General features: G+C 38.5%; 2 protein-coding genes and 2 long non-coding RNA genes across 8 annotated transcripts; 3 read left to right on the top strand and 1 right to left on the bottom strand.

Annotated features, from left to right (window-relative positions):
• Window positions 1–43,617: 43,617 nt before the first annotated feature.
• On the top strand, window positions 43,618–91,174 carry Cd53 (Cd53 molecule). 3 transcript variants are annotated; one of them, NM_012523.2, is made up of 8 exons: window positions 43,647–43,777; window positions 72,499–72,577; window positions 74,234–74,422; window positions 78,106–78,180; window positions 78,682–78,777; window positions 88,161–88,241; window positions 89,230–89,313; window positions 90,200–91,174. In NM_012523.2, the coding sequence occupies exons 2-8, from the start codon at window positions 72,515–72,517 to the stop codon at window positions 90,269–90,271; spliced, it is 660 nt and encodes a 219-aa protein (NP_036655.1). In that variant the 5' UTR covers window positions 43,647–43,777; window positions 72,499–72,514; the 3' UTR covers window positions 90,272–91,174. The 3 variants fall into 3 exon arrangements, 2 of the variants coding, with proteins under 2 accessions (NP_036655.1, XP_038957637.1); XR_010063581.1 differs by lacking the exons at window positions 89,230–89,313; window positions 90,200–91,174 and having other exon boundaries at window positions 43,618–43,777; window positions 78,106–78,179; window positions 78,680–78,777; window positions 88,161–88,188; XM_039101709.2 differs by lacking the exons at window positions 43,647–43,777; window positions 72,499–72,577 and having other exon boundaries at window positions 74,357–74,422; window positions 78,106–78,179; window positions 78,680–78,777.
• Window positions 91,175–120,829: 29,655 nt separating this feature from the next.
• Window positions 120,830–211,937, bottom strand: Lrif1 (ligand dependent nuclear receptor interacting factor 1). 3 transcript variants are annotated; one of them, NM_001127485.1, is made up of 4 exons: window positions 135,631–135,850; window positions 124,246–125,716; window positions 122,805–123,074; window positions 120,830–122,044 (listed from the first exon to the last, which is right to left on the bottom strand). In NM_001127485.1, exons 1-4 carry the CDS (start codon window positions 135,690–135,692, stop codon window positions 121,598–121,600), a joined length of 2,250 nt encoding a protein of 749 aa, NP_001120957.1. In that variant the 5' UTR covers window positions 135,693–135,850; the 3' UTR covers window positions 120,830–121,597. The 3 variants fall into 3 exon arrangements, with proteins under 3 accessions (NP_001120957.1, XP_006233209.1, XP_038958350.1); XM_006233147.5 differs by lacking the exons at window positions 124,246–125,716; window positions 135,631–135,850 and adding an exon at window positions 211,731–211,937 and having other exon boundaries at window positions 120,836–122,044; XM_039102422.2 differs by lacking the exons at window positions 120,830–122,044; window positions 122,805–123,074 and adding an exon at window positions 123,963–124,056 and having other exon boundaries at window positions 135,631–137,134.
• On the top strand, window positions 211,853–262,610 carry LOC120100909 (uncharacterized). Its single transcript, XR_005501197.2, has 3 exons — window positions 211,853–212,106; window positions 249,172–249,273; window positions 261,420–262,610. It is a non-coding gene; the product is annotated as an uncharacterized LOC120100909 (long non-coding RNA).
• Window positions 262,611–272,947: 10,337 nt separating this feature from the next.
• LOC134485947 (uncharacterized) lies at window positions 272,948–275,971 on the top strand. The gene is made up of 2 exons (XR_010064382.1): window positions 272,948–273,312; window positions 275,687–275,971. It is a non-coding gene; the product is annotated as an uncharacterized LOC134485947 (long non-coding RNA).
• Window positions 275,972–287,309: the final 11,338 nt, after the last annotated feature.

Below are 287,309 nucleotides of genomic sequence, written 5' to 3'. Positions count from 1 at the left end.
ATCAACAGAATGGTCAATGCATATCTATTAGAAGGGCCAAATACTGGTGAGAATGTGGAGAAACTTCTAATTTCTGGTAGACATGCAACATTATCAGCCACTTTAAAAGACAGTCTTGCAATTTCTTCCAAAACTGAACATACTTTTTCAATATTATTGAGTGAGTACAACCTTTGTTCTTTTCTCAAATTCAGCAAGAGCTTATTTCCATGAATGAAAACTACACAGATTCCTTTAGCTGTATTATTTATAGTTCTGCAGAATTGGAAGCATCCAAGATGTCCTAGCTCTAGAAAATGGAAAGCTATTTAGTCCTATAAAAAGGAAATAAATCAGCAACGGATGAAAAGATACAGAGAAATATCAACTAATGCTGCTGAAAAAGCCACATTCTCTATGTTCCCAAGTATACAACATTCTTGAAAAGACAAAACAATGGAGACTGTAACTGGAGAAGAAGTTGCCAAGCATTAGGGGGAAGAAGCATGGATAAGTAGACTATAAAACAATTACAGGAGAGCGAACCTGCTATATGCTTATATAATAGTGAATATGTGTCATTACACATTTGTTGAATGTCAAAAAATGTACAATATCTACAGTGAATCACAATTGGTTATTGGGTGATTGTGATGTCTCACTGGTTTAACTATTTGAATCCTTGGGTGTGGGAGTTGGGCATTGAGAAGACTGAGTGTATAGGAACAGAGGATATATGGGAATTTGTATTTTCTGTTTTGTGGTGAACCTAAAATCTCCATAAAATAAATCTATTTAAGAAGCTATTTGCATATAAGGAGTGCAGAGATTTTGTGTCTTTTTCTGGAATATATTTGGTCTATGAAAAATATCTTATAATCAGCATAAAGAAAATATGGTACATTTACACAATGGAGTATTACTCAGATGTTAAAAAACATGAAATGTCCCCAGACACGGTGAGAGAGAGACCCAACCGCCTGGTCAGGTGGGCACTCCTGAGGCTGCAGAGCGGAAGAGACCACCAACTCTGCTCACCCCTGCCCACATCCCTGGCCCAAGACGAAACTGTATAAGGCTCTGGGCTCCCGTGGGGGAGAGCCCAGGAGCGGCAGGACCCCTGCCTGAGACACCCCCGGAACCTGAAAGAAACAGACCGGATAAACAGTTCTCTGCACCCAAATCCCGTGGGAGGGAGAGCTAAACCTTCAGAGAGGCAGACAAGCCTGGGAAACCAGAAGAGACTGCTCCCTGCACACACATCTCGGACGCCAGAGGAAAAAGCCAAAGACCATCTGGAACCCTGGTGCACTGAAGCTCCCGGAAGGGGCGGCACAGGTCTTCCTGGTTGCTGCCGCTGCAGAGAGCCCGTGGGCAGCACCCCACGAGCGAACTTGAGCCTCAGGACCACAGGTAAGACCAAATTTTCTGCTGCAAGAAAGCTGCCTGGTGAACTCAAGACACAGGCCCACAGGAACAGCTGAAGACCTGTAGAGAGGAAAAACTACACGCCCGAAAGCAGAACACTCTGTCCCCATAACTGACTAAAAGAGAGGAAAACAGGTCTACAGCACTCCTGACACACAGGCTTATAGGACAGTCTAGCCACTGTCAGAAATAGCAGAACAAAGTAACACTAGAGATAATCTGATGGCGAGAGGCAAGTGCAGGAACCCAAGCAACAGAAACCAAGACTACATGGCACCATCGGAGCCCATTCTCCCATCAAAACAAACATGGAATATCCAAACACACCAGAAAAGCAAGATCTATTTTCAAAATCATATTTGATCATGATGCTGGAGGACTTCAAGAAAGACATGCAGAACTCCCTTAGAGAACAAGTAGAAGCCTACAAAGAGGAATCGCAAAAATGCCTGAAAGAATCGCAAAAATCCCTGAAAGAATTCCAGGAAAACATAAATAAACAAGTAGAAGCCCATAGAGAGGAAACACAAAAATCCCTGAAAGAATTCCAGGAAAACATAAATAAACAAGTAGAAGCCCATAGAGAGGAGACACAAAAATCCCTGAAAGAATTCCAGGAAAACACAATCAAACAGTTGAAGGAATTAAAAATGGAAATAGAAGCAATCAAGAAAGAACACATGGAAACAACCCTGGATATAGAAAACCAAAAGAAGAGACAAGGAGCTGTAGATACAAGCTTCACCAACAGAATACAAGAGATGGAAGAGAGAATCTCAGGAGCAGAAGATTCCATAGAAATCATTGACTCAACTGTCAAAGATAATGTAAAGCGGAAAAAGCTACTGGTCCAAAACATACAGGAAATCCAGGACTCAATGAGAAGATCAAACCTAAGGATAATAGGTATAGAAGAGAGTGAAGACTCCCAGCTCAAAGGACCAGTAAATATCTTCAACAAAATCATAGAAGAAAACTTCCCTAACCTAAAAAAAGAGATACCCATAGACATACAAGAAGCCTACAGAACTCCAAATAGATTGGACCAGAAAAGAAACACCTCCCGTCACATAATTGTCAAAACACCAAACGCACAAAATAAAGAAAGAATATTAAAAGCAGTAAGGGAAAAAGGTCAAGTAACATTTATATGTTAGGGAGACCTATCAGAATCACACCAGACTTCTCGCCAGAAACTATGAAGGCCAGAAGATCCTGGACTGATGTCGTACAGACCCTAAGAGAACACAAATGCCAGCCCAGGTTACTGTATCCAGCAAAACTCTCAATTAACATTGATGGAGAAACCAAGATATTCCATGACAAAACCAAATTTACACAATATCTTTCTACAAATCCAGCACTACAAAGGATAATAAATGGTAAAGCCCAACATAAGGAGGCAAGCTATACCCTAGAAGAAGCAAGAAACTAATCATCTTGGCAACAAAACAAAGAGAATGAAAGCACACAAACATAACCTCACATCCAAATATGAATATAAAGGGAAGCAATAATCACTATTCCTTAATATCTGTCAATATCAATGGCCTCAACTCCCCAATAAAAAGACATAGATTAACAAACTGGATACGCAACGAGGACCCTGCATTCTGCTGCCTACAGGAAACACACCTCAGAGACAAAGACAGACACTACCTCAGAGTGAAAGGCTGGAAAACAACTTTCCAAGCAAATGGTCAGAGGAAGCAAGCTGGAGTAACCATTCTAATATCAAATAAAATCAATTTCCAACTAAAAGTCATCAAAAAAGATAAGGAAGGACACTTCATATTCATCAAAGGAAAAATCCACCAAGATGAACTCTCAATCCTAAATATCTATGCCCCCAATACAAGGGCACCTACATACGTAAAAGAAACCTTACTAAAGCTCAAAACACAGATTGCACATCTCACACAATAATAGTGGGAGATTTCAACACACCACTCTCATCAATGGACAGATCATGGAAACAGAAATTAAACAGTGATGTAGACAGACTAAGAGAAGTCATCAGCCAAATGGACTTAACGGATATTTATAGAACATTCTATCCTAAAGCAAAAGGATATACCTTCTTCTCAGCTCCTCATGGTACTTTCTCCAAAATTGACCATATAATTGGTCAAAAAACGGGCCTCAACAGGTACAGAACGATAGAAATAATCCCATGCGTGCTATCGGACCACCACGGCCTAAAACTGGTCTTCAATAACAATAAGGGAAGAATGCCCACATATACGTGGAAATTGAACAATGCTCTACTCAATGATAACCTGGTCAAGGAAGAAATAAAGAAAGAAATTAAAGACTTTTTAGAATTTAATGAAAATGAAGATACAACATACCCAAACTTATGGGACACAATGAAAGCTGTGCTAAGAGGAAAACTCATAGCGCTGAGTGCCTGCAGAAAGAAACAGGAAAGAGCATATGTCACCAGCTTGACAGCACACCTAAAAGCTCTAGAACAAAAAGAAGCAAATACACCCAGGAGGAGTAGAAGGCAGGAAATAATCAAACTCAGAGCTGAAATCAACCAAGTAGAAACAAAAAGGACCATAGAAAGAATCAACAGAACCAAAAGTTGGTTCTTTGAGAAAATCAACAAGATAGATAAACCCTTAGCCAGACTAACGAGACGACACAGAGAGTGCGTCCAAATTAACAAAATCAGAAATGAAAAGGGAGACATAACTACAGATTCAGAGGAAATTCAAAAAATCATCAGATCTTACTATAAAAACCTATATTCAACAAAATTTGAAAATCTTCAGGAAATGGACAATTTCCTAGACAGATACCAGGTATCGAAGTTAAATCAGGAACAGATAAACCAGTTAAACAACCCCATAACTCCTAAGGAAATAGTAGCAGTCATTAAAGGTCTCCCAACCAAAAAGAGCCCAGGTCCAGACGGGTTTAGTGCAGAATTCTATCAAACCTTCATAGAAGACCTCATACCAATATTATCCAAACTATTCCACAAAATTGAAACAGATGGATCACTACCGAATTCCTTCTACGAAGCCACAATTACTCTTATACCTAAACCACACAAAGACACAACAAAGAGAGAGAACTTCAGACCAATTTCCCTTATGAATATCGACGCAAAAATACTCAATAAAATTCTGGCAAACCGAATTCAAGAGCACATCAAAACAATCATCCATCGTGATCAAGTAGGCTTCATCCCAGGCATGCAGGGATGGTTTAATATATGGAAAACCATCAACGTGATCCATTATATAAACAAACTGAAAGAACAAAACCACATGATCATTTCATTAGATGCTGAGAAAGCATTTGACAAAATTCAACACCCCTTCATGATAAAAGTCCTGGAAAGAATAGGAATTCAAGGCCCTTACCTAAACATAGTAAAAGCCATATACAGCAAACCAGTTGCTAACATTAAACTAAATGGAGAGAAACTTGAAGCAATCCCACTAAAATCAGGGACTAGACAAGGCTGCCCACTCTCTCCCTACTTATTCAATATAGTTCTTGAAGTTCTAGCCAGAGCAATCAGACAACAAAAGGAGATCAAGGGGATACAGATCGGAAAAGAAGAAGTCAAAATATCACTATTTGCAGATGACATGATAGTATATTTAAGTGATCCCAAAAGTTCCACCAGAGAACTTCTAAAGCTGATAAACAACTTCAGCAAAGTGGCTGGGTATAAAATTAACTCAAATAAATCAGTTGCCTTCCTCTATACAAAAGAAAAACAAGCCGAGAAAGAAATTAGGGAAACGACACCCTTCATAATAGACCCAAATAATATAAAGTACCTCGGTGTGACTTTAACCAAGCAAGTAAAAGATCTGTACAATAAGAACTTCAAGACACTGAGGAAAGAAATTGAAGAAGACCTCAGAAGATGGAAAGATCTCCCATGCTCATGGATTGGCAGGATTAATATAGTAAAAATGGCCATTTTACCAAAAGCAATCTACAGATTCAATGCAATCCCCATCAAAATACCAATCCAATTCTTCAAAGAGTTAGACAGAACAATTTGCAAATTCATCTGGAATAACAAAAAACCCAGGATAGCTAAAGCTATCCTCAACAATAAAAGGACTTCAGGGGGAATCACTATCCCTGAACTCAAGCAGTATTACAGAGCAATAGTGATAAAAACTGCATGGTATTGGTACAGAGACAGACAGATAGACCAATGGAATAGAATTGAAGACCCAGAAATGAACCCACACACCTATGGTCACTTGATTTTTGACAAAGGAGCCAAAACCATCCAATGGAAAAAAGATAGCATTTTCAGCAAATGGTGCTGGTTCAACTGGAGGTCAACATGTAGAAGAATGCAGATCGATCCATGCTTATCACCCTGTACAAAGCTTAAGTCCAAGTGGATCAAGGACCTCCACATCAAACCAGACACACTCAAACTAATAGAAGAAAAACTAGGGAAGCATCTGGAACACATAGGCACTGGAAAAAATTTCCTGAACAAAACACCAATGGCTTATGCTCTAAGATCAAGAATCGACAAATGGGATCTCATAAAACTGCAAAGCTTCTGTAAGGCAAAGGACACTGTGGTTAGGACAAAACGGCAACCAACAGATTGGGAAAAGATCTTTACCAATCCTACAACAGATAGAGGCCTTATATCCAAAATATACAAAGAACTCAAGAAGTTAGACCGCAGGGAAACAAATAACCCTATTAAAAAATGGGGTTCAGAGCTAAACAAACAATTCACAGCTGATGAATGCCGAATGGCTGAGAAACACCTAAAGAAATGTTCAACATCTTTAGTCATAAGGGAAATGCAAATCAAAACAACCCTGAGATTTCACCTCACACCAGTGAGAATGGCTAAGATCAAAAACTCAGGTGACAGCAGATGCTGGCGAGGATGTGGAGAAAGAGGAACACTCCTCCATTGTTGGTGGGATTGCAGACTGGTAAAACCATTCTGGAAATCAGTCTGGGGGTTCCTCAGAAAATTGGACATTGAACTGCCTGAGGATCCAGCTATACCTCTCTTGGGCATATACCCAAAAGATGCCTCAACATATAAAAGAGACACGTGCTCCACTATGTTCATCGCAGCTTTATTTATAATAGCCAGAAGCTGGAAAGAACCCAGATGCCCTTCAACAGAGGAATGGATACAGAAAATGTGGTACATCTACACAATGGAATATTACTCAGCTATCAAAAACAACGAGTTTATGAAATTCGTAGGCAAATGGTTGGAACTGGAAAATATCATCCTGAGTGAGCTAACCGAATCACAGAAAGACATACATGGTATGCACTCATTGATAAGTGGCTATTAGCCCAAATGCTTGAATTACCCTAGATCCCTAGAACAAACGAAACTCAAGACGGATGATCAAAATGTGAATGCTTCACTCCTTCTTTAAATGAGGAAAAAGAATACCCTTGGCAGGGAAGGTAGAGGCAAAGATTAAAACAGAGACTGAAGGAACACCCATTCAGAGCCTGCCCCACATGTGGCCCATACATATACAGCCACCCAATTAGACAAGATGGATGAAGCAAAGAAGTGCAGACCGACAGGAGCCGGATGTAGATCGCTCCTGAGAGACACAGCCAGAATACAGCAAATACAGAGGCGAATGCCAGCAGCAAACCACTGAACTGAGCATAGGTCCCCTGTTGAAGGAATCAGAGAAAGAACTGGAAGAGTTTGAAGGGGCTCCAGACCCCAAAAGTACAACAATGCCAAGCAACCAGAGTTTCCAGGGACTAAGCCACTACCTAAAGACTATACATGGACTGACCCTGGACTCTGACCTCATAGGTAGCAATGAATATCCTAGTATGAGCACCAGTGGAAGGGGAAGCCCTTGGTCCTGCTAAGACTGAACCCCCAGTGAACTAGTCTATGGGGGGAGGGCAGCAATGGGGGGAGGGTTGGGAGGGGAACACCCATAAGGAAGGGGAGGGGGGAGGGGGATGTTTGCCCGGAAACCGGGAAAGGGAATAACACTCGAAATGTATATAAGAAATACTCAGGTTAATAAAAAAAAACATGAAATGTGCAGGCAAATAGGAACTATAAAAGAAATCATCCTGAGTCAGGTAAACTAGACCCAGAAAAATAAATGTGGTATGTATTTACTTATATGTGGACATTAGCTGTTAAGTAAATGATAGACAAGCTATAATTTGTAAATCCAGAGAAGTTAGCTAAAGAGGTAGGTTCTTGGGGGCACACATGGATCTCCCTGGGTGGAGAAAATAGAACAGATTTTACTTGTAGACTGGGAGTGGGTGGGAACAGGAGAGTGGGGATCAGGTAGAAGGGAAGATGAGGTGAGGGAGAAAGTGTGTGACGAGAAGGCAGGAATTCGGGGCATTTGGGTGATGGTGTAGAAATCTAGTACAGTGGAACCTTTATGGAATGTATGAAAGTGATACTAATGAGGACTCCTAGTAAAGAGGGATATAAAGTCTCAACTGGCCATCTCTTGTCTCCAGGTAATGTTTTCAGTGGCAGGACTTGATTGAGTTGTTTGCTAAAGGGGATCCCATGGAAATCCCCAAACAACCCAGGCTATGGCTAAAACAAAGGATTGCTCTCCACAAACTGACAGTGGGGCCCTGTTGCCAAGGACAACACCCACACAACTCATTAATATGGTGAAGTTGAGCTAGTGCCTACATGGAATTCTCATCTCTATGCTCTAGTCGCTTCAGTGTGGGAAAGTACTCTGCAGGCTACCAAAAGAGAAATGTAGACACCAAACCCGCCACCAAACTTGACTTACAATCTGTCCTGCTTGCAAAATATGCTAGAGCAATGGTGGCATAGAACTTGTGAAAGTAGTCAACCAATGTCTGATTTGACTTAAGGCTACTCCGCATGATGAAACCCTTATCTGTTGTTGCTTGGGTAGCCAATAACCAGAGACTAGATTGCCCAGAGACCTAGGGTAAAACCAAATACTACTAGTCTAAAAATATTATCAATAAAATGACTCCTATTATATTATATTCATATATATTTGTGCCTTACTCATTCATCATTAAAGTGGCTTTTGTCCCTGCAGAAGATGGGAAGAAATGGAGAGACCCACAGACAGACATTATGCAGAAAGTCTAATCATGAGGTTTCTATCAAATCCCTTTCCTCAGAGCTTGGAAAATTCCATGGAAGAGGAGGTGAAAAGACTGAGAGGGTCAGAGGAGATGGAGAACACCAGAAGAATAAGACTTTTAAAATCAACTAAGCAAGACACATATGAGTTCACAAGGAGACTGAAGCAGCAAGCACAGGGCATACTTGGATATATCTCAGGTGCTTTCTTTATACATTACAGGGATTAGCTTAGTTTTCTTATGGAAATACTGATTGTGAAAACTTGTGGGTCTCTGACTCTTGTGCCTTTCCTTAGGACACTTTTCCTTCCTTTGGTTGCCCAAACTTCAATATGGTAGTTTTTCTTTCACCTTATATTTTATCATATTTAATTATTATCTCCTAGAATCATGTTCCTTTCTAATAAAAAGCAAGTGGATCCAAAGGGGAGGAGAGGTTAAGATGAACTCAGAGGGCTAGAAAATAATAGCCACAATATATTATATGAGAGAAGAAGCTATTTTCTTTTTTCTGCTATTCCCTTATTCTTTATTCAGAATAAATGTGCTATTATTGATAATTTATTGTTGCATAGCAAATTGTTCCAAAATGTGGTAGCTTGTAATGACAGATATTTATTATCTTAGCTGCTGTATTAGATAGCTGAATCTAGCTCAGTTGGGTGCTTCTAACTCAAAGTCTTTAGGAAGAATGGCAATGGATAGGAGAATATTCTCTTCTGAAGACTGAGGTGTAGGGATGGGGTCCAGAAACTATTTTCTTTTTTTTTCACCATCTTTATTAAATTGGGTATTTCTTATTTATGTTTCAAATGTTATTCCCTTTCCTGGTTTCCAGGACAACATCCCCTAACCCTTCCCCCTCCCCTTCTTTCGGGTGTTCCCCTCCCCATCCTCCCCCAATTACCACCCTCCCCACAACAATCCCGTTCACTGGGGGTTCAGCCTTGGCAGGGTCAAGGGCTTCCCTTTCCACTGGCGCCCCTACTAGGCTATTCATTGCTACCTATGCAGTTGGAGCCCAGGGTCAGTTCATGTATAGTCTTTGGGTAGTGGCTTAGTCCCTGGAAGCTCTGGTTGTTTGGCATGGTTGTTCATATGGGGTCTCACACCCCTTCAGCTCTTTTAGTCCTTTCTCTGATTCCTTCAATGGGGGTCCTGTTCTCAGTTCAGTGGTTTGTTACTGGCATTCGCCTATGTATTTGCCATATTCTGGCTGTGTCTCTCAGGAGAGATCTACATCTGGTTCCTATCAGCCTGCACTTCTTTGCTTCATCCATCTTATCTAGTTTGGTGGCTGTATATGTATAGGCCACATGGGGGTGGGCTCTGAATGGGCGTTCCTTCAGCCTCTGTTCTAAACTTTGTCTCCCTATTTCTTCCCAAGGGTATTCTTGTTCCCCTTTTAAAGAAGGAGTGAAGCATCTGCATTTTCACCATCCTTCTTGAGTTTCATGTGTTCTGTGCATCTTGAGTAATTTGAGCACTTGGGCTAATATCACTTATCAATGAGTACATACCATGTGTGTTTTTCTGCGATTGGGTTACCTCACTCAGGATGATATTTCCCAATTCCATCCATTCGCCTATGAATTTCATAAAGTCATTATTTTTGATAGCTGAGTAATATTCCATTGTGTAGATGTACCACATTTTCTGTATCCATTCCTCTCTTGAAGGGCATCTGGGTTCTTTCCAGCTTCTGGCTATTATAAATAAGGCTGCTATGAACACAGTGGAGCATGTGTCTTTGTTGTATGTTGGTGCATCTTTTGGGTATATGCCCAAGAGAGGTATAGCTGGGTCCTCAGGTAGTGCAATGTCCAATTTTCTGAGGACCTCTAGACTGATTTCCAGAATGGTTGTACCAGTCTGCAATCCCACCAACAATGGAGGAGTGTTCCTCTTTCTTCACATCCTTGCCCGTATCTGCTGTCACCTGCGTTTTTGATCTTAGCCATTCTGTCTGGTGTGAGGTGGAATCTCAGAATTGTTTTGATTTGCATTTACTTTGTGACTAAAGATGTTGAACATTTCTTTAGGTGCTTCTCAGCCATTTGATATTCCTCAGCTGTGAATTCTTTGTTTAGCTCTGAACCCCATTTTTAATAGGGTTATTTGTCTCCCTGCAGTCTAACTTCTTGAGTTCTTTGCATATTTTGGATATGAGCCCTCTATCAGTTGTAGGATTGATAAAGATCTTTTTCCAATCTGTTGGTTGTTGTTTTGTCCTAATGACAGTGTCCTTTGCCTTACACAAGGTTTGTAGCTTTATGAGGTCTCATTTGTTGATTCTTCATCTTAGAGCATAAGCCATTGGTCTTTTGTTCAGGAAATTTTATCCAGAGCCCATGTGTTCAAGATTCTCCCCCACTTTTCCTTCTATTAGTTTGAATGGATCTGGTTTGATGTGGAGGTCCTCAATCCAACTGGACTTAAGCTTTTTACAGGGTGATAAGCATGGATCGATCTGCAATCTTCTACATGCTTACCTTGATGTGGCTTTAACCAAGCAAGTGAAAGATCTGTATGATAAGAACTTCAAGTCTCTCAAGAAAGAAATTAAAGATCTCAGAAGATGAACGATCTCCCTTGCTCATGGATTTGCAGGATTAATATAGTAAAAACGGCCATTTTACCAAAAGTGATCTATAGATTCAATGCAATCCCTACCAAAATTCCCATCCAATTCTTCATAGAATTAGACAGAACAATTTGCAGATTCATCTGGAATAACAAAAACCCAGGAAAACTAAAACTATCCTCAACAGTAAAAGGATTTCGGGGGAATCACTATCCCTGAACTCAAGCAGTATCACAGAGAATAGTGACAAAAACTGTATGGTATTGGTATAGAGACAGGCAGTGAAATAGAATTGAAGACCCAGAAATGAACCCACACACCTATGGTCACTTGATTTTTGACAAAGGAGCCAACCATCAAGTGGTAAAAATATAGCCTTTTCAGCAAATGGTGCTGGTTCAACTGGAAACTATTTTCAATAAACTGGAAAAATAAAAAAAGTGAATGTGGGACAAATTTTGTGACATGAGGGATAAAGACTTTTGGATGAAAAGGCAGGCAAAAACCACATTTACATCTGAAAAATCCTTCTAGGCAGGTCTCAAGATTAGGACTGAAAACCCAGAATTTTTAGGGCAACATTTCATTAAAGTATACGGTATGAAATATAAATACATCAATTTTAGAAACCAAAATCATTTGGAACATACATAACTTTTACTCTCCAATATTTTTTCTGTAGTTGATCAATAATGTCTGATCTGAATATCCCATTGTAGGGTTTCTTGAAAACATTTACAGGTACCATTGTAAGAAAATGAAAAATTTACAATTAATTATACAGTTATAATTTTATACTATTTACTCTTGAATAATTTCACATAAAACCAATATGAGAGATTTTAAAAGATCTTATAATCACTTGTATTTTAGGATTTAGAAGTAGGAAGATGAAGATTTACAGAAATGAAGGCAATTAAAGAATTATAGCAATATCTCCAGTGGTGTTTTCTCTGTCACTACAGCAGTAAGCTCAATTAATCATGAAGACATTGTATTTACTTAATGCCACTCCCTGTTGCCAGGTCTTCTGTGAGACCCTTCCTGCTGGACATGCTTTCAGGAGTTACAATAGAGAGCATGCTGGATATGTGTTTGTTCTTAATTAAAAATCAACTTAGTTCAAAGTTCTTTTTTTATCTTTATTAACGAGTATTTCTTATTTACATTTCGATTGTTATTCCCTTTCCTGGTTTCTGGGCCAACATCCCCCTAACCTCTCCCCCTCCCCTTCTCTATGGGTGTTCCCCTCCCCATCCTCCCCCCATTACCGCCCTCCCCACAACAATCCCATTCACTGGGGGTTCAGTCTTGGCAGGATCAAGGGCTTCCCCTTCCACTGGTGCTCTTACTAGGCTATTCATTTCTACCTATGAGGTTGGAGCCCAGGGTCAGTCCATGTACAGTCTTTGGGTAGTGTCTTAGTCCCTAGTTCAAAGTTCTTATTTCTGAGCCTGCTTTAGAATAGGAAAGCTGATGGCAGCACTGCATACTCAGATATTGTCTATTTCTTGAAAAGTATACACTCCTAGTTCTGAGAATAGGATTATGTGGTCATGTGGTCTTTTCTTAACCAGTTGAGCTAAGAGATTTTTTTTTTTGTCATTCGTGGAGGTTAGTCAAGAACTGAGCTGTGTGTGTAATAACACATTTATACTTCATGAAAACACATGGACATTTTGCTTTTCTTCAGACAAAATTACCTTTTACTTGAGTCTCACCCAAATTTAGAAGAATATTATTGATATTATAATGTGTTCCAAGTAGAAGTAAAATTTGTCAGCTTTCAGTTCCCTGCAGTTTGCTCAACTATAACAAATTATCAATAGTCTATTTGGGGGAATGGAGTGATAGATGGAATCAATTTTCTGCATCATAGGCAAGCTTTAAATTTGAGCTTTACCCCCTCCCCCTTTTAACACTGTGGTCTTGGATAAATTACCAAACTCATGAATCTTAGCATTTCTTCTTTGTGAAGAAAGAAGACACTGTATTTATCCTTCACTTGTCCAAGTGAAATTATGTGCTAAATATAGGTTGGCTCACAAGTTATGGCTGTTTGAATGCGAATGGCCCCATAAGTTCATATATTTGAACGTTTGGGCCCTGAGTTAGTGGAATGGTTTAGGAAGGATTAGGAGATATATACTTGTTGAAGGCAGTGTGGCACTAGGGCTGGGCTTTGAGGTCCACAGCATTCCGAGTTAGCGCTCTCTGTCTCACGTTCACATATCAAGTATAAACCTCAACTAATGCTCCAGCACCATGCCTGCCTGACTGCTGTCATTCTTCCTGTCATGGTTTTCATGAACTCTAACCCTCTGAAACCATTAAGTCTTCAAGTGAAACACTTTCTTTCATAAGTTGCCTTGGTCATGGTATTTTTATTACAGCAATAGAAAAGAAACTAGGATACAAATAGGGTCTAGAGGATCAAGAGCTCAGTAATTCTTCCAAGTTCCACCTTCCACACAAACCCTAGAAAGAAACTATTATTCTGTAGGTATTGACTTTGGATATTGTGATGGCTATTCCTGGTTGTCAACTTGACTACATCTGGAATGAACTACAGTCCAGAAATGGAGGGCACACATGTGCTTCAGATCTTGAAGCTGGGAGACACAGGTTTCTGACACAGGATCTTTAATCCTTAAAGATCTTTGAGTTCAAGATCAGCCTGGGACAAAGCAAATTCCAGACCCAGGTATGGTGCTACACTTTGATCTGGGCCACACCTTCTGCTATATAAAGACGTTAGAAGAAGGAAGATTCACTCTTCTTTGACTGCTTGCCCTTATTTGACAGCATATCTGTTGGAACTTGCTTCTGCAGAAGACCAGCTTAAACAACTATCCTCATGAGACTGAGCAAATACTAGGTTCTTGGACTTCCCATTCACAGCTGCCCATTGTTGGGTTAGTTGGACTATAGACTAAAATCATTACAATAAATTCCCTTAACATATAGAGACATTCCATAAGTTCTTTGACTCTAGAGAACCCCAAATAAAATGTATGATTAATCTATTCTGTATTTTTCATAGATAAGAAGAAACCTCTTGGAAGATCTGATAGACTTTATCACATAATTATAGAGCCACAGCTGGAATCCAGCACTTTTGAGTACAAGCATTTATTCCATAAATCATCCTTCTGATTCAGTGGCTTCTTTTTTTTTTTTTTTTTTTTTTTTTGCCCAAGAGCACATAAAGAACTTCTATTTGTACTGCAACTGCCTATGGAACCAAATTTTGTGTAGTTAGTGGGGAGGTAGTATAGTCAGACATTCCTCAGCAGCCCCCAGTGCTCCTCCAAGGGCGCATCCTGGGATCAGTTCACAGATCCTCAAGGTTTTTGTGGTCAGTAAACCACTGTCAGCAGGGGAAATACTTCCTTAGGATTCCTTCTGTAGAAAACCACAACTCTTGACTTCTCATATATGGAAGGGAAGATATTTGTTTCTAATTGGCTTCCTAGTTCTATAAGACAGTAAAATAAAACATGAATTGTGGAACTCCTTCTTTTTGTGGGGTCTATCAAATCTGAAATGCCATGTTCCTTGCACCACAACTGGAAGTACATCTTGTTGCAAAGAGCTAAAAAGTATGACTACTTAGATCATTGGTTTTCAACCTATCTCAAAAAATTATATTATCATTTATACTAGTAGAAAATTGTAGTTATGAAGTAGCAACAAAAATAATTTTATGGTTGGGGTCACTACAACATGAGGAACCGTACTAAAGGGTTGCAGCATTAAAAAGGCTGAGAACTGCTGACACCTAGACCACTGAATTTCTAGCCTTAGAGTTGGGGAAACATTTCAAAGCCAAAAAAATGCAGGAAGGAGGATGCATAGTCTGTTGAGTCCTACTTCCTTTGTGCTCTGAGATGTTCTGCTTTTCCTTTATCTTATTTATTATCATTCCATTCAAAATTTCATTTGAATAAACACTAGGTCCCACAAAGGCATACCCATATATGTTTACTTTTGCTAGAACTATCCTTTCTTTTTAGCCTCTCTTCTTTCTTACTTTATTTTTTGGAAGGGCCTTTTTTCTAAGATTCATTCATTCATTCATTCATTTTATATGGGTACACTGCAGCTGTCTTCCGACATGCCAGAAGAGGTCATTGGATTCTATTACAGCTGGTTGTGAGCCACCAGGTGGCTGGGTCGTCTCATTTCTCCTGCCCATATCATACACACACACACACACACACACACATCTCTATCTATCTATCTATCTATCTATCTATCTATCTATCTATCTATCTATCTATCTATCTATCCCAGGGAATATATTTGGCTTAATTTAAACCCAGTAAGTTTGAGGACAAAAAGTTCGATCTGGATAAGAAGAGAAAAACAACTATTTAGAGAGAGAGTTACTATTTGGATTGCAAGCTTTTATAGATCAAGTAATTCACAGCCACTTCTACTGTAATTTAAAAGTAATTGCTCTCAATTAATGCATAGTAATTGCACATATTTATAGGCACAATGTCATAATTTGAGTAGTATAAAATAGATATGATCAAATCAGGAAATTAGTATGCCCATCTCCTATCTCTTTAAATATTATCATGCCTTTTTATTGGAAGCCAATAATCTGTTTTTTATATAGTAAATATGGTGTTGCAAATTAACATCATCCCATCTTGGTAGAGAATTCTATAACTTTTTCCTTGCTTAAAGGTGTATTTTAGTACTCTTTATATAATCTTATAATCTCTCTGTGGTGCTTTGAATAAGAACTGTCCCCTATAATCTTGGGCACTTGAACACTTGGTTCTTGTTGATAGCCATGTTCAGGGAGGTTTAAGCACTGCAGCCTTGTTGGGAGAAGTATGTCAGTAGGGGCAGGATTTGATAGTAAAAGTCTCCAATTACTTCTAGTTTGCTTTCACTCCTCTCTGCTTTGTGCTCGTGTTTAAAAATATAAGCTCTCAGTTTCCTACTTCTGCTGCCATGCCTGCTACTTGTCGCCTCCGTCTCCGTCCCGCAGAAAGGAGCGACACCACGATGTTCTTCTCAAAGCAGTTTATTCAGGGACCTTTTAGCATGTAAGCAGCAACAAATCTCTTTTCTTCCCTTCCCGAGCACACTCCCTTATCCCCTCCCTCAACTCCACCTCCTCAGTCCAGACTTAGTAGTCTCAGTTCATAGGTCCACGTCACATGGCTTGATCTTGTGTCATGGTGCGCCTGTGCAGCTCTCACAATGGACGTGGCTAGTTTCAGGTGTGTGAGGAAGTCAGGTGCTAGTCATGAGACTTAGCTGCAGTCCCGGGCGCCATCTTGGGACTGCCGCCACACCCGCTCCCCACAGCCTTTGTGACTGTATAGCTCAGAATGGCTCCCTCCAGCTACATGCGCCCGTGCTTCCCAGACATGATGGACATTATCCCTCTAGAACAATAAGTCAAGATAAGCTTTCTTCCATAAGTCTCTTATGCTCATGGTACTTAATCACAGTAACAGAAAAGGAACTATTATATCCTTTCATTCTTTGTAAACTGTAATTATCACTACCCTACATCTACGATATCACAATTTTAGCTTTGTCATGTGAGGAATAATATGCAGTACTTAACTTTCTGTGTCTGTTTTATTTTTTTAGTATATAGGCCTCTAATTCCATCCACGTTGCTTTAAATAACAGGATTGCATTACTCTTATGACTGACTGCTATTTTATTTGAAAAACACCATGTTTGTTTGCTTTTTAAATAAACTCATCTGATCATAAGCATTTCACTGGATTGGAGAAAAGACAACTTATTCAATAAATAATATTGGGAAAATTGGATATTCAGAAACAAAGAAGAAAAACCAGACATTTCTCACTCTAGTAAGAGACAGCTCAGTTAGACCAAAGACACAGATGCAAGAAAACTGTGAAACTACTAGAAGAAAATACTGGAGAAAGACCTCAAGACATTAGTATAGGCAGTGATTATTTTGGATAAGAGCCTAGAAACACAGTCTGCAAAAGCAAAAACAGAAAAGAAGAATTATATCAAACTAAAACTTCTGAAGAGCAAATTAAGAGAATAGCTTTGTATACATCCCAGTATTATTATCTCAAATACAAAATAAAAATAAAAGAAAACAGTAAAAAGAAAGGTAGGTATAGTGGCACATCAGTGTATCTCCAGAGTTCTGAAGGTACAGGTAATGTGATTGCCACAAGTCTGAAGCCAATCCAGGGTAAATAGAAAACTCCATACTAACCAGGACCACGCAGCCAGAGCTTGTCTCAAAACCAAACCAAACCAAACCAAACCAAACCAAACCAACCAACCAACCAACCAAAAAAAACAAAAAACAACACAAAAGTTAAAAATTAAGCAAAACTAAGCAAAAACTTAAGATATCTGAAAAGTGGACAATCTGAAAAGCTATTTGGAAATGGAAGACATATAAATGGAGAAGTATATGAAACGATGTTCAGCATCACAAGTCAAGGAAACAGAAGTCAATACAATGGTTTGGTATCATTTTTTTATAGTCAGAATGATTAAATTTAGAAAAAGTCATTTTTTTAAAAAGAGGATGCAGACAAAGGGGAACTCATGAGCTGTTGTTGAAGAATGTAAATGAGCACAGCTACCATGTAAAATACATAGTGTGGAAGTTCCATAAAGACCTGAAAACAGAAGTAACATGTATTTGAGTAAGTCTTCCCATTTCTGGGTATACATCTAAAGGGGATAAAATCTTTATATCAAAAAGACACTTGTGGGGGTTGGGGATTTAGCTCAGTGGTAGGGTGCTTGCCTAGCAAGCACAAGGCCCTTGGTTCGGTGCCCAGCTCCGAAAAAAAAAAAGAAAAGAAAAAAGAAAGACACTTGTTCAAAAGTGTTTATTGTAGCAATATTCACAATAGTCAAGGCATGTGCAGTTAAGATTGTAGTCTTTTAAGCTTCTAGAAGTCTATATAAAGTTCATTCTCAAAATGAGAGTAAAAATTAGCTAAAGTCAGTCATAAAGTGACAACAAATGATGCCTATGCTATTTATAGACACATTCTTCTCATGGCAAAAGACAGGATGCTGCCTGATGCTCTGTATGTTCTTGACTGTATTTCCAGAGCTGTTTAGTCTGTTGGTGATGCATGAACTGAGGTTTCAATGTGGTCGAGGTTGCAGTAGGGTCAGGGCAGGAAGGAGGTATCATAGCTATGGCTACCATCACGGCAATTAGTTGTCTGTTTGACAGTCCTATCACTCTTCTTTTTCTGAGTTTAGGCAACACAGCATGGAAGTCTGGGTTATAATGCTATCAGGTTTGGTAGCTCTTAAGTATTCTCATGTTCAAAGAAGACAGAAGCTTACCAAGAGAGTGTCACATTATCCTGTTGAAATAAAAAGAGTCTATAGGACAAAGAGACCATTCTTGTACATTCTGGGCTCTGCCTGTCTTCCTAAGGAATAAGAATGCAAGATTATGATAGCTGCTGGTTTTCCAAATAGCAGAGATCAAGGACCAGTCTCTTACCTGTTTTATATCTTACGTTCTGAATGTGAAATAAATCAGGAAGATTGAGTAGTTGTTATCTAAGAACTATATTGAGAATGATAATTAATATTTTATCATACTTATAATTTTATAAAACTTTTCTATACTCCTAAGAAACAGAAGTTATTCCTATGATACATAAAAATTCACCAAGACTCAAAGATGTTAAGTGACAGGCTGGATAGTTCTATGTCATCCTGGCATAGCTAAATTCATCTGAGTGGAGGGAACCTAAACTAAGAAAATGACTCCATAAGATTTGTCTATATGCAAGCCTAGAGGGCATTTTCTTTTCTTTTCTTTTTTTTAATCTTTACTAACTTGAGTATTTCTTATTTACATTTCGATTGTTATTCCCTTTCCCGGTTTCCAGGCCAACATCCCCCTAGCCCCTCCCCCTCCCCTTCTATATTGGTGTTCCCCTCCCTATCCTCCCCCCATTACCGCCCTCCCCCCAACAATCACGTTCACTGGGGGTTCAGTCTTAGCAGGACCAAGGGCTTCCCGTGGTTCCTCACTGCTACCTATGAGGTTGGAACCCAGGGTCAGTCCATGTATAGTCTTTGGGTAGTGGCTTAGTCCCTGGAAGCTCTGGTTGGTTAGCATTGCTATTCATATGGGGTCTTGAGCCCCTTCAAGCTCTTCCAGTCCTTTCTCTGATTCCTTCAACGGGGTCCAGTTCTCAGTTCAGTGGTTTGCTGCTGGCATTTGCCTATGTATTTCCTGTATTCTGGCTGTGTCTCTCAGGAGAGATCTACATCCGGTTCCTGTCGGCCTACACTTCTTTGCTTCATCCATCTTATCTAATTTGGTGGCTGTATATGTATGGGCCACATGTGGGGCAGGCTCTGAATGGGTGTTCCTTCTGCCTCTGTTTTAATCTTTGCCTCTCCCTTCCCTGCCAAGGGTATTCATGTTCCCCTTTTAAAGAAGGAATGAATCATTCGTATTTTGGTCATCCTTCTTGAGTTTCATGTGTTCTGTGCATCTAGGGCAATTCAAGCATTTGGGCTAATAGCCACTTATCACTGAGTGCATATCATGTGTGTTTTTCTGTGATTGGGCTACCTCACTCAGGATGATATTTTCCAGTTCCATCCATTTGCCTATGAATTTCATAAAGTCATTGTTTTTGATAGCGGAGTAATATTCCATTGTGTAAATGTACCACATTTTCTGTATCCATTCTAGAGGGAATTTTCTTAATTAGTGAGGGCCCAACTCATTTTAGGTGGTGCCATCCTTGGAACTGTGGTCCTGGGTTCTATAAAAGAGCAGACTGAGCAAGTCGTGCAGAGCAAACTGGGAAGCAGGAGTGGCCTCTGCACCAGCTTCTGCCTCCAACATCCTGCCCTGTGTGAATTCCTACCCTCGCTGATTTTGATGATGAACTGTTATATGGAACTGTAAATAAAATAAGTTCTTTCCTCTGCATCAGCTTCTGCCTCCAGCATTCTGCCCTGTGTGAATTCCTACCCTCACTGATTTTGATGATAAACTGTAAATAAATAAATTCTTTCCTACCCAAGTTTCTTTTAGTCATGGTGTTTTATCACCACAAAAGTATCCTTAATAAGACAGTGACTTTCTAAACTATTTTTGTGGATATTTTGTTTTCCAGCACTATGCTATTTCTACTGCAGCATATTCCTAGGTCTAAGATTTCATAACTCATTTTTTCTTTTCCTAAATTTGATTAGGATGATTTATATGTTACAGAATGTAAGTGTTTAGAATTCTAAAATTTGGTTCATACAATATGAATATCAGGATAAACACCATTTATCCTGAGAAGTGAATTACCATAAATTTGATATATGTTGCTGAGAACTCATATCATTTATAGGGTCTAAAGTGAATGCCTGTAATGTATCACAGGCATTATATATGCCTCCCAAATGTACTTTGGCACATAATTTGGTAGTTTTTTTTACCCATGAGTTGATTAATATATCATGTATCATCAACACAATTCACTCATGAGCTTGAATATCTGTAAGACCTCTTTTCTATTTTAAGGTTGTTTTCTGTTTTAGTATTATTTTGGATTGTTCAGCAATATAGAGTAGGTTGACATTGTGTTGTTCCTTTTATGGTTTTGTTCTTTTTCCCTAAATGGGTGGTAGACGATGAATGAACAGAATTAAAATAAAACCTAGTAAGTTTGTATATAATGTGCCACACTGTCATTCAAAAACATTTGAAGTTAATATACAAAGTTTTCTTATGGCAGTTTTATAATACTTAGTTTATGTTGACCCTTTATCTTAGGTTGAGACCCCATTGGGGATCAAGTTTACAGGTTTGCCTAAGACTATCAGAAAGCATAGATATTTACATTGCAATTCACAACAGTAGAACATTACAGTTATGAAGTAGCAGTGAAAATCAATTTATGGTTGGGATCACTACAACATAAAGAACTATATTAAAGGGTTGCAGCATTAGGAAGCTTGAGAATTATTGCTCTTTTAACTTGTTCCTCTATTCCGACTTCCTACCACCTTTCCTCCTGTACCATTCCACCCTTAATATTCCTCTTTCTGTTTTCAGGTCACATAGGTTCTGTTGTCTTATCTATCTCACTTCCTTAAAGTTTTTCCCCTCCTCTCATGGACCCCTTTCTAGTTTAAGACCTTTGCCCATATTACCATTAGAATATTCTCATTTTAATGTATTTTCCAATTCCATCTGTCTTACTTAATTTTCAAGTTTTCTTCATGACTGACAAAATTCTATTATCTCCGTGTACTATATTTTCACTATCCATTCTTCAACTGATGAGAATTTAGGCAAATTTAGGCTAATCCACTTATTTACTATTGTGAGGAGGAAATAATTACGGATATACAAGCATTTCTGGGGTAGGCTTTCTCTATCTCTCCATCTCTATCTATCTATCCATCTATCTATCTATCTATCTATCTATCTATCTATCTATCTATCTATCTATCTATCATCTACCTATGATTAGAAACCTGAAGGTGCTATAGTTGGGATATGTACCCAACTATAGGAAACGACTAGAAAACAGGCTGAGCAATCAATGAGGAGAAAGCCAGTAAGCAATACTCTGCCATGGCCTCTATCAGTTTTTGTTGAGAAATATTCACATTGATTTCATAATTGCTGCACTATTTTGTACTTCTACCAACAGTGAAAGACCATCAGAGATTCTTTTTTTACCATATACTCTTCTGCATTTGTTATCATTATTAAATTTTGTTTTGCATTTTGCAATATTTAAAATTTAAAATATAATCACATCGTTACATTGTTTTCCTTTTCCTCTCCTTCCTCTAACTTTTCTCATGCCTCTCTTCTTTACCCTCTCTCAAATTCATGGCTTCTTTTAAAAGATTACTACTGATATATATATATATATATATACATACATATATATATATGCATATATATATGAATATATAAGACACAACCTATTGAATCCACTTAGTGACACACACACACACACACACACACACACACACACACACACACACACACACGATTTCATGGCTGACCACTTGGCACTGATAAACATTTGGAGAACTATTTTGGGAGAGACTAATTTTACTTAAATAGCCATTAGTTTGCCTGTACTAATTCTTTGTCTAGGGGTGGGACCCCATGAGATTTTCTCCTTCCATGTTAGCATGTCTGTTGGTGTTGTCATTTTTATACCTTGTTTACACAGCTATATTGTTGAGGAATCATGCATAGAGTTTCCCTGACACTTTCAAGAACACTAGAGGAATAGCAGAATACAAGTGATATCAGGGATGAAATGAGAAAAATGGGGGAAGCGTAGGTGGAGAGTGGAAAGGGAGATCAACCTAGAAAGAAAAGAGGGATAAATATAATATTGGAAAAACCATAGGAATCATATTAGTTTTTATTTACCTGAAATTACATATAGTATATAAATGTATGTATATAGTTTAAATGAAATTTTATCACTTGGAGTGATAATATTCCCAAGATCCATACTCTAGCTAACAAAACTCCCAATAACAAGTGTGGCAAACTTCCTTTTGAGTTATTAGTCAGGGGAGACCAAGAGATGCCCTAAACAACATAGACTATTTGATTTCTGTTTCAAGGTTTCTACTCCTGTGCTAAATAAAAAATCAACTTTGGAGAAACAAGTTTATTTCAAGTTACAACTCTCAGGTTATTCTTGATTGCTAAGGGAAGTCAGGGCAGGGACGCAAGTGGGACTGTAACCTGGAACCAGAAACTGATACAGAGGCCATGGCAGAGTACTGCTTACTGGCTTTCTCCTCATTGATTGCTCAGCCTGTTTTCTAGTAGCACCTGGGAACATCAACCCAGGAGGTGAACCTCCACAGTGTGCTGGACCCATGTCAATCATCAGTCCATTAAATGGACCACAGGCCAATCTGTTGGATGTATTTTCCCCCGTTGAGGTTCATTTTTCTCAAATTAGCCTAGCTTGTGTCAAGTTAACATAAAATTAGCTAACACAATTGACTACTTGTTAACTTGATATGCAAACACATCACAACTGAACCATACCTTTCCTTTCCTGTTAAAGGAATTCATGTTAAAGTTACTATGACATCATTAAACATTCCATTTTTTTTTATTAACTTGAGTATTTCTTATATACATTTCAAGTGTTATTCCCTTTCCCGGTTTCCGGGCAAACATCCCCCTCCCCCCTCCCCTTCCTTATGGGTGTTCCCCTCCCAACCCTCCCCCCATTGCCGCCCTCCCCCCACCAGTCTAGTTCACTGGGGGTTCAGTCTTAGCAGGACCCAGGGCTTCCCCTTCCACTGGTGCTCTTACTAGGATATTCATTGCTACCTATGAGGTCAGAGTCCAGGGTCAGTCCATGTATAGTCTTTAGGTAGTGGCTTAGTCCCTGGAAGCTCTGGTTGCTTGGCATTGTTGTACATATGGGGTCTCGAGCCTCTTCAAGCTCTTCCAGTTCTTTCTCTGATTCCTTCAACGGGGGTCCTATTCTCAGTTCAGTGGTTTGCTGCTGGCATTCGCCTCTGTATTTGCTGTATTCTGGCTGTGTCTCTCAGGAGCGATCTACATCCGGCTCCTGTTGGTCTGCACTTCTTTGCTTCATCCATCTTGTCTAATTGGGTGGCTGTATATGTATGGGCCACATGTGGGGCAGGCTCTGAATGGGTGTTCCTTCAGTCTCTGTTTTAATCTTTGCCTCTCTCTTCCCTGCCAAGGGTATTCTTGTTCCCCTTTTAAAGAAGGAGTGAAGCATTCACATTTTGATCATCCGTCTTGAGTTTCATTTGTTCTAGGCATCTAGGGTAATTCAAGCATTTGGGCTAATAGCCACTTATCAATGAGTGCATACCATGTATGTCTTTCTGTGATTGGGTTAGCTCACTCAGGATGATATTTTCCAGTTCCAACCATTTGCCTACGAATTTCATAAAGTCGTTGTTTTTGATAGCTGAGTAATATTCCATAGTGTAGATGTACCACATTTTCTGTATCCATTCCTCTGTTGAAGGGCATCTGGGTTCTTTCCAGCTTCTGACTATTATAAATAAGGCTTCAATGAACATAGTGGAGCACGTATCTTTTTTATATGTTGGGGCATCTTTTGGGTATATGCCCAAGAGAGGTATAGCTGGATCCTCAGGTAGTTCAATGTCCAATTTTCTGAGGAACCTCCAGACTGATTTCCAGAATGGTTGTACCAGTCTGCAATCCCACCAACAATGGAGGAGTGTTCCTCTTTCTCCACATCCTCGACAGCATCTGCTGTCACCTGAGTTTTTGATCTTAGCCATTCTCACTGGTGTGAGGTGAAATCTCAGGGTTGTTTTGATTTGCATTTCCCTTATGACTAAAGATGTTGAACATTTCTTCAGGTGTTTCTCAGCCATTCGGCATTCCTCAGCTGTGAATTCTTTGTTTAGCTCTGAACCCCATTTTTTAATAGGGTTATTTGTTTCCCTGCGGTCTAACTACTTGAGTTCTTTGTATATTTTGGATATAAGGCCTCTATCTGTTGTAGGATTGGTAAAGATCTTTTCCCAATCTGTTGGTTGCCGTTTTGTCCTAACCACAGTGTCCTTTGCCTAACAGAAGCTTTGCAGTTTTATGAGATCCCATTTGTCGATTCTTGATTTTAGAGCGTAAGCCATTGGTGTTTTGTTTAGGAAATTTTTTCCAGTGCTCATGTGTTCCAGATGCTTCCCTAGTTTTTCTTCTATTAGTTTGAGTGTATCTGGTTTGATGTGGAGGTCCTTGATCCACTTGGACGTAAGCTTTGTACAGGGTGATAAGCATGGATCGATCTGCATTCTTCTACATGATGACCTCCAGTTGAACCAGCACCATTTGCTGAAAATGCTATCTTTTTTCCATTTGATGGTTTTGGCTCCTTTGTCAAAAATCAAGTGCCCATAGGTGTGTGGGTTCATTTCTGGGTCTTCAATTTTATTCCATTGGTCTATCTGTCTGTCTCTGTACCAATACCATGCAGTTTTTATCACTATTGCTCTGTAATACTGCTTGAGTTCAGGGATAGTGATTCCCCCTGAAGTCCTTTTATTGTTGAGGATAGCTTTAGCTATCCTGGGTTTTTTGTTATTCCAGATGAATTTGCAAATTGTTCTGTCTAACTCTTTGAAGAATTGGATTGGTATTTTGATGGGGATTGCATTGAATCTGTAGATTGCTTTTGGTAAAATGGCCATTTTTACTATATTAATCCTGCCAATCCATGAGCATGGGAGATCTCTCCATCTTCTGAGGTCTTCTTCAATTTCCTTCTTCAGTGTCTTGAAGTTCTTATTGTACAGATCTTTTACTTGCTTTGTTAAAGTCACACCGAGGTACCTTATATTATTTGGGTCTATTATGAAGGGTGTCGTTTCCTTAATTTCTTTCTCGGCTTGTTTCTCTTTTGTATAGAGGAAGGCAACTGATTTATTTGAGTTAATTTTATACCCAGCCACTTTGCTGAAGTTGTTTATCAGCTTTAGTAGTTCTCTGGTGGAACTTAAATCACTTAAATATACTATCATATCATCTGCAAATAGTGATATTTTGACTTCTTCTTTTCCGATCTGTATCCCCTTGACCTCCTTTTGTTGTCTGATTGCTCTGGCTAGAACTTCAAGAACTATATTGAATAAGTAGGGAGAGAGTGAGCAGCCTTGTCTAGTCCCTGATTTTAGTGGGATTGCTTCAAGTTTCTCTCCATTTAGTTTAATGTTAGCAACTGGTTTGCTGTATATGGCTTTTACTATGTTCAGGTATGGGCCTTGAATTCCTATTCTTTCCAGGACTTTTATCATGAAGGGGTGTTGAATTTTGTCAAATGCTTTCTCAGCATCTAATGAAATGATCATGTGGTTTTGTTCTTTCAGTTTGTTTATATAATGGATCATGTTGATGGTTTTCCGCATATTAAACCATCCCTGCATGCCTGGGATGAAGCCTACTTGATCATGGTGGATGATTGTTTTGATGTGCTCTTGGATTCGGTTTGCCAGAATTTTGTTGAGTATTTTTGCGTCGATATTCATAAGGGAAATTGGTCTGAAGTTCTCTTTCTTTGTTGTGTCTTTGTGTGGTTTAGGTATAAGAGTAATTGTGGCTTCGTAGAAGGTATTCGGTAGTGATCCATCTGTTTCAATTTTGTGGAATCCTTTGGATAATATTGGTATGAGGTCTTCTCTGAAGGTTTGATAGAATTCTGCACTAAACCCGTCTGGACCTGGGCTCCTTTTGGTTGGGAGACCTTTAATGACTGCTTCTATTTCCTTAGGAGTTATGGGGTTGTTTAACTGGTTTATCTGTTCCTGATTTAACTTTGATACCTGGTATCTGTCTAGGAAATTGTCCATTTCCTGAAGATTTTCAAGTTTTGTTGAATATAGGTTTTTATAGTAAGATCTGATGATTTTTTGAATTTCCTCTGAATCTGTTGTTATGTCTCCCTTTTCATTTCTGATTTTGTTAATTTGGACGCACTCTGTGTCCACTTGTTAGTCTGGCTAAGGGTTTATCTATCTTGTTGATTTTCTCAAAGAACCAACTTTTGGTTCTGTCGATTCTTTCTATGGTCCTTTTTGTTTCTACTTGGTTGATTTCAGCTCTGAGTTTGATTATTTCCTGCCTTCTACTCCTCCTGGGTGTATTTGCTTCTTTTTGTTCTAGAGCTTTTAGGTGTGCTGTCAAGCTGCTGACATATGCTCTTTCCTGTTTCTTTCTGCAGGCACTCAGCGCTATGAGTTTTCCTCTTAGCACAGCTTTCTTTGTGTCCCATAAGTTTGGGTATGTTGTACCTTCATTTTCATTAAATTCTAAAAAGTTTTTAATTTCTTTTTTTATTTCTTCCTTGACCAGGTTATCATTTAGTAGAGCATTGTTCAATTTCCAAGTATATGTGGGCATTCTTCCTTGATTGTTATTGAAGACCAGTTTTAGGCCGTGGTGGTCCGATAGCACGCATGGGATTATTTCTATCTTTCTGTACCTGTTGAGGCCCGTTTTTTGACCAATTATATGGTCAATTTTGGAGAAAGTACCATGAGGAGCTGAGAAGAAGGTATATATCCTTTTGCTTTAGGATAGAATGTTCTATAAATATCCGTTAAGTCCATTTGGCTCATGACTTCTCTTAGTCTGTCTACGTCTCTGTTTAATTTCTGTTTCCACGATCTGTCCATTGATGAGAGTGGGGTGTTGAAATCTCCCACTATTATTGTGTGAGGTGCAATGTGTGTTTTGAGCTTTAGTAAGGTTTCTTTTACATATGTAGGTGCCCTTGTATTTGGGGCATAGATATTTAGGATTGAGAGTTCATCTTGGTGGATTTTTCCTTTGATGAATATGAAGTGTCCTTCCTTATGTTTTTTGATGACTTTTAGTTGGAAATTGATTTTATTTGATATTAGAATGGCTACTCCAGCTTGCTTCTTCTGACCATTTGCTTGGAAAATTGTTTTCCAGCCTTTCACTCTGAGGTAATGTCTGTCTTTGTCTCTGAGGTGTGTTTCCTGTAGGCAGCAGAATGTAGGGTCCTCGTTGCGTATCCAGTTTGTTAATCTATGTCTTTTTATTGGGGAGTTGAGGCCATTGATGTTGAGAGGTATTAAGTAATAGTGATTATTGCTTCCCGTTATATTCATATTTGGATGTGAGGTTATGTTTGTGTGCTTTCATTCTCTTTGTTTTGTTGCCAAGACGATTAGTTTCTTGCTTCTTCTAGGGTATAGCTTGCCTCCTTATGTTGGGCTTTACCATTTATTATCCTTTGTAGTGCTGGATTTGTAGAAAGATATTGTGTAAATTTGGTTTTGTCATGGAATATCTTGGTTTCTCCATCTATGTTAATTGAGAGTTTTGCAGGATACAGTAACCTGGGCTGGCATTCGTGTTCTCTTAGGGTCTGTATAACATCTGTCCAGGATCTTCTGGCCTTCATAGTTTCTCGCGAAAAGTCTGGTGTGATTCTGATAGGCCTGCCTTTATATGTTACTTGACCTTTTTCCCTTACTGCTTTTAATATTCTTTCTTTATTTTGTGCGTTTGGTGTTTTGACTATTATGTGACAGGAGGTGTTTCATTTCTGGTCCAATATCTTTGGAGTTCTGTAGGCCTCTTGTATGCCTATGGGTATCTCTTTTTTTAGGTTAGGTAAGTTTTCTTCTATGATTTTGTTGAAGATATTTACTGGTCCTTTGAGCTGGGAGTCTTCACTTTCTTCTATACCTATTATCCTTAGGTTTGATCTTCTCATTGAGTCCTGGATTTCCTGTATGTTTTGGACCAGTAGCTTTTTCTGCTTTACATTATCTTTGACAGTTGAGTCAATGATTTCTATGGAATCTTCTGCTCCTGAGATTCTCTCTTCCATCTCTTGTATTCTGTTGGTGAAGCTTGTATCTACAGCTCCTTGTCTCTTCTTTTGGTTTTCTATATCCAGGGTTGTTTCCATGTGTTCTTTCTTGATTGCTTCTATTTCCATTTTTAATTCCTTCAACTGTTTGATTGTGTTGTCCTGGAATTCTTTCAGGGATTTTTGTGACTCCTCTCTATGGGCTTCTACTTGTTTATTTATGATTTCCTGATATTCTTTCAGGAATTTTTGTGTCTCCTCTCTATGGGCTTCTACTTGTTTATTTATATTTTCCTGGAATTCTTTCAGGCATTTTTGCGATTCCTCTCTGTAGGTTTCTACTTGTTTATTAATGTTTTCCTGTGTTTCTCTAAGGGAGTTCTTCACGTCTTTCTTGAAGTCCTCCAGCATCATGATCAAATCTGATTTTGAAACTAGATCTTGCTTTTCTGGTGTGTTTGGACATTCCATGTTTGTTTTGGTGGGAGAATTGGGCTCCGATGATGCCATGTAGTCTTGGTTTCTGTTGCTTGGGTTCCTGTGCTTGCCTTTCGCCATCAGATTATCTCTAGTGTTACTTTGTTCTGCTATTTCTGACAGTGGCTAGACTGTCCTATAAGCCTGTGTGTCAGGAGTGCTGTAGACCTGTTTTACTGTTTTCTTTCAGCCAGTTATGGGGACAGAGTGTTCTGCTTTCATGCGTGTAGTTTTTCCTCTATACAGATCTTCAGCTGTTCCTGTGGGCCTGTGTCTTGTGTTCACCAGGCAGGTCACTTGCAGCAGACAAGTTGGTCTTACCTGTGGTCCCAAGGCTCAAGTTTGCTCGCAGGGTGCTGCCCACGGGCTCTCTGCAGCGGCAGCAACCAGGAAGATCTGCGCCACCCCCTCCGGAAGCCTCAGTGCATCAGGGTTCCAGATGGCCTTTGGTGTTTTCCTCTGGCGTCTGAGATGTGTGTTCAGGGAGCAGTCTCTTCTGGTTTCCCAGGCTTGTCTGCCTCTCTGAAGGTTAAGCTCTCTCTCCCACGGGATTTGGGTGCAGAGAACTGTTTATCTGGTCTGTTTCCTTCAGGTTCTGGCGGTGTCTCAGCAGGGGTCCTGCCGCTCCTGGGCCCTCCCCCACGGGAACCCAGAGGCCTTATACAGTTTCCTCTTGGGCCATGGATGTGGGCAGGGGTGGGCAGTGTTGGTGGTCTCTTCCGCTCTGTAGCCTCAGGAGTGCCCACCTGACCAGGCGGTGAGGTCTCTTTTCCACGGGGTCTGGGAGCAGAGAGCTGCTGCGGGCCGGGATCTGCGGGTGTCCATTCCAATTTTTTAAAACTACCACAGTCATTAAAACTTCATGCACTTTAAAATAGCAAAGTTTCTTTAAAATATCCAAAGTTCTAATATATACAGTCTCCTAAAATTCTAGTGTCTCTACTGGGTTCCTGTAAAATTAAAAACAAACAAATAAACAAAAAAACCCCCAAAAGTTAACTGTCTCAATTTGAGACCCATTCTATGGGCAAGCACCAATCCATGGCACTATTAATGATACTCTGTTATGCTAGAAGACATAAACCTAGCATAACTGTCAGATGCTCCATCTAGCAGTTGACTGAAACATATGCAGATACCCATAGCCAAACATTGGATGGAGGTTAGGAACTCTTATGGATGAGTTGGGGAAGAATTGTAGGCCTTGAAGGAGTTAGGAACCCTACAGGAAGACCAACAGAGTCAAGTAATCTGAAGACTTGGGAGCTCTTAGAGACTGAGTCACCAACCAAAGAGCATACACAGGCTGGACTGAGGCCATCAGTCCATATGTAACAGATATGCAGCTAATTCTTCATGTGGCCCCCCAACAATTGGAATGGAGGCTGTCCCTAAAGTTGTTGCCTGTCTGTGGAATCCATTTCCTAATAGGGCTGCCTTGTCTGGCCTCAGTGGGAGAGGATGATCCTAACCTTTCGGAGACTTGATGTGCCAGGGTGGGGAAATACACAGAGGGGACACAGTGTCTTAGAGGAGAAGAGGAGAGTGGATGGGAGGAAAGACTCTGTGAGGGGAAGACTTGGAAGGGGGTCAGTAATTGGGCTGTAAAACAACAACAACAACAACAACAACAACAACAACAACAACAACAACCCAAAAAAACCTGACTTACTTCAAGAAGGAAGATGCAGGACACTGTCACAAATCAAAGCAAAAACTAAATTAAATACAGTAAAGAGTTCAGTACTTGATATTGGTGTCCCATTCATGATCCTCTGGATTCCCAAGGGCCTGGTACACCTTTATCCTCTATAGCATAGGCAGCTTGTCTCCTAGGCTTAGGGTGGTTCCACTCCATGTTTGGTCAGTGGGAGACGATGTTCCTAACCCTTCAGAGACTTGATGTGCCAGGGTGGGGGATTACACAGAGGGGACCCAGCCTCTTAGAGGCTGTCCTTAATGAGTAGCCTATTGTGCTGGGCTCTTCTGGTTTAACTGAGTTATGCTTTCACCAGCAGCCTTTCAAGGTTTCTCTTCAGGTACATGGCGTCAACTTTCACTTTCATCCATGACTCCTTCAATTCTGGGTCTTCTATTGTAACAAGGCTGAACCTTCACTAATGACCTTTCTTGTCACTTCAGGACTCTCCTGCTACACTGTGTCAAGCTTCAGATGTTCTCCATGACCTCATGCCTTAAAAAACAGTAAGCCAGAAGCTAGAAAGAAGCCAGATACCCTTCAACAGAGGAATGGATACTGAAAATGTGGTACATCTACACAATGAATAATACTCTGCTGTGAAAAACAATAACTTTATGAAATTCATAGGCAAATGGATGGAAGTGGAAAATATCATCCTGAGTGAGGCAACCCAATCACAGAAAAACACACATGACATGCACTCATTGAAAAGTGGATATTAGCCCAAATGCTCAAATTACCCTAGATGCACAGAACACATGAAACTCAAGAACGATGACCAAAATGCCAATGCTTCCTTCACTCCTTTAAAAGAGGAACAAGAATACCCTTGGGAGGGAGTAAGGAGGCAAAGTTTAGAACAGAGGCTGAAGGAATGCCCATTCAGAGCCTGCCCCACATGTGGCCCATACATATATAGCCACCAAATTAGATAAGATGGATGAAGCAAAGAAGTGCAGGCTGACAGGAACCGGATGTAGATCTCTCCTGAGAGACACAGCCAGAATATGGCAAATACATAGGCAGCAAACCACTGAACTGAGAACGGGACTCCCATTGAAGGATTCAGAGAAAGGACTGAAAGAGCTTGAAGCGGCTTGAGGCCCTATATGAACAACAATCACAATCAACCTGAGCTTCCAGGGACTAAGCCACTACCCAAAGACTATACATGGTCTAACCCTGGGCTCCAACTGCATAGGTAGCAATGAATAGCCTAGTAAGGGCACCAGTGGAAGGGGAAGCCCTTAGTCCTGCCAAGACTGAACCCCCAGTGAACGGGATTGTTGTGGGGAGGGCGGTAATGGAGGAAGGATGGGGAGGGGAACACCCATATGGAAGGGGAGGGTGAGGGGTTAGGGGAATGTTGGTCTGGAAACCGGGAAAGGTAATAACAATTGAAATGTAAATAAAAAATACCCAATTTAATAAAGATGGAGAAAAAAAAACAGTAAGGCCTGAGCGCCTCCTACCTACATCATGAAGTTCAGAATGCCAGAATAAGATTCAGTTGACACCCTGTCTTGACCACAGTTTTTGTATGCTGGCCCTGAGGATGTAGTTCTATATTTACAATTCTCAATGATGCTTCTCTCTCTCTCTCTCTCTCTCTCTCTCTCTCTCTCTCTCTCTCTCTCTTAAACTATTTTATTTATTTACATTTCAGTCATTGCCCCCTCTTATTCCCCTTCCCCCACAGTTCCTCATCCCATTCCTCCTTCCTCTTGCCTCCATGAGAGTGCTCCCCCACCAGGCATCCTTCTTCCATGGGGCCTCAAGTCTCTCCAGGATTAGGAGCATCTGAGCCACTGAGGCCAAGCCAGTCTGTCCTCTGCTATATATGCTCCAGGGGCCTCAGACCAGCGTATGTATACTACCTTCTTGCTGGCTCAGTCTCTGGTAGCTCCTAGATGTCTGGGTTAGTTGAGACTGCTAGTCTTCCTATGGGATCGCTCTCACCTTAGGCTTCTTCAGTCCTTCTTCTAATTCAACCATAGGGGTTTCCAACTTAAGTTCAGTGGTTGAGTATAAGCATCTGTGTCTGTCTCAGTCAGTCTCTGGTAAGGCCTCTCAGAGGACAGACTTGCTAGGCTCCTGCCTGTAAACACATCATAATATCAGTAATAGCATCAGGCCTTGGTACTCCCCCATGAGATAGATCACAAGTTGGGCCGGTCCTTGGACCAACTTCCTTCGGTCTCTTCTCTATTTGTGTTCCCAAAGTTCTTTTAGACAGGAACAATTCTGGGTCCCGAATTTTGACTGAGGTTTGGCAACCCTGTTCCTCCACTTAATGCCCTGTCTACCTGCTGGAGGTGGATTCTTCGAGCTGCCTTTCTCCACTGTTGAGCATTTTGGCTAAGGTCACCCTCATTGAGACCTGGGAGTCTCTTACCTCCCAAGTCTCTGGTACTTTCTAGAGGGTCCCCCACCAGATGCTGCATATTTCCATTTATTATCCTGGTCCTCTGGGTTTCTTTCCTGTCCCACCCCATCACACCTGATTTTGTTCCCCATTTTTCCCTACCTCTCCCCTCTCCCACTCAGGTTGCTATCTCCCTCTACCTCTCATGAATATTTTGTTCCCCTTTCTAAGTGAGATTGAAGCATCCTCCTTGAGCCTTCTGGCTTGTTAAACCTCTTAAGGTCTGTGGGTTGTATCCTAGTTATTCTGTACTTTTTGGCTAATATCCACTTACCAATGAGTACACAGCATTTATGTCCTTTTGGGTCTCAGAATGATACTCTCTAGTTGCATCTGTTTGCCTGCAAAATTCATGATGTTCTTATTTTTAATAGATGAATAATATTCTTTAAGTACTTTGCAGCCATTTGAGATTCTTTTGTTGTGAATTCTCTGATTTGCTCTGTACCCTGTTTTAAAATTGTGCTATTTTTTTTTTGCTACTTGGTTTTTTGGAGGTTAACTTGTCTCTCTCTCTTTTTTTTCTTTTTTCTTTTTTTCAGAACTGGGGACCAAACCCAGGGCCTTGCACTCGCTAAACAAGCGCTCTACCGCTGAGCTAAATCCCCAACCCTCTCTTTTTTTATTGGAATTTTTAAATTTAAATTTCAAGTGTTATTCCCATGTCTGGTTTCCTGGACATAAGCCCCCCAATCCAATCCCTCTCTCCTTCTTCTATAAGGGTGTTCCCCTCCCCATACACCCCATCTTCTAGCCCCCCAACATTCTCCTCACTGAGTATCCAACCTTGGCAGGACCAAGGGCTTCTCCTTCCATTGGTGCCCAACAAGGCCTTCCTTTATTACATATTCAGTTGGAGCCATGGTTCAGTCCATGTATAGTCTTTGGGTAGTGGTTTAGTCACTGGAAGCTCTCTTTGGCATTGTTGTTCTTATGGGGTTGAAAGCCCTTTCAGCTCTTTCAATCCTTTCTCTAATACCTTCAACAGGGGTCTCTTTCTCAGTTCAATGGTTTGCTGCTAGCATTTACCTCTGTATTTGACGTGCTCTGGCTGGGTCTCTCGGGAGACATCTATATCCAGTTCCTGTTAACATGTTCTTCCTAGCTTCATCAATCTTATGTAGTCTTAATGGCAGTGTAAATATTGGGCACATGTGGGGCAGGCTCTTAATGGCCATTCCTTCAGTCTATACTCCAAACACTGCCTCCACATCCCCTCCTATGAAAATTTTTGTTCCAACTTTTAAGAAGGAGTAAAGCATCCACACTTTGGTAGTCCTTCTTCTTAAGCTTCATGTGGTCTGTGGATTGTATCATGGGTAATACAAGCTTTTGGGCTAATATTCACTTATTAGTGAGTGCATATCATGCATGTTTTTCTGTGGTTGGATTACCTAATTCAGGATGATATTTTCTAGTTCAACCCATTTGCCTATGAATTTCCTGATGTCATTGTTTTTGATAGCTGAGTGTTACTCCATTGTGTAGATATACCACATTTTCTGTATCCATTCCTCTGTTGAAGGGCATCTGGGTTCTTTCCAGCTTCTGGCTATTATAAATAAGGATGCTATGAACATAGTGAAGTATGTGTCTTAGTTGTATGTTAGAGAATCTTTTGGGTATATGCCAAAGAGAGGAAAAGCTGGATCCTCAGGTAGTGGAATGTCCAATTTTCTGAGGAACCTCCAGACTGATTTCCAGAGTGGTTGTACCAGTTTGCAATCCCACCAACAATGGAGGAGTGTTCCTCTTTCTCCACATCCTCACCACATTTGTTGTCATCTGAGCTTTTTTTTATCTTAGCCATTCTGACTGGTTTGAGGTGGAATCTCAGGGTTGTTTGATTTGCAGTTCCATGATGACTAAGGACGTTGGGAATTTCTTTATGTATTTCTCAGTCATTTGATATTCCTCAGCTGAGAATTCTTTCTTTAGTTCTGTACCCCATTTTAATAGGGTAATTTGGCATTCTGGAGTTTAACTTCTTGAGTTTTTTGTATATTTTGATATTAACAATCTATCAGACATAGGATTGGTAAAGATATTTTCCTAATGTTGGTTGCCATTTTGTCCTAATGACAGTGTCCTTTGTTTTAGAGGAGTAGCCGTTTTAATATCAAATAAAATCAGCTTTCAACCAAAAGTTATCAAAAAATATAAAGAAGGACACTTCATATTCATCAAAGGAAAAATCCACCTAGATGAACTCTCAATCCTAAATATCTATGATCCAAATGGAAGGGCACCTACATTCATAAAAGCTCAAATAACACAGTGCACCTCACACAGTAAGAGTAGGAGATTTCAACAGTCCACTCTCATCAATGTACAGATCATGGAAACAGAAATTGAACAGAGACATAGAGAAACTAACAGAAGTTATGAACCAAATTGAATTAAGAGATATTTATAGAACATTTCATCCTAAAACAAAAGGATATACCTTCTTCTGGGCACCTCATGGTACCTTCTCCAAAATTGAACATAAAATCAGTCACCAAACAGGCCTCAACAGATACAGGAAGATAGAAATAATCCCATGCATCCTATCAGATCACCACAGAGTAAGGCTGGTCTTCAATAACAACAAAAATGACAGAAAGCCCACATACACATGGAAGTTGAACAATGCGCTACTCAATGATAATTTGGTTGAGGAAGAAATAAAGAAAGAAATTAAATACTTCTTAGAATTTAATGAAAATGAAGGCACAACATACCCAAACTTATGGGACACAATGAAAGCAATGCTAAGAGAAAAGCTCATAGCTCTGAGTGCCTCCGAAAAGAAACAGGAGAGAGCATACTTAAGTAGTTTCATAGCACACATAAAAGCTCTAGAAGAAGAAGAAGCAAGTATACCCAACAGGAGTAGAAGGCAGGAAATAATCAAACTCAGGGCTGAAATCAACCAAGTAGAAACAAATGGGACTGTACAAAGAATCAACAAAACCAGGAGCTGGTTTTTTGAAAAAAATCAACAAGATGATAAACCCTCAGCCAAACTAATCAGAGGACACAGAGAGTGTATCCAAATTAAAAAAATCAGAAATGAAAAGGGAGACATAAAAACAGAATCTAAGGAAATTAAAAGAATCATCAGATCCTACTCCAAAAGTCTATATTCAACAAAACTGGAAAATCTGGAGAAAATGGACAATTTTCTAGACAAATAATAGGTACCAAAGTTAAATCAGGTTCAGATAAACCATCTAAATGATCCCATAACTACTACTGAATTAGAAGCAGTTATTAAAAGTCTCCCAACCAAAAAGAGCCAAGGACCAGATGGATTTAGTCCAGAATTCTATCAGACCCTCATAAAAGACCTCATACCAATACTGTGCAAACAATTCCACAAAATAGAAACAGATGGAGCACTACCAAATTCCTTCTATGAAGCCATAATTATGCTTACACCTGAACCACACAAAGACCCAACAAAGAAAGAGAACTTCAAACCAATTACTCTTACGAATATTGACACAAAAATACTAAATAAAATTTTTGCCAACAGAATTCAAGAACACATTAAAATGATCACTAGCATGATCAAGTAGGCTTCATCCCAGAGATGCAGGGTTGATTCAGTATATGGAAATCCATCAACGTAATCTACTATATAAACAAACTCAAAGAAAAAAAACCCACATGATCATTTCACTTGATGCTGAGAAAGCATTTGATAAAATTCAATACCCCTTCATGATAAAAGTCCTGGAAAAATCAGGAATTCAAGGCCCATATGTAAGCATAATAAAAGCAATATACAGCAAACCAGTAGCTAACAACAAACTAAATGGAGAGAAATGAAGCAATTCCACTAAAATCAGGGACTAGACAAGGCTGCCCACTCTCGCCCTACTTATTCAATATAGTTCTTGAAATTCTAGCCAGAGAAATCATACAATAAAAGGAAATCAAAGGGATGCAAATTGGAAAGTAAGAAGTCAAAATATCACTATTTGCAGAGGATATGATAGTATGCTTAAGTGGCTCCAAAACTTCTACCAGAAAACTACTAAGCCTGATAAACAATTTTAGCAAAGTGGTTAGGTATAAAATTAACTCAAACAAATTAGTAGCCTTCCTCTACTCAAAGCATAAATAGGCTGAGAAAGAAATTGGGGAAATGGCACCCTCCACAATAGTCCTAAATAATATAAAATACCTTGGTATGACTTTAACCAAGTGAGTGAAAGATCTGTATGACAAGAACTTCAAGTCTCTGAGGAAAGAAATTGAAGAAGATATCAGAAGATGAAAAGAACCTCCATGCTCATGAATTAGCAGGATTAATATAGCAAAAATGGCCTTTTGCTAAAAGCAGTCTACAGATTCAGTACAACCCCAATCAAAATTCTTCATAGAGTTAGAAAGAGCAATTTGAAATCCGTTTGGAATAACAAAAAACCCAGGAGAGCAAAAACTATACTCAACAATAAAAGAACTTCTGGGGGAATCACTATTCCTGAACTCAAGCAGTATTACAGAGCAATAGTGATAAAAACTGTATGGTATTGGCACAGAGACAGGCAGGTAGCCCAGTGGAATAGAATTGAAGACCCAGAAATGAACCCACACACCTATAGTCACTTGATATTTGACAAAGAAACTAAAACCATCCAATGGAAAAAAGAGAGAATTTTCAACAAATGGTGCTGGTTCAACTGGAAGTCAGCATGTAGAAGAATGCAAATAGAGCTATTCTTTTTTTTTCTTTATTAACTTGAGTATTTCTTATTTACATTTCGATTGTTATTCCCTTTCCCAGTTTTCAGGCCAACATCCCCCTAACCCTTCCCTCTCTTCTTCTATATGGGTGTTCCCCTCCCCATCCTCTCCCCATTACCACCCTCCCCCCACAATCATGTTCACTGGGGGTTCAGTCTTAGCAAGACCAAGGGCTTCCCCTTCCACTGGTGCTCTTACTAGGCTATTCATTGCTACCTATGAGGTTGGAGCCCAGGGTCAGTCCATGTATAGTCTTTGGGTAGTGGCTTAGTCCCTGGAAGCTCTGGTTGGTTGGCATTGTTGTTCATATAAGATCAAGAGTCCCTTCAAGCTCTTCCAGGCCTTTCTTTGATTCCTTCAATGGGGGTCCCGTTCTCAGTTCAGTGGATTGCTGATGGAATTAGCCTATGTATTTGCTGTATTCTGGGTGTGTCTCTCAGGAGAGATCTACATCCGGTTCCTCTCGGCTTACACTTCTTTGCTTCATCCATCTTGTCTAATTGGGTGGCTGTATATGTATGGGCCACATGTGGGGCAGGCTCTGAATGGGTGTTCCTTCTGCCTCTGTTTTAATCTTTGCCTCCCTATTCCCTGCCAAGGGTATTCTTGTTCCCCTTTTAAAGAAGGAGTGAAGCATTCGCATTTTGATCTTGAGTTTCATGTGTTCTGTGCATTTAGGGTAATTCAAGCATTTGGGCTAATATCCACTTATCAATGAGTGCATACCATGTGTGTTTTTCTGTGATTGGGTTACCTCACTCAGGATGATATTTTCCAGTTCCCTCTATTTGCCTATGAATTTCATAAAGTCATTGTTTTTGATAGCTGAGTAATATTCTATTGTGTAGATGTACCACATTTTCTGTATCCATTCCTCTGTTGAAGGGCATCTGGGTTCTTTCCAGCTTCTGGCTATTATAAATAAGTCTGCTATGAACATAGTGGAGCACGTGTCTTTGTTATATGTTGGGGCATCTTTTGGGTATATGCCCAAGAGAGGTATAGCTGGATCCTCAGGTAGTTCAATGTCCAATTTTCTGAGGAACCGCCAGACTGATTTCCAGAATGGTTGTACCAGTCTGCAATCCCACCAACAACGGAGGAGTGTTCCTCTTTCTCCACATCCTCGCCAGCATTTGTTGTCACCTGAGTTTTTGATCTTAGCCATTCTCACTGGTGTGAGGTGAAATCTCAGGGTTGTTTTGATTTGCATTTCCTTGTGACTAAAGATGTTGAACATTTCTTTAGGTGTTTCTCAGCCATTTGGCATTCCTCAGCTGTGAATTCTTTGTTTAGCTCTGAACCCCAATTTTTAATAGGGTTATTTGTCTCCCTGCAGTCTAATTTAATGAGTTCTTTTTATATTTTGGATATAAACCCTCTATCTGTTGTAGGATTGATAGCATAGATTTTTAAGTCAAGATATTAAACTGCTCTAATAAACTCTTAAGGGACTTTCAGCATTCCCTCTAAGTCTCCAAAATCTAGGACTCCTCTTTTGTGTCATTTTCAACAGTTTCATCTTCTAAGCTCTTACAGAATAATCTACTAAGCACTCACCACTCAATGGCTTTTCCACCTGCAAGTTCAAATGCTATACAATCTCCCCTGAAATAATCAGTTCTGTTACAGGAATACCCCATGTCCTGGTACCAATTTCTGTCTCAGTTAGGGTTTACTGCTGTGAAAAACACCATTACCAAAACAAGATCAGGGAGGAAATTAATTATTTACATCTCTCAGGTCACACTGTACTGCTGAGGGAAATCAGGGCTGGAACTCAAGCAGGGCAAGAACTTGGTGGCAGTAACTGATACAGAGTCCATGGTGGAGTACTGCTTATGGTTTGTTCATATAGCTTGCTTTCTTAGACACCAGGCACACCTTCCCAGGAGTGAAGATCAGTCGCAGTGATCTAGGCCTGTATCAATCACCAATGAAGAAAATGTTGCATATACTTGCCCACAGACCAATTTTGTATGATTTTTTTTCAGTTAGGATTTTTTCCCCAAATCACTCTACCTTGTGGTGAGTTGACATAGAATTCGCCAGCACAATGGTCTCCCAGAAGTTTAAGTTAAGATCCTATTGTTGAAACCATGATGCCCTTCAGACACAGGAGTTCTTGGATTTGAGCTAGGTTTGCCTTGAGTGCCTCCCTTTTGAAGACTAGCTTTCATAATATCAGAAGATGCTATGCAGTCTGCCAAGGGAGGAATGCGACCAATAGTTCTACACAGCTATGCTGCATATGAGGCAAAACAATGACTATCATGACATGATATCCCTAAAGATTCAATAGTGGTGCTTATATCTTAGCAGCTATTTAATTGGACTTAAGGCCTGTTCAATTGGAGGGAAACCATACTTCGTCCTGGAAAGCTAGTCTATTACCAGGGCCTAGTGAAATCATGAATGTTAGAAGAGAATCTACTACTTCCACTTAACAAAACCAATGTGACTCCTATAATACTCTAAATACTTATCCTTATATTTATAGGTGAGTGTAGGTCTCAATCCTCATCAAAAAAACTTCTCTGCATAACAAACAGAGACTATTTCAGAAAGCTACAACTGGTCAAATGGAAGAATATCTAACCACAGGGTGACTCATCTTCAATGGATAAATCAAACACAACTAATGTCTTAGTGTTTTATACTGCTGTGAACAGATACCATGACCAAGGACACTCTTAGAAGGACAACATTTAATTGGGGCTTGCTTATAGGTTCAGAGGTTCAGTCCTTTATCATCAAGGTGGGAGCATAGTAGCACCAAAGCAGGCATGATGCAGGAGGAGCTTAAAGTTCTATATCTTCATTTGGAGGCTGTTAAGAAAATATTGACTTCTAGGCAGGTAGGATAAGGGTCTTGAGCCCACCCTTACAGTGGCAGACCTACTACAACAAGGCCACACCTCTGAATAGTGCCACTTCCTGGACCAAGTATATACAAACCATCACACCTAAGTTTTAGAAAACATCAGCAAAGTGGGGGGATATGGACCTTTTAACCAGGTAGTACTCCCAGTGGAGGGATAATAACAGTAACCCAACCTCAAAAACTTTGACCTAAAATGTGCCCTGCCTACAAGATATGCAGGCATAAAGATAGAGAAGAGGTAGAGGGAATGGCCAACGAATGACTGGGCCATCACATGGGCAAGAACCAATCCCTTACATTATTAATGATATTCTGTTATGCTTGCAGACAGGATCCTAGCATAACTGTCCTCTGAGAGGCACCACCCAGACTGGAACAGATGTAGAGACCCATACCCAAACATTTGATGGAGCACTGTATGTCTTATGGAAGAGTTGAAGGAAGTATTGAGGGACCCAAAGAGGATAGGGACTCCACAGGAGGATCAACGGCGTCAGCTAACCTGAACACTTGGGGCCTCCCAGAGACTCAATTGCCAACCAAAGGGTGAGCATAAACCACACTTATGCCCCTGGCACATGTATAGCAGATGTGCAACTTGGTCTTCATACAGGTCCTCCAACACCTGGAGCAGGGGCTGCCCATGAATATTGCCTGCCTATGGATACAGTTCCTCTAGCTGGGCTGCCTTTTTTGCCTCAGTGAAAGAGGATGTGCCTAGTCCTGCACACTGATGTTGTGTGTGTGTGTGTGTGTGTGTGTGTGTGAGAGAGAGAGAGAGAGAGAGAGAGAGAGAGAAAGAGAGAGAAATACAGAGACAGAGAGAGACAGAGACAGAGAAATACAGAGACAGAGAGAGGGACAGAGACAGAGACAGAGAGAGATAGAGACAGAGACAGAAAGAGACAGAGAGAGATAGAAAGAGAAAGATGATCAGTATGGATGATTCCTCATTCTCAGGTGAAAAAGAGAGGGGAGAATGAGGTAGGAGTTGTGAGGGGAGACTGGGAGAAGAGGGAGGGGTGATCTTGGGATGTAAAGTGAATAAATAAATTGAGAAGCCAGGAGAACAAATGGAAATATGCAGCTGCTGGGGGTGGGAGGTGGGGTGAATCTCTAGAAATTCCCAGACACGTGGGATGTGAGAGGTTCCCAGGACGCAATGGGGATGATCTTAGTCAAAAATGCCCAACAGTGAAGAGATCACCTTAAGTAGATAGATAGTGCTCTCAGTTGAGGGATAGAGTCACCAAACTACGTTAAAATTTTTTTGACCCAGGATTGTTCCTGTCTGAAGGAAAGGCAGGGACAAAAATATAGCAGAGATTGAAGGAAAGGCCATCCAGTGACTAGCCCAACTTGGGATTCATCCCATGGGTGATTACCAAACCTTGACACTATTACTGATGACATTGTTGTGCTTGCACAGGAGCCTAGCATAGCTGTCCTCTGAGAGGTTGTAGTAGCAGCTGACTGAGACAGATGAAAATACTTACAGCCAACCATTGGACTGAGGTCAGGGAGCCCCTATGGAAGAGTTAGGGGAAAGACTGAAGGAGCTGAAAGGGATGGCAACCCCATATGAAGACCAATAGTATCAACTAACCAGGACTCTTGGGAGCTCCCAGAGACTAATCCACCAACCAAAGAGTACATGGGCTGGTCCACGTCTCCCTGTCCCATATGTGGCAGAGGACTGCCTTATTTGGCCTCAGTGGGAGAGGATGTGCCTAATCCTGTAGAGACTGTAGCCCCAGGTAAGAGAGATATGGGGGATGAGATGGTGGTGAGGAGGTGAGGGGGGAGTGGGTGGATGTTTGGGTGAGCTGGGGAGCACCCTTTCAGAGGCAAAGGGGAGGGAGTATGGGATGAAGAACTCTTGGAGAGGGGGTCAGGAAGTGTGGCAACATTTGGAATGCAAGTAAATAAAATAATAAAAAGTATGCACAAGGGGATTGAAAAATTGTAAAAGCCAGAGAACCAGGATTCAAAGTAGTTTTAATTTGTGTTTTTCTGCTGGCTGGGATGCACAACATTTAAAAAAATATTTGTTGTTCATCTGTTTTTCTTCTTTGGAAAACAGTTAAGTTCATTGACCTGTTCATCGATAAGCAGTTTTGAATGGTTTTTTCCTTTTTGGTGCTTAATTTGTGCAACACTTTATATTTCTAAATATCAAACCCCTGTTTGACACACGGCTGTCAAAGGTATTTTCTTTGTATTCACTTTCTGAGAGTCTATGTTGATCACTTTTCTTTAATCCCATTTTAAAGTGCGTTTTCTGTTGGAATTCTATTCCAAGAGGTTTGGTTATAGCAATATTTTGAAGTGTTTTTCATAGTAGTTTTAGTATTTTGGGTTTTAAATTAAGGTCTTTGGTCCATTTTGAATTTAATTTTTGCAAAGGGTAAAAAATATAGATTTAATTTAATCTTTTGCTAGTAGCTATCTAATTTTGACAGCTTTTATTCAATACAATTTAGTTTTTCTAGCCCATGATTTGATACACCTTTGTCCAAAAGTAGGTAGGAATAAACCTATGCAAGTTTATTTCTGTGTCCTCTACCATGCTCTATTGTTCTGCAAGTATGTTTTGGTTCCCGTACCATGCTGTCTTTCTCAACATGGCTTAGTAGTATAGTTTGTGGTCAGGTGTTGGGAACATGTACACAGGAACAGATCCACATGTGATTTGTAGTTGCTGCTTCAATTGAGTACTGTTCTAAGGTCAGGAACTATCACCCAAAGTTACTGTAGAGTTCACTAGGACTCTAAGATTGGTATGTCAGACCTCCTTTAGCTTCCAGAAACCAGCTTAGAATAGGCTTGGGGTGGAAGACTCTAAAACCCTACTGAGAAACAGTTGAATATATTAACTGAAGAGAGAATACTCAGTCTCACTTCCTCACTCTTCTCACTTGGGTTTCCGTCGTCACAGCATGATCGTATTTTTTCTCTCTTCACTTCTCCTTTTACACAAATAGACATAGACTTCTGGGTTACCAGACTGTGCTCGCCACTTTAAAGATAATAAGCAAATTCTACCTGAAGTACTGAGGGACACTGCCTTCTAAAGGTAAGCCTTGATGACTTTTAACAGCCCTGAACCAGCTAATGCAGCACACAGCATTTTAAGATCTTCACATATCCCTTTAGTAACTTTAAAATATGTGGTGTTTACAAATATTTAGATCAGCTCTTTCCTCAGGCAATTGGTCCAGAAATACTTTGATTTAATTGGTGTTTTATTTTCTGATATCTCTTTGGGCCTGAGTATCCTTGAGCATACATTATTATGACACTTGAATTCTACTTACACTAGAATTGGTTTCTAGTGCTTGAAGTTTTCTAGGTGAGATGAGATGAAATTGGGAAAATCTTCTGTGTTGTTTATTCTTTAGAAAACTTGGAGTTTCATTTTAAAGAAGGGGAGAAAATCATAGCCTGAGTGATTTAGAGCAGTTGCCAGGAGATGTATTGCCTTCATTTGAAAAAAAATTTAAAAGGAAAGTTAGTGCTGTGACTGTCATGTTTTGGTATAAGACCGGTACAAAAAACTGCTACATAGTTAGGTGTTCTGCAATGCACTTCATGATTTTATTTCTATGTACCCTCTAGGGGTGTTTAGTTTTGGGGGCTTTCAAAGAGGAAGAGAAACATTATGATCTGAAAGGCTTCTTTCCTCACGTTAAATGATCTGTGACATACGAAGCTTGTACATTGACAAATCTCATATAAAATATGTAGTCCAGAGGAAACCCGCATAACTTGATACAGTAGTAGTTTCCAACTTACAAATTATTCTAGGGTGTAAGTATTCAGCAAAAGGATAGTCAAGCTTTGGTCAAAACAAAATGTCTGTATCGGGTCTTTTTTGGTCCAAGAACTGTGAGAAGATCGTTTGATTATAATCTAAAGGGGAGAAAGTAAAGTACCCATGTCCACATTTACTTACCTGAAACTCAAGGGAGATCATGTGGAGATACTTCAGAGGCTCCTAAACCTTATGTTTAGAAATAGTGACCTAAGTGAGCCAAGTTAAAACCATGGGTTGGGCACCCATTGCTGTCTGTCAGTATACTGTTGATAAGGAGGAGATATGAAGGAATAGAATTTGCCCAGTAAAAGGTTTGCACGTGAGGAACTCTTCTGGGCAATTATATATATTAGAAGATTGAGCCAGAGACGAATTTTATCTGTGGTGTGAGCAACATTTTGCTTTCTCAATCTCGATCCAAATCTTCACTGCTTTGAAACTGGTTGATTAGGAGCAGATGCTGAACTGAAATGTGGTTTCCTGTGTGGGCCAGTTAAGGTTATTTTGCCTTTAGATATTATGTTTGCTTATCTCTATGTTCACAGGAAGTGATTCACAGCCCAGGCCAACATAGCTACCTCACTACCACTCAAAGGATTTCAGTTGTGTTTGTTAGCAAGAGGAAAAGATATAAAGAAAAACCTCCGTTGTTTTGATACCTTCTATGGCATCTGACTTCCTAGAAGCCTCAGACTAGTGCGTTGCTTCCTCATTCCTTTCTACCCTGCAATGTCCCAAAGGCCAGGCACTGTGCTCAGGTGCTGGGACCTCAAAGTTAACAGATGTGGTTGTCAGTCCCAAAGAGATTAACATGGAGGGCAGATATAAGGACACACAGAACACAATAGACTGCTCTTTTCTATAAAGTAGGGAGGATGTCCACAAAATACAGGAGTTCAGGAGTTTTCCAAAGACTCCCAAAGAGAGGAGACTGCTTTGAATTTATCATAGAGATTGGAAATATTAAAGTTTCCAGTGAACAGACACTATATATGTACTCAAAGAGGTATTACTCCCCCACTTCCTGCCACAGGCATGGCAGAAATGAAATTAAGCAAGACAGACCAGTCACATGATAACAGGAAGCACCAGGCCCTTTCTTCTACTAGGCAACTGAAAATATATGGCAAGTTTACTCAACAGACAAGTATGGGGTGTATCAAAAGGGCAGAGCCTGAGACTTAGATACAACAATTTTGATTGAATGCGGCTGAGTTAAGGCACAGATCCCCTCTAACCTAGGTGTTTCACGTGATCAGAAGGCAAGATAGAGCTTTTCGTGAAGTTATAGCCAATCTGCTACCTTAAGGTTTCATCTGATGACTAGTATGTTGATTTAGTAATAGTGGTTTGGCTTGTGTTCACAATCAGCCTACAGCACTTTATACACCAACAAGCAGTCACTGTGTGTAGGTTGCTCTGTAGACTAGACATCTGTCTTTAGAGTGTTGGGGTTTGTACTAGGAACTTGCCCTCGGCATAGTTTCATGACTAGCTACCACTTCAGGTGTATGTGTTGAGTCAAAACAATTCATGGAAACCAGATACCTGTCTAGATCTGGCCTCCAGAGTTGCTGCTCCTGGACAAGAGGGAGGTTGGACACTTGGTTTGGGAAGAAAGGTTTTTGATAAAGAGGAAAATATGTACTTCCAAAGCCAATAGGTAAGAACTCACAACATAAGCCATTCATCTCTATGTTGGGGTACAGATGTAAAACTCTACTGACTGTCTATTCTCACCAAGTAGAATAGTACCATTTACTGCAAAGTTCTTTATCATTTTAGGGTAATAAAAAAGGTATGATGTCTACTGGATGGATTGTGTGAGAGCTACAGATAACTGCTCCTCTCTAACCTGGGTGTTTCACACGATCAGAAGGATGAATAGAGCTTTTTGTGAAATTACCAACAATTCCCTCCCTTCAGGTTCTATCCAATGATTAGTATGTTGATTTAGTTATAGTGGTTTGGTTTAAGTAATGGCTTTATTATAAAGATCTTTACCACATGTAAGCTACTAGTAATACCTAGCTGAGCTCCCAGATGAGAAGAAATAAGCCCCTACTATCATTTGGGTTTATCTTTTTCACTTTAAAAGTTTTAAAGAAGTATTTCCAAGAAACATAATGAGGGAAAAGGTGATTAAAGTCTTTCCAGCATGGTACATTTCACTCTTGAGGAACTCTCAGGAACTCAGGGCCACTATCAGAAATGTTTGGGTCTTTGAGCTGGCTCTCACTGAACCTCTGGCACTGAGGCATTCAGGAATTTCTACCACATTTACTCCTTAGAGCAATTCGAGGGCAATACTATTAGCCCAGTTTAAAGATGAGGAAACAGGAAGTTTGACAGCTTGAGGAAGTTGTCCAAGGCTGTATTTTTTTTAATGGTTTTGTTATTTGTTTTTGTTTCTCTTTTTTTGCATTTTTGTTGGATATTTTCTTTATTTACATTTCAAATGTTATCCACTTTCCTTGTTTGCTCTCCTGAAACCCCTATCCCATCTTTCCTCCTCCTGCTCCTATGAGGGTACTAACTCACCCACCCACCCACTCCTAACTCCCCACCCTGGCATTCCTCTACACTGGGGCATTGAGCCTTCACAGGACCAAGGGCCTATCCCCCCACTGACTTTTAAGGAGCAGAGCTGGAACTTAAATTAAACCTGATTCTAAAGCTTTTATTTATCAAAACATGATCTGTACTCATTGAGCTCAATGAGTCATCTTCATTAAGTTACATTGCTCACATATAATTTTTCCACACCTGGAAACAACTGCAAGTCAGTGATTACTTACAATCCGACTTTACTTGATCCATCTTGCAAAGCAGCAAGTCCACCAAAGTTCTATGCTTTGCTGAAGCTGGAATTAGGCTGATGTTAGTCTTAATGTATCTATGTAGCATATCAAGAGATGTGGTCTCCTACAAAGGTCCATTGGTCAAGTTGATATGTGCTGGGCTGCCAATAATCCCAGAATAAATAGACTTCAATGTAATGACACAGTATTATGAATAAGAAAATTTTAGTATAAAATTACATAGTTTTGCAAGAATACTTTTCTCTTATTTAGACCCACAATGAACATTAGTTTATAACACATTATTTAAAGGTGCACAGAAAATACCTTTTCTCTAGTCCACATTTAGAGTGTCTATTGTTCTTGTTCAGCTCATGGTTAAGTAGTTGTGTTGGTGAGACTTGGTGTACATAGTTCCCAACATTCCTGGAATACACAATTGAACTCCTTAATCTTCTGGCTCTTACAAACTTTCTCCCCCCTTTAACACACTGATTCTTAAATCTTAAGTATGGAAGTTGTTTCATAGATGTATCCATTGGGGTTGGATTCCAGAACTCTCACTTTTGATGCAGTGTGATTTTCTGTAATGGTTCTGTCTATTGAAAACCAGTTTCCTTGATGTGGGGTAAGGGCTACACTGATATGTAGGCATAAGGATAAATAGTTAGAATGTAGTTAGGATTATTTTTGTTTAGTAAAGTGGCACTTGTTTGTTCTCCTCTATGATCTACACATTCACTAGTCTTGGGTCACTGGCTAGGTTTCTTGTCTCTTCCTCTTATTGAGTGGGTCATAAGTACAATGAAAGACCTGATGGCTACCCATAAGTTATGCATGCTGTTACTGCATGCTTAGGGTTATCATGCCATCCTGGTCGTTGTTGGGGTTTTTAGGCATCATATCTGTGTAGGGTGGTTGGTTACTTCCCTCCTTTGAATATTTTCAAAATGTTCTGACCATGGATTTCTTGCATTTTTTGTCTTGTTTTTTTGTGTGTTTTTTGTTTTTTTCAAGAAGAGTTTGTTAATATCTCATAAGTCATCTATGTGAAAGCAAAGCTCCTTGTTGTTACACATTGACCTCTGAGATTGTATTAGATAAAGACAAAGCTTGAGAACTGGTAGGGTGTTTTGAAGTTTCTGTCTAACCAGAGTCATCTCGAACTCGTGATCCTCCTGTCTCTGCCTCCTTCAGCAAATCCTACCAGCATGTGCCACCACAACCGGCACCAGAGTCATTTTAAACTTGATCTCACTGGTGCTGTAATTGCAGATCAAAAGAGAGATCAAATTAGAAACCTATAATACAGTTCATTAGCCCAAGCTCTTTACTTGGAATAATTAAATAGTGTTTGGCTCTGGCTCCCACAGTGGGTCCTGGGATGTGGACCCAGTTCACTGTGGTTTAGTTGTGGAGGTTTTCTGGAAATTGACGTCAGGAGATTTCTTCATAAAAAAATAACCCCATGAGAATGCTGTGAGTCATGGGGGAGGAAGTGGCGGATTTTAACTGTTAGGTAGATATCAGTTTCTCTGAATGTTAGACAGAAGAGTGGGAGGTTCTGAAACTGTCTGGTAAAGGTGAAGAAATGGTAGTTGAAATTTTGTGTCAGCTTTTATGAAAATAGGGTCATTGTAGCATTTTGCAAAACTAGTGGCAATATTCACTACTGAGTAGATTGTATATGTCAATTTGACATGAGTCTGAGCAAATAGAAAATCAGAGAGGAGAGAAGCAAAAAGTGATTTTTTTTGTGAAGGACAGAGTAAATGGTGACTCACCCAGGTCACCTTGGTCATTGAGGCTCTGTGGAGAACTGGTTTCTATGAGTCTGAAAAGACTGTGACAAGACTCAAGGATGCTGGGACTTGTGTAACTCTAAAAGGCAGCTCACTTGTTTACCTTCTGTTAGTTAATGAGAAGCTTATTCTTCTATGCTTAAACCATAATTTATTAGCAACAACAAAATTCCCAAGGTTCCTGACTCTGCAGTATCTTGTTCATTCCACAATATTAGAATATTTGGAGCTAACAAATAAACTCAACCTAATTTTTTAACAATCTCATTAATTTTTAGTGTAATTAGGTACTGTGTTAGGCATTAGTAATTCAAAGATGAATGAGGTTTACCTACTCTCAAGAACTTACATCCTAGTGAAGGAAGAGATGCTTGTAATAGGGAGAGACTTATACAACGGAAGAGATTCACATAGTGCAAGCACTCCTTATAGGAGTGAGAGCTAGATTTGAAAAATTGAGAAGTCATTAGAGAAAGCTTTGAGGAAAAATGATATAAGCGGAGTGCAAAACGGTTATCAACTAATAAGAAGAAATGTTAAGGACAGAAAGGGATAGATTTCAGCAAAGAACCACATGAGCAAAGAAAGGAAGGAGTTTTATGAAGAAGCATTAAAGCCTGATTGCTAAACTTTTATGCAATTAGGTAGATATATTATGAGTCTTGAGTAATGGATAGTAGCAGATCAAGAAGGGCCCTTTTCACATATAGTTACCTGCATAAATACATTACTTCAGTCAAGACAATATCATATCCCACACTCTTAAAAATTCCTCACTGTCTTTTGTAATCTCTTTCACACATCTTTCACTGTACTCATTTCTTTTTTGTTTTTTTCAAAAAGGTTTTTTGTTATTTTTTTAATCCTTTTAGTCCAGAGTTTTAAAAACCTTAAAAATCTAAACTTATTTTCCATAGCCACTAAATGACTCATTTATAAAGACACATTTTAATTTTAAGCATTACATAGTTTATAAAATAAAACTAAGAAACAAGTATGTGCTGGAGACTTTGTAAGCACATTCAATTTAAGGTGCCTTTCTCCCATGTAAGAAGTAACCCTACTGCCTTTATTGTGCTGAAAAATATCATAATAGAAAGGAAACCATTGGTTATTCTAGTTGATAGATTTGAACCATTAGAAGCAAAATCCTGGGGCATTAATGGATAGGATATGGTACAGAAGGTTATGAAACTAGGGATACATACATATACAGCCACCAAAACTAGGTAAGATGGATGAAGCTAAGTAGTGCATGCTGACAGGAACCGGATATAGAATAGCCAGGACATATCAAATACAGAGGCAAATGCCAGCAGCAAAGCACTAAACTGAGAAGGGGACCCCTGTTGGAGGAATCAGAGAAAGGACTGAAAAAGCTGAAGGGGCTTGAGACCCCGTATGAACAACAATGCCAACCAACCAGAGCTTCCAGGGACTAAACCACTACCCAAACACTATACATGGACTGACCCAGGGCTCCAACCTCATAGGTAGCAGTGAATAGCCTTGTTGGGGCCCCAGTGGAAGGGGAAGCCCTTGACCCTGCCAAGGCTGGACCCCCAGTGTAGGGTATTGTTCAGATGGGGCTTTAATGGGAGTGGAAGGGGAGGGGAACACTCACTTAGAAGAGGAGGAGTAGGGGTCAGGGGGCTGATGGACAGGAATCTGGGAAAAGGAATAACATTTGAAATGTAAATAAGAAATGCCCAATTTAATAAAAATGGAAGGAAAAATTAAAGAAAAGAAAAGAAAAGAAAGAAAGGAAGGAAGGAAGGAAGGAAGGAAGAGAGGAAGGAAGGAAGGAAGGAAGGAAGGAAGGAAGGAAGAGAGAGAGAAAAAAAGAAACCAGGGGTAGCTTCGTGCAGTTTCCCAACTCCCTAGCTTGGCTTGGTCCTCTTCTTGACCTCTTCTGCCTATTTGTCTGAGAGCATCCTTGGAGCTAAAGAAACAATTAGAGCAACATGTAAGCCTTGAAACCTAGTCCTGTATATGCTCTGCTATAAGTGGGCACAAGCTGAAAAGCACAGAAAGAGTAAAGAGTTATACAGTTCAATTCTGGAGACTTGGAGAAAAGGAGAAAGTGTTACGAAAGGTTGCAAGCCACACATGGGTGCTGGGAACTAAGTTCTGGTCCAATGTAAGGGCAGTACCACTGAGCAATCCTTCCAATTCCTTATTTTATTCATTTTGTGTGTTTGTGTTTGTGTGTGAGTGTGTGTGTGTGTGTGTGTGTGTGTGTGTGTGTGTGTGTGTGTGTGTAGGTTAGGGGATAACTTTTTGCCGTTGATCCTCATCTTCCTCCTTGTAGAGGCATAGTAGGTATTTCTTGATCTAGCTGCATACTCCCTGTTGGCTTGCTTAAGGTCTCTAGCTGATTCTGTGTCTCTGCCTACCATCTGCAGATGTGTGCCACTGCATCTGGTTTTTTACATACCTTTCCTGGGAATTGAACTTAGGTCATCAGATTTGCACAGTGTGCACTTTTACTCAATGAGCCTTAATTGAGTGATCCTACACATAGTCCTTACCTTTGAGGAAGACTTTTTCTTTCCCTAACCTAAGTGAACTGTGGAGCTCTTGGTTGCTTCCTGGTGAGTCTTCCTCCAAACATGCTTGTTTGATTTGGAGTCTGCTATTCCTATTTTCATAAAGGTGTGGTGAATTTGGTTCTTTAGCTCACATATTTTTTAAATATATATTTTATTGGATATTTTTAATTTACATTTAAAATGTTATCCCCTTTCCTGGTTTCTAGTCCATAAACCCCCTATACCATCACCCTCCCTCTTCTTCTATGGGGGTGTTTCCCTAGCCAATCACCCAACCCTTTCCATCTCCCCGCCCTGACACTCCCTTACACTGGGGGGTCCAGTCTTAGCAGGGCCAAGGGTTTCTCCTCCCATTGGTGCCCAACAAGGCCATCCTCTGCTATATATTCAGCTGAAGCCATGGGTCTGTCAATGTGTAGTCTTTGGGTAGTGGTTTAGTCTCTGGGAGCTCTGGTTGGTTGATAATGCTGTTCTTATGGGGTTGTAAGTCCCTTCAGCTCCTTCAATCCTTTCTCTAACTCCTCAAATGGGAACCTCATTCTTAGTTCAATGGTTGGCTGCTAATGTTCACCTCTGTATTTGTCATGCTCGGGCTGAGCCCATCAAGAGACAGCTATATCAGGCTCCTGTCAGCAAGCCCTTCTTGGCATCAGCCATATCCTCTGGGTTTTGTAGCTGTATGTGTATGGGCTGGCTGCCCAGGTGGGGAAGTCTCTGGATGGCCTTTCTTTCAGTCTCAGCTCCAAACTTTGCCTCTGTATTTCCTCCTATGAATATTTTTGTTTCTCCTTCTAAGAAGAAATAAAGAATCCACACTTTGGTTGTCTTTCTTCTCGTGTTTTATGTGGTCCGTGAATTGTATCTTGGGTAATCTGAGCTTTGGGCTAATACCAATTTATCAGTGAATACATACCATGGTGTTTTTTTTGTGTGTGTGTGTGTGTGTTGGGTTACCTCACTCAGGATATTTTCTAGTTCTATCAATTTTCCTACAAATTTCATAGTCATTGTTTTTGATAGCTGAGTAATATTCCATTGTGTCGATGTACCACATTTTCTGTATCCATTCCTCTGTTGAAGGGCATCTGCGTTCTTTTCAGCTTCCAGCTATTATAAATAAGGCTGCTATGAACATAGTGGAGCATATGTCCTTGTTTTATGTGGGAGCATCTTTCAGGCAACACTATGTCCAATTTCCTGAGGAACCTCCAGACTGATTTCCAGAGTAGTTGTTGCAGCTTGCAGTCCCAACAACAGTGGAGGAGTGTTCCTCTTTTTCCACATCCTTACCAGCATCTATTGTCACCTAAGTTTTTGATCTTAGCCATTCTGATTGGTGTAAGCTGGAATCTCAGGGTTGTTTTGATTTGCATTTCCTGAATGACTAAGAATGTTGAACATTTCTTTAGTACTTCTCATCCATTTGATACTCCTCAGCTGAGAATTCTTTGTTTAGCTCTGTATCCCATTTTTTAATAGGGTTATTTGGCTCACTGGAGTCTAACTTCATGAGTTCTTTGTATATATTGGATGTTAGCCCTCAATCGATGTTGGATTGGTAAAGATCTTTTCTCAATCTGTTGGTTGCCGTTTTGTCCTGATGACAGTGTCTTTTGCCTTACAGAAGCTTTGCAATTTTATGAAATCCCATTTGTTGATTCTTGATCTTAGAACATAAGCCATTGGTGTTCGGTTCAGGAAATTTTCCCCTGTGCCCATGTGTTTAAGGATCTTCCCCACTTTTTCTCCTATTAGTTTGAGTGTATCTGGTTTTATGTGGAGATTCTTGATCCACTTGGACTTGTGCTTTGTACAGGGCAATAAGAATGGGTTGATTTGCATTTTTCTACATGCTTACCTCCAGTTAAACCAGCACCATTTGTCAAAAGTGCTATCTGTTTTCCATTGGATAGTTTTAGCTCCTTTGTCAAAGATCAAGTGAACATAGGTGTGTGGGTTCATTTCTGGGTCTTCAATTCTATTCCATTGAGCTACCTGCATGAGCTAACAATATCATACATTTTAATCACAATTGCTCTGTAAAGAGCTTGAGGTGAGGGATGATGATTACCCAGAAGTTCTTTTATTGTTGAGGATAGTTTTAATTTTCTGACTTTTTTTTATTCCAAATGAATTTGCAAATTGCTCTTTCTAACTCTATGAAGAATTGAGTTGGAATTTTGATGGGGATTGCATTGAATCTGTAGATTGCTTTTGGCAAGGCAGCCATTTTTATAATGTTAATCCTGCCAATTCATGAGCATGGAAGAACTTTCCATTTTCTGAAATCTTTTTCTTCAGACAATTGAAGTTTTTGTCATACAGATCTTTCATTTGCTTGCTTAGAGTCATACCGAGGTATTTTATACTATTTTTGACTATTCTGAATGGTATGCTTTCCCCAATCTGTTTCCCCAGTCTGTTTATCCTTTGAGTAGAGGAAGGCTACTGATTTGTTTAAGCTAATTTTATATCCAGCCATTTTGTTGAAGTTGTTTATCAGCTATAGGAGTTCTCTGTTGGTATTTTTGGGGTCACTTAAGTATACTATTATATCATCTGCAAATAGTGATGTTTTAATGTCTTCCTTTTCAATTTGTATCCCTTTGACCTTTTTTTGTTGTCTGATTGCTGTGGCTAGGACTTCAAGTACTATATTGAGTAAGTAGGGAGAGAGTGGGCAGCCTTGTCTCATTCCTGATTTTACTGGGATTGATTCAAATTTCTCTCCATTTATTTTGATGTTGGCTACTGATTTGCTATATATTGCTTTTACTATGTTTAGGTATGGGCCTTGAATTCCTGAATTTTCCAAGACTTTTAACACGAAGTGGTGTTGAATTTTGTCAAATTCTTTTTCAGCATCTAATGAGATGATCATATGGTTCTTATCTTTGAGTTTGTTTATATAGTGGATTATGTTGATGGATTTCCATATATTGAATAATCCCTGTAACACTGGGATGAAGCCTACTTGATCATGATGGATAGCCATTTTGATGTGTTCTGAGATTCTGCTTGAGAGAATTTTATTGAATAATTTTGGGTCGATATTCAGAAGGGATATTCAGAAATTGGTCTGAAAGTCTCTTTCTTTGTTAGGTATTTGTGTGATTTAGTATAAGCATAATTGGAGCTTCATAGAAGGAATTAGGTAGTGATCCTTCTGCTTCTATTATGTGAAATAGTTTGGACATTCTTGGCACTATTGGTATTAGGTCTTATGAAGGCTTGATAGAATTCTGTACTAAATCCATTTGGTCCAGGGATTTTGTTGGCTTTTTATGACTGATTCTATTTCCTTAGGAGTTATGAAACTGTTTAATTGTTTTTATCTGATCCTGACTTACCTTTGGTACTTGGTATCTGTCTAGAAAATTATCCCTTTCATTCAGATTTTCCTGTATTGTTGAGTATAGGCTTTTGTAGTAGGATCTGATGGTTTTTGTTTGAATTTTCTTAAATTCTGTTGTTATGTCTCCCTTTTTATTTCTGTGTTTGTTAATTTGGATTCTGTCTCTGTGCCCTCTAGTTTGGCTAAGGGTTTATCTAACTTGTTGATTTTCTCAAAGAACCATCTCCTAGTTTGGTTGATTCTTTGTATAGTTCTTTTTTGTTTCTACTTGGTTGATTTCATCCCTCACTTTGATTATTTCCTTATATTCACTCCTCTTGGTTGTACTTGCTTCTTTTTGTTCTAGAGTCTTTATGTGTGCTGTCAAGCTGTTAGTATATGCCCTCTCCAATTTCTTTTTAGAGTCACTCAGAGCTATGAGTTTTCCTCTTAGCACTGCTATCATTGTGTCCCATAAGTTTAGGTATGTTGTGCCTTCATTTTCATTAAATTCTAAGAAGTATTTAATTTCTTTCTTTATTTCTTCCTTGACCAAGTTATCATTGAGTAGAACATTGTTCAACTTCCAAGTATATGTAGGCTTTCTGTCACTTTTTGTTGTTGTTGTTGTTGTTGTTGTTGTTGTTGTTGTTGTTGTTGTTGTTAACGACCAGCTTTACTCTGTGGTGATCTGATAGGATGTATGGGATTATTTCAATCTTCTTGTATCTGTTGAAACCTGTTCTGTGACCAATTATATCATTTTGGAGAAGGTTCCATGAGGTGCTGAGAAAGTGTATTCTTTTGTTTGAGGTTGAAATGTTCTATAAATATCTGTTAAATCCGTTTGGTTCATAACTTTTGTTAATTTCTCTGTTTAGTTTTTGCTTTCATGATCTGTCCATTGATGTTGAAGTGTTCAACACCCATTGAGTGGGGTGTTGGATTTTCCCACTATTATTGTGTGAGATGCAATGTGTGCTTTGAATTTTAGTAAGTTTTTCTTATGAATGTAGGTGCCCTTACATTTGGAGTATAGATATTAAGGATGGAGAGTTCATCTTGGTTGATTTTTCCTTTGGTGTTTATTAAGTGTCCTTTCTTATCTTTTTTGATAACTTTGGTGTTAAAGTTGATTTTATTCGATATTAGAATGGCTACTCCAGCTTGTTCCTTGGGACGATTTGTTTGGAAAATTGTTTTCCAAGATTTTACTCTTAGGTAGTGTTTTCATTTGTTACTGAGGTATGTTTCCTGCATGCAGTACAAAGCTGGGTCCTTTTTATGTATCCAGTCTGTAAGTCTATGTATTTTTATTGGGGAATTTATTGTATTGATATTGAGAGATATTAGGAACCAATGATTGTTGTTTCCTGTTATTTTTGTTTTTAGAGGTAGAATTATGTTTGTGGGGCTATCTTCTTTTGTGTTAGTTCAAATTAGATTACTTTCTTGCTTTCTAGGATTTAGATTCACTCCTTTTGTTGAAGTTTTCTATTTATTATCTTTTGTAGGGCTGGATTTGTAGAAAGAAATTGTATAAATTTGGTTTTGTTATGAAATACCTTGCTTTCTCCACCTATGTTAATTCAGAGTTTTTCTGAATATAGTAGCCTGTACTGGCATTTGTTTTCTCCTAGGATCTGCATGACATCTGCCCAGGATCTTCTGGCTTTTGTAGTCTCTGGTGAGAAGTCTGGTGTAGTTCTGATAGGTCTGCCTTAAATATTACTTGACATTTTCCCATTACTTCTTTTAATATTCTTTTTTTTTGTTTTGTGCATTTGGTGTTTTGACTATTATGTGACAGGAGGAATTTCTTCTCTGATCCAATCTATTTGGAGTTTTGTAGGCTTTTTGTATGTTTATGGGCATCTCTTTCTTTATGTTAGGGAAGGTTTTTTCCCTATAGTTTTGTCAAAGATATTTACTGACCCTTTATGTTGGGAATCTTTGCTCTCTTTTATACCTATTATCCTTAGTTTTGATCTTCTCATTGTTTCCTGGATTTCCTGGATGTTTTGGGTTAGGAGATTTTTGTGTTTTACATTTTCTTTCACAGTTGTGCCAATGTTTTCTATGGTATATTCTGCCTCTGAGATTCTCTCTTTTATCTTTTGTATTCTGTTGGTGATGCTTTGTCTATGACTCCTCATCTCTTTCCTAGGTTTTCTATCTCTGGGGTTCTCTCAATTGTGATTTCTTTATTATTTCTATTTCCATTTTTGGATTGTGGATGGTTTTATTCAATTCCTTTACCTGTTTGGCTGTTTTTTTCCTGTAATTATTTAAGGGAGTTTTGTGTTTTCTTTAAGGGCTTCTACCTGTTTACCTGTGTTGTCCTGTATTTTTTAAAGGAGTTATTCATGTGCTTCTTAAAGACCTCTAACATCATCATGAGTTGTGATTTTAAATCAAAATCTTGGTTTTCTAGTGTATTGGGGTATCCAGGGCTTGCTCTGGTCTGGAAACTGGGTTCTGATGATGCCATGTGGCCTTGATTCTATTGCTTAGGTTCTTGTCATTGCCTCTTGCCATATGCTTATATCTGATGATAGCTGGTCTTGCTGTCTTTGACAGTGCCTTGACCCTCCTGTAAGCCTGTGTGTCAGCACTCCTGGAAACTAGCTTCCTCCCAGTGGGATCTGGGTACAGAGAGTTGTGTCACAGGGTCAGATCTGTGCACAGGTGGAAACTGGAATGATCTTGTCAGATTGCTCCTCAGTTCCTGTGTCCTTAAGGCTCCAGGAGGGTCTGGGACCAAGGTCCTCTCCTCTGTTTGATATCTGATAAGGCCATCCTCTGCTACATATGCAGTTGCAGCCATGGGTTCCTCCATAGATACTCTTTGGTTGGTGGTTTAGTACCTGGGAGCCCTGGGAGGTCTGGTTAGTTGATATCATTGTTCTTTCTATGGGGTTGTAAACCCCTTCAGTTTCTTCAGTCCTTTTTCTTAACTCCTCCATAGGGGACCCAGTGCTCAGTATGATGGTTAACTGCAAGCATCTTAATCTGTATCAGTAAAGCTCAAGAGGCATTCATATCAGGCTCTTGTCAGCAAGCACTTCTTAGCATTAGCAAACGTGACTCCATTTGGCAACTACATATGGAACGAATACCCAGGTGGGGCAGTTTCTAGATGACCTTTTCTTCAGTCTCTACTCTACTCTTTGCCCCTGTATTTCTTCCTGTGACTATTTTGTTCTCCCTTCTAAGAAGGAATGAAGCATCCACATTTTGATCTTTCTTCTTTTTGAGCTTCATATGGTCTATAAATTGCATCTTCGAGGCCTTGGCTAACCTCTGAATATAGTCTTTACAGTTTCTTCCTCCCCTTTCCTGGGTATTTTGGCTAATCTCATCTATGTTAGGTCTTGGGAGTCTCACGCTTTCCTGGGACCTGGGACTTGCTGGTGGCTAACCCCCATTTTCTACCCCCCATCGATACAAACCTCTGTTCAATTTCCTGACTCTTTGTATATCATCCCTGTCTCCTCCCAAAGCTGATACTGTCTTCCCTTTTCCCCCACCCCGTCCTCCTTTCCTCCCAAGTTCTTCTCATCCTTTATTTCCTGTGAGAATTTTGTTACCCCTTCTAAGAAGAACTGAAGCATCTGCACTTTGGTTGTCCTCCTTCTTGAACTTCATGTGGTCTGTGGATTGTATCTTGGGTAATCTGAGCTTTTGAAATAGTATCCACTTAGTGAGTACATATCATGTGTCTTCTTTTGTGACTGGGTTATGTCACTCAGGATGATATGTTCTAGTTCCATATATTTAACCTAAGAATTTCATGAAGTCATTGTTTTTAATAGCTGAGTAGTACTCCATTCTGTAAATGTACCACATTTCCTATATCCATTCCAATGTTGAGGGACATCTGGGTTCTTTCCAGCTTCTGGCTATTATAAATAAAGCTGCTATGACCATAGTGGAACATGTTCCTTGTTATATATTGGAGCATCTTTTGGGTAAATGCCCAGGAGTGGTGCAGCTGGGTCTCAGGTAGTATTTTATCCAATTTTCTGAGGAACCTGAAGAATGCTTTTGGGAATGATTGTACCAGTTTGAAATCCCATCAACAATGGAGGAGGGTTCCTCTTTCTCCACATCTTTGTCAGCATCTGCCATCACCTGAGTTTTTGATCTTAGCCATTTTGACTGGTGTGAGGTATAATCATAGAATTGTTTGATTTGCATTTCCTTGATGACTAAGGTTGTTGAAAATTTCTTTAGGGGCATCATGGCTATTCAACATTCCTCTCTTGAGAATTCTTTGTTTAGTTTTTATGTATGTATGTATGTATGTATGTATGTATGTATGTATGTATGTATGTGTGTAATTTTATACTCCAGATTTTATTCCCCTCCTGGTCCAGCCCCCAACAGGTTCCACATCTCATTCCTCCCCCATCTCCACAAGGATGTCCCTACTCTACCAACCCCACCCACCCTACCAGATCTCTAAATTTCCTTGGACCTCCAGTCTCTTTAGGATAAGGTACATCCTCTCTGACTGAACCCAGGCCACAGAGTCCTCTGCTATATATGTGTTGGAGGGCTCATTTCAGCTGGTGTGTGCTGCCTGGTTGGTGATCCAGTGTCTAAGAAATCTCAGGGGTCCAGGTTAATTGAGACTGCTGGTCATCCTACTGGGTTGCCCTCCTCCTTACCTTCTTCCATCTTTCCCCTAATTCAACCATAGGGCTCAGCAGCTTTTGTTCATTGGTTTGGTGCACATATCTACATCTGACTCTTTCAAGTGCTTGTTGGGTCTTTTGGAGAGCCGTCATGATAGGTCCCTTTTTGTGAATGACCCATAGCTTCAGTAATGGTGTCACATCTTGGGGCTTCCCCTTGAGCTCGAACCCACTTTGGGCCTGTCACTGGACCTTCTTTTCCTCAGGCACTTCTCCATTTCCACTCCTGCATTTCTTTCAGACAGGAAGAATTATGGGTCAGAGCATTGGCTATAGGATAGCAACCTCATCCCTCATTTGATGCTCTGTCTTTCTGCTGGAGGTGGATTAAATAAGTTTCCTTTTCCCACTGTAGGAACTTTCATCTAGGGTCCCCACTTTGAGTCCTGAGAGTCTCTCATTTCCCAGGTCTCTGGCACATTCTAGAGTGTCCTCCCAACCTCCTTTCTCTTGATGTTTCTTTTTCCATTCTTTCTGCTGGCCTTCAGGGCTTCAGTCCTTTCCCCCGACCCAATACCAGATCATGTTCCCCTCTCCCCTACTCCCATGCCTGTTCTCTTCCTTGTCCCTCTCTCCCTCCCTCCCTTGTGGTTGCTTTCTTTTCCCTCCCAAGTGGAACTGAGGCATCCTGACTTGGGCCCTTCTGCTTGTTGAACTTTTTGGGTTCTGTGGTATCTTGGGTATTCTGTACCTTTTTTATTTTTTTTTCTGATATTCACTTATTCATGAGAACATACCATCCATGTTCTTTGTGTCTGAGTTACCTCACTAAGGATGACATTTTCTAGTTCCATCTATTTGCCTTCAAAACTCAGAATGTCCTCAGTCTTAATAGCTGAGTAGTATTCCATTGTGTAAATGAACCACATTTTCTGTATCCACTCTTCTGTTATGGGACATGTGGGTTGTTTACAGCTTCTGGCTAACACAAATAAGGCCAATATGAACATAGTCGACCATGTGCTCCTGTGGCATGGAAGGGCATCTTTCTGGTATATTCCTAAGAATGGTATTTCTGGGTCTTTAGGTAGGTCTATTTCTAATTTTCTGAGGAACCTCCAAATTGATTTCCAGAGTGGTCGTACCAGTTTGCAATCCATCAACAATGGAGTAGTATATCTCTTTCTAAACATCCTTGACAACAAGTGTTGTCACCTGAGTTTTAGATCTTAGCCATTCTGACTGATATAAGATGGAATCTCAGGGTCATTTTGATTTGCATTTCTCTGATCACTAAAGATTTTGAGCATTCCTTTGGTGGCTCTTAGCCACTTGAGATTCCTCTATTGTGAATTCTTGGTTTAGTTCTATACCTTCATTTTTTGATTGGGTTGTGTGGTTTTTTGATTCTTTATATATTTTTAATATAGTCTCTCTATCAGATGTATGGTTAGTGAAGATTTTTTCTCAATCTGTAGAATGCTGGTTTGTCTTATTGACTATGTCCTTGGCCTTACAGAAGCTTCCCAGTTTCATGAGGTCCTTTTTCTTGATCTTAGATCATGAGCCATTGGAGTTTTATTTAGAAAATTTCTGCCTGTGCCAATGAGTTCAAGGCTCTTTCCCACTTTCTCTTCTATTAGATTCAGTGTATCTGGTTTTATATTGAGGTCTTTGATTCACTTGGACTTGAGCTTTGTGCATGGTGATAAATACAGGTCTATTTTCTTCTTTCTGTATACTGATATCCAGTTAGACCAGCACCATTTATTGAAGATGGTTTCTTTTTTATATTTTATACTTTTGGATTTTTTTGTCAAAGATCAACTGTGTGTAACTTTGTGGTTTTATTTCTGGGTCTTCAATTTTACCCCCTTGATCAACCTGTCTGTCTCTGTACCAATACAATGCAGTATTTATCACTATTGCTCTGTAGTAGAGCTTGAGGTCAGGGTTGGGATTCCCCCAGCCATTCGTGTATTGTTAAGAAATTTTTTAACTATTCTGGGTTTTATGCCTTTCCAGATGAATTTCAGAATTGCTCGTTCCATGTCTTTGAAGAATTGTGTTTTGATTTTGATGGAGATTGCATTCAATCTGTAGATTGTCTTTGGCAGGATGGCCATTTTACTATGTTAATTTTGTCAATCTATGAGCATGGAGGATCTCTCCATTTTCTGAGAACTTCTTTGTCTTCTTTCTTGAGAGACTTTAAGTTGTTATCATACAGATCTTTCACTTGATTGGTTGTAGTTACCCCAAGATATTTTATATTATCTGTGGCTATTGTGAAGGCAATTGTTTCCCGAATTTCTTTCTCAGCCTGTTTATCATTTGTATCAAGGAAGGCTACTGATTTATTTGAGTTAATTTTATATCTGGCCACTTTGCTGAAATTGTTTAGAGACTGGAGAAGTTCTCTGGTAAATTTTTTTTGGGTCACTTTTGTATACTATCATATTATTGGCAAATAGTGATACCTTTAATTCTTCTTTGCCAATTTTTGTCCCCTTGATCTCTTTTTTGTTGTCTTATTGTTCTAGATAGCACTTCAAGGACTATATTGAAGAGATAGGGGGGAGTGGGCATCTTTATCTTGTCTCAGATTTTAGTGGGGTAGCTTCAAAAATCTCTCCATTTAAATTGATATTGGCTGTTGGTTTGTAGTAAATTTCATTTATTATGTTCAGGTATGGGCATTCAGTTCCTGATCTCTCCCATACTTTTAACATGAGAGGGTATTGTATTTTGTCAAATGCTTTTCTCCATCTAAGGATATGATCATTTGATTTTTTTCTGTGAGTTTGTTTATATGGTGGATTACGTTAATGGACTTTCATATATTGAACCAACCTTACATCCCTGGGTTGAAGCCTACTTAATCATGGCAAATGATGTTTATGATGTGTTCTTGCATTTGGTTCACAAGAAGTTTATTGAGTATTTTTGCATTGGTATTCATAAGCAAGATTGGTCTGAAGTTCTCTTTTTTGGTAGGGTCTTTGTGTGATTTAGGTATCAAAGTAATTGTGGCTTCATCGAATGAATTAGGTAGTATTCCTTCTGTTTCTATTTTATGGTATAGTTTGAGGAATATTGGTATCAGGTCCTCTTTGAAGGTCTGGTAGAAATCTAAACTAAATCCATCTGGCCCTGGGCTTTTTTTCTGTTGGAAGGTTTATAATGACTTTTTCTATTTCCTTATGAGATATTGACCTGTTTAGAAAGTTTACCTCCTCTTAATTTAACTTTGGTATATGGTCTAGAAAACCATCCATTTAATTCAGATTTTCCCGCTTTATTGAGTGTAGGCTTTTGTAGTCGGATCTGATTTTTGAATTTCCTCCATTTTTGTTGTTATGTCTCCCTTCTCATTTCTGATTTTGTTAATTTGCATACTGCCTCTGGAACCTTTAGTAAGTTTGTCTAGGGGTTTAAATATCTTATTGATTCAACCTACCAGTTTTTTTGGTTTTCCTGATTCTTTTTATTGTTTTGTTTCTATTTAGTTGATTTCAACCCTGAGTTTGACTATTTCCTGCCTCTACTCCTCTTGGCTGAGTTTGCTTCTTCTGTTCTATATCTCTCAGGTATGCTGTTAAGTTGTTAGTATAAAATCTCTCCAATTTCTTTACCAGTGCACTTTATTGCTGTGAATTTTCCTCTTAGCATTGCTTCCATTGTGTCCTGAAAGTTTGGGTATGATGTGTGAACATTATGATTAAATTCTAGGAAGTCTTTAATTTCTTTCTCTCTTTCATCCTTGACCTAATTATCATTGAGTAGAGAGTTGTTCAGTTTTCACATATTCTGTTGCTTTTGTTGTTATTGAAGACTAGCTATAGGCCATGGTGGTCTGATAGGGTGCATGGGATTATTTCAATCTTCTTGTATCAGTTGATGGTTGGTTTTGTTTGTTTGTTTGTTTATTATTTTTTGCAGTAGAGTTTTTCCTCCATCTTTATTAAATTGGGTATTTCTTATTTACATTTCAATTGTTATTCTCTTTCCTGATTTCCAGGTCAACATCCACTTAGCCCCTCTCCCTCCACTTCTATATGGGTGTTCCCTCCCCATCCTTCCCCCATTACCGCCCTCCCCACAACAATCCCGTTCATTGGGGGTTCAGTCTTGGCAGGACTAAGGGCTTCCCCTTCCACTGGTGCCCTTACTAGGCTATTCATTGCTACCTATGCAGTTGGAGCCCAGGATCAGTCCATGTATAGTCTTTGAGTAGTGGCTGGAAGCTCAGGTTGGTTGGCATTGTTGTTCATATGGGGTCTCAAACCCCTTCAAGCTCTTTCAGTCCTTTCTCTGAGTCCTTCAACGGGAGCCCTGTTCTCAGTTCCGTGTTTTGCTGCTGGCATTCACCTATGTGTTTGCTGTATTCTGGCTGTGTCTCTCAGGAGAGATCTACATCCTGTTCCTGTCAGCCTGCACTTCTTTGCTTCATCCATTTTATCTAGTTTGGTGACTGTATATATATGGGCCACATGTGGGGCAGGCTCTGAATGGGCGTTCCTTCAGTCTCTGTTCTAAACTTTGCTTTCCTATCCCCTCCCAATGGTATTCTTGTTCCCCTTTTAAAGACGGAGTAAATCATCCACATTTTGGTTATCCTTCTTGAGTTTCACGTGTTCTGTGCATTTAGGGTAATTCGAGCATTTTAGCTAATATCCACTTATCAATGAGTGCATGTCATGTGTGTTTTTCTGTGATTGCATTACCTCACTCAGGATGGTATTTTCCACTTCCATCCTTTTGTCTATGAATTTCATAAAGTCATTGTTTTTGATACCTGAGTAGTATTCCAACACAATTGGTAGTTGTTTTGTGACCAGTTATATTGTCAATTTTGGAAAAGGTACCATGAGGTGTGGAAAAGAAAGTGTATTCTTTTGTTTTAGGGTGAAATGTTCTGTAGATATCTGTTAAATCCATTTAGTTCATGACATCTTTTAGTTTCACTGTGTCTCTGTGCAGTTTCTGTTTCAATGATCTGTCCATTGGTGAGAGTGGGGTGTTGAAGTTTCCATGATTATTGTGTTGGGTTCAATGTGTGTTTTGAGCTTTAATAAAATTTCTTTTACAAATGTGGCTGCCCTTGCATTTGGGGCATAGACGTTAAGAACTGAGATTTTCTCTTCGTGGATTTTCTCTTTGGTGGATATGAAGTATTCTTCCTCATCACTCTTGAAAACTTTTGGTTGAAAGTCTATTTTATGGAATATTAGGATGGCAACTCCAACTTGTTTCTTTTGACCATTTGCTTGGAAAACCTTTTTCTATCCTCTTACTCTGAGGTAGTCTCTGTCTTTGTTATTGAAGTGTGTTTCTTGTATGCAGAAAAAGGCTAGATCTAGTCTGCTAGCTCATGTCTTTTTATAGGTGATTTGAATCCATCGAGAGATATTAAAGGCAAATGACTGTTAATTCTTGTTATATTTGCTTTCGTAGGCAGCGTTATGTGCTTGTGGTTTTCTCCTTTTGGCTGTGTCTTGAGATGCCTAATGTCTTCTCTTTTCTTTGGTATAAGTATGTTCTTTGTATTCGAGTTTTCCTTCTGAGATACTCGTGAAATATTTTGATTTCACCATCTATGTTGAAACTTTTGCTGGTTATAGTATCCTGGGCTGGAACTTTCGTTCTTTTAGAGTCTGCATGACCTCTGACCAAGCTCTTCTTGCTTTCGTAGTCTCTGTTGAGAAGACTGGTATAATTCTGATAGGTCTGCTTGTATGTTACTTGTTTCTTTTCCCTTTAAGCTTTGAGTAGTCTTTCTTTGTTCTGTGTGTTCAGTGTTTTGACTATTATGTAATGAGAGGATTTTCTTTTCTGGTCCCATTTATTTGGTATTTTGTAAGCTTCTTGTACAATTATTGCCATCTCTTTCTTTAGGTTGCAGAAGTTTTCTTCTATGATTTTGTTAAAAATGTTTTTCAGGTCGTTTGAGTTGGGAATCTTCATTCTCCTCTATTTCAATTATTCTTAGATTTGGTCTTTTCACGGTGTCCTGAATTTTCTGGATGTTTTGGGTTAGGAGTATTTTTATGTTTTGAATTTTCTTTGACTGTTGTGTCATGCATGTAGTCAACTTTCTCAGGCTTGAGTTTTTGTTCTCTCATCTTTTGTAGGGTTGTGTGTGTGTGTGTGTGTGTGTGTGTGTGTGTGTTTGTGTATGTTTATGGTTTAAATTTGTATAACAGAGATAACTTATTTTCTCCATCTATGATGCTTGAAAGTTTTGCTGGTCTAGGTTGGCATCTGTGGTTTCTTAGAGGCTTAGTCTTTTCCCCTTAAATCTTTTAATATACTTTCTTTGATCTTTGCGTTTATTGTTTTGATTTTTATGTTGTAATGTACTTCATTTTCTGGTCTAATCTATTTGGTGTTCTGTATGTTACTTGTACCTTTATAGGTATCTCATTTCTTAGTTTAGGAAAATTTTCTATGATTTTGTTGAAAAAATTTTCTTGACCTTTGGGTTGACTGCTTCTCTTTCCTTTATATATATTATTCTTGGGTTTGGTCTTTGCATAGTCTCCCAGATGTTCTGGATGCTTTGTTTTAGGGTATTTTTTGATTTAACTTCTCTGACAGATGTTTCAGTTTCTTCTATTGTATTGTCGATGCTTAAAATACTCTCATCTACTTCATATATTCTGTTGGTAATGCTTGCTTCTGTAGTTTCTCTTTGAATTGTTTAATCTTTCACTTCCAGAATTCCCTAAGTTTGTGTTTTCTCTTTTGTTTTTATTTCTAATTTTGGGTCTTCAACAGTTTTATTTATTTACTTCTACTTTTTTCTTCTCCTTGGATTTCTTTAAGGGATTTATTAATTTTTTCCTTAAGGATCTCTGTCATGTTCACAAAGGCTGTCTTAAAATCTTTTTCTTGTGCTTCAGGTGTTGGGATATTGAATTCTTGCTACACTAGAATAGCTGGGCTTTAGGGGAGACATACTTTATAGACATCTGGGTTTAGGATAATTATATGTCTAATTGATATTTTTTCAACTCTTTTTGGGTCAGTGTTTTGTTTCTTGGCTTCTATGTACTCTGAATTTTATTAGAGTGTTATGGTGATATGTTGCCTCTTTTCCTGACCTGCATAGCTGGTATGTTCATAGGGAATGCCTCTTTGTATTGGAGGCTCAGATACTGGGATGAGTTGAGAGAAGGAAGGTTGGAGGATAAATTCTTGTGATTTGTTGCAGATGGGAGTCAGAGAGAAAAGGGATTCCAGGTATAGAGTTGGGGGTGAGACTTGGCTGTTGGATCTCAGGAACAGTAGGAGAGGTATGAGTCTGCCTTCAGCTTACTTGTTGCCCTGGGAGGAACAAACCTTTTGCTTAGCAGGGGATGATTGCTCAGGTTGGGGGTCTGTAAGAAAGAGACAAGTAGGAGGAAGAAGATTAAAAGGTGAAAATGATCTGGCTATTGTGAGTCAGGCAGCAATAAATATATAGCTCCCTGGAAAATGCCCCAAAACTTATTCTACTCCACAGATACATGTAATTACTTTTTTGTAACAGGGTCTTACTATATACCATAGGTTGGCCCAGAATATATGACAATCCTGCCTTTTGAGTGTTTACAAGCCAGTGTTAGGATTACATTATGTGCCATCTTTTTCCCCATCCCACATTTTCCTTCTGTATTGATCTCCCTTCTTCTGTGTTGAACCCCCAAGCTACAATTATTATATTATTATATTTAAAATATTATTTCTATTTATTTTTGTGATTTGTTTGGATGTGTGTTAATGTATTTTGACCATATCCATTCTCATTCTCCCTCTCCAATCACTCCCAAGCCTCCCAAAACATTTTCTTCCCAACTTCATGAACCCACCTAAGTTCAGTTTGTGTTGACCATGGGGCATCTACTAGATTATTGCAAGTAAGCAATGGCCACATTTTCAAAAATCTTCAATTTTTCAAAGACAGGGAAAGAGCAATTCTCAAGTTCATATGGAAAGGCAAAAAACCCAGAATAGCAAAAACAATTCTTAACAAGAAAAGAATGGACAAAGCTCTGGCCCATAATTTTTCCTGTCTGAAAGAAATGCAGGAATGTAAATGGAGAAGAGCCTGAGGAAAAGAAGGTCCAGTGACAGGCCCAAAGTGGGTTTGAGCTCAAGAGGAAGCCCCAAGACCTGACACCATTACTGAAGCTATGGGGTATTCACAATAAGGGACCTACCATGATGGCTCTCCAAAAGACCCAACAAGCAATTAAAAGAGTCAGATGCAGATATGTGCAACCAACAAATGAACATAAGCTGCTGACCCCTCTGGTTGAATTATGGAAAAGCTGAAGGAAGCTAAGGAGGAAGGCAACCCCATAGGATGACCAGTAGCCTTGATTAACCTGGACCCCTGAGATTTCTTAGACACTGGATCACCAACCAGGCAGCATACACCAGCTGAGATAAGGCCTCCAACACATACAGCAGAGGACTCCCTGGTCTGTGTTCAGTCAGAGAAGATGCACCTAACCCTCAAAAGACTGGAGGCTCCAGAATGTTTAGAGATCTGGTGGGGTGGGACATCCTTGTGGAGACTGGGTGGGGGCAGTGTGGGGGCTGGGGAGGAGGTATGGGATGTGGAACTCTCAGGGACGGGGGAAGACTGGGAGGGGAATAAAATCTGGAGGGTAAATATAAGGAAATAAATAAAAAAGAGATTAAACACACACACACACACACACACACACACACACAAACCTCTTTGGCTCCTATTGTTTATTTCACAGCACTTGTCAAGTGCAAGTGCAAGTAGCTCCTGGGCCTCATGATATTTGCTAAATTTATGCTTGAATGTTATGGAGTGCACTACTGCAGGTAAGCACAGTTGCTTTTCCAAACATGAATTTTCATCTCTTCTTTCCCAGACTCCATGTTATTATTATTACAAACTTACATTTATTCATAACTTCATATAATACTGTTCTTCACCGTCAAGTATTGATTAAAGATATTTCAAAATGTGGTAGTTAACTTTTCATACTATGACAAAAACTTACCCAATCAAACAGGCAATCAAAGAAACAACCAAACAACTAAACAAATACACAAACAAAAAAATCAAGCAAGGAAATCAACTGAAAAGAGGAAAATTTCACTTTGAGTCATAGTTTCAAAGGTGTGGTTACTGGTTCTTGTTATTTTGGGTGTGCTCTCAGGCTTAAACATTGTGGTGAAAGCACAGAAGGCAAAAGTGTTTACTCATAGCGTTTGAGCAAGAGAGAGGAAAAGGGAGAAAGAGAAGAGAGGGAGGAGAGGAGACAAATAAAAAGATATACCCTGCAATGGCATGTGCCCGATGGCCTAAATATATCAAACAGGTTCCATCTCCTAAAGAATCAATCACATTTTGATAGCACTGTTAGCCAGAGACCAAGTTTTCATCTAACATATCAATCCTTTGTTGCCATTTATGATCCAAACAACAGTTAACAAGAAAACATGGCCCGTTTTTTCTTGAAGTCATGTTGTCTTGCCTCTGCTCTTACAGTCTGCCTAGAAATTTTCTCAGAATATTTTTCATAGCATGGATCTGCTAGATGGAAATTCCCGCAGCTTTTATACAGGGTATAGTTACATCTTGAATGTCATGCATAAATCTCATATATATTTTATATTCTTCCATTCTTTTTTTTTGTCAATACTTATCGAATATAAAATCCTGAGATTTTTTTTGGGTGTGTTTTAGCATTTTAAGCAAGTTTCTGCATCTTTCCTGGATTAAATGTTTTTTGATAAATCTGTTCTTATTCTTCTATTAGTTCTTTTGTGTTTAATGTCTTGTTTCTTTTGACTATTTTAAGATTTTATTTTTATCATTGATTGGGTAATATATCATAATTTTACTATGGAGTATAATTTTCTTATACTTGGATTTCATTGGGCTTCTTTGTCATAGAAGTAAATTATTTTTAATCTAGTCAGAATTAATTATGGATGTTAATTCTTCAAATATTTTCTCTCTTTTTCTCTCTGTTCCTTTGGGGATTCCCATTACTAGAAATTATGATACTTAATATTGTTTCTTAATCTGGAAGGGTTTTATTATTTAAATTTCTGTTATCTGTTCTTTTTTGATAATTTTTTACTAACTTAAAGTTCACTAATTTTTCTTATGTAATATCTACTCTTCCATTAATATATTCTAGGAAATTTTTATTTTAGGCATTGCAGTTTTATCTTTAGAAGCCCAGTTTCCATATATGTGCATGCGCACACACACACACACACACACACACACACACACACACACACACACACACACACATGCACACACACACACACACACACACACACACACACACACACACCACACAGGAACTCATTATGTGACCTAGGATGACCTTAATTTTTTTAACCCTATGGTTTAAGGATCCCCAGCATTGGGATTACAAGAATGCATATGCATATCTTGAAATGAGAGATTACCGTGGTATATCTAGATGGGCATTGTCTAGATATAATTCTTATTCCTTCTCTTTTTCTCTCACTCTCTGTCTCTCTTCTTTTTTCCCTTCCTTTTGTCTACTCCTCCACATTCTCTCTCTTTCCCTTCCTCTCTCTCTCCTTCACTGAATTTGCTTCCCTTGTTACCTCCTATGTGTGTAGTGTCCTGTCCAATGGCAGAAATCAAAGAATAATAGAGTTGAACACATGATATACTCCTCTGGTGCTCACATATATGTATATACACATACCATTTATATACATCATGCACATTCATAGAATGGTGTCTTTGCTAAAATGATAGTGTCACTTAAAAGACTGTACTCCTATTGTGGTCTCTTTTAACTTCCTAAATATGTATTTGTGTGTTTAATTTCTGCTACAAGACTGACATCTAGTGGAAAATGTCTAATCCTTAGTCATGGTCATATTTAGAACAGATATATAGATGGTTGTAAATAAAAGAATAAATCAAGCATAGGTATATCTCCTTGGGCTTTCATATGGAGAGGCCTTACAGACCATTCAATAACAAATGATGAAAACAAGAGGCCATGAATTGGAAGGATGGGGAGGATAAGTATATGAGAGGGTTTGCAGAGAGGAAGGGAAAGAGAGAAATGTTGTAATTAAAATACAGTCACAAAAATAAAACAATAATATACTTAGTATGTAATGAATCTTAAGTTAGTTAAGGAACTGTCTGATCAGGTCACTGGCCTTCTGCCCTGATTTATCAGCCAATCGATCTCAAAGGCTGTTTTCTTGAGTAGCCAGACATTACTTACTGATGTCACACAAGACCAAAAGCATTGGTTTAATTTGTGTCCCTGTGACTCATATTATTGTTAGACTGGCTCTATTGTTGGGTCATGGGGCTATAACACCAAACATGACGTGCTATATTGGAATAATATTTAGCCTTCAAGATGATGGCTTTTCTTTTTTTTTTTTTTCCCCACGGGCTTATAATTTTTTATTAACTTGAGTATTTCTTATATACATTTCGAGTGTTATTCCCTTTCCCGGTTTCCGGGCAAACATCCCCCTCCCCCCTCCCCTTCCTTATGGGTGTTCCCCTCCCAACCCTCCCCCCATTGCCGCCCTCCCCCCATAAACTAGTTCACTGGGGGTTCAGTCTTAGCAGGACCCAGGGCTTCCCCTTCCACTGGTGCTCTTACTAGGATATTCATTGCTACCTATGGGGTCAGAGTCCAGGGTCAGTCCATGTATAGTCTTTAGGTAGTGGCTTAGTCCCTGGAAGCTCTGGTTGCTTGGCATTGTTGTACTTTTGGGGTCTCGAGCCCCTTCAAGCTCTTCCGGTTCTTTCTCTGATTCCTTCAATAGGGGACCTATTCTCAGTTCAGTGGTTTGCTGCTGGCATTCGCCTCTATATTTGCTGTATTCTGGCTGTGTCTCTCAGGAGCGATCTACATCCGGCTCCTGTCGGTCTGCACTTCTTTGCTTCATCCATCTTGTCTAATTGGGTGGCTGTATATGTATGGGCCACATGTGGGGCAGGCTCTGAATGGGTGTTCCTTCAGTCTCTGTTTTAATCTTTGCCTCTCCCTTCCCTGCCAAGAGTATTCTTTTTCCTCATTTAAAGAAGGAGTGAGGCATTCACATTTTGATCATCCGTCTTGAGTTTCGTTTGTTCTAGGGATCTAGGGTAATTCAAGCATTTGGGCTAATAGCCACTTATCAATGAGTGCATACCATGTATGTCTTTCTGTGATTGGGTTAGCTCACTCAGGATGATATTTTCCAGTTCCAACCATTTGCCTACGAATTTCATAAACTCGTTGTTTTTGATAGCTGAGTAATATTCCATTGTGTAGATGTACCACATTTTCTGTATCCATTCCTCTGTTGAAGGGCATCTGGGTTCTTTCCATTTTCTGGCTATTATAAATAAGGCTGCGATGAACATAGTGGAGCACGTGTCTCTTTTATATGTTGAGGCATCTTTTGGGTATATGCCCAAGAGAGGTATAGCTGGATCCTCAGGCAGTTCAATGTCCAATTTTCTGAGGAACCTCCAGACTGATTTCCAGAATGGTTTTACCAGTCTGCAATCCCACCAACAATGGAGGAGTGTTCCTCTTTCTCCACATCCTCGCCAGCATCTGCTGTCACCTGAGTTTTTGATCTTAGCCAATCGCACTGGTGTGAGGTGAAAGATGATGGCTTTTCAAACTGGGCTTCAGTTTTCAACATGTGAAATCAGGGGTTTTAGGAAAAAATTTCCAGATGATAGATATAGCTTAAACACAAGATGGTGGTGGTAATTCCTGAAATCTGAACACTCTCATTTTGGAGTCTGTGATGCTATCTTACAATACCAAATTCATCTAAAAATTCTTTTCTTCATTTTTTAGGGCATACTATCCCAGCATGGGCATGAGCAGCCTGAAATTGCTGAAATATGTTCTGTTTTTCTTTAACTTTCTTTTTTGGGTAAGTACTTCTTTTGAACATGTCTGAAACAATAGTCCTTCATTCCTGCTAAGTTGTCCTTTCTTCTCAAGGAAGAGTATAGATTATGCCTGGGTAATATCTAGAACACTTCACTTAGGCATAAATCAGTAATAATTTTCTCCCTTCCTGCCATTGTGGGACACCATAAGCCTACAAAATTGAAAAATATCAGTGCAATTAATAATGAAGGTGTTCAGTCTCTCTGAGGCTTTAAAGATGCATTGCAAATAGTTGGCATCTGTAAGTGACAAATAGACTACAATTTGGGTGTTAAATTCTACTATCTCCTCATCCCCAGTTGCATGGAAAAATATTGACAGAGAATTCATACAGAAGTTCCATTTCTAAATTAAAAGAAATACATCTATGATGACTTCAGCAATATCTTGGCAATTTATATATTCAACAACAGTGTGAAATGGTTTCTTCTATCATACTGGTCAGCATTTGTTATTGATAGTTTTCTTTGACAGTCATTCTGATGGGATGGAATAGAATCTCCATGTAGTTTTGATGTAGCTAGAGATGTTGAACTTTTTTTTCCATATAATTATTGACAATTTGCACTTCATTATGTTAAAACTGTTCATTTCCATCATTCACTTTTGATTAGATTTTTTATTCATTTAGTCTTCTTTTTGTAAACTTCCATATAATATAGCCATTTTACTTCTCGTTTTTGCCTCCAAAAGAATCATAATCGCCTTACGGCAAAGACAGTTGCGAATCCATGTTTGTTACTGCACCATTACCAATAGCTAAACTGTTGACACAGACTAGATATCCATTAACAGGTGACTGTATAAATGCACATGTATAAATGTGGTATATGTGCATACTATATACTTTATTAGCCACAACAAAGAATGAAATCATGCAGAAAATAGGTGAAACTTGAGGTTACTTTAAATGAAATAATTCATTCCTTCTTAGAAAAGTATTTCATCTTCCTTCATTTGTGGGAGCTAAGATAAACAAAAAACATTTAACTAAAAGGGGGACTATTAGAAGAGGGAAGGAGGAAATGTAAAATAGAAAGCAGAAAAGAAAGATTAGTAGAGCAGTGAATATGTTTAAAGTACATTATATGCTTGATTATAGAACTATAACAATGAGAGCTTTTTGTATAATTAGTATGGATTAATAAAAATGTAAAGTTTACAGACACACATATCCTCATGCTTGATAACTTAATATGAAAAAAGGGAGGTAATATCATCAAAAGTTTGGTTTCTTTTCTAGTCTTCTTATCATGATGACCTTCCTCAAAGAGAGTGACTCTTCTACATAGCAATACTCTCCAAAGGAAAGGGCATGTGTGGAAAACTGAGTAGATAAGAGATAGAATATCTGAAGTATTAAGTTAGGCTTCTGTATTGTGAAGGTAGTAGTTCTCTCATAAAGGTTATCTTTTCTTTGTATCTGGAAATGTATAGTAAAAGATATGTATGATTTCATATGAAGAAACCAGTATCTCCTTTCTATTATAATAGTGGGGAATGGAGTAAAGAAGATGAACCCATAAGTCTTGTGTTAGCAAAACCAGGTAACTCTGATCTCAAGAAGGTGAGAATATAAATAATGTGATACTAAGAATAATATTAACCTTAGAATGCCATGATTTCTTCCTTTTAGGTCTGTGGCTGTTGCATTTTGGGCTTTGGGATCCACCTCCTGGTCCAGAATACCTATGGAATACTCTTCCGTAATCTCCCCTTCCTGACACTTGGCAATGTTCTGGTCATTGTGGGCTCCATTATCATGGTAGTTGCCTTCTTGGGCTGCATGGGATCAATCAAGGAGAATAAGTGCCTGCTTATGTCGGTGAGCCATTGCAGCAGTTGTTATATTCTGAGTTTTGGTATATGATGTCTCAAATCTGGGGTAATGAGTTTTATAATATATTACTTTTGGGAAACATCACAATTAAGTTCAGAGAGGCAGGCAGTGATGGCACGTGCCTTTAGTTCCAGCATTCATGAGTCAGAAGCAAATGGATCTCTGAGTTTGAGGCCAACCTGGTTTACAGAGCAAGGTCTACAGGACAGCCAGGGTTACACAAAGAAACCATGTTTTTGGAAAAAAAGAGCAGAGGCAATAAATACACAGGTTACATACTGCTTCTTCTCATTCTTTTGTAAATCAGATGACAACCTATGAAAAAATGCACCCATAGTGGCTTGGGTCCTCCTATACCAGCCAACATAAAGACAAGCCCTGACAAGCATACCCACAGGCTAATCTCATTCAGACAATTTCTCAAGTAAAGATTTTCTTTTCAGTTGATTCTTAATTGTGTCAAGTTTGTAATAAAAACTAACCAATACAGTCTGTGCCTTGTCAATTTAAGACACATGAACACATCACTTTGAGCCATAACTTTTTATCCTTTGTCCCATGTTAATATCAGAATATAAAATATAACCCAATTCCAGAAATTCTCCCAAAGCCTTACAAAATTTTCAAGACTTCAAACTCCAAGATCTTTTAATCTGAGCTCCTATAAAATAAAAAGAAATTATATATTGTAAGCATTGTTATTCTGAAAGAGAAGAAACAGGAAGTAAAAGCAACCATGCCCAAACAAGAAGCCAGCAGTAGGTAGTTTGTAGTTTTGAATATATCAACAATTAATTTTTACATGGCTATGGACTAGAAAAAGAGCAAGGAAAGGTTTATAGGAGAGTTTGGAGGGAGGGAATGAAATGGAAAAAGAATATTATTATATTAAAAATCTAAAAGAAGCCAAAAGAAAAATCAGCAATGTATAGACCAAATCTTGAAGCTCCTATGTCTAGAAGCTGTGCCTTGTATTCTGGGCTCCAAACAACCTGAGTATCCCACCCCTCTAGTTATGTTTCCCGGAGTACACACAGATTCGCTCTTGGGAGCAGGCCAGCTCCACTTTACAATGATAGCTCTCCTTGGTAGATGTTGATAATTCCAGTGCTGTGGGGTCTTCATTGGAACTAAGGCATCACCTCCACTAGTGACCTCTCAGGGCCTCTCTACAAAAGATCCAAATCTGCTGCAAAGTTCCAATACTTAGTTGCTCCCCAGAACCACTTCATGCCTTCAAAATTAGTATCACAGGAATGACTGTTACATTTCCAAATTCTGTTGCAAGCTCAAGATATATTGTTTCCAATTGGGCCAAAGCTATATCAGCCTCTGTATGATGACTCTGAGGAAACAGTTTCTATTGTTCTAATGCAACATAAAGTTGTTTACTTCAGTGTTACTGATCTCTTTGACAACCATAGCTGCTTTTTGCATCCCCACATGAACAGTATAGATAGATTACTAGGTAAAATACTGCACTAAAAAGTCCTCTATCCTGATTGGATCATGCCAGTGAAGTACTGGATGGTTTCCTTCAAGGTGCCAATCGCTGATAAGTCATAGCTTTTTACTGCTCTAGCATGAACACCACACATAAGTTCTGAGCCAAAATGTTACATGAATATCCTTTAGGCCAGTTAACGACTAAGACCAGGATCTGGACCTCCACTCTTAGTAATTCCTTTTTGTTTTTAACATCCCACGTGGCTATTTCATTAATCTCTACCCTCATCACTTAGTGGGATTCTTTTAGATCAAAGTTCCAATATCTTCCTTATTCCTCAAAAAAGTAACATCATCAATTTTATCATAGTAACAGTCCCACTTCCATGGTACCAATTTCTTATTTTATTTTCTTTATTTTGCTGTTATAACATACATTGAAAAAGATAAAAGTTAAAATAGAAAGATATTGGATCTTATTAATACAAGGAGTATAGTCCATTATTTTATGAAAGGAATTTAAAGCATTACATCTTTACAACCAAGAGCAAATAAAGAACAAATACATGAATACTTGGTTACTTGCTGTGTAGTCTCAGATAGCTTTCTTTATTCTTGAACAGTTCAGGTCCAGCCAATGAAATGGTGCTACCAAGTGTCAGGATTGATCTTCCCACTTTAATTAACAATTAAAACAGTCCTCCACAGACATGCCCACATACCAAATTAATCAAGACAAATCCTCAATTTACTGAGGGATTACCACTTAGTTTTAGGTTGTCAAGTTGATAATTAAAGCTGACCATCATAGAACCTCTTACCATCCAAGATATTTATAAACCAGCACTAGTTTGTCTCTTACGGGGCTCCAAAGGATATGGAGAAGACATTACTTTTGTCTGTTGTATCCATTTTACACTATTAATAATGGCTCTTGTGACCGTCATGTCCTTCCTCTGCATCTTACTTTTCCTGGATGTCTGATTAAAATTAGGTATCATCTTTCTGCATAAATTCTCATGTAAGAACATACTTCAGGGTCTGACAGTAATTAACTAATGAAAAAGAATCAGTGGGTTATTTTTACCATGGTGACTCCCCTCCCACAATGGCATAGAACTCTTCCTGAATTCATGCACAAAGTAGCCTTTATAGTAGCAGTGACCCAATTAAGGCAAGGATCTTGTCTGAAGTCCTTGACTTCTGAAAATGGAAAAAGTTTGCAGCAGTTATCTGTCAAATAACCAGCCTGAGGAGTATTATAAGGCTTAGATTTTTTCCTACTATCATAGGAGTAGAAGAGACTCACATTTCCTAGTGTACTAAAGACAGAGGTTGGGAAACAATGCCTCCATTCTTATGTGTTTCCAGTTTGCTTATCTCTTAAGTCATATGATCAATTTTCTCTTGTAGATCAACACTTAAACAAGAGTCAAGATCAACAATAGTAATAACAATAATTTTTAAAAGAAGTCTATTATCAAATAGTTTTCAGACAGATAGCAAATGATAGGTGATATCAGGGACAGAAGAAATGACTTAAGCAGTCAAAATGGTGTTTAAGTTTTTTAAAAAGATGAACAGTGAGATTGTAAAAATTTTTGCATGTGAAAATATCATACAGGGGTTAAAATTCTAAATTTGAAAGCAAAATGACTTAGAACTATAATTAGAGTCCTTCTTTCCTTCCTCTGTACAAATATTTTTCTAAGCTACATCACTGCCCACACTCTATCTTGAGCTAGACTTGATCTAAGTTATGGGACCAGGACCCAAATACATATTTTAGTTTCCTCATTTTTTTGCTCTACTGTTTCACTGGGCTGATACTAAAACACTGATTCAACAATGTTAGAATAAAGTCAGAGGGTACCTTATCTTCCCTATGGAGTTCAGCTGTACTAAATGAACACATATTCCTCATCAAACAAGAGAGGACTTAAGCCCCGAGGAGGCAGAAGTTCAGTTCCTATACATAATTGTGTGTGTGTGTGTGTGTGTGTGTGTGTGTGTGTGTCTGTGTGTGTGTCTCTGTGTGTATGTGTGTGTCTGTGTGTGTGTGTGTCTCTGTGTGTGTGTATGTGTGTGTCTGTGTGTGTGTGTCTCTGTGTGTGTATGCATGTGTACATGCACACACATTTGTAGATCTGTTTGCTCCGAAAGCAGAGAGGGGTAGTTCAGAGCAGAATCCATGTTCTGATAATTTCTCTCCTTTATCACAGTTCTTTGTTCTGCTGCTGCTTATTCTCCTTGCTGAGGTGACCTTAGCCATCCTGCTCTTTGTGTATGAAAAAAAGGTAAGTTATGAAAACATGGTCTACTCTCTTATTGCTGAGAAGGGGAATGCACAGTGTCAGTAAAACAAAATTAGTACTAAGTCATCCAAATGAAGTAAGAGAATGAGAGATCAACTGCAATTTAGAGAAAAAAAGTCATGAAGATTATATTTGAGTGATGCCTTGAAAGATAACTAGAGAAGATGAAGCAAGCTTGTCTTCTTTTTGCCTACTTTTCTGTGTTCCTGCGAGTCTTCTTAGTAAGGTTTGGCCTTGACTTTGGTTGTAACATTTTTCTTTTTAAAACTATAGTTCTGGAAGGATAAAAGTCCATTAGGTATATCTTCCTTAGATAATCATATAGCCTTCAACTTTTTTCCTATATAGTCTCTCACACCTCACTTTCATAGCTCTAACTCCTTGATGGAGGTGGGGCATCAACTGGTCTACTAGAAATTTCTTATTTCTTGAATCCATCTTGTTTTTACTATGTCTTCTCCGGTGCAACACGATTTGTCACAGATCAACACGTTAGTGGCAGAGGGCCTGAATGACAGCATCCAACATTATCACTCTGACAACAGCACCAGGATGGCATGGGACTTCATCCAGTCACAAGTAAGTACATAAAGAATCTTGCTCAGATGAGTCAGACTGAACTCAGACTAGACCCTGGAAACAAATGTCTCTTTCCTAAAGGATTCAAACTCTATGATCTTTAGTTCTAAAGTCCAAAGAAATGTCTTTGCTCTCAGAGGCAGTAGGGTATAGGAGTTAATCCAATTGTTATAAAAATTTCTGCATTCTATTTCATTCTTTACCAAGTCACATAAAATCATTTCTTTAGCCCTAATAGGATGAAAAGAAGATCCAAATAAATCATATTGGAATGGTTACCTACTCTCCAAAATTTTATCAAAATAGCGGCAAAATAAAAGAAACTTCTTTTAAATCTCCAACTCACCAAAATTATTTTTTTTACCTAGTCCTCTAGTGTCACATTCCCCAAGCTTCTCCCATACCCATGAACATATACAAACTCTGCATTCTTCTTTTATTTGATATTTTTATTTACATTTCAAATGTTATTCCCTTTCTCCGTTTCCTGTCCATAAACCCTCTATCCCATCTCCCTCCCTTTATTCTATAAGGGTGCTCTCCTCCCCAACAACCTCCCTTCCTGCCTCCCCACCCTGACATTCCCTTACACTGGGAGGTCCCAGCCTTGGCAGGACCAAGGGCTTCTCCTCCCATTGGTGCCCAACAAGGCCATCCTCTGCTACATATGCAGCTGGAGCCATGGATCTGTCCATGTGTAGTATTTAGGAAGTGGTTTAGTCCCTGGGAGCTCTGGTTGATTGGTATAGTTGTTCTTATGGGATTGCAAGTTCCTTCAGCTCCTTCAATTCTTTGTTCAATTCCTCCAATGGGGAACCTGCTCTCAGTTCAATGGTTTGCTGCTAGCATTTGCCTCTGTATTTGTCACACTCTGTCTGAGCCTGTCAGGAGACAGCTATATCAGGCTTCTGTCAGGATACGCTTCTTGGCTTCATTAATATTGTCTGGGTTTGGTGTCTGTATGTATATGGGCTGCATCCCCCAGTGGAGCAGGCTCTGAATGGTCATTCTTTCAGGTTCTGCTCCAAACTTTGTCTCCATATCCCCTCCTATGAGTGTTTTTGTTCCCCTTTTAAGGAGGACTGAACAATCTGCACTTTGGTTGTCCTTCTTTAGCTTCACGTGGTCTGTGGATTGTATCTTGGGTAATTTGAGCTTTTGGGCTAATATCCACTTATCAGTGAGTGCATGCCGTGTGTGTGTGTGTGTGTGTGTGTGTGTGTGTGTGTGTGTGTTTTGTGATTGGGTTACCTCACTCAGGATATTTTCTAATTCAATCCATTTGCTTATGAATTTCATGATATTGTTTTTGCTAGCTGAGTAGTACTCCACTGTGTAGATGTACCACATTTTCTGTATCCATTCCTCTGTTGAAGGACATCTGGGTTCTTTTCAGCTTCTGGCTATTATAAATAAGCCTGCTATGAACATAGTGGAGCATGTGTCTTTATTGTATGTTGGAGCATCATTTGGGTATATGCCCAGGAGTGGTATAGCTGGGTCCTCCTAACTCTGCATTTATGCCTAAGAATGTTAAGTAATGAGCAAGAGCTAGAGAGCAAAGCACAGGCATGTTCTATGCCTCAAAAGGTATCAACATTTCCCATGATAGATTAATATGCAGTAGATAATAAAAGCATAAGAAATTACAACATATAAACAAAAACAGGGGAACTTAGGAAAGTAACAACCTTTATAGAGTTCAAACTCCTCATTTGTTTCAATTCAGATTCCAAGTCCCTTTTAAAGTTCAAACACAACAAAATGAAAAATAAAACAAAATACATCTCTTGATACATGTCACCAGCTTCACATTGACTTAGTCACTCTCACCCCATTTAATCCCCTAAACATTTTTTCTAAAATATCCTGAAGCAAATATAATATTGAACCTTTTATTATCTCACCCACTAAGAGTCTGGTCCAGTGGTTAAGAGCACTTATTGCTTTGCCAGAAGATCTGGATTTTGTTAGAGCACATACATGGTTGTTCACAACTTCCTGGAACTCCAATTCCAAATGATCTGAAGCCCCTTTCTGGCTTCCACATGCTCCTAAGTACATATAGTGAACATACAGTCACACATACACACATGTACACACACATACACACTCATGTACACACACACTTACACACACATACACATACATACGCCTACATATAAATCCTCAAATATCAATAACACTGTATATTCCAATTATTCTAATTTTCTCAAAAATTCAACTGATTTGAACAAATTAAGATCTAAAAGTGGTCCAAATATCACATTTGAACAATGTGTCTCAAAATTTCCTTTATTCTTTAACACTGTCCCAGTCTATGATATGCGTAAGCAAAGAAAAATTAAGTCATATGTGCTACATATTCTACCACTTTCTGTATCTGGGTGGTTTATACACATAGGTAATTTGATGTCAGCAAATCTGTTTCCCAAAAGTACTGTGAATATGGAGGCTTGATGCAGTCTCACTCTTTCCTCCTACCTCTTCTTTTAAAATTGTACTTTTTATTGAGAATTTTATATAATTTTAAAAAATTTTATTTTTATACTCCAGATTTTATTCCCCTCCTGCTCCATACTCCAACTGTTCAATATCCCATACCTCTTCCCCCACCCCCTGTCTCCAGAGAATGTTCCTACATCCCACCCCACCAGACCTCTAAACTTCCTGGGGCTCCATTCTCTTGAGGGTTAGGTGCATCTTCTCTGACTGAGCCCAGACCTGAGAGACCTCTGCTCTGTATGGTTTGGGGGCCTCATCTTAGCTGGTGTATGTTGTCTGGTTGGTGATTCAGTGTCTGAGAGAACTTGGGAGTCTAGGTTAATTGAGACTGCAGGTCCTCTTACATGGTGGGCCTCCTCCTCAGCTTCCTCTAGATTTCCCCTAATTCAACAGAAGAGATGACAGCTTCTGTTCACTGTTTGGGTGAACATATCTGCATTTGACTCATTCAGCTGCTTGTTAGGTCTTTTGGAAAGCAGTCATGATAGGTCCCTTTTTGTGAAATCCCCATAGCCTTAGTAATGGTGTTTGGTCCTGTGGCCTCCCCTTGAGCTGGAACCCACTTTGGGCCTGTTGCTGGACCTTCTTTTCCTCAGGCTCTTCTCCATTTCCATCCCTGCATTTCTTCCAGAAAGGAAGAATTATGGGTCAGAGCATTGGCTGTGGGAGAGCAACCCCATCCCTCACTTGATGCCCCATTTTTCTGATGGAGGTGGGCTTAACATGTTTATTATTCACACTGTAGGGAATTTTATCTAAGGTCCACCCTTTGAGTCCTGAGAGTCTTCCAGGTCCCTGGTATATTCTGGGGAGGTTCTCCCAACATCCTCCCTTCAGAGGTCGTCTGTTTCCATTCTTTCTGCTGGCCCTTAGGGCTTCAGTCTTTTGCTCCATCCAATACCAGATCATGTCCCCCTCTTCTTTCAACTCCATCTGCTTTCCCTTCCCTGTGCCTCCCTCCCTCCCTCCCCATTGTGTTTGATTTCTTCTCCCTCCCAAGAGGGGATGAGGAATCCTCACTTGGTCTATTTAGCTTGGTGATCTTTTTGAGTTATATAGACTCTATCTTGGGTATTCTGTACTTTTTGGGGGCTAATACCCACTTATTAGTGAGAACACACCATGCATGTTCTTTGGGGTCTAAGTTACCTCACTCAAGATGACATTTGCTAGTTCCATCCATTTGCCTGCAAAACTCAGGATGTCCTAAATCTTAAGAGCTGAGTTGTAGTATTTCATTGTGTAGTGAACCACATTTTTCTGTATCCATTCTTCTGTCATGGGTCATCTGACCCATGTTTACAGCTTCTGGCTGTCACAAATAAGGCTGCTATGAACATAGTGGAACACGTGTCCCTGTGGCATGGTGGGGCATTTTTTTCGTACATTCCCAAGAGCAGCATTTTTGGATCTTTAGGTAGTTCTATTTCTAATTTTCTGAGGAACCTCCAAATTGATTTCCAGAGTGATTGTACCAGTTTTCAGTCCCACCAGCAGTGGAGGAGTGTTCTTCTTTCTCCACATCCTTACCAACGTGTATTATCACCTGAGGTTTTAATATTAGCCATTCTGACTGATATAAAGTGGAATCTCAGGGTCGTTTTGATTTACTTAGGACTTAGAACATTTCTTTAGGTGCTTCTCAGCCATTTGAGATTTTTGTTTTGAATTCTTAGCTTAGTTCTATATCCCAGTTTTTGATTAGTTTGTTTGTTTCTTCTTGAGTTCTTTATATATTTTAGATATTAGCCCTTTATCAGATGTGGTGTTAGTGAAGATTTTTTCCCAACCTGTAAGTTGCTGATTTGTCTTACTGACTATATGCTTTGCCTTACCAAGCATTCCAGTTTCATGAGGTCCCATTTATTAATTCTTGATCTTAGAGTGTGGGCCATTGGAATTCTGTATAGGAAATTTCCCCCGTGTCAATGACTTCAGGGCTCTTCCTCACTTTCTCTTCTATTAGATTCAGTTTATCTGGTTTTATGTTGAGGTCCTCGATCCACTTGCACTTGAGCTTTGTGCATTGTGACAAATATGGGTCTATTTTCATTTTTCTACAGACAGACATCCAGTCAGACCAGCACCATTTATTGAAGATGCTTTCTTTTTTCCATTGTATATTTTTGGCTTCTTTGTCAAAAATCAAGCATGCACAAGTGTGTGGTTTTATTTCTGTATCTTCAATTCTATTCCATTGATCAACCTGTCTGTCTCTGTACCAGTACCATGCAGTTTTATCACTATTGCTCTGTAGCAGAGCTTGAGGTTAGGGATGGTGATTCCCCCAACTGCTCTTTTATTGTTTTCTCTATTCTGGTTTTTTCCCCCTTTCCAGATGAACTTGAGAATTGCTCTTTCCTTGTCTTTGAAGAATTTAATGTGATATTGGCTGTTGGTTTGCAGTAAATTGCTTTCATTATGTATAGCTATGGGCCTTGAATTCCTGATCTTTCCAAAACTTTCAACATGAAAGGGTGTTGTATTTTGTCAAATACTTTTTCTGCATCTAAGGAGATGAAAAGGTGATTTTTTTCTTTGAGTTTGTTTATATGGTAGATTACATTAATAGATTTTTGTATATTGAACCAACCATGCATCCCTGAGGTGAAGCCTACTTGATTGTGGTGAATGATGATTTTGATGTGTTCTTTGATTCAGTTTGCAAGAATTTTTTCATTAAATTTTATTTTTCTTGGATATTTTATATACTTTATATTCTTGGATGGTACTACTCCCACCCACCTACTCTAACCTCAGCACCCTGCCATTACTCTACACTAGGGAAATGAGACTTCACAGGTACAAGGGCTTTTACTCCTATTGGTGCTGGATAATGGCAAGAATTTTATTGAATATTTCTTCATTGATATTCATAAGCGAGTTTGGTCTGAAGTTCTCTGTTTTGGTAGTGTCCTTGTGTGATTTAGGTGTCTGAGTAATTGTGGCTTCATTGAATGAATTAGGTAGTGTTCCTTCTGTTTCTATTTTATGGAATATTTTGAGAAATATTGGTATCAGGTCTTCTTTGAAGGTCTAGTAGAATTCTGAACTAAATCCATATGGCCCTGGACTTTTTTTTTTGTTTGAGAGGTTTTTAAATGACTTCTTCTATTCCTTATGTGATATGCACCTGTTCAGAATGTTTACCTACTCTTGATTTAACTTTGGTATGTGGTATCTGTCTAGAAAACCATCCATTTCATCTAGATTTTCCAGTTTTGTTGAGTATAGGCCTTTGTAGTAGGATCTGATGATTTTTTGAATTTCCTCCATTTCTGTTGTTATATCTTCCTTTTCATTTCTGTTTTTGTTAATTTGGATACTGCCTCTGGGCCCTTTAGTCAGTTGGCTAGAGGTTTATTTATCTTGTTGATTCTCTCAAAGAACCAGCTTTTTATTTTGCTGATTCTTTGTACTGTTCTCTTTGTTTCTCTTTGGTTGATTTCAGGCCTGAGTTTGACTATTTCCTGCTGTTTACTCCTCTTGGGTGAGTTTGCTTCTTTTTCTAGAGCTCTCAGGTATGCTGTTAGGTTGTTAGTATAAGATCTCTCCTGTTTCTTGACCAGTGCACTTCTTGCTATGAATTTTCCTCTTAGCACTGCTTTCATTCTGTCCTATAAGTTTGGGTATGGTGTGTCAACATTTTCATTAAATTCTAGGAAATCTTTTATTTCTTTCTTTATCCACCCCTGACCCAATTATCATTGAGTAGAGAGTTATTCAGTTTTCATATGTATGTGAGGTTTCGGTTTCATTTGTTGTTATTGAAGACCAGCTTTTGGCCCTGGTGGTCTGATAGGATGCATGGGATTATTTTAATCTTCATGTATTGGTTGAAGGTTGTTTTGTGACCAATTTTATGGTTGCTTTTGGAAAAAGTACCATGAAGTTCTGAAAAGAAGGTGTATTCTTTTGTTTTATGGTGAAATGTTTTGTAGATATCTATTAAGTCCATTTGGTTCATAACCTCTCTTAGTTTCACTGTTTCTGTTTCAATGACCAGTCCATTGGTTAGAGCGAGGTGTTGAAGTCTCCCACTATTATTTTGTGGGGTTCAATGTGTGTTTTGAGCTTTAGTAAAGTTTCTTTTATGAATGTGGGTCCACTTGCATTTGGGGCATAGATGTTCAGAATTGATACTTTCTCTTGGTGAACTTGATGAATATGGTGTTCTTTCTTATCATGCTTGATAACTTTTTGTTGACAGTCTATTTTATTGGATATTGAGATTGCAACTCCAGCTTGTATCTTGGGACCATTTGCTTGGAAGATCCTTTTCCATCCTTTTACTCTGAGATAGTCTCTGTCTTTGTTATTGAGGTGTGTTTCTTGTATGCAGCAAAATTCTGGATCTTGTTTTCATATTCAATCTGTTAGCATATTTATTTTTATAGGTGAGTTGAGTCTGTTAATATTGAGAAATATTAAAACAGATGACTGTTGGTTCCTGTTATATCTGTTTTTGTAGGTAGCTTTATGTACTTGTGGTTCTCTCCTTTTGGGTTTGTTGTGAGATGTTTAATACCTGTCTTTTTGTTGGTGGAAATATCTTCCTTTTATTGGGTGTTTCCTTCTAGGATCCTCTGTAGGTCTGGATTGGTAGATAAATACTGTTTGAATTTGGTTTTGTTCCAGAATATTTCGGTTTCTTCATCTATGTTGTTTGAGAATTTTGCGGATATAGTAGCCTAGACTGGCATTTGTGTTCTCTTAGAGTCTGAATGACATCTGACCAGTCTCTTCTGACTTTCATAGTCTTTGTTGAAAATTCTTGTGTGATTCTGATAGGTCTGTCTTGTATGTTAGTTTGCACTCTTCCCTTGAGAATTTCATACAATGTATTCTGATTATATTCACCCTTCATCTCCTCCCAGATCCACACCAATTTTATATTCATTCAAATTTGTATCTTCATTTTATTCATAAACACACTGAGACCAGTTAATCCTATCTACTTTTTAATAAGGTCATCTCCAGGAGTATAGTTCACATGCCTGTGGTTGTATCCTTAAAGAAAGCAGAATCTCTTTTTTCCAGCAGCATTCAATTGCCAATAACTCCAGCTAGGGATGGAACTTCCTGCCCATTCTACTTTTCATGCATGTTCTGGTTTTGTTAATGCTGACACAGTTGCTGTGAGTTCCTATGTGAAACTGCACTGTTGTTCCCACAAAATACTGTTTCCTTATAGCCATGCACCACTTCTGGCTTTTAAACCTTTCTGCTCACTCTTCCACATGAATCCTCAACCTTAGGAGGAGATGGTGTAATATAGATGTCCAGTTTGGTGATGAGTACCCCATTACCTCTTATTCTCTGTACCTTGACCAGTTGTGGGTCTCTGTGTTAATTGCCATCACTAAAAAAAAGCTTCCTTGTTGATGGTTCAATGATATTCATTCTGAATACAGTAATAAGTCATTAAAAACTGATTTGATAATATGCCCATTTAGCAAAATAATACTAGTAGGTTCTCCCCAAGGGGTTATATAATCTACTTAGTCATAGATTCATGGCTCCTAAAGTGATTCCAGGTATGTATCATAACTTATGTAAGGTGCCTTAAATCCAAGCAGAAAGTTATTAGTTCATACAAACAACATGATAGCTTTAGTGATAATATATTCCCAGTGTGATTATTATTATAGCTGTCAGGGCCCACAACTCAATAAGATACTGGATTAGTTTTCTCCTCTGGTAGCTTACACAGAACCTTTCAGCACTATGAAATCTAGCCACTAGGAATTAAACTACCAAATCAATCCAGCTTGATTTCTCTATGTTCTATGATTCACATATGTGTTGGATTCAGCTAAAGACCTCAATGGCCAACAATTCTAACAAAGGCTTTCTTGGTCAGTCTGTGTGGTAGTAGTAGCATTATTGCCCAGTTATAGGGTGACCCCATTACATTTCTTAATATCTATATGGAAACTTTTACAGTAGTATGTTTCCACATGTTTTTTCATAAGCTCTTTATTGTTATTTGCCCCTTCCAATATTTTATCTCTTATTCTTCCCTCCAATCCCACTTAACTATTCCCATTCCACTTTTCTCTATATGACAGAACTCTATTCTCTCTTTCCAGAGATTACCCCCATTCTCCTCTACTAGTTTCCTGATCCCTATCTATATTCCAATTTCAACAAATAACCTAAATATTCAAGGCTAGCATCCACATATATGTCTAAGTCTAGTTTACATTCCTCAGGATGATTGTTTCCACCTCCATCCATTTACCTGAAATGTTCTTAATTTAATTTTTCTTAAGAAAGGAATCATATTTCATTATGTAAGTATATTACATTTTTAATTTCCATTTTATCAGTTGTGGAACATTTGGTAGTTTATGTTTTTTGGCTACTGTGAAGGGAGTAGCAATAAAAGTGGATGAGCTAGCATCTCTTTAGTGGATATAGCATCTTTTGAGTGTATGTCCAATAGTGGTATACCTGAATCATATGTTTCTCCAATATGTAATACCACCACAGCTAGTACTTCCTATTTTCTTACCTAAGCAGGTATCTAATTATCCTGTTATTCAAAAATCTCAAGAATCAAAGTAATAAGGTTTAGTTCTGTGCTTTATTATAGTTTAGTTAGGTTAGTTCTCTGTGTAGAAAGTACTTGTAGGTAAAATATATAAATGGAGAATGTCCTCTGAACTTTCTAGAGGTCTTTTGTGAATAAAATGGTATAGCAGATTTATGAACATTTAGTTCCAAAGAGTCTACAGCAGGAGACCAATTCTGAATTTTCTTCCCTGGAGTCAGTGCTGAATGATAAGCATACTCTTTTGTATAGTGTCTAGTTTTTTTATTTTTTTTTCTTTGTCGATTTCCTAATCATTATGTTTGGGGGACTTGGCTTCCAGCTGCAGTGTTGTGGTGTAAATGGCTCAAGTGATTGGATCAGTGGTCCACCATCTTCCTGCCCATCAGGTGCAGATGTTCAGGTAATTTTGTTGACAATTTTCTTGTTATTAGCTTCTTTGTTCAAATTATTAATTTATAGTTTAAGAGTTACTCAGATTCAGGAAGAATTTCTGAAATAAAATGATCTCTTTTGAGGAAAATGATTCAAATCCTCTTGTTGGTTAATCTAAGAACAACTATAATTCAAGATGATGCAAGGCTCTGGTCATTTCCCAAAATGGTGGAGGGAAAAATCAGCCTAGAAACCTAATAAAAGAGCCCTCAGCATAGGGCAGAAAATTATTAATTACATCAGAAAGTGTTCCAGAAAGCACTTAAACCTTCCACCAAGAAACAGGGAAATTTGAACACCACCACCACCACTACCAACAACAACAAGAAAGGGCAGAAAACCAGCTCCCCTCCCAATAACTCTAGAAGCTTCCAAAAACTTAGGAACATGTCAATCCAATTTTGGGTTTCTCTTCATGGAGGAGAAAACAGTCATTTTCCAGTAAACCAAGTAAACTAAGTAAATGTTGTCTTGATTCCATGTTTCCTTTCCCTGTTTGGAAATCTATAGAGGTGTTTGGGCCTATGGGTTTGGGCTGGTGGTGGTAGGGGCTGGAGGAACATGACAAGCCACAGTCAACAATTCCAGAATTTTGTAGAGTTATGATTCTGGCTATTGAAGCTATATTGAGATGTATCTTGATCCAAACAAAGATCACAGAACCTATAATCCTGTATATTAATCTAATATCAGCACTGAGTGTTCAAAGGATGTAAGTACATGTGTTTCTGACTTATCTCTGAGGGCTAGTTTAACTTGAATAGGATGGAGGAGTACTGTGTTAAGTACGAGTATACTGATAATATCAGGAGAAATGTCATTAACTTAATGTTCTCTACTTTATGTCTGTTTCTTTAAACAAGTAGGCAAATAAAAACATAAAAACATAATATCAGCATCTTGATTAGGTTGACATATTGAATAGTGTCATTAATGCATGTGATTCCCTCCCCCAGGGTTGTTATAAAAAAGGGCAGGCGTGGTTTCACTCCAATTTCTTGTATATTGGAATTGTTACCATCTGCGTATGTGTGATACAGGTAAGAGCTTAATCCCAGGATCCCTGTAAGGATTAACTTAGTTAAAGTCTTAGAAAAGCACTAGGGAAGAAGAATGAGGCAATAAATATCATATTGTTTATGAGTTTCTCTAGCCAAGGTACAAATGATTATATTATTAATTCAACTAAATGCATCCAGAAAAATATATATTCCTGTAACAAATTGTGTGTGTGTGTGTGTGTGTGTGTGTGTGTGTGTATATATACATATATTCAAATCAATGTATCTCTTAGAGATATGAATGATTCACAGATAAATTAAGAGTGCCAAGCAGTATCCACTTTATTCAGTAACTTAGCTGGTCTGGAAATTATTAAGATAAAACAGCTCACTTAAAAATTTTACCTTCTATGTTAAGAAGAAAGTGATGATGGAAATTAGACTTATTTTCCCTTTGTGCTTGCACCTGGTTTGACTAATGAGAGGCAAATTTTGTCTTGTTTTGAGTATGACATTCATAACATTATTTTCTACCCGAACATTGGGCATATTCAATATTAGTTAAGACTTAATTAAGAAATAAAAGGAAGATGAAAGCAAGGGAAACTTTGGTTTTGGCAGAGTTGACTTATTTTTCTTGTACTGTTCTCTGAGGGTAGCTTGATTATGTAGCTAAGTTTCTGACTTCTTAAAAGATAAAAAAAATGTTTTCAAGAGCTACTTTTCTATCATATTACAATTGTCCCCATTTTCTTTCTAATGTTATCCTTTAACTTGAAGAGAGAAAATATGTAGTGGGGAGTAGTACTTAGAGAATGCTCACAGTGTGATGGAAATCTTGCTTTTCTATGTTAGCAAAATCCAGAACTGTGGGAGAGGTGCTTTCTCTTATGAAGACCTCACATTTTCTCAATTCTTTTCTCAGGTGCTGGGGATGTCCTTTGCTCTGACACTGAACTGCCAGATTGACAAAACCAGCCAGGCTTTAGGGCTGTGATTTACACCTACCTTCTGCTTAAGTGATTTATTTCTCTCTAGAAAGTCAAAGCACCCATTCCATAAGGAGTTAAACAATTACGTGCCTCACTGGCATTTTGACTTTCTCTTATTCCTTCTTTGACTGGACCTCTGTCTTATACACATCCAGGGAAGAGAACATTTGTCATGGACTTCCCACATCAAGCAGAAGACAAACATTAACCAACTGATAGCAGTAACCATATCCCTTAAAGATGATGAAACATACCTGGGTAATTTTTTAAAAGAGACACTGTAGCACTGTAATTTGATATCCACTGCTAGCTGCAGGTGTGGATATATCTCAGAATACTGGCCTACCACATGTAATCCATTGAGTTTAGCCCCAAATCCAATAAAAAGAGGTCCAAGTTTAAATGTTAGACTCTTAACAATTGTAAAATCAATCTCTACCTTCTAAATCTTGCTGCTGTCACTCTACAAAGTCACATAGGAGACAAGCTGAAGGAAAATTTGGAGTCCCATTCATTAGATAATTGACATGTCCAGTTCCCTTTTGAACACAGTCCTTGGGAATAGGAATCATACAGAGATCTTTTATCACTGGAAAAACATTCTGATTTCTTTGTTAAAATGTATTATTGATTTTGTTACATCATCCACACATCCATCCATCCATCCATCCATCCATCCATCCATCCATCCATCCATAAAAGACTAATTATTCTCATCCTACCATCAGCCAGTTTGCAGCTTTGAATTACATTGCCAAAGAACAACTCAGAAGAATTAATATCTCCAGTGTGTTAGCTGATAATCATATCCATGTTGATGTTGTTGTTATTTCTCTATTAAATAAGGTTCTGTTAATGTACCATTTTAACCTGTCAATAAACAAAAGTTTATATCACTATTCATCAAATATTTGACTCATTCTGATACTTCTACTAGCAAGTCAAATGTATTAGTCAGCTATTTCTGTGTATCAAAGTAGTTCAAAATGTAGTGGCTAAGAATCTACAAATTTGTTTTATTGATTGATTGATTGATTGATTGATTTAAAGACAGGGTTTTGCTATGCAGCCCAGGATGTCTTGGAACTTGCTATATAAGCAAAATTGACACCAAACTCATGATCATCTTGCTTTAGCTTCTGAATGTTAGAATTATGGATAAGTGCTACTATTCTTAGTTAGGACAAATATTTAACTGGTGGTTTTAGGTAATCAGGAGTGTGGAAGCAGCTTAGAAAAATGATTATAGATAGATGTTTCTTGCATTCAGTGATTAAGTGGTCAGCCATGTCTTTAGTCATTTCATGTCTCATTGGGAAATTAATCCACTATCATGTTCTCATATACTTGTAATGATCTTCATATAATGGCCCCATATAACTTTATATGGGTAGTTTCCTGCAAAATGAGACAGGTAAGACATACAATGATATATCCCATCCAAAATAGAAGCCACAGCACTTTTATAACTTAAGCTAGAAATGATGCCATCAGTTATTGTGGGTCAAAAGTTCAATTTCCACCCAAGAAAAATTACACAAAGGAGTTATAACTACTAGTAAGTTGAGATAATTGCTGGCCATATGAGAGATTGCTAGCATCTCATGCTTATTGTGTCAAGAAAATAAGATGATATAGTTGTCTATATTATAAATTTATTATATAAAGTAAAAAATTAGAACATATATAATATAATGCCTAATTTACAGAACTCACAATAGAAAAGAATTGGTTTCTGTTTTATAAATGTTCTGTATGGTTCTCCCACTTGCTTTAAGAAAAACTGATTATTTTAGTGGTGCTCTCTAGGGAAAATATATATTGCATTTTCTGAGGCAAATAAAGAAGAAACATGTATTCCTCTTCTTTGTTCAAACTAACACTTAGTTGTGACACTACCAGTAAGTTTTCCTACCTAGGACTTGAGCTTAGTTCTTGGCTCTATTTTGTTCTTTACTACCAATAACCTGTTATGGAGTTCTGAGGATTTACCTACCAAGTATTACCAAATTCACCTATCTCATCATCTTAGTCCTTGCCACAGTCTTTTAATAACACATTGTATTGTTTAGTGTTCTCTAGAGTCACAGAAATTAAGGAATGTCTCTCTATATTAAGGGAATTTATTGTGATGACTTACAATCTGTAGTCCAACTAACACAACAATTGTCAGCTGTGAATGGGAAATCCAAGAATCTAGTAGTTGCTTAGTCCCATGTTAGTTTCAGCTGATCTTCTGTAGAAGTAGGTCCCAATAGATGTGCTAGCAAGTAAATTTAAGCAGACAAAGAGAATGAATCTTCCTTCTTCCGATGTCCTTATGTAGGCCTCCAGCAGAAGGTGTGGCCCAAATTAAAGGTGTGTATCTAGATCTGGGACTTGCTTTGTCCCAGTCTGACCTTGGACTCAAAGATCTTCTTGCTTCAGTCTCCTGGGATTAAAGGCCTAAACTTTTCCTGGCCACTATGCCTCAAGATCTGAATCACAGGAGAACCCAACCAGTTCTGGATTGTAGTTCATTCCAGATAGTCAAGTTATCAACGAGAAATAGCCATCACACCCATTATCTACAGTCTTAATAACCAGAAAGTGTCCTATCTGAACTATTTCTTGCACAGAAGCTCAAATTATAGGTCTAAAGCATAAATTTAATCCTACACTTTTAAATAAATAAAACTCTTCTTTGACTTATGTATTAAAAATAAAATTCAGATACTTTATCTGTTACATCTTACAGAAACTATCCCATTCTTAACCCCAGAGCCTACCTACTGACATTTTGATTGTGATTTTGTGACACTGATGTTTGTTTGTATTAGATTTATTAGACCTTGTCTATACATGTTTCATTTTCTAACAGATCCCTTTGTTTGAATAATTCCTAAAGTTTCCTTCCTAGAAATATTTCCCTAATATCTCAAGGTTGAAAATTACTAAGTGTTTCCAAGTATGAGCTGCCACCCTTATCTCTTTTATTTGAGCGATAGATGAACTTTGCTTGCTCTTAGTTCAGGAGCTCCTACATGCTAACTCAATGTTATGCCACTGTGATAGTGTTCAAAATTAGGAGCTAAACTTTTGAATCACTTTTAAGGAGGACAAAGCATAATACACAGATTTCCATTTAGGTTTTGACACAATGTCTCTTAAATGTACTTATTCAACATGTTTTTAAAAGTTCACAGTTATTAAATATCTTATGTTGGTAGGCCTTTTTTCTTTTATTGCATATTTTCTTCTCCATTTCAAATATTATGCTCTTTCCTGGTTCCCCACCACCCCCAGGAACCCTCTATCCCATCCCCTCTCATCCTGCTTCTATGAGGCTATTCTCCCACCTACCCACTCCTTCCCTCCTCCCAGTCCTGGCACACTGCATCATCAAGCCTTTACAGGACCAACAAGGCTATTAACTGCTACATCTGTGGCTGTAGCCATCCATCTCTCCATGTGTACTGTTTGGTTGGTGATTTAGTCTCTGGGAGCTCTGGGGTCTCTGGTTGGTTAATATTCTCAGTTCAATGGTTTGCTGCTAGCATCTGCCTCTGTATTTGTTATGCTCTGGCAGAGCCTCTCAGGAGAGAGCTATATTAAGTTCCTGTCACCATGCATTTCTTGGCAACCTCAATAGCATCTGGGTTTGGTGGCTGTAATGGGCTGGATACCCAGGTGGGACAGTCTCTGGATGACATTTCCTTCAGTCTCTGGTCCACACTTTCTTCCTGTATTTCCTATAATTTGTAGGTCGTCATTTTTTCCTGATGACTTGGCCATCTTACTAAAAGCAATCTACAGATTCAATGCAATCCCCATCAAAATTCCAATTCAATTCTTCACAGAGATAGAAAAAGGAATTCTCAACTTTATCTGGAATAACAAAAACCCCAGGAGAATGAAAACTGTTCTCAATAATAAGAGAACTTCTGGGGAAAATCACCATCCCAGACCTCAAGATCTACTCCAGAGAATAGTGATAAAAATGCATGGTATTGGTACAGAGGCAGAACATGTATCTCAATGGAATAGAATTGAAGACCCAGAAATGAACCCACAAACTTAAGGTCACTTGATCTTTGACAAAGAAGCTAAAGTCATACAGTGGGAAAAAGACAGCATATTCAACAAATGGTGCTGTCTTAAGTGTTGTTTGGTATGCAGAAGAATGCAAATTGACTCACTCTTGACTCCTTGTACAAAGCTAAAGTCCAAATGGATTCAAGACCTCCACATAAAACCAGATATGATGAATCTAATAGAACAGGAAGTGGGAAAAATCTTGAGCACACTGGCACAGGGGAACATTTCCTGAATAGAACACCAATGTCTTATGCTCTAAGACCAAGAATTGACAAACAGGACCTCAAAAAACTGAAAAGGTTCTGTAAAGCAAGGACATCATCAATAGAAAAAAATGGCATTTCACACATTGGGAAAAGATCTTTATCAATCCTACATCTGATAGAGGGCTAATATCCAAAATATACAAAGAACTCAAGAAGGTTGGGTGGTTTATAATGCCTGCTTCTATTTCCTTAGAATTTAAGGAACAGTTTGATTTTATTTTGGTACATGATATTTGTCTCAAAAATACCATCCATTTCATCTTGATTTTCCTGTTTTGTTGAGTATGTGTTTAGTAAGATCTGATGATTTTATTTTAAATTTTCTCAGTTTATGTTGTTATATCTCCCTTTTCATTTCTAGTTTTGTTAATTTGGGTACTGTCTCTGGGCTCTTTAGTTTGACTGTTTATCAATTTTGTTGATTTTCTCAAAGAAACAGCTCTTGTTTTTGTTGATTCATTGTATTATTCCCTTTGTTTCTTTTTTTTTTTTTTTGGTTCTTTTTTTTTGGAGCTGGGGACCGAACCCAGGGCCTTGCGCTTCCTAGGTAAGCGCTCTACCACTGAGCTAAATCCCCAGCCCTATTCCCTTTGTTTCTTATTAGTTGATTTCAGGCCTGAGTTTGACTATTACCTGCCCCTATTCCTCTTAGCTTTGTTTGCTTCTTTTTGTTCTAGAGCTTTCAGGTGTGCTGTTAAGTTGGTAGTAAGGATCTCTACAATTTCTTTGTGAAGGCACTTAGTGCTATTAATTTTCCTCTTAATAATGCTTTCATTGTTTCTTTTAAGTTTGGGTGTCCTGTGCTTTCATTTTCATTGAATTCTATAGTCTTTATTTCTCCCCTGACCATGTTATCATTGAGTAGAGAGTTGTTTAGTTTTCATGGGTATATGGTCTTTATGTTGTTTTGTTGTTACTGAAGTCCAGCCTTAGACCATGGTGATCTACTTCAAACTTCTTGTATACATTGAAGCTTGTTTTGTGTCAAATCATACGGTCAATTTTTAAAAACTGACTCCTTTAATTACAAGCCTCTTCTGTATTTTTAAAAAAAATTTACTTATTTATTTCATGTATGTGGGTACACTGTTGCTGTCTTCAGACACACCAGAAGAGGGCATCAGATTGCCTTCACAAATGGTTCTGAGCCACTATGTGGTTGCTGGAAATTGAATTCAGGACACCTGGAAGAGCAGTCAGTGTTCTTAACTGTCGAGGCAGACAGTCAATTGTTAAGAAGTGTCCATGAACAGAAGGAACACCCATTCAGAGCCTGTCCCACATGTGGCCCATACATATACAGCCATCCAATTAGACAAGATGGATGAAGCAAAGAAGTGCAGACCGACAGGAGCCAGATGTAGATCGCTCCTGAGAGACACAGCCAGAATACAGCAAATACAGAGGCGAATGCCAGCAGCAAACCACTGAACTGAGAATAGAACCCCTGTTGAAGAAATCAGAGAAAGAACTGGAAGAGCTTGAAGGGGCTCGAGACCCCATATGTACAACAATGCCAAGCAACCAGAGCTTCCAGGGACTAAGCCACTACCTAAAGACTATACATGGACTGACCCTGGACTCTGACCTCATAGGTAGCAATGAATATCCTAGTAAGAGCACCAGTGAAAGGGGAAGCCCTGGGTCCTGCTAAGACTGAACCCCCAGTGAACTAGATTGTTGGGGGGAGGGCGGTAATGGGGGGAGGATGGGGAGGGGAACACCCATAAAGAAGGGGAGGGGGAGGGATTAGGGGGATGTTTGCCCGGAAACTGGGAAAGGGAATAACACTCGAAATGTATATAAGAAATACTCAAGTTAATAAAATAAAAAAAAAAGTGTCCATGAGGGGTTGGAAATTTAGCTCAGTGGTAGAGCGCTTGCCTAGGAAGCGCAAGGCCCTGGGTTCAGTCCCCAGCTCCGAAAAAAAGAACCAAAATAAATAAATAAATAAATAAAATGTCCATAGATGCTGAGAAGAAAGTATATTCTTTTGTTTTGGGGTGAAATGTCCTGTAGCTATTTGTTAAGTCCATTTGGTTCATAACTTCTGTGTCTCTGTTTAGTTTCTGTTTGAATGATCTGTCCATTGGTGAAAGTAGGGTGTTGAAGTCTCCTACTGTTGTGTGAAGTTCAAAGTTTGTTTTGAACTTTAATAATGTTTCTTCTATGAGTGTTGATGTCCTTGCATTTTAGGTATAGATATTCAGAATTAAGGATTCATCTTGGTGTTTTCCTATGATGAATTTGAACTGTCCTTCCCAAGATCTTTTGATTGCTTTTGGTTGAAAGTCCATTTTATTGGATATTAGAATGGCTACTCCAGCTTGTTTCTTCATACCATTTGCTTGAAAATTTTTTTCCATCCCTTTACTCTGATGCAGAGTCTATGTTTGTTACTAGGGTGTGTTTCTTGTATGCAGCAAAATCCTGTTTATATATCCAGTCTGTTAGCCTGGGTATTTTTACTGGGGAATTGACTCCATTGATATTAAGAGATATTAAAGACCAAGGACTATTACTTCCTGTCATTTTTGTTGTTGGAAGAAGTATGTGTGTGTAATTCTGTTCTTTTGTGTTGGTTGTGAGATGATTAATTTCTTGTGTTTACTTGGATGTAGTCATCATCCTTATGTTGGAGTTTTCCTTTTAGTATTCTCTGTAGGTTTGGATTAGTGGAAAGGAATTGTTTCAATTGTTTTGTCATGGAAACAATTGATTGAGAGTTTCTACATGTGTTGATTGAGAGTTTTCCTGGGTACAGGAGCCTGGACTGGTATTTGTGTTCTCTTGAGTTCTGGAGGCTTAAACCGGCTCTGTTGAAAAGTCTGGTGTAATTATTTTCTTTTTTTATTGGATATTGTTTTATTTACATTTCCAGTGTCATATCCTTTCCCAGTTACCTGTCCATCAATTCCCTCCCCCACTCCCCATGCCCCTTTTTCTATGAGGGTGCTCCCCACCCATCACTTCCTGGCTCCCCACCTTGACATTTCCATACACTGGGGTGGGGGGTGCAAGACTTGGCAGGACCAAGGACCTCTCCTCTCATTGGTGCCCCATAAGGCCATCTGCTTCTACATACGCAGCTGGAGCCATGCCATGGGTCTGTCCATGTGTACTCTTTAGTGGTTTAGTCCCTTGGAACTCTGGTTGGTTGGTATTGTTGTTTTTATGGGGTTGCAACCCCCCTCAGCTCCATCAAATCTTTCTCTAACTCTTCCAATGGGGACCCAGTTCTTGGTTCAATGATTGGCTGTGAGTAATCACCTCTGTATTTGACAGACTCTGGCAAAGTCTCTCAGGAGACAGCTATATCAGGCTCTTGTCAGCATGCACTTTTTGGCATCAGTAATTTTGTCTGGGTTTTGTGCCTGTATGTGTATGGGCTGGATGCCCAGGTAGAACAGGCTCTGGATGGCCTTTCCTTCAGTCTCTGATCTAAACTTTGTCCCCACATTCCCTCCTATTAATATTTTTGTTCCTCCTTCTGAGAAGGACTGAAGCATCCACACTTTGGTTGTCCTTCTTCTTGAGCTTCATGTGGTCTGTGGATTTTTATCTTTAGAAATCTGAGTTTTTGGGCTAATATCCAATTATCAGTGAGTGCATATCATGTGTGGTTTTTTTTGTGATTGGGTTACCTCACTCAGGATATTTTCTAGTTCCATCCATTTGCCCATGAAATTCTTGAAGTCATTGTGTTATAATAGCTGAGTGGTACTCCATTTATAAATGTACCATATTTTATGTATCCATTCCTCTGTTGAGGGACATCTGGTTTCTTTCCAGCTTCTGGCTATTATAAATAAGGCTGCTATAAATATAGTGGAACATGTGTCCTTGATATATATTGAGGCATCTTTTGGGTATATGCCCAGGAGTAGCTGAGTCCTCAGGCAGTATTATGTTTAATTTTCTGAGGGACCACCAGATTGATTTCCAGAGTGGTTGTACCAGTTTGCAATCCCACCAACAATGGATGAGTGCTCCTCTTTCTCCTCATTCTCCCCATCATCTGTCACCTGAGTTTTTTTGTTTTATCTTAGCCATTCTGACTGGTGTTAGGCAAAATATCAGGGTTGTTTTGATTTGCATTTCTCTGATGACTAAGGATGTTGAGTCTTTCTCTCTCTCTCTCTCTCTCTTTCTCTCTCTCTCTCTCTCTCTCTCTGTATGAAATGTGTTCAAAGCTTTATTCTTTTGTTAAATAAATTTATTTATTCTTACACTCCATATTTATTCTCCTCCTGGTCCACACCCTAGGATTTCACATCCCATACCTCTCCCCTGCCCCTACGCACTAACATCCTCCCATTTCCACAAGGATGTACCTACCTACCCACCACACCAGACTTCTAAACTTCTTGGGCTTTTAGTCTCTTGAGGATTAGGTGCATCTTGCTGAACCCAGACCCAGTAGTCCTCTGCTGTATATGTGTTGGAGGCCTCATCTCAGCTCGTGTATGCTGCCTGGTCAGTGATTCAGTGTCTAAGACATCTCAGGGGTCCAAGTTAATTGAGATTGCTGGTCCTTTTACAGTGTTGCCCTCTTCCTTAGTGTCTTCCAGCTTTTGTAGGTGCTTTTCAGCCATTTGATATTCTTCAGTTGAGAATTCTTCGTTTACATTTGTAGCCCATTTTTAATAGAGCTATTTGATTCTCTGGAGAGTAACTTCTTGAGTTCTTTGTGTATATTAGAGATTAGCCCTCTATCAGATATAGGATTAGTAAAGATCTTTTCCCAATCTGTTGGTTGCTGCTTTGTCCTAATGACAGTGTCCTTTGCCTTATAGAAACTTTGCAATTTTATGAAGTCCCATTTGTCAATTCTTGATCTTAGAGCATAAGCCATTGCTGTTCTGTTCAGGAAATTTTCTCCAGTGCCCAAGTGTTTGAGGATCTTCCCCAGTTTTTCTTCTATTAGTTTGAGGGTACCTAGGTTTATGTGAAGGTCCTTGATCCACTTGGACTTCAGCTTTGTACAGGGTGATAAGAATCAATCAATTTGCATTCTTCTACATGCTGACCACAAGTTTAACCAGCACCATTTGTTGAAAGGGCTATCTTTTTTCCATTGGATGGTTTTAGCTCCTTTGTCAAAGAAAAAGTGACTGTATGTGTGTGGGCTAATTTCTGGGTCTCCAATTCTATTCCACTGATATACCTGCCTGTCTCTGTACCAATATTATTCACTATTTTATCACTATTGCTCTGAAATACTGCTTGAGGTCAGGGATGGTGATTCCCCCAGAAGTTCTTTTATTGTTGAGGATAGTTTTCGCTATCCTGAGTTCTTTTTTTTTGTTATTCTAAATGATTTTGCAATTTTTTCTACCTCTATGAAGTATTGCATTGGAATTTTGTTGGCAATTGCATTGAATCTGCAGATTGCTTTTGGCAAAATGGCAAGTTTTACTGTATTAATCCTGCCAATCCATGGGAGAACTTTCCATCTTCTGAGATCTTCTTCAATTTCTTTATTCAGAGACTTGAAGGTCTAGTCATACAGATCTTTCTCTTGCTTGGTTAGAGTAACACAAAAGTACTTTGTATTATTTGTGACTATTGAGAATTTGTGATTTCCCTAATTACCTTTTCAGCTTTTTTATCCTTTGAGTAGATGAAGGGTACAGATTTGTTTGAATTAATTTTATACCCAGACACTTTGTTGAAGTTGTGAATCAGGTTTAGTAGTTCTCTGGTGGAACTTTTGGGGTCACTTAAGTATACTATCATATCATCTGCAAATAGTGATGTTTTGACTTCTCCTTTTCCTATCTGTATCTTTTTGACTTCCTTTTGTTGTCTAATTGCTCCAACTAGAGCTTTGAGTACTATGTTGAATAGGTAGGGATAGAATGGGCAGCATTGTCTAGTCCCTGATTTTAGTGGTGTTGCTTCAAGTTTCTCTTCATATAGTTTGATATTGGCTACTGGTTTGCTGTATATTGCTTTTGCTATGTCTAGGTATGGGCCTTGAATTCCTGATCTTTCCAAGACTTTTATCATTAAGTCGTGTTGAATTTTGTCAAATACTCTCTCAGCATCTAATGAGATGGTCATGTTTTTTTTTTTCTTTGAGTTTGTATATGTAGGAGATTATCTTGATGGATTTCTATATACTGAACGATCCCTGCATATTTGGGATGAAACCTGCTTGATACGATTATTGTGTTGATGTGTTCTTGGATTTGTTTTGCGAAAATTTTATTGAGCATTTTTGTGTCGCTATGCAGAAGGGAAATTGGTCTGAAGTCCTCTTTCTTTGTTTGGAGTTTGAATACTTTAGATATAAGCCTAATTGTGGCTTAATAGAAGGAATTGGGTAGTGTTCCTTCTATTTCTATTTTGTCAAATAGTTTGGAAAGTATTGGCGTTAGGCCTTCTATGAACGTATGATAGAATTCTGTACTAAACTCATCTGGTCCTGGGCTTTTTTTGTTTGGGAGACTTTTAATAACTGCTTCTATTTCTTTAGGAGTTACAGGGCTCTTTAGATGGTTTATCTGATCCTGATTTAACTTTTGTACCTGGTATCTGTCTAGAAAATTGTACATTTCATCCATATTTTCCAGTTGTGCTGTTTATAGGCCTTTGTACTAGGATCTGATGATTTTTTTAATTTCCTCAGATTCTGTTGTTAAGTCTCCCTTTTCATTTCTGATTTTGTTAATTTGGATACTGTCTCTGTGCCCTCTGTGTAGTCTGGGTAAGGGATTATGTCTTGGTGATTTTCTCAAAGAACCATCTCCTGCTTTGTTTGATTCTTTGTATAGTTCTTTTTGTTTCTAATTGGTTGATTTCAGCCCTGAGTTTGATTATTTCCCTGCCTTCTATTTCTCTAGGATGTATTTGCTTCTTCGTGTTCTAGAGTTATAGGTGTTCTGTCAAGCTTCTAGTGTATCCTCTCCTTTCCTTTTAGCACTGCTTTTTTTTTAATTGGCTATTTTTTAATTTACATTTCAAATGTTATTCCTTTTCCAGGTTTCCCAGACATAAGACATTTCCTTCCCCTTCTTCTATAAGGGTGTTCCCCTTCACAAACAACTCCCTTCCCACCACTCCCAACATTCTGCTACACTTGGGGTCCAGCCGAGGTAGGACCAAGAGCCTCTCCTTTCTTATTTCTTTTCTCCATCTTTATTAAATTGGGTATTTCTTATATACATTTCAATTATTATTCCCTTTCCCGGTTTCCAGGTCAACATCCCCCAACACCTCTCCCTCCCCTTCTATATGGTTGTTCCCCTCCCCATCCTCCCCCCATTACCGCCCTCCCCCCAACAATCCCATTCACTGGGGATTCAGTCTTGGCAGGACCAAGGGCTTCCCCTTCCACTGGTGCCCTTACTAGGCTATTCATTGCTACCTATGAGGTTGGAGCCCAGGGTCAGTCCTTGTATAGTCTTTGAGTAGTGACTTAGTCCCTGGAAGCTCTGGTTGCTTGGCATTGTTGTTCATATGTGGTCTCAAGCCCCTTCAATCTCTTTCAGTCCTCTCTCTGAATCCTTCAATGGGGGTCCTGTTCTCAGTTTAGTGGTTTGCTGCTGGCATTCGCCTATGTATTTGCCATATTCTGGCTGTGTCTCTCGGGAGAAATCTATATCCGGTTCCTGTCAGCCTGCACGTCTTTGCTTCATCCATCTTATCTAATTTGGTGGCTGTATGTGTATGGGCCACATGTGGGGAAGGCTCTGAATGGGTGTTCCTTCAGCCTCTGCTCTAAAATTTGCCTCCCAATTCCCTCCCAAGGGTATTCTTGTTCCCCCTTTAAAGAAGGAGTAAAGCATCTGCATTTTGGTCATCCTTCTTGAGTTTCATGTGTTCTGTGCATCTAGGGTAATTCAAGCATTTGGGCTAATATCCACTTATCAATGAGTGCATACCATGTGTGTTTTTCTGTGATTAGGTTACCTCACGCAGGATGATATTTTCCAGTTCCCTCCATTTGCCTATGAATTTCATAAAGTCATTTTTTGATAGCTGAGTAATATTCCATTGTGTAGATGTTCCACCTTTTCTGTATCCATTCCTCTGTTGAAGGGCATCTGGGTTCTTTCCAGCTTCTGGCTATTATAAATAAGGCTTCTATGAACATAGTGGAGCATGTGTCTTTGTTATATGTTGGGGCATCTTTTGGGTATATGCCCAAGAGAGGTATAGCTGGATCCTCAGATAGTTCAATGTCCAATTTTCTGAGGAACCTCCAGACTGATTTCCAGAATGGTTGTACCAGTCTCCAACCCCACCAACAATGGAGGAGTGTTCCTTTTTCTCCACATCCTCGCCAGCACCTGCTGTAGCTGGAGTTTTTGATCTTAACCATTCTGACTGGTGTGAGGTGGAATCTCAGGGTTGTTTTGATTTGCATTTCCTTTATGACTAGAGATGTTGAACCTTTCTTTAGGTGCTTCTCAGCCATTCGGCATTCCTCAGCTGTGATTTCTTTGTTTAGCTCTGAACTCCATTTTTATTTGTCTCCGTGCAGTCTAACTTCATGAGTTCTTTGTATATTTTGGATATGAGTCCTCTATCAGTTGCAGGATAAACAACTTGGTAAAGATCTTGTTGGTAAAGATCTTTTCCCAATCTGTTGGTTGCCGTTTTGTCCTAACCACAGTGTCCTTTGTCTACAGAAGCTTTGTAGTTTTATGAGATCCCATTTGTCAATTCTTGATCTTAGAGCGTAAGCCATTGCTGTTTTGTTCAGGAGGTTTTCTCCAGTGTCCATGTGTTCGAGATTCTACACCACTTTTTCTTCTATTAATTCGAGTGTATCTGGATTGATGTGGAGGTTCTTGGTCCACTTGGACTTAAGCTTTGTACAGGGTGATAAGAATGGATGGGTCTGCATTCTTCTACATGCTGACCTCCAGTTGAACCAGCACCATTTGCTGAAAATGCTATCATTTTCCCATTGGATGGTTTTGGCTCCTTTGTCAAAAATCAAGTGACCATAGGTGTGTGGGTTCATTTCTGGGTCTTCAATTCTATTCCATTGGTTTCTCTGCCTGTCTCTGTACCAATACCATACAGTTTTTATCATTATTGCTCTGTAATACTACTTGAGTTCTCATTGGTTCCCAATAAGGTTATCCTCTGCTACATATACAGCTGGAGCCATGGGTCAGTCCATGTATAGTCTTTGGGTTGTGGTTTTCTCCCTGGGAGCTCTGGTTGGTTGGCATTGTTATTCTCCTGTGGTTATAAGGTCCTTCAGCTCTTTTAATCCTTTCTCTAATTCCTCCAATGGGAGGGTCCCAATCTCAGTTTAATGGTTTGCTGTTATCATTTACCTCTGAATTTCACATGCTCTATGTGTCTCAGGAGACATCTCTATCCGGTTCCAGACAGCATGCACTTCTTAGCTTCATCAACCTTATCTAGTTTTGGTGGATGGATATATATGGGCCACATGTGGGGCAAGCTCTGAAGGGCCATTCCTTCAGGCTCTGCTCTAAACTCTGCCTCCATATCCCCTCCTATGAATATTTTTGTTCCTCCTTTTAAGAAGGAGTGAAGCATCCACATTTTGGTCATCCTTCTTGAGCTTCATGTGGTATGTGGATTACATCTTGGGTAATTTAAGATTTTGGGCTAATATCCACTTATCAGTGAATGTATACCATGTGTCTTTTTCTGTAATTGGATTACCTCATTCAGCATGATATTTTCTAGTTCAATCAATTTGCCTATGAATTTCATGAAATCATTGTTTTCGATAGCAGAGTAGTACTTGATTGTGTAGATGTACCACATTTTCTGTATCTATTCCGCTATGGAAGGGGATATGGCTTCTTTCCAGCATCTGGATATTATAAATAAGGCTGCTATTTGCACAGTGGAGCATGTGTCTTTGTTGTATCCTGGAGCATCATTTGGTTATACGTCCAGGAGAGGTATAGCTGGGTCCTCAGGAAGGGGAATATCGTTTTCTGAGGAACCTCCAGGCTGATTTCCAGAATGGTTGCATGAATTTGCAATCCCACCAACAATGGAGGAGTGTTCCTCTTTCTCCACATCCTAGCTAGCATCTGTTGTCACCTGACCTTATCTTAGCCATTCTGACTGATGTGAGGTAGAATCTCAGAGTTGTTTTGATTTGCATTTCCCTGATGACTAAGGATATTGAACATTTCTTTTGATACTGCTCAGCCATTCAATACTCCTCAGCTGAGAATTCTTTGTTTAGCTCTGTACCCCATTTTTAATAGGGTTATTTGGCTCTCTGGATTCTATCTTCTTGAGTTCTTTGAATATTTTGAATATTAGTCCTCTATCAGATGTAGGATTGTCAAAGATCCTTTCTCAATCTGTTTGTTGTTTTGTCCTAACGACAGTATTGTTTGCCTTACAGAAGATTTCCAGTTTTATGAGGTCCCATTTGTTGATTCGTGATCTTAGAACAGAAGCCATTGATGTTTTATTCAGGAGTATTTCCCCAGTGCCCATGTGTTTGAGACTCTTCCCCAGTTTTTCTTCTATTAGTTTGAGTGTATCTGGTTTGATGTGGAGATCCTTGATCCATGTGGATTTAAGCTTTGTAGAGGGTGATAAGAATAGTTCAATTTGCATTCTTCAATATGGTGACCTCTAGTAGAACCAGCACCACGTATAGAAAATACTATCTATTTTCCATTGGATGGTTTTAGCTCCTTTTTCAAAGATCAAGTGACCATAGGTGTGTGGGTTCATTTCTGGGTCTTCAGTTCTATTCCACTGATCTGCCTGCCTGTCTCTGTGGCAATACCATTCAGTTTTTATCACTATTCCTCTGTAATGCTCCTTGAGTTCTGGGATGGTGATTCCCCTAGAAGTTCCTTTATTGTTGAGCATAATTTTTACTAACCTGGACTTTTTGTTATTCCAAATAAATTAGCAAATTGCTCTTTTTAACTCTAAGAAGAATTGAGTGGAATTTAATGGGGATTGCATTGAATCTGCAGACTGCTTTTGGCAAAATGCCCATTTTTACTATATTAATCCTGCCAATCCATGAGCATGGGAGTTCTTTCCATTTTCTGAGATTTTCTTCAATTTCTTTCTTTAGAGATTTGAAGTTCTTGTCATACAGGTTTTTCACATGCCTTGTTAGTCACATCAAGGTATTTTATGTTATTTGGGACTATTGTCAATGGTGTCATTTCCCTAATTTCTTTCTCAGCTTATTTATCCTCTGAGTAGAGGAAAGTTATGAAATATTTGAGTTAATTTTATACCCAGGCACTGTGCTGAAGTTGTTTATCAGAGTTAATAGTTCTTTGGTGGAACTTTGAGGTCACTTAAGTATACTATCATATCATCTGCAAATAGTCATCTTTTGACTTCTTCCTTTCCAATTTGTATCCCTTTGAAATCCTTTTGTTGTTTGATTGTTCTATATAGAACTTTGAGTACTATATTGAATAACTAGGGAGAGAGTGGTCAGCCTTGTCTATTCCCTGAGTTTAGTGGGATTGCTTCAAGTTTCTCTTCATTTAGTTTGATGTTGGCTACTGTTTTGCTGTATATTGCTTTTATTATGTTTAGGCATGGGCCTTGAATGTCTGGTCTACCCTAGACATTATCATGAGTAGGAGTTTAATTTTGTCAAATGCTTTCTCAGAATCTAATGAAATAATCATGTTTTTCTTTGTTTATATAGTTGATTACATTGATGGTTTTCCATATATTGAACCATCCCTTGCATTAAGCCTACTTGTTCATGAAGGATAATCGTTTTGATGTGTTCTTGGATTTGTTTTGCAGGAATTTTATTGATTATTTTTGCATTGATATTCATAAGGGAAATTGGTTCTTTTTCGTTGTTGGGTATTTGTGTGGTTTAGGTATAAACATAATTGTGGCTTCACAGAAGGAATTTGGTAGTGCTCTATCTGTTTCTATTTTGTGGAATAGTTTGGACAGCATTAGTATGAGGTCTTCTATGAAGGTATGATAGAATTTTGTACTAAACCCATCTGGTCCTGGGCTCTTTTTGGTTGGGAGACTTTTAATAACTGCTTCTATTTCTTTAGGGGTTAGGAGATTGTTTAGATGCTTCATCTGATCCTTTGGTACCTGGAATTTATCTAGAAAATTATCCATTTCCTCCAGATTTTTCCAGATTTTTCCAGTTTTGTTGAATATAGGCTTTTGTAGTAGGATCTGTTGATTTTTTGAATTTCTTCAGATTGAGTTATGTCTCCCTTTTCATTTTTGATTTTGTTAATTTAGATACACTCTCTGTGCCCTCTGGTTTTTCTGGGTTTTTATCTATCTTGATTTTCTCAAAGAACAAGCTCCTGGTTTCGGTGATTCTTTGTATACTCCTTGTTTCTACTTGGTTGATTTCAGCCCTGAGTTTGAGTATTTCCTGCCTTCTACTCTACTTTGTATATTTGCTTTTTTTGTTCTAGATTTTTTTCAAGTGCTGTCAAACTGCTAATGTATGCTCTGTCATGTTTCTTTAGGAAGCACTCAGAGCTATGAGTTTTCCTCTTAGCACAGCCTTCATTGTTTCCCATAAGTTTGGGTATGTTGTGCCTTCATTTTCATTAAATTCTGAGGTCTTTAATTTCTTTATTTCTTCCCTGACCAAGTTATCATTGAGTAGAGCATTGTCTGACTCCATGTTTATGTGGGCTCTCTGTCGTTTTTGTTGTTATTGAAGACCAGACTTAGTCTGTGGTAATCTGATGGAATTCATGGGATTATTTCTATCTTTGTGTATCTGTTGAGGCCTATTTGTGGCCTATTATATGATCAATTTTGGAGAAGGTACCATGATGTGCTTGCTGAGAAGAAGTTATATCCTTTTGTTTCAAGATGAAATATTCTATAAATACCTTTTAAGTCCATTTGTTTCATAAGTTCTGTTAGTTTCTCTATGTCTCTGTTTAATTTCTGTTCCATGATCTGTCCATTGACGAGAGTCAGTGTTGAAATCTCCTACTGTGTGAGGTGCAATGTGTGATTTGAGCTTTAGTAAAAAATAAATTATGAATGTAGGTGCCCTTGCATGTGGAGCACATATATTTTGTACTGAGAATTCATCTTGGTGGATTTTTCCTTTGATGAATATGAAGTGCCCTTATCTTTTTTTGATGACTTTTGATTGAAAGGCGATTTTATTCGATATTAGAATGGCCACTCCATCTTGTTTCTTCAGACTATTTGCTTGGAAAATTTTTTCCAGCCTTTTACTCTGAGTCAGTGTCTGTCTTTTTCTCTGAGGTGTGTTTCCTGCATGCATCAAAATGCTGGGTCATCTTTACATACCCAATGTGTTAGGCTATGTCTTTTTATTGGGGGAATTGAGTCCACTGACGTTAAGAGATAGTGAGGAATAGTGATTCTTGCTTCCTGTTATTTTTGTCATTAGAGGTTGAATTATGTTAGTATGTTTTTCTTCTTTTGGTTTCCTTGCAAGATTACTTTCTTGCTTTTGCTAGACTGTCATTTCCTTCCATGTGCTGGAATTTTCCATCTATCTATCCTTTGTAAGGCTGGTTTTGTTGGTTTTGTTAGGGGATATCTTGGTTTCTTCATCTATGTTAATTGAGAATTTTGCTGGGTATAGTAACTGGAGTAGCATTTGTCTTCTCCTAGTTCTGTATGACATCTGTCTTGGATTTTCTGGCTTTCATAGTCTCTAGTGAAAAATCTGGTGTAATACTGATAGATCTGCCTTTATATGCTACTTGACCTTTTCCCCTTACTTCTTTAAATGTTCTTTGTTTTGTGCATTTGGTGTTTTGACTATGATGTGAATGGAGGAATTTCTTTTCTGGTCCAATCTGGAGTTCTGCATGTTTCTTGTATGCTTATAGGCATCTCTTTCTCTAGGTTAGGGGAGTTTGCTTCTATAATTTTTTGAAGATATTTATTGGCCCTTTAAGTTAGGAAACTTCATTCACTTGTATACTTATCCTTAGGTTTGATCTTTTCATTGTGTCCTGGATTTCCTGGATGTTTTGGATTAGGAGCTTTTTGTGTTTCACATTTTCTTTGAAGGTTTTGTCAATGTTTTCTACGGTATCTTCTGTCCCTGTGACATCTCATTTCAATCTCTTGTATTCTGTTGGTGTTTTTGTCTACGACTACTGATCTTTTTCCTAGTTTTTCTATCTCTAGGATTGTCTCCTTTTGGGATTTATTTTTCTATTTCCATTTTTAGATCCTGGATGGTTTTGTTCAATTACTTCACCTGTCTGGTTTGTTTTCCTGTAATTATTTAAGGGAGTTTTGTTTTTCCTCTTTAATGGGTTCTATCTGTTTACCTGTGTTGTTTTGTATTTCATTAAGGGAGTTATTTATGTCCTCCTTAAAGTTCTATACCATCGTCATGAGTCGTGATTTAAAATCAATATCTTGCTTTTCCAGTGTGTTGGGGTATCCAGGGCTTACTGTGGTGGGGAAACTTGGTTCTGATGACGCCAAGGGGCCTTGGTTTTTATTGCTTTGGTGTTTGTCCTTGCTTCTTGCTTATCTCTGGTGTTAGATGGTCTTGCTGTGTCTGGCAGTGGCTCCTGTAAGTGTGCACTTCTGGAGACCAGCTTTCTCCCAGTGTGATCTGGGTACAGAGAGCTGTGTCACAGGGTCAGCTCTGGGCATAGGTAACAACATGAAAGATCCTTTTCCAGACTGGTCCTCGGTTCTGCTGTCCAGCAAGCTCCAGGAAGGTTCCTCTTGGGTCAGGAATTTGAACAGAAGTTGTGGTCTTACCTGTGCTCTCAGGATAGTCTGCACTCCTGAGTCTTACTTTTTCTCCATGAGATCTGGGTACAGAGAGTTGTGGCATTCAGTCAGCTCCAGGTATAGCTGGAAACTAGTAGAATACTGTTCCAGGCTGCTCCTCAGTTCCTTTGTCCTCAGGGCTCCAGACTGGTCCTAGAGTGCAGAAGTAGGTCTTACCTCTGCTCTCAGGTGGGTCAATGCTCCTGGAAACTGGCTTTCTCCTGGTGGGATCTGTGCTCTCAGGACTTTTGGCACTGAGATCTGAGTACAGAGAGCTGTGGTATCAGGTCAGCTCCAGGCACAGGTGGAAACCGGAAGCCAAAATTTCCTGGATGCTTGGGTTTAGGAGTTACTTTTTAAAAAATTTTAATCTTTTCAAATTTATTGAAAGTTGGTTATACTTCCATTTTTTAACTCATTTTAATGTGTACATTGTAGTTTAATGCTAGCATTATTGTTCAGTTAATGCTATTAGTAAATCACATGTTAAGACATCATATCTTAAAAATTAAGGATACATTATTGACAAGCACAAGCAAATTTTTCAATCCTATTTTTCCAAAATTCTAGCTTACTACAATGCATACCCAAAGTATGATGAATGAAATATCCAAGTGGTTGTGAATTATAGAACAGACACAATTGGAATATTAAGTGTCCTGACATTAGTTAGATAAGACCCAAACAGATGGCTTAGCAGTTAGGGAGACCGACTGCTCTTTCAGTGTTCCTTGAGTTCTGTTCCAACATTTACATCAGGTGGATTATAAGCATCTGTAAATCCAGCTCCAGGAGATCTCACATACAGATGTATCATACTTACACATAAATAAAATTAAAGTTCAAAAAATAGATCAAATTTTTCTTAGGAACTGACCTATGTCCCTTTTTTTGGATATTTTATGTATATACGTTTCAAACATTATACCCTTTCCTCCCTCTCCCATCACCCCTCCTCACTGCTTTTATGAAGATGCTCCCACCAAGCCACTTCTACCTCAACACCTTGGCATTACCCTACACTTGGGAAATGAGCCTTCACAGGACCAAGAGCTTCTCCTCCTAGTAATGTCAGACAATGCCTTCCTTTGTTACATATGCAGCTAGAGCCATGGGTCCCCTCATGTGCACTATTTGGTTGGTGGTTAAGTCTCTGGGAGCTCTGGGGGGACTGGTTGGTTGATATTGTTGTTCTTCCTATGGGGTTGCAAACCCTTCAGCTCCTTCAGTCCTTACTCTAAATCTTGCATTAGGATCCCTGTGCTCAGTCCAAAGATTAGATGCAAGCATCCTCATCTGTATCAGTAAGGCTCTGGCAGAGCATCTCAAGAGACATCCATATCAGGCTTCTGTCAGCATGTACTTCTTGGCATCCAAAATAGAGTCTGGGCTTGGTTACTGTATGTGGGATGGATTCCCCAAGTGTGACAGTCTCTGGATGGCCTTTCCTCTGCTCTCTGATCTACACTTTGTCTCTATATTTTCTCCTATGAGTATTTTGTTCACTCTTCTAAGGACTGAAACATTCACATTTTGTTCTTCCCACTTCTTGAGCTTCATATCGTCTATGAATTGTATCATGGGTAATCCGAGATTTTGGTCTAATATCCACTTTTCAGTGAATGCATGCCATGTCTGTTTTTTTTGTGATTGGGTTACCTCACACAGGATGATATTTTTTACTTCCATCCATTTGCCTATGAATTTCATGAAGTCATTGTTTTTAACAGCTGAGTAGTACTTCATTGTGTAAATGGACCACAATTTCTGTATCCATTCCTCTGTTGAAGGGCAACTGGGTTCTTTCTAGTTTTCAGCTATTTTAAATAAGGCTGCTATGAACATAGTGGAGCATGTATCCTTGTTATATGTTGGAGGATCTTTTGGGTATATGCCCAGGAGTAGTATAGCTGGGTCCTCAGGTAGTACTGTGTCCTTTCTGAAGGACCACCAGATTTATTTCCAGAGTGGTTGTACCAGCTTGCAATCCTATTAACAGTGGAGGAGTGTTCTTCTTTATCCACATCCTCACCAGCATCTGCTGTAACCTGAGTTTTTTTAACTAAGCCATTCTAACTGGTGTGAGGTGGAATCTTAGGGTTGTTTTGATTTGCATTTCTCTTTTGGTGTTACTCTACCATTCAGTATTCAATTGAGAATTCTTTGTTTAGCTCCATTCCCCAGTTTTTAATATGATTATTTTGTTCTCTGGACTCTTAAGTTCTGGAGTTTTTTGTATATATTAGATATTAGCCCTCTATCAGATATAGGATTGGTAAATATCTTTTGCCAATCTGCTGGCTGTGGTGTTGTCCCAAAGACAGTGTCCTTTGACTTATAGCTTTGCAATTTTATGAGGTCCCACTTTTCGATTCTTGATCTTAGAGCATAAGCCACTGGTGTTCTGTTCCAGAAATTTCCTTCTGCTAATGTGTTTGTGCTTCTTCCCCTCTTTATTTTCTATTAGATTTAGTGTATCTGGTTTTATGTAGAGTTCTTTGATGCACTGGACTTGAGCTTAGTACAAATGATAAGAATGAATCAATCTGCATTCCTCTATATGCTGACTTCCAGTTGAACCTGAATCATTTGTTGAAAATGCCATCTTTTCTGGTCTTTGATTCAATTTCATTGATAGACCTTTCTCTGTACTAATACCATGCAGTTTTTAATCATGATTGCTCGGTAATAAAGCTTGAGGTCAGGGATGGTGATTCTCCAGAAGTTCTTTTATTGTTGAGAATAGTTTTTGCTATCCTGGATTCTTTTTTATTCAAAATGAATTTGCAGATTTCTCTTTCTACCTCTATGAAGAATTGTGTTGGAATTTTGATAGGGATTACACTGAATCTGTAGACTGCTTTTGTCAAGATGATAATTTTTACTATATTAAAATCCACAAGCATAGGAGATCTTTCCATCTTCTGAGATCTTCTTCAATTTCTTTCTTCAGTGACTTGAAGTTCTTGTCATCCAAATCTTTCACTTGCTTGGTTAGAGTCACACCAAGGTATTTTATATTATTTATGACTATTGTGGAGGGTGTTGTATCCTTAATTTCCTTCTCAGCTTGCTTATCCTTTGAGTAGAGGAAGGCTACTGATTTGTTTGAGTTAATTTTATATCCAATCACTTTGCTGAAGTTGTTTATCAGGTTTAGGAGTTCTCTGGTGGAACTTTTGGGATCAGTTAAGTATACAATCATATCGTCTGCAAATAGTGATATTTTGTCTTCCTCATTTCCGATCTGTCACTTATAGTATGCTATCATATCATCTGCAAATAGGGATATTTTGACTTCTAACCATTGGACTGATCATAGAGATCCAAATGGCGGAATAGAAAAAAACTGAAGGAACTGACGGGGTTTGCAAACCCATGGGAAGAACAACAATACCAACTAACCAGAACCTCTGAGCTTCCAGGGACTGAACCACCAACTAAAGAGAGACCCATGCTCCACCTGCATATGTAGCAGAGGATGGCATTGTCTGGCATCATTAGGAGGAGAAGTCTTTGGTTCTGTGAAACCTCATTTCGCCAGTGTAGGGGGAATGCAATGGTATTAAGTGGCAGTGGGGGGTGGGTGTGTAAGAATCTTCATAGATGCAGGCAAAGGAGAGGGGGTTTGGGAGAGGGGAAAAGGCATAACATTTGAAATGTAAACACATAACTTATCCAATTTAAAAAATACCAAAAAAAAAAAAAAAGGCATGAGAGTTGGAGTAGATTCCTGGGAAGAAGATGAGGCCAACAAGTAGGTGGGCAGAAAGACAAGGTATTAGAGGAGAGGAATCTGATGACAGTGAATAATATGAAAGGAAGGAGCTTTCAAAAATTAAAAAGCATTTCAAGGGGCTGCTCTTCCAGAGGTCGTGAGTTCATTTCCCAGCCACCACATAGTGGGTCACAACCATCTGCAATGGGTCTGATGCCCTCTTCTGGTGTGTCTGAGGACAGTGACAGTGTACTCATACATAAAATAAATATTTTTTTAAAAAAGCATTTCTAAAGAAAACTTTAATAATAAGCAATAATAAGTTCCTGTTATGGCTCTTTTATTACTGGGCCACTATACTGTAGAATCATTTTCTAATAAAGGTTTATTAGTCATTATTCTCAACATTTTCCCACCTTATTTATGATTACAAATAGATTATGCAGTCAATTTTCTTTGTCTTGCCAATAGCAACAACAACAACAACAACAACAACAACAACAACAACAACAACAAAATCCATAAAGCCCAAAGTTCCTCCACATGTACTGGAAGCAGAATGTTCATCTCTATGCATGACTTCATTCATTCTTTTAAGTTTTAATAGTTACCTCACTTAGCTAAAAGTTACTATTGCCTTATATATTTCTATGTTTTTATATGCCTATAGCCCATTATTTTTGGCTTATATATGAAAGTCCTTAATAACAAATAATGTTTAACTTCTTTGATATCAATAAAAATGTTGCAATATTGTCAAAATAAGAGAAAGTGGTGCTAAGATGAAAGTTCATAGACCCAAATGACTACATTAAAAAAAATTAGAGATCTCATACTACCAATCTAACAGTACACCTGATATTTCTCAAATAAAAAATAGGAGGAAAAGATAAGAAATTATCAAATTGAGAACTGAACTCAATAAAATAGAAACAAAGAAAATATAAAGAATCAATAAAACAATGAGTTGGTTCTTTGAGAAAAATCAACAAGATGATCAAATCTTAATTCAGGCTAATGAAAAGACAGAGAGTATCTAAATTAATAAAATCATAAAAAAATGGAGGCATAAATACAGATGCCAAGGAAATCCAGAAGGACATAATTTAAAATCCCATAATTCACAAAATTGGAAAATCTAACAGAAATGGACAATTTTCTCAATAGGAAGTATGACTAAAGAAAAACTAAAATCAGAAACAATTTAAATAGACTTAAAACCTCTAGTAAAATAGAAGCAGTCATTAGCAATCTCACAAGCATAAATAGCACAGGACTAGATAGTTTTAGTGCAGAATTCTACCAGATTTTTAAAGAGGTATTAAAGCTCATTCCTCACAATAAGAAACATAAGGATCACTGATCAATTCATTTTATGAAGCCACAGTTATTGTGATACCCAAATCACATAAAGAGTCAACACAAAAAGAGAATTACAGACCTATTTCCATTATAAATATAGATGAAAAATACTTGATCTTTGAATAAATACTTAAATATATACTTGAATACAAGAACACATCAAAAAGATTTTCAGTCATCATCAAGGTTTCATCCTAGAGATGTAAGGATGGTTTAATATATGAAAAATCAGTAAATGTAACCCACCATAAAAACTGAAAGAAAGTGAAAGACTATCTTGTTAAATTCAGAGAACTCTTCATTATCAAACACAGGCACTCTTCATTATCAAAGTACTGTAGAGATTAAGTATACAAGGGACATACCTCAACATAATAAAGGCAATTTACAGCACACCAACATCAACTTCAATGGACAGAAAATCAAAGCAATTCCACTAAAATCAGGAACAAGACAAGGTTGTCCAGTCTCTTCATATCTATTCAAAGTAGTATTTGAAGTTTTAGCTAGAGCAATAAAATAAGTGAGAGAGATCAAGGGGATGGATATAGTAAAGGAAGAAGTCAAAGGATCCTTATTTGTAGATGAGATGATAGTGTATATAAGTGACCATAAAAATAATACTAGGGAGCTCCTATAACCAACAAACAGTTTCAGCAACATTAACAACAAAAAAATAAAGAAAAGAAAGAAAAAGAAAAAAATCAATAGCCTTCCTATATACAAATAGGATGGCAAAAAGCAGGAAAACACCACTGTCACAGTAGTCACAATCTAAAGTATCTGGCAGCAACTGTAAGCAAGCAAGTGAAAGACTCGTATGATAAAATCTTCAAATCTTTGAAGATGGAAATAGATAATAGACGATGGAAAGATCTCTCATACGCATAGACCTATAGGACTTGCACAGTAAAAAATGGCCATCCTATGAAAAGCAATTTACAGATTCAATGCAATCCTCATCAAAATTCTAAGAGAAAATTTTACAGTCCAGGAATTGGCAATTCTCAACCTCATATGGATAAACAAAAATCCCAGTATAGTTAAAATAATCCTCAACAACAGAATTGCTGCAGGTCCTACCATCCATGATTTCAAGTTGTACTACAGAGCTATAGTAATAAAAAAACCTACATGGTATTGGTGTAACAACAGACAATATAACCAATGGAATTTAACCAAAGACCCAGACACAAATCTACATACATATGGATACCTGATTTTTGATAAAGAAGTCAGAAACTTGCACTGAAAAAAAAAACTTCAACAAATGTTGCTGGTCAAACTCGATGTCTGCCTATATAGAATGCAAAAAGATTCATATTTAACACCCTGCACAAAAATCAACTCTAAGTAGATCAAGGACCTCAACATAAAATCAGATAGAAGAGAAAATGGAGACTAGCTTTGAATGGATTGCCAGTGGAGACAACTTTTTCAAAAAAAGTCTGATATCACAGGCATCTAAATGAATGACTAATAAATGGGACTTGGTGAAACTGAATAGTTTCTGTAAGGCCAAAGACACTGGTAATGAAGAAGTAGCCTATGGAATGGGAAAAGATTTTTTATCAACTCAACATTTAATAGAAGTATAATATAAAAGTAGGGAAAAAACTATAAGTATAGATCAACAAATCAAATAATTCAATTAAAAATGGGAAACAGAATTAAACAGAGAATACTCAGAGAAATTTCAAGTAGCTAAGAAATATACAAATACAGAACTAAAGCCACAGGATCTCCATGACAACAACAGCATATCAAAGAGGAGTCCTGTTAAGCACACAGTATTGATAGTGTAATAGAAGCCAGATTTCTCCAACCAGACCAATGACTCATTGCAATGAACACTGGGTAAGAGTATACTGTGTGGCACAGCACATGGTCCATGGAGAGATGTTTCCTGTTTTCTTTTTGTTGGGAGGGTTCAAGGGCAGACAGTGGATATGGAGGGATGGGGAGATGAGTAGAACTGGGGAGCATGATGTGAAATTCACAGTCAATAATTTTTTAAAAAATGGGGTACAGATCTAGACAGAATTCTCAATATAGAAATCTCAAATGGCTGAGAAACACTTAAATGTTCAACATCCTTAGCTACCTGGGAAATGCAAATCAAAACTACTTTGAGATTCCAATTAACAACTGTCACATGGCTAAGATCAATCACAAGAATAACAGTACATGCTGGCAAGGTATTGGAGCAAATAAACACCTTTCCATTGCTGGTGGGAGTACAAACTTATACAACCACTATGGAAAACAATGTGGTGGGTCCTCAGAAAAATATAAATTGATATACTTCAAGACCTAGCTATTCCATTCTTGTGCATATATCCAAAGTTTGCTCCATTTTACTACAAAGACAGTTGCTTGACTATGTTCTTTGTAGCTTTATTTATAATAGCCAGAAATTGGAAACAATCTGGATGTCACTCAACTGAAGAATAGATGAAAAAAGTGGTATATATATTAATAAGCGGTTGAAAATGACATCATGAGGTTTGGAGGTAAATGGACGCATCTAAAATATAATAAGCCGGAGTGAGATAACCTTGATTCAGAAAGAAAAATATGGTGTTTTCATTTTTAAGTGGATATTATCTGCTACGTAAATGATAATTAAGTTAAAATGCAGAGATGAATGTTCCTGATGAGCATAGATAATGCATATTTTTTTAAATAAAATGTTTGCAAACCAAGTATAGGCATGCATTGAGAAAATCACCCATCATGATCAAGTTGGCTTTATCCCAGAGACACAGGGTTAAAAATAGTTCAACTCAAGTAGGCTAAGAAGTAAAAAATATGAATGGCTTTAATGAAAAAAAAAAACACGGAATGGCAACAATATAGGTTTGGGGATATTGCTCAGCATTTAAAGGTACTGACTACTCTTCCAGAGAACCTGGCTTTAATTCCCAGCACTTACATCTCAGCTCATAACCATCTGTAACTTCAGTCAATTATCTCATAATAGTTATCTCAGATGTAGAAAAAGCCTTTGATAAAATCCAACATACTTCATAATAAAAGTTCTACAGAAGGTAGGACTTGGAACAACATAATAAATGTTATATATAACAATCCCATGTTTAACATTATTCTAGATTTAAAAAACTCAAATCAATTCCAATAAAACCTTCTTGTATACTGGAAGGACGCTAAATCACCATTCTGCAAAGATGCTTCCACACACGTGTTTATTATTGAGCTATTTATAATAGGCAGAAAATGGAAATATCCTGGATCTTCATCAAATGATGAATAGGTAAAGGAAATGTTGGTTTGGAGGGAGAAAGGGGGAAGGAGAAATGGTGCAATTCTATTTTTTTTTAAAAATAGAAGTAATTAAATTTCAGACTTGGAGGAAGAGTTTGGAGAGAGGGGAGGAAAAAGAAAATGATGAAATTATATTATAATCTCCAGAGAATAAAAGTAATAAAAAAACAGAACAAGACAGGGATGTCCACCCTTCCTACTCTCAACATGAAAGTAAATCTTTCAGAGAGATGTTCTGTTGAGAACTAGAAAATACAGAATTAATACTTGAAAGTATTTGTCTTTAAAACTAGTTTCAACATGAGGACTGTACTTTTTTAATGTTTACTTGTACTGGTATTTTGCTTGCATGAGTGTCTGTGCATCACATGCCTGGCTGGTGCTCAAGAAAGCCAGAAGAGGGTGTTCCATAAACCTGGGGCTGGAGTTACAAATGTTTGTAAGCTGCCATGCGTGTGCTGGGAACCAAGTCTAGGCCCTGTGGAATTGTCCCTTTAAATGCTTAGCAATCGTCTCAGACCCATATTTACTGTAGTTCCATTGACTAAATCAATAAATGAACCAACCGAATTTCTTTCAACAAGTGAGTAGGTAATGAAACCCAGAGCATATATAAATTGTGCATTATTTAGCTTTAAAGAAGAATGAAATGATAAAATTTGCAGAAAAATGTATGGACTTAGAATAGATACTGTTAAGCACGGTCATTCAAATTCAGAAAGATCAAAAAAAATACAAAGCATAGTCTTTCATATGTGGACCCTGGCCTATTGTGTACACACACACACACACACACACACACACACACACACACTGTAGATATGGTTGTAACAGTATAACAAAAAAGAGACCAAGACAGAGTAATAAACAAAATGTTACTAATGAATTAACATACATAGTCTGTTTTGTGTATGTCCTCTGAATAATCTTTCCAAGGATAACACAATCATAATGCAAAGTAAGTCCTTAAATGGCTAGTGTCCACATGTCATTCTACGAGGGGCTGTTACTTTACAGCAACAGACTAAATTTCAAGTTATGGTTTTCATTAATCTTCTTGTAGACTATATATACCTTAAGTACTTCCAAACTTACTGTATTTTATTCTTTAAAATTGTAGCTGTCCCAACCATAGAGTATAATGTTGCCAAGATGTTTAAAATACTATAATTTTGACAACTCTTAACATACCTGGGAATACTGATTTGTTTTCCTCAAATCTCAAAGAGTAAAACCCAGTAATTTTAAAATACTGAGAAATTTGGCTTTTCATTGGATCTTGCAATTATAAATTGTATCACTACTGATTAATAAACATACATTTAAAATTAAAAAAATGTGTCAATGTTGCTGACAAGCTAGTAAAAATAGACTAACCATCACATTGAGCAAAATAAACATCATTGAAGGAAAAAAGCAGCTTTGCGTTTGTGATAAAGATGAAAACTGAGTATGAATTGAATTGAGAGAGTTGGGAGTTTCAGACCAAAGACATATTGTGATTATTTCTGTTGTTGGTATAGGTATGTACATCATGTTGTATGGCAGCCCTAAGATAACCTTTCTTTCAAGATAAGATTGTCACTGACCTAGAAATACTTATTCTGGGTTCCCCAGCACTGGAATTCAAGCTTTTATCACTATGCACGGCACATTTCAGTTTGGTTCTGAGGATCAAACTCAATATCCCTATCACCCCGGGATAATCTTGTTATAAAGGATTCAAGCCAGCTTTCAAGTATCATAAAATGTATAAGGAGAAATAAGCACTTGAAGTTAGTGAATAGAAAACCATTAATCGGCAAGTAAACAAGCAGACTAAAATAAAAAGGTAAGAAAATGAAATTGATGATGAAAAGTATATCTTTTATGACTTTTGTTGCATTTATTTTAATAAACTCTTGTAGAATAGTAAAACTGCATCAGGATGTTTTCTCAGTATGAACCTCTATCTTTGAGGCAAATACTTTACAACAAAGATGTTGCAATGTGGGGAAGCTCATTAAGTTTGGAACATAAACTCAAAATAACTTCAGGAATTCCCTGAAGATGACCAGATTTAGTAGCCCTTCCATCCTCTAGCATGAGTAAGTTGAAAGAACTGCTGAAAGATGCTCTGAGGCATGAGTGTTGGCCAAAAGTAAAGACCAGCTAAGCATCCTGGAAGACACAGAAATCAGCCCTGATGCTGACAATGAGTACAGACTACATGGAAAAGATATTCTGGAGCCTGCTGCGCTACCTGCAGGCTCTACACTGCACTCCAGCTTCCCAGTGTTCAGGAGCGGTCATCCATGATGGGATGGGGCTGATGATATGGCTTTGAGTTATTTCTGTTCCTCTAAGTGTGTGTGTGTGTGTGTGTGTGTGTGTGTGTGTGTTTGTTTCGTCCTCTTTTGGGTTTGTTATGAATATAACTAACTTAAGGGTAAATTTTATGGTGTGAAAATTATACTTCAATAAAACTATTACTACAAAAAGTAGAAGAATCTAATTGATTTGTTTTATTCCTATTTAATACTTTGCTTTACTATTTTTCCTTGTTGTTCCTACAGTTTTCTGGATCATATTTCTAGGCATTTAATAGTTTAACTTGCTAGTCTTGCCTTTTTATTCTCCAGATGTTCACTATTCTCTCAAACTATCCCAAATCAAAGACTGACCACAGAAAATGGATGCTTCTACAGAAAACCTATAGTTTGAGAGAAGTCTTACAAGTGACTACAATCCAGATCTACCTTTCAGATAACCTATATAACACATGTATGTAAATGTACCAAAAAATAAAAAAAGCTGTTAAGTAACATATAATTAAAAAATACAGTATGTGTGTGTCTGTGTGAGTATATACCATATGTATGTAGATGCTAGATGTCAGAAGGCAGCATTTGGTCCTCTGGAGCTCTAGTTACAGGTGTTTATAAGCCACCAAATGTGGGTGCTGGGAACTAAACTTAGGTCCTCTGGACAAACAGCAAGGGCTCTTAACTGCTGAGTAATGTCTCCATAAATTACATCTTTGTAATACATAATTTGTAAGGCAAAAATAAAGTATATCACCAAATGACCTAAATTTCAAAATTTTCTTTAGGAATAAAATATTGTAGACATGCAAAAAGCATATGCACTTCACATTGAAAAATATTTGAATACATTTATTATAATAGATTTTCTTGATGAAATAAAAATATCAACAACAGGTCATATCATTTTTTGGGAAGAAGACCAAGACAGTCCACATATAAACTCAATGGTAAAGTTATGCTTACAGCTGACTCCATATCTTGGATTGTAGAATTTTAATACACAATATTCTTAGGGTAAAACCTGAGGAATTTAGTTGAAGATAAAATATTAACAAAAAACTTATACAAAATACTCCAATCTGGGGAGTTGCATTTCACAGAAAAATACCCAAACTTTTCTTCCAAAACAAGTAAGTCAAAATACTTCATGTAGATTACTGACAAGTCATATGACTCAATCCTTTTTGGAACTCCTCAAGTTTCATATACAATGATACTTTGAGAATGCCTTTACAAGAGAGCAGTCCTTTATAATTTGCAGTTGCTTTTTGTTCCCCATCATACACACCTAAGTATTGATGAGAAACTCCAGAAAGAAGGAATTTGTAACATTTAAACTATCTTTCTGAGTAGCATTATAAAAATTCCAGTGTTCTGTTGAGGGTAACAATTATCTTCTTCATTCAGTATATTTGTACTGTATATAACTTGCCTGTTATTTTTCTAAGTAGACATTTAGTTGTTAACAAACGTCATGACTTTAGAGTGGTTTTATATAAGATTTGGTATCACCTTCAGTTTCAGGCATCCACTGGGGATCCATGACAGGCAAGAGGGAACTACTGTAGTAATATAAGTCTTTAACCCATAGACATTTTATTGTTTTTGGTGCATCTTCTTACGCAATTCTTCAAGAGCTGCTTCTTTTTCTCTTAGAATTTGCTTAAGTCTTCTTATTTTTTCATCTCTGATGGTTTCTTCTAGTTCTGGTGGTGTCACTGGAAATATATCTTCAGTATAGTTTTTATTAAAATAATTACTTTGTTCAAAAGATGTGCTTGAACTTAATGTGCCTTTTTCCTGCTTCTCATGACAGCAGTGTTCTGTTTCAGTTCTCTTGTCTTCCCTGGTTGTACTATGGCTTGTGATAATGTTATGTTGTGCTATGTCTGATATTGGTAAAATACTACTAAGGAGTTGGGAATTAGCAACATCAGTTCCATTCATGACGTTCATGACCATGTCACTAGCATTTTCAATTTTTCTCCTTTTTGTGTAATCCATTTTCTTCATGGGTTTTGCATTTCTTTTCTTAGAGAAACTCTGTTGCAATGTTGAATAAGGAAAAAAAAATGTTATTACTATGCTACATACTCCCAAATCAAAGATGGCACACAAATAATAGCAATTAAATTCAACTCCACAAATTTCAGTGGGGACAACTATAGTAAAAACTCAATTCTACTAAGTGGTAGGCAAAATGAAAAGTCACAATCATAGTCTTGGAGAACAAGCTGGTTTATTTACATTTTCTGGCTTAAATTGGGTATTAGAAGCCATGACTGAAATGAAACCATAACTAAGAAGCACCAAGTTTTTCATTTCATTTGCAAAGTAGGCACATGGAGAAACTTTTTCTTAGAAAAGTTTATCTCAAACAGTTGAAGACCAGAATACTAGATTATAATGTTCATAAGCATAACTATAGTGATGCATATTACTTACTATATATGCTGCTTAAAATGTAGTGTTAATACTCCAATGAATATCAATATGTTTATATTTTCCCCTACACTTATCTCCTTTAAATAATTCTTTGAAATAGGATAACTATTTGTAAGGCTTCTGACTATTTTCTTACATTACAAACAGAAAAAAGGTAACTAAAAATACTTAACTTGAATTAACTAAGAATATATTTTTATCTGTGTATAAGATTTGTCATTGTTTCATGAGATATCCACAAATTTGGCAAAAAAAAAATCATCACTCAATCTAAAGTACATTGAAAACCAAATAAAAGATAATTATAGCTATATGTTTGTCACACCTACAAAAATGTCATACCTTTAAAAACTATTACCTGTTTTTTTTCTTCCTTCATCACAACGTTTGCATCTTTGTAAGAACTACTTTTCATCAAATTGTTAAAGGAATCAAAACTTTTTGTAGAGCTCAGATGGTCAGGAATTCGAGTAAGACACACTCTCAAATCTTTAGTGAGACCAAATATCTTTTTAAATTCAGCATCATTCTTCAGATATGATGCCTTGGTATGGTTTCCTTGAGAATATTTCTTGTTACTTCTTTCTTGAATATCTTTTTTTAATATTGATGCCATCTCATACTGGGTCTGGAAATGAGAAAAAATAACCATGATATTGCTAATTTCTTGGATTACTATGTAGGATTAGCAAATAAGCAATTTTCTAATCTTTCACAAGAGACCAATTCATGCTTTAAAAGATTTACACTACAATTATATTCACCATGCATTCAAACAACTGAATTTAAATACAAACTTTAAAATCTTTAATTTATTATATAGAATAGTAACAAGGGTCTGTTCTCAAGTAAATCAGGTGATGCTAGGTATAGCAACTTTAAAATAATCTAGGCTGGGCATGGTACCCTGTAAAGCAGGCACTCAGTAGGCAGATGCAGGATGATGGTAAATTCAAGGCCAGCCCAGCTACATATTGAGACACTAAAAAACAAAGGAAAGCAAATTACAGCAAAATCTGTACAGAAAGACTGTAGTTTTCTGGAAAAGTCTAATGTCTTTAACCCATCTTGATTGTATTACAATTTACCTCCTTGTATTTAAAATTCAGTGATTTCTGTACTGAAGGGGAGAGCCACTAACATTAAGTCATTATCTAAGTAAGCAAGAACAGTGGCTACACATGTATTTTAAGAAGAGAATTGTAGCTGATAGACATGTTATTCAATTAGAGTCTACAGAAAGAAAGGCTGAAAGAAATACACTTGTCTTTAAAAACCAAAACTCCTGCTATGTCCTCCCTAAGTTTAAGGCACAAACACTCAAAGATACGGATAAAATCTTATTTGACCGAAAGGTTCTAATGGCTTCTATTTCACCCTTTCCATGGCCCTTAAAAAACTGATTTTTTTCTCATGACAACCACAAAAGATAAAATACCTTAAACCTTTTTATATACAAAAAACTCTATCTTTTCATATACAAATACGTGTATATACAGTATACACATATACTCATATTTACATAGTTTTACTCATCTTTGAAGACCTATCACTCTCCAACTCTTCTGAACTTTGTTCTGTGATTGACTTTGTCTTATGGATTTGGCGAGCTAAATAATGAAAGAGAAAGATATTGCTTAGGCTCTACCACTGTACTTCTCAAACATTTATTCAGATGAAAATTTTAAGTAAGCATGTGTGATGGGGTATGTGTGTAGGAGACAGGTATCAGATAATTTTGAGAATTAAGAAATCGTTTCTACACAGATATAAAGAATACCCTGACATGGAAAAATTACCTGTGGTTCTTGGTCTCTGAAAACACACTGTTGAGAAGTAACAGTTGCTGCATCAACAGAGGAACGTATGTTCTGGATGAGATTTTCTTTTCTGGGGGTATTCTGTCCTGTCCTAAATCCATCTGAAAAAACTGGGTTTATAAATACAATTTTACTCTGTTTAAGGCAGTGAGTGGACTGGTTCGTAGTATGTGGACTTGTGACAGAAAAAGATGGTCTCTCCACTTTTTCACTCTTCTCTGGTTTTATATGGGCCATGGGAGCAGGCTGGGAATTGGAAAGTGATTTTGTCTTCAACTGAAAAGATTTACTTTTAACCAAAACACTACTTAAAACCTCTCTGGATATTTCTGTGACCAGACTTGAACTTACTACCTGTGATGAATCTTTTAGTGGAATATCAGAAGAAACAGAATTCTGCTGGTCAATTTTTGATGGCAGACCATATGTCCCCTTTTTATTCAACAAGACTTTCCCATTAAACATTATCAAACCATCATCTTTAATAGGCACACTTATGGACTGTGTCCTGCTAGAACTGTTGGTACTCAACAAAGGTGTACCTACTGTATTATCTCCCAGAGTTTTCCTATCTACAAAAGTATTGAAAACTTTTGAAGGCACATTATTTGAAGACTTAACAGGAACAAGACATGGAATTCCAGGCTGTAGATACTCTTGAAAAATCAAGTTCACTGGAGCAGCTTGAGGATGCTGACCACTGTTTAACTGTGTTTTTGTAGCAACATTTGGTGGAATTTGCGAGGTACTGAATGTCACTGGTTTGTGGTAAATATTCTGAGTTTTCTTGTCAACAATAATTTTTACTGAGTTTACAGGAGATACATAAAAAACTGCTGGTATCTGCGAGGCCTCAACTGTTCCTGAGGTACTTGTGGTTACAGTTCCAAGTATCTTTTGCTGAACCAAAGGAGGCAAGGGTGATGCAAGCACAGGTTTCACTTCAGCATGGGCTGGAATCGTTAAAGGAGGCCCAGAAGGCAAAGTTGAAGAATTCACATTTGCTGGGAGACTTGGGGTATTGACTATAAAATAAGATGAGTCATTTTGTGTTGAGGGAGGAATAGTAAATGTTTGCCTGGTGAGTCTATGAATTTTCACACCATGATTCTGAGTGTTAGAAATTGGTGGTGTAAAATTTCCAGTCCCCATAGAAGTAACTCTATCTTTTCCTGATGTATCTATTGTTCCTGTAAGAAAATATTTTGTAGTATTGGCTGGCTGCAAAACAGGCAATTGAACTGATGCACTTGTGGAAGAGCTGGAAATCTGAGTTTGAAAAGTAACTTGAACTGGTTTTTCTGTATTCCCTTTCAAACCATGAGACATGACTGGAGATTGAACTACTGGGATAAGATTTCCAGAAGATTTAGGAATTGGAAGTAATTGCAGAAGTTTTTTTCCATCGGTGCCAATCGTAGGAACTACTTGATACATGCACCCTGAAATACTTAAAAGAACATTTTAAGTAAATAAACACAACATACTACAAGTTCTATACATTTTATTTTAAAACAAGTATTTTCAATTATTTTAGATAGTAAAATTTAATAACAGTATGTAATGCTGAGTTTGCAATGTAAGACATCATGGAATAGACTTTGAAAAGAAGATAAAATTATATCAACTTTAATTCAGATCTTACAAGCAGGTCATGAAATTTTAACATTTATGCCAAAGTGAAAAGGTTTCTAAATTTTTATTCAAACATAATGTTATTAGAAGAGACTCTTCACACTATAATCATTCTTCTCCTTTAATTCTTTCCTATTCTCTTCCTTTTAATGAGCAGGACTTTGATTCCAACTTTAATTATAATAGAAAGTATCTATTACTTTCCCTACCTCCAATTTGTTTTACTTTCTTTCCTTGACAAGTTCTACTGCCAACTTTTTTCTCCTGTTTGAGATCTCTCATGTGTTGATACTTCAATTTCCCATGATTTTATACTGTAGAATTAATGGACATGTCATGTATCAAACATGTCCTTTTTATTATTTCCCTGTACATTAGGTTTCATGTTCCACATTGAGTATAGCAACTGTTTCTAATAACTATCACACAATTCATACTTAATACCAAGGAAATTTTAGTCAAGAGGTTTTTCCATAAAGGTGGAGCATACTGGAGAGAAAGAAAAGTTTAAAACTAGTCCACTGCAATGTCCATTATAATGAACTGTGTTTTAAATACAAACTGTCAATTTTATAAAAAAAACCAAGATACATAAATCTCTGTATAATACATTTTTGTATATTACTTTGTATAGACTTACCAAATTATTTATACTTAAAACACATTTCAGGTCCTAAAAAGTATAGTGCTCTCAAGGAATGCAGGACAGTCACATCACTCTACCTGGGTGTTTCTCTCCTATACAACTCTACTTGGAACTTCTATCTCAACATAAGTAATACTTCCTAAGAGATACATTCTCTAGTTTTGTCCTTTATAATAAAATGCCATTTAATTTCCTTCATGGCAAGTATTATTATATATCTATGTTTATGTGTCTACTGACTGTCTTTCATGCTATAGCCTAAAAACATTAACTATGGAGTACATATTCCATTGACTCAATATAATCTTAGATAACTAAGAACAAATGAAGAAACACTTAAAAAGACAAACAATTTTCAAAAGTGTAGAGTTCTGTTTTAAAACCTACAGGTGTGATTTTATTCTTCAAGCAATGAAAATAATTATTTTTGATGCAATGGAAGCCAAACAAAGAAAAGATTTGAACAAAATTATATTACAAGTTTCTTGGAGTCAAACAGAATTAAGACTAAACATCTACAGTGGAAATGATGACATGAGTCATTATGAGTTTTAGTAAGACTAATTTAGTAGAGAAAATTATTGACGGGTGGACATAAAGGCAATAAGCATGTATAACTAACAACTTTGTCAAGAGGGGGGAATTTTACAAGTAGCTAGAAGAGAAATGGAGAGGGGATTTTTACTTTTTTCTTAGACTGAAATAAACAAGAGCATATATAAATCAGTACCTTAATTTTTTCTTCCTTCCTCTTTCTATTTATTTTTGCTTTTTCTATTGTAATTTTGAAGAAAATAAGATTTTTTTTAAAGGTTGGAGTAACACAGGACTATAAAAAGATTATGAGGCAGATATAAATCCAATGAGAGGAACATGTAGTCTATCATTCTTTTACCCATTCTTTAAATGGGGTGAGTTATACTACACCTGCCTTCTGTTCCTTATGAAGTTCTTTCTTTCATGCTTTCTATTGAGTCCAATGTGTTTCTCTTGACTTTCTTAACATCTCTGTATTAACTTTTCTGCATTTTACATATTCATCTAAATTCTTCTAAATATACCTCTTGCCCAGTTCATTTTAACCCTGTCCTACTCCTTCAAGATTTTCCCCTTAGAGACTGGCTTCATGACTTCAACTAGTTTTCAATTATTTGCTTTGCAATAAAGATCATTTTAGTTACATAGTCTTACTCCTAACCTCCACATTTAATCCTCACTTTATATTAGTGGTCTTTTGACAAATGATTTAATTTAAATACCAGCATTTAAAATTCAACAAGTTAAAATTAATCTTTATTAAAACTAGTACTATACTCTACTTTCCAATTATATAACAGCCTTGATTTCTAGCTCACATAGATTAATCATTCAATTAGCTTTGACTTATTTTTAGTATTTTTGAATTCATTTATAGCACCACAAATACATGCTTATAAAAAGGTACACAGCTAAGAAATATACCATGAATGAATAAAAGCCATACTATAAAGTTTTGAGCTTTTTTAAATTAGGTCTTCCCTATCTTGTTTTCTTTACCACTGAACCATTCAATATCTAGATTAGTTCTCACCACGTGGTATCTAGCATTCTTATCTCATCCCACTCTTTAGCTCTGCTGTTTAGCTTTGATGACTGTAATTTCTGAAGACTAACATATCTATAAAATACTAATGTTGATTTTCTTATATTGCTTTGCACTCAGTTTTAAATTAATAAGCACCAGATTGCCAAGAACAAAAACAAAAAAACTATACTCAAAATCTCTATGATCACTATCTACAACTTCACTATATAAAACTTCTGCTTATATTAGACAAACTCATTTATCGTATATACATTATTTAACTAAGTACTCTTTCCAGGACTTTTATCATGAAGGTGTGTTGAATTTTGTCAAATGCTTTCTCAGCATCTAATGAGATGATCATGTGTTTTTTTCCTTTGAGTTTGTTTACATAGTGGATTACGTTGATGGATTTCCATATATTAAACCATCCCTGTATCCCTGGGATGAAGCCTACTTGATCATGATGGATGATCGTTTTGATGTGTTCTTGGATTTGGTTTGCAAGAATTTTATTAAGTATTTTTGAAGCAATCCCACTAAAATCAGGGACTAGGCAAAGGTGATCACTCTCTCCCTACTTATTCAATATAGTACTCGAAGTCCTAGCCAGAGCAATCAGACAATGAAAGTAGGTGAAAGGGATACAAATTGGAAAGGAAGAAGTCAAAATATCGCTATTTGCAGATGATATGATGGTATACCTAAGTGACCCCAAAAGTTCCACCAGAGAACTACTAAACCTGATACACAACTTTAGCAAAGTGTCTGGGTATAAAATTAACTCAAACAAATCAGTAGCCTTCCTCTACTCAAAGGATAAACATAAACAGGCTGAGAAAAAAATAGGGAAATGACACCCTTCACAATAGTCCCAAATAACATAAAATACATGTGTGACTCTAACCAAGCAAGTGAAAAATCTGTATGACAAGAACTTCAAGTCTCTGAAGAAAGAAATTGAAGAAGATCTCAGAGGATGGAAAGATCTCCCCTGCTCATGTATTGGCAGGATTAATATAGTAAAAATGCCCATTTTGCTAAAAGTAGTCTACAGATTCAATGCAATTCCCATCAAAGTTCCTACTCAGTTCTTTTCAGAGATAGAAAGCAATTTGCTAATCATTTGGAATAATAAAAACCAAGGAGAGTGAAAACTATAGTCAACAATAAAAGAACTTCTGGGGAAATCACCATCCCTGACTAAGCAGTATTACAGAGTAATAGTGATAAAAACTGCATGGTATTGGTACAGAGACAGGCAAATAGATCAGTGGAACAGAACTGAAGACCCAGAAATGAACCCACACATATACGGTCACTTGATCTTTGACAAAGGAGCTAAAACCACCCAATGGAAAAAAGATAGCATTTTCACCAAATGGTGCTGATTCAACTGGAGGTCAGCATGTAGAAGAATGCAAATCGATCCATTCTTATCACCCTGTAGGAAGCCTAAGTCCAAGTAGATCCAGGACCTCCACATTAACCAGATACACGCAAAAGTAGGGAAGAGTCTCAAACACATGGGCACTGTAGAAAATTTCCTGAACAAAGTACCAATGGCTTTTGGTCTAAGATCAAGAATCGACAAATGGGACCTCATAAAACTGCAAAGCTTCTGTAAGGCAAAGGACGCTGTCATTAGGACAAAATGGCAGCCACCAGATTGGGAAAAGATCCTTACCAGTTCCACATCTGGTAGAGGACTAATATTCAAAATATATATAAAGAACTCAAGAAGTTAAGACTCCAGAGAGCCAAATAACCATATTAAAAAAATAGGGTACAGAGCTAAACAAAAAATTCTAAGCTAAGGAATGTCAAAAGGCCAAGAAGCACCTAAAGAAACGTTCAACATCCTTAGTCATCAGGGAAATGAAAATCAAAACAACCCTTAGATTCCACCTCACACCAGTCAGAACGGCTAAGATAAAAAACTCAGATGACAGCACATGCTGGCGAGGATGTGGAGAAACAGGAACACTCCTCCATTGTTGGTGTGACTGCAAATGGGCACAACCACTCTGGAAATGAGTCTGGAGGTTCCTCAGAAAATTGGACATTTCAGTACCTGAGGACCCAGCTATACCTCTCCTAGGCATATACCCAAACGATGCTTCAATGTACAACAAAGACACACCATCCACTATGTTCATAGTATCCTTATTTCTAATAGCCAGAAGCTGAAAAGAATCCAGATGCCCTTCAACAGAGGAATGGATTAAAAAACGTGGTACATCTACACAATTGATTACTACTCAGCTATAAAAAACAATGACTTCATGGAATTCATAGGCAAATGGGATGAACTAGAAAACATCACTCTGAGTAAGGTAATCCGATCACAGAAAAACACACATGGTATGCACTCATTCATAAGTGGATATTAGCCCAAAAGCTCGAATTACCGAAGATGCAATTCACAGACCACAGGAAGCTCAAGAAGAAGGATGACCCAAATGTGGATGCTTCACTCCTTCTTAAAAGGGGAAACAAAAATATCCATAGGAGGGGATAGGGAGGCAAAGTTTAGAGCAGAGACTGAAGGAATGGCCATTCAAGAGCCTGCTGCACATGTGGCCCATATATATATATACAGCCACCAAAACTAGATAAGATAGATGAAGCTAAAAAATACATGCTGAATGGGACTGGATATAGATCTCTCCTGAGACACACAACCAGAGCATGTCAAATACACAGGTGAATGCTAGCAGCAAACCACTGAACTGAGAACGGGACCCCCTTTGGGGGAATTAGAAGAAGGATTGAAAGAGGGGTTTGCAACGCCATAAGAACAACAATGCCAACCAACCAGAGCTTCAATGGACTAAACCACTACCCAAACACTATACATGGACTGACCCAGGGCTCCAACTGCATATGTAGCAGAGAATAGCCTTGTTGGTGTACCAGTGGAAGGGGAAGTTCTTGGTCCTGCCAAGGTTGGGCCCCCAGTGTAGGGGAATGTTGGGGGTGGGGGGCAGTAAGGGGATGTAATGGGGGGGTACCTTATGTGGGAGGGGGAGGATAGGGAGCTTATGGACAGGAAACTGGAAAGGGAATCACATTTTTAATGTAAATAAAGAAATATATCCAATAAAAAAGAAAGGAATTAAATATTGTTTTTCATAGTAACATTAAAATTCTTTAAGATGAGAAACTCACTATTTCTGCAATTCTTTTTCAAATACCAAGAAGAGTATACTCTCAAAAATATTACATAAAAAACAATGCAGATCATTCTAATTGCCAATCTAAGAAACTCGGTTCAATACTTTTGTTTAGTCATCTTTAATAAAAATATTTTGTTTATTAGAAAAATCTCCCTAACTAGAAGATTCAACACAATAACCTGTTTTTTATAATTATCTGTGTAAGAGCAATATTTTAAGATATAACTGAATAAATAACAGACTTTTACTACTTCATATGATATAAGTTAAAAGGTTTCCCTATTTTTGCTTGACAAAAATATACTATATACCCTATAATTAATTAATTTCTATCTATCTATGTATCTATCTACCTATATCTCTATGTATGTATGTATGTATGTATGTATGTATGTATGTATCTATCCATCTATCTATCTATCTATCTATCTATCTATCTATCTATCTATCTATCTATCTATCTATCTATCTATATCTCTATGTCCCCACCAAAGATAGAAAAACAAATGTGACTTTTCTAAGCCTACATATTATTAGAGATTCATATAAATTCTTTAAGCCTAGCTTATTCTATTCATATCTCCTCTGTGTCTATTAGAGCAAATTAATATGTTTGTTGAATTGATTCCTACAAGCTATTAAAATAGGATTTGATTTACTACAAAATTAAATGAGTTCTTATAACTGAAATGTGAACTTCTAAAGAGAAATGTGACAAGTCAGAATAAAATTCATATATACTCTTTCAATCAATATATATATTTTCCAGATTTAGGAGGAATCTTCCACTTAACAATTTAACCAAAAATCACTAAATGACTCCACTTTCCTCAAGATATTCTATTTTCTTAGATATAACATTCTGTACTCTAAGAATAAGTCACTTAGAATTATTAGCCAGTTTGGCCACTTAGAATAATTATTACACTAATCATACTAAACTATTTGAACTGAAAATGAAAATGTAAAAACTAAATTTTAAGTCTTAAAAAGAGAAAGAGGAAATACATTATAAAGATCTCAGGCTTTTAATTCTGGATCTTACACATACTGGCTAACAAATTTTGGAAAACCTACTTAACCACAGTGGCATATATGTATACTTCCAAGTACTGAGAAACTCAAGTAGGAGTGGGAGATCACTAGTGGAGCCTGATCAATGCAGTCACAGCCCATCTCAAAATTAAAAGTCCTGCTAAATGTGCTAACAAAATTAGATAATTTCTGAGGTTCCTTGTTTTGTTTTTTACTATTCTATATGGATATTCATCACTCATGTATTAGAAATGAAATAATGAACATGTTGGAGGCTAATGAAATTTTATAGGTTTGAAAAGAATGTATTTTCATCTTCTAGGAGACCAGACTTTGCCTTCTTACTGTTTATAAAAATACATAAGAAGTTATATGTTATAATACATATAATAAATTCTATATATTATTTATATAATAATATCACTATTAATTCTAATTCTATAAGCCAAACAAGATAGACCTCCACTGTCATTAACATTTTAGCTGAAAAAAAATACAAGGGTTTAAGATAGTTTTAATGACTTATACAGAATTTACATGCTTTGCTTAAGGAGTCTTACTCATACTTTATACACAAAGCAAAGTTCAACAATTCACTTTCATAAGCAGTAGATAAGTGACAGAGTCCAGTTAACTTATATGGTGTCAATGTCTCTCCTAATCTACTCTGAAGTTGTAAAGATAAAATTTCACAACCAAAGACTTCAACTAGCAGTGAAACATTTTCTTCCCACCCGAACGAAGCCACATGCTGAGAGCAATAATTTTAACTGGACATTTGGGTTTGTCTCATTTAATTCACAAATATTGACAAGAAAACTGGCATAACATCTTCCCAACAAATGGTAATTTCCCAATCAGGCATGCATAGTTTTCATCCCATTGCTATTAAATCTAATCCCTATTCTCTGCTATCTTGTACAGCCCCTCAGACTTCTCAAGTTATCTGAAATACAATCCTCATTCTAAATCAGCACTGTCATTAGTTATTCAAACTATACACATAATCTTGTCAATTCTATTCAAAAATTTTCTGAGCAATCAATCTCCAATAGATGAAATGGTTAGTGGACTGAAGCAACCTTAATATAGCTATTATGCTGCCTGTGGTACACACTGAATAAATAAGAATTCAATGCAAATCTTAATACATTAAATGAACAACACTACAAATATACAGATATTTGCACTGCTCTTATAAAACGGAGTTTCCTATTTTTATGCCTGATTAAACCATATAAATTAAATAATAAACGTTCTTTATCACAATACTGATTTTTCTTTAAAAGAATTCAAGGAGGGGGGGAGGGGAGAAAAAATTGAAAAAAAGAAAAGAATTCAAGGAAAGCTGAAATATTTACAGAAAAGAAGTCCTATCATTTTTAGAAAGAAAATAAATGAGTGATTAAAATAGAAAACAAAAAAACTTCCAATAAAACAAAACAGTGATATTAAATAAATTATTTACATAATTACATTTCAACAGTAGGCATGGTGTTATTAAAACAAAGAATAATCAAACATGTAAGCAGTAATCAAAGTGTCAAATATCCTAGGAAACTATCTTGTGTTAAATGCTCCAAATTTGTTATGATAATACCAGAAAATTTAAAAAATAAAAGCATGAAAGTATAACAAGTCACCAAACATAAACTAATGAATCAATAACGTTCAAATTACTTATGAAAGTACCCAAAACATAGCTCAATTTAAAATATTTTTCAAAGTTCTAAATTAGTCAAAATTGTTAGAAAGTGTTTAAAAGAGAACCCAAGGGCACAATAAAAAACCTCAATGTATCACTTAAAGTGATACATTAGTTACTTCTAGGGTTGGAATAGAATACGATCTGTAAGTTATGTCATCTATAATATATCATAAATATACAAAATTATTTACTACAAAGCATTTCTTCTACTTCCGCTTCTCTGGATAGGATTCAATCTATCTTTAAATCTTCACAAAATACATACTACCAAAGAGCTGTCTCCCTATTTACCGTTAATGATGTTTGCTTTTCTTTCTTTTTTTTTTTTTTTTTTTTTCTTTTTGGTACTCGCACAGCAGCAACTTCCTGTACATCCAGCTACTTGGAAGGCTGATGCAGGTGATCATTTGTTTTTGTTAGACTAGGGTTTTAAGGGAAAATGTATTTTTAAAAAAAATCATTTTTTTTCACTGCAATTATGGTTTGTATATATTTGTAACTAAAATAAACTTACCTGGGCTAAAATCAGTACACAAATTCGCGTTCTTAAACTTGGAGCAAATATTTAAATAATCCTTTCTTAAACTATTTCTTTTCCTGGTTGTTATTAAAATAGTCCCAGGAACCGTTATTTTTTATCAAAAAATGAAGCATTAGTCTCATGTATAGTAACAAAGTTGCAATAAACACCAGGTAGATTTTCTTGTTTCAACCATAATTCCCTTTCATTAGTTTTGCTTAGTTTTCATATCTTTGCTTCTGAACAAATATACTCATTAACTTTGGGAAGCATAAATTAAAACATTGTTCCTTAATGAATATTTTGTGGTTCTTGCTTTTATTTCATCTGGATTAACACAAAATTAAAAGAAAAATGTTACTGGTGAAACATTTTCTAACCAAAGAAGACTGTCACAGCCCTTCATAAGCCTAATACTAGGTAAACTGAGGCTGGATTGTGGACAGCCTTGGCTATATATGAGTTTCCTACCCAGCCAGAGCCATACAGTGTTTCAACTGTTTCTTCGTAGAGACAACCAAGGAGAAGCACTCCCTTTAGACACATTTCAAATGGGCTACCTAGAAAAACTGACTTCACATTTCAAGTTTTTACTTTTCTCTGCCTTATTTGAAAATTTCAAATACTAAAGTCCCTTGTTCTAGAACACATTTTCCAAGTACATTAAAATGCGACTATTTTCAGGTGAAGGGCCAGCGCCCCGGGACTGCACCTGCATTACAATCCACCATAGGTTTTATGGGCGTGTTTGAGATCTTGGAGCATCGCCATGTTGGTTTTTTCCGTGGGTGTCTACTTGGTCCACCTATGAAATTCGAGCGGAAGGCGTCGGGCACGCCTGAATCCAGAAGAAGCGAACTGCGTCGTAACCGAGGATTGTTTTACATTTGGGGAGGGCAGAGAGCCAGGGGCTTTGGAGCGCGCGGGGTTGGGTGGGATTTGTGCTGTGAGGCTGCTGAGATCCGACGGCCCGGCCGCAAGGTCCTGCTGCGCGGCTGGACAACAGCTGACTCGGCCTTGACAACCTAAGTCACAGGGCGTGGGCGGGCGCGTGAAGGGCTGGGAACTGGTACTTACCAGTGCGAGCCTGACTTTTCTTCTGCGGTTTTCAGAAAGACGGTCTGGAGTCTATTAGACATTTTAGATGGGTGGGAGGGGACAGGGTAGTGAGTAGCGTGGGGACAGGGTCCCCAAGTAGGCGCGAATCAGAGCGCGAGTGTGGAGCCGCAGGCACTGACGGGAGCGAACACAAGTGTATGGCCGAAGATAGACAAGAGGGTGGCTCCCCCGGCTTCCGTGGGAAGTGGCTGTAGAAGCCGGAAGACGCAAGACCGCGACCATACCCTCCCACCTCAGGAAAGCTCACTGTTTTCCGGCCAAGTCTCTGGCTACGTGACCGATCACAGCCAGTCAGAGCGGACGTGGGGGCGTGGCATCGATGGACCCGCCCTGAACAGGGCCTGGTCAGAGACCGCGCCCACTAAAATGAGCCCCTAGAGCCAGCAAGCCTATGCACTTAGGTACTGCGTCACAAACCGGGACCGAGGCGAATGGATCGCTGTGGCCCCGCCCTTATGACGTAGTCCAATTGACAACGAAGGTTGATGTGTCTTCTTCCGGATCAAAGGAGGAATCAAAAGAGAAACTTCTTTCACTGCCTACACGAAATGAAATATTTCCGGTGTCAGGCTTTAATTGTCTGCACTTGTAGAAATGCTTTTGCAAGCCAATGTAATAATGTCTTCCTTAGCAGTTTGATTCAGTAGACATGGGCAGGCATTTAGTAGTTGCCATAAATTGTTGAGAACCTTTATATCCATTTCCTGGCTAGAACTCTTAGTCTTTTGCTTTTTAGTTCCTTTAGTTTTGCCTCTACCTTAACGATTAACCATTTTCTCCATTCCCACACTCATACCTCAGTTAAATTGTATCTTATTGTCATGTATTCAATTTCTTGAGTCTCTGAGCATTAAATCCCCTGTATAAACGTTTTGAAACTCTTTTTTAAATTTCCAGAGACCAGCTCTGAATTCTCTAGATTCCTGCAGTTATTCCAAAGTGACTATTTGAGAATTGGGATCATACTGTTTAATGGGTAGAAGGAATTGTAGTTTAATTAGGTGTGGAATATTATGAAATATTCTTGTATGCTCCACTGTTTAAATCCAGGCCACTGATAAGGTAGACAATTTGAAGGTTTACATGGTTATTTAAAAATGGAATTACTTACCAGTCTTAGTGACACACAAATGTAATCTTAGCACTTGGAAAATACAAGCAGGAGGATGGGAACTTTAAGGTCACCTTTGGTTACACAACAAGTAGTACTACATGAAACTTGTCTCACAATAAAGGAATTAGAAAAGGTTTCCTCATTCCCCTAACTGCTGAACAGAAAAGATTTTTTAAGAACTTCGGGTCTTGATATGTTAAGAGAAAGTGACATGTTCCTATTTCTGAATTTATTTTTCAATAAAGTACCCTTTCACCCCGACCCTCCCATACTAAAGGCATCAGGGAAGATAGGCAGACCTTAATGCTTTCAAGCTTCCTGGCATCTTTTGTCTATGAAACCAAAGTTACTAGGAAAAAAAAAAACTAAACAAAACTAAACTAGAGAAAAACAAATGCCTTTTGCCACATGTTGTGATGGGTGCCTTTTATTTCAGAACTCAGGAAGAGATAGGTGGGTCTCTGAATAAGAGGCCAGCCTAGTCTCCATAGTGAGTTCTAGGTTAGCCAGGGTTATACAATGAGACCCTGTTTAAGTGTGTGTGTGTGTGTGTGTGTGTGTGTGTGTGTGTGTGTGTAAATTGTGTGTGTGTGTGTGTGTGTGTGTGTGTGTGTTTTGGGGGGCAGTTGGTTTGCTATCTTATCAATTGCCATTCATTGATTATATTTTCCAGTCTGGCTTTTCTTAATCATCAGGACTAAGGCTTCAAGACTAATTGTCAAAGGTCGTGGTACTCAGATGTTGGGAAAGGGCAGGGAGAATATTTGGTAGATAGAGAAGTTAGCCTGAGATACTACATTTCAACAAAAATTTTCTCTGCCTCAGTCCAATTCTGCAATAGCCTTCAAAGTTTTTCCTGTAAGGAAAGAAAACATGATGGTTCATGCTTAATGATAATCAGCCACTGCATCCATGCTGTGACCAAAAGAAAAATTTCATCCCCATGTTGAAGAAAGAATTCTGTAGTCAAGGCAATTATGGAAAGAGGTTGATATCTGAGGCATGTCTACTGGCAAGAGTCCAAGTGCTATAATAATAAGACCATGGCCACATCAGAAGAAAATTCTGGGCATTGGATCACAGCATCCTACATGCTCATTAAACAACTGATGCAGTTGTCTATTACAATTAATGCAGTTTAGCTCACACTTAAAGTCTTTAGTCAGCAACACCACTATTCTCTCACTCTTGAAGAAACAGCAATATACTTTACTGTGTATTTCTTCCTCATTTTTGATCTACTTGGTATGCTATAAGGGTCCATTTCTGTTGATTAAACAAATGAGTTCTCATTCCTTGTTCCTCTTATTTTCTCAAACTGTTTCTCTCCAGCTGATTATATCCTTGCCTATGATTTTAATTAGTACTTCTTACCTATTATTACTCTACAAAATGCAGACATAATAACATATTGTAGGTGCTGATATGTGCTTTATAAACAGACACTCTCATTTGCTGTAAAAAACTAGCAAAATCATTATACAGAAATTCAAAAAACTAGCCATATAAAGGGCAAATTACTCTCTAGAAGTCACAGAGTTGGTGATTGGTGAGGCTAGCTTCTAAATTTAGGTTGTCTAAAAATTCTATATATCTCACTCCTAATTCACAGATAAATATTCAGTAATTCTTATCAGATTTGTATGCATCTGGGTTTTAATGTGCATTGTTGAGATCAACTGAGTGTTTTAAAAAATCATCTTCAAATGAAATATGTTCAAAAACAGCCAGAAGCCAGAAACAATCCAGATGCCTGCCAACTGAAGAATGGATACAAAAAATGTGGTTTACACAATGGAATACTATTCAGCTATTAAAATCAAGGACACCATGAATTTTTCAGGCAAATGGATATAAGTAGAAAATATTATCCTGAGTGAGGTAACTCAGGCCATAAATGACATATATTAGGTATGTACTCAGTGATAAGGGGAGAGTAGCTAAAAATACAAAATACCTAGGATACAACTTACAGACCAAAATGTAACAAGCAGAAATGCCTAAGTGAGGAGGCTTCAACCCCACTTAGAAGGGGAAGGATATGGGTGGGAGATAGGAGGGAGAAAGGCGAACAGGATCAGATAAGGGGTGAGAGGACAGGAGAGAAGCCCAGAGAGCCAAGAGAATAAATGGAAATAAGCAGACTCAGGGAGTGGGAGGTGGAGGACCCTCTAGAGAGTACCAGTACCAGAGACTCAGGAGGTAAAACACTCTTAGGACTCATTGAGGGTTACCTCAGCCAAAATGCCCAGCATTGGGGAAAGGAAACTCAGAGTCTACTTCAAGTAGATAGACAAGGTCTCAAGTGGAGGGACAGGGTTACTAAGAAACTCAGTCAAAATTCCTGATCCAGAATCATTCCTGTCTAAAAGAACTGCAGTAACAAAAATGTAGAAGAGACTGAAGTAAAAGAGGTCCAATGACTGACCTAACTTGGAATCCATCTCATTAAGAGGAAGGTGTGTGGGGAAAACCAAGGCCTGACACTTACTATGTTATGATGTGCTTACAGATAGAAACCTAGCATGGTTGTCCTCAGAGAAGCCCTACCAGCAACTGACTGAGACACAAGCAGATATTTATATGCAACCATTGGACTGAAGTCAGAGACTCATACGGTTGAAATAAGAAAAGGACTGAAGAAGTGGAAAGGGAGAATGACCACATGGGAAGACCAGTAGTCTCAACTAACCCAGACACAAGGGAGCTCCCAGAGACTGAGCGACCAACCAGAGCATACATGGGCTGATCCGAGGCCCCTGGCACATATGTAGCAGAGGTCTACCTGGTCTGGCCTTAGCTGGAGAAGTGGTACTTAATCCTGAAAAGCTCTGAGGAGCTAAGGAAGGAGGAGGCCTGGTGGGTGAGGGAAGAACACCCTGTAGGAGGCAAGGGGAAGGAGGAATGGGATGAAAATCTGTGGGAGGGGGAACTGAGGATAGCAATGACTGGTCTGTAAATAAAATAAATTGAATTAAAAAAGAAAATAAAAAGAAAAGAAATTAAACATTTTTACTTAATTTTCCATTTTTGTGTCATCTAAGATAGCAGAAATCATTGAAAAACAGTGAAATAAGACAGAATGATGGATTATATTTGAATATAGCATACATACTTTTGTATCCAAGAATCATACCTTAACATCGAGGATAGATGGAAAAGGATATTCTAAGCAAAGAGACCCAAGAAGCAAGCTGATGTAACCATTTAATACTTTACCCAATAGACTTTAAACCAAAACTAATCAGAAGACATAGGGAAAGAGACTACATATTCATGAAAGAAAAAATCCACCAAGAAGATATTGCAATTCTGAACAATTATGCACCAAACACAAGAGCACCAGAGTCTATAAGAAAAACACCACTATAAATAAAATCATTTACTGGTCCTTACATAATGACAGGGATGATTTAAATAATGCGTTTACCCCAATAGGCAGGTCATTCAGACAAAAACTAAACAAAAAAATGCTGAAGCTAAATGAGATCATTAATCAAATGGGCCCAATAAATATTTATAGAACATTTCACCTAAACACAAAGATACCTTCTTCTTAGTATTTCAGGGAACTTTCTGTGAAATTTAAACACATACTTGGACACAATTCAAGTCTAAACAGATATAAGATTGAAATGTCCACCGGCATCCTATCTGGCCACAAGTTAAATTAAATTACAATAAATGAAAAACCATAGAAACAGAAAAATCACTACTGAATTAAGAAAAGATTAATAGAAGGTAAGAAATTTAAAACACATTAGAACTGAAGGAAAATGAAAACACAACATACACAAGCCTACGGGACACAATGAAGGTGGTTCTAAAAGCACAAGTGCCTTCATAAAACAAAACAAAAACTCTGGAGAGAGCTCAAATAAGTAAATTAACAGCATACCTGAAAGTGTCAGAACAACAAGAGCAAAAATAAAGCAAAACAAAACAAAATAAAACAAAAAAGCCCCACAAAAACCAACTTACCAGAGAAACAAGCAAAAAAGAATAGAAGAAAAGCAGAAAGGAAGAAAGAAATTACATCCAAGAGGAATAGCTAGCAAGAAATAATTAAATTTGTGTTGGAAATCAGTAAACTATAAACTAGGCACACAAAAACAAACAAAACTACAAAGAATCAATTGAATAAAACATTGATATTTTTGACAAAAACCAATGAGATTGACAAACTCTTAGCCAAATTAAGTAATTAAAAATCTCCCAACTTAAAAAAGGTGCATGGATACAGAGCAGCATTCTACCATATTTCTCTCTCTCTCTCTCTCTCTCTCTCTCTCTCTCTCTCTCTCTCTCTTTTCTTTTACACTCCAGATTTTCTTCCCCTCCAAATACACCCTCTGACTGTTCCCCATCCCATAACTCTTCCCCAGACCCCTGTATCCATGAGGATGCCCCCCCCCCCGCCCAGTAGACCTCTAAACTCCCTGGGGACTCCAGTCTCTTGAGGGTTTGGTGAATCTTCTCTGCCCGATCTGGCAGTCCTCTGCTGTATATGTCTACCATAGTTTTAGAGAATAACTAAAACTAACACTCCCCGATTATTCTGTAAAATAGAAACATAAGGTACATTGCATAGTCCTTAGGAGACCACAGTTACCCTGGTACCTAAACCTCATAAGGACTCATCAAAGAGCCAATTTACATTATGAACATAGGCAAAAGTTCCCAATATAACATTTGCAATCCAAATACAAGAATAAAAAAAAGATCATCTACCAAGATCAAGTAGGCTTCATCCCAGAGAGGATGGAATGGTTCGACATACACAATGTAATCCACCATATAAACAGACCGAAAGGCAGTCTTTGACAATAATTGATACCCCTTCATGATAAAATTCCTGGAAAAACTAAGGATACAAGGAACATACCTCAACATAATATTGTTCATTTACATCAAGCCCCCAGCCAACATTAACATAAATGGAGAGCAACACAAAGCATTTCTAATAAAATGAAGAACAAGGCACCATCTTCTAATGTCTTCATACCTACTGGATGTGTATAGTACTTGGTCCTATACTAAGGGTTATTAAGAGGATACAGATAGGAAAGGAAGAATTCAAAATGCCTGTGTTTGAAGAAGATAAGATTACATATAAAAATGATCCTAAAACTCCATCAGGAAAATTCTATAGCTGATACCTGTTTTAAATAAAGAAGCAGGCTAAAAAATTAATACTTAAAAATAAGTTGACACCCATACCCCGTGGGAGAGAGAGCTCACTGCCTGGACAGGTGGGCACTCCTGAGACTGCAGAGGAGAAGAGACCACCAATACTGCCTACCCCTCCCACATCCCTGGACCAAGAGGAAACTGTATACAGCCTCTGGGAACCAGTAGATAGGGGCACTGGAGCTGGATGTCCCCTGCGCCAGAGACACCGCCAGAACCTGAAGGGACCGGATCAACAGTTTTCTGAACCCAAATCCCGTGGGAGGGAGAGCTAAACCTTCAGAGATGCAGACAGGCCTGGGAAGCCAGAAGAGACTATAGTCTGCCCACATTTCTGACTCCAGAGGAAAACACCATCTGGGACCCTGGTGCACGAGGGCTCCCGGAAAGGGCAGCGCAGGTCCTCCTGGTTGCTCCCTCACAGAGAGCTCATAAGCAACACCCCAGGAGCAAACTTGAGCCTCGGGACCACAGGCAAGACCAACTTTTCTGCTTGAACTCAGGACACAGGCCCACAGGAACAGCTGAAGAGCTGCAGATAGGAAAAACTACACGCCCAAAAGCAGAACACTCTGTTCTTATAACTGGCTGAAAGAAAACAAGAAAACATGTCTACAGCACTACTGACACACAGGCTTATAGGACAGTCTAGCCACTGTCAGAAATAGAAGAACAAAGTAACACCAGAGATAATCTGATGGCGAGAGGAAAGTACAGGAACCCAAGCAACAGAAACCAAGACTACATGGCATCATCGGAGCTCAATACTCCCACCAAAGCAAACACTGAATATCCAAACACACCAGAGAAGCAAGATCTAGATTTAAAATCATATTTGATCATGATGCTGGAGGACTTCAAGAAAGACATGAAGAACTCCCTTAGAGAAATGCAAGAAAACATAAATAAACAAGTAGAAGCCTATAGAGAGGAACCACAAAAATCCCTGAAAGAATTCCAGGAAAGCACAATCAAACAGTTGAAGGAATTAAAAATGGAAATAGAAGCAATCAAGGAAGAACACAGGGAAACAACCCTGGATATAGAAAACCAAAGGAAGAAACAAGGAGTTGTAGATACAAGCATCACCAACAGAATACAAGAGATAGAAGAGAGAATCTTAGGAGCAGAAGATTCCATAGAAATCATCAACACAACTGTCAAAGATAATGTAAAACAGAAAAAGCTACTGGTCCAAAACATACAGGAAATCCAGGACTCAATGAGAAGATCAAACCTAAGGATAATAGGTATAGAAGAGAGTGAAGACTCCCAGCTCAAAGGACCAGTAAATATCTTCAACAAAATCATAGAAGAAAACTTCCCTAACCTAAAGAAAGAGATGCCCATAAGCATACAAGAAGCCTACAGTACTCCAAATAGATTGGACCAGAAAAGAAACTCCTCCCATCACATAATAGTCAAAACACCAAATATACAAAATAAAGAAAGAATATTAAAAGCAGTAAGGGAAAAAGGTCAAGTAACCTATAAAGGCAGACCTATCAGAATCACACCAGACTTCTCACCAGAGACTATGAAAGCCAGAAGATCCTGGACAGATGTCATACAGACCCTAAGAGAACACAAATGCCCGCCCAGGTTACTGTATCCTGCAAAACTCTCAATTAACACAGATGGAGAAACCAAGATATTCCATGACAAAACCAAATTTACACAATATCTTTCTACAAATCCAGCACTACAAAGGATAATAAAGGGTAAAGCCCAACATAAGGAGGCAAGCTATACCCTAGAAGAAGCAAGAAACTAATCATCTTGGCAACAAAACAAAGAGAAGAAAAGCACACAAACATAACCTTACATCCAAATGTGAATATAACAGGAGCAATAATCACTATTCCTTAATATCTCTCAACATCAATGGTCTCAACTCCCCAATAAAAAGACATAGATTAACAAACTGGATACGCAGTGAGGACCCTGCATTCTGCTGCTTACAGGAAACACACCTCAGAGACGAAGACAGATACTACCTCAGAGTGAAAGGCTGGAAAACAACTTTCCAAGCAAATGGTCAGAAGAAGCAAGCTGGAGTAGCCATTCTAATATCGAATAAAATCAATTTTCAACTAAAAGTCAACAAAAAAGATAAGGAAGGACACTTCATATTCATCAATGGAAAAAATCCACTAAGATGAACTCTCAATCCTAAATATCTATGCTCCAAATACAAGGGCACCTACATACGTAAAAGAAACCTTACTAAAGCTCAAAACACACATTGCACCTCACACAATAATAGTAGGAGATTTCAACACCCCACTCTCACCAATGAACAGGTCATGGAAACAGAAATTAAACAGAGATGTAGACAGACTAAGAGAAATCATGAACCAAATGGACTTAACAGATATTTATAGAAGATTCTATCCTAAAGCAAAAGGATATACATTCTTCTCAGCACCTCATGGTACTTTCTCCAAAATTGACCATATAATTGGTCAAAAAACAGGCCTCAACAGATACAGAAAGATAGAAATAATCCCATGTGTCCTATCAGACCACCACGGCCTAAAACTGGTCTTCAATAACAATAAGGGAAGAACGCCCACATATACATGGAAGTTGAACAATGCTCTACTCAACGATAACTTGGTCAAGGAAGAAATAAAGAAAGAAATTAAAGACTTCTTAGAATTTAATGAAAATGAAGGTACAACATACCCAAACTTATGGGACACAATGAAAGATGTGCTAAGAGGAAAACTCATAGCTCTGAGTGCCTGCAGAAAGAAACAGGAGAGAGCATATGTCACCAGCTTGACAGCAAATCTAAAAGTTCTAGAACAAAAAGGAGCAAATACACGCAGGAGGAGTAGAACGCAGATAATAATCAAACTCAGAGCTGAAATCAACCAAGTAGAAACAAAAAGGACCATAGAAAGAATCAACAGAACCAAATGTTGGTTCTTTGAGAAAATCAACAAGATATATAAACCCTTAGCCAGACTAACGAGAGGACACAGAGAGTGTGTCCAAATTAACAAAATCAGAAATGAAAAGGGAGACATAACTACAGAATCAGAGGAAATTCAAAATATCATCAGATCCTACTACAAAAGCCTATATTGACCAAACTTGAAAATCTGCAGGAAATGGACAATTTCCTAGACAGATACCAGGTACCGAAGTTAAATCAGGAACAGATAAACCAGTTAAACAACCCCATAACTCCTCACGAAATAGAAGCAGTCATTAAAGGTCTCCCAACTAAAAAGAGCCCAGGTCCAGACGGGTTTAGTGCAGAATTCTATCAGACCTTCGTAGAAGACCTCATACCAATACTATCCAAACTATTCCACAAAGTTTGAACAGATGGAGCCCTACCGAATTCCTTCTATGAAGCCACAATTACTCTTATACCTAAACCACACAAAACCCAAGAACGAAAGAGAACTTCAGACCAATTTCCCTTATGAATATCGACGCAAAAATACTCAATAAAATTCTGGCAAACCGAATCCAAGAGCACATCAAAACAATCATCCATCGTGATCAAGTAGGCTTCATCCCAGGCATGCAGGGATGGTTTAATATGTGGAAAACCATCAATGTGATCCATTATATAAACAAACTGAAAGAACAAAACCACATGATCATTTCATTAGATGCTGAGAAAGCATTTGACAAAATTCAACACCCCTTCATGATGAAAGTCCTGGAAAGAATAGGAATTCAAGGCCCATACCTTAACATAGTAAAATCCATATACAGCAAACCAGTCGCTAACATTAAACTAAATGGAGAGAAACTTGAAGCAATCCCCCTAAAATCAGGAACTAGACAAGGCTGCCCACTCTCTCCCTACTTATTCAATATCATTCTTGAAGTTCTAGCCAGAGCAATCAGACAACAAAAGGAGATCAAGGGCATACAGATTGGAAAAGGAGAAGTCAAAATACCACTATTTGCAAATGATATGATAGTATATTTAAGTGATCCCAAAAGTTCCACCAGAGAACTACTAAAGCTGATAAACAACTTCAACAAAATGGCTGGGTATAAAATTAACTCAAACAAATCAGTAGCCTTTCTCTACACAAAAGAGAAACAAGCCGAGAAAGAAAGTAGGGAAATGACAACTTTCATAATAGTCCCAAATAATATAAAGTACCGTGGTGTGACTTTAACCAAGGAAGTAAAAGATCTGTACAATAAGAACTTTAAGCCTCTGAAGAAAGAAATTGAAGAAGACCTCAGAAGATGGAAAGATCTCCCATGCTCATGGATTGGCAGGATTAATATAGTAAAAATTGCCCTTTTACCAAAAGCGATCTACAGATTCAATGCAATCCCCATCAAAATACCAATCCAATTTTTCAAAGAGTTAGACAGAACAATTTGCAAATTCATCTGGAATAACAAAAACCCAGGACAGCTAAAACTATTCTCAACAATAAAGGGACTTCAGGGGGAATCACTATCCCTGAACTCAAGCAATATTACAGAGCAATAGTGATAAAAACTGCATGGTATTGACACAGAGAAAGACAAATAGACCAATGGAACAGAATTGAAGCCCCAGAAATGAACCCACACACCTATGGGCACTTGATTTTTGACAAAGGAGCCAAAACCATTCAATGGAAAAAAGATAGCATTTTCAGCAAATGGTGCTGGTTCAACTGGAGGTCAACATGTAGAAGAATGCAGATTGATCCATGCTTATCACCCTGTACAAAGCTTAAGTCCAAGTGGATCAAGGACCTCCACATCAAACCAGATATACTCAAACTAATGGAAGAAAAAGTGGGGAAGCATCTCGAACACATCGGCAGTGGAGAAAATTTCCTGAACAAAACACCAATTCCTTATGTTCTAAGGTCAAGAATCGACAAATGGGATCTCATAAAACTGCAAAGGTTCTGTAAGGCAAAGGCCACTGTGGTTTGGACAAAATGGCAACTAACAGATTGGGAAAAGATCTTTACCAATCCTACAACAGATAGAGGGCTTATATCCAAAATATACAAAGAACTCAAGAAGTTAAACTGCAGGGAGTTAAATAACCCTATTGAAAATGGAGTTCAGAGCTAAACAAAGAATTCAGAGCTGAGGAATGCTGAATGGCTGAGAAACACCTAAAGAAATGTTCAACATCTTTAGTCATAGGGGAAATGCAAATCAAAACTACCCTGAGATTTCACCTCATATCAGTGAGAATGGCTAAGATCAAAAACTCAGGGGACAGCTGATGCTGGCGAGGATGTGGAGAAAGAGGAACACTCCTCCATTGTTGGTGGGATTGCAGACTGGTACAACCATTCTGGAAATCAGTCTGGAGGTTCCTCAGAAAATTGGACATTGAACTACCTGAGGACCCAGCTACACCTCTCTTGGGCATATACCCAAAAGATGCCCCAACATATAACAAAGACACGTGCTCCACTATGTTTATAGCAGCCTTATTTATAATAGCCAGAAGCTGGAAAGAACTCAGATGCCCTTCAACAGAGGAATGGATACAGAAAACGTGGTACATCTACACAATGGAATATTACTCAGCTATCAAAAACAATGACTTTATGAAATTCATAGGCAAATGGAGGGAACTGGAAAATATCATCCTGTTTGCGGTAACCCAATCACAGAAAAACACACATGGTATGCACTCATTGATAAGTGGGTATTAGCCCAAATGCTCAAATTACCCTAGATGCACAGAACACATGAAACTGAAGATGGATGACCAAATGCAAATACTTCACTCCTTCTTTAAAAGGGGAACAAGAATACCCTTGGCAGGGAATAGGGAGGCAAAGATTAAAACAGAGGCAGAAGGATCACCCATTCCGAGTCTGCCACACATGTGGCCCATACATGTACAGCCACCCAATTAGACAAGATGGATGAAGCAAAGAAGTGCAGGCTGACAGGAACTGGATGTAGATCTCTCCTGAGAGACACAGCCAGAATACAGCAAATACATAGGCAAATGCGAGCAGCAAACTACTGAACTGAGAATGGGACCCCTGTTGAAGGAATCAGATAAAGGACTGGAAGAGCTTGAAGGTGCTCGAGACCCCATATGAACAACAATGCCACCCAACCAGAGCTTCCAGGGACAAAGCCACTACCCAAAGACTATACATGGACTGACCCTGGACTCTAACCTCATAGGTAGCAATGAATAGCCTAATAAGAGCACCAGTGGAAGGGGAAGCCCTTGGTCCTGCTAAGACTGAACCCCCAGTGAACGTGATTTTGGGGGGAGGGCGGTAATGGGGGGAGGATGGGGAGGGGAAAACCCATATAAAAAGGGAGGTGCAGGGGTTAGGGGGATGTTGGCCCGGAAACCAGGAAAGGGAATAACATTCGAAATGTAAATAAGAAATACTTAAGTTAATAAAATTCTTATATACCAATAAGAAATGGACAGAGAATGAAATCAGGAAAACAATAACTTTCACAATGGCCTAAAAAATTTTGGAATGACTGTAACCAAGCTTGTGAAAGACACACGAAAGATGTGGGCTGGAGAGATGGCTTAGTGGTTAAGAGCACAGACTGCTCTTCCAGAGGTCCAGAGTTTAAATCCCAGCAACCAAATCATGGCTCACAACCATCTGTAATGAGATCTGATGCCCTCTTCTGTTGTGTCTGAAGACAGCTACAGTGTAGTTATATATAATAAATAAATGAATCTAAAAAAAAAGAAAATGAACAATTGTGTATGTTTGTCTTTAAAAAAATCTAAAACATGTTTGAAAGAATCTTTAGAAAATATTTAAATGTGGAATGCTGCCTGACAGCGATTGCTTAGTGGGATTAATATATCACAAATGGTCATCCAGTAAAATGCAATGTATAATTTCAATGCAAAATTCCAACACAACTGTTTATAGAGATTGAAAGGATAATTTTCAGATTTATATGAAACCATAAAAGGTCTACAATAGCTAATACAACCCTGAATAATTAAGAACTGCTGGGGAGGTATCTTAGGGTTTTACTATTGTGAACAGATACCATGACCAAGGCAAGTCTCATAAAACACACCAGGTTCAGAGGTTTAGTCCATTATCATCAAGGCAGGAACATAGCAGCATCCAGATAAGCATGCTACAGGAGGAGATGAAAACATCTTTATCTGACAGCTTCGAGTGGAAGACTGACTTCCAGGGGCTTTTAAGCCCATGCCCACAGTGACACTCCAAACAAGGCCACACTTCCTAATAGTGCCACTCCCTGGGCTATACAAACCATCACATTCCACTCCCTGGCCCCCATAGACTTGTTCAAACACATAAGTCTATGGGGGCCATATATAGCTATTGCATGATAAAAAGTACATTTAGCCCAATTTCCAAAGTCTCCATAGTCTATAGCAGTTTAACAAAGTTAAAAGTCCAAAGTTCAAAGATTCTTCTGTGATCCATTCAATCACTTAACTGTAATCCCCAAATCAAGACCGGATACCAGCTAGGCAAACTCTAAACTCCACAACTCTATGTCTGATTTCAAAGCAGTTTTCAGATCTCCAACACCTTTTTTATCTTTGTTGAGTGCAACAAACTTCCTCTCCTGGGCTGGTTCCACTCCCTGTTAGCAGCATTCCTCAGGCATCTCGAAAATCTTGCTGCCTCCAAGGCATCTTCAATTTACACCTTCTTGTCTCAACATATGGGATCCATATATGATCTTCTGGGTTCCTCCATAGGGCTGGTGTTACTTCTCCAGCTCTGCCCTCTGTAGCACTCTAACCTCAGGTTGACCCATTTCACTGCTGCTGCTGTTCTCAGTGATCATTCCATAGTACTGGCACCTCCAATACACTGTGATGTCCTGCTGCAACTAGGCTTCACTAACAGCCTCACCTAGGCTCTCTTCATGGTGCAAAGACTCAAATCCTGCATGACTGGTCCCCTCAGTCCTGGGCCATCAACTGCAACTGAGGCTGTACCTTCTTCACTAATGGCCTTCCACTGTCTCTCACGGTGCCCAGCCTCAGCTGCTCTTCATGACCCCTTCATGCCTACACTCCAGTACTACCTGGGTGAGTGACTCTAACCAAATAGAACTGCAACATGAGTTACAACTTTGGCTATCGCTGGAATGTAGCTTCTTTGTGCTCTCAGGAGACAATTCCCAGAATATTTCACTTCAGTGATGCTACTTGGTTCTTAATCACCACTAATTTCTTAGCTCCAGCTAATCAGCATCAATTGTCCCAGTTGTCCCTTCTATTGTTCCCTCTAAAGCCAGAGCCATATGTCTGAAGCTGTGTGTTCTATTGCTTGCTGGGGCTGGAACATGCCCCTCCCACCTTTATTCTATTACCAGCTTTCTGTTTTCCAACTCTCTCTGCCTAAGCTTGGCTGTTCAAGAAATTCTCTGTAGATTGACTTGAACTCAGAGATCTGCGTGGCTCTGTCTTCTGTAATGCTGGGATTAAATGCATATATCACCCTGCCTGTATTTAAGCTTGTCGTCGTCGTCGTCGTCGTCGTCGTCATCATCATCATCATCATCAGTTCTGGTGTGGAATTATCAAATATTTCCTGATGAGACTATGAGGAAGTTTTTAATTATGCAAGGAAAACTTTGCTGCTATATATAGCTTAGTGGTTAAGAGCCTGCCTAACAGACATGATGCCTTAGATTTAATCCTCAGTACCAAATAAGTAATGATAGTAAAACATTTTTAGAGTGTGTATTTGGTTGTTAAATGTGAATCTTGAACACTGAAGTTACACTGAATATGCTGATATGTAAGTAGTATAATTATATTATTTTGTTGTATATACTTACTATTCTCGATACTGTGAATTAGATACTACTGACCAACCCTGTCTTATATGTTTTTTTTTTAAATTGGATTTTTGTTTTCTTTACATTTCAAATGTTATTCCATTTCCTAGTTTCCTGGACAAAAGGCCCCTATCCCATCGCCCACCCTTCTTCTATAAGGGTTTTCCCCTCCCCAGGCAGCACCCGAAGTTACAACCCCCACCACCGACACTCTACTACACAGGGGGTCCAACCTTGGCAGGACCAAGGGCTTCTCCTTTAATTGGTGGCCAACAATATGCAGCTGGAGCCATGGGTCTGTCCATGTGTACTCTTTGGGTAGTGGTTTAGTTTCTGGGAGCTCTGGTTGGTTGGCAGTGTTGGCCCCTTCAGCTCTTTCAATCCTTTCTCTAATTCTTCCAATGGGGTCCCATTCTCAGTTCAGTGGTTTGCTGCTGGCATTTGACTCTGTATTTGATATGCTCTGGCTGTGTCTATCAGGAGGCATTTATGTCCGGTTCCTGTCAGCATGCCCTTCTTATCTGCATCAATCTTATCTAGTTTTGAGATATACATACATACATACATACATACATATATCTATATCTATATCTATATCTACATCTACATCTATATCTACATCTACATTTACGTCTACATCTACATCTACATCTATATCTATATATCTATATCTATATATCTACATCTATATCTATATCTATCTATCTATCTATCTATCTATCTATCTATATATATATATATATATATATATATATATATATCTGGCACATGTGAGGCGGGTTCTGAATAGCCATTCCTTCAGTCTCTCCTCCAAACACTGCCTCCTTATATCCTCCTATGAATATTTTTGTTCCCCCTTTTAGGAAGAAGTGAAGCAACCACAGTTTGTTCATGCTTCTTCTTGAACTTCATGTAGTCTGTGTATTGTATCTTGGGAAAGTCAAGCTTTTGGGCTAATATACACCTATCATTGAGTGCATAACATGTGTGTTTTTCTGTGATTGGGTTACCTCACTCAGGATGATATTTTCTACTTCAATCCATTTGCCTATGAATTTCATAAAGTCATTGTTTCTGATAGCTTTGTAGTATTTCAATGTGTAGTTTTACCCTATTTTCTGTATCCATTCCTCTGTTGAAGGCAATCTGGGTACTTTCCAGCTTCTGGCTAGTATAAATAAGGCTGCTATGAACACAGTGGAGCATGTGTCTTTGTTGTATATTGGAGCACTTTTTTGGTATATGCCCAAGAGAGGTATAGCTGGGTCCTCAGGCAGTAGAATGACCAATTTTCTTAGGAACCTCCAGACTGATTTCCAGAGTGGTTGTACCAGTTTGCAATCCCACCAACAATGGTGGAGTGTTCCTCTTTTTCCACAATCTCAAGAGCATCTGCTGTCATCTGTGTTTTTTATCTTAGTCATTGTGATGGAGTGAGGTGGAATCTCAGGGTTGTTTTGATTTGCATTTCCCTGATGACTAAGGATGTTGAGCACTTCTTTAGGTACTTCTCAGTCATTCCATATTCCTCAGCTGAGAATTCTTTGTTTAGCTCTGTACCCCATTTTTAAATAGGGTTATTTGGTTCTCTGGATTGTAACCTCTTGAGTTCTTTGTAAATTTTGGATATTAGCCCTCTATCAGATGTAGGACTGGTAAAGATCTTTTCCCAATCTGTTGGTTGTCATTTTGTCCTAATAACAGTGTCCTTTGCCTTACAGAAACTTTGCAGTTTTATGAGGTCCCATTTGTTGATTCTTGATCTTAGACCATAAGCTATTGGTGTTTTGTTCAGGAAATTTTCCCCAGTGCCCATATGTTCAAGGATTTTCCCACTTTTTCTTCTCTTACTTTGAGTGTATCTGGTTTGATGTGGAGGTCCTTGATCCACTTCGACTTAAGCTTTGTACAGAGTGATAAGAATGGATCGATTTACATTCTGTTTTTTTTTTAATTTTTCCATCTTTATTAACTTGAGTATTTCTTATTTACATTTCGATTGTTATTCCCCTTCCTGGTTTCCAGACCAACATCGCCCTAAACCCTCCCCTTCCCCTTCTCTATGGGTGTTCCCCTCCCCATCCTTCTGCCATTACCCCCCTTTCCCCAACAATCACGTTCACTAGGTGTTCAGTCTTGGCGGGACCAAGGGCTTCCCCTTCCACTGGTGCTCTTACTAGGCTATTCATTGCTACCTATGAGGTTGGAGCCCAGGGTCAGTCCATGTATAGTCTTTGGGTAGTGGCTTAGTCCCTGGAAGTTCTGGTTGCTTGGCATTGTTGTTCATATGGGGTATCTGGCCCCTTCCTGCTCTTTCAGTCCTTTCTATGATTCCTTCAATGGGGGTCCCGTTCTCAGTTCAGTGGTCTAATGATGGAATTCACCTATGTATTTGCTGTATTCTGGCTGTGTCTCTCAGGAGAGATCTACATCTTTGCTTCATCCATCTTACCTAGTTTGGTGGCTGTATATGTATGTGCCACATGTGGGGCAGGCTCTGAATGGGTGTTCCTTCTGCCTCTGTTCTAAACTTTGCCTCCCTATTCCCTGCCAAGGGTATTCTTGTTCACCTTTTAAAGAAGGAGGGAAGCATTCGCATTTTGATCATCCCTCTTGAGTTTCATGTGTTCTGTGCATCTAGGGCAATTCAAACATTTGGACTAATAGCCACTTATCAATGAGTGCATACCATGTGTGTTTTTCTGTGATTGGGTTACCTCACTCAGGATGATATTTTCCAGTTCCCTCCATTTGCCTATGAATTTCATAAAGTCATTGTTTTTGATAGCTGAGTAATATTCCATTGTGTAGATGTTCCACTTTTTCTGTATCCATTCCTCTGTTGAAGGGCATCTGAGTTTTTTCCAGCTTCTGGCTATTATAAATAAGGCTGCTGTAAACATAGTGGAGCACGTGTCTTTGTTATATGTTGGGGCATCTTTTGGGTATATGCCCAAGAGAGGTGTAGCTGGGTCCTCAGGTAGTTCAATGTCCAATTTTCTGAGGAACCTCCAGACTGATTTCCAGAATGGTTGTATCCCACCAACAATGGAGGAGTGTTCCTCTTTCTCCACATCCTCGCCAGCATCAGCTGTCCCCTGAGTTTTTGATCTTAGCCATTCTCACTGGTGTAAGGTGAAATCTCAGGGTTGTTTTGATTTGCATTTCCCTTATGACTAAAGATGTTGAACATTTCTTTAGGTGTTTCTCAGCCATTCAGCATTCCTCAGCTCTGAATTCTTTGTTCAGCTCTGAACTCCATTTTTTAATAGGGTTATATATCTCTCTGCAGTCTAACTTCTTGAGTTCTTTGTATAGTTTGGATATAAGCCCTCTATCTGTTGTAGGATTGGTAAAGATCTTTTCCCAATCTGTTGGTTGCCGTTTTGTCCTAACAACAGTGGCCTTTGCCTTACAGAACCTTTGCAGTTTTATGAGATCCCATTTATTGATTCTTGATCTTAGAGCATAAGCCATTGGTGTTTTGTTCAGGAAATTTTCTCCAGTGCCCATGTGTTCAAGATGCTTCCCCACTTTTTCTTCCATTAGTTTGAGTATATCTGGTTTGATGTGGAGGTCCTTGATCCAACTGGACTTAAGCTTTGTACAGGGTGATAAGCATGGATCGATCTGCGTTCTTCTACATGCTGACCTCCAGTTGAAGCAGCACCATTTGCTGAAAATGCTATCTTTCTTCTACTGGATGGTTTTAGCTCCTTCGTCAAAGAGCAAGTGACCATACGTGTATGGGTTCATTGCTGGGTCTTCAATTTTGTTCCACTGATCTATCTGCCTGTCTTTGTCCAAAAACATATAGTTTTTATGACTATTGCTCTGTAATACTGCTTTGAAGACAGGGATGGTGATTCCCCAAGAAGTTCTATTATTGGTGAGTATAGTTTTCGCTATCCTGGTTTTTTTTTTTTTGTTATTCCAATTAATTTTCAAATTGCTCTTTCTATCTCTGTAAAGAGTTGAGTAGGAGTTTTGATGGGGATTGCATTGAATCTGTAGATTGTTTTGGCAAAATGGCCATCTTTACTATATTACTCCTGCCAATCCATGAACATGGGAGATCTTTTCATCTTCTGAGATCTTCCTCAATTTCTTTCTTCAGAGACTTGAAGTTCTTGTCATACAGATCTTTCACTTGCTTGGTTAAAGTCACACCAAGATATTTTATATTATTTGAGACTACTGCGAAGGGTGTCATTTCCCGAATTTCTTTCTCAGCCTGTTTATCCTTTGAGTAGAAGAATGCTACTGATCTGTTTGTGTTAAATTTATACCCAGACACATTGCTAAAGTTGATTATCAGGTTAAGTAGGTCTCTGGTGGAACTTTTGGGGTCACTTAAGTACACTATCATAACTTCTGCAAATAGTGATATTTTGATTTCTTCCATTCTCTTTGTATCCCTTTGACCTCCTTTCATTGTCTGATTGCTCTGGCTAGGACTTCGAGTACTATATTGAATATGAAGGGAGAGAGTGGGCAGCCTTGTCTTGTCCTGGATTTTAGTGAGATTGCTTCAAGTTTCTCTCCATTTAGTTTGTTGTTAGCTACTGGTTTGATGTATATTGCTTTTACTATGTTTAGATATGGGCCTTGATTTCCTAACATTTCCAGGACTTTTATCATGAAGGGGTGTTGAATTTTGCCAAATGCTTTCTCAGCATCTAATGAAATGATCAGGTGGTTCTTATCTTTGAGTTTGTTATATACTGGATTACATTGATGGATTATCGTATATTAAACCATCCCTGCATCCCTGGAATGAAGCCTACTTGATCACGATGGATGAATGTTTTGATGTGTTCTTGGATTCGGTTTGCAAGAATTTTATTGAGCATTTCTGTCTCAATAATCATAAGGGAAATTGGTTTGAAGTGCTCTTTCTTTGTTGGGTCTTTGTGTGGTTTAGGTTATAAGAGTAAATGTGGCTTCAGACAAAGAATTTGGTAGTGCTCCATCTGTTTCTATTTTGTGGAATAGTTTGGACAGTATTGGTATGAGCTCTTCTATGAAGGTCTGATAGAATTCTTCACTAAATCTATCTGATCCTTGGCTCTTTTTGGTTGGGAGACTTTTAATAACTGCTTCTATTTCTTTAGGAGTTATCGGGCTGTTTAGATGGTTTAGTTGTTCCTGATTTAACTTTGGTACCTGGTATCTGTCTAGAAAATTGTCCATTTCATCCAAATCTTCAAGTTTTGTTGAATGTAGGTTTTTGTAGTAGGACCTGATGATTTTTTCAAATTTTTTAGATTCTGTTGTTATGTCTCCCCTTTCATTTCTGATTTTGTTAATTTTGATACACTGCCTGTGACCTCTGGTTAGTCTGGCTAAGGGTTTATCTATCTTGCTGATTTTCTCAGAGAACCAGCTCCTCATTTTGTTGATTGTCTAGTCCTTTTCGTTCCTACTTGGTTGAGTTCAGCCCTGAGTTTGATTATTTCCTGCCTTCTACTCCTCTTGGGTTTATTTATTTTTTTTTGTTATAGAGCTTTTACGTGTGCTGTCAAGCTGCTGACATATGCTTCCTCCTGTTTCTTTATGCAGGCACTCAGGTCTATGAGATTTCCTTTTAGCACTGCCTTCATTGTGTCCCATCAATTTAGGTATGTTGTATCGTCATTTTCATTAAATTCTAAGAAGACTTTAATTTATTTCTTTATTTCTTCCTTGATCAAGTTGTCGTTGAGTAGAGCATTTTTCAACTTCTATGTATATGTGGCCTTTCTGTCATCATTGTTGTTATTGAAGACCAGTCTTAGTGCTTGGTGATTTGATAGGATGCATAGAATTATTTCTACCTCCCTATATCTGTTGAGGCTTGTTTTGTGATCGATTGTATGGTCAATTTTGGAGAAGGTACCATGAGGTGCTGAGAAGTAAGTATATCCTTTTGTTTTAGGATGGAATCTTCTATAAATATCTGTTAAATCCAGTTGGTTCATAACTTCTGTTAGTTTCTCTATGTCTCTTCTTAATTTCTGTTTCCATGATCTGTCCAGTGATGAGAATGGGGTGTTGAAATCTCCTACTATTATTGTGTGAGGTGCAATGTGTGCTTTGAACTTTAATAAGGTTTCTTTTATGTATGTAGGTGCCCTTCCATTTGGAGCATAGATATTTAGGGTTGAGAGTTCATCTTGGTCAATTTTTCGTTTGATGAATATGTGTCCTTCCTTTTTTAATGACTTTTGGTTGAAAGTAAATTTTATTTGAAATTAGAATAGCAACTCCAGCTTGTTTCTTTGGGCCATTTGGTTGGAAAGTTGTTTTCCAGCCTTTTACTCTGAGGTAGTGTCTGTCTTTGTCTCTGAGGTGTGTTTCCTGCATGCAGCAAAATGCTGGGTCCTCTTTATGTATCGAGTCTGTTAGTCTATGTCTTTTTATTGGCGAATTGAGTCTGTTGATGTTGAGAGATATTAAGGAATAGTGATTGTAGCTTCGTGTTATTTTCATTGTTAGAGGTGGAATTATGTTTGTGTTTCTCTTTTTTTGGTTTCGTTGCAAGGACATTATATTCTTGCTTTCTGTTTGTGTAGTTTCTCTCCTTGTGTTGGAGTTTTCCATCTATTATCCTTTGTAGGGCTGGAATTTTAGAAAGATATCGTGTAACTTTAGTTTGGTCCTGGTTTCTCCATCTATGTTAATTGAGAGTTTTGCTGGAATAGTAGCCTGGGTTGGCATTTGTGTTCTCTTAGGGTCTGTATAACATCTGCCCAGGATCTTCTGGCTTTCATAGTCTCTAGTGAGAAGCCTGGTGTAAATCTTACAGATCTACCTTATATGTACTTACTTTCCCTTACTGCTTTTAATATTCTTTCTTTGTTTTGTGCATTTTGTATTTTGACTATCATGTGACTGGAGGAATTTCTTTTCTGGCCCAATCTATTTGGAGTTCTGTAGGCTTCTTGTATGTTTATTGGCATCTCTTTCTTTAGGTTTATGAAGTTTTTTTTCTATAATTTTGTTGAAGACATTTACTGCCCCTTTAAGTTGTGATTCTTCACTCTTTTCTATACCTATTATTCTCAAGTTTGATCTTCTCATTGTGTTCTGGATTTCCTGTATGTTTTGCACTAGGAGATTTTTGTGTTTTACATTATCTTTGACAGTTGTGTCGATGTTTTCTATGGTATCTTCTGCCCCTGAGATTCTCTCTTCTATCCCTTGTATTCTTTTTTATTTATTTATTTATTTTATTTCTTTTATTAACTTGAGTATTTCTTATTTACATTTTGAATGTTATTCCCTTTCCCAGTTTCCGGGCAAACATCCCTCTACCCCCTCCCCCTCCCGCTCTATATGGGTGTTCCCCTCCCCACCCTCCCCCCATTACCGCCCTCCCCCCAACAATTCCGTTCACTCGGGGTTCAGTCTTGGCAGGACCAAGGGCTTCCCCTTCCACTGGTGCTCTTACTAGGCCATTCATTGCTACCTATGAGGTTGGAGCCCGGGGTCAGTCCATGTATAGGCTTTGTATCCCTTGTATTCTGTTGTTGACGCTTGCATCTGACTCCTGATCTCTTCCCTATGTTTTCTATCTCTAGGGTTGTCTCCCCTTGTGCTTTCATTATTGTTTATTTCCATTTTTAAATCCTGTATGGTTTTGTTCATTTCTTTCACCTGTTCGATTGTGTTTTCCTGTAATTCTTTAAGGGATTTTTGTGTTTCCTTTTTAAGGGCTTATTCTTGTTTACTTGTGTTGTCCTGTATTTCCTCAAGGGACTTATTTATGTCATTCTTAAGGTCATCCATCATCATTATAAAATGTCATTTTAAATCTACATCTTGCTTTTCCAGTGTGTTTGGATATACAGTATTCGCTTTGGTGGGAGAACTGGGCTCTGATGATGCCAAGTAGTCTTGGTTTGTGTTGCTTAGGTTCCTGTGCTTGCCTCCCACCATCTGGTTGTCTCTGGTGTAAGTTTGTCTTGCTGTTTCTCACAGTGGCTTGACTCTCCTGTAGGCCTTTGTGCCAGCACTCCTGTAGATCTGTTTTCCTGTTTTCTTTCAGCAGTTTCTTCAAAGAGAGTGCTCTGCTCTTGGTGACTGTCTTTCAATTCTCTGTGCTGGCAGGAATCATATGTGTCCTGCTCCTGACTGGTCCTAGGTCTCTGCACCCATGGGGCACAGATGGCACCAGGCCATTCCCTCTTGGGTACGGAATGTGAGCAAACTGTAGTGTCCTTTGATTTCTCAGGAGTGTCCTCACTTCTAAGCGTCCAGTTCTCTCTACCACGGAATTTTGGTACAGAGAGCTGTTTGACTACTTCAGTTCAGTTCCAGGAGCAGACTGGAACTGCAGGTACCTGCTGCTAACTGCTCCTATATTCCTGTGTCCAGAGGCATTATGCAGTTTCCTCTTAGACCAGGGATGTGAGAAAAGGTGGGAAGAAGTGGCAGTCTGTCCTATGGTCTCAGGATGTTCCGTACCTCTGGGTATTTGGCTCTGTCCCCCACGAGATTTGGGAGCAGGGAGGTGTGCGATGGGATCAGTTCAGTTCCAGGTACAGCTAGAAAGTGGAAGTGCTCTGTCTCAGAGGACTTCTGTCTTTATGTGTCCTGAGTCCACCAGGTGGGTCATTTGGAGCAAAAAATTGGTCTCACCTCTGCTCTTAGGTGTGTAGGCATCCCTGGTGACTTTCTTAGGGCCAAATTTTACTGGTCAAATTTGATGACTTCATGCAGAAGAATGCAAATAAATCCAGACTTATTGATCAAGGACAACTGTTTAAAAAAGATATATACTTTCAGGCCTGGGCAGACTATCAGCATGTCTGGTCCTCTGAAGACTCTTGTAGTCTCATGTCTGTAGGCCCCTCAAGATATCTGCTATAGTCAGGGCCACAGGTAAGATACCCTCCCAAATAACCACAGAAGATGGGAACCCCAAGAAGACTAGCTGACTCTGGAACCATCTATATCCTCACTGGGGACCCATCTCCACTGCCACCCCTAACCCTTGCAAAACTCTTCCAACTTTTCTACCATAACCTCCTACCTGGGAAGACCATCTGTGAGTCTGCTCCTCTTAAGACCCCACAGTCTCAAGGTCTACCAAGAGATCTGTTAAAGCCAAGGCTACAAGCCTCCTAGAGGATCTGCAGCAATTTAGGGACACAGGAGGCAGGCTTCAGATAAAGGTACCCAGGACAGCAAACAGAAGAGATAACCAGTGTAAAAGAGGTAAGCACAAGACCATAAACAACAGAAGCCAATATACTCTGGCACCATCAGAACCCAATACTCATACCTCAGCATGCATTGGACACAACAACACACCTGATAACCAAGATGCTGACCTAAAATCCTATCTCATGAGGATAATAGAGTCCTTAAAGGAGGATGTAAATAACTCACTGAAAGACATACAAGAAAACACAGGGAAACAATAGAAGACCTTAAAGAGGAAACAAATAATCCCAATTAAAAAATACAGGAAAACACAAATAGTTGAAGGAATTAAACAAAGCAGTCCAAGACCTAAAAGTGGAAGTATAAATAATAAAAACACAAATTCTGGAAATGGAATACCTAGGAAAGAGTTCTGGAATACAGATGCAAGCATCAGCAACAGAATACAAGAATCTCAGGCAAAGAAGATACCTTAGAAGATATCGACACAACGGCCAAAGAAAATTCAAAACAGAAAAAAACTTCTAACTCAAAACATCCAGAAAATCCAGGACACAATTAAAAAAACCAAACCTAAGAAAATAGGAATAGAAGAAAGTGATGATTCCCAGCACAAGGGTCAGAAAACATCTTCAACAAAATCATTGAAGAAAACTTCTTCAACCTAAAGAAAAAGATGGCCATAAGTGTACAAGAAGCCTATAGAACACCAAATAAATTGAACAAGAAAAGAAAATCCTCTTATCACATAATAATCTAAACACTAAATACACAGACCAAGGAAACAATATTAAAAGCTGTAATAGAAGAAGGCCAAGTAATATATAATGACAGTCCTATCATAATTACACCAGACTTCTCAACAGAGACCCTAAAAGCCAGAACAGCCTGAAGAGAGGTCATATAGACCCTTAAAGAACAGAAATACCAACTTAGGTTACTATACCCTGCAAAACTCTCAATTATCATAGATGGAGAAACCAAAATATCCCAGGACAAATCCAAAATTTAAACAGTATTTATCTACTAATCCACCCCTACAGAAGGAAAACTGCAACACAAGGAGGGTACCTAAACCAAGGGAGGACAAACAAGATATTAATCATCTCACAACAAAACCAAAACGGGAGAATCATATACAGGTAATGCTACTTACAACAACAAACATAACAGGAAAAAACAATCAGCTGCCTCTAGTACCTCTCAATATAAATGGACTCAATTCCCCAATAAAAAGACACAAGCTAACAGACTGTATACGCAAGCAGGACCCAGCATTTTGCTGCATACAAGAAACATACCTCAACGACAAAGACAGATATTACCTCAAAGTTAAAGACTGGAAAAAAGTCTTCCAAGCAAATGGTCCCAAGAACCATGCTGGAATTGACATCTTAATAGCCAATAAAATCAACCTTCAACCAAAAGTTATCAAGTGAGATGGGGAAGGAAACTTCATATTCATTAAAGGAAAAATCCACCAAGAGAAAGTCTAAATTCTGAACATCTATGACCCAAACGCAAGGGCACCCACATGAATAGAAGAAACTTTACTAAAGCTCAAAACATACATTGAACCCCACGCAATAATAGTGAAAGACTTCAACACCTCATTCTCACCAATGGACAGGTCACTGAAACAGAAACTAAACAGAGACAGAGTGAAACTAACAGAGATTATTAACCAAATGGACTTAACAGATATCTACTGAACTTTCATCCTAAAATGAAATAATATACCTTCTTCTCAGCATCTCATAGTATCTTTTTCAAAATTGACCATATATTAGAAAAAGAAAAAAAAAAACAAGCTTCAACAGATACAAGAAGATCGAAATAATCTTAGGAATCCTATCAGATTACCATGGAATAAGGACAATAACAACAAAAATAACAGAAAACCCACATACCCATAGAAACTGAATGACTCTTTACCCAATGATACCTGGGTCAGGGAAAAAATAAAGAAACTAAAAACTTCCTGGAATTCAATGAAAATGATGACACAACATACCCAAACTGATGGGACACAATGAAAGCAGTGCTACAAGGAAAATTCATAGCACTAAGTGCCCTGGTAAAGAATTTAGAGAAATTCTCCACTAGCTACATAACAGCAAAACTGAAAGCCCTAGAACAGAAAGAAGCAAATACACACAAGAGGAGTAGAAGGCAGGAAATAGTCAAACTCAGGGCATAAATCAACCAAATAGAAACAAATAGAAATATAAAAAGAATCAACAAAACCAAAAGCTTGTGCTTTGAGAAATCAACAAGATAGATAACCCCCTAGCCGAACTAACTAATGGGCCCAGAGACAGTATCTAAATTAACAAATGAAAAGGGGGACATAACAATAGAAACTGAGGAAATTAAAAAAAATCATCAGATCATAGTACACATAAGTCTGTATTCAACAAAACTGGAAAATCTATATGAAGTGGATGGTTTTCTTGACAGATTCCCACATATCAAAGTGAAATAAAGATCATAAAAACTATCTAAACAGGCCCATATCCCCTAGGAAAATAGAAGACATCATTAAAAATCTCCCTACCCAATAAAAGCCCATGGCCAGATGGCTTTAGTGAATAATTCTACCAGACCTCCAAAAAGCTACTACCGACACTCTTAAAACTATTCCATAAAATAGAAACAGAAGGAATACTACCTGATTCATTCTGTGAAGCCACAATTAGTCTGATACCCAAAGAACACAAAGACTCCACAAAAAAATGAGAACTTCAAATTTTACGTATAAATATTGATGCAAAAATACTCAATAAAATTCCGGAAAACCCAAATCCAAGAATACATCAAAATTATCATTTGCCATTATCAACTGAGCTTCATCCAAGGGATGCAAGGTTGGCTCAATATACAGAAATTGATTAGTGTAATCCATTCTACAAACAAACTCAAAGAAAAAAATCACATGATCATCCCATTAGTCACTGAAAAACCATTTGACAAAATACAACACCCTTTCATGTTAAAAGTATTGGAAAGTTCAGAAATTCAAGGCCCATACTTAAACATAATAAAAGCAATATACAGCAAACCAACAGTCAATATCAAATTAAATGGAGAGATAATTGAAGCAATCCCACTAAAATCAGGAACAAGACATGGATGCCCACTCTCCCAGTATCTATTCAAAATAGTACTTGAAGTTCTAGCCAGAGCAATAAGAGAAAAGGAGATCAAAGGGATCCACATTGGCAAAGAACAAGTCAAATTATCACTATAACTATTTGCAGATGATATAATAGTATACGTAAGCAAACTGAAATTTTCTACCAGAGAACTTCTACAACAGATAAACAACTTCAACAAAGTGGCCGGATAACTTAACTCAAACAAAGCAGTAGCATTCCTTTACCCAAATGATAACAGGCTGAGAAAGAAAATAGGGAAACAACACCCCACACAATAGTGACAAATAATACAAAATACAGAAAACTTTGGGGTAACTCTAACCACACAAGTGAATAATCTATATGACAAGAACTTCAAATCTCTGAAGAAAAAAAATCAAAGAAGACCTCAAAAACAAAAATGAAGAGATCTCCCATGCTTATGGATTGACAGGATTAGCTAGTAAAAATGGCCATCCTACCACGACCAATCTACAGATTCAATGCAATCCCCATCAAAATTCCAGCACAATTCTTCAAAGACAGGGAAAGAGAAATTCTCAGTTTCATAGGAAAAACAAAAAAATCCACAACAGTAACAACATTTCCTAACAGTAAAAGAAGTTCTGGGGAAATCACCATCCATGACCTCAAGGTATACTACAGAACAATAGTGATAAAAACTTCACAGAATTGTTACATAGACAGGTTGATCAACAGAATAGAATTGAAGACCCAGAAATAAAACTACATATCTATGGACACTTGATCTTTGACCAAAAGTAAACAATATACAATTGAAAAAAGAAAGCATCTTCAATACATGGTGCTGTCAGTATGTAGAAAAATAAAAATAGATCCATATTTGTCACCTTGCACAAAGCTGAAGTCCAAGTGGAACAAGGACCTCAGATACACTGACTCTATTAGATGAGTAATTGGAAAAGAGCCTTGAACTCATTGGCACAGGGGGAAATTTCCTAAACAGAACTCCAATATCTCAGGCTCTAAGAACAAGAATTGATAAATATAACTTCATGAAACTGAAAAGTTTTTATAAAGCAAAGAATATAGTCATTAGGATAAATTTGCCAATTAAAAAAAGCTTCACTTATCTGATAAGGTGGTATTACCCAAAATATATAAAGAACTCAAAAAGCTAAACTTCAAAATACCAAGCAACCCAATCAAAAAATGGGGGTATAGAACTAAATAGAGAATTCACAAGAAAGGAATCTGGGAAGGTCAAAGTCCTTAGTCATTAGGGAAATGCAAAGCAAAAAAGACCCTGATAGTCCACCTTACATCAATCAGTATGGCTAAGATCAAAAACTCAGGTGACAGCACATGTCCACCTCCAGTAGAAAGACAGGGCATCAGATGGAGGGATGGGGTTGCCATCCCACAGTCAGAACCTCTGACTCAGGATTGTTCCTGTCTGGGAGATGTCCAGAGGCAAAAATGTAGAGGAGACAGGGGAGAAAGGAGATCCAGTGACAGGCTCAAATTGGGACCTATGGCAGGGCGAGTCTCCATGGCCTGCCGTTATTAATGATGTTGTGGTGTGTTTACAGACAGGAGCTTAACATGGATATTCTATGAGAGACCCAATAAGCAGGTGAATGAGACAGATGCTGGTACTTACGTCCAATTGATGGACTGAAGTTGGGGATCCCTGTGGTTGAATTAGGAAAGGATGGAAGGAGATAAGGAGGAGGGGGACCCCATGGAAGACCAACAATCTCAATTAATTTGGACCCTGAGATGTCTTGGACACTGAGACACCAACCAGGCAGCATACAGTGACTGATCTGAGGTCTCTGACACATACAGCAGAGGGCTGCCTGGTCTGTCCTCAGTGAGAGAAGATGCACCTAGTCCTTGAGAGACTTGGGGTCCCAGAGAGTGAGGAAGACTGTCAGGGTGTGGGAGGGTTTGGGGGCCGGGACATCCACTTTGAGACAGGGAAGAAGGAATGGGATGGGGAACTGTTGGAGGGCAAAATGGGAGGGGGATAATGTCTGGATTGTGAAAAGTACTTAAAATACTTTTTAAAAAAGATATACATCACTTGGGGAAATCCATTCTCCTGTTGACCTTCTGCCTGCCTCTATCAGACCTGAGACTCTTGAACCATGCAGGCTAGCTTCTCTTACCCTACCTTTCTATCCCATAATGCCTGAGCCTCCAGATATGGACCTCCATTTGAACCTGTGGCAGATGGGCTTATCCCCCAACCCCAGCCTACATGCCTCCAAGGATATCTGCCATAACAAGGATCATCGGTAAGACACCTACCTCAATACCTTGGCCAGCTGGGACCCCCACAGAGCCCAACAGACAAGGAATTTACCCAGCTCTGCCACAGCACTATTATCCTTCCTATATGCACTGCCACCTGAACCCACAGCAAATCAACATGCCTGCCCCTGAACCCCAAAGCCAGTCTGTCTCCCAGGAGGTTTTCACTAATTAAGGTCTCAGGTCTGATGGAGGTAGGCAGAGAGGCAACAGGAGGATGGATTTCCCTGGTTGTATATATCTTCTTTTAAAAATATTTTAAATAATTTTCACAATTTAGTCACTATCCCCCTAACTAAGGACAGTGACACAGGGACACAGAAGGCTTGCTCTAACATGAACATGAGAGGCCTGCTCTAACCAGAGACAGTACTGTCTGCATCCCAGAAGGCCTGTTCTAACCCAGTCAGAGGCACCCAGGCCAGTTAACACCAAAGAAAACCAGATGGTGAAAGGCAAGCACAAGAACATAAGCAATAGAAGTCAATGTAATTTGGCAGCATCAGAACCAAATTCTCCTACCACAGCAAGCCCTGGCTATAATAATACACCTCAAGAACAAGATTCTGACCTAAATTCCATGATAGAAGCCTTTATGGAGGATATAAATAACTCCCTTAAATAAATACAGGAAAACACACTCAATCAGATAGAAGACAAAACAAATAAATCCATTAAATAAATACAGGAACCTCAAACTATATTACAGAGCAACAGTGATATAAACTGTATGGTATAGGTACAGAGACAGACAGGCAGATAAATGGAATAGAATTGAAGAAATGAACCCACGGACTTATGATCACTTGATCTTTGACAAAGGAGCCAAAACCATCCAGTGTAAAAAAAAAAAAAAAAAGACAGCATTTTCAACAAATGATGTTGATTCAACTTGAGGTCAACATTCTTCGATCCATTCTTATTGGCTTGTACAAAGATCAAGTCCAAGTGGATCTTGGACCTCCACATAAAACCAGATACACTCAAACTAATAGAAGAGAAAGTGGGTAAAAACCTGGAACACATGAGCACAGGGGAAAGTTTCCTGAACAAAACACTAAGGCTTATGCTCTAAGATCAACAATAGACAAATGGGAACTCAAAAAATTGCAAAGCTTCTGTAAGGCAAAGGATACTGTCAATAGGACAAAACAGCAATCAAGAGATTGGGAAAAGATCTTTACCAATCTTACATCCTATAGGGGGCTAATATTCAATGTATATGAAGAACTCAAGAAGTTAGACTCCAGAGAATCAAATTACCCTTTTTAAAAAATGGGCTACAGAGCTAAACAAAGAATTCTCAGCTGAGGAATAACAAATGGCTAAGAAATACCAAAAGAAATGTTCAACATCATTAGTCATCAGGGAAATGCAAATCAAAACAACTCTGAGATTCCACCTCATATCAGTCAGAATGGCTAAGATCAAAAACTCAGGTGATAGCAGATGCTGGTGTGGATGTGGAGAAAGAAGAACATTTCTCCATTACTGGTGAGACTGCTAGCTGGTATAACCACTCTGCAAATCAGTCTGATGGTTTCTCAGAAAACTGTACATAGTACTACCTGAGGACCTGGCTATACCTATCCTGGGCATATACCCAAAAGATGCTCAAACATATAACAAGGACACACGCTCCACTTTGTTTATAGCAGCCTTATTGACAATAGCCAAAAGCTGGAAAGAACCCAGATGTCCTTCAACAGAGGAATAGATACAGAAAATGTGATACATTTACACAATGGAATACTACTCAGCTATTAAAAACAATGACTTCATGAAATTCTTAGGCAAATGGATGGAACTTGAAAATATCCTGAGTGAGGTAACCCAATCACAAAAGAACACACATGGTATGCACTCACTGATAAGTGGATATTAGCCCAAAAGCTCAGAATACCCAAGATACAATTCACAAACCACATGAAGCTCAAGAAGGAAGACCAAAATGTTGATGTTTCAGACCTTCTTAGAGGGGGTACAAAAATACTCACAAGAGGAAATACAGAAAGAAAGTATGGAGCAGAGACTGAAAGGCCATCCAGAGGCTGCCTCACATAGGGATGCATTACATATACAGCCACCAAACCCAGACAATATTGTGGATGCCAAGAAGTGCATGCAACAAATACAGAGGCGGATTCTCACAGCCAATCATTAAACTGAAAACAGGGTCCCAAATGGGAGAAATTAGAGAAAGGGCTGAGGTAGCTGAAGGGGTTTGCAACCCCATAAGACAAACACATTATTAACCAGGCAGAGTCCCCAGATTTCCCAGGGACTAAACTACCATTTCATGAGCACCCAGGAATGGACCTATGGCTCCAGCTGCCTATGTATCAGAGGATGGCTTTGTTGGGCATCAGTGGGAAGAAAGGCCCTCTCAAGGCTTGATGTCCCAGTATAGGGGAATGACAGGGTGGGGAGGTGGGTGGGAGTGGGTGGGTGGGTGAGGGAGCATCCTTATAGAAGTGGGGGTGGAGATGGGATAGCAGTTTTCTGGAGGGGAAACTGGGAAAGGGAATAACATTTGAAATGTAAATAAAAAACTATCCAATATAAAAAAGGGTGCACGTGTGTGTGTGTGTGTGTGTGTGTGTGTTCGTGTGTGTGTGTGTGTGTGTGTGTGTGTGAAGATTACAAGATCAAAGGCCAGAAACATTTTCAACAAAATTAAAGCAGGAAACTTCCCTAACCTCAAGATGGCCATAAATATAAAAGAAGCCTAATGAACATCAAGTAGATTGGACCTGAAAATAAAATACTCCCACTATATAACAATCAAAACACTAAATGTACAGAAAAAGAAAGACTATTAAAACCTGTAAGGGGAATAGGCCAAGAGACATATAAAGACAAACATGAGAATTACACCACACTTCTCAAGAGAGACACTAAAGGCTAGAAGATCTTGGCAGATGTTATGAAGAACCTAACTGACCACAGATGCCAGTCCAGGCTACAATATCCAGCAGAACTCTGAATCACCATAGATGGAGAAACCAAGATATTCCACTGACAAAACTAAATTTAAAACTTTCTACTAATCCAGCACTACAGAGGATACTAAAAGGAAAATTTCAACACAAGGAGGGTAACTATACCCAAGAAAACACAAGAAATTAATCAGCTCATAACAAACCCAAAAGAGGACAAAACACACAGACACAGACACAGACACGCGCGTGCGCGCACACACACACACACACACACACACACACACACACACACACACACAAACTACCACCCCCAACAACAGAAGTAGCAGGAAATAAGAATCATTGGTCTTCAATATCTCTCAAGATCAACACACTCAATTTCCCTTAAAAAGAAACCAGTTGGGGTTGGGGATTTAGCTCAGCGGTAGAGCGCTTGCCTAGTGAGCGCAAGGCCCTAGGTTCGGTCCCCAGCTCTGAAAAAAAAAAAAAAGAAAAAAAAAAAAAAGAAACCAGTTAACAGACTGGATACAGCAACAGGACCCTGTATTTTGCTGCATTCAAGAAGTACACCTAAGAAACAAAGATAGACACTACCTCAGAGTATAGGGCTGGAAAAGTCTTCCAAGCAAATGCCCCCCCCAACAAAGAAACAAGCTGGAGTAACCATTATCATATACAATAAAATAGATTTTCAATTAAAAACTAATCAAAACAAATTACTTTTCTTTTGGGGAAGTACACTTCATAATAATCAAAGAAAAATCCACCAAGATGAAATCTCTATTCTGAACATCTCTGCCCCAAGTGCAAAGGCAACCACACACATAAAAGATACTTTACTAAAGTTGAAAACACACATTGAAACTCACACAATAATAGCATGAGACTTTAACAGCCCACCCTCACTAATGGACAGGTCATTGATACAGAAACTAAACAGACACAGTGAAACTAACAGGAGTTATGAACCAAATGGATTTAACGGATATCTACAGGAAATTGCACCCCCAAACAAAAGAACATGGCTTCTTCTCATCACTTCATGGAACCTTCCCCAAAAATGATCATATGATTGGACACCAAATAAACCTCAACAGATATAAGGAGATTGAAATAATCTATACATCCCTTCAGATCACCACGGACTAAAGCTGGACCTCAACAGCAAAAACAACAGAAAACCCACATACTCATGGAAACTGAACAACTCTCTTCTCAATGATAACTTGGTCAGAGAAGAAATAAGGAAGAAAGTAAAGACTTTCTAGAATTTAATGAAATTGAAGGGACAGCATACCCAAACTCATACGACACAAAAAAAGTGTTAAGAGGAAAACTTATAGCATTAAGTGCTTTCATAAAGAAACTGGAGCAATCCAATACAAGCAACTTAACAGCAACTGAAAGTTCTATAACAAAAAGAAGCACACTACCCAAGAGGAGAATGAAGCAGAAAAGAGCCAAACTCAGGGCTAAAATCAACCAATTAGAAACAAAGAGACTGATACAATGAATCAACAAAAACCAAGGACCGATTCTTTTAGAAAATAAACAAGATAGACAAACCCTTAGTCACATTAACTGAAAGGAACAGAGACGGTATCCAAATTAACAAAACCAGAAAGGAAAAGGGAGCAGACACTAAGGAAATTAAAAAAATCATGATCCTATTAAGAAAGCTTATACTCAACAAAACTGGAAAATCTAGATAAAATGGTTAATTTTCTAGACAGATACCACATACCAACATTAAATTAAGATCAGGTAAACTATGAAAACAGTCCCATGACTCCTAAGGAAAGAAAAGCAGTCATTAAAATCCTCCCAATCAAAAAAAGCCCAGGACCAGATGGGTTTAGTACAGAATGATATCAGACCTTCAAAGAAGACCTAATACCAATACTCTTCAAACTATTCCACAAAATAGAAATAGAAGGAACACAACCTAATTCATTCTTTGAGGCACAATCACACTTACACCTAAGCCATACAAAGACCCTACAAAAAGTTTCAGACCAATTTCCCTTATGAATATCGATGCAAAAATACTCAATAAAATTCTCAAAAACCAAAATCAAGAACACATCAAAACCATCATTCACAATGATAAAGTAGGCTTTATCCCAGGGGTGTTGGAATGGTTCACTATATGCAAATCCATCAACCTAGTAATCTACTATATAAATAAACTGAAAAGAAAAAAATCATATGTTCATGTCATTAGATGTTGAAAAATCTTTTGACCAAATATAACAACCCTTCATGCTACAAGTCTTGGAGAGATTAGGAATTCATAGGACATACCTAACAGAATAAAAGCAATATATAGAAAACCAAAAGTCAACATCAAATTAAACAAAGAGAACTTTGAATAAATTCCACTAAAATCAGAAATAAGACAAGGCTGCCCACTTTTCCCATATCTATTCAATAGAGAACTCAAACTTCTAGCTAGACAAAAGGAAATAAAGAGGATACACACTGGAAAGGAAAAATTCAAGGTATCACTATTTGTAGATGATATGATAGTGTATATAAGTGACCCCCAAAATTCTATCAGGGATCTTACAGTTGATAAACAACTTCAGCAAAGTGGATATGTATAAAACTAACTAAAAAAGTCATCAGCCTTCTTTGTATATAAATGATAAATGGTGTCAGAATAAAATTAGAGAAACAACAATCTTTACAATAGCCATAAATAATATGAAATTTATTGGTGTAATTATAACCAAACAAGTGAAAGATATAAATGACAAGAAATTCAAGTCCCTGAAGAAAGAAATTGAGGAAGACCTCAAAAACGGAAGGATCTTTCATGTTCATAGATCAGTAGGAATAACGTAATAAAACTTTACTAAAAGCAATCTACAGATTCAATGCTATCTGCATCAAAATTCCAAAACAGTTCTTCACAGACATGGAAAGAGCAATTCTCAACTTCACATGGAAAAACAAAAAACCCAGGATATCGATAACTATTCTCAACAATAAAAGAACATTTGAATGAATCATTATCCCTGATCTCGAGCTGTACTACAGAGCATTAGTGATAAAAAGGAAAAAAAAAAACACATGGTACTGATATAGAGACAAAGAGGTTGATCAGTGAAATAGATTTGAAGACCCAGAAATAAACCCACAAACCTATGGACAATTGATCAGTGACGAAGAATACAAAACCATACATTTATTTTTAAAAAGGATCTTTAACAATGTTGCTGGTCTAAATGGCCATCTGCTTATAGAAGAATGCAAATCGATCCATATTTATCATCTTATACAAAGCTCAAGTCCAAGTGGATCAAGGACCTCAGTGTAAAACTAGGTACACTAAATCTATTGAAAGAGAAAGTGGGAAATAGCCTTGAATGCATTGGCATAGGGGAGAATTTCCTGAACAGAACACCAGTGACTCAGGGTCTAAAATCAACTGACAAATGGGACCTCATGAAACTGAATAGCTTCTGTACTAGTTCTACATGAAGACCCACGTATACCTCTACTGGGCATATACCCAAATGATGCTCCACCAGAGCAGAAGTACATGTGCTCCACTATATTCATAGCATTTTTATTTGTGATAGCTAAAAAGTGAAAACAACACACAGTTGTCCCTCAACCAAAGAATGGATAAAAAAGATGTGGTTCATTTACACAATGAAATCCTATTCAGCTATTAAAAATAATGACAGGAATTGTGCAGGTAAATGAATGGAACTAGAAAGTATTATCCTGAGTGAAGTAATAGAGACTCAAAATGACATGCATGGTATGTACTCACCGATAAGTGGCTATTAGCTAAAAATTACAGAATAGCCATGACCATAAGAAGTTTAACAAGAAGCAGGGCTCAAGTGAGGATGTTTCAGTCCAACTTAGAAGGGGGAATACAATAATCATGGGAGGTAGAGTGAGGAAGGAACCTGGTTGGGAAAGGGGAGAAATAGGGGAAGGGGAAAAGGCATGAAGGTTCACTTAGGGGGAAAACAGGAGAAAATCCCAGAGAGTCAGGAAAATGAGTGAAACAATTTGGCTGCTGGGGATGAAGGTGTGGTGGTAATGGGAGAACCTCTAAAAAGTCCCAGAGACTTGGAATGTGAGAGGCTCCCAGGACTCAATGAGGGTGACCATATCCAAAATGCCCAACAGTGGGGAGATGGAACTTAGAGAGATCACCTCCAGTAGTGAGACTGGTGCCCCAGTGAAAGGATGGGGTCACCAAACAAACTTCAAAAATTGTGACCCAGAATTGCTTCTGTCTGAAAGAAATTCAGGTAGAAAAATGAAGCAGAGACTGAAGGAAAGGCAGTTCAGTGACCAGCTAAACTTGGGATCCATCTCATGGGCAGGTAGCAAACTCTACCACTATTACTGATGCCATGTTGTATTTTCAGAGAGGAGGACTGACTTGTCTGACCTCAGTGAGAGAAGATGTGCCTAATCCTGTAGATTCCCTTGATGCCTCAGGGACAGAGATGTTCTGGGTGGGCACCCTCTCAGTGTTGAAGGGGAGGGGTGATCGAGTGAAGAACTTGGGGAGGCGAGACTGGGAGGGGGCAACATTTTGGGATGTAAATAAATAAAATAATTAATTTTTAAAAAGAGATGTGGAAGAATACTTCATACTCATCAAAGGAAAATCCACCAAGATGACATCTCCATTCTGAACACACATGCCCCAAACACAAGGTCACTCACATTCATAAAAAAAATTACTAAAGCTTAAACTGCACATCGATTCCCACACATTATTAGTGGGTCACTTCAACATCCAACTCTCACCAATTGACAGGTCATCCAGACAGAAACTAAACAGATAAAAATTAAATTAACAGAGGCTGTGAATCAAATGGACCTATAAATACCTACAGAACATTTCACCCAAATACAAAGAATATAATTTATTAACACCTCATGGAACCATCTCCAAATTTGAACATATCTCGGTCACAAAGCAAGACTCAACATATATACAAAAATTGTAATATCACCCTGTAGCCTATAAGACCACCTTGGATGGATTTCAACAACAACACAAACAACAGAAAACTTACATACTCATAGAAACTAAAGTATTTTCTACTCAATGACCACTGAGTCAGGGAAGAAATTAAACCTTTTCTAGAATTCAATGAGAATGAAGGCACAACATACCTAAACTTATGGGAAACAATGAAAGCAGTGCTAAGAGGAAAGATCATAGAACTCAATGAAAGTATTGGAGAGTTCTTATAATACCAGTTTAAAAGTACACCTAAAAGGAATAGGGAAAAAGGAGGTAAACTCACCCAAGAAAAGTAGACAACAGGAAATAATCAAAGTCAGGGCTTAAATTAATCAATTAGAAATAAAGATAAAATACAACGAATCAACAAAACCACGAGCAGGTTCTTTGAGAAGACCAACACGATAGAAAAACCCTTAGATAAACTGACTAAAAGCAGAGAGAAAGTAACAAATTTAACAAAATATGAAATGCAAAGGGAGCCATAACAACAGACACTGAAGAAATTCAAATAATTAGGTTTTGCTTCAAAAGTCTGTACTTCAAAATATTGGAAAACCTAAAAGAAATGTACAATTTTATTAACAGATATCACTTATCAAAGCAAAATGAATATTAGATAAATTAAATAATCCTATAACTCCTGATTAAATAGCAGCAGTCATTAAAGTTCTTCCAACCAGAAACCCCAGGGCCAGACAGTTTTAGTGCAGAATTCTACAAGACTTTCAAAAAAGAGCTAAAACCAATACTCCTCAAACTATTCCACAAAATAGCAGAGGGAACATTTCTAACTCATTCTGAGGCCACAGACAACCTGATAGCTAAACCATGCAAAAACTCAATAATGAAAGAGAATTTCAGACCAATATGTTTTATAAACATTGATGTAAAAATAGTCAATAAAATACTTGCAAACCAAATCCAAGAACACATCAAAGACATTATCCAACATGATCAAGTAGGTTCCATCCCAGGGATGCAGGCATGTTTTAGTATGTGAAAATCCATCTATGTAATTAACAATATAAGCAAATGGAAAGAAAAAAATCTTATTTGCCAAAGAAGTCTTTGACAAACTCCAATACCATTCATACTAAAAGTATTTGTGATATCAGGTACACAAGACATATACCTAAAAATAATGAAGACAATATATAGCAACCCAATAGCCAAAATAAAATTAAATGGAGCGAAGCTTAAAGCAATTCTACTAAAATCAGGGACAAGACAAAGCAGTCCACTCTTTCTCTCTCTCTCATCAATATAGTACTTGAAGTCTAGCTAGAGCAAGAAGATATCTAAAGGAGATCAAGGAGATGGAAATTAGGAAGGAAGAAGTCAAAATATAGCTTTTTGTGGATGATATGATAATATACATGAGTGAACCCAAAAATTCTACCAGTGAACTACCTTTGTAAACACTGTAGGTATAGTGTCGGGATACAAAGAAATTAGTACAATGTACAAACAATAAATGGCCTGAGAAAGAATTTGGGAAATAATATACTTAAGAATAGCCAAAAATAATACAAAATATCTTGGAGCAACTCAAATCAAGGAAGTAAAAGATCTGTAAGAGAAAAACTTCAAGTCTCTGAAAAAGAAACAAAAGAAGATATCAGAAGATGGGAAGATCCTCCATGCTCACGGATCAGTAGAATTAACATAGTAAAAAATAGCCACCTTGCCGAAAGCAGTCTATACATTTAATGCAATCCCCATCAAAATTCCAACATAATTCTTTACAGACCTCGAAACAGCAATGATCACCTTCATATGCAAAAACAAAACACCCAAGATAGCTAAAACAATCCTGTACAATAAAAGAAATTCTGGAGGTACCACTGTCCCTAACTTCAAGCTATACTACAGAGTAATAATAATAAGTGCATGGTATTGGTATAGAAACAGACAAGTTAATCAATGAAGTAGTATTGAAGACCCAGAAACAAATCCACACACCTACAGACACTTGATTTTTGGCAAAGCAGTCAAAATAATATAGTGTTAAAGGAAAAGTACCTTCAACACATGGTGCTGGTCTAACTGAATGTCTGCATGCTCAAGAATGAAAATAAATCTATATTTATCACCCTGTACAAAACTCAAATCCAAGAGGATCAAAGACCTCAATATAAAACCCAATACACTAAATCTCAGAGAATGGAAATTAGAGAATAGCTATGAATTTATTGGTACAGGAGACAACTTCCTGAACAGAGAACCCATAGTTCAGGCAGTAAAATTAGCAATTAATAAACGGGACCTCATGAAACTGAAAACTTCTGTAAAGCAAAGGATATATATATTTAACAGGACAAAACAACTAACAGAGTGGGAAAAGGTAATCAACCCTATATTTGACAAGGAGCTAACATCCAAAATATATAAAGAACTCAAAAAGTTAGATACCAACAAGCCAAATAACTCAAAAAATTGGGTTCAGAGCTAAGCAGAATTTGCAACAAAAGAATATCTAATGGCTGAGAAACACTTATAGAAATGTTCAAATCCTTAGTCATCAGGAATATGAAAATCAAAACAACTCTGAGATTCCACCTTATACCCATTAGAATGGCTAAGATCAAAAACTCAAGGGATAGCAAACGCTACAGAGGATGTTGCCCAAGGGGAACACTCCTTCATTGGTGGGGGTGCAAACTTGCACAACCTCTCTGGATATCAATTTGATGGTTTCTCAGAAAATTGGGAATAGTCCTACCTCAAGACCCAGCCATACACTCCTGGGCATATATCCAATAGTTTCTCCACCACACTAGGACACTTCCTCAAGTATGTTCATAGCAGCTTTATTCATAATAGCCAGAAACTGGAAACAACCCTGATGTCCCTCAACTAGAGAATGGATAAAGAAAATGTGGCTCATTTACACGATGGAATACTACTCATCTATTAAAAACAAGGACATCATGATATTTGCAGGCAAATGGATAGAACTAGAAAATATCATCCAGAATAAGGTAACCCAGAACCAAAAGGACATGCATGGTATGTACTCATTAATAAATAGATATTAGGCATAAAGTACAGGACAACCACACTACAATCCATAGTTTCAAAGAAGTCAACTAACAAGGAGGGCCCAAACCAAAAAAATATACTATAGAAAACCTAAACAGATTAATCATGAACAATGAGGTGTAAAAAAAGGATAGAATTTCAATAAAGTAATGGCATACCTAGGTTTTACTACACTTTTAAGGAACTAACATCAGGGTTGGGACAGATCATCAGCTTGTCTGTTCCTCTGAAGACCCCACGGTCTGAAGGCCTCCCAGGATATCTGCTGCATGCAGGGAAACAGGGAAGGGATCCTCACAAACAATTGCAGCAGCTGGGAAGCCCAACAAGACCAGCTGACTCAGGACTTGTCCCAAGCCCTTCTCCACTCAAACTACACCTCCTTTCCAGTCTGTACCTTCCACTAGGATAGATCATCAGTTTTTTGTTTGCTTGTTTGTTTGTTTTGTTTTTGCTCCTCTGAAGATCCAACAGTCTGAGGCCTCCCATGAGATCTGCTGCTCCAATGATATCACTGTCATGTATGACCCTCTGAAGACCTCACAGTCTGAAGGCCTCCCAGAAGGTCTAGTATAACCAGCGACACAGGCCTCCCAGGAAGTCTAGGATAGCCAGGGACACAGGCATCCTAGGAGACCTGCAGCAATCCAGGGACACAGGAGGCAGGTTTCAGACAGAGACACCCAGGGAAGCTAACACCAGAAATAACCAGATGGAGAGGCAAGTGTGAGAACATAAGCAACAGAAGCCAATATACTTTGGCATCATCAGTAACCAGTACTCCCACCACAGCAAGCCCTGGATACCCCAACAAACCTGAAGACCAGGATGCTGACATAAAGTCCTATCTCATTAAGATAATAGAATCATTTAAGGATGCTTCAAATAAATCACTGAAAGAAATAAATGAAAACACAAATAAATATGTATAAATCCTTAAAGAGGAAACAAATTAAACTCTTAAGGAAATATAGGAAAACACAATCAAACAGGTGAAGGAATTGAACAAACTGGTCCAACACCTAAAAATGTTAGTAGAAACAATGAAGAAAACACAAATGGAGGCAACCCTGGAAATGGAAAACCTAGGAAAGAGGTAGGAACTACAGACACAAACATAAACAACAGAATACAAGAAATAGAAGACAGAATTTCACTGTAAGGTAGCTTAGAAGATATTGACACAACTGTTAAAGAAAATTTGAAACATAAAAAGACTAATACAGAACATCCAGGAAATCCAGGACACAATAAAAACCAAATCTAGTAATAATAAGAATAGAAGAAAACTAAGATTCCCAGCTAAAAGGAACAGAAAATATATTCAGCAAAATCATAGAAGAAAACACCCCAACCTAAAGAAAGAGATGGCCATACATGTACAAGAAGGCTATATAGAACACCAAATAGCATCAGAAAATAAAATGCACTTGTCCGATAAAAATCAAAACACTAAATGAACAGAACAAAGACAGAATATTAAAAGTTGTAAGGGAACAGGGCCAACTAACATATAAAGACAGACCTATCAGAATTACACCAAACTTTTCAAAAGAGATTATAAAAGCCAGAAGAGCCTAGAGAGATGTCATGAAGACCCTTAGAGAACACAAATGCTAGGTCAGGCTACTATAAATGGCAATGTCTCAATCATCCAGTACAAAAACAAATTTAAATAATATCTATCTACCAACTTAACCCTACTGAGGATTCCAAAAGAAAAACTCCAACACAAGGAGGGGACTTACACTAAGGGAAAAAAGATGATAATCATCTCAAGCCAAAAGGAGAGAATCACATGCACATAATGCCACCTATAAAAACAAACATAATGAACTAATAATCATCTGTCTTTAATATCTCTCAATATCAACAGACTCAATTCTCCAATGAAAAGAAATAGGCTAACAGACTGGATATGCAAGCAGGATTCAGCATTTTGCTGCATATGAGAAACACACCTTGACAACAAAGACAGTCACTACCTCAGATTTAAAGGCTGGAGAAAAGTCTTCCAAGCAAATGGTTCCAAGAATCAAGCTGAAGTTGCCATCCTAACATCCAATAAAATAGAACTTCAACCAAAAGTTATTAAGTATGATGGGGAAGAACACTTCATATTCATCAAAGAAAAAAATCCAACAAGAAAAAGTCTCAAATCTGAACATCTATGGTGCAAGGGCACCAACATTCATAAAAAAAATTGCTACAGTTTAGAACACAAGTTGAACCCCACACAATCAGGGAAGACTTCAATACCTCATTCTTACCAATGGACAGGTCATTGAAATAGAAACTAAACAGAGACACAGTGAAACAAAGAGGTTATAAACCAAGTGGATTTAACAGATATACATAGAACACTTCACTCTAAAATAAAAGAATATACCTTCTTCTCAGCACCTCATGGAACCTTATCCAAAACTGTCTATATAATTTGTCATAAAACAAGCCTCAACAGATGTAAGAGGACTGAAATAATCCCACACATCTTATCAAATCACCACAGACTAAGGCTAGACCTTAATAACAACAAAACATCAGAAAACTCAAATACCCATGGAAACTGAACAACTTCTCTATTCCATGATAACCTGGTCCAGGAAGACATAATGAAATGAAAGACTTCCTGGAGTTCAATGAAAATGATGACACAACATAGTCAAACATATAGAACACAATGAAAGCAGTGCTAAGAGAAAACTTCATTCCTCTAAGCACCCTCAAAAAGAAATTGCACAGATCCTCCACTAGCAACTTAAAAGCACAACTGAAGAAAAAGATAAGATTGATGAAGCTAAAAAATCCGTGCTGAAAGGGACCGGATACAGATCTCTCCTGAGAGACACATCCAGAGCATGTCCAATATAGAGGTCAATGCTAGCAGCAAACCACCAAACTGAGAGCAGGACACCCTTGGGGGGAATTAGAGGAAGTATTGAAAGAGTTGAAGGAGCTTGCAACCCCATAGAAACAACAATGCCAATGAACCAGAGCTTCCAGGGACTAAACCACTACCGAAAGACTATACATGGACTGACCCAGGGCTCCAACTGCGTATGCAGCAGAGAATAGCCTTGTTGGGGCACCAGTGGAAGGGGAAGCCCTTGGTCCTGCCAAAGTTGGACGCCCAGTGCAGGGGAATATGGGGGGCAATAAGGGAGATGTATGGGGGGAATACCCATATGGGGGAGGGAATGGGGAGGGGATTGGGGCTTACAGACAGGAAACTGGGAAGGGGAATAACATTTGAAATGCAAGTAAAGAAATACATCTAATAAAAAATTTAAAAAAAAGAAACCAGAAAAAAGAAATTAAAAAAATCAGAAATAAAAATGGAGACATGACAACGGAAACTGAGGAAATTCAAATAAAATCATTAGATTCTACTACATAAGTCTATATTCAACACAATTGGATAATCTATGTGAAATGGATTACTTTCTAGATGGATACCACATACCAAAATTAAAGAGCAGGTAAACTATCTAAAAGACCCATAGTTGCCTAGGAAACAGAAGAAGTCATTAAAAACCTCCCACTTAAAAAAAATACCAGGGCCAGATGGCTTTAGTGCAGAATTCTACCAGACCTTCAAAGATGAGCTAATAGCAACTCTTCAAAATTTCCATGAAAAAGAGACGGAATTCTACCTAATTCTTTCTATGAAGTCACAATTGCTCTGATACCTAAACCACACAAAGACTCAACAAAGAAAGAGAACTTCAGACCAATTACATTTATTAACATTGATATAAAAATACTCAATAAAGATCTAGGAAACTGGATCTAAGAATACATCAAAACTATCATTCACCATGATCAGGTATGCCTCATCCCAGGGATGAAGGGATGGTTCAATATACAGAAATCCATAATGTAATCCACTATATAAACAAAAATCAAAGAAAAGAATTACATGATTATACCATTAGATGCTGAAAAATCATTTGACAAAATATAACACTATTTAATGTTAAAATTATTGTAGAGATTAGGAATTCAAGGCCCATGCCTAAACATAATAAAAGCAAATATACAGCAAACCAACAGTTAATATCAAATTAGTTGGAGAGAAACTTGAAGCAATCCCACTAAAATCAATGACAAGACAAAGATGCCAAGTCTACCAGTATCTATTCAATATAGTACTTGAAGTTCTAGCCTGTGCAGCAAGACAACAAAAGGAGATCAAGGGGATAGAAATTGCCAAATCAGTCAAGGTATCACTATTTGCAGATGATATAACAGTGTACATAAGCGATACCAAATATTCTACCAGAGAACTTCTACAGCTAATAAACAACTTCAGCAAAGTGGCCAGATAAAAAAATAACTCAAACAAATCAGTAGCCTTTCTTTACACAAATGATAAATGGGCCAAGGAGGAAAAATAGAAACAACACCCTTCATAACAGTCATAAATATAAAATATATTTGGAGTAACTCTAACCAAACAAGTGAAATAACTGTATGACAAGAACTTTAAATCTCTCAAGAAAGAAACCAAAGAAGACCTCAAACTTGGAGAGCTCTCCAATGTTCATGGATTGGTAGGATTGAAAAAAATGGCTATCTTACCAAATCAATCTTCAGATTCCCAACACAATTCTTCAAAAATGTGCAAAGAGTAATTCTCAATTGCACATGGAAAAACAAATAAAAAAATCCAGGATAGTGAAAACAGTTCTTAACAATAAAAGAACTTCTGGTGGAATCAGCATCCTGGACCTAAATGTATACTGCACAGTAATAGTGATAAAAACTGCATGGTTCTGGTTCAGAGACAGACAGGTTGATCAATGGAATAGAATTAAAAACCCAGAAGTAAAACCACAGACTTATGGATACTTGATCTTTGACAAAGAAGACAGAAATATATAATGGAAAAAGAAAGCATCTCTAATAAATGGTGCTGGTTTAGTCAGTATTTAGAAAGATGAAAATAGATCCATATTTGTCACCTTGCACAAAGCCCGAGTCCAACTGGTAAAAGGACAGGAACATAAAACCAGATGCACTGAATCTATAAGTAGGGAAAATGGGAAAGATCCTTGAATATGCGAGTGGGTAGATTACCTAATCAGAATTCCAATGGCTTAGGCTCTAAAATCAATATAGCTGTCTCCTGAGAGGTTCTGCCAGAGCATGACAAATACAGAAGTGAATGCTCTCAGCCAACCACTGAACTGAGAACGGGGTCCCCATTGGAGTTAGAAAAAGGATTGAAGAAGATGAAGGGATTTGCAACCATAAGAACAACAATACCAACCAACCAGAACTCCCAGGGACTAAACTACCACCAAAAGAGTACACATGGACAGACCCAAGGCTCCAGCTGCATATGTAGCACAGGATGTCCTTGTTGGGCACCAATAGTAGGAGAAGCCCTTGTTCCTGCGAAGGCTGGACCCCCCAGTGTACAGGAATGTCAGGGTTGGGGGTGGGGAGGAGTGGGTGGATGGTTGGGGGAACATCTTCATAGAAGTAGGGGAAGGGAAAGGGGAAGGGGATAGTGGGTTTATGGACAGTAAAAGGGGAAAGGGTATAACATTTGAAATGTAAAAAGACAATGTCCAAAAAAAAAAAATAAAGAAGGAATTTGGTCACTAAACTCATCTACTTGTGGTTCTCAAAGTGCTGTTCAGGAAACCCAGAGCTCACCAGATCTTTTTAGGGGATATAAAAAAATAAAGCTATTTTCATGCTCAAAAAATATGTTTGATAAAATTAAGAATTCATTCATATTAAAACCTCAGACTAGAGACCCAACCGCCTGGTCAGGTGGGCACTCCTGAGGCTGCAGAGCGGAAGAGACCACCAACACTGCTCACCCCTGCCCACATCCCTGGCCCAAGAGGAAACTGTATAAGGCCTCTGGGCTCCCGTGGGGGAGGGCCCAGGAGCGGCAGGACCCCTGCCTGAGACACCACCAGAACCTGAAGGAAACAGACCGGATAAACAGTTCTCTGCACCCAAATCCCATGGGAGGGAGAGCTGAACCTTCAGAGAGGCAGACAAGCCTGGGAAACCAGAAGAGACTGCTCTCTGCACACACATCTCGGACGCCAGAGGAAAAAGCCAAAGACCATCTGGAACCCTGGTGCACTGAAGCTCCCGGAAACGGCGGCACAAGTCTTCCTGGTTGCTGCCGCTGCAGAGAGCCCGTGAGCAGCACCCCACGAGCGAACTTGAGCCTCGGGACCACAGGTAAGACCAACTTTTCTGCTGCAAGAAAGCTGCCTGGTGAACTCAAGACACAGGCCCACAGGAACAGCTGAAGACCTGTAGAGAGGAAAAACTACACGCCCGAAAGCAGAACACTCTGTCCCCATAACTGACTGAAAGAGAGGAAAACAGGTCTACAGCACTCCTGACACACAGGCTTATAGGACAGTCTAGCCACTGTCAGAAATAGCAGAACAAAGTAACACTAGAGATAATCTGATGGCGAGAGGCAAGCGCAGGAACCCAAGTAACAGAAACCAAGACTACATGGCACCATCGGAGCCCAATTCTCCCATCAAAACAAACATGGAATATCCAAACACACCAGAAAAGCAAGATCTAGTTTCAAAATCATTTTTGATCATGATGCTGGAGGACTTCAAGAAAGACGTGAAGAACTCCCTTAGAGAACAAGTAGAAGCCTACAGAGAGGAATCGCAAAAATGCCTGAAAGAATCGCAAAAATCCCTGAAAGAATTCCAGGAAAACATAAATAAACAAGTAGAAGCCAATAGAGAGGAGACACAAAAATCCCTGAAAGAATTCCAGGAAAACATAAATAAACAAGTAGAAGCCCATAGAGAGGAGACACAAAAATCCCTGAAAGAATTCCAGGAAAACACAATCAAACAGTTGAAGGAATTAAAACTGGAAATAGAAGCAATCAAGAAAGAACACATGGAAACAACCCTGGATATAGAAAACCAAAAGAAGAGACAAGGAGCTGTAGATATGAGCTTCACCAACAGAATACAAGAGATGGAAGAAAGAATCTCGGGAGCAGAAGATTCCATAGAAATCATTGACTCAACTGTCAAAGATAATGTAAAGCGGAAAAAGCTACTGGTCCAAAACATACAGGAAATCCAGGACTCAATGAGAAGATCAAACCTAAGGATAATAGGTATAGAAGAGAGTGAAGACTCCCAGCTCAAAGGACCAGTAAATATCTTCAACAAAATCATAGAAGAAAACTTCCCTAACCTAAAAAAAGAGATACCCATAGGCATACAAGAAGCCTACAGAACTCCAAATAGATTGGACCAGAAAAGAAACACCTCCCGTCACATAATTGTCAAAACACCAAACGCACAAAATAAAGAAAGAATATTAAAAGCAGTAAGGGAAAAATGTCAAGTAATATATAAAGGCAGACCTATCAGAATCACACCAGACTTTTCGCCAGAAACTATGAAGGCCAGAAGATCCTGGACAGATGTCATACAGACCCTAAGAGAACACAAATGCCAGCCCAGGTTACTGTATCCTGCAAAACTCTCAATTAACATAGATGGAGAAACCAAGATATTCCATGACAAAACCAAATTTACACAATATCTTTCTACAAATCCAGCACTACAAAGGATAATAAAGGGTAAAGCCCAACATAAGGAGGCAAGCTATACCCTAGAAGAAGCAAGAAACTAATCGTCTTGGCAACAAAACAAAGAGAATGAAAGCACACAAACATAACCTCACATCCAAATATGAATATAACAGGAAGCAATAATCACTATTCCTTAATATCTCTCAATATCAATGGCCTCAACTCCCCAATAAAAAGACATAAATTAACAAACTGGATACGCAATGAGGACCCTGCATTCTGCTGCCTACAGGAAACACACCTCAGAGACAAAGACAGACACTACCTCAGAGTGAAAGGCTGGAAAACAACTTTCCAAGCAAATGGTCAGAAGAAGCAAGCTGGAGTAGCCATTCTAATATCAAATAAAATCAATTTCCAACTAAAAGTCATCAAAAAAGATAAGGAAGGACACTTCATATTCATCAAAGGAAAAATCCACCAAGATGAACTCTCAATCCTCATCTTCGATTGGTTTATATACAAGTGTGCAATTTCTAGGCTTGAAAGTAAAATGATGCTATCTGGTGCTGGATAGAGGAGCCTTATTTTTTATTATGGCAGCTTGCTATTTTTGTAACATGGTGATTTGGTTGAACACATTAAAGTACAGTAGTAACTGATCTCCCCCTCTTCCTGGATGAGTGAGGAGATGATTAAATGTTGATGTTAGCATCCATGAGCATATTCAGATGAGCTTCTGCTTCTGTTGAAAAGGATGCTGTGTTTGATTGTGGTCCGAAGCTTTGAAGCACTACTTGGCATCTCCTTCCTTGGAGGTCTCACTGTTTAAACATAACAGATTTGATAGCTTGTTGGTAAGGTGAGGTCCAGCTTGTCTCCACTAGGTTATCTTCATGTGAATCCGGTAGTTATACGGTTTTGTTCTAGGGCTATTTCATTCTTTTAATAACGGTTTTAGCTGACATTCATGGAGAGAATGAATCCTTAGAAGTGTGCCACTAGTGAAAGGAAATCCTGTCTAGAGTATGTTTCTTTACAAAGCTGTGTCACACCATCCTTTGGGCCCTCTGCTGGAAAAGTAGAATAAAGTCTCAAATAATGCCTTTTAAATTGTATCCTCTAGTATTATAGATGTAGGACAGTACTGTATCATACCTCTGTGGATGTAAAATAGCTTGTACCTGCTTTATGATACGTAGTAGTGACCGTGCTTTATCAGAGCTGTTTTTAATGATGTTGCTCAGAATGTTTTCTTTCCAGATGATGATTGAGAAGCTAATTTAAAAAAAAAATGGTGCCAGGTACCACAAGAGTAACAGAACTGTGCTGTTTTCTCGGGTTTTGTTTTTTTACTTTTTTTTTTTTTTAATGGAGTGTGCTGGATGTCTCTACAGTTTTGTTCAGATGACTGCAGAACCTGGAAAAGCTGTTGCTGCTGTTGATGCATAACACACTGCTATTATTGGTCTTTTTATATAAATATAAATTTATATATACAGATATATAATTTGAATTTTTTGAAACTTTACCTGTGCTGTCAACTTTCGAAAAAAGTATCCCCGTTTACTGTGTTGAGTTGGCACTGTACAGAAATTAACAGCCATATTGGTCTAGAAATGTTGAACTTAAGTTTTTTCCATTTGTACAGGGGTAACACACTGTATTAAATATGTAAGGTCTTATATACGTGGGTTTGATTACAAAAACTAATAAAGTATTCTCTAAATTACAAAAAAAAAAAGGACCTCCTAAACAGAATGCCAATAGCACAAGTGCTGAGACAAAAAAAATTAATATATGGGACCTCATGAAACTACAAATTTTCTGTACAGCAAAGTATACCATTGTTCAGAACAAAGTGATCTTTAATCACTTGGTGAAATCACTATATGATGGGTTATATCTAATTGAGTGTTGTCCAACAACACAGGGGAACTAGACAAAGCTGCCCACTCTCTACCTATCTAGTTAAATATAATACTTGAAGACTTAGCCAGAGCAATTAGACAACAAAAGGTCAAAGGGATACAAATTGGACAGGAAGAAGTCAAAATATCACTATTAGTAGATAATATGATAGTATACTTAAGTGACTCCAAAAATTCCAACAGAGAATATCCTAAATGTAATAAACAACTTCAGCAGAGTGGCTGGATATAAAATTAACTCCAACAAATCAATAGCTTTTCTTTATTAAAAAAATAACAGGCTGAGAAAGAAATTAGGGAAATGACACCCTTCACAATAGCCACAAATAATATTAAACACATTGGTGTGCCTCTAACCAAGGAAATAATGATCTGTATGACAAGAACTTTAAGTCTCTGAAGATAGAAATCGAAAAAAAAGATTTCAGAAGAAGGAAAGATCTCCCATGTGCATGGATTGGCAGGATTAATGCAGTAAAAATGGATATCTTGGCAATAGTAATCTATAGGTTCAAGGCAATCCCTATCAAAATTCCAACACAATTCTTCATAGAGTTAGAAAAATCAATGTGAAAGTTCATATAGGTTCCGGTTTCTGCCTGCTCCTGGAGCTGACCTGTTCCCACAGCTCTCTGTACCCATGGGGTAGAGAGCTGGACTCTCAGAAGTGCTGCCAATCCTGAGAGCTCAGGGGAGACCACCACGTCTGCTCACATTCATGGCCCAAGAGGAACCTGCCTTGAGAGCTCTGGACACAGGAACTGAAAAGCACTCTGAGACAGCAGACTTCTAATTTATTCTTGTGCCTGGAGCTGACCCTGGGACTCAGCTCTCTGTACACAGATACTGCAGGAAGAAAGCTGATCTACAGGAATGCTGGCATACAGGCTTATAGGAGGGTAAAACCACTATCAGAGACAGAAAGACCAGCTAATACCAGAGGCAACCATATGGTGAGAGGCAAGCACAGGAACCTAAACAACAGAAACCAAGACAGCTTCGCAACATCAGAGCCCAGTTCTCCCACCAAAACAAATACTGGGTATCCCAACACACCAGAAAAGCAAGATTTGGATTTAAAATCACATCTTATGAGGATGATAGAGAACTTTAAAAAGGACACAAAAATTCCCTTAAAGAAATACAGGAGAACACAGGTGAACTAGTAGAAGCCCTTAAAGAGGAAAAACAAAAATCCCTTAAAGAATTACAGGAAAACACAAACAAACCGGTGAAGAAATTGAACAAAACCATCCAGGATCTAAAGGTGGAAATAGAAACAATAAAGAAATAACAAAAGTAGAAAACCCTGGAGATAGAAAAACTAGGAAAAGAATCAGGAGTCATAGACACAAGCATTACCAATAGAATACAAGAGATTGAAATGAGAATCTCAGGGACAGAAGATACCATAGAGAACATTGATAAAACCTTCAAAGAAAATGTGAAACACGAAAAACTCCTAACCCAAAACATCCAGGAAATCCAGAACACAATGAGAAGATCAAACTTAAGGATAATAGGTATAGAAGAGAATAAAGGTTTCCAACTTAAAGGGCCAATAAATATCTTCAACAAAATTATAGACGAAAACTTCCCTAACATAAAGAAAGAGATGCCCATAAACATACAAGAAACATACAGAACTCCAAATAGAATGGACCAGAAAAGAAATTCTTCCCAACACATAGTCAAAACAACAAATGCACAAAACAAAGAAAGAATATTAAAAGCAGTAAGGGGAAAAGGTTAAGTGACATATAAAGGCAGACCTATCAGAATTACACCAGACTCCTCACCAGAGCCTATGAAGGCAGAAGATCCTGGGGAGATGTCATACAAACCCTAAGAGAACACAAATGCCAGCCCAGGCTACTATATCCAGCAAAACTCTCAATTAACATAGCTGGAGAAACCAAGATATTCCATGACAAAACCAAATGTATACAATATCTTTCTACAAATCCAGCCCTACAAAGGAAAATGGAAAACTTCCACACAAGGAGGGAAACTACACTCTAGAAAAAGCAAGAAATTAATCTTCCTGCAACAAACCCAAAAGAAGAGATACACACAAACATAATTCCACCTCTAACAACAAAAATAACAGTAAACAACAATCACTATCCCTTAATATCTCTTAAGATTAATGGACACAATTCCCCAATAAAAAGGTATAGACTATAAACAAGATACAGAAAGAGGACCCAGCACTTTGCTACATACAGGATACACACCTCAGTGACAAAGACAGACACTACCTCAGAGTAAAAGGATGGAATGCAATTTTCCAAGCAAATGGTCCCAAGAAACAAGCTGGAACAGCCATTTTTTTAATCATTATTAACTTGAGTATTTCTTATTTACATTTTGTACCCTTCCCAGTTTCTGGGCCAACATCCCACTAACCCCTCCCTCTCCCCTTCTATATGGGCTTCCCCTTCCCATCCTCCCCCAATTACCACCCTCCCCCCAACAATCATGTTCACTAGGTGTTCAGTCTTGGCAGGACCAAGGGCTTCCCCTTCCACTGGTGCTCTTACTAGGCTATTCATTGCTACCTATCAGGTTGGAGCCCAGGGTTGGTCCATGTATAGTCTTTGGGTAGTGGCTTAGTCCCTGGAAGCTCTGGTTGGTTGGCATTGTTGTCCAATGGGGTCTCAAGCCCCTTCAAGCTCTTCTTTATCTGATTCCTTCAATGGGGGTCCCATTCTCAGTTCAGTGGTTTGCTGCTGGCATTCGCCTATGTATTTGCTGTATTCTGGCTGTGTCTCTCAGGAGAGATCCACATCCAGTTCTTGTTGGCCTGCACTTCTTTGCTTCATCTATCTTATCTAGTTTGGTGTGGAACAGCCATTCTAACATTGAATAAAATCTACCTTCAAACAAAAGTTATGAGAAAAGATAAGGAAGGATACTTCATATTTATAAAAGGAAAAATCACTAAGATGAATTCTCAATCCTGAATATCTATGCTCCAAATATAAGGGCACCTACATTCATAAAAGAAACCTTACTAAGGTTCAAAGACTATATTGTACCTCATACAATAATAGTGGGGACTTCAACACCCCACTTTCATCAATGGACAGATCATGGAAACAGAAACTAAACAGACACATAGAGAAACTAACAGAAGTTATGAACCAAATGGATTTAATATATATCTATAGAACATTTCATCCTAAAATAAAAGAATATATGTTCTTCTCAGCACCTCATGGTACATTCTTCAAAGGCCTCAACAGATACAAGAAGATTGAAATAATCCTATGCATCCTAGCAGATCACCATAGACTAAGGATGGTCTTCAATAACAACAAAAATGATAGAAAGCCCACATACACATCAAAGTTGAACAATGCTCTACTCAGTGATTACTTGGTCAAGGAAGAAATAAAGAAAGATTAAAGACTTTTTACAATTTAATGAAAATGATGGTACAACATACCCAAACTTATGGGCCAAGTGCTAAGAGGGAAACTCAAATCTCTGAGTGCCTCCAAAAAGAAACTGGAGAAGGGATACACTAGCAGCTTGACAGCACACCTAAAAGCTGTAGAACAAAAATGAAGCAAATATACCCAAGGGAAGTAGACAGTAGGAAATAATCAAACTCAGGGATTGATGGGAGGAGAAGCCCTTGGTCCTGCCAAGGCTGGAGCCTGTTGTCTAGAGGAATGTCAGGACATGGATCGAGGTGGGAATGTGTGGGTGGATGGGTAGGGGAATACTCTCGTACAAGAAGGGGGAGGGGGATGGTGGTTTATGGAGGAGAAACCAGGAAAGAGGGTAACATTTGAAATTTAAATTTAAAAACTCCAATAATAAAAAGAAATAAAAATTTAAAGAAGTTTAAGAAAAAAAGAAAAAGAATACAAGTCCTGAAAGAGGTCCTTTGACCTCTCAAGGCACTGAATGTAAAATGAGAAGATACCGTCTATATAATTGGAATCAGACTCTCCACAGTTTACCGAATCTTCCAACACAGTGATCCTGGACTTAGCAGCCTCCAGACCTGGTAGAAATAATTTATTCCAGAAAAAAAGAAGGAAAGAAAGAAAGAAAGAAAGGACAAAAGAAAGAAAGAAAGGAAGGAAGGAAGAAAGAAAGAAATGAAGGAAGGAAGGAAAAGAAAAGGAAAGAAAAGAAAAGAAAAGAAAGTTCATTTGGAATGGCAAAAAAAAAAACAAACCAAAAAAACAAAAAAACAAAAACCCCCAAAAACCAAAAAAACAACAGAATAGTGAAAAATATACTCAACAATAAAAGAATTTCTGGGAGAATGATCATGCCTGAACTCAAGCTAAATTACAGAGCAATAGTGATTAAAATTCTATGGTATTGGTACAGAGACAGGCAGGTAGATCAATGCAATAGAATTGAAGACCTAGAAATGAACCCATATACTTATGGGTCACTTGATCTTTGACAAAAGAACTAAAATTATCCAGTGGAGATAAATGCAGCAATTTCAATAAATGGTGCTTGTCCAACTGGAGGTCAGCATGTAGAGGAATGCAAATCGATCCATTCTTATATATTTGGTTGTGAGCCTAGCCTTTAATGGCTGATCCATCTCTCCAGACCATATCTTATCACCTTGTACAAAGCTCAAATCCTAGTGGATCAGGATCTCCACATAAAACCAAATACACTGAAACAAACAGAAGAGAAATTGGGAAAGAGCCTTAAATATGTGGGCACATGGAAAAATTTCCTGAACAGAATACCAATCAATGGCTTATGCTCTAAGATAAAATAGACAAATAGGATCTCATAAAATTGCAAAGCTTTTGTAAGACAGAGGAAACTGTCAATATGACAAAAAGACAACCAACAGATTTAGAAAAGATTTTTACCAATCCTACATTGAATGGAGGGCTAATATCCAATATATACAAAAAACTGAAGAAGGTAGATTCCAGAGAATCAAACAACCATATTAAAATGGGGTACAAAGATAAACAAAGAATTATCAGCTGAAGATTACTGAATGGCTAAGAAGTAACTAAAGAAATGTTCAACATCCTTAGTCACCATTGGAATGCCCATATATACATGGAAGTTGAATAATGCTCTACTCAATGATAACCTGGTCAAGGAAGAAATACAGAAAGAAATTAAAGACTTCTTAGAATTTAATGAAAATGAAGGTACAACATACCCAAAGTTATGGGACAGAATGAAAGCTGTGCTAAGAGGAAAACTCATTGCTCTGAGTGCCTGCGGAAAGAAACAGGAGAGAGCATATATCAGCAGCTTGACATCACACCTAAAAGCTCTAGAACAGAAGGAAGCAAACACACCCAGGAGGAATAGAAGGCAGGAAATAATCAAACTCAGAGCTGAAATCAACTAAGTAGAAACAAAAAGGACTATACAAAGAATCAACAGAACCAAAAGCTGGTTCTTTGAGAAAATCAACAAGATATATAAACCCTTAGCCAGACTAACAAGAGGACACAGAGAGTGTTTCCAGATTAACAAAATCAGAAATGAAAGGGGAGACCAACAGAGCCAGAGGAAATTCAAAAAATCATCAGGTCCTATGAGAAAAGCCTATGTCCAACAAAACTTGAAAATCTGCAGGAAATGGACAATTTCCTAGACAGATACCAGGTACCAAAGTTAAATCAGGAACAGATAAACCAGTTAAACAACCCCATAACTCCTAAGGAAATAGAAGCAGTCATTAAAGGTCTCCCAACCAAAAAGAGCCCAGGTCCAGATGGGTTCAGTGCAGATTTCTATCAGACCTTCATAGAAGACCTCATACCAATACTATCCAAACTATTCCATGAAATTGAAATAGATGGAGCACTACGGAATTCCTTCCAGGAAGCCACAATTACTCTTATACCTAAACCACACAAAGACCCAACAAAGAAAGAGAACTTCAGACCAATTTCCCTTATGAATATTGATGCAAAGATACTCAATAAAATTCTGGCAAACCGAATCCAGGACCACACCAAAACAATCATCCACCATGATCAAGTAGGCTTCATTCCAGGGATGCAGGGATGGTTTAATATATGGAAAACCATCAACGTAATCCACTATATAAACAAACTGAAAGACAAAAACCACATGATCATTTCATTAGATCCTGAGAAAGCATTTGACAAAATTCAACACCCCTTCATGATAAAAGCCCTGGAAAGAACAGGAATTCAAGGCCCATACCTAAACATAGTAAAACGCCACATACAGCAAACCAGTCGCTAACATTAAACTAGATGGAGAGAAACTTGAACAATTCCACTAAAATCAGGGACTAGACAATGCTGCCCACTCATTCCCTACTTATTCAATATAGTTCTCCAAGTCCTAGCCAGAGCAATCAGACAACAAAAGGAGATCAAAGGGATACAGATTGGAAAGGAAGAAGTCAAAATATCACTATTTGCAGATGATATGATTGTATACTTAAAGTGATACCAAAAGTTCCACCAGAGAACTACTAAACCTGATAAACAACTTCAGCAGAGTGGCTGGGTATAAAATGAACTCAAATAAATCAGTAGCCTTCCTCTACACAAAAGAGAAATAAGCCGAGAAATTAGGGAAACAACACCCTTCATAATAGTCCCAAATAATATAAAGTACATCGGTGTGACTTTAAACAAGCAAGTGAAAGATCTGTATGATAAGAACTTCAAGCCTCTGAAGAAAGAAATTGAAGAAGATCTCAGAAGATGGAAATATCTCCCATGCTCATGGATTAACAGGATTAATATAGTAAAAACGGCCATTTTAACAAAAGCGATCAACAGATTCAATGCAATCCGAAAACAATTCTTCATAGAGTTAGAAAAAACAATTTGCAAATTCATCTGAAATAACAAAAAAAACCCAGGATAGCTAAAACTATCCTCAACAACAAAAAGACTTCTGGGGGAAATTACTATCCCTGAACTCAAGCAGTATTACAGAGCAATAGTCATATAAACTGTATGGTATTGGTACCGAGACAGACAGATAGATAGACCAGTAGAAAAGAATTGAAGACTGAGAAATGAACCCACATACCTATGGTCACTTGATCTTTGACAAAGGAGCCAAAACCATTCAATGGAAAAAAGAAAGCACTTTCAGCAAATGGTGCTGGTTCAACTGGACGTCAGCATGTAGAAGAATGCAGATCAATCCATTCTTATTACCCTGTACAAAGCTTCAGTCCAAGTGGATCAAGGACCTCCACATCAAATCAGATACACTCAAACTAATAGAAGAAAAAGTGGGGAAGCATCTCAAACACATGGGCACTGGAGAAAAATTCCTGAGCAAAACACCAATGGCTTATGCTCTAAGATCAAGAATCAAGAAATGGGATCTCAAAGGCAAAGGCCACTGTTGTTAGGACAAAACGGCAGCCAACAGATTGGGAAAAGATCTTTACGAATCCTAACTGATAGAGAGAGGGCTTATATCCAAAATATACAAAGAACTCATGAAGTTAGACTGCAGGGAGACAAATAACCCTATTAAAAATGGGGTTCAGAGCTAAACAAAGAATTCACAGCTGAGGAATGCCGATGGTTGAAAAGCACCTAAAGAAATGTTCAACATCTTTAGTCATAAGGGAAATGTAAATCAAAACAACCCTGAGATTTCACCTTACACCAGTGAGAACGGCTGAGATCAAAAACTCAGGTGACAGCAGATGCTGGCGAGGATGTGGAGAAAGAGGAACATTCCTCCATTGTTGGTGGGATTGCGGACTGGTACAACCATTCTGGAAATCAGTCTGGAGGTTCCTCAGAAAATTGGACATTGAACTAACTACCTGAGAACCCAGCTATACCTCTCTTGGGCATATACCCAAAAGATGCCCCAACATATAACAAAGACACATGCTCCACTATGTTCATAGCAGCCTTATTTATAATGGCCAGAAACTGGAAAGAACCCAGATGCCCTTCAACAGAGGAATGGATACAGAAAATGTGGTACATCTACACAATGGAATACTACTCAGCTATCACAAACAATGACTTTATGAAATTCATAGGCAAATGGATGGAACTGGAAAGTACCATCCTGAGTGAGGTAACCCAATCACAGAAAAACACACATGGCATGCATTCATTGATAAGTGGCTATTAGCCCACATGCTCGAATTACCCTAGACGCACAGAACAAATGAAATTCAAGTAGGATGACCAAAATGCAAATGCTTCACTCCTTCTTTAAAAGGGGAACAAGAATACCCTTGGGAGGGAATAGGAAGGCAAAGTTTAGAACAGAGGCTGAGGGAACACCCATTCAGAGCCTGCCCCACATGTGGCCCATACATATACAGCCACCAAACTGGATAAGATGGATGAAGCAAAGAAGTGTAGGCCGACAGTAATGGGATGTAGATCTCTCCTGAGAGATACAACCAGAATACAGCAAATACATAGGCGAATGCCAGCAGCAAACCACTGAACTGAGAACGGGATCCCCATTGAAGGAATCAGAGAAAGGACTGGAAGAACATGAAGGGGCTTGAGACCCCATATGAGCAACAATGCCAAACAACCAGAGCTTCCAGGGACTGAGCCACTACCTAAGGACTATACTTGGACTGACCCTGGGCTCCAACTCTATAGGTAGCAATGAATGGCCTAGTAAGAACACCAGTGGAAGGGGAAGCCCTTGGTCCTGCCAAGACTGAACCCCCAGTGAACATGATTGGTGGGGGAGGGCGGTAACGGGGCAGATGGTGAGGGGAACACCCAGATAGAACAGGAAGGGGAGGGGTTAGATGGATGTTGGCTTGTAAACCATGAAAGGGAATAACAATTGAAATGTAAATAAGAAATACCCAAGTTAATAAAGATGGAGGGGAAAAAAAGAAATGCAGTTCAAAACAGCCCTGAGATTCCACCTTGCACCAGTCAGAATGGCTAAGATCAAAAACTTAGGTGACAGCAGATGCTGGGGAAAACATGGAGAAAGAGGAACACTCCTCCATTACTCGGGTAATTGCAAGCTGGTACAACCACTGTGGAAATCAATCTTGTGGTTCCTAAGAAAATTGGACATAGTACTACCTGAGGTCCCAGATATACCACTCCTGGGTATATACCCCAAAGATCCCCCAAATGTTCCACTATGTTTATAGCAGCCGTATTTATAATAGCCAGAAGGTGGAAAGAACCCAGATGTCCTTCAACAGAAGAATGGATACAGAAAATGTGGTACACCTATACAATGGAGGACTACTCCGCTATTAAAAACAATGACTTCATGAAATTCATCGGCAAATGGATTGAACTAGAAAATATCCTGAGTGAGGTAACCCAGTCACAAAAGAACACTCGTTGTATGTACTCACTGATAAGTGGATATTAGCCTAAAATTCAGAATACTCAAGGTACAATTTACAGACTACACGAAGCTCAAGAAGAGGGAAGACGAAAGTGTGAATACTTCAGTCCTTCTGGAAGGGGAACAAAATATTCAAGGAAGGAAATAAAGAGAAAAAGTTGGAGCAGAGACTGAAGGAAAGGCCGTCCAAAAACCTCCATATCTGAAGATCCATCCCACAGTCACCAAACCCACACACTATATTAGATGCCAAGAATTTCCTGCTCACAGGAACCTGATATAGCTGTCTCCTGAGAGGCTCTGTCAGGGCCTGAGAAATACAGAGGTACATCCTTGAAGCCAACCATTGGACTGATAACTGGGTCCTCAATGGAGGAGTTAGAGAAAGGAGTGAAGGAGCTGAAGAGATTTGCAACCCCATAGCAAGAACAACAATATCAACCAACCAGACATCCCAGAGTTCCCAGGGACTAAATCATCAACCAAAGAATACATATGGAGCAACCCATGACTCCAGTTGCATTTGTAGCAGAGAATGGCCTTGTTGGGAATCAATAGGAGGAGAGCCCTTTGGTCCTGTGAAGACTCAATGTTCCAGTGTAGGGGAATATAAGGGTGGGGAGGTAAGAGGGAGGGTTTGGCTGGGTAGGGTATCACCCTAATAAAAGCAGGTAGAGTGAGGATGGGAGGTTCTGAGGGGGAAACTAGGAAAGGGGGGGGGACATTCAAAATGTAAAGAAAGAAAATATCATAAACAAACAAACAAACAAATAAATAAATAAATAAGGAAAAGCCCCAAACAACTCAGGTTATTGCCAAGGTTATTAGTTATTCTCTACAAACTGAAGGGAAGTCCCTATTTTTGAAAACAGCATTTACATATGTCATTGAACAGTGAGAAGTTAAGCTAGTGTCTACCAGAGTATTTAGCTCTACTGACTCATTGTACTGGAATGTATTCCCAATCCTACCAGAAGACCAACCCAGCTATATACCCTGTGATCTACTATCATGACCAGCTTGAAAGCTATATTGGTCCAATAGAGGCATAAAGGTTGTGAAAGTAACTACTAACTGATTGGATCTTATGCTCACTCTGTGAGATGGAATCCATGCCTGACACTGTCTGGGTGGCCAATAATCTGAGAGTACATAAGCCATGGGTTTAACAGAAAACAGAATACTACTGTTCTGCTAAAAGAACATATCGATAAAAGGATGTGTAAGGACATTCTGCTATACCCTAAGATCAGTGTCTTGATCAGCTATCATCAGAGAAGTTTCTTTCATACATTAGAGACCCTAACAAGGCAATGTTCAGAAAGTAAGAGATTCAGAAAACTGAGTCCTGAAATGAATGTCTTCAGCAAACCCCTCCCATCAGAGCTTAGGGAGGTATGCAAAAGAAGAAGCAGAAAGATTGTAAGATCTAGAAGGGGCAGATGACACACGGACACAACAGGGCTGACAGACATATGAATTCATAGAGAATGTGGCAGCATGCACATATCCTGCTAGGTCCACAAGTCCAAGCTAGATGGGGTCCAAGCACCAAGACATGAGCTTCCATCTCTAAACAGGCAGATATCTCCAAGTAAAAACAGCTTGCAAAGGAAAAAATGGCTTCCTCCAATGGTGTCTCACTGTGTATATAAAGTTTTTAAGGTAAGCCCCAGACCCAGCTTTAGATGCCAACATAAAATATACTCAGTGATAGTTTGTAGGCTTTTTTGTCTCACATTGATTTGGGAATTAAAAAAAAATATATATTGGTTCTTGGCTTGTATATATGGTTTCTGATTTTGTGTATGTATGTGTTTCTTGTATACTTTCTTTGTCTTTATTTCATTTTTTTAGGCTTGTTAGTTTGCTTTTGCTTGTTTGTTTTTAAAGAAAAAGAGAAAGAAAAGGCGTAGTGTAAGATGGGTGGAGTGCTGGGAGGAGGAGAGGGAGGTGAAACTGTGACCAGAATATATAATACAAAATAAAGATACGCAACAAAAAGTCAAATATATCTCCGTATGCCACTCTCATTCAACATGGTACTTGACATTTAATCAATAAGAAAAAAAAGAGAGAAAATAAAAATTCAAATTTGAAAGAGAAAAACAAAAATTATCCCTTTTAAGAGGTATCACATACTCAGAAATCTTTAAAAGTTTACTGGAACAATCTTGTGGCTAAAAGACAAATTCTTCAAATTAACAGAATAAAAAATCAATATAAAATTAGGTTTTCTGTGTACCGATGAAAAAGAAATTAAAGACAGAATCACAATAATAATTAATAATAATAATATAAAAATTAAGCAATATTTATTATTAGAAATAAACCTAAAATTGAGTGGAAATACAAGGAAAATAAGAAAAGGCTGGGAAAAATAGTAAAGTTCCTAAATTATGAAGCCCTCCAATGCCCAATGATGATTGCTTTGCAGACTATTATGGTGGAAAGGGGCATAATGCTGAGAGTGATTTACAAACTCATTGCAACCTCACCAACACAGTAATGACATTCTTCATCACAATTGAAAAACAATCTTAAAATTCATTAGGAAGTACAAAAGATTTTGAACAACCAAAATAATTCTGGATAAAATGAACAATGCTGGCATTTTCACAACACTTAATTCAAGATATAACATGGTGCTATATTAACAAAAGCATCATGGACTAGCATAAATCCAGACATGAAAACAATGAAGTAGAATATAAGACTCAGTAAAAACCACAAACAACTATAATCAACTTTGGCAAAATTGCAAAACCCACGCTTTGGAGAAAGGGAAGACTCCAAAGAATGGCACAACGAACACTGGATACCTATGTGTAGAAAATTAAAGCCAATACTATATTTCTCATCCTGTAAGATTATCAACTCAAAATGGATCCAAGTCCTTAACACAATACACAAACCTCTGAGATTACTAAGGAAAAATAGAGAAAGCACTTCAAGATATTTTTGAGAGAAATCAATGTCCATAGTATAACTCCAAAGGACAGAAAAGAAAAATAAAATTGGATACATTTATAACAAAACTGACCAACATCTTTAGAGAAAAAGAGAAACTTTGATTCATCAAGTGGAGCTGGAAAGATATCTCAGATGCTATCTGATCTTCCAAGTAATCTGAATTTATTTCCCAGCACCAATATCAGGTGACTTATGCTCACTTTAATGCCAGTTCCAGGGCAATACACACACACACACACACACACACACACACACACACACACACACACACACACCCTTTCTACCACAACCAAAACCAAAATAAGAGGAATTAACAATCATTGGTCATTAAAATATCTCAATATTGTTGGATTCAATTCTCCAATAGAGAGACAGATTCTAACAGATGGATATGAAAACAGGATCTATCCTTCTGCCTCAGCATCAAAGACAAACATCACCTCAGAGTAAATGGCTGGAAAAAGATTTTCCAAGCTAATGGACTAAAGAAGCAAGCTCGTGTAGGTAGTATAATATCTAAAAAAAAAAATAGGTTTCGAACAAAAAATTAATTAGAAGAGATGGAGGACACCACATAATCATCAAAGAAAAAATTCACCTACATGAAGTTTCAGTCCTTAGCATCTATGCCCCAAATGCAAGGATATCCACATTTGTAAAAGAAATATGAAAACTTAAATCACAGATCAAACTGGAAACAGTACTAGTAGGGGATGTCAATATCACACTGTCACCAATGAACAGGTCATCCAGACAAAAACTAAACAGAAATATTGGCGTTAACAGGCATTATAAACCAAAGAGATCTAATGGATACCCATTGATTATTTTACCAAAAAAAAAAAATACACTTTCTTCTCAGCACCTCAATGGATATTCCTTAAAATTGCAACAAAGCAAATCTCAACAGATAAAAGAAATTTGAATAACTACAGTATGTTATCAGGCCACCATAGATTAAAGCTGGATTTCAACAACAATGTAACACAACAGAAAGCCTGCAAACTCATAGAAACAGAATAACTTTCTACTAAATAACTACTGCATCAAGACAGAAATAAAGGAAGAAATTAAAGACTTCTTAGAATTCAATGAAAATGAATTCACAGCATACCCAAACATATGGGACACAATTAAAGTGGTACTTAGAGAGAAGTTAATAACACTAAGTGCCTTCATAAAGAAATTAGAGTGATCTTGTACTAACAACTTTATAGAACTCCTGAAAGTTCTAGAACAACAACAACAAAGGCAAGTGCACACAAGAGGAATAGATAGCAGAAAATAAGCAAACTGAGGGCTGAAATCAGTAAAATAGAAACAACACAATGAATTGATGAAACAATTTTTGGGATGGATCTTTGAGAAAATCAAGACAGACAAACTCTTATCCAAACTAAAAGACAAAGAGAGAATTTCCAAATTAACAAATCAGAAACAAAAGGGGCACATAAAAATAGAGACTGAGAAATTTGAAAAAAAAATTAAGTCATGCTCTGAAAACTTATACTCCACATAATTGGAAAATCTAAGAATTGAGCAGTTTTCTCAAAATACCACTTACCAAAGTCAAATCAAGGTAAGATTAAAAAATTTTAATAGACTTATAACACCTGTGGAAATGGAAGTAGCCAGTAAATCTCCCTGCCTCCCCACAAAAAAGTATAGGGTCAGAAGCTGTTAGTGAAGAATTCTAGCTACTGCCAATGCTCCTCAAATTATTCGACAAAATAGGAACACAAAGAAGTTTGCCAAATTCATTCTATGAGGCCAGAGTCATTCTAATACTCAAACCATACAAAGATTCAACAAAGAAAGGGAATTATACACCAATTTCCATCATGAACATTAATGGAAAAATAAACAATAAAGTATTTACAAATTGAATCTAAGAGAACATCAAGTCTCAATTAACCTGGACTCCTGAGATCTCTCAGATACTGAACCACCAACCAAGCATACAACAGCTGATATGAGACCCCCAACACATACAACAGCAGAGGACTTCTGGGTCTGGGTTCAGTCAGAGAAGATGCATCTAACCCTTGAGAGACTGGAGTTCAGAGGTCTGGTGGGTTGGGAAGTGGGGACATCCTCATAAAGACATTGGGGCAGGGGGATATGGGATGTGGAACAGTTAGAGGGTAGACCAGAAGGGGAATAAAATCCGGAGTGGAAAAAAAAGATTAAATTAAAAAAAAAAAGATCATGCACCATGATCTAGTAGGCTTCATTCCAGAAATGCAGGGATGGCTCAGTATATGAACATATGAAAATCAGTCAGTGTGATCCACCATCTACATAAACTGAAAGGAGAAAACCTAAATGATCATTTCATTAGATGCTGAAAGGGCCTTTGACAAAAATCCAATAGCCCTTTGTGATAAAAGTTTTGGAAAGGTCAGGGATACAAGAAACATACCTAAACATAATAAAGGCAAATTACAGCAAGTCTTTTAGATGGCACAGATTTTTCGTAGTTTTTATATGGACATATATGTAAAGTGCATATTTAATTTTAGTCTCAACTCTTTAGAAAACAGCACATTGCAGCTTTTCTTTGCATATCAAAATGTCAGCATCACCATTCTTTCACTTTAGAGCCATGACTGAATAAAAGTTTATACAATCACGAAAATACTACAATAACTCTGATAACCAAGAAGCATAGGCAAGGCTTGCTTATCTTAACCTACTGAATGCCAAAGTTATGTGTGTGGTGCCATACCCACAAGATGATGATTATGTTCTTACCCTGCATTCACCTCTCTAACTTCTCAAAATTCATTTCATGCATCTTGGTGCAATCAATGGCTCTGTGTGTGTGTGTGTGTGTGTGTGTGTGTGTGTGTGTGTGTGTGTGTGTGTGTTGCATGCACATGAGTGAAAATTTTGTTTCATGTTTTATAGAAGGTATAATTATGACTGATAACATTGGACTCTTAGGTAAGGCCATATCTAAGCAAGCTTTGAATGTTTGACCTAGTCTCGTCAATTTGCAGGCCAGGATTTAAAAGATTTTTAAAAACCTTCAGTGCTATTTATACTTTAAGAATGTAAAAAAAGTATGTTCTGTCAAGAATAGGTTGATTCTGGCCAAAAATTACATCTGTCTAGAAATTATCTATGGATTGGATCAATCATTTCACCCATAGCCAAGTATGTACATGGGATTACACTATCAGAAATGATGTTTTGGAGACTAAAAAAGGTCATACCATATAAGGAGGGGTTCAGATTTCTGGGATTATACAAGATTTTTAATCAAACTAGCCAGCTGCATATTTCATAGCTGGGATACGTGAACATGAAGAGAATTTAATGATCTTCAGGTCTTCCACTACCACAAGCCTATAGCATGTGGCCTTAGAACATACGATTGTTAACTTTTGAGTTTAGGAGACTAGAGCCACCTCTTCTGTGTCAGCAGACAAGGAGGGTTTGTACAAGGAGCCAGAGAGGATGAGTAAAGATTCATAAAGATGGCTTAGTGTAGACTTGTGCTGGCTAGTTCTTTGTCAACTGGACACAGGCTAGAGTCAATGGAGAGGAGGGAGCCCCACTTAAGAAAAATGCCTCAATAAGATCAGGCTATATTAAAGCCTTTAGAACCATTTCTTAATTATTAGTTGATGTGGAAGGACCCAGGCCATTGTTGGCAGATGGTTCTGGGTTCTAAAAGAAAAAAGTTGAACAAGGTATGGGGGTTATGCCGGTAGGCAGCGCCCCTCCATGGCCTCTGCATCAGCTCCTGGCTTCAGGTTCCAGACCTTTTCTGAATTCCTATCCTGACTACTTTTGATGGTGAACTGTGATATGGAAGCCTAAGCCAAATAATTTCTTTTTCCTCCTCAAGTTGTTTGGTCATGGTGTTTAATCATAGCAACAGTAACACAAACTAAGGAATGTTGCCACAACAGTCTCAGGGATATGATCCTTCCATCTCACTAGGCTAGGGTGATAAAATAGCAATCCAAAGAGGATTGTTTCTTAGTCTTAAGTTCTAATGGAATATGTTTTGCTCAGTTCAGGTTTGCTCAGTATACACCATACATTTCTGTTTTTTGAATTTCTCTCTTTTCAAATGGGAACATCCATCTGATGTATGCTCCAACACTGTATTGTTTAAATGCATATAGCTTATTCATTTTCACAGACTTATAGCTAGAGATTGCCCCAGTGTTAATGGTACCTTACTTGTTAAGACTTGTTTTATTGGCTAAAATATTATCTATTTTGGAAATATTTAAATGGTGGTAAAAAATAATGTGTACTCAATATCATGCTAACTAGTTTTTGTCAACTTGACCCAAACTTAAGGCACCTGGGAAGCGTGAACCTCAGCTGAGGAACTGCTTCCAGAATATTGGTTTCTGGGCATGGTTGTGATAGCATTTTATTGTCAATTGATATAAGTGGATCAAGCCTACTCTGGGTGGTGCCATTCCTAGGCATTGTGCCTGAGTTGTACAAGAAGTTAAAAAAATCATGGAGTTCAAACTATAAGCAGGTTTCTGCCTTGAGTTTCCCCAGTAGTGGGTCATTATTTGTCAGTACAAGATGAAACAAACCTTTTCCTACCACAAGTTGATTTTGGTCAGTGTTTTATCACAGCAACAAAATGCGAACTGGTAAACACAGTTATTATGTGCAATATCCTATAGATGTGTGAGTTTTCTGTCATTATGCATTGTTAAATTCTGAAGAGCCTGATATTTTTTGACTTGATATGCTATTGATGAGAGTGAGGTACTAAGGTTTCTTACTATAACTGTGTTTAGACCATTCTATCCCTTTATGTCTAGTAGTGTTTGTTTTTAAAATTGAGTACATTGATAGTCGGTGATTACATATTTACATTATATCTTATTGGGAGACTGTCTTATCCGCTTAACTTGTATAGTATAGACATCAATTGTGCTAGTTTTCTCATTGCTGAGATAAAAGACTCATAGGAAGCAATTTAAAGGTGGAAGAACTAACTTAAGAATATAGTTTATTATGGTAGGGAAGTCATGGTAGCAGAGGTAAGTCTTGTTTGTAGCAGCAGAGCATGAGGACACTTCTTCATATTTGAGTGTGCAGGAAGCAGAGACAGAAGAATGCTGGTGCTCATCTGGCTTTCTTTCCATTTTATTCAGTTTGGACTACAAGCACACAGAATGGTTCCATTCAAATTCAGGGAATGTTGCCACAACAGTCTATTCTGAGGAGCTATTCCCTCCTCAGTTAATGGTCTCACAGACAAGCCTAGAAATGTATCTCCTTGGTAATTCTGCATCCAGGCAAGTTGACAAAGATGATTAACTATTATAAAAGAATATCTACTCCAAAGTTGGTCAAAATGTTTCTTTAGATTTTCTTTCTCAAAGTTTCTTGAGGCTCTATGTCTTCGCCAGTGATGTGCAATTTCTTGTAGATAGCAAACATTTGAATCTTGTGTTTTAATCTAGCTAGCCAGACTGTGTCTTTTAGTTGGAGAGCAAGAACAATTTACATTTAGTGGTATTATTGAGAATTATTGTTAATTCATAATTTAAAAAAATTCTTTGTCCTTTTTGCTTATCGATTCAAGTACGCTGTTCTATTCTTTCTTTCCTATTGACCTAAGCTTGGGTAGTTTGCTACATTGAATATGTATGATTCTTTCCTAACCCTTATTAGTTCTATTAATTTCATAAATTTTTCTTGTGATCTTTTAAACCTAGCTCCCTACCCCAATCTATTCATAGTATTCATTTCAGTATCTTATGGAGTGTTGGTTTAGTGGTAATGTCTTCAGTGCTAATAGTTTGGGAAGGGTTTATGCCTCCCTTCGTTTTTAAAGCTGATTTTGCTGGATATAATAATCTTGGTTGGCAGTTAAGTACCTTAGTGGACTGAAATAATTTATTCCATATTTCGTGACTCTTGAAGGTTTTGCTGAGAGGTCTGATGAGTTTGCCTTTGTTGATAACTAGACAACTTTGTCTTGGATATTTCAATTTTTTTCTTAGCTCTGTTCTTATGGTATTTTAACTATGATTTGCTTTGGACAGGTTCTCCAGTCATCTCTAGTTGAGGATATAATGGTTTTATGTACTAAGGTGTTCGTATAGTGCTCCAGACTTGGTGAAATTTTCTTCTACAGGTTCATTGAATAGATTTCTCTAGGTCTTCAGTTTTTATTTTATTTCTTTGTTCCATACCAAAGATTCTTATGTCCAGAGTTGTTGAAAATTCTATGATCATGATTTCTTTTCTTTGAAGTTATCAGAAAAAAATAATTCACTGCTCTTTTCTCTAATTGACACTTTTTCCTGAATTAGTATATTAATGATGAGTAATTTATTCACCTTTTCATTTGTAAGATGTCTGCTTGAGTATTCTTTTTCTCTTCTTTTCCACACTCGATCTCTGATGAGGTTTTTTCATGCAAACTCTGTATTGACATCTTTTTTTGTACTCAATTGTTTGTTTGAATCCTGCTTGAGAGCACTGATAATTTTCAAATTCAACTTTTGAATTCTTTGTCCAAAATTCAAACATATTAACCTTTTCAATTATAGAGGAAGTATAAAACTTTGGGAGAGTCAAAATGCTTTTTTCTTTCTTTCTTTTTTGTTTGTTTGTTTTGGTGTTTCCACACTATTTATACATTTGTTATGATGAATATCTCTCTTCCTTCACTTTATATGAAGATCTTCTCAGTGGCAATTTTTTTTTCTTGAAGTCTCAGTCCCCACCACTCAGTGAAGGAAAAAGTATATGATTAAAACATTGAAACATTAAAAATATTTTAATCAGATATCTCAATATAATAAACAAAACACAGAAAATGGAACCAAGTTATTAATCCAATAAAAAAGTAAAGTAAAGAAGCTAGGAAAATTATAAGATAAACTAAAAGGTTTTTTTTAATTAGGGAATATAAGATGTTAATAAGTAAAATGAAGTGGATCAGAAAAGAAAAAGAGACAGAAGAAGCAAGCTCAGTGGGATGAAGGTATAAGAAATGACCGCAGGGGTTGGGGATTTAGCTCAGTGGTAGAGCGCTTACCTAGGAAGTGCAAGGCCCTGGGTTCGGTCCCCAGCTCCGAAAAAAAGAACCAAAAAAAAAAAAAAAAAAAAAAGAAATGACCGCAAAGAGGAAAAAACATTTAATAATTCCAAAGCAAGGCAGACAAATCAAAATAGACCAATGATATGTTTTTCTTCCTGAATAAAAAAATGGACTTGTCCTTTTTCCAGGTCTATGTGAGCCAAATGAGTGTTAAGTCATTTGCCTCTTCTGTGAAGTCCAACATGATAGTTTAGAAAGGTCTATTTGCAGGGTGTATTCTGTCCTACCTTTCCCATGGAAGTACATGCACTATTATGAATAATAGTGGCTAAATTACTGGTAATGCTCTTCATATATAGGCCCATCAATACAGTAGTCTTAAAGATGCCTTCATGCTGCTTCCAACACCTGAACGCAAGCCCCACTAGTTATCTGTCTTCTAATGGCAGAGTAACTCTTACTCTGCAGAACAAACTACATCAAAACCATATCAAAAGATGTAACATTTTCTATATGACATCAATAACATGCTTAGATTATATAAACATTCATTCACAACTATAAAGATAATGAGGCAAAACAATGATTATGTTAGAAAGATTGGCGTAATCCTTTTGGTAACCTTTAGGTGCCAGTTTGATTAGGTAAATGGATTTCCAGATAGATGGCAGACCATTTCTGGAAGTGTCTATAAGGTTATTTCAGGGAGAAATGATCATTTAAATTTCAAGATTGAATAAATAATACCATTCTAACTTAGGAGAATAGCACTACCAAATTCATTTAGGGTCCAAATTGGAAAAAAAAAAACACAAAAAAGGCAATTTAATCTTTTGAATTTCAGCTGTAATTCTCTTGTTCTTCAACAAGGATGTCCTAGTTTCAGTCATTTGGACTCAATGAATCATACTACTGACTTTTCTGCTAAACAGCTAAATACCCACAACTGCTTGAATCCACCTTAGAGATAGGGAATTTTATAGATGAAAAAAATGATACTACTCATTTGCTCTCTAGATTTTTGTCGGATGAAGCTATATATTTCTCCTAAATATGCTTCTACCATTATATCGCTATTTACCACAAAGTACACAGAAGACAATCCTAGCACACTGTCCTTGAGTCTCCAAAACTCAAAGGCTAAATAAGCTTTGTGTTTTGCAAAGTTAGTATACTTCAAGTATTTTGTGACATGGTGCAAAACAAATTTAATAAACCTTGGACTTTAAAGCATTTACAGAAACCTTTTTCTGTAAATGGAAAGACATTTCTGAAAACTGCCATTTTCCTCATTCCTGTCCATAATGCTCATCAGAAGAAAGTTTCTTTCAGATAGCAACAGCAACATATTTTTACTGTCAGCCCTATGTTACAATTTAGTTTGGTGAGACTTATTTAAACTTTTGAAAAATCCATCCAGCTATCCATCCGTCCGTCTATCCGTCCGTCCATCCGTCTGTCCATCCATCCATCCATCCACCCATCCATCCAGCCATCCATCCAGTCAGCCATCATCCATCCATCCATCCATCCATCCATCCATTCGTCCATCCATCTGTCCTTCTGTCCATCCATCTATCCATCCATCCATCCAGCCAGCCAGCCAGCCAGCCAGCCAGCCACCCAGCTTTCTATGTGTGGGAGGTGGAGATATGTGTATGCCTCAGTAGTGCATGTGTGGATGTTAGTGGGAAACTTTTGAGAGCCAGTTCTCTCCTTTTACTATGTGAGTCCCAGAGGTTGAACTAGGGTCCTAATGCTTAGGGACAGCCACATTTACCTGTTCAGCTATGTGAATCAACCCACTAGGAATGGTAGCGATGATAAAAAAGATATCATAATGGTCTATTATATTGATTGCATTATCGTGACTGGATCTAGTGGGCAAGAAATAATGACCATTCTAGATATATTAGTGAGACATTTTAATATCATATCATGGGAAAAATATGCAAGTAAAATCCTGAAGCCTTCTAGGTCCATGAAATTTCTAGAATAAATCATTTAATAGATTCCTCCATAGAACCAAGAAAGACCTATTACTATAGCTATAGAAAGAGCTATTATTATACCTATCTAGATTTTGAGAGCAACAAATTTCTCATTTGGTACATTATTCTGGCCTGTCATTTAATGAGGGACTAAAATGGCTGCTAGCTTGGAGTAGTGCTTATGACTGGTCTTTGATTTAGAACATTCAAATTGATATAGTTAATTACAGAAATTCATTTCTGACAGTGCTAGAAACCTGGAATTCTAGAATAAGCTTAATTTGATGTCTAGTTAAGCCACTCCCTGGTAAACAGACTTCATTGTTGTTACTGTCAATTTTTTTTCATTATAACTCCAAGTAGAAAAAGAAGATGGGCTGTGTCTCGTTTAGAATCTTAGAAAGGACTGAAAGAGCTTGAAGGGGCTTGAGACCCCATACGAACAACAATGCCTAACAACCAGAGCTTCCAGGGACTAAGCCACTACCCAAAGGCTATACATGGACTGACCCTGGGCTCCAACCTCATAGGTAGCAATGAATAGCCTAGTAAGAGCACTAGTGGAAGGGGAAGCCCTTGGTCCTGCCAAAACTGAACCCCCAGTGAATGTGATTGTTGGGGGGAGGGCGGTAATGGGGGGAGGATGGGGAGGGGAACACTCATAAAGAGGGGAGGGGATCTTGGCCCGGAAACCAGGAAGGGGAATAACAATTGAAATGTAAATAAGAAATACCCAAGTTAATAAAGATGAAAAAAAAAGAAAACTCTTTTATAAGATGATAGATCCCAATTATGAACATTCTATCCTAATCACCTCATCACCTTCACCAACTCCCACTGTAACAATGGAAATAAACACATATATTTGAGGGATGGGGTCACAAATATCTGCACCATAGCAATCTGCAGCAGATAAAAGTTGCTGTGCAAATTTCTCTATCTTGGTAGAGCTATAGTATAAAAAACAAACAAACAAACAAACAAACCCAAAACAATAATAATAATACTAATACTACTACTACTAATAATAATACAAATATTGCTTCAAATTTCAGTGTCAAAGCTGCCTGAAACCACACAGAGAGAGGAAGAGAAATTGAACCTTGCAGGCACCACTTGTGATATGAGAGCTACAGCTTTATCATCCTTTTATAGGATATTCCTGAAAGAGAGTAGTAAACAGAACAATCAACCTGGCTGTGCACTTTGCTTAGAGACAGAAATGGACAGATACATAATTATATAAGGATTCATGGAGTTTATCCAATTGGCCTCACTGTCAGGTACTTGGAAGAAACAGAATTGTGAAATTTATGACAAAACATTAAAGGAAGAGGTATGTGGATAGGGTTACCTGAATAACTATACAGATATTTTTAATGTAAAAATGACAACGATCTGGGTAGAACTCTCACTAAAGAAGATATATAGACCATGCTTTAGTCTTTAGTCTATTTCTCAATCAATTACAATTTAGACTAGATAACTTACAAAAACAAATCCCCTGTGATCCCAAAAACTAAGAAGTTCAATGTGAAGAAAATACAATCTGATGAGGGCTGCTGTCTAACTCTAACACTGATTCCTGCTGTTCTGCTTTCAGACGGAAGTGAGTAGAACAAGGTCTATCACGAGGGCAGACTTCTTACAGTCTAGTCATGGTCTATGGCCTCTACTTCTTTATAGCATCACATTGGGTCTCAGTTTTCCAGATGTGAATTGTGAAGGAATAAAAACATTCATATCATTGCATCTAAATAATTAATAAATTAAAACAAAAATTATCTACCACTTCCCACCTATTACAATGGCCATAATCAAAAGGCTAACATAAATGATAATAAAAATATGGAGGACTACTAGACATAGTGAGCATAGAAAATTTACAATCACTCTGAAATAAAAGTTTGAAATGAATTTTTCTTTGTTTTTTGTTTGTTTATTTGTTTTGCCCACCTAAACGTAACACTCAGAAATAATTCCTCTGGGTATTGCATAAATTGAAAAATTGTATCAACATGCTGTGTAGCAGTTTCTTCTGAGATTAAAAGACTCAATCTTGGAGGGAAATTCCTTAAGACATAAGATGTGGAAAGGAAGGTTAAAGAGTATAATATTTTAATACACTGTATTTACAAGAAGGTTAAACAACAGGGTATTCTAATGGGAGGTGAAACATTTTATCCTTCAGGGATGGTCTTAAGTTCAGAAAGTAAACTCAAAGAGAACTTGTTGAGCAGCCTGCATGCTATCCAGTGTGCTCCAGCTTTCCTACTTTCATAAGCTGCTTCCTATGTTGGGGTGGGCTTTTATTGATGCTGCTGACTTTGAATCATTTTCCTCTAGTAAGTAATCTTTGACACACTGTCCTCTAAGTAACTCCAATGAAACTTAGTAACTTGGACTTTTGTGATAGCTTTTGTTTGTTCTGTTACCAGTTCCCTATCTGAAGCAAGTCATTCATGGCTTCCCAGGAATAATGTCAAACAATACCACACAAAAACTTGAATACACACCTTCATAACAACTTTACTTGTAATTATAAAACTCAGAAGCAACCAAGATGTTTTCCAATAGGCAAATGATTAAGAAATATGATATAACCACATGATAAAATTTTTAAAATGATACATCGAATTATAAAAAGTCAAGTAGATATTGTTATCTAGAGGCTATCTGAAAGCTTGTGTGCTGCATAATTCCAACTCTATGGCATGCTAATAAAGGCAAAAGTATGGAAGCATTCAAAGAACTGTGGTTGTCATGCTCAAGGGGAAGGGAAGAATGAGTAAGTAGGGCACAGAAGATTTTTACAGCAAAGAATCAATAATTTGATTTTGTAACAGTAAATACATACATTACTTATGTTTACAAATGTAAATGTATTCATAGACTAGTCAAAACCATAGCATATATAACACGGAGTAAACAATTTGAATAATAATGTATCATTATTAGATTATCAATTGTAACAAGTAAACCACAGGAATATATGATGCTAACAATAAGGAGGAAAAGGGTTGGAGGTGAGGTAGTAGATGAAAAGTTTCCAGCTTCTGCTTGGTTTTTCTAGCTCTCTAAAACTACTAAAAAATTTTTTTTAATGTGAGAAAATACCTCCCAAGGAGTCAACACCTATACTGAAAAATGTGGTTTTAATCAATTACTTTGGCTTGCTTGCATTAATGGGGGTTCTCGAGAGCAAATAATCAACACATGATTTTAATTGACTATACATTTTTATTTATCCATAACATTTACCCATGGGCAACTATCTTTTATCCCTCTTCTAAGCTCTCAGTAATAACTGTCCATTCCTCTTCGCTGGAATATGCTATACCTGACAGTGCATGTGCACTCAAACTGGTGCCGTGGTTTGTGTCTGCCTAATCCTTTTATTATTATGCTTGTGAATTCCGGTCCACTTGTAACATGTGTCAAGGCATCATTTCTCCATGTACAGTTTCTTAGTGCAGTTCACCTGTTGATGGACGTTTGGATTGTTTCACTTTGGGCCACTGGAAATGCTGCTGCTATGAACAGCCATGTCAAAAGTTTTGTTCGCAAAGCAGCCAGACATGAAGGTATATGCTTGAAATCACAGCACAGGGACACACAGGGACCAACAATCTGAGGTATCTTTAGGTGCATAGAAAGTTCAAGACCAGCCTGAACTACATAAAATGTTGTCTCAAAAGCATACATAGACATAATATTTATATGGACTGAATAGGTGTGTGTGTGTGTGTGTGTGTGTGTGTGTGTGTGTGTGTGTGTGTGCGTGCGTGCGTGCGTGCGTGCGCGCGCGCACGTGCGTGAATGCAAAGACAATTCAGTGAAAAGAGGTCCGTGAATTTGAAGAAGAGGAAGAGGTTTATGGGAAGGTTTGGAGAGAAGAGAAAAGAAGGGGAAAATGTTGGAATTATAGTCTCAAAAATAAGTGGAGAGAAAAACAAATTTGAAAAAAAAAAACAACAAACAAATCTCTGAAACTGCTGAGTCAAATGGTAAAATTTTCATTTAGTTTTTGCAAAACTGCTAACCTGTTTCCAATAGTAGATATATCATTTATGATCTCAGCCAAAACACTGGCTGTTATGCAATATTTTAAAATCACGGCCATCCTAGTGAATAAGCTGGTCTCCATGTGTGGTACTGATTTGCATTCTCCTATGACTAAGAGTTTATCTTCATCTTTTACTATTTATGTAATTTCTGGAGAAATGTCCACTAACATCCTTTGTCAAATTATGAATTGGCATTTAAATTTTATGTAGTTATTCATGTCCTATTGTACTGTAAATGTATTTCATCTGGCACAGTAATTGTATGTGTCTGGGGCAGTTTGACATTTCAATACATTATGCAATCAATATGCACTGATCAGAGTAACTGGCATATCTTCACTTCAGGCATTCTTCGTTTCTTTATAGTAAAAAAATAGGTTTATTCTTTTGCCTTGGCCATAGATTAGAGTACAGGATTTTCCACAGGAGGTTCTCTTGACCAATGAAGATCCGAGAGCCTCAGCTGCTCACTCAAGCTGCACAGTCAGCTGGTCCTTCAGCGCCAGCGGTACTCACCGGCTTCGCCTTGTTTGCCCTGCTCCTTGCGCGGGTCCCGCCAGCCATGACAGCCAAGCAATACAAAGGGCTTTGGTGAGTGAGCTCCGGATCTAGCGACCAAGGACCGCTGCACTCCCGTATGGAGTTCCCAAGTCAAAGTCCCTGGGGTAGTACCTGCGCCAGCTACTGTAGCTTCGGTTGTGACGTCACGCCCGGAAACTGCGGTTCCCGCGAGATAGCCGCTGAAGTCGGTTGCCTGGGCAACACGCATAAGTAGAAGACTGGTTAGGGTTGTAGGCGGAGACATCCTTGAGGTCTCTGCTGCCAAACCTTTCAGCCCTAGAGCTGGAGCAGGATCTGAAGCTGCTGCTGCAAACTGCTTTAAGTCAACCAGGTGGGGCAATTTTGAGATGTGATCATATCACAAACATTTAACTTTGTAAAACAGAGTAATATCCTTTTTTTCAACTTAAGCTGGAAAAGGCAAGCAAAGACAAAGTAGCTTTTCTTTTAGACATCTACCGATCATATTTTATATCTTAATTACTATCAATTTAACTACATGTACCTTATGAAGAGTAGGTTTTATTTCTCCACACATGTACCTTAATGACAAAAGAACGAAACATACTTCTTATGTAGTTTAGGTTGGTCACTAACTGGATAAGGCTGAGAAAGACTTTCAACTCTGGTTCTGCTTCCAGTTCTAGAATGCTGGCATTAAAGGCTTGTGTGCCACTCTGCTGGTTTAGTCAGTTTGGAGAACCCGTTGCTTCTTCAGCAGCCAACACAACACCAACTGAAGAATAATACTCTAACCTGTCCAATCTCATCAAATATGAAGAGGTTCCTTGTAATGTGCTTGATAACAAACAATATATTTAACCCACAGGTATTATTTAAAATCATTTCCATACTCCTGAATTTACACTTTCCTTTTTTATTGTTTATTTATTTCCATTTCAAATGTTATTCCCCTTCCCTTTTCCCCTCCAAAAACCCACTATTATCCCATCCCCTCTCCCCACTGCTTTTATGAGGGTGCTCCCCCACTCATTCACTCCTTACTGCCTTAGCATTCCCCTATGAGCCTTCACAAGACCAAGGGCTTATCTCCCATTGATGCCAGATAAATCCATCCTCTGCTACATATGCAGCTGGAGCCAAAGGTCCCTCCATGTGTACTATTTGGTTGGTAGTTTAGTACCTGGGAACCTGGGGGAGAGGGGTCTGGTTGGTTGATATTGTTGTTCTTCCTATGAGGTTTCAAACCCCTTTAGCTCCTTCAGCCCTTCTCCAAACTCCTCCATTGGGGTCCCCATGCTCAGTCCAATGGTTTGCTGCAAGCATCCACATCTGTATTGGTCAGGCTCTGGAAGAGCCTCTCAGGGGACAGCTATACCAGACTCCTGTCAGCAAGCGCTTCTTGGCATCAGCAATAGTATCTGGGTTAGGTGTCTGCATATGGGATGGATCCCCAGGTGGGGTAGCCTCTGGATGGCCTTTCCTTCAAACTATGCTCCACTCTTTGTTCTTGCATTTCCTTTAGACAGGAGCAATTCTGGGTTAATATTTTTGAGATGGGTGGGAGGCTTCATTCCTCAACTGGGGGCCCTGCCTAATTACTGGATATGGTCACTACAGACTCTCTTTCCCCTTTGTTGGGAAATACCATTAATGTCATCCAAGTTGGGTCCTAGGAATCTCTTATACCCCAGGCATCTGGGATTTTCTAGTGGCTACCCTTAGTTCTCAATCTCCCACTGCTACACACTTCTGTTTAATTTCCTGACCATCTGTACTTCTCCCATTCTCTTACCACACCTGATCCTGCCCCTCTTTCCCTCCCCTTCCTCTCTCCCTCCCAGGTCCTTCCCTTCCTCTACCTTCCATGATTATTATGTTCCATTCCTGCCTCTAAGTAGGACTGGAGAATCCACACTTGGTCTTCCTTCTTCTTGATCTTCATCTGTGAGTTATATCCTGGGTATTCCAAGTTTTTTGCCTAATATCCATTTATCAGTGAGTACATACCATGTCTGTTCTTTTGTGACTGAGTTACCACACTCAGAATGATATTTTCTAGTTCCATCCAATTGCCTGAGAATCTCATGAAGTCATTGTTTTTAATAGCTGAGTAGTAATCCAGACTGATTTCCAGAGTGGTTGTACCATTTTGCAGTACTACCAAAGCAGTGTTACTTTTTCTCCACATCCTAGCCATCATGTGCTGTCACCTGAATTTTTGATCTTAGCCATTCTGACTGGTATGAAGTAGAATTTTAGGGTCATTTTGATTTGCATTTCCCTGATGACTAAGGATGTTGTACATATCTTTAGGTGCTGCTTGGCCATTTGACAGTCCTCAGTTGAGATTTCTTTGTTTACCTCTGTACCCCATTTTAAAATAGGGTTATTTTGTTCTCTGGAGTCTAAGAAGTCAAGATATCACTATTTGTGGATGATAGACTTAAGTGACCCTGAAAATTCTACCAGGGAACTCCTGCAGGTGATTAACAACTTCAGCAAAGTGGCTAGACATAAAATTAGCTAAACAAATCAGTAGCCTTCCTCTAATGGATAAAAGGAGTTGGAAAGAAATTAGGGAAGCAACACCCTTCACAATAGCCATAAATAATATAAAATACTTTGGTGTGACTCTAACCAAGCAAGTGAAAGACCTGTATGACAAGAATTTCAAGTCTCTGAAGAAAAATTGAAGAAGATCTCAGATGGAAAGATCTCTCATGCTCAAGGATCAGTAGGTAAATGGTTATCTTAACAAAAGCAATCTACAGATTCAATGCAATTCCCATCAAAATCCAACTAAGTACTTCACAGAGACAGAAAGATCAATTCTCAGATTTATATGGAATAACAAAACCCCAGGATAGCGGAAATTTATTCTCAACAATAAGAACTGGGGGAATCACCATACTTGACCTCAAGCTCTACCTTAGAGCAATAGTGATTAAAAACTTCATGGCATTGGTACAGAGACAGACAGGTATATCAATAGAATAGAATTGAAGACCCAGAAAAAAATCCACATACCTGTGGTCACTTGATCTTTGACAAAGAAGCCAAACCATTCAGTAGGGAAAAAGACAGCATTTTCAACAAATGTTGCTGGTTCAACTGGTGGTCAGCATATAGAAGAATACAAATTGATCCATTCTTATGTACTTGTACAAAGGTCAAGTCCAGGTGGATCAAGGACCTCCACATCAAACCAGATACACTGAATCTAATAGAAAAAAAGTGAGAAATAGCTTAGAACACATTAGCACAGGGGAAAATTTCCTGAACAGAACATCAATCACTCATGCTCTAAGGTCAACTATAGAAAAATGGGATCTCATGAAATTGAAAAACCTATGTAAAGCAAAGGATCCTCTAACATGACAAAATGGCAGCCTACAGATTGGGAAAAGATCTTTATTAACCCTACACCCAAAAGAGGGCTAACATTTAATATATCCAAATATCTCAAGAATTTACACTTTTCAAACTGTGTTGCACCCTAAGTAACTTGAATTATAATTTCGGATTTAGAGCTTTTTCACTTTTGTTCTTCTAATGTTTCTTTTTTGTTATAGGCATTATTGTCACCGTGAGGTTCTACAATGTGTTTCTTCTAGTTATGAAATGTGAATGCTTAGAGTTAATTTTTTTAACCATTCAAGGTGTTAAGTTTCATTACAGATTATCATGCCTGGTGTCTTAGTAACTGTTGTATTGCTGTGAGGATACATAATTACCAAAATGTAATTTTATAAAATACAGAATTTAATGTGTGCTGGCTGACAGCTTCCACTATCATTATGGAGGGGAACATGGCAACATAAAGGCAGGCACTAAAGTATGATTCATAAGCACAGAGAGGGGGACTTGAGCCTTGGCATGGGCTTTGAAACCTCAAAGTTCACCACAGTGACATATTTCCTTCAACAAGGCCACACTTCTTAATCCTTCTAATTGTTTCAAATAGTGCCACTTCCTGGTGACTAAACAGTCGGATACATGAGCCAATTGGGCCATTCTTATTCAAACCACCACACTTTACCCTCATTCTCTTAGATCTTCCTGTACCCCATCTTTATCTGAATACTTGAACTGTCAGGATTAGCTTTTTACATTTAGACAACATGTGTTGTATTATCCTCCTACTACTGTCCACTGAAGGCTCATTTTTTTCCCTCTGTCCTGGACTCCTGTCTAGGTTTTTTGGCATGTACCCTCCCTAACTTCCTTATAGACATGCACATATAGAAAATTAGAAGCTAAGAATTGCATCTTATAGAGAACATGTAGTGTTTGTCTTCCTGAGTTTGGGCTATATCACTATAATTTTTTCAGTTCTTCTATTTGCTGACAAATTTCATTATTTCATCTTTATAATACTGAATAAAATTCCTGTGTGTACACATCATATTTTTATTATTTATCTGTTTAGAAGTGCCTAGAATTAAACATTTTTTGATATTGTTTAAAAAAGAAAATGGCAGCAATAAATAGAAATAACATGAAAAAGACTCCTTTAATTACATGCCCAGAGTGATATAGCTAGACCATATGATAGGTCTACCTGTTAGCTTTTGAAAAACCTCCACACTAATTTCTACTATGATCTCACAAACCTATACACTTTCCAGCAGTGAACAAGAGGATTCCTTTTTCCTCACAGAACTTACTCTCATTTATTTTCTTGACAGATTTTTTATTATCTGTCAGAGACTGATATTTGGAGTAGTTTTTACTATTTTTCCAGAAAGCTAAGCATCTTGACCATTAATACACACACACACACACACACACACACACACACACACACACACACACAAGCACACAGAGAGAGAGAGAGGGGGGGGGAGGGAGAGAGAGAGAGAGGCTGTTTCTATTTCTTATTAGTGTCTGAGCCTGGATTTTGATTGAGTTGTGTATTTTTCTGTTTGTGGTTTTTGTACATTATCGATAATAATTCTCCATCAGACATATATCTAGCAAGGATTTCCTCCCATTCTGTAGGCTGTTTCTTTCTTTTTGTTTTTTTGCTTGTTTGTTTTTTGTTTTTTTGTTTATCTTTTTTATTAATTTTTTTATTAACTTAAGTATTTCTTATTTACATTTAGAATGTTATTCCCTTTCCCGGTTTCCGGGTAAACATCCCCCTCCCCCCTTCCCTTCTTTATGGGTGTTCCCCTCCCCATCCTCCCCCCCTTGCCGCCCTCCCCCCAACAATCTAGTTCACTGGGGGTTCAGTCTTAGCAGGACCCAGGGCTTCCCCTTCCACTGGTGCTCTTACTAGGATATTCATTGCTACCTATGAGGTCAGAGTTCAGGGTCAGTCCATGTATAGTCTTTAGGTAATGGCTTAGTCCCTGGAAGCTCTGGTTGCTTGGCATTGTTGTTCATAAGGGGTCTCGAGCCCCTTCGAGCTCTTCCAGTTCTTTCTCTGATTCCTTCAACGGGGGTCCTATTCTCAGTTCAGTGGTTTGCTGCTGGCATTCACCTCTGTATTTGCTGTATTCTGGCTGTGTCTCTCAGGAGAGATCTACATCCGGCTCCTGTCAGTCTGCACTTCTTTGCTTCATCCATCTTGTCTAATTGGGTGGCTGTATATGTATGGGCCACATGTGGGGCAGGCTCTGAATGGGTGTTCCTTCTGCCTCTGTTTTAATCTTTGCCTCTCTATTCCCTGCCAAGGGTATTCTTGTTCCCCTTTTAAAGAAGGAGTGAAGCATTCACATTTTGATCATCCATCTTGAGTTTCATGTGTTCTATGCATCTAGGGTAATTCAAGCATTTGGGCTAATAGCCACTTATCTATCAATGAGTGCATACCATGTGTGTTTTTCTGTGATTGGGTTACCTTACTCAGGATGATATTTTCCAGTTCCAACCATTTGCTGTAGGCTGTTTCTTGATGTGGTTAACTGTTTTCTTCACCACATAAAAGATTGTTTTTATTTTCATGAGCTCCTATTAGTTGATAATTGATCTAATAATTCCCCATTGAATGAGTCCTATTTCAGAAAGTACTTACCTGTGTATATATCTTCAGATATTTCCCCTATATTTTGCTTCTAGTTGTTTCAGATTTTTTAGGCTTTATGTTAATGTCTTAGATTCATTTGGAGTTGTATTGGGCAAGATTCAAAATAAGAATTTTGCTCTACATGCATCGACGTTTAATCTTCTTAGTGTCATTTGTTTAAAATGTTGCCTTTTCTTCTGGGCATTTGTCAAAAATCAAGGTGATATGTGGATTTCTATCTGAGTTTTCTATTTCACCGATCTTTATGACTATTTTTCTGCCAATACTGTATTGTTTTTCATTTTTCTGATAAATATAAATGCAAAATTCTTAGCAAAGTATTTCTTAGTTGAACTTAACAACTCACCAAAAGGATCACTTCTCCCATACAGGTAGGCTTTATTCAAGGGATGAATGGTTTGTTCAATACTTGCAAACCAAAATATCACATAAATGGACTCAGGAACAAAAATCATACTATTATTTTTATAAACACAGAAAAAGGCTTTTGATAAAACTCAATATCCCATTATGATAAAAATCCTAAAGACATCCAAACTATAAGGAACACACTGGTTACAAGGAGGCTTGGCGGTTAAAAGCCTTCTCTTCTAGGAGACTTAACTTCCAAATCCAAGGTCCATGATGAGAGTCTTATAGCTGTTTCCCTCCAGGGGAACCAACTTCTTCTGGCTTCCACAGCAACCTGCACAGATTGTGTATGAACACACTCCCAAGCCCCTGTGGAAGTGCAAACCAATGTGCATGCACTCTCACAAACTCGTGCACACACACACACACACACACACACACACATTAATTTAAAAGAATACTTTTGTCTTAGTTATGTTTTTCTGTTACTGTGCTAAAACACTGTGATATGGGAAAGAAAGGAATTATTTCATCTTTACAACTTGTAATCCATGGAAAGTCGGGGCAAGAATTGAAGGCAAGGACTTGAAGGCAGGATCTAACAGAACCCATGGAATACTGCTCTTTATCACTTGCTCAGTCTGTTTTATTATCCTAGGATCAGTAGCTTAGAGGTGACACTAATTACAGTGACCTGGGCCTGCGACATTAATCATTAAAAAAGAAAATGCACTATAGGCTTGACTAAAGTATAATCTGGCTGGTGCAGTTTTACAATTAAGCTTACCAGTAACTTATGTCAAGTTGATATGACTAGTTACTACGACTGACCCCTTGCCAACTTGACAAACAAGCACACTACTGATAAGCCATAACCCTTATTTCTTGTTCATCCCCTAAGATCTCATGTTAATATCAATATCACATTGTAAACATTCCAACATTTAAAATCTGCAGTATTAGAAGAAAGGATGGAGGGGAACGCACAGATTTTACTGAGCAGGGAAATAAGATAAATTTGTATGAGTATACTGAGTTCATAAGATGGGAAAGAGCACGACAGATTGAGGGAGGGAATGTTAGGAGAGAGATGTAGAGATGAAGATCATGGGAAGCACAGGAAAACTTAGAGCAACTTCCTAGAAGATACAAAGACAATCATACTGAAGTCTCAAAATAATGAGGCAAATGTATCCCAACTGCCATCTCTTGTCACCAAACAAAGCTTTCCATTACTGGGACTGGATTACATACAATTGTTGACCAAAAGGGTCCCATGGAAACCCCCATCAACCCAGGAAGTTGCCAGATAATAGGCTACTCTCCAACATTTGACAGTAAGACCCCATTGCTGCAGACAGCAGTCACCCAACTCATTGAGCATGGAGAAATAGACCTGATGTCTCTATAAAACCCTCCCCCATCCCCCAGGTTACAGTGTCTTTGATACAGTAGTCTGCAGGCTACCAAAAAGAGAAATAAAAGCACCAAAACCTTTGATCTATAAACTTGGCTACCTGCAAAATATACTAGGGCAATGGTGACACAAAACCTGTTGGGAATTGCACCTCACACCAGTGAGAATGGCTAAGATCAAAAACTCAGGTGACAGCAGATGCTGGCGAGGATGCGGAGAAAGAGGAACACTCCTCCATTGTTGGTGGGATTGCAGACTGGTACAACCATTCTGGAAATCAGTCTGGAGGTTCCTCAGAAAATTGGACATTGAACTAACTACCTGAGGACCCAGCTAAACCTCTTTTGGGCATATACCCAAAAGATGCCCCAACATATAACAAAGACACATGTTCTGCTATGTTCATAGCAGCCTTATTTATAATAGCCAGAAGCTGGAAAGAACCCAGATGCCCTTCAACAGAGGAATGGATACAGAAAAGGTGGTACATCTACACAATGGAATATTACTATGCTATCAAAAACAATGACTTTATGAAATTCATAGGCAAATGGATGGAACTGGAAAATATCATCCTGAGTGAGGTAACCCAATCACAGAAAAACACACATGGTATGCACTCATTGATAAGTGATATTACCCCAAATGCTCAAATTACCCTAGATGCACAGAACACATGAAACTCAAGAAGGATGACCAAAATGCAAATGCTTCACTCCTTCTTTAAAAGGGGAACAAGAATACCCTTGGGAGGGAATAGGGAGGCAAAATTTAGAACAGAGGCAGAAGGAGCACCCATTCAGAGCCTGCCCCATTTGTGGCCCATACATATACAGCCACCCAATTAGACAAGATGGATGAAGCAAAGAAGTGCAGGCCGACAGGAACTGGATGTAGATCTCTCCTGAGAGACACAGGGAGAATACAACATAGGTGAATGCCAGCAGCAAACCACTGAACTGAGAATAGGACCCCCATTGAAGGAATCAGATAAACGACTGAAAGCTTGAAGGGGCTTGAGATCCCATATGGACAGCAATACCAACAAACCAGAGCTTCCAGGGACTAAGCCACTACCCAAAGGGTATACATGGACTGACCCTGGGCTCCAACCTCATAGGTAGCAATGAATAGCCTAGTAAGAGCACCAGTGGAAGGGGAAGCCCTTGGTCTTGCCAAGACTGAACCCCCAGTGAATGCTATTATTGGGGAGAGGGTGGTAATGGGGGGAGGATGGGGAGGGGAACACCCGTAGAGAACGGAAGGGGGAGAGGTTAGGGGGATGTTGGCCCGGAAACGGGGAAAGGGAATAACAATCGAAATGTAAATAAGAAATACTCAAGTTAGTAAAGATGAAAAAAAAAAAAAGAACCAATGTATGATTTGACTTAAGGACAACTTCACATGTGAAGCTCATCCACAACACTGCTTGGGAAAACAAGAACTAGAGACTACATAGTCCATAGACCTAAGGTAAAACCAAACATTCCTGCTTTAAAAAAATAAAATTACCCTATTGATATTATTTTATACTCATAGATCAATCCTCTATTTAACTATCATTAGAGAAGCTTTCTCCTGATACAGATGAAAACAAATACAGGGACTCGCAGGCTGATAATGTGTGTGTGTGTGTGTGTGTGTGTGTGTGTGTGTGTGTGTGTGTGTGTGTGTGTGTGTGGTGAGAGAGAGAGAGAGAGAGAGAGAGAGAGAGAGAGAGAGAGAGAGAGAGATATCTTGGAACACACATCTCTAAATGTGTCTCTATCAAATCCCTCCCTTCAGAGCTCAGGGAACTCTGTAGAAGAGGAAGCAGAAGGAGAATGGAAGTCAGAGGGGATGAGCGAAACCAGGAAAACAAAGCCCCCTAGATCAAATGAGAACAGCTCATATGAACTCACAAAGACTGAAGCAGCAGGCACAGGGACTACATGGTTCTCTACCAAGTCTTCTGTGTGTATATACACAGAATATATACAGTTTGACTCTTCCAACTTTGATGTGATGGTTTTGTTTAAAAACTAGTAATTTGAAAAGTCTCACAGTCATAAAAAAACAAACAAACAATGTAGAGGTTCAGGTTCTTTAAAACATACAAAGCATACATCCAAATGACTTAGGGTTTTTATTGGTATGAAGAGACATCATGACAACAGCAACTCTAACTAAAAATAGTCCTCATTGGTTCATAGCGAGTAATCAAACCACATTCAACTTTACGGCTGCCATAGACTTGTAGTTATATCTTGGTCTGGCTCTCCTTCCTGTTAGCAGCTTCCCTTGTCATGTATCTCACGACTCTATCATGTTTTATATCTTAGGGTCTCCAATGCAATCCAGGCTTCAGCCTCACAACTTTACACAATGGCTTCTCCATGCAAAACTGCATTCAATCCAACTTCAAAAATCCTCATCCACTACGTAGTAGTGACCGTGCTTTATCAGAGCTGTTTTTAATGATGTTGCTCAGAATGTTTTCTTTCCAGATGATGATTGAGAAGCTAATTTAAAAAAAAATGGTGCCAGGTACCACAAGAGTAACAGAACTGTGCTGTTTTCTGGGGTTTTGTTTTTTTACTTTTTTTTTTTTAATGGAGTGTGCTGGATGTCTCTACAGTTTTGTTCAGATGACTGCAGAACCTGGAAAAGCTGTTGCTGCTGTTGATGCATAACACACTGCTATTATTGGTCTTTTTATATAAATATAAATATATATATACAGATATATAATTTGAATTTTTTGAAACTTTAGCTGTGCTGTCAACTTTGGAAAAAAGTATCCCCGTTTACTGTGTTGAGTTGGCACTGTACAGAAATTAACAGCCATATTGGTCTAGAAATGTTGAACTTAAGTTTTTTCCATTTGTACAGGGGTAACGCACTGTATTAAATATGTAAGATCTTATCTACGTGGGTTTGATTACAAAAACTAATAAAGTATTCTCTAAATAAAAAAAAAATCCTCATCCACATCTATTAGAGCCTTCACTCTACTTATGTTCCAAGTTCAAAGTCTGTTCTGAGAATTGTGGCAATGTCTTAACTGTGACCTCATATAAAATTAAAATGAAAAGCAGGTCACATACCTCCAACATACCCTTTTCCAATGAGACAGGGTGTACATTATTATTCCAAAAGGGAGGAAAGGGAACATGGTGAGGAAATGCTGGACCAAAGCAAGTCTAGAAATTAACTGGGGAAACTCCAAATCCTGTGTTTTTGTGTGTGGTGTCAAAACACTCTTCAGATATCCAATTACTATTATCTTTGTTAACTACCATGTACTTCTCTTTCTTGATCTGGCTTTACTTCCTGTTAGCAGCTTCCCTTGTCATGTATCTCACGACCCTATCATGTTTTATATCTTAGGGTCTCCAGTGCAATCCAGTCTTCAGCTTCACAACTTTACACAATGACCTTTTTAGGCCTCCATGCAAGGACACACCTAACATATACCTAGCTTCAACAGCTTTTCTTAGTTGCAGAGGAAGGTTCCAGATTGTATTCTTGATTCTAAACCCAGATCCATGTGTTGAAGTTTCTAGGTTCTGCTGATTGGTGGGGTTGGAAACTTGACCCATCATTCAGATACATTTTTACCAGCTTCTTATTTTCTGTGGTTTGCTTCACTTGCCTAAGCTTTGTTGTCATGGAACTCCTTTAGTAGTCTAAAATGCATCAAACTCACTAGGCTCTGCCTCTGAGCATTGGAATTAAATATATGTACCACCATGCCCAGCTTTGATACTCTTTAATTTGTTTTCACTTAAAAATTCCTTGAGGCTCCCAACACACATACAGAGGACTGACTGGCCTGGCCTCAGTGAGGGAAGATGAACCTAGCCATCTAAGGACTTGAGGTCCCAGAGATGGGGAGGTCTGGTGGGAGTGTAGGGATGGAGATATCCTCTTGGAGATGGGGAGGAGGAATCTGATGAGGAACTCTCAGAAGGTGGACCAGGAAGGGGGATAATTAAAAATTAAAATTTAAAGATAATTTTAAAAAATCTTCTTCATGGGACACACCCAGCTGCCCTAGTTAGCTTCAAGATTTCCACCTCCTGAGTTCCATTGTCTGGCCACTACTCTGCTGGCCTCTCTCAGGCCCACTAAATAGGGCACATTCAGGCCCACTGCATAAGGATTATCCAGGCGTGTTACAGAAAGAATGTCCAATTCAAGACTGCCCACTGTAGGCTAGTTACACAAGGGATATCCAGATTAGGCCTGCCTTCTCAATATCTGCTACACCAGGAACACCCAGGGACAAGCAGATGACTAAAGGCCACCATAAGAATACTAACAAAAGTTAAGACAACATGGCACCTTCAGAACAAAGTTATCTTACTACAGCAAGCCCTGAATATCTTAACACAACAGAAGCACAAGAGGATGAGATTAAATCCAACCTTATAAACATGATTGATACCTTTAATAGGACATTAATAAATCCCTTAGAGACAGACAGGAAAATATAATCAAACAAGCAAAGGATGAATAAAACTGTTGAAGACCTGAAAATGGAAATAGAAGCAATGAAGAAAAATCACAGCAGTTCTGGAGATGGAAAACTTAAGAAAGAACAGGAACAACAAATGCAAGCATCACCAACAATATAAGAACTGGAAGAGATAATCTTACAAGTAGAAGATTTAATAAAAGAAGTTGATCCATTAGTTAAAGAAAATGTTAAATCTAAATAATTCCTCAAACAAAACATACAGGAAATTTGGGATAATATGAAATGACAAAACTTAATAATAGGGGTGGAAGAAGATAAGGATTTCCAACCTCAAGGACTAAAAATATTTTCAACAAAATCACAAAAGAAAATGTCCCCAACCTAAAGAAAGAAAAGCCTATAAACATACAAGAAACTTACACAACACCAATAGATTGGAGCACAAAAGAAAATTCTCCTGCCACATAATAATCAAAGCACTAAATCTAAAGAACAAAATATTAAAAGCTTCAAAGGCCAAGGAACACACAAAGGCAGACTTATCAGAATCACGCCTGACTTTGCACAGAGACTATAAAAGCTAGAATGGCCTGAGCAGATGTCTTTTAGCCTCTAAGAAACCACAGATGCTAACCTTGACTACTATACCAGCAAAACTCTCAATTGCCATAGATGTAGAAAACAAGACATTCCAAGACAAAACCAAATTTAAACACCATCTAACCACAAATACAGCCCTGCATAAAATATTTGAAAGAAAACTCCAATCTCAATGTGTTTCCTTATGTGTAGTTAATGTGAGGTTAACTACACATAAGGAAACACAGAAAATAAATAATTCCATTCCAGCAAAAACAAAAAATGGATGTACACATAAATACTCATGCAAACACACACATACACCACCACCAATATTAAAATAACACCAGTCCCAGTGTGTCACTGGAATCTTGCAAAATTCCAGGAAAGCTGGTGAGCTTCAGACTACTTCACTATCCCAAAGCAGTTGGTTCTAATATCATTGAAAAAATGATCCAGGGACAGGATAGAAGAACTTGACAGCAAGAATGATGGCAAGTAGGCAAAAGGCAAAGTTTTCTTTGTGTCATTTTATTTGATTTAACACCCAGATTTAGGTGTGGCCTAGATTTAGAATGGCTCTTCCTGCTTCAAATAACCCAATTAAGAAAATCCATCACAGGACTATCCAGTGGCATGGGTTTTATTTGATTTCAGATGTGGTTGATTCAACAACCAAATCTGGGATATATTATGAAAGACTTTTACTTTTGTCCATTTTCTCACAACTTTTTTTAAAAAACTATTCATGTACATTAGGGTTGGAGATTTTATGAATGGCTTACATTCATTCTTTTGCTTTCCTGGTTACCAAAGAGTGGCTTTTCTCTTTAAAGTACACTTTTACTTCCTTATAAATTGTATTTATTATTAAATATATCTTCATGAGGAATATAATACTAATTCAACACATATATGCTGTGTACATAATCAGATCAGGGCAAATTCTCAAAGACAAAGAAACAGAAAGTGAAAAATTTGGAAGAAAAAGGAAGCACTAGGAAGTATAATAGATCTAAGTGTAGTATTCAAGTAGATGAAAAGTTATTTTTATGTTTATTGGATATTTTCTTATCTACATTTCAAAAATTATCCCCTTTCCCAGTTTCCCCTCCGGAAACCTCCTGGCCCATCCCCCATCCCCATTCCCCCTTCTATGAGGGTGCATTCCCACCTACCCACCCACTCCTTCCCATCTTCTCATCCTGGCATTCTCCTACACTGCAGCATCAATCCTTGACAGGACCAAGGGCTTTTTCTCCCATTGATGTCTGACACGGCCATTCTCTGCTCCACATACAGCTGGAGCCATGGGTCTTTCCATGTGTACTCTTTGGTTGGTGGTTTAGTCCCTGGGAGTTCTTCCTATAGGGTTGCAAACCCTTTCAGCTACTTTAGTCCTTTCTCTAACTCCTCCATTGAGGACCCAGTTCTCAGTTCAATGGTTGACTGCCAGCATTTGCCTCTGTATTTGTCAGGCTTTGGCAGAGCCTCCCAGGAGACATTCATATCAGCTTCCTTTCAGCATGCACTTCTTGGCATCCTCAATAGTATCTGGTTTGGTGTCTGCAGATGGGATGGATCTCCAGGTGTAGCAGTCTCTGAATGGCCTTTCTTTCAGCCTCTGCTCCATATTTTCACTCTGTATTTCTTCCTGTGAGTATTTTCCCCCATCTAAGAAGAACTGAAGCATGCACACTTTGGTCTTTTTTCTTCTTGAGCTTCATGTGGTCTATAAATTGTATCTTAGGTATTACGAGCTTTTGGACTAATCAGTGAATGCATATCATATGTGTTCCTTTGTGATTGGGTTACTTCTATCAGGATATTTGCTAAACAAAGAATTCTCAACTGAGGACTCTTGCATGACTGAAAAGCACTTTAGAAAATGTTCAACATCATTAGTCATCAGGGAAATGCAAATCAAAATGACCCTGAGATTTTTACCTCACACCAGTCAGAATGGCTAAGATCAAAAATTTAGGTGACAACAGATGTTGGCAAGGATGTGGAGAAAGAGGAACACTCCTCCGTTGCAAACTGGTACAACCACACTGGAAATCAGTCTGGCAGTTCCTCAGATAATTGGACATAGTACTACCTGAGGACCCAGCTATACTACTCCTGGGCATATACTCAAAAATACTCCAACATATAACAAGGACACATGCTCCAATATGTTCATAGCAGCTTTATTTATAATACCAAAAAACTGGAAATATCCCAGATGTTCCTCAGCAAAGGAATAGATACAGAAAATGTGGTACATTTATACAAGAGAGTACTACTTAGCCATTAAAAACAATAACTTCATGAAATTCTTAGGCAAATTGAACTAAAAAAAATCATCCTCAGTGATATAACACAGTAGCAAAGGAACACGTATTATATGTACTCACTGATAAGTGGATATTAGGATAAAGGCTCAAAATTCTCATGATACACCTTACAGACCATATGAAGGCCAAGAAAAAGGAAGATTAAAGTGTGGGGGCCTCAGTCCTACTTAGAGGGAGGAACAAAATAATCACTGGAAGTTGAGGGCAGGACAGACTTGGGAAGAAGAGAGGAGGGGGAGAGGAAAAAAGGGGGACAGTTTATGTGAGAGAGGAGACTGGCAGGATGTACAGAGGGTTAGGAAATTGAACAGAGATGTGTAGAAATGGGAAATAGGGAATTGGAGTATAGCCATCAGATGCTGGAAAAGCAAGAGGCTCTCAGGACTCAATAGGGATGACATTAGCTCATATATTCCACAAAGGGGAGAGGGAACCTGTAGAGACCATATTCAGAGGTTAGGTAAGGTCCCGGTTGACGGATGGACCCAGAATTGCTCCTGTCTAAAGGAAATGCAGAGACAAGGAATGGAGCAGGAACTGCCCTACCTGAGGGTCCATCTCTTATACAACCACCAAAGCCAAACCATTTTGATGCCAGGAAGTGCTTGCTTACAGGAAGCTAATGTGGTTGTCTCCTGAGAGGCTCTGTCAGAGCCTTAGAGATGCAGATGTGTGCTTTCAGTCAATCATGGGACTAAGCAGGGAACCATAATGGAGGTGATGTGGAGGTGATGGGGGAAGGACTGAAGCAGTTGAAGGGGTTTGCAACTCCATGAGAGGAGCAACAATATCAACCAACCAGACCCCCAGAGCTCCCAGGAACTAAACCACCAACAAAAGAGTACACATGGAGGGATCCTTGGCTCCAGGTGTATATGTGGCAGAGGATGGCTTTGTTTGGCATCAATGGGAGGGGAAATCCTGGGTTCTGTGAAGGCTTGATGTCCAAGCATAGGAGAATTATTGGGGAATATGGTGGTAGTGGGTGGGGTAAGGAAGCAACCTCCTGGAGGTAGGGGGAGGGTTTTTCTGGAGGGAAAGCAGGAGGGGGATAACATTTGAAATGTAAATAAACAAAATAACCGATTTTTAAAAAATAAATAAATGAAAAAATCAAAGTGATTTAAATTTATATTTCCCTGGTAAATATGAATGTTAATATTTTTCAAAATACCTATTCACCTTTTTGTTTTTCTTTTGACACCTATCTATTCAATTCATTAGCCCATTTATTGAATGATATGCACTTGATGTTTAATGTTTGTATTTATTTATATATTCTAGATAGTAGTCCCCATGCGAATAAAGCCAATAAGCATTTTCCATCATTCTGTGGGCTCACTCTTCATTCTCTGATGGTCTGTTTTCTAGAGAAAAAATGTTTTAATTTGATTTCATCCTATTTGTTAAATATTGGGACTATGCTATGTGTTATTGTATTCCTATTTAAATCTATTTTGTTTATATTTATATTCCATAATTCATTACCATTCTTTTAGCAGTTTCAAATTTTCTAGTTATAAACTAAGGTCTTTGATATACTTTGAACTATTTCTTTCTTTTTTGTATAAGAACATAGATCTAATTTCATATTTTAGCAAATGAATATTCAGTTTTGCCAGCACCATTATTACCAGTGTATGCATTTTGCACTTATCAGAAATTAGGTGTTCATAGATATAGTTGTACATCTCTGGATCCCTCATTGTATTCCACTGATCTCTGTCTGTTTTTGTACCATGCTATCTTTGTTGCAATGGTGGTATAATATTGTTTGAGGTTGTGTTATTTCTATCTGTTTTATTTTCTATTTAAGATTGCTTTAGCTATTTGCATCTTTTGTATTCCCTGTGAATTTAAGGACTTTTTCTTATTCTATGTAAAACGTCTTTGGGACCATGCTTAAGAATGAGAAAAGCTTTTTAATAACTAAATATCTAATAGAAGATTCATATCAAAATTAAATAAAGAACTAAAGAATCTTGGAATCAAGAAAACAAATAACCCATATTATAAATGCAAACAGGGGAGCTGACTGTGTGTCACACCAGGGAGAAAGCCAGTCTCCAGGAATGCTGACATAACTGAGAGCACAGGTAAGGCCACCACTTTCGCTCCAAGGGACCTGCCTGGATCCCCCAGGACACGGGAACCTAGGAGCATTCTGGGACAGGATCCTTCCAGTTTCTCCATGCACCCGGAGCAGACCCTGTGCCACAGCTCTCTGTACCCAGGCCCTCTGGGAGAAAGTCAGTCTCCAGAAATGCTGGCATACATGCTTACAGAAGGATCAAGCCACTGTCAGAGCAAGACCAGCTAATGCAAGAGATAAGCAGATGGTGAGAGGCAAAGGCAAGAACCAAAGCAACAGAAACCAAGGCCACTTGGCATGATCAGATCCTAGTTGCCCACCACACCAAGCCATGGAGAGCCCACACTCATGATGATGCTAGAGGACTTTAAGAAGGACATAAATAACTCCCTTAAAGAAATGCAGGACAACACAGGTAAATAGGTAGAATCCCTTAAAAAGGAAAAACAAAAGCACCTTAAAGAATTAAAGGATAACACAAACAAACAGGTGAAGGAATTGAACAAAACTATACAGGATTTAAAAATGGAAATAGAAACAATAAAGAAATCACAAAGCGAGACAATCCTGGAGACAGAAAACCTAGGAAATCGATCAGGAGTCATGGACACAAGCATTACCAACAGAATACAAGAGATAGAAGAGAATCTCACGGGCAGAAGATACCATAGAAAACATTGACACAACCATCAAAGAAAATGGAAAATGCAAAAAGCTCCCAACCCAAAGAATCCAGGAAATCCAGGATACAATGAGAAGATCACACCTAAGGATAATAGGTACTCTTCTATAAGAGAGTGAAGGTTCCCAACTTGAAGGGCCAGTATATATCTTCAACAAAATTATAGAAGAAAACTTAACTAACCTAAAGAAAGGAATGCCCATAAACATACAAGAAGCCTACAGAATTCCAAATAGATTGGAACAGAAGGGAAATTCCTCCCTTCACCTAATAGTCAAAACAGCAAGTGCACAAAACAAAGAAAGAATAATAAAAGCTGTAAGGGGAAAGGTCAAGTAACATAAAGGCAAACCTATCAGGATTACACCAGGCTTCTCACCAAAGACTATGAAAGCCAGAAGGTGCTGGGTAGATGTCAAACAGACTCTAAGGGAAGACAAATGGCAGCCCAGGATCCTATACCCAGCAAAACTCTCAATAAACATAGCTGGAGAAACCAAGATATTCCATGACAAAACCAAATTTACAAAATATATTTCCACGGGATCCTCTCATTAAATGCCAAGAAAACATTTGATAAAATATAACACCCCTTCATGATAAAATTCTTGGAAAGATCAGGAATTCAAGGCCCATACCTAAACATTGTAAAAGCAATATACAGCCTACCAGTAGCCAACATCAAACTAAATAGAGAGAAACTTGCAGCAATCACACTAAAATCAGGGACTAGACAAGGTTGCCCACTCTCTCCTTACCTATTCAATATAGTACTTGAAGTCCTAGCCACAGCAATTAAACAAAAGGAGTTCAAAGGGATACAAATTGGAAAGGAAGAAGTCAAAATATCACTATTTTCAGATTATATGTTAGTATACTTAAGTGATATCCAAAATTCCATCATTCATGGTCTTCATGTGGTCTGTGGATTGTATGTTGGTATTTGGAACTTTTGGGCTAATATTTGCTTATCAATGAGGGCATTCCATGTGTCAGTTTTTTGTGTGTGTGATTGGGTTACCTCACTCAGGATGGTATTTTCTAGTTCCATCTGTTTGCCTATGAATTTCATTTAGTATTTGTTTTTAATAGCTAAGTAGAACTCCATGTGTAGATGTACCACATTTTCTGTATCCATTCCCCTGTTGAAGGACACCTGGGTTCTTTCCAGTTTCTGGCTATTATAAATAAGGCTGCTATGAATATAGTGGAGCCTGTATCCTTGTTATATGTTATATGTTGGAGCATCTTTTGCGTATATGCCCAGAAGTGGTATAGCTCGATCTTCATGTAATACTGTCCAATTTTCCAATTTTCCAAAGAACATCCAGACTGATTTCCAGAGTGGTTGTAGCAGCTTGAATCCCACCAACAATGGAAGAGTGTTCCTCTTTCTTCGCATCGTCACCAGCATCTGTTGTCACCTGAGTTTTTATCTTAGCCATTCTCACTAGTGTGAAGTGGAATCTCAGGTTGTTTTGATTTGCATTTCTCTGATGAATAAGGATTTGAACATTTCTTTAGGTGGTGCTTTCAGCCATTCACTATTCCTCAGTTGAGAATTATTTGTTTAGCTCTGTATTCCATTTTTTAATTGGGTTATTTGATTCTCTGGAGTCTAACTTCTTGAGGTCTCTTTATATATTGGATATTAGCCCTCTATCAGATGTAGGATTGGTAAAGAACTTTTCCCAATCTGTTGGTTGCCATTTTATCCTAATGACAGTGTCCTTTGCTGTATAGAAGTTTTGTAATTTTATGAGGTCCCAGTTGTTGATTCTTGATTTTTGAGCATAAGCCATTGGTATTATGTTCAGGAAATTTTCCCCAGTGCCCATGTATTTGAGGCTATTCCCCACTTTTTCTTCTAGTTTGAGTATATCATGTTTTATGTGTAGGTCCTTGATCAACTTGGACATGGGTTTTGTACAGGGCAATAAGAATGGAATCCAGATGCCCTTCAGCAGAGGAATGGATACCAAAAATATGGTATATCTACTCAACTATCAAAATCAATGAATTCATGAAATTTATAGGCAAATGGATAGAACTAGAAAATGTCATCCTGCATGACATAACCCAATCACAAAAACACACACATGATATGCACTCACTGATAAGTGGATATTAGCCGTGAAGCTCAAATTAACCAAGATACACTACACAGATCACATGAAGCTCAATGACAAGGATGACCAAAGTAGAATAAAAATATTCATAGAAGGAGGTATGGAGACAAAGTTTGGAGCAGAGACTGAAGAAATGGACATTCACAGCCTTAATTTTCACTAAATTCTAAAAAGTATTTAATTTCTTTCTTTATTTCTTCTTTGACCAAGTTATCATTAGGTAGAACATAGTTCAGCTTCCATGTATATGTGGGCTTTCTGTCATTTTTATTGTTATTGAAAACCAGCTTTAGTCCGTGGTAATCTGATAGGATGCATGGGAGTATTTCAATCTTCTTGTATCTTTGAGGTCTGTTTTGTGACCGAATATATGGTCAGTTTTGGAGAAGGTAGCATGAGGTGCTGAGAAGAATGTATATTCTTTTGTTTTAGGATGAAATGTTATATAAGTATCTGTTAAATTAATTTGGTTCATAACTTCTGTTAGTTTTTCTATGTCTCTGTTTAGTTTCTGTTTCCATGATCCATCCATTGATGAGAGTGGAGTGTTGAAGTCTCCCACTATTATTGTGTGAGATATAATGTGGTCTTTGAACTTTAGTAAGGATTCTTTTACGAATGTAGGTGCCCTTGCTTTGGATTATAGATATTCCGGATTGAAAGTTCATCTTGGTAGATTCTTCCTTGATGAGAATTAAATGTCATTCCTTATCTTTTTTTGATAACTTTTGGTTGAAAATTGATTTTATTCAACAATAGAGTGGCTACTCCAACTTGTATCATGAGACCGTTGCTTGGAAAATTGTTATCCAGCCTTTGACTCTGAGATAGTTTCTGTCTTTGTCATTGAGGTGTGTTTCCTGTATGCAGCAAAATGGTGGGTCCTCTTTTCATATCCAGTCTGGTAGTCTATGTCTTTTTATTGGGGAATTTAATTCATTGATGTTAAGAGATATTAAGGAATAGTCATTGTTGTTTCCTGTTATTTTTGTTGTTAGAGGTGGAATTATGTATGTGTGGCTCTCTTCTTTTGGGTTTGTTGCAAGAAGATTACTTTCTTGCTTTTCTGGGAGTATAGTTTCCCTTCTTGTGTTGGAGTTTTCCATCTATTTTCCTTTGTAGGGCTGGTGGATTTTTGGCTTTTTCATGGAGAATCTTGGTTGCTCCAGCTATGTTAATTGAGAGTTTTGCTGGGCATAGTAGACAGGGCAGGCATTTGTCTTCTCTTAGGGTCTGTATCACATCTGCCCAGCATCTTCTGGCTTGCATAGTCTCTGGTGAGAAGTCTGGAGTAATTTTAATAGGTTTGCATTTATATGTTACTTGACACTTTTTCCCTACTGCTTTTAATATTCTCTCATTGCTTTGTTCATTTGCTGTTTTGACTATGATGAGAAGGGATGAATTTCTAGTCTGGTTCAATCTATTTGGAATTTTGTAGACATCTTGTATATTTGTGGGGACTTCTTTCTTTAGGTTATGGAAGTTTTCATCTAAAATTTTGTTGAAGATATTTACTGACCCTTTTTTTGTCTTTATTAACTTGAGTATTTCTTATTTACATTTTGATTATTATTCCCCTTCCCGGTTTCTGGCCCAACATCCCCCTAACCCCTACCCCCATTACTACCCTCCCTGAAACATTCACGTTCACTAGGGGTTCAGTCTTGGCAGGACCAAAGGCTTCCACTTCCACTGGTGCTCTTACTAGGCTATTCATTGCTACTTATGAGGTTGGAGCCCAAGGTCAGTCCATGTATAGTCTTTGGGTAGTGGCTTAGTCCCTGGAAGCTCAGGTTGGTTGGCATTGTTGTTCATATAAGATCTCTAGTCCCTTCAAGCACTTCCAGGTTTTTCTTTGATTCCTTCAATGGGGGTCCCGTTCTCAGTTCAGTGGATTGCTGATGGAATTAGTCAATGTATTTGCTGTATTCTGGGTGTGTCTCTCAGGAGAGATCTACATCTGGTTCCTGTCAGCATGCAGTTCTTTGCTTCATCCATCTTACCTAATTGGGTGGCTGTATATGTATGGGCCACGTGTGGGGCAGGCTCTGAATGGGTGTTCCTTCTGCCTCTGTTCTAACTTTGCCTCCCTATGCCCTGCCAAGGGTTTTCTTGTTCCCCTTTTAAAGAAGGAGTGAAGCATTCACATTTTGTTCATCCTTCTTGAGTTTCATGTGTTCTGTGCGTCTAGGGTAATTCAAGCATTTGGGCTAATATCACTTATCAATGAGAGCATACCATGTGTATTTTTCTGTGATTGGGTTACCTCACTCAGGATGATATTTTCCAGTTCCATCCATTTGCCTATGAATTTCATGAAGTCATTGTTTTTGATAGCTGGATAATATTCCATTGTGTCGATGTACCACATTTTCTGTATCCATTCCTCTGTTGAAGGGCATCTGGGTTCTTTCCAGGTTCTGGATATTATAAATAAGTGGGAGCATGTGTCTTTGTTATATGTTGGGGCATCTTTTGGGTATATGCCCAAGAGAGGTATAGCTGGGTCTTCAGGTAGTTAGTTCAATGTCCAATTTTCTGAGGAACCTCCAGACTGATTTCCAGAATGGTTGTACCAGTCTGCAATCCCACCAACAATGGAGGAGTGTTCCTCTTTCTCCACATCCTATCCAGCACCTGCTATCCTCTAAGTTTTCGATCTTAGCCATTCTCATTGGCATGAGGTGGAATCTCAGGGTTGTTTTGATTTGCATTTCCCTTATGACTAAAGATGCTGAACATTTCTTTAGGTGTTTCTCAGCCATTCGACATTCCTCAGCTGTGAATTCTTTGTTTAGTTCTGAACCCCTCTTTTTAATAGGGTTATTTGTCTCCCTGCGGTCTAACTTCTTGAGTTCTTTGTATATTTTGGATATAAGCCCTCTGTCTCTTGTAGGATTGGGAAAGATCTTTTCCCAATCTGTTGGTTGCCATTTTGTCCTAACAACAGTGTCCTTAGCCTTACAGAAGCTTTGCAGTTTTATGAGACCCCATTTGTCGATTCTTGATCTTGGAGCATAAGCCATTGGTGTTTTGTTCAGGAAATTTTTTCCAATGCCCATGTGTTCGAGATGCTGCCCTAGTTTGAGTGTATCTTGCTTGATGTGGAGGTCCTTGAATCACTTGGACTTAAGCTTTGTGCAGGATGCTAAGCATGGATATATCTGCATTCTTCTACATCTTGACCTCCACTTGAACCAGCACCATTTGATGCAAATGCTATCTTTTTTCCATTGGATGGTTTTAGCTCCTTTGTCAAAAATCAAGTGACCATAGGTGTGTGTTCATTTCTCAGTCTTCAGTTCTATTCGAGTGGTGTATCTGTCGGTGTCTGTACCAATACCATGAAGTTTTTATCACTATTGCTCTATAATACTGCTTAAGTTCAGGGATAGTGATTCCCCCAGAAGTCCTTCTATTATTGTGGACAGTTTTAGCTATCTTGGGTTTTTTGTTATTTCAGAAGAATTTGCAAATTTTTCTGTCTAACTCTCAGAAGATTGGATTGGTATTTTAATGGGGATTGCATTGAATCTGTAGATCGCTTTTGGTAAAATGGCCATTTTTACTATATTAATCCTGCAAATCCATGAGCATGGGAGATCTTTCCATCTTCTGAGGTCTTTGTCAATTTCTTTCTTCAGAGGCTTGAAGTTCTTATTGTACAGATCTATTACTTGCTTGGTTAAAGTCACATCGAGATATTTTATATTATTTGGGACTATTATGAAGGGTGTCATTTCCCTAATTTCTTTCTCGGCTTGATTCTCTATTGTTATAGAGGAAGGCTACTGATTTATTTGAGTTAATTTTATACCCAGCCTGAAGGTGTTTACCAGGTTTAGTAGTTCTCTGGTGGATCTTTTGGGAACACTTAAATGTACTATCATATCATCTGCAAATAGTGATATATTGACTTCTTCTTTTCCAATCTGTATCCCCTTGATCTCCTTTTGTTGTCTGATTGCTCTGGCTAGTACTTCAAGAACTATATTGAATAAGTAGGGAATGAGTGGGCAGCATTGTCTAGTCCCAGATTTTAGTGGGATTGCTTCAAGTTTCTCTCCATTTAATTTAATGTTAGTGACTAGCGTGCTGTATATGGCTTTTACTATGTTAGGTATGGGCCTTGAATTCCTATTCTTTCCAGGATTTTTATCATGAAGGGGTGTTGAATTTTGTCAATGATTTCTCCGCATCTAATGAAATGATCATGTGGTTTTGCTCTTTCAGTTTGTTTATATAATGGATCACGTTGATGGTTTTCCGTATATTAAACCATCCCTGCATGCCTGGGATGAAGCCCACTTGATCATGGTGGATGATTGTTTTGATGTGCTCTTGGATTTGGTTTGACAGAATTTTATTGAGTATTTTTGCGTCGATATTCATAAGGGAAATTGGTCTGAAGTTCTCTTTCTTTGTTGGGTCTTTGTGTGGTTTAGGTATAAGAGTAATTGTGGATTCATAGACGGAATTTGGTAGTGCTCCATCTATTTCAATTTTGTGGAATAGTTTGGATAGTATTGGTATGAGGTCTTCCATGAAGGTCAGATAGAATTCTGCACTAAACCCATCTGGACCTTGGCTCTTGTTGGTTAGGAGAACTTTAATGACTGCTTCTATTTCATTAGGAGTTATGGGGTTGCTTAAATGCTTTATCTGTTCCTGATTTAACTTCGGTAACTGGTATGTGTCTTGAAAATTGTCCATTTCCTCCTGATTTTCAAGTCTTGTTGAATATAGGCTTTTGTAGTAGGATCTGATGATTTTTAGAATTTCTTCTGATTCTGTAGTTATGTCTCCCTTTTCATTTCTGATTTTGTTAATTTGTACACAGTCTCTGTGTCCTCTGGTTAGTCTGGCTAAGGGTTTATATATCTTGTTGATTTTCTCAAAAAACCAACTTTTGGTTCTGTTGATTCCTTCTTTGGTCCTTTTTGTTTCTACTTGGTTGATTTCAGCTCTGGGTTTGATTCTTTCCTGCTTTCTACTCCTCCTGGGTGTATTTGCTTCTTTTTGTTCTAGAGCTTTTAGGTGTGCTGTCAAGCTATTGATATATGCTCTCTCCTGTTTCTTTCTGCAGGCACTCAGAGCTATGAGTTTTCCTTTTAGCACAGCTTTCATTGTGTCCCATAAGTTTGGGTATTTTGTACCTTCGTTTTCATTAAATTCTAAGAAGTCTTTAATTTCTTTCTTTATTTCTTCCTTGACCAAGTTATCGTTGAGTAGAGCATTGTTCAACTTCCATGTATATGTGGGTGTTCTTCCCGTATTGTTATTGAAGGCCAGCTTTAGCCTGTGGTGGTACGATAGGACACATGTATTATTTCTCTTTCTGTATATAACCTGTTTTATAACCAATTATATTGTAAATTTTGGAGAAAGTACCATGAGGTGGTGAGAAGAATGTATATCCTTTTGCTTTAGGATAGAATTTTCTATAAATATCTGTTAAGTCCATTTGGTTCATGACTTCTCTTAGTCTGTCTATGTCTCTGTTTAATTTCTGTTTCCATGATCTGTCCATTGATGAGAGTGGGGTGTTGAAATCTCCTGCTATTAATGTGTGAAGTGCAGTGTGTGTTTTTAGCTTTAGTAAGGTTTCTTTTATGTATGTAAGTGCCCTTGCATTTGGAGCATAGATATTTAAGATTGAGAGTTCATCTTGGTGGATTTTTCCTTTGATGAATGTGAAGTGTCCTTCCTTATCATTTTTGATGACTTTTAGTTGAAAATCGATTTTGTTCAATATTAGAATGGCTACTTCAGCTTGCTTCTTAAGACCATTTGCTTGGAAATTTGTTTTCCAGCCTTTCATTCTGAGATAGTGTCTGTCTTTTTTCTCTGAGGTGTGTTTCCTGTAGGCAGCAGAATGCAGGGTCCTCATTGTGTATCCAGTTTGTTAATCTATGTCTTTTTATTGGGGAGTTGAGACCATTGATGTTGAGAGATATTAAGGAATAATGATTATTGCTTCCTGTTATATTCATATTTGGATATGAGATTATGTTTTTGTGCTTTTTTTTCTCTTTGTTTTGTTGCCAAGATGATTAGTTTTTTGCTTTTTCTAGGGTGTAGCTTGCCTCCTTATGTCAGGCTTCACCATTTATTATCCTTTGTAGCGCTGAATTTGTAGAAAGATATTATGTAAATTTGGTTTTGTCATGGAATATCTTGGTTTCTCCATCTATGTAAATTGAGAGTTTTGCAAGATACAGTAACCTTGGATGGCATTTGTGTTCTCTTAGCGTCTGTATAACATCTGTCCAGGATCTTCTGGCTTTCATAGTCTTTGTCGAGAAGTCTGGTGTGATTCTCATAGGTCTGTTTTTATATTTTACTTGACCTTTTTCCCTTACTGCTTTTAGTATTCTTTCTTTATTTTGTACATTTGGTGTTTTGACTATTATGTGACGGCAGGAGTTTCTTTTCTGGTCCAATCTATTTGGAGTTCTGTAGGCTTCTTGTATTTTTATGGGCATCTCTTTCTTTAGGTTAGGGAAGTTTTCTTCTATGATTTTGTTGAAGATATTTACTGGTCCTTTGAGCTGGGAGTCTTCACTCTCTTCTATACCTATTATCCTTAGGTTTGATCTTCTCATTGAGTCCTGGATTTCCTGTATGTTTTGGACCAGTAGCTTTTTCCACTTTACATTATCTTTGACAGTTGAGTCGATGATTTTTATAGAATCTTCTGCTCCTGAGATTCTCTCTTGTATCTTTTGTATTGTGTTGGTGAAGCTTGTATCTACGGCTCCTTGTCTCTTCTTTTGATTTTCTATAACCAGTGTTGTGTCTCTGTGTTCTTTCTTTATTGCTTCTATTTCTATTTTTAATTCCTTCAAGTGTTTGATTGTGTTTTCCTGGCATTCTTTCAGGGATTTTTGTGATTCCTCTCTATAGGCTTCTACTCGTTTATTTATGTTTTCCTGTCTTTCTGTAAGGGAGTTCTTCATGTCTTTCTTGAAATCCTCCAGCATCATGATCAAATATGATTTTAAATATAGATCTTGCCTTTCTCTTGTGTTTGGATATTCAGTGTTTGCTTTGGTGGGAGAATTGGGCTCCGATAATGCCATGTAGTCTTGGTTTGTGTTGCTTGTTTCCTGTGCTTGCCTCTTGCCATCAGGTTTTCTCTGGTGTTACCTTGTTCTGCTATTTCTGAGAGTGGCTAGACCTTCCTATAGGCCTGTGTGTCAGGAGTGCTGTAGACCTGTTTTCTTGTTTTCTTTCAGCTAGTTATGGGAACAGAGTGTTCTGTTTTCGGGTGTGTAGTCTTTCCTGTCTACTGGTCTTCAGCTGTTTCAGTGGGCCTGTGTCCTGAGTCCACCAGGCAGGTCGCTTGGAGCAGAAAAGTTGGTCTTGCCTATGGTCCCATGGCTCAAGTTACTCGTGTGGGGCTGCTTTTGAGCTCTCGGTGAGGGCAGCAACGAGGAGTGTCTGCGCTGCCTTTTGCTGTATCCCTGTGCCCAGGGTCCCAGATTGCGTTAGGTGTTTTCCTCTGGAGTCAGTAATGTGGGCAGAGTTTACTGACCCTTTAAGTTGGGAACATTCACTCTTTTCTATACTTATTATCCTTAGGTTTGATCTTCTCATTGTGTCCTGGATTTCCTGAATGTTTTGGGCTATGAGCTTTTGGAGTTTTACATTTTCTTTGATGGTTCTGTCAATGTTTTCTATGGTATCTTCTGCCCCTGAGATTCTCTCTTCTATCTCTTGTATTCTGTTGGTGATTCTTGCTTCTATGACTCCTGATCACTAGGTTTTCTATCTCCAGGATTGTCTCCCTTTGTGCTTTTTTATTGTTTCAATTTTCATTTTTAGATTTTGCATGGTTTTGTTCAATTCCTTCACCTGTTTGTGTTTTCCTAGAATTCTTTAAGGGATTTTTGTGTTTCCTCTTTAAGGAATTCTACCTGTTTACCTGTGTTGTCCTGAATTTCTTTAAGGAGTTATTCATGTCCTTCTCAAAGTCCTCTATTATCACCATGAGATATAATTTTAAATCCAAATCTTTTTCTGCTGTGTTTGGATATCCAGTATTTGCTTCTGTCAGAAAACTGGGCGTGATGATGCGAAATAGTCTTGGTTTCTGTTGCTTAGTTTCCTGTACTTGCTTCTCAGTATCTGGTTGTTTCTTGTGTTAGCTGCTCTTTCTGTCTCTGACAGTGGCTTTACCCTCCTATAAGCATTGTATCAGCACTCCTGGAGACCAGCTCTCTCCCAGAGTTTATCTAGGTACAAAGACCTGTGGGACCAGGTTACTCTGAATATATGCAGAAATTGGAAGTGACCTTTCCCAGACTGCTCCTTGTTTCAGGTGTCCTAAGTGCTCCAGGCAGGTCCCTCAGAGCAGAACTGGTGGTCTTACCTCTGCTCTGAGTGTGTCATTGCTCCTGGTGACTGGCTTTCAGCTCTGAGCACAGGAAGAGACTGGAAGAATCCTTTCCTTGACCTCTTCTAGGTTCCTATGTCCAGAGGGCTCAAGGCAGGTTCCTCTTAGGCCAGGAATGTGGGTAGAAGTGGTGATCTCCCTTGAGTTTTCAAGATTGTCCACACTTTTGAGAGTCCAGCTCTTTTCCTCACAGAATTTAGGTACAGAGAGCTGTGGGACCTGGTCAGCTCCAGGCCCAGGAAGAAACTGGAAGGGTCCTGTCCCAGACTGATCCTGGGTTTATGTGTCCTGAGTGCTTTAGTCAGGTCCCTCAGAGCAGAAGTGGTGGTCTTTATCTTTGTTCTCAGGTGTGTCAGTGGTCATGGTGACTGTTTTAGCTCTGGGCACAGGCAGAGACTGGAAGTGTCCTCTCCCTGATTGCTCCTATGTTCTTATGTCCAGAGGGCTCTAGGAAGTTTCCTCTTGGTTCAGGAATATGAGCAGAAGTGGTTGTCTCCCCTGAGCTCTCAGAATTGCCTGCACTTCCTAGAGTCCAGCTCTCTCCCCCATGGGATTTGGGTACAGAGAGCTGTGGTACTGGGTCAGCTCTGGGTGCAGGCAGAAACTGGAAGGGTCCTGCCTCTGACTGCTTCGAGGGTCCTGTGTTCAGAGGGATCCTGGCAGTTTCCTCTTGAGCCAGGAATGTGAACGGAGGTGGTGGTATCCCCTGGGCTTTCAGGATTGTCCACACTTATGAAAGTTCAGTTCTCTCCCCCACAGGATTTGGGTACAGAGAGCTGTGGTCCAGGTCATCTCCGGGCACAGGCAGAAACCAGAAGTGTACTGTCCCAGATTGCTCCTGGGTTTGTGTGTCCTGAGGGCTCCAGGTGTGTCCCTCAGAGCAGAAGTGGTTGTCTTACCTCTGCTCTCAGGTGTGTCAGCACCCCTATCGACCAGCTTTCAGTTCTGGTCACAGGCAGAGAGGAAACACAATTGTCTAAGAAACATTTAAAGAAACACTTACCTATCAGTGGAATGTAAATCCAGATTTACCTTCATCTTATACCAGTCAGAATGATTAAGAATAGTAAGTAAATGACAGCTTATGTTGGCAAGGCTATGGAGGAAAAAGAAAACTCATCCATTGCTTCAACCTTTTACAGTTCCTATGAAAAGGAGTTTGATAGTTCTTTAGGAAGCTGAAAATAGAGCTATCTCAAGATCCAGACAAATACAGAGGTGTATGCTTGCAGCCAACCATTGAATTGAGAATTGGTTCCCCATTGGAGGATTTTGTGTCTGGAATATTTTAGATTTAGAAGTTTGACTGATGGATTCTTCTATTGTATCTTCTATGCCAGAGATATTCTCTTCCATCTCCTGTTGTTGATGCTTGCATCTGTTGTTGCTGTTCACATCCCTAGGTTTTGCATCTCCAGGTTTACTTCAGTTTGTGTTTACTTTTTCACTTATGTTTCTACTTTCAGGTCTTGCACAGTTTTATTTCTGTCTTCCATTGCTTAATTAATTCCCTGTCTGTATTTAAGGGATCTATTTGTTTCCCCCTTCAAAGACCTCTACCTGTTTTATTGTATTTTTCTGTATTTCTTTATGGTATTTATCCATGTCCTATATAAAGGTCTCTATCATCTTTATAAAATGGATTTAAATTAAGTTTCTTGTATTAGGATATCAGGGCTTGCTGTAGTGGAGATAATTGTGCTTTGAAGGTGTCATATTGCCTTTGGCTTTCATGAATTTATTCTTTCAACAGCCTTTAGCCATCTGAATGGTTTTGGTCCCTAGATATCCTTAATGTTGTTGGTATTGGAAGAGGGTGAACCTTAATGGTCCTGGTGTGGCAGATCTCTCATGTGTATCCTTGGTCTGTATGATTCTATACCTGCAGTTATATATGGTTTAGGAACCTCGGGTCCATTGAAGATCCATGGAGAGGTAGAAGGAGAATGGAGGTCTCCTTGGGATATCAGGTTTTCAGGGCAGCTTAGCCTGAGCCAGAGGACTCAGAGAGCAAGGACTATGGGTAAGAAAAAAAGAAGCTTACCCATATGGTTCAGGAGTATGATGGAGGTGCAGGAGATATGGTAGGAGAATGGAGGGTTCCCTGGAATAGAATTCTGCTCAGGGCAAGCAGCATGGCTTGGCCCAGAGGACTCAGCCAGAGAGGAAGGTGGGTAGAATGGAAGTTAATTTGTACGATTCAGGAGGCTCAGGTCTGATGTAGGTGGAGGAGATGTGGCAGGAGAATGGAGGTCTCCCTGGGATAGTAGGCTGCTCAGAGCATCTTGACTTGACCCAGAGGTCTCAGGAAGAATGGAAGATTGGTAGAGAAAGGAAAGGGTGTGGTTCTGGAGTCTGATGATGATGAGGAAAGGTAGCAGGAGAGTGAAGGACTCCTGGGATACCAGCCTGCTCAGGGGACTTTGTCTTGGCCCGGAGGATTCAACCAGCTGGGAAGATGAATCGGGGAAGGAAAGCTAACCTGTATGATTCAAGAGTATCATGTCTGATGGAGATGGAGGAGAGGTGGCAGGAGAATGGCTGTCTCCCTGGGATAGTAGGCTGCTTGGGGGATGTTGTCTTGGTCCAGAGGGCTCAGCCAATTGGGAAGATGGGTGGGGAAAGGGGAGTTTACCTGTATGGCTCAGGAGTCTGGCAGAGGTTAAGGAGCAGTGGTAGGAGAATGGAGTTCACCCTGGGATAGCACACTGCTCAGGGCATCTTTCTTGGTCCAAATTGCTCAGCCAGAAGGGAAGATGGGTGGAGGGAAGGAAGCTAAGTTATATGGTTAAGAAGTCTGAGGTCTGATGGAGTTTGGGGAGAGGTAACAGGGGAATGGAGTTCCCCCATGGGATGACAGGCTGCTCAAGGCAGCTTTGCTTGGTCCAGAGTACTCAGCCAGTGGGGAAGATATGGAATGGAAAGGAAGCTTACCACTATGGCTCAAGAGTATGAACAAGGTGGAGGAAGATGGTGGGAGAATGAAGATCCCCCTGGGATATCTAACACAATTTGTTTATCTATCATTTATTGAGGAAAATATAGGGTGTTTCCATATTCTGGCTATTTGATCAGAGTAGGAATGACTATAGTTAAACAAGTGCCTTTGTTATAGGGTATAGAACAATAGGAATAGAAAATGTGAAATGCCCCAGCTCCAAGGACCAGAAAATATTCTCAACAAAATCATAGAAGAAAACTTTCTCAACCTAAAGAAAGTGATACCTATAAACACATAAGAAGTTGATAGAGCACCAACTAGACTGGACCAGAATAGAAAAACCTGTTGCCAAATAATAATTAAAACACAAAATCTACAAAACAAAGAAATAATATTAAAAGCAACAAAAGGAAAAGTCAGGTAATATACAAAAGCGGACCTATTAGAATTATACCTGACTTCTCAGTACAGACTCTAAAAGCTAGAAGGACCTGGATATCTCGCAACCTCTGAAATGTCAGAGGTACTAACCTAGACTATTATACCCTGCAAAACTCTCAATCAGCAAAGATGGAGTAAGAAAATATTTCAAGAAAATCCAAATTTAAACAATATCTATCCACAAATCAGCCCTACAGGAAAACTCCAACCTAAGAAGGATAAATACATCCAAGAAAACACAGGAAATAAGTATCTCCCTAACAGAATATATAAGAAAATACACACACACCACCACCACCACCACCACATCACCATCACCAAAGAATAGGAAAACACAATCACTTGCTGTTAATATCTTTCAGTACTAATGAGCTCAATTCCCAAATAAGAGACACAGGCTAATGATAGATACAAAACAGGATCTATCATTCTGTACCATACAAGAAACATACCTCAGATATAAAGGTAGACATTGCCTCAGAGTAAAGGGCTGAAAAAAGTTTTCTAAGCAAAAAGACCCAAGAAGCAAGCTGGAGTAGTCATTCTAATATTGTCTTAGTTAGGGCCTTATTACTGTGAAAAGACATCATGGCCAATGTAAGTTTTATCAAGACAATATTTAATTAGGGTTGGCTTACAGGTTCAGAGGTTTAGTCCATTATCATAAAGGCGAGATCATGGCAGGATAGCAACATCCAGGCAGGCATGGTGCAGGAGGAGTTGAGTTCTATATCTTCATCTGAAGGAGGCCAGGAGCAGTCTGAGCATCCTCAGGCAGCTAAGAGGAGGATCTGCAAGCCTACCCCCACAGTGACACATTTCCTCCAACAAGGCCACACCTTCTAACAGTGCCACTTCTTGGGCCAAGCATATTCAAACCATCACAAATATCTAATAAAATAGGCCAAAATTTATCAAAAGAGACAGAGAAGCGTACTTCATATTCATCAAATGAAAAACATACCAAGATGATGTCTCAATTCTAAATATCTATATCTCAAACAAAAGAGAACACACATTTGTAAATGAAACATTGCTAAATCTTAAATTGCACATCAAATCCTACATATTAATAGTAGGCAGATTCACAACAGAGGAATCATGAATGGCTGAGAAGCACCTAAAGAAATTTTCAAAGTCCTTAGTGATCGTGGAAAGACTAATCAAAAGGACCCTGAGATTTTACCTTACCCCAATCAGAATGGCTAAGATAAAAAACTCAGGTGATAGCACATGTTAGCAAAGATGTAGGGAAAGAAACACTCCTCCATTACTAGTGTTATTGCAAACTGGTACTACCACTCTGGAAATCAATCTGGAGGTTTCTCAGAAAATTGGAAATAGATAGATTGAAGACCTAGCTATACCTCTCATGACCATATACCCAAAAGATGCCCAAACCATAACACAAGACCATGTGCTCCATTATGTTCATAGAGGCCTTATCTGTGATAACCAGAAGCTGGAAACAACCCAGATGTCCTACAATGGAAGAATGGATACAGAAAATGGGGTTCATTTACACAATAGAATATGATTCAGCTGTTAAGAATGGGAATATCTTAAGTTTTTCAGTCAAATGGATGGGAGTAGAAAATATCATCTCCAGTGAGGTAGCGCAGACCCAAAAGAACGTGCATGGTATGTACTCAATAATAAGTGGATATAAGCCAAAAACTGTACAGAATACCACCCAGTATATCATTCACAGAAGTCAAGAAGGTTAACAAGCTAAAGGGACCAAGTGAGGATGCTTCAATCCCACTTGGGAAGGAGAAGAAAGCAATCATGGGATGGGAAGGGCAAAGAGAGGGAGGGATCTTCATGGAAGATAGGAGGGGAAAGGGGGAACATGATCAGGTATATATGTGTGTGGTGGGAGGGCAGGAGAGAAGGACTGAGAGTCAGCAGAATGAATAGAAATCTGCAACCTCAGGAGGTAAGAGGTGGGGGGATACTCCAGAAAGTACTAGAGACCTGGGAGGTGAGAGACTCTCAGGAGTCAAAGGGAGTGGCCTTAGATGAAATGCCCAACTGTGGGAGGAGGGAACTTGTAGAGTCCCCCTCCAATAGAAAGACAGGGCATCAGGTAGAGGGATGGGGGTCACCATTCCAAAGTTAAAAACTATGACCCAAAATTGTTTCTATCTAAAAGAACTTCAGGGACAAAAATGAAGAAGAGCCTGAGGAAAAGGTGCTCCAGTGAGCTGTACAAGTCAGGATCTATCTCAAGTGGAGGCTCCTAGGCCTGACACCATTACTGATGCCATGGTGTGCTTACAGATAGAAACCTAGCATGGTTGTCCTTCAAGGGCCTAAGAAGCAGCTGACTGATGCAGATGCAGATACTTATACTCAACCAATGGACTGAAGTCAGGGATCTTTGTGGTTGAATTATGGACAGGATGGAAGAAACTGAGGAGGATGACTCAACTAAACCTGAGATCTCTCAGACACTGAGTCACCAACCAGGTAGCATACAAGAGCTGATCCAAGGCCCCTGACACATATACAGTCGAGGACTGCCTGATCTGGTCTGTCCTCCATGGGAGAAGACAAGGCTAACCCTTGGAAGAATTGAGGCCACAAGGGGTTGGGGAGGCCTGTTGGGTGGTAGTGTGGTTTGGGGACATCCTCTTGGAGACAGAGGGAGGAGAAATGGGATAAAGATCTGTAGAATTGCAGACCAGGAGGAGGATAATGACTGGAGTGTAAAAAAAAATAAATGTAATAAAATCATAGTAGGAGACTTCAACATCCTACTCTCACCAATTCACCACACATCCTGACAAAAGCTAAACAGAGAATTAATGGAACAGACATTATGAATCAGATGCATCTAGCAGACATCTATAGACTATTTCATCCAAACAGGAAAAAAATATACCTCCTTCTCAGCACCTCATGTATTCTTCTCTAAAATTGACCACAAAGCATGCATCAACAGATAAAAGAAAGTTGAAATAATACATTGAATCTCATCAGAACACCATAGATTAAAGCTGGACATCAAAAACAACAGAAACACTGGAAAGGCTCCACACTCATGAAAATTTAACAACTCTAATCAATTATGTCTGGATCACAGAAGAAATGAAGAAAAAATGCGAGACATTCTAAAACTTAATGGAAATTAAAGTATAACATACCCAATTTATGGGGTGCAATGACAGCAGTGCTAAGAGAAAAGTTCCTAGTACTTTCATTTCTAAAGAAATTGGAAAGTTCTCAGATCATCAATTAAAAAATACATCTGAAAGCTCTGTAGAAGAAAAAAAGAAAACATACTAAAGTGGAGTAGAAGGCAGGAAATAACCAAAATCAGGGCTAAAATCAGTCAGTTAGAAACAAAGCAAACAATGCAGAGAGTCAATGAAACCAAGATCTTGTTCTTTGAGAAAATTAAGATAGACAAACTGTTAGCCAAACTAACCAAGAGACATGGAGACAGTACCCAAATTTTAAAAAAATGACCAATGAAAAAGGAGACATAACAACTGACACTAAGGAATTCAAAGAATCATTAGGTCTTACTTTAAAAGCTTGTACTCTACAAATACCACTTACCAAAGTCAAATCAACATCAGGCAAATATTTAAACAGTTCCATAACCCCTATAGAATTAAAAGCAGTCATTAAAAGTATCCAAACCCCAAAAAGAGGGGCCAGAGCCAGATTGTTTTAGTGCAAAATTCTACTGGACTTTTAAAGAAGACCTAATACCAATAAACAATTTCACAAAATAAAAACAGAAGAAACACTGCCAAACTCATTCCATGAAGCCATAGTCACCCTTATACCTAATGTGTACAAAGAACTCAATAAAGAAATAGAAGTTCAGAACAATTTCTCTTAAGAACATCGATGCAAAAATATGCAATAAAATACTTACAAACTGAATACAGAAACATGTCATCCATCAAGATCAAGTAGACTTCACCCCAGGAATAAGGATTTGAAAATCCATCAATGGAATCCAGTATAAAACCAACTGAAAAAAAACATGATTCTCATTAGACACTCAAAAAATCTTTGATAAAATCCAAACCTACTTCATGTTAAAGGTATTAGAAAAATCAGGGATAAAGGGCACATACAATAAAAAATAGAAGTAAACATATGTTTCATTCAATATATTAGCTAATATCACTTATATTATTATATGTCTTTTAGTTAAACATGATGTCAATCATATACAGGATCTATGGTTAAACAAATAAATATATTTAAATATAAATTATGGTGTTTTTATTTTTAACTTTTTAATTAATTTTATTCATTTAAATTTCCAATGATACTCCCCTTCCCAGCTTAGTTTTAAAACAACAAAGTCAATAGGACAAGTAAGGAACCTATAGATTGGGAAAAAACTTCACTAACTCCATATCCAATGGAGAGCTAATATTCAACATACATAAAGAGCTCAAGAACCCAAAACTAGATAAGATGGATGAAGCTAAGTAGTGTATGCTGACAGGAACCAGATATAGATCTCTCCTGAGAGACATAGCCAGAACATGTCAAATACGAAGGCAAATGCTAGCAGCAAAACACTGAAATGAGAACGGGACCCACGTTGGAGGAGTTAGAGAAAGGGCTCAAAGAGCTGAAGGGACTTGGGACACCATAAGAACAACATTGCCAACCAACCAGAGCTTCCAGGGACTAAACCACTACCCAAAGACTATATATGAACCCTGGGCTCCAACTTCATATGTAGCAGTGAATAGCCTTGTTGGGGCACCAGTGGAAGGGAAAGCCCTTGGTCCTGCCAAGGTTGGACCCCAGCGTAGGGGATTGTTGGGGGTTGGGGAATGGGGGGGGGGTGAATGGGGAGGAGAACAACTCATATAGAAGGGAAGGGGGAGTGGTTAAGGGGCTGATGGATGGGAAACCAAGAAAGGGAATAACATTTGAAATGTAAATAAGAAATACCCAATTTAATTAAAAAATGGAAAAAATATTATGATAGGTTCTCCTTTCCAGGGGCTGAGAGCCACATAGGTATCACAGACCACTATATACAGTTAGATTCTGAACAGAACAAAGAATTGGACAACTTGGGAACAGGGCAGTGCTTAATACTAGGTGAGAGTTCAGGGAAGAAGGTAAGGAGGAAGGATGTAAGCTTGAGCCAAGATTTTAAATGGCAGGGAGACAAGCCAGGTAGGAGATAGGTGTTACATAGATACTAGGGAATAAAGACAAAACTCTAGATGTAAAAGATTCTGTGAGCAGACGCAGGTAGGGAGAGCTATTTTCTGGAAGAAGTCTAAATTAGAATGGAGGGCATTTTAATCACTCATTCAGTGGACATGACTCCAAGGGAACTGGGAGGTTGGTCAAAGGAGGTGCAGAGTCTGTTTCTAGTGCAGCCAGCAGACAATTGTGTAGCCCAAATACTATTTAATGATCTGTATGCTCCACATAGCCAAGAAGAGGCTAAGAGATTGGATGTTCATGAAAAGTTTGGCTGTCGATGCCCTTTGCTTACCCCTCTGCAGTATGGAACATCTTTAATCCATAAGCATCACCAATCTTATTAGTTGTGACTCTGACTTTTCCAGCTCTTTGAAGCAAACATCCATGAACAACTGAGTGAATATTGTGGGAAACAGCTGTGCGGAGCAGATAGGAGTAGTTCCGTTCACCCTGGTCCTCTTAGCAGGGTAGGTCACCTGTACTCAGGCACAAGTGGGAGGGTGGGGGACATACATCAGGTGTAGAATGAAGTCATACTGGTGAAACAGGAAAACCATTTCCTTCCGTGTGTGTGTGTGTGTGTGTGTGTGTGTGTGTGTGTGTGTGTGTCGGGAGCGGGGACACTGCAGGCTTCCAGGCTGTAAGTGGTGAAGGCACATTTTTAAGATTACTTAGGCTGAAGGAGGAGCTTCGGTCTGATTAGATTTACATTTCTAATTTCTGGATCCTTACAAAGCAGAAAGAAGCTTTGACATAATTTACATAATAAGCATCTTCACTGGACACTCATATGTCCCTCCAAGATTGAGGCTCTGGAGTTTAGATTATCCGTAGGCATGAGTTAGAGAAACATGGCCCATAGCCTGCGGGGAGGGACCAAACTCAGCAAGCAGTTTATCATTCCTTCTCCATGTGCAGTGGCTTTTCCTGAGAGCTTTTTATCTATGTTTGCTTCAACTGCAGGAGACAATCTGTCCAGTCACCAGAAGGGATAACTTCAAAGAGTTTTCTTGGCTAAGTTCCATTCACATGGTCAGTTGTGACCTCATGTTACTGTTCCTCTGCCCCAGAAAGCTTGAGCTCTTGCCTGTCTAGGGAATTGAGAGGCCATATTTTGGAATGCCTCTCACTTCAGAATGTAAGAAACTTCCAGTTTGCTGGCTCAATGTTTTTCCAGACTTCTCTTTTCATTCTGAAATAATTTAGCTCATTGCAGTGGTTATTGTCAGGAGCTCCTCAGGGACAGACAACTGAATATAATCTTTTCACAAACAAATGGTAAAAGCGAGATGTTGGAGGGGAGCAGGGATGAGGAGAGGGTGGCTTTTCACTTTGGTGGTGTAACATTTGGAACTGTAAGAATAAAAAAGGGGATCTCAGAGTTTCCTAAACTAAAAATGAAAGAAAGAAAGAAAGAAAGAAAGAAAGAAAGAAAGAAAGAAAGAAAGGAAGGAAGGAAAAGAAAGAACTCAAGAAGCTAACCTTGCAAAAAAACAAACAATCCAATTAAAAAATGGAATATAGAGGTAAACTGAACTCACAGCAGAGGAATACTGAATGGCTGAAAGGCATTTAAAGGAATGTTCAGGTCCTTAGTCATCAGGTAAATGCAAATCAACCAAGGGTGCACATACATACATACATACATGCATACAATATGCAGCAAGCCAATAGCCAACATCAAACTAAATGGAGAGAAACTGAAAGCAGTCCACTAAAATCAGGTAGAAGACAATACTGCCCACTCTCCCCCTATCTAGTCAGTATAGTGTTTGAAGATTTAGATGGAGCAATAAGACAACTATAGAAGATCAAGTGGATACAGATCGGAAAGGAAGAGGTCAAAGTATTGCTATTTTTTGATTATATGATAGTATACGTAAGAAACCCAAAACATTCTACCAGAGAACTCTTACAGCTGATAAATATCTTCAGCATGGTGCTTGGATTCATAATTAACTCAAAGAAATAAGGAGTCCTCCTTTATTCAAATGATAAATGGGCCAAGAAAGAAATTAGGGGGGAAGTCCCACACCCGCGGATCCCAGCCCGCAGAGGCTCTCTGCTCCCAAACCCCGTGGGAGAGAGACCTCACCGCCTGGTCAGGTGGGCACTCCTGAGGCTGCAGAGCGGAGGAGACCACCAACACTGCCCACCCCTGCCCACATCCCTGGCCCAAGAGGAAACTGTATAAGGCCTCTGGGTTCCCGTAGGGGAGGGCCCAGGAGCGGCAGGACCCCTGCGCCTGAGACACCGCTGGAACCTGAAGGAAACAGACCGGATAAACTGTTCTCTGCACCCAAATCCCGTGGGAGGGAGAGCTAAACCTACAGAGAGGCAGACACGCCTGGGAAACCAGAAGAGACTGCACTCTGCCCACATCCAGAAGCCAGAGGAAAACACCAAACGCCATCTGGAACCCTGGTGCACGGAGGCTCCCGGAAAGAGCGGCGCAGATCTCCTCGGTTGCTGCCGCCGCAGAGAGGACTTAGGCAGTACCCCACGAGCACACTTGAGCCTCGGAACTTCAGGTAGGACCAACTTTTCCCCTGCAAGTGACCTGCCTGGTGAACTCAAGACACAGGCCCACAGGAACAGCTAAAGACCTGTAGAGAGGAAAAACTACAAGCCCGAAAGCAGAACACTCTGTCCCCATAACTGGCTGCAAGAAAACAGGAAAACAGGTCTACAGCACTCCTGACACACAGGCTTATAGGACAGTCTAGCTACTGTCAGAAATAGCAGAACAAAGTAACACTAGAGATAATCTGATGGCAGGAGGCAAGCGCAGGAACCCAAGCAACAGAAACCAAGACTACATGGCATCATTGGAGCCCAATTCTCCCACCAAAATAAACATGGAATATCCAAACACACCAGAAAAGCAAGATCTAGTTTCAAAATCATATTTGATCATGATGCTAGAGGACTTCGAGAAAGACGTGAAGAACTCCCTTAGAGAACAAGTAGAAGCCTACAGAGAAGAATCGCAAAAATGCCTGAAAGAATTCCAGGAAAACACAAACAGTTGAAGGAATTAAAAATGGAAATAGAAGCAATCAAGAAAGAACACATGGAAACAACCCTGGATATAGAAAATCAAAAGAAGAGACAAGGAGCTGTAAATAGAAGCCTCACCAACAGAATACAAGAGATGGAAGAGAGAATCTCGGGAGCAGAAGATTCCCTAGAAATCATTGACTCAACTGTCAAAGATAATGTAAAGCGGAAAAAGCTACTGGTCCAAAACATACAGGAAATCCAGGACTCAATGAGAAGATCAAACCTAAGGATAATAGGTATAGAAGAGAGTGAAGACTCCCAGCTCAAAGGACCAGTAAATATCTTCAATAAAATCATAGAAGAAAACTTCCCTAACCTAAAAAAAGACATACCCATAGGCATACAAGAAGCCTACAGAACTCCAAATAGATTGGACCAGAAAAGAAACACCTCCCGTCACATAATAGTCAAAACACAAAACGCACAAAATAAAGAAAGAATATTAAAAGCAGTAAGGGAAAAAGGTCAAGTAGCATATAAAGGCAGACCTATCAGAATCACACCAGACTTTTCGCCAGAAACTATGAAGGCCAGAAGATCCTGGACAGATGTCATACAGACCCTAAGAGAACACAAGTGCCAGCCCAGGTTACTGTATCCTGCAAAACTCTCAATTAACATAGATGGAGAAACCAAGATATTCCATGACAAAACCAAATTTACACAATATCTTTCTACAAATCCAGCACTACAAAGGATAATAAAAGGTAAAGCCAAACATAAGGAGGCAAGCTATACCTTAGAAGAAGCAAGAAACTAATCGTCTTGGCAACAAAACAAAGAGAAGAAAAGCACACAAACATAACCTCACATCCAAATATGAATATAACAGGAAGCAATAATCACTATTCCTTAATATCTCTCAACATCAATGGCCTCAACTCCCCAATAAAAAGACATAGATTAACAAACTGGATACGCAACGAGGACCCTGCATTCTGCTGCCTACAGGAAACACACCTCAGAGACAAATACAGACACTACCTCAGAGTGAAAGGCTGGAAAACAACTTTCCAAGCAAATGGTCAGAAGAAGCAAGCTGGAGTAGCCATTCTAATATCAAATAAAATCAATTTTCAATTAAAAGTCATCAAAAAAGATAAGGAAGGACACTTCATATTCATCAAAGGAAAAATCAACCAAGATGAACTCTCAATCCTAAATATCTATGCCCCAAATACAAGGGCACCTACATACGTAAAAGAAACCTTACTAAAGCTCAAAACACACATTGCACCTCACACAATAATAGTGGGAGATTTCAACACCCCACTCTCATCAATGGACAGATCATGGAAACAGAAATTACACAGAGATGTAGACAGACTAAGAGAAGTCATGAGCCAAATGGACTTAACAGATATTTATAGAACATTCTATCCTAAAGCAAAAGGATATACCTTCTTCTCAGGTCCTCATGGTACTTTCTCCAAAATTGACCATATAGTTGGTCAAAAAACGGGTCTCAACAGGTACAGAAAGATAGAAATAATCCCATGCGTGCTATCAGACCACCACGGCCTAAAGCTGGTCTTCAATAACACTAAGGGAAGAATGCCCACATATACGTGGAAATTGAACAATGCTCTACTCAATGATAACCTAGTCAAGGAAGAAATAAAGAAATTAAAAACTTTTTAGAATTTAATGAAAATGAAGGTACAACATACCGAAACTTATGGGACACAATGAAAGCTGTGCTAAGAGGAAAACTCATAGCGCTGAGTGCCTGCAGAAAGAAACAGGAAAGAGCATATGTCAGCAGCTTGACAGCACACCTAAAAGCTCTAGAACAAAAAGAAGCAAATACACCCAGGAGGAGTAGAAGGCAGGAAATAATCAAACTCAGAGCTGAAATCAACCAAGTAGAAACAAAAAGGACCATAGAAAGAATCAACAGAACCAAAAGTTGGTTCTTTGAGAAAATCAACAAGATAGATTAAACCCTTAGCCAGACTAACGAGAGGACACAGAGAGTGTGTCCAAATTAACAAAATCAGTAATGAAAAGGGAGACATAACTACAGATTCAGAGGAAATTCAAAAAATCATCAGATCTTACTATAAAAGCCTATATTCAACAAAACTTGAAAATCTACAGGAAATGGACAATTTCCTAGACAAATATCAGGTACCGAAGTTAAATCAGGAGCAGATAAACCAGATAAACAACCCCATAACTCCTAAGGAAATAGAAGCAGTCATTAAAGGTCTCCCAACCAAAAAGAGCCCAGGTCCAGACGGGTTTAGTGCAGAATTCTATCAAACCTTCATAGAAGACCTCATATCAATATTATCCAAACTATTCCACAAAATTGAAACAGATGGATCACTCCCGAATTCCTTCTATGAAGCCACAATTACTCTTATACCTAAACCACACAAAGACCCAACAAAGAAAGAGAACTTCAGACCAATTTCCCTTATGAATATCGACGCAAAAATACTCAATAAAATTCTGGCAAACCGAATCCAAGAGCACATCAAAACAATCATCCACCATGATCAAGTAGGCTTCATCCCAGGCATGCAGGGATGGTTTAATATACGGAAAACCATCAACGTGATCCGTTATATAAACAAACTGAAAGAACAAAACCACATGATCATTTCATTAGATGCTGAGAAAGCATTTGACAAAATTCAACAGCCCTTCATGATAAAAGTCCTGGAAAGAATAGGAATTCAAGGCCCATACCTAAACATAGTAAAAGCCATATACAGCAAACCAGTTGCTAACATTAAACTAAATGGAGAGAAACTTGAAGCAATCCCACTAAAATCAGGGACTAGACAAGGCTGCCCACTCTCTCCCTACTTATTCAATATAGTTCTTGAAGTTCTAGCCAGAGCAATCAGACAACAAAAGGAGGTCAAGGGGATACATATCGGAGAAGAAGAGGTCAAAATATCACTATTTGCAGATGATATGATAGTTTATTTAAGTGATCCCAAAAGTTCCACCAGAGAACTACTAAAGCTGATAAACAACTTCAGCAAAGTGGCTGGGTATAAAATTAACTCAAATAAATCAGTAGCCTTCCTCTACACAAAAGAGAAACAAGCCGAGAAAGAAATTAGGGAAACGACACCCTTCATAATAGACCCAAATAATATACAGTACCTCGGTGTGACTTTAACCAAGCAAGTAAAAGATCTGTACAATAAGTACTTCAAGACACTGAAGAAAAATTGAAGAAGACCTCAGAAGATGGAAAGATCTCCCATGCTCATGGATTGGCAGGATTAATATAGTAAAAATGGCCATTTTACCAAAAGCGATCTACAGATTCAATGCAATCCCCATCAAAATACCAATCCTATTCTTCAAAGAGTTAGACAGAACAATTTGCAAATTCATCTGGAATAACAAAAAACCCAGGATAGCTAAAACTATCCTCAACAATAAAAGGACTTCAGGGGGAATCACTATCCCTGAACTCAAGCAGTATTACAGAGCAATAGTGATAAAAACTGCATGGTATTGGTACAGAGACAGACAGATAGACCAATGGAATAGAATTGAAGACCCAGAAATGAACCCACACACCTATGGTCACTTGATTTTTGACAAAGGAGCCAAAACCATCCAATGGAAAAAAGATAGCATTTTCAGCAAATGGTGCTGGTTCAACTGGAGGGCAACATGTAGAAGAATGCAGATTGATCCATGCTTATCACCCTGTACAAAGCTTAATTCCAAGTGGATCAAGGACCTCCACATCAAACCTGATACACTCAAACTTATAGAAGAAAATCTAGGGAAGCATCTGGAACACATGGGCACTGGAAAAAATTTCCTGAACAAAACACCAATGGCTTATGCTCTAAGATCAAGAATCGACAAATGGGATCTCATAAAACTGCAAAGCTTCTGTAAGGCAAAGGACACCGTGGTTAGGACAAATCGGCAACCAACAGATTGGGAAAAGATCTTTACCAATCCTACAACAGATAGAGGCCTTATATCCAAAATATACAAAGAACTCAAGAAGTTAGACCGCATGGAGACAAATAACCCTATTAAAAAATGGGGTTCAGAGCTAAACAAAGAATTCACAGCTGAGGAATGCCGAATGGCTGAGAAACACCTAAAGAAATGTTCAACATCTTTAGTCATAAGGGAAATGAAAATCAAAACAACCCTGATATTTCACCTCACACCAGTGAGAATGGCTAAGATCAAAAACTCAGGTGACAGCAGATGCTGGCGAGGATGCGGAGAAAGAGGAACACTCCTCCATTGTTGGTGGGATTGCAGACTGGTACAACCATTCTGGAAATCAGTCTGGAGGTTCCTCAGAAAATTGGACATTGAACTGCCTGAGGATCCAGCTATACCTCTCTTGGGCATATACCCAAAAGATGCCCCAACATATAAAAAAGGCACGTGCTCCACAATGTTCATCGCAGCCTTATTTATAATAGCCAGAACCTGGAAAGAACCCAGATGCCCTTCAACAGAGGAATGGATACAGAAAATATGGTACATCTACACAATGGAATATTACTCAGCTATCAAAAACAACAGCTTTATGAAATTCGTAGGCAAATGGTTGGAACTGGAAAATATCATCCTGAGTGAGCTAACTCAAACACAGAAAGACATAGATGGTATGCACTCACTGATAAGTGGCTATTAGCCCAAATGCTTGAATTACCCTAGATGCCTAGAACAAATGAAACTCAAGACGGATGATCAAAATGTGAATGCTACACTCCTTCTCTAAAAGGGGAACAAGAATACCCTTGGCAGGGAAGAGAGAGGCAAAGATTAAAACAGAGACTGAAGGAACTCCCATTCAGAGCCTGCCCCACATGTGGCCCATACATATACAGCCACCCAATTAGACAAGATGGATGAAGCAAAGAAGTGCAGACCGACAGGAGCCGGATGTAGATCGCTCCTGATAGACACAGCCAGAATACTGCAAATACAGAGGCGAATGCCAGCAGCAAACCACTAAACTGAGAATAGGACCCCCGTTGAAGGAATCAGAGAAAGAACTGGAAGAGCTTGAAGGGGCTCGAGACCCCATATGTACAACAATGCCAAGCAACCAGAGCTTCCAGGGACTAAGCCACTACCTAAATACTATACATGGACTGACCCTGGACTCGGACCCCATAGGTAGCAATGAATATCCTAGTAAGAGCACCAGTGGAAGGGGAAGCCCTGGGTCCTGCTAAGACTGAACCCCCAGTGAACTAGACTGTTGGGGGGAGGGTGGCAATGGGGGGATGGTTGGGAGGGGAACACCCATAAGGAAGGGGAGGAGGGAGGGGGATGTTTACCCAGAAACCAAAGAATTATTATTATGTATTAAATAAATTAAAAAAAAAGAAATTAGGGAACCAGTGAGGAAAAGACTTCCCCTAATGAATAAAAGTTTCAGGGGACCAATAACTGGGTGGGGAGTGGGGAGACTGGACAAAGAATATGGAGGAGTAAAATGGAGAAAGAGAAGGATGACCCAAATCTGTGTGTCTTTAAATAGACACAGGTAGCTATCAATATCTTAAAAATAAGACAAATTGTCCTGTAATTATCCATTCCTTTTAATAGTCACATGGCAGCAACCCACAATGGGAACTTAGCAAGTTCGGTGGAGACATTTTGGGAGCTCTGGGCCAAAGAGTCTACCTAGATGAGATCACCGCACTGGTGCCAGTTGGCCCTTCGGTTTCCAGCATAGCATGAGATGGAAAACCCCAATTTTAATATTTCCCTCTTTAAACCAGCACCCATTACAATAGCCACAAATAATAGAAAATATCTTGGTATAACTCTATCCAAACAAGTGAAAAAACTGTATGACAAGAACTTCAAGTCCAAGAAGAGAGCAATTGAAGAAGACCTCAGAATATGGAAGGATTACCAATGCTCACGGATAGGTAAGATTAATATAGTGAAAATGGTCATCTTTACAAAAGCAATCTACAGATTCAATGCAATTCCCACTAAAATCCCAACACTATATTTTTATAGAACTTGAAATAGCAATTCTCTACTTCACAGGGAAAAAGAAAAAAACCCAGGATAGTCAAAACAATTTTTAACAGTAAAAGAACTTTGGGATGAATCACCACTCCTTACCTCAAGTTGTACTATAGAGCAATAGTGATAGAAACTGCATGGTATTAGTCCAGAAATAGACACACTGATCAATGGAATCAAATCCAAGATATAAAAGTAAAGCCCAACACCTATGGACAGTTAATTTTTGATAAAGAAGCCAAAACCATACAATGCAAAAATGAAAGTTTCTTGAATAATGATGTTGAACTACCTGGTTGTCTACATGTAGAAAAATGAAAATAGATCTATAATTATCACTGCACAAAACTCAAGTCCAAGCAGATTAAGGGCCTGGACATAAAACCAGATACACTAAATCTCATAGAAGAGAAAGTGGAAAATACCCTTGAATGCATTGGCACAGGAAACAATATATTGGACAGAACACCAGTGGCTTAAACTCTAACACTAAAACTGGATAAATGAGGAATCAGGAAACTGCAAAGTAAGGTAAAAGACACTGTCAATAAGATAAACTGTCAGGCTTCAAATTGGGAAAGTGTCTTTGCTACCCTTACATCTGCCAGAGGGCTTTATCTAAAATTTACAAATAATTCAAGAAGTTAGACACACAAAAACCCCATTAAAATTGGTGGCACAGAGTTAAACAGAGGAATCTCAAATGCTGGAGAAGCATTTAAAGAAATGATCAAAGTTCTCAGTCCTCAGGAAAATACAAATCAAAATAAATATGAGGTTCTATTTTTAAACCCATCACAGAGGCTAAGATCAAACACTCAAGTGATAGCACATGCTGGCCAGGTTGTGGAGCAAGAGGAACAGTTCTTCATCCTTGTGGGAGTACAAACCTGTATAACCCCTTTGGAAATCAATTTAGCAGTTTCCCAGAAAATGGAATAATTCTACTTCAAGACCCAGCTATACCACTCTGAGGCATATATCCAAAGGAAGTTTCAATATCCCACAAACACACTTGCTAAATTAGCTTCATGTCAGCTTTATGGGTAATAGCCAGAATTGGAAAATAAACTAGATGTCCCTCAACACTAAATCTAATAGAAAAGAAAGTGTGGGATAGCCTGGACCTCATTGGTAATGAAGACAACTTCCTAAACAGGACACCAATGGCTTAGGCACTAAGATTAACAATTAATGAATGGAACCTCATGAAACTGAAAAGCTTTGTAAGTCAAAGGACATTGTCAACAGAACAAAATGGCAACCTATAGATTGGAAAAAGACCTTCACCAACACTATATCAGACAGAGGGCTAATATCCAAAATACATAAAGGACTCATGATGTTAGACACCAACAGCCCAAATAACCCAACTAAAAGTAGGTGGAGAGTTAAACAGAATTTTCAACAGAGGAATGTCTAATGGCTGAGAAACAAAGAAATGTTCGATATTTTTAGTCATCACAGAAATGCATATCAAAACAACTTTGAGATTCTACCTCACACCCATAAAAATGGCTAAGGTAAAAACTCACAGAACCTTGCTGCTGACAAGGATGTGCAGCAAAGGAAACATTTCTCCACTTCTGGTGTGAGTGTAAAGTTGTACAACAACTCTTTTCAGCATATATTCAAAAGCTGCTCCATCATACCAAAGGACACTTGATCAATTATGTTCATCAGCTTTATTAATAATATCCAGGAACTGGAAACAATGTAGATATCCCTCAACTAAATAACGGATAAACAAAATGTTCTTCATTCACACAATGGAGTACTACTCTACTATTAAAAACAAGGATATCAGGAAATTTGCAGGCAAATGGATAGAACTAGTAAATATCATCCTTAATGAGGTAATCCAGGCCCAAAAGAACATATATGGTATGTACTTACTTGTAAGTGGATATCAGCCATAAAGTGCAGGAATATCATACTACAATCCACAGACACAAGAAGCCAAATAACAAGGATGAACTAAGAGAGAATGGTTGAATCTTTCTCAGAATGGGACATAATATAGATCAGAGTTAGATGGAGGGAGAAAATTTTGAGTCCTGCATGGCCATGTAGAATGGATGGTGCAACACAGTTCCTGCCTCTTGAGAAGAGGTATCAGTACATGGGCCTCCATACATGTTGATGGTTGCTAGGTACAAGGCTTGCTTGTATAATAATGTACATCATTCACTTTTTACTACTACTACTGGAGATGTTTTCCCTGCCAATGTTATTTACTCTGATAATCAGAAGCAGAGGACTTTGGGGTGCAAGGGTGTGTCTAATGTCTTAAGTAAAATGGTAAATGTTGTGACCTTCATGACAGCCCTTAAGACTGTGGGAAAGAACTCTAAAAATATGAGTTCAAAAATATAAACAGGAATTTTCAACTAATTAAAATAGAAGCATGCAATATAAATTATATGTGGGGCTTCATGGACCTAAAAACCCAGAGGCAGCTGTACTATGATCCAGCTTGTCAGAAAGTTATTAAGAAAGAAGATAAAGAGAAGTGGGGAGTGGTGATTTCAGTGCAAGATCGCACCCACCTAATTTTATTGTTTGTGCTTACAAAGGTAGGTAGATTCCTGAGTTCAAGGGCAGTTTGGGAATGAGTGAGTTTAGGCCGAGGCAGAAGGATGATCTCAGAAGGCTCTCAGAGTGAGAACCCATGCAGCTAACTTATTGTCTGTTCTTACAAAGGCAGGCAGATCTCTGAATTCATTTACAATGTTAAAAATGTACTTGCTGTCTTTTCTCAAGAATCAAGGAGCTATGGTCATAAAATGCTCACTCTTGAAATAAACAGATTGGAACTTAGAGTAAATTATAGAATTAATATCCAAATAAAAGACTTGTCTTTGATCTGCAAGAAAGAGCTATCCAGAAAGAACTGCTTGGAGAATGAAAACACCTTTCTTAGAGTTTTTCCAGCAGGATTTCAGAAAATCCAAGAATTTTTTTCTGGAAGCTTTTCTGACCTTGGTCATAAAACCCATGAGCTATCCACAAAGCTTTTACAAATTTTTCTAGCAAGAAAGAGATGTCTAGAGCAGAAAGCTATGTAGAAAGCCATCTCGTGTAGAATATATTTCTTCTGTTGCTCCCAAACACCCCTTCTAGCCAAGCAGAGCCTGGTACTTGGTAAAGGAACTTAGGAGAGGGGAGGGGAACAAGGGGGATCAGATGTAGGGAGAGCAGGGGAGAAAGAATAGAAATCACTGGTGGTTGAAGGTATCTTTAGAACATGCCAGAGACCTGGGATAGAAGTGGCATGTCTCCAGATGTCTATTTGGATGACTGTAACTGAATCTTTTAATAGTGGAAGATATGAATCCTGATGTGGCCATATCATATAGCCAGGCAGGTACCCCAATCAAGAAATAAGGACAGCAACCCACTCACAAAACCTTCCACCTAAATTGGGTCCTGCCTATAAGATGTGCAGGGCAAAAATAGAGCAGAGATGGAGGGAATGGCCAACTAATTGAGACCCATCTCATGAGCAAAAACCAATCTCTGACAATAATACTCTGTTATGCTTTGTTGACAGGATCCTAGCATAGCTGTCCTCTGAGAAGCTTCACCCAGCTGGTGACAGAAACAGATGCAGAGATCCACAGCCAAACATTAAATGGAGCTTGGAGAATTTTGTGGAAGAATAAGGGGAAGTATTGAGGGACCAGAAGAGCATAGAGACTCCGCAGACTACCAAAGTCAACTAACCTGGATACTTAGAGCCTCTCTGATATTGAATCACCAAATGAAGAACAAGTATAGACTAGATGTAGGCGATTTGTATGTATGTAGCATATGTAGGATGTCAAGTCCTTTGAGCATATACCAAGGAGCTGAATTATAAGGTAGATCTACTTTTAGCTTTTTGGAGAATTTCTCATCCTCAGTTTTATAGTAGCTTCACTAGTTTTTTCCCCTTTCCCCACCTCCTCCCTGATATTTGTTGTCAGGTGTTTTATTTTAGACACTACAACTAAGATAAGATGAACTCTCAAATCCATTTTAATTTACAGTTCCATAATGGCTAAGGATATCTGATTATATTCTAAGTATGTAACTTTTTTAATTAAAAGATATATGTTTGTAGCTCTCATCCCCCATTAAAGAATTGCAGCAGAGTGAGGCTACTATAGTGATCCATAACTAGTTAAATTGTAAAGAGTAAGTGACCACAGTATGACTACTCAACCACAACTAATAAATCTGTAATACAACTGCTATGACTTAGAGATAATCATAAAAATGGGAATAGAAATATTATAATAGCCTAAGGACCAGAATACTTGTTGGTAGAAAGTGTCTTTTAGACATTACAGGAAAGCTGCACCTGTGAAATTGCAGCAATAAAGTTGCCTAAACAAGACCTATATACTGACACCAGATGGCAGGCCAGCATGAATGGGGTAAATTTCATAAGGCTTCACACCTACTATAGGCAATCAATGGGTTCTGAGAGAGTGAAAATCAGTTTTTCCCTGGGAGGAGCTCCCTGATAGGTTATCTAATACTGAGGGTTCAGCCCTAAATACATATCCATACTAGCAACATCAAATGGACTTAGTGGCAGTGGGATATATGGAGAGGTTGTAAATTTGAGAAATAGTAGGGGTGCTTATGAGGGATGGAAGGCAGAGAATATGGGGTGGAAATAATGTAAGAAAATAATGTAAATGTACAACTCTTGTGTAAAAAATCTAAAAAAATTAAAAGTTAAAAATTCAAACAATGGCTCTTGCTTTCCTGCTCTTACCCCCTTTCACCTTTGTCCCTTCTCTTCCCATTCCCTTCCCCCCTCTCCACATGCTCATGGCCCAACTCCCCCCCATCTCTTCCTTTCTCTGCCCCTACTATCCTCTTAATTCCCCTCCCCATGCCTTGAATAAACTATATTCTATTGACCTTAGCCAAAATGCCCAACATCGGGAGATGAAACCTGAAGAGAACACATCTAGTAGTTAGACAGGGCCCTCTGTGGAGATATGGGGACATTAACCTACCTTCGAATGTTTTGACCCAGAACTGTTCCTGTCAAATGAAATGCAGGGGCAAAAATGCAGCAGAGACAGAAGCAATGGCTGACTATTGACCAGCCCAACTTGGGAAACAACCCATGGGTGGCCACCAAAACATGTCAATATTATTGATGATAATAATATTATTATTGTGCTTGCAGGCTGACACCTAACATAGTTGTCCTCTGAGAGATCTTACCAGTATCTAAGACAGATGCAGATACTTATAGCCAACCATTAGACTAAGGTCAGAGAACCCCTAGGGAAGAGTAGGGGAAGGACTGAAGGAGCTATAGGAGATGGCAAACCCATATAACAGGAACAATGTCAATTAACTTGGACCCCTGGGAGCTCCCAGAGACTACACTATCAACTAAAGAGCATACACACAGGCTGGTCCAAGTCCCCCAGCACATATTATCAGAGGACTGCCCTATTTGTCCTCAGTGGGAGAGGATGTGCCTAATCCAGTAGAGAATTGATACCCCAAGGAAGAGGGATGCCAAGGATGGGGTAGCACTCTCTCATAGCCAAAGGGAGGGAGGATGGGGTGAAGAACTTTGGGAAGGGGAATTTGGAAGAGGAGCAACAAATTGAGGTGTAAATAAATAAAATTAATTTAAAAGTGACAAGAAAACCATACAAAAGGAAGTTTAAGTACTCTTTTTGAGCATGATATAATTCTATACATGAGACTTTTAGAGAATACTGTGTAGAGGTGTGCCCCTTTATAGTCAATTGTTAATTCAAAGAGAAGAATGCTGGCAGGATTTTGGTATTTCGTCAGTCTCATATTTTGTAAATATTACGTCTTCCTCACCTGCCTAAGGCAATCTAGATTTGTATCCAATGGGCTATAATAAAGAGCTTGTGGCCAATATCTGGGTAGGAAGTTGAAGGCAGAACTTCCGAGAGAGAGAAGGAGGATGGGAAGAGAGGCAGATGTGGGAGATTCAGCCAGTGGACCAGATGAACTGATCGACCAGAGTGGAGCAGAGTGGTAGAGCTGGCCAAATAGCAGGACATTGTGCCAGGATTAGTCAAGTTAAGTTAGATGAGCCCAAGATGAAAGCCCTAAACTTTAAAACATTAAAAAGCCTTTGCATCATTAATTATATTGATGGAAGACAGGTCTGATATAGTCCTACTATTTGAGACCCTAAATGTTCAATGATTGTATACATTAAATCCTAATTGTTCACTAACAGGACCCTATACATGAGACCTTAAATGTTCAATAAGATTCTAAACACTAGATCCTAAATGTTCAATGGTATGAATCTATACATGAGACCATAAATAGTCAATAATATTATTCTATACATGAGACCCTTAATGCTCTTCCAGAAAACATTTTAACTAATAAATATTTTCTATAAAGTTTCTGGATCCAAAATTTACACACACAAAAATAATCAATGACCTTTCTGTATACTGATACCAGGTACACTGAGGAAAAAATAGGGAAGAATCCTATTTATAATTGCCTCAAAAATACTGTAATAAGACAAGAAAGTGAAAGGCGTCTACAAAGAAAAGTTTAAAATATCCAAAAGGGAAAGTCCAATGCTCATGGATTGGAACAACCAATGTTATATGCTACCATATGAAATGCTCTCATATGAAAATTAATCTACATATTCAATGCAATTATCATCAAAATATCAAAATTGTGTAACTTGAAAAAAGGTGCCCATTGCTGCATTAAACTGTTTCTAGAAAATAGAGAGGAAATTCCCTAATGTTGGTAGGATAGGAATCTGGATGTAAATTCTGATCATCTAGTGACTAACATGGCCATTGATCCCTATGAAAGTCCAATGGGAAGATAGAATTTGGTATGAATCAAACAGTGGCAAATGGCAGCCTCTTTGTCCAAAGCCTACCAGAAGCCTGTTTTGACAATTCTTACACAAACAGAAAGTGTGTATTCTGGGTAGCTAGTGCTTCAATCTAAAATCAGATTCCTACTGCAAAGAAGCCTTTGTCTGTAGAGATCATGCTAATCACCTTTCCTGGGCTGCTCAAAGTAGATGGTGATGAATCTGTAACTTTATAAACAGGTTGAAGTAAAATGGAAAGAATGTATTATTGCTGAAGACTAAGATTTAAAAAAAAAGCTGTGGAAAGGCAGAACTGTAAAAGCCAGTGTATAATTGTATTTTCAACCTATTCTTAAGAAAAAACAAAAAAGAAAAAAAGAAAGGAGAGAAAGGACAGGAGGGAGAAAAGCCATGGCAGGCGACATTAAGATTCTACTCTGTGTATTTACAAGTTATTATTAATGTTCTTAAGGGATGGATGGTACTGGGCTTTGTATGTTAAGGTGGGCAATTGTATTTGATCAATTAGATCTAAGGTTATTGTGTTGTTTGTTCTTTCATGTGAAGATTTAAGTGTAAGGGAGTGTGGGGCAGCTGGTCTGGGCTGACAGGGAATTGGAATGTGTGCTTCTGGCAAGATATCCAGCAGATATCTTGAGGCACTGCGGTGTTGGACCTATCAAGGTAAAAGACAATCATATTTTTTTTATTTTTTATATTTTTACAACAACAGATGGTGAACCAATGTGATGGGCAAGAATCTACTAGTAATCCTAAGAGTTGAAAGTTTTATTTTCTAAGTAAGAGGAGGCCAGCGCCATGTTGAGTCATGTGATATTTCAAGGGAGGGAATTCAAAAAAAGAAACATGAAGGTAGCCTGGGCTGGCAGGCTATAGGTCTCAGACTGTGAGATAAGTAATGGCAGATCAGAGAGTTAGAAATTAAACTCTGACTTTTAATCTCTAATTTCAGGATACTCATATTCCTTTTAATGTGTCCTCCATGGGAATTTTGAGTTGAAATCCTAGTTAGACAAGCTAATTCTTAATTAAAGGTATTATTAAAAGGTGATTAAGTTTGTTTTTAGAAAGAAGAGAGTAAAGAGATTACCTGAATCAGGTGGGGATTTTCATCCACGGTTCAGAACTCAGATAGGGAAAATTTAGTCACTAACTCCAAGTAGAGAGTTGTGATAAATGTCTGTACACCAGGCAGAGTAAATGCAGACATGTATTATAGAAGTTATTAAGGTTAAATAAAAATCTGTGGCTATGAGTAGAGAGCTTAACAGACAGATATATGTTGGTCTAAAATGCTGATTTTTAAGTTGCTTATTGATATTGGAATTGATAGAAGGTATTCACAAGTTATTAAGGTTAAAGAAAAATCTGTGACTCCGGGTAGAGAACTTAACAGATCAATATATTTTGAACTAAAGTCCTGGTTTGCTATGTTGCTTATTGATATTAGAATTGGTAGAAGATATTTGGTTTGTTTTATGAATTACCCCGCTAAAGACCATATGTCTCATTGATGCCGACTAGCGAGGGTTTGTAGTTATTCTTGATACCTACCACAACAGGAGCTCGATTCTCTTAATGTGGGCTCCACAGGAATTTTAGGTTCATTTCCTGATATCATAGAGTACAAAAGCCTATCAGGCTCATTGTTTAGCTTACTTCCTTTTTTGAAAAGAAATTGTTTAATCTTTGTAATGGATGTGACTTTGAGTTTTATGGTTGTATTACTCTGGAAGAGAGTGCAAGATACAAGCTTTCCTGGTTACAGACTAAGGAACACAGTATTTTGGGTGAAAGATTTTATCTTTCTGTTTTTAAAAAGTGTGATTAGGTTCTGGAAACCTCACAGAGTCATACTGATCAGATTTGATAGAGGTAGACCGCCTGAAAAAAATTGATTCAGGAGAATCAAACAAAAAGATATCTTGATTCTAAACTTTTGTCTTGAGAGTTGTATTTTAGAGTGTGCCTACTTGCATTCCTGGTCTCAAGGACTTTCAGCTGGGTCCAGTCAGGACACATATGGCTACAGCATTTGCTTCATTCTTCCTACCCCCTTACCCCCAAGGATATCTCAATGCCCATGTACAGCTTGTAGAAGTTATGGAGGAGTCATTGCCCCAATTCCCTAGACTTTTGGGGGACTGAAAGCAGTTATTCTAAAGTTGGTTTTATGAGGAATATAATATGGTTGTAATTTAACAGGGAGGAATTAGCTATATTGAGTTGTACAGTCATAATCTAATTTGGTAACTAAGCTAAAATCTTATCTTTGCTTTGGTATAGAATTTATTTATTAAAAGAGTTTAAAAGTACAAGCCAGTCCTTCTAATGATAATCATTACAAACTTATGAGTTGATTACACCTGTGAGTTAAGGGCCAAATAGCAAATTCATGGCTCTGACTTTGTGAAAGTACTTTCAAGATAATATTAAGATATAAAGACAACAGTCCAGATTGTCTTATATAGGTATATGGTTTTCAAAAACTTCAGAAATCCACAAAATTTGAGATTTAAAGTTATTTATCTTTTGTTGAGATATATCTGCTCCTATCAGTTCCACTTTGGCGGATTTAATGAAGAATTTGAACATCTCTACCTCCAGATGAGGCAATACTTTGTGGCTAGGCAGACACTGGACAAAACTGACTATTTCATCTGCAGATTAATACTGTCCAAAAAGGACAAATTATGCAGAATAGTTGACTGATAAGCTCTGCCAAGACAGGGTGATCATCCCTTCAAATATCTGCATTTCTGGGGCTGGAGAGTTGGCTCAATGGTTAAGAGCACTGACTGCTCTTCCAGAGGTCCTGAGTTCAATTCCCAGCAACTACATGGTGACTCACAACCATCTGTAGTGAGATCCAATGCCCTCTTCTGGTGTGTTTGAAGACAGCTACAGTGTAGTCATATAAATATATAAATAAATAAATACATACATACATACATACATACATACATACATACATAAATCTTTTAAAAAAATCTGCATTTCTAGAGTCTATCAGTTGATTTTGGACCAGAAGGCCGAAGACTTGTGCTCGAATGTTGCTAACAGGGGACTATGCAGGTGGAGATTTGTCTCTACAACCTCTCAGTTCTGGAAGCCATATTAGACTTCCTATGTGTATAGACACTTTATCTTTCTCAGATTTCTGACAGGGTTGGAGACTGATTATAGTCTCATAGCCTACCAGGCTGTTTAACTCTGGAAATACATATTTTACTGGATAGTTATCAGATAGTATACAAGCTAGCCAAGATATAATAGATTTTTAAGCCTTTCTTAAGCTTTAATGGATAACTAAAGATTCTGTTTAACTGATAAAGTGATGGACTAGGTGTTGAGTATATCATATATTTTATCAACCGTAGAATGGTAATAATTGTACTCAATTTATACATAAGTGAAAAGGTCTTTTAACTGGACAAAAGGGGAAATGGTTGTTGTTTGCCCTGGAGTTATCTGTATTTTGATGCTAATTACACTGTCCCAAAGACAGCTGCCTAGCAAAGTACTCAGGACTTAGATGACTTCATCAGAACCTTCTCCCCACTGAATTTGTAAAATACAGGTGAGGGGAAGGTACAGGATAGAAGGAGGCCTGACACTGAATGAGATGGAAGGATGGGTGGGACAGAAGTTTAAAGGAAGAGGAGGAAACTGGAACAGAAAGGAGAGAAAGGACAGGAGGGAGAGAAACCATGGCAGGTGACATTAAAATTCCACTCTGTGTATTTTCAGGTTGTTATTAATGTTCTTAAGAGGTGGGTGGCACTGGGCTTTGTACATTAAGGTGGGCAATAATATCTTATCAATTGGATCTTAAAAAAAAAAACCAAAAAGTTCCTAGCCCAAAACATCTAGGAAATCCAGAACACAATGAGAAGATAAAACCTAAAGATAATAGGAATAGAAGAAAGTAAAGACTCCCAACTTAAAGGGCTAGTAAATATATTCAACAAAATTATAGAAGAAAACTTCCCTAACCTAAAGAAAGAGATGCCTATAAATATAAAAGAAGCCTACAGAACTCCGAATAGATTGGACGTGAAGAGAAATTCCTCCTGTCACATTATAATTAAAACATCAAATGCACAAAACAAAGAAAGAATATTAAAAGCAGTAAGGGGAAAAGGTCAAGTGACATACAAAAGAAGACCTATAAGAATTACACCACACTTCTCATCAGAGACTATGAAATTCAGAAGACCCTGACAGATGTCATACAGACCTAAAGAGAAAGCAAATGCCAGCCAATGGTAATGTATCCAGCAAAACTCTCAATTAATATAGATGGAGAAACCAAGAAATTCCATGACAAAACCAAATTTACACAATATCTTTCTACAAACTCAGCCCTACAAAGGAAAATAGATGGAAAACTCCAGCACAAGGAAAGAAACTACACTGTACAGAAAGCAAGAATATAATTTCCTTGCAATGAAACCAAAAGAGAGACAAATAAACATAATTCTACCTCTAATAATGAAAGTAACAGGAAGCTACAACCACTATTCCTTAATATCTCTTAACATTGATGAACTCAATAAAAAGATGTATACTAACAGACTGAATATGTAAAGAGGACCCAGCATTTTGCTGCATGCAGGAAACACACCTAAGAGACAAAGACAGAAACTACAGCAGAGATAATAGCTGGAAAACAACTTTCCAAGCAAATGGCCTAAAGAAACAAGTAGGAGTTGCCATTCTCATATCAATAAAATTGACTTTCAACCAAAAGTCATTAAAAAAGATAAGGAAGGACAGTTCATGTTCATCAAAGGAAAAATCGACCAGGATGAACTCTCAATCCTAAATATCTATGCGCCAAATGCAAGGACACCTACATTCATAAAAGAAACCTTACTGAAGCTCAAAGCACACATTGTACCTCACACAATAATAGTAGGAGCTTTCAACACTCCACTCATCAATGGACACATCATGGAAACAGAAATTGAACAGAGACATAGAGAAACTAACAGAAGTTACGAACCAACTGGATTTAACAGATATTTATAGAATATTCCACCCTAAAACAAAAGGATATACTTCCTTCTCAGCACCACATAGTACCTTCGCCAAAATAACCATATAATTGTTCACAAAACAGGCCTCAACAGATACAGGAAGATAGAAATAATCCCATGCAACCTATCAGATCACTACGCACTAAGACTGGTCTTCAATAACAACAATAAATACATGGAAGGTGAAAAATGCTCTACTCAATGACAGCTTCATCAAGGAAGAAATAAAGAAATTAAAGATTTCTTAGAATTTAATGAAAATGAAGATATAACATTCACAAATGTATGAGACACAATGAAAGCAGTGTTAAGAGGAAAACTCATAGCTTTGAGTGTCTGCAAGAAAGAGAGACAGAGAGAGAGAGAGAGACAGAGAGAGAGAGACAGAGAGAGAGACAGAGAGAGAGACAGAGAGAGACAGAGAAAGACAGAGAGAGAATACATCAGCAGCTTGACAGCATACCTAAAAGCTCTAGAACAGAAAGAAAGAAATAAACCCAAGAGGAGTAGAAGGCAGGAAATAAGCAAACTCAGGGCTGAAATCAACCAAGGAGAAATGAAAAGGACAATACAAAGAATCAACCAAACCAGGAGCTGGTTCTTGAGAAAATGAACAAGATAGAAAAACCCTTAGCCAGACTATCCAGAGGTCATAGAGAGTGTTTCAAAATTAACAAAATCAGAAATGAAAAGGAAGACATAACAACAGAATCTGAAGAAACTGAAAAAATCATCAGGTCCTACTACAAAAGCCTATATTCCACAAAACTGGAAAATCTGGAGGAAATGAACAAATTTCTAGAAAGATACCAGGTACCAAAGTTAAATCAGGAACAAATAAACCATGTACACAACCGCATACCTCCTAAAGAAATAGAAACAGTTATCAAAAGTCTCCCAACCAAAAAGAGCCCAGGACCAGATGGGTTTAGTGCAGAATGATGTCAGACCTTCATAGAAGAGCTCATACCAATACTGTCCAAACTATTCCACAAAATAGAAACAGATGAACCAATACCAAATTCCTTCTATGAAACCACAATTACTCTTATACCGAAATCACACAAAGAACCAAAAAAGAAAGAGAACTTCAAACCAATTCCGCTTATGAATATTTATGCAAAAATAATTAATAAAATTATTGCAAACCGGATCCACGAACGCATCAAAATGATCATCCATCATGATCAAGTAGGCTTCATCCCAGTGATGCAGGGATGTTTTAATATATGGAAATCCACCAATGTAATCCAACATATAAGCAAGCTCAAAGATAAGAAACACATGTTCATTGTGTTAGATGCTGAGAAAGCATTTGACAAAATTCAACACCCCTTCATGATAAAAGTCCTGGAAAGAACAGGAATTCAAGGCCCATATCTAATCATAGTAAAAGCAATATACAACAAACCAGTAGCTAATATCAAACTAAAAGGAGAGAACTTTGAAGCAATACCACTAAAATCAGGGGCTAGAGAAGGCTGCTCACTCTCTCCCTACTTATTCAATATAGTACTCCAAATCCTAGCAGAGCAACCAGACACCAAAAGGAGGTCAAAGGAATAAAAATTGGAAGGGAAGAAATCAAAATATCACTGTTTGCAGAAGATATGATAGTATACTTAAGTGACCCCAAAAGTTCCACCAGAGAATTACTTAACCTGATAAACAACTTCAGCAAAGTGTCGGGGTATAAAATTAACTCAAACAAAACAGTAGCTTTCCTTTGAGCTTTACACAAAGGATAAACACACTGAGAAAGAAATTAGGGAAATGCCACTCTTCACAATAGTCCCAATGATATAAAATATCTTGGTGTAACTTTAACCAAGCAAGTGAAAGATCTGTATGACAAGAATTTCAAGTCTCTGAAGAAAGAAATTGAAGAAAATCTCAGAAGATAGAAAGATCTCCTGTGCTCATGGATTGGCAGGATTGATATAGTAAAGATGGCCATTTTGCCAAAAACGATCTACAGATTCAATGCAACTCCCATCAAAATTCCTACTCAATTCTTTACATGTATAGAAAGAGCAATAAAATTAAATAAATCAGTAGCCTTCCTCTACACAAAAGAGAAACCAGCCAAGAAAGAAATTAGGGAAACGACACCCTTCATAATAGTCCCAAATAATATAAAATACCTCAGTGTGACTTTGAAAGACCCCTGGAGAGGACCTTTCCCTCAGGAGGAGTCCCAAGCGCCCAATGACCGAGCCAAGTCCACTCGGATGCAATCAGCAAGAGGGTTTATTGGAAAACACAGGTACCTGCGGGCACACAGTCTCTTCGGAGGACTTGCTCGCCCAGCAGCTCCAGCATGGGGCTTTTATAGGGATTGGGGAAGCAGAAGCGGGCGTACAGAAGCAGATGCATAGTTACGGGGATTGGTGGATTCAAACGAGGCACATAGACATGTTCACATATGATTGGCTATTTCACATGATGAGGTAATAAGGTATAGCTACACACATTGGCAGGTTTGGGGCGTCCTGGATGTCGGGGGCTGGGGGCTTATCTCTTCCTGCCAGGTGGCCTGTGAGTCAGATCCAGTACTCCTGGTCTGTTCTGCATTCCTTTCCTCTTATGGTCTGTTAGTTCTAGCAGCAGGGCGGGGCTGCCTGGACTTGCTTTTCACAGTGCTTAGTCCTGAGGTTGTGAATTTTGAAACATACTCTTTTAACTTCATATTTTTAAACCTTAAATCTGTATAATTTTCCTTTCAACTTTAACCAAGCAAGTAAAAGATCTGTACAATAAAAACTTCAAGCCTCTGAAGAAAGAAATTTAAGAAGACCTCAGAAGATGGAAAGATCTCCCATGCTCATGGATTGGCAGGATTAATATTGTAAAAATGGTCATTTTACCAAAAGCGATATACAGATTCAATGCAATCCCCATCAAAATACCAATCCAATTCTTCAAAGAGTTAGACAGAACACTTTGCAAATTCATCTGGAATAACAAAAAACCCAGGATAGCTAAAACTATCCTCAACAATAGAAGGACTTCAGGGGGAATCACTATCCCTGAACTCAAGCAGTATTACAGAGCAATAGTGATAAAAACTGAATGGTATTGGTACAGAGATGTGGGGAGCAGGTGTGGCGGCAGTCCCAATATGGCACCTGGAACTGCAGCTAAGTCTCATGACTAGCACCTTACTTCCTCATACACCCGAAACTAGCCACATCCATTGTGAGAGCTGCGCAGGTGCACCATGATGCAAGATCAGGCAATGTGACATGGACCTATGAACTGAGATTAAGCAGACTGGACTGACAAGGCAGAGTTGAGGGAGGATATAAGGGAGTATGCTCGGGGGCTGGAAAGGGAGAGAGAAAAAAAGAAAAGAAAGATTCTTGCTTGCATGCTGTAAGGTTCCTGAATAAACTGCTTTGAGAAGAATGCTGTGTCATCGCTCTTTTCTGCGGGTCGGAGACAGAGGGACAAGTGGTGGCCCTTACAGGGACCCTCCTCCTTCGTTCAGAACTCAACGCGGTCAGAGCGGCTAGCCAGTAAGTTCCCAGGTAAGTGGGATGAGAAAAGCTCTCGGATTGAGACTATAAGGTCCCCAGTTTTGGATAAGTCGCACCAAGCACAATGGGGAACTCAACATCAGATCAGACAGTTTGCCAAGCCATCAAGGATTTGTTAAAAGCGAAAGTAATCAGGCTAAAGAAAGAAACAGTAGAGAATTTTTTTTAAAAGCAGTGGACCAGGTTGCTCTGTGGTTTCTGGTGACAGGACATCTTACAATGCCCAGTTGGAAGAAATTAGGGAAAGATTTGAGGTTTGCCAAGGAGCAGGAGGTTTTATCAAAAGGAGTGCTGCCAGTGTGGAAATTAGTGAAAAATTGCATAGGGGATGAGGAAAGGTGTGGCACGGAGCTCCGAAGGGGAAATGAGGCACTAAATCAGGTTAGGGGGGAATGTTCTCAAAAATCAGAGACCAAAGGAAATTCTAGCGAGGGGGAAATGTCGGAAGACAATCTGGAAATCATTGCCGACAGCTTAGAGACAGTGAAACTAAAGGTAGAACCATCAGCTCCGGGGCTGCCTCATCCGCCTCTGTACGCTCGGGGGGGGGGGGGGGACGTAGCTTACAACCGGAAACCTGGAGAGAACCAGGAGCCCAATGCTTTCCTTTATTTCAGGATGCGCAGGGCAATCGCACACATGAGCTGCTGGACTGGAAGATTGTCCAAAGGCTGGCTGAGGGAGTTCGTGCATATGGGGTTGTCTTTAACCAATAAACAATTGCAGCCACTATATGACCTTTTGCCAGGTGATACTGACTTGAATTCTCCCAGATATCTTACTGATGCTGCCAGAGCGGCTTTGAATTTGGTGGAGCAGGGTATTCAAGTTGCTGCCTTGAAACGCCAAGATGAGTCACAGCCTATTGTGCTGTATATCTTGCCAACAGAAGCACAGCCAACGGGGGTCTTATGGCAGGGAGCTCCCTTGCTCTGGATACATCCAAAGATATCCCCAGCCAAAACACTTGTTCATTATCCCACCTCAGTGGCTCAGTTAGCCTTGCTTGGCATTCAGCAATGTATACAGTACTTTGGCATCCCGCCAAAGTATTTGATAGTTCCCTATAATGTAAAGTAGCTGGAAGTGTTGTCAGCCTCAATAGATGATTGGGCTATTGTGAGGTGCAGTTTTCAGGGCAACTTTGATAATCACTTTCCCAAAGATCCAATGCTACAACTGCTTACAGCTCATCCTGTGATTTTTTCCTCATATTACTTCAAAAAATCCTTTATCAGATGCTCCGTTTATCTTTACAGATGGCTCCAAGACAGACAGGGAGCATATTTGGTGGCAGGATCCTCACCAGTTACCATACAATTTCCCCCTGCATCACCCCAAGTTATTGAGTTACAAATTGTGATTAAGGTGTTTGAATTATTTCCAGGTCTTTTTAATTTGATTTCTGATAGCCAATATGCTGCTAATATGTTACTCTGTTTGGAAGTGGTGGGCAAAGTTAATTTAAAATCTACCATTGGAAATTTAGTTGTTACCTTATGTGATTTAATTTTAAAGAGATGCTCACCCTTTTTTGTACAACACATTTGTGCTCATACCAGATTGCCTGGACCCTTGGCTGACGGGAATGATATTGTAGATAAAGCCTCTAGGACATTCATGACCTTCTTCATTGCTTCACCTGTTACATTGGCCCAAAATTTTCATGTTAACTCCAAGACCTTGTCCTCCCGATTTAAAATTTCTCATGCAGAGGTGAGAGATATTGTAAAAATGTGACAAAAATGTGCCCCGTTATTGCCTCAGATTGGGGTTGGGTGTCAATCTATGTGGGTTGCGCCCTCTAGACCTATGGCAGATGGATGTTACCCACTTTCCAGAATTTGGAAAGTTAAAATATCTTCATGTTTCCATCGATACAGCTTCTGGAGTAGTTTTTGCCTCTCTACATACAGGACAGAAGGCATGACACGTGATTGCACATTGCTTTGAAGCTTGGGGTGCCTGGGGGCAGCCTAAAGAATTGAAAACTGATAATGGGCCAGCCTATACTTCTGCTTTTGTGTCCTTTTGTAAAATGATGGGTATTTGATTGACTCATGGATTGCCCTATAACCCTCAGGGGCAGGGATTATTGAACGAGCCCATCGCACCCTAAAGGAATACTTAATTAAACAAAAGGGGGGAATTGCCTCTGCTGGCTCCACTCCTAGGGAAAGATTAGCCATTGCCCTTTTTACTTTGAATTTTTTGAATGAGGACGAACATGGGCGGGTCACAGCCAAGCTTCACGGCAACCCTGATGCTTTTTCAAAAGGCATGGTCATGTGCAAGGATGGTCACTTGGCAGGACCCTGATCCAGTGTTGTTTTGGGCGAGAGGGTCTGTTTGTGTGTTTCCCCAGGATCATCGGCAGCCGCTGTGGGTCCGGGAGAGGCTGACCAGAGCGGTCCAAGATGAACGGAAGGAGGATACTATGGATGTTCCTAGTGTTGCCGATAATTCCTGCAGTGATGGCTGAAGACCTATGCTGGGGGCTTTTATCTGTGTTTCCCAAGCCCCTGTCACTGATGCATTCAACGCAAGTGTTCCCCGATTTTTTTCCTCTAATGCTTTGCTATAGCTACCCTTCCTACCCTGGGATGGGGATATAGTGCCTATAAATGATTTGATGCAGCTTTAGTTAGAAGGATTGCTATGCTTTCAGATGATCTCTAATATTTCTCAGAATAGTGATTGCATTCAATTGTATAATCAGTCAGCAGCGTGATTTGTTATGCCAATTAATATTACTACCAGAGCTAATGCCACATTGATTCAAGGAGTGTGGCCTGCCATGATTTCCAAAGGCAATACTAGCATACCTTCTCAACTTAGATGGGTTCCCTTTTGCAAGGGTACCCGTGATTCCCTTCCACCTTGGAGTGGGTGTCAGGCGAGAAAGGTGGCTTGGGCTGTAAAGAATTATTTTACCTTTTCTCCTTATATTAGCACAGGCCATAATAGCTCATTTTCAGGATAAAATTGGACTTATCAAAATCCAGCTCAGGCAGTAGCTAGTAATCCTTTTGATGTGTGGTTGTTGTGTGGGGTGAATGGTAGTTGCACAGATCTTTCCACTCTGAGTATGCTGATGGGAGGGGGTTGGGGTAATGCAAGCTTTCATTAGAATGGGTCTATAGGGTTTGAGACCTCTGTATCTCAATGTGCTGGAGGGCAAAATGTTACATTTAAGGCTATGCCTGTCTGTATGTAGCCTCCTTTTGTGTTTATTATTTATAATGGTAGTTATGATGATAAGATTTTAAATTGTAGTAATGGTAATTGTTATTATAGCATGTGTTGGAATGCATCTGCATATTCTTTGGCTGTTGTGACTAGGATTCCTCGATTTGTACCCTGGCCTGTTCAGGCTCCATCTGCTATGACTTTGTTTAGGCCAAAAAGGGATTTTGGCATTACTGCAGCCATTGTTACTGCTATAGCAGTTTCTGCCGCCGCAGCCATTGCTGCGGCCATATCCCTTACCTCCACAGTACAGACTGCAGCAGCAGTAAACAATTTATCCGCAGGTGTTGCAGAAACTTTGGATGTTCAGGGTAATATTAATAGTCAGTTGAAAGCGGGAATTTTGCTGCTGTAGCAAAGGGTCGATTTGCTCTAGGAACAAGCGGCTATTATGATGGAGTTAATGCAATTGGGTTGTGAGTTGAAATATTCAGGACTGTGTGTCACCTCCATACCATTTGTGAATGTCAGTCGTGCTGCTCAGTTATCCCATAATATATCTCAGTATCTTACAGGAAAATGGTATCAACATTCCTCAACTAGTTCAGGAATTGAGACAATCCATCGTCCATATCAACTCCACCCAAGTGGACGTGTCCTTAGCTGGAGGACTGGCTGATTGGATTGCTGCTGCTGCCACACAGCTGAAAGAATGGGCTGGACATGCTGGACTTGCCCTATGCCTGATTTTTATTATTGTCCTGGCTTTTTGGTGCATGTGCCATATACAGTTTCATCAGCACAGAACTTAAGCCTTAATGATCCAGGCTTTTGCAGCGGTGGAGATGGGACAGTCTCCTCAAGTATGGCTTGGCATGCTAGAGAAGTAGTCAGTGACAGATAAGACTCCCTGGGCATGTCACCAACCTAAGACAGGGATCAAACCTAAGCTGTTTGTCTCCCGATGACAAGTAAGGGGCATTGAAATAGGTGGCAACCTAAGACAGGCATTCTCTCTGCCAAAAACATAAAGACAGGGGAGATGTGGAGAGCAGGTGTGGCAGCAGTCCCAAGATGGCGCCCGGGACTGCAGCTAAGTCTCATGACTAGCACCTGACTTCCTCACACACCCGAAACTAGCCACGTCCATTGAGAGAGCTGCACGGGTGCACCATGACGCAAGATCAGGCCATGTGACATGGACCTATAAACTGAGATTACGCAGACTGGACTGACAAGGCAGAGTTGAGGGAGGATATAAGGGAGTGTGATCGGGGGCTGGGGGGACAGAGAAGAAAAGAAAAGAAAGATTCCTGCTTGCATGCTGTGAGGTTCCTGAATAAACTGCTTTGAGAAGAACACTGTGTCGTCGCTCTTTTCTGTGGGTCGGAGACAGAAGCGACACAGAGACAGACAGATAGACCAATGGAATAGAATTGAAGACCCAGAAATGAACCCACATACCTATGGTCACTTGATTTTTGACAAAGGAGCCAAAACCATCCAATGGAAAAGAGCATTTTCAGCAAATGGTGCTGCTTCAACTGGAGGTCAACACGTAGAAGAATGCAGATCAATCCATGCTTATCACCGTGTACAAAGCTTAAGTCCAAGTGGATCAAGGACCTCCACATCAAACCAGATACACTCAAAGTAATAGAAGAAGAAGTGGGGAAGCATCTCGAACACATGGGCACTGGAGAAAATTTCCTGAACAAAACACCAATGGCTTATGCTCTAAGATCAAGAATCAACAAATGGGATCTCATAAAACTGCAAAGCTTCTGTAAGGCAAAGGACACTGTGGTTAGGACAAAACGGCAACCAACAGATTGGGAAAAGATCTTTACCAATCCTACAACAGATAGAGGCCTTATATCCAAAATATACAAAAAACTCAAGAAGTTAGACCTCAAGAAGACAAATAACCCTTTTAAAAATGGAGTTCAGAGCTAAACAAAGAATTCACAGTCCAGCAATGCCGAATAACTGAGAAACACCTAAAGAAATGTTCAATATCTTTAATCATAAGGGAAATGCAAGTCAAAACAACCCTGAGATTTCACCTCACACCAGTGAGTATGGATAAGATCAAAAACTCAAGTGAGAGCAAATGCTGGCAAGGATATGGAGAAAGAGGAGCACTCCTCCATTGTTTGTGGGATTGCAGACTGGTACAACCATTCTGGAAATTGGTCTGGAGGTTCCTCAGAAAATTGGACATTGAACTACCTGAGGACCCAACTATACCTCTCTTTGGCATATACCCAAAAGATGGCCCGACATATAACAAAGACACATGCTCCACTATGTTCATAGCAGCCTTATTTATAATAGCCAGAAGCTGGAAAGAACCCAGATGCCCTTCAACAGAGGAATGGATACAGAAAATATGGTATATCTACACAATGTAATATTACTCAGCTATCAAAAACAATGACTTTATGAAATTCATAGGCAAATGGATGGAACTGAAAAAGATTATCCTGAGTGACGTAACCCAGTCACAGAAAAACACACATGGTATGCACACATTGATAAGTGGCTATTAGCCCAAATACTTGAATTACCCTAGATCCCTAGAACAAATGAAACTCAAGACGGATGATCAAAATGTGAATGCTTCACTCCTTCTTTAAAAGGGGAACAAGAATACCCTTGGCAGGGAAGAGAGAGGCAAAGATTAAAACAGAGACTGAAGGAACACCCATTCAGAGCCTGGCCCACATGTGGCCCATACATATACAGCCACCCAATTAGACAAGATGGATGAAGCAAAGAAGTGCAGGCCGACAGGAGCCGGGTGTAGATCGCTCCTGAGAGACACAGCCAGAATACAGCAAATACAGAGGCGAATGCCAGCAGCAAACCACTGAACTGAGAATAGGACCCCTGTTGAAGGAATCAGAGAAAGGCCTGGAAGAGCTTGAAGGGGCTCGAGACCCCATATGTACAAGAATGCCAAGCAACCAGAGCTTCCAGGGACTAAGCCAGTACCTAAAAACTATACATGGACTGACCCTGGACTCTGACCTCATAGGCAGCAATGAATATCCTAGTAAGAGCACTAGTGGAAGGGGAAGCCCTGGGTCCTGCTAAGACTGAACCCCCAGTGAACTAGATTGTTGGGGGGAGGGCGGCAATGGGGGGAGGTTTGGGAGGGGAACACCCATAAGGAAAGGGAGGGGGAGGGTGATGTTTGCTCGGAAACCGGGAAAGGGAATAACACTCGAAATGTATATAAGAAATACTCAAGTTAATAAAAAAAAAAAAAGAAAAAAAAAGAAATTGGTAAGATTCCACATTACAAATTTAACAGTGTTCATTAAAGTTCTAGAGCACCAAAAAAGCAAACATACCCAAGAGGAGTAGATGGCAGGAAATAATCAAACTCAAGGCTGAAATCAATAAATTTTGAAACAAAGAAAACAATACAATGAATCAATGAAACAAAGAGTTTGTTGTTTGAGAAAATCAACAGGATAGAAAAATACTTATTAAAACTAAAAGAAGCAGAGAGAATATCCAAATTAACAAAACCAGAAAAAAAAAAAAAAAACGGAATAGAGCGGACAACAGACAATGTGGAAATCCAAAAAATCATTAGGTCTTACTCAAAAAAACCTGTACTGTATAAAATTATAAAATCCAAACAAAATGAATAATTTTCTTGGTAGAAACCACTTACCAAAGTTAAACAATAACTTATTGTTCATATATACAATTTAAAAATATCCCTAACCCCTAAAGAAACAGAAGAAGTCATTAAAAAGCTCCAGACTAAAAAAGCCCAGGGCTAGAATGTAACTAGATTTAGTACAGAATTTAACTAGATCTTCAAAGAAGAACTAATACTGCTCAAATAATTTCACATAATAGAAACACAAAGAACACTACCAAATTCATTTTATAATGTGACATACAACACAATAAGACTCAAACAAGAAAGAAAATTTTAGACCAATCTACCTTATGAACACTGATGCAAAACTAATCAATAAAATACTCGCAAACTGAATTCAAGAGTACATCTAAAACATCATCCACTGTGATCAAGTAGGCTTCATATCGGAGATGCAGGAATGGTTCAACATATGAAAGTCCATCATATAAACAAACTGGAAGAACACACACACCACACACACACAGGCAACACACACACACACAGAGTGATTTTATGAGGTGGGAATTTCTGCTTTCATTGGAGGCTCAGTTGTGTCATGTGATATTTTTCTGGAAGCTGTATTATGAGATGATGTTTTGCCAAAGCAGACTTGTGAGAGGATGTTTTGCTGAAATGGACACATGAGAGGACATTTTCTGACAGTAGATATAGGGTGGTTTTTTTTGGAAGTTCTCTGGTGAAAGTGTATGTAATGTTTTGCTGGAATAGATGCTTTAGAGGACACATGATATTTAGAAAGAGTATAAGAATAACCCAAAAGACAGAGGATAATACTCTGGCCTTGTTTCATTTTGCTTGTCTTCTTTGGGCTTTGCTGATACTGCTCCTCACAGAGCATGCTATTGCATTGGTTTGCCTTGCTTTCTTCACTGATCTTCACTGATCTTCATCAATCTCCATTCGTGACTTCTTAGAAAGAAATGTACTAAAGAACTTCTGGTGGTATTCCAGCTGATTCTTGCAGCTTCAGTGGACTTGTGCCAGTAAGCAGAGCCTCACAGTTTCTTCTAGATCAAGCCATTGCTAATTCCTTTTTTTGTGTGTTTTGCTAGTGGAATGGACTGAGGACAATGAAGAATTGGAATTGCCCCGAAAGGACCACTTTTAAACAGGTCCACATGCTCCTTGTCCTATTAGCCATCTTCCTACACCATCTTTGGTCTGTTCAATATACTGGAGGTTGAAGCATTTAAGAACACTTATTAAAGTATGTTTTAAAAAATATAAGCCTATAATTTCATTATGTGCTAAAAGCATTTGACAAAATCCAACAGGAATTCATAATGAAACAATATATAGCAAGGCTCTTTAGAGAACAGAAAGTGAGAAATAACCTTGAATGCATTGATACAGAAGCCAACCTCCTGAACAGAACACCAACATCTCAGACACTGAAATCAACAATTAATTAATGGGACCTCATGAAACTAAAAATCTTCTGTAAGGTAAAAAAAAAAACACCATCAAAAGATCAGAAGAACAAAACAGCAGCCAACAGGATTGGAAAATATCTTCATCAACTCTATACCTGATGGAGAGCTCATATCCAAAATATGTAAAACACTTAAAACTAGGAATCAACAAACAATAATCCAATTAAAATGTAGGGAACAGACCTAAACAGAGAATTCTCAGTAGAAAATCACAAATGGTGAGAAACACTCTAAAATCAGCATCATTACCCATCAGAGAAGTGCAAATCAAAACTACTTTGAGACTCTATTTTATATCTTTCTGAATGGCTAATTTAAAAAAAAATCAAAAGTGACAGCTCATGCTGGTGAGGACATAGAGAAAGGAGAACATTTCTCCATTACTGATGGGAATGAAAATGTGTATACTTAGTATGGAAATCAATTGTGGTTCCTCATTAAATTGGGAATATATATATATATATATATATATATATATATATATATATATATATATATATTTTAAGACACAGCTATACCACCCCTGGGCATATACCCAAAAGACTCTTGATCCTACCACAAGGACACTTGCTCAACTATATTTATAGCAATTTTATTCATAATAGCAAGAAAGTAGAAACAACCTAGCTGTCCCTCAACCAAAGAATGGATAAAGAATGTGTGGTATGGCACCAAGAGCTAAGGCTGTCCCACAATCCTCCTAACACAAAACATGCCCACAGAGAGCTGGTCTCCCAGGAGCATTCTCACTCCTTAGATCACAGGCTCACAGGCCCACAGGAGGGACAAGCTCCAGTAAGAGATCGCAAGACCAACTAACATCAGAGATAATCAGAGGGTGAGAGTCAAATGCAAGAACCTAAGCAACAGAAATCAAGACTAACAGACTCAGTTCTCCCACCATGGCAAGTTCTGGATACAAAAAAAAAAAAAAAAAAAAACACTGGAAACAAGATTTGGAATTAAAATCACATCTCATGATGATGATAGAGAACTTTGAGGATGACATAAATAACTCCCTTAAAGAAATACAGGACAACACAGATAAACTAGTCAAAGACCTTAAAGAGGAAATACAAACACCCCTTAAAGAGTTACAGGAAAACACAACCAAAGAGTTGAAGGAATCGAAAAAAAACATTCAGGATCTACAAATGGAAATAGAAACAATAAAATCACAAAGAGAGGCAATCCTGGAGATAGAAACCTAGGAAAGAGATCAGGAGACAGACACAAACAACACTAACAAAATACAAGTGATTTAAGAGATAATCTCAGGGGTAGAAGATATCATAGAAAACAATGACACAATAGTCAAAGTTAATGGAGAAGGTAAAATGCTCCTAACCACAAACATCCAGGAAATCCAGGACACAATGAAAAGACCAATCTAAGGACAATAGGTGTAGAAGAGAATGGAGGTTCCCAACTTAAAGGTCCAGTAAGTATCTTCAACAAAATTATAGAACACTACCCTAACCTAAAATAAGAGATGCCCATGAACATACAAGAAGTTCAAATAAATTGAACCAGAAAAGAAATTCTTCCTGTCACATAATACTCAAAACACCAAAACAGCAAAATATAGAAAGAGTATTAAAAGCAGTAAGGGGAAAAGGTCAAGTAACATATAAAGGCAGACCTATCAGAATTACACCAGCCTTCTCACCAGAGACTATGAAAGTCAAAAGATACTGGGCAGATGTCATACAGATCCTAAGAGAACACAAATGCCAGCCCTGGCTACTATACACAGAAAAATTATCAATTAACATAGTTGGACAAACCAAGATATTCCATGGCAAAACCAAATTTACACAATATTTTTACACAAATCCAGCTCTACAAAGGAAAATAGATGAAAAACTCCAACACAAAGGAGGGAAACCACACCCTAGAAAAAGCAAGAAAGTAATCTTCTTACAATAAACTAAAAAGAAAAGTCATGCAAACATAATTTTATCTCTAAAAGTAAAATAACAGGAAACAACAATCACTATTCTTTAACATCTCTTAACATCAATGAACTCAATTCCCCAATAAATAAAGATAGACTAACTGACTGGATATGTAAAGAGGAACCAGCATTTTGCTGCATTCAGGAAACACACCTCAGTGACAAAGACAGAAACTACCTCAGAGTAAAAGACTAGAAAACAATTCTCCAAGCAAATGGTCCCAAGAAACACAGTGGAGTAGCCATTCTAATATTGAATAAAATCAACTTTCAACCAAAAGTTATCAAAAAGATAAGAAAGGATAATTCATAGTCATCAAAGGAAAAATCCTCCAAGATGAGTTCAATTCTCAATATCTATGCTCCAAATTCAAGGTCATCCACATTCATAAAAGAAACATTGCTAAACCCAAAGCATACATTGCACCTCACACAATAATAGTGGGAGATTTCAACACTCCACTCTCATCAATGGACAATTGAGGTAAACAGAAACTAAACAGGGATACAGTGAAACTAATGACAGCTATGAACCAAAAGGATTTAACAGATATCTGTAGAATATTTCATTGTAAAACAAAAGAATATACCTTCTTCTTAGCCCTCATGGTATCTTCTCCAAAACTGACCATATAATTGGTCACAAAACAGGACTCAACAAATACAAGAAGATTGAAATAATCTGTGCATCCTATCAGATGACCACGTACTAGGGCTGGTCTTCAAAAACAACAAAATCAATAGAAAACCCACATACATATGGAATCTGAATAATGCTCTACTCAATGACAACTTTGTTATGGAAGAAACAAAGAAAGAAATTAAAGACTTTTAGAATTTAATGAAAATGAAAGCACAACATACCCAAACTTATGGGATACAATGAATGCAGTGCTAAGAATGCTAAGAGGAAAATACCTAGCTCTGAGTACCTCCAGAAAGAAACTGAATAAAGTATACACTAATATATTGACAGCACACCTGAAAGCTTTAGAACAGAAATAAGCAGATATACCCAAGAGTAGATGTCAGGAAATAACCAAACTCTGATCTTAAATCAATCAAATAGAAACAAAAAAAAGTATAAAAAGAATAATCAAAATGAGGAAGTTGCCCTAGAGGTGACAGGAGAGTGGAGGTCTCCTTGGGATAGCAGACTGCTCAGTGCAGCTTCGGTTGGTCCAGAGGGCTCAGAAAGCAGGGAAGATGACTGGGGTAGAGCATCTTATCTGCATGGTTCAGGAGTCTGGTGGAGGTAGAGGAGAGGTGGCAGGAAAGTGGAGGTTCCCCTGAGATAGCAGACTGCCAATGTCATCTTAAATGGCCTCATGGTTGAAGAACGCAGGCCACGTGGGTAGGTGAAGGGAACTATATTAGTAGTCTGGTAGAGGTGGAGGAGATGTGGTAGAAGAATGGAAGTCTGAATGAGATAGCAGGCTACCTAGAGCATCTTGGTTTGGCCAAGTTTAGACATCATGGCAGATGGGTGGTGGTGGGACTAATACGTACGCTGTAGGAGTCTCAGGTCTGGTGAAAGTAAGAGTAGAGGCAGCAGTTGAATTGAGGTCTTCCTGGAAAAGCAGGTTGCTCAGGACAGCTTGTTTTTCTATTAGTTTTAAATGTATGAAATTATTTCTAGTGTTTTCTTGAGTGTAGATAGCCTCATTGTCTTTGAATTTTCACTCTAATAGCATTTGTTGGGTTGGGTTTTCAGAAAGGTGTTTAAATTTGGTTTCATCATGGAATATGTTAGTTTCTCCATCTACTGTTACTGAAAGTTTTGCTGGGTATAATACTCTGGGCTGACATCTGTAGTCTCTCAGGGTCTACAAGATATCTGCCCAGGCTCTTCTAGTGTTTGAATCTCCTTTGAGAAATCTGGTGTAATTCTGATCGGTCTGCCTTTATATGTTAGTTGGCCTTTTCCCTTGTAGCTTTTAATATTCTTTCATTATTATGTATATTTACTGTTTTGATTATTATGTGGGGTTTCTTTTTCTGGTGCAATCTATTTGGTATTCTGTAAGCTTCTTGTACATTTATAAGCATCTCTTTCCTTAGGTTAGGGAAATTTTCTTCTATGATTTTTTTGAAGATGTTTCTGAGTATTTGAGCTGCGAATCTCCTTGATTTATTTATATTATCTTTATATTTTGTTGTTCCATTGTGTTCCAATTTTTTTGGACATATTGTGTCATGAACGTTTTAGATTTTGCATTTTTGACTGATTTAGTCATTTCTTCTACTTTATCTTTTATGCCTGAGATGGTTTTTTACCATTAACTGCATTCTGTTGATGTTGCTTATGGTTATTTTTCCTGTTCTCTTTGCTAGGTTTTCCATCTCCAGGGTTGCCTCACTTTGTGTTTTCTCGATTGCTTTAGTTTTCATTTCCAGATCCTGGGCTGTTTTATTCGTATCGTTCAACAATTTAATTGTATTTTCTTGTATTTCTTCCATTTTGGTTTTTAAAATGATATCCCCCTCCCTGTTTACTCACCCACAAATGCCCCCATCAAGTCACCCCTCTCCACCCTCCTCTTTGACTCTCTGACAGTGCTCCTCCACCCACTCACACACTCCTGCTTCATCACACTAGTATCACCCTACATTGGGGCAAAAATCCTCCACAGGACCAAGGTCCTCTCCTTCCTATTGTCAGATAAGACCATCCTCTACTACATATGTATCTGGAGCCATGGAACCCTCCATGTATACTCTTTGGTTGGTTGTTTAATCTCTAGGAATACTCGGCAGTCCATTAGTTATTATTCTTCCTATGGGGTTGCAATCCCTTTTGTCTCCTTCAGTCCTTCCACTAACTCTTTCACTGAGCCTGGGGAGGCTCAGTCTGATAGGTGGCTGTGAGCATCTGCATCTGTATTTGTCAGGTGCTGGTAGAACCTCTCAGGAAACAGTCACGCCAGGCTTCTGTCAGCAAGCAGTTCTTGGGATCAGCAGTAGTGTGGAGTTTTGGTGTCTGCAGGTGGGATGGAACCATAGGTGGGGTGGACTTATGATGGCTTTTCCTTCAGTCTCTGTTACATTTTTAGTCTCTGTCTTTCCTTTAGACAGGAATATTTCTAGGTTAAACATTTTGAGATGGGTGGGTTGCCCCATTACTCAACTGGAGGCCACTCCTATCTACTGGGGGTAGTCTCTACAGGTTGTATCTCTGTTTTGTTGCAAGTTTTGGCTAAAGTCATCCACACTGGGTCCTGGGAGCCTCTTGCTTCCCTGGTGCCTGGATTTTATAGTGGCTACATACAGCTCCCCATCCCCAATGAAACATATTACTATTTGATTTTCTGACCCTCTGTACTTCTCTCTTGTCACTTCTGATACCTGATCCTGCCCCCCCCTTTTCCTCCTCCTCCTTTCTCCTTCCCAGTGCTCTCCCTCCATCTTCCTTCTGTATTTATTTTGTTTCCCCTACTATTTAGAATTGAAGCATCCACACTATTGTCCTCCTTTTTCTTAAGCTCTATATGGTTTGTAGGTACTATCATGGGCACTCTGAGCATTTTAGCCACATATAAGTTAGTACATACCATGTGTCTGGGTTACTTCACTCAGGATGACATTTTCCATTCATTTGCCTGCAAAGTTCATGAAGTCATATTTTTTAATAGTTGAGTAGTAATTCATTCTGTAAATGGACCACATTTTCTGAATCAATTCTTCGCTCGAGGGACATTTGGGTTATTTCCAGTTTCTAGCTATT

Source organism: Rattus norvegicus, chromosome 2 (assembly GCF_036323735.1).
Source record: "Rattus norvegicus strain BN/NHsdMcwi chromosome 2, GRCr8, whole genome shotgun sequence".
In the NCBI taxonomy this organism is placed as follows: domain Eukaryota; kingdom Metazoa; phylum Chordata; class Mammalia; order Rodentia; family Muridae; genus Rattus; species Rattus norvegicus.
This window is presented reverse-complemented; position numbering and strand designations above follow the sequence as displayed.

Bases quoted from the DNA above. Each gene is read 5' to 3' on its own strand.
- Cd53 (NM_012523.2), top strand. From the start codon at position 72,515: ATGGGCATGAGCAGCCTGAAATTGCTGAAATATGTTCTGTTTTTCTTT. The intron at 72,578-74,233 runs GTAAGTACTTCT...TCTTCCTTTTAG, and splicing joins TCTTTAACTTTCTTTTTTGG to GTCTGTGGCTGTTGCATTTT. The intron at 78,778-88,160 runs GTAAGTACATAA...CTTGGCTTCCAG, and splicing joins GGGACTTCATCCAGTCACAA to CTGCAGTGTTGTGGTGTAAA.
- Lrif1 (NM_001127485.1), bottom strand. From the start codon at position 135,692: ATGTCTAATAGACTCCAGACCGTCTTTCTGAAAACCGCAGAAGAAAAG. The intron at 125,717-135,630 runs GTAAGTACCAGT...TGTTCTTTTAAG, and splicing joins GAAAAGTCAGGCTCGCACTG to TATTTCAGGGTGCATGTATC. The intron at 122,045-122,804 runs GTAATAGTTTTT...ACATTGCAACAG, and splicing joins TGAAGGAAGAAAAAAAACAG to AGTTTCTCTAAGAAAAGAAA.